Source organism: Maylandia zebra, linkage group LG3, assembly GCF_041146795.1.
Source record: "Maylandia zebra isolate NMK-2024a linkage group LG3, Mzebra_GT3a, whole genome shotgun sequence".
NCBI classification, from domain to species: Eukaryota; Metazoa; Chordata; class Actinopteri; order Cichliformes; family Cichlidae; genus Maylandia; species Maylandia zebra.
The window spans coordinates 4,243,179-4,527,969 of NC_135169.1; the positions used below are offsets into that span (position 1 = coordinate 4,243,179).

General features: G+C 42.1%; 17 protein-coding genes, 7 long non-coding RNA genes, 1 other non-coding gene and 2 pseudogenes across 32 annotated transcripts; 13 read left to right on the forward strand and 14 right to left on the reverse strand.

The window, feature by feature from the left end:
* The first annotated feature begins 6,588 nt into the window (after window positions 1-6,588).
* LOC112431685 (uncharacterized) lies at window positions 6,589-13,041 on the forward strand. Its single transcript, XM_076878106.1, has 4 exons — window positions 6,589-7,433; window positions 11,604-11,712; window positions 11,817-12,076; window positions 12,269-13,041. The coding sequence occupies exons 1-4, from the start codon at window positions 6,589-6,591 to the stop codon at window positions 12,912-12,914; spliced, it is 1,860 nt and encodes a 619-aa protein (XP_076734221.1). The 3' UTR covers window positions 12,915-13,041.
* Window positions 13,042-13,988: 947 nt separating this feature from the next.
* On the forward strand, window positions 13,989-20,139 carry LOC101472219 (uncharacterized). Its single transcript, XM_076878807.1, has 2 exons — window positions 13,989-14,215; window positions 18,868-20,139. The coding sequence occupies exons 1-2, from the start codon at window positions 14,147-14,149 to the stop codon at window positions 19,612-19,614; spliced, it is 816 nt and encodes a 271-aa protein (XP_076734922.1). The 5' UTR covers window positions 13,989-14,146; the 3' UTR covers window positions 19,615-20,139.
* Window positions 18,181-18,251, reverse strand: LOC111501514 (U6 spliceosomal RNA; annotated as a pseudogene).
* On the forward strand, window positions 18,263-18,368 carry LOC111501513 (U6 spliceosomal RNA). The gene has a single exon (XR_002721529.3). It is a non-coding gene; the product is annotated as a U6 spliceosomal RNA (small nuclear RNA).
* Window positions 20,140-24,015: 3,876 nt separating the features above from the next.
* On the forward strand, window positions 24,016-27,439 carry LOC101466324 (P2Y purinoceptor 14). The gene is made up of 4 exons (XM_004571571.4): window positions 24,016-24,435; window positions 25,231-25,345; window positions 25,446-25,705; window positions 25,886-27,439. Exons 2-4 carry the CDS (start codon window positions 25,241-25,243, stop codon window positions 26,526-26,528), a joined length of 1,008 nt encoding a protein of 335 aa, XP_004571628.3. The 5' UTR covers window positions 24,016-24,435; window positions 25,231-25,240; the 3' UTR covers window positions 26,529-27,439.
* A 10,222-nt stretch (window positions 27,440-37,661) lies between these two features.
* LOC143414444 (uncharacterized) lies at window positions 37,662-74,128 on the forward strand. The gene is made up of 3 exons (XR_013095060.1): window positions 37,662-37,924; window positions 69,582-69,687; window positions 70,060-74,128. It is a non-coding gene; the product is annotated as an uncharacterized LOC143414444 (long non-coding RNA).
* A 10,320-nt stretch (window positions 74,129-84,448) lies between these two features.
* Window positions 84,449-85,973, forward strand: LOC143414216 (P2Y purinoceptor 14-like). Its single transcript, XM_076878112.1, has 3 exons — window positions 84,449-84,535; window positions 84,636-84,895; window positions 85,077-85,973. The coding sequence occupies exons 1-3, from the start codon at window positions 84,449-84,451 to the stop codon at window positions 85,717-85,719; spliced, it is 990 nt and encodes a 329-aa protein (XP_076734227.1). The 3' UTR covers window positions 85,720-85,973.
* A 24,081-nt stretch (window positions 85,974-110,054) lies between these two features.
* LOC106676302 (P2Y purinoceptor 14-like) lies at window positions 110,055-117,394 on the forward strand. Its single transcript, XM_024800391.2, has 4 exons — window positions 110,055-110,501; window positions 115,649-115,763; window positions 115,869-116,128; window positions 116,321-117,394. The coding sequence occupies exons 2-4, from the start codon at window positions 115,659-115,661 to the stop codon at window positions 116,964-116,966; spliced, it is 1,011 nt and encodes a 336-aa protein (XP_024656159.2). The 5' UTR covers window positions 110,055-110,501; window positions 115,649-115,658; the 3' UTR covers window positions 116,967-117,394.
* A 1,481-nt stretch (window positions 117,395-118,875) lies between these two features.
* LOC143414445 (uncharacterized) lies at window positions 118,876-126,135 on the forward strand. The gene is made up of 3 exons (XR_013095061.1): window positions 118,876-118,966; window positions 120,586-120,752; window positions 124,462-126,135. It is a non-coding gene; the product is annotated as an uncharacterized LOC143414445 (long non-coding RNA).
* A 1,429-nt stretch (window positions 126,136-127,564) lies between these two features.
* ift46 (intraflagellar transport 46 homolog (Chlamydomonas)) lies at window positions 127,565-130,669 on the forward strand. 2 transcript variants are annotated; one of them, XM_004571573.4, is made up of 6 exons: window positions 127,565-127,683; window positions 127,891-128,037; window positions 128,347-128,639; window positions 128,854-128,947; window positions 129,026-129,157; window positions 129,298-130,669. In XM_004571573.4, the coding sequence occupies exons 2-6, from the start codon at window positions 127,909-127,911 to the stop codon at window positions 129,649-129,651; spliced, it is 1,002 nt and encodes a 333-aa protein (XP_004571630.3). In that variant the 5' UTR covers window positions 127,565-127,683; window positions 127,891-127,908; the 3' UTR covers window positions 129,652-130,669. The 2 variants fall into 2 exon arrangements, with proteins under 2 accessions (XP_004571630.3, XP_012780245.3); XM_012924791.3 differs by having other exon boundaries at window positions 127,615-127,772.
* Window positions 130,670-130,945: 276 nt separating this feature from the next.
* Window positions 130,946-149,063, forward strand: si:ch73-71d17.2 (RPA-related protein RADX). 4 transcript variants are annotated; one of them, XM_076878877.1, is made up of 19 exons: window positions 130,946-131,029; window positions 132,065-132,176; window positions 132,268-132,457; window positions 132,529-132,638; window positions 133,325-133,465; window positions 133,884-134,050; window positions 134,435-134,591; window positions 134,961-135,069; window positions 135,985-136,076; window positions 136,207-136,332; window positions 136,419-136,523; window positions 136,646-136,819; window positions 136,938-137,062; window positions 138,090-138,349; window positions 138,423-138,476; window positions 138,629-138,672; window positions 139,119-139,400; window positions 139,504-139,653; window positions 147,890-149,063. In XM_076878877.1, the coding sequence occupies exons 1-19, from the start codon at window positions 130,967-130,969 to the stop codon at window positions 148,012-148,014; spliced, it is 2,586 nt and encodes an 861-aa protein (XP_076734992.1). In that variant the 5' UTR covers window positions 130,946-130,966; the 3' UTR covers window positions 148,015-149,063. The 4 variants fall into 4 exon arrangements, with proteins under 4 accessions (XP_076734992.1, XP_014268602.3, XP_076734997.1 ...); XM_014413116.3 differs by having other exon boundaries at window positions 138,426-138,476; XM_076878882.1 differs by having other exon boundaries at window positions 133,328-133,465.
* Window positions 149,064-151,389: 2,326 nt separating this feature from the next.
* LOC143414449 (uncharacterized) lies at window positions 151,390-152,620 on the forward strand. Its single transcript, XR_013095064.1, has 3 exons — window positions 151,390-151,535; window positions 152,213-152,301; window positions 152,484-152,620. It is a non-coding gene; the product is annotated as an uncharacterized LOC143414449 (long non-coding RNA).
* Window positions 152,483-158,829, reverse strand: LOC112432695 (uncharacterized). 2 transcript variants are annotated; one of them, XR_013095065.1, is made up of 3 exons: window positions 158,521-158,829; window positions 153,812-153,906; window positions 152,483-153,668 (listed from the first exon to the last, which is right to left on the reverse strand). It is a non-coding gene; the product is annotated as an uncharacterized LOC112432695 (long non-coding RNA). The 2 variants fall into 2 exon arrangements; XR_003023186.2 differs by having other exon boundaries at window positions 158,272-158,829.
* A 556-nt stretch (window positions 158,830-159,385) lies between these two features.
* On the reverse strand, window positions 159,386-164,773 carry LOC101467175 (C-type lectin domain family 10 member A). Its single transcript, XM_024801180.2, has 8 exons — window positions 164,630-164,773; window positions 164,435-164,542; window positions 162,982-163,071; window positions 162,831-162,896; window positions 162,647-162,739; window positions 161,808-161,962; window positions 161,485-161,594; window positions 159,386-159,735 (listed from the first exon to the last, which is right to left on the reverse strand). Exons 1-8 carry the CDS (start codon window positions 164,685-164,687, stop codon window positions 159,579-159,581), a joined length of 837 nt encoding a protein of 278 aa, XP_024656948.2. The 5' UTR covers window positions 164,688-164,773; the 3' UTR covers window positions 159,386-159,578.
* Window positions 164,774-165,066: 293 nt separating this feature from the next.
* On the reverse strand, window positions 165,067-172,188 carry LOC101473105 (asialoglycoprotein receptor 1). The gene is made up of 8 exons (XM_024801162.2): window positions 172,061-172,188; window positions 171,819-171,926; window positions 170,439-170,528; window positions 170,289-170,354; window positions 170,098-170,190; window positions 169,206-169,360; window positions 168,848-168,957; window positions 165,067-166,046 (listed from the first exon to the last, which is right to left on the reverse strand). Exons 1-8 carry the CDS (start codon window positions 172,116-172,118, stop codon window positions 165,890-165,892), a joined length of 837 nt encoding a protein of 278 aa, XP_024656930.2. The 5' UTR covers window positions 172,119-172,188; the 3' UTR covers window positions 165,067-165,889.
* A 1,064-nt stretch (window positions 172,189-173,252) lies between these two features.
* Window positions 173,253-186,944, reverse strand: LOC101467359 (C-type lectin domain family 10 member A). Its single transcript, XM_004571574.2, has 11 exons — window positions 186,887-186,944; window positions 183,445-183,524; window positions 183,264-183,371; window positions 182,328-182,426; window positions 177,859-177,957; window positions 175,804-175,902; window positions 175,150-175,215; window positions 174,985-175,077; window positions 174,747-174,901; window positions 174,288-174,397; window positions 173,253-174,098 (listed from the first exon to the last, which is right to left on the reverse strand). The coding sequence occupies exons 2-11, from the start codon at window positions 183,506-183,508 to the stop codon at window positions 173,942-173,944; spliced, it is 1,050 nt and encodes a 349-aa protein (XP_004571631.2). The 5' UTR covers window positions 183,509-183,524; window positions 186,887-186,944; the 3' UTR covers window positions 173,253-173,941.
* Window positions 179,099-181,328, reverse strand: LOC143416934 (uncharacterized). The gene is made up of 3 exons (XR_013097170.1): window positions 180,816-181,328; window positions 179,715-179,804; window positions 179,099-179,630 (listed from the first exon to the last, which is right to left on the reverse strand). It is a non-coding gene; the product is annotated as an uncharacterized LOC143416934 (long non-coding RNA).
* A 3,445-nt stretch (window positions 186,945-190,389) lies between the features above and the next one.
* On the reverse strand, window positions 190,390-195,158 carry LOC101467677 (C-type lectin domain family 10 member A). 2 transcript variants are annotated; one of them, XM_014413125.3, is made up of 9 exons: window positions 195,061-195,158; window positions 194,208-194,276; window positions 194,007-194,114; window positions 193,713-193,811; window positions 192,116-192,181; window positions 191,941-192,033; window positions 191,708-191,862; window positions 191,282-191,391; window positions 190,390-191,037 (listed from the first exon to the last, which is right to left on the reverse strand). In XM_014413125.3, exons 2-9 carry the CDS (start codon window positions 194,260-194,262, stop codon window positions 190,884-190,886), a joined length of 840 nt encoding a protein of 279 aa, XP_014268611.3. In that variant the 5' UTR covers window positions 194,263-194,276; window positions 195,061-195,158; the 3' UTR covers window positions 190,390-190,883. The 2 variants fall into 2 exon arrangements, with proteins under 2 accessions (XP_014268611.3, XP_014268610.3); XM_014413124.4 differs by having other exon boundaries at window positions 194,208-194,271; window positions 195,061-195,144.
* Window positions 195,159-195,501: 343 nt separating this feature from the next.
* On the reverse strand, window positions 195,502-204,748 carry LOC101467982 (C-type lectin domain family 10 member A). Its single transcript, XM_004571576.4, has 9 exons — window positions 203,475-204,748; window positions 203,095-203,164; window positions 202,919-203,020; window positions 200,239-200,337; window positions 198,629-198,694; window positions 198,454-198,546; window positions 198,218-198,372; window positions 197,492-197,601; window positions 195,502-196,761 (listed from the first exon to the last, which is right to left on the reverse strand). The coding sequence occupies exons 2-9, from the start codon at window positions 203,147-203,149 to the stop codon at window positions 196,617-196,619; spliced, it is 825 nt and encodes a 274-aa protein (XP_004571633.4). The 5' UTR covers window positions 203,150-203,164; window positions 203,475-204,748; the 3' UTR covers window positions 195,502-196,616.
* On the forward strand, window positions 199,015-207,966 carry LOC143414454 (uncharacterized). Of its 2 annotated transcripts, none has more exons than XR_013095071.1 (3): window positions 199,015-199,150; window positions 199,232-199,353; window positions 207,831-207,966. It is a non-coding gene; the product is annotated as an uncharacterized LOC143414454 (long non-coding RNA). The 2 variants fall into 2 exon arrangements; XR_013095073.1 differs by lacking the exon at window positions 207,831-207,966 and adding an exon at window positions 202,944-203,050.
* cyb5d1 (cytochrome b5 domain containing 1) lies at window positions 204,896-208,009 on the reverse strand. The gene is made up of 4 exons (XM_004571577.3): window positions 207,881-208,009; window positions 206,400-206,476; window positions 205,301-205,519; window positions 204,896-205,188 (listed from the first exon to the last, which is right to left on the reverse strand). The coding sequence occupies exons 1-4, from the start codon at window positions 208,002-208,004 to the stop codon at window positions 204,958-204,960; spliced, it is 651 nt and encodes a 216-aa protein (XP_004571634.1). The 5' UTR covers window positions 208,005-208,009; the 3' UTR covers window positions 204,896-204,957.
* Window positions 208,010-210,252: 2,243 nt separating this feature from the next.
* LOC112431691 (uncharacterized) lies at window positions 210,253-211,061 on the reverse strand. Its single transcript, XR_013097171.1, has 3 exons — window positions 210,804-211,061; window positions 210,479-210,724; window positions 210,253-210,403 (listed from the first exon to the last, which is right to left on the reverse strand). It is a non-coding gene; the product is annotated as an uncharacterized LOC112431691 (long non-coding RNA).
* A 3,783-nt stretch (window positions 211,062-214,844) lies between these two features.
* plod3 (procollagen-lysine, 2-oxoglutarate 5-dioxygenase 3) lies at window positions 214,845-233,450 on the forward strand. The gene is made up of 19 exons (XM_024801137.2): window positions 214,845-215,096; window positions 220,213-220,304; window positions 221,329-221,465; window positions 223,689-223,852; window positions 223,933-224,045; window positions 224,534-224,597; window positions 225,257-225,354; window positions 226,297-226,392; window positions 226,481-226,612; window positions 226,909-227,030; window positions 227,962-228,066; window positions 228,920-229,045; window positions 229,845-229,989; window positions 230,117-230,230; window positions 230,313-230,384; window positions 230,516-230,620; window positions 230,701-230,847; window positions 231,773-231,898; window positions 232,000-233,450. The coding sequence occupies exons 1-19, from the start codon at window positions 215,012-215,014 to the stop codon at window positions 232,153-232,155; spliced, it is 2,199 nt and encodes a 732-aa protein (XP_024656905.2). The 5' UTR covers window positions 214,845-215,011; the 3' UTR covers window positions 232,156-233,450.
* Window positions 233,451-235,943: 2,493 nt separating this feature from the next.
* Window positions 235,944-240,897, reverse strand: LOC101468560 (uncharacterized). Its single transcript, XM_004571578.4, has 6 exons — window positions 240,820-240,897; window positions 240,638-240,713; window positions 237,353-237,539; window positions 237,016-237,174; window positions 236,662-236,792; window positions 235,944-236,063 (listed from the first exon to the last, which is right to left on the reverse strand). Exons 3-6 carry the CDS (start codon window positions 237,528-237,530, stop codon window positions 236,010-236,012), a joined length of 522 nt encoding a protein of 173 aa, XP_004571635.1. The 5' UTR covers window positions 237,531-237,539; window positions 240,638-240,713; window positions 240,820-240,897; the 3' UTR covers window positions 235,944-236,009.
* Window positions 240,898-252,701: 11,804 nt separating this feature from the next.
* Window positions 252,702-254,878, reverse strand: LOC106676453 (zinc-binding protein A33-like; annotated as a pseudogene).
* Window positions 254,879-263,348: 8,470 nt separating this feature from the next.
* Window positions 263,349-265,624, reverse strand: LOC112432638 (nuclear factor 7, ovary-like). The gene is made up of 2 exons (XM_076882604.1): window positions 265,505-265,624; window positions 263,349-265,403 (listed from the first exon to the last, which is right to left on the reverse strand). Exon 2 carries the CDS (start codon window positions 265,384-265,386, stop codon window positions 263,998-264,000), a length of 1,389 nt encoding a protein of 462 aa, XP_076738719.1. The 5' UTR covers window positions 265,387-265,403; window positions 265,505-265,624; the 3' UTR covers window positions 263,349-263,997.
* Window positions 265,625-273,480: 7,856 nt separating this feature from the next.
* On the reverse strand, window positions 273,481-275,196 carry LOC112432604 (nuclear factor 7, ovary-like). Its single transcript, XM_024801115.2, has one exon. It carries the CDS (start codon window positions 275,183-275,185, stop codon window positions 273,794-273,796), a length of 1,392 nt encoding a protein of 463 aa, XP_024656883.2. The 5' UTR covers window positions 275,186-275,196; the 3' UTR covers window positions 273,481-273,793.
* Between the last annotated feature and the right edge of the window lie 9,595 nt (window positions 275,197-284,791).

The window sequence follows — 284,791 nt, forward strand, 5'->3', positions numbered from 1 at the left end:
AGATTATATCTCTCGGCTGGCCTGGGAACGCCTTGGTATTCCCCCGGACAAGCTGGAGGAGGTGGCTGGGGAGAGGGAGGTCTGGACCTCTTTGCTTAGGCTGCTACCCCCGCGACCCGACATCGGATAAGCGGATGAAGATGGATGGATGGATGGATGGATGTCAGAGCTACTGAGACGTGCCCACCTGGAGGGCAAAACAATATTGTGGTCCTTTTCAGTCCGTCTGTTGCCTGTTAAACAAAACAAGAAAACCTAAAATGACAAGATACTAACATATGTCAGTTAATAGCATTATCCATAATGCTAAAACATCTGCATTTTTTTTCTCAAGTATATGATGACATCAAATTTAAAGTTAACAAGAATGAATGTTCACAAGATTTATCTTTCGTTCTCTTGGAACGTTGGGGGAGCTGTAGCTCGAGTTGGTCTTTACAGTTTTTTCTGATTGCTTAAGCACATTTTTTGTAACTATTGGCTAAGTTTGCATAACTCTACACACAAATAAAAAAAAACCTGTCACCCAATTATCAAAACAGCTAGATTAACCCTTCACACCTTTGTAAAAATGGTGTTTTCGTATCAAACAGTACACACAAGCCATCATCTACTAAGCACACAATGCGCCAACTGCACACTGATGGTATGAATACAAAACACATCTGGCTTTTGCTTTCTCTGTGCACAGATGTCAATTTGAGGTCACACCTTTGTCATAGTGTCATGTAAACATACAAGGATCCAAACGTCAAGTGTTGGTGTTTATTCACACTCATCAAAACCAAGACAAAGTCAGAACACAAAATAGGAATTCCACAAATAAAAGGGAAAAAAAAGACAATCAGCCTACATCATGTCGTCTTTCTGGGTCCGGCCACAAAATTTCGTCCACATCACATGCGATATCCTCCAGTCCAAGGCACCGGGGAAAATATCTCCTTGAATGCCGTATCCAGGCCTGACATGATGCCTGGTCAATATCTCCACATGCCTCCTCCATTGCCTGTAAAAGGGCTACCTGTTGATGAGGATGACGGTCGTACACTTTCCAGCGCCAGGCAGAGAAGAACTCCTCGATGGGATTCAAGAATGGAGAGTATGGAGGGAGGTTGAGTGCCATGAAGGATGGATGGTCTGTAAACCAGTTGCGGACCAAAGCAGCCCTATGGAAACTAACATTGTCCCATATGATGACATATCGGGTCTGCTCTGGTCTCTGAACAGTGAGCATGTCATGCAAGGTGTCCAGGAATGCAATAATGTGTGCAGTGTTGTATGGGCCTATGGTTGCATGATGGTGAACAACATCATTTTGACTTATAGCTGCACACATGGTTATGTTACCACCACGTTGTCCTGGGACATTGATGATGGCACGGTGTCCAATAATGTTCCTGCCACGTCTCCTGGTTTTACTGAGGTTAAAACCGGCCTCATCTACAAAAAGTAGCTCATGTCCCATTGCATCTGCTTCTAGTTCCATCACTCTCTGGACAAGACAAAACAAATGCAACACATCAGGCCCATGCACAGCACTACAGTATGCACTTCCAAATTCAGAACCGATGACACTAGCTTACCTGCACATAGTCATATCGCAGTTGCTTTACACGTTCTGTGTTTCTCTCGAAAGGAACTCTGTAAATTTGCTTGATTCTTATTCTGTGGCGCGCAAGTACACGACTTAGTGTAGAAATGCTTGCACTGTGTATATTTTGAAAGATGGTGTCATCATCCATTATGCTGTATTTCACGCAGTCTTATTGCATTATTGGCAATCACCATGTTCACTATATGGGTCTCTTGCTCTGGAGTGAACATTCTGCCTCTGCCCCCAACATCTGGACGTCTAGCAATTCTGTAAAGTAACAATTTCAGTATTTTTGCATGTATGGTACTGTTGTGTTTCCCATTAGAGTATGGCAGTGCTACAAAGTACTTACCGATTCTCATTTCGAAATGTCCTAATGATGCTTGCCACAGTGTAGCGGCTCAGTTTAGGCTGAACACGTTGGCCAGCTTCCCTCAGGGTCATCCCACAGTTGATGACATGGTCCACTATTGTAGCTCTGGTGTCATCAGTTATTCTGTTTCTTACTCTTCTTACCCTTCCTCTTTCCCCTCCTCGTCCTCTTCTTGCTCCTCCACGTCCTCTTCCTCCAACTTCTTCACCTCCACGTCCTCTTCATCCTACTTCTTCACCTCCACGTCCTCTCCCTCAGCCTCCTCTGATTCTCACTCTTCTCACTCTTACTGCTCCTTCCATTGTACTCCACATAGACAGCTTACCTGTGGCCTGTTTATGGTGCTTAGGCTGATTGCAAAGTGGACTAATTATCTAAAACAGTTTTCACATGTGACAGTGTGCCAGACAGTTGGCAAATTAGTGTTAATGATAGCCATACATGTGTATACGTTTGCTAGGAGTGTGTTGGAAATTTGGTAATTGAGTGTTGTGCAGTGAATTGTGCCTACAGTTTTGCAAAGTGTGTGTTACAAAATTGCAAACTGAGTGCAAAGCAGTTTTTGTGCTTTTAGTTTTGCAAACTCAGTGAGTGGTTTTGCTATAAGTCTGAATAGTTTTAGAAATTGTGCTACAGGAATCACAGTTAGGGTTTAAGCATTCAGAAAAAACTGTAATATTGAACCCTGATTTACATCATCCTCGTTGCATCCCTCGCCCAGCATCATCAATTGACCGATCTGTAAGCTGAGGAAATATTTGAGTTGTTCACAAAGTCTTGGGATTCATGACACTGGTTTCACATGCAATTTGAATTGGCTGCAGGTGCTGTCTCATGTTAGCTGCAGTGATGAAGTGGTGAAGGACATTAGTAAAAAATCAATCAGTGGTAATAAAATGAGTCAGCGCTAAAATAAGAAGTGTAGCAATAGCTGATCAGAAAATGACTCATCTGTAGTGGACACTGGCGTGCACAGATAGAGACGAGGTGGTGCTGAAGCACTTGCCCTTTTGCCCTCAGTCCAAAAAAGTGCCCTTTTGAAAGACGTGATGTTTTTTTTTTTTTTAAAGCTGCGCGATTTAAAAAGGTGTGAAAATAATGGCTTGATTTGTGCCCCTTCTTCAAAGACACCCGAACCCTGTCGCTTTTTCACTGTCACCGTGTCACGTGAACACGCTTGCAGTTCATTTGTTGTGAGGCGTGTAGCAGCGGCATGACATAGGACTACTTGGAGTAGGCATAGTAGGCTAACTATAGCGACTGGGAGCCACGGCGGACAACACGGCAGCTCTTTCCCTTCCCAACCAGTCAGGTAACCCATGAATCGAGTGAAATTATTCTGTTTGCCCTCTAAGACCAACCTGCAATTGTTTTGTTGTGAAGTAGCCTGTCAGAAACTGCACATGACAAACTTTGCCAGCTTGCCCCCTCCATCCATCCATATGGATAAACAAAAAAACGACACATTTAAAATGTAACCTAAACCATTTAGGCAACCCCACTCTCCATCAATTCCGACCTTTTTGCATACACTATTGAAAATATCACGTTGTGCTATAGGCTACATGCCGTTAGGCAGAGGGCTCTTTTGAGCCCATTTTTCGTTACAAATTTTAGGATGATCTCACGGAAATCTGTGAATAAATACAAAGTTTTCAAACTGAAGTCAGTGACGGGAAGACATCACACTTTTTAGAGATGGAACTGCAGAAAAACCTAAAACCTTGACATGATTATGAATAATAGAATTATGGACGTTTCTCCGTTTTTGTGGATTAGCCTTTCCATAACTAACGTCAACTACTGTCCTACTTTGGTACAGTGTTGGGGAGTAACGGAATACATGTACCGCCGTTACGTATTTAAAATACAAAATATGAGTAACTGTATTCCGTTACAGTTACCGTTTAAAAAGGTGGTATTCAGAATACAGTTACTTTGTTGAAATAAATGGATTACACTGCGGTACTTTCCTGTTTCATTTTGTCGTGGGTCAGGACTGTTTGGGTTTTGTTTGACAGCTACGTTCTGTTGTTCCAGGCGGCAGCGTTACGGTTGCCATGGTTACAGGGCGACGCTCGCTCTCTCTTTCTGCGAATGTGTGTTTCCTGGGTGAGAGAGCGGCTTTTCGTTGTTGTTGTTGTTGTGCTAAGCTAACAGGCAGAATGCTACAAGCATAGCTCTAAAGAATGTAGCATCATGGGCAGTGTACTCCGTGTTGCAGGGAGAATGCACTGCCATACACGTTATGGGTCTGTGAGCGCGAGGAGGGAGAAAAAGGGGAGTGGAAAGGTACGAGTTGTCGTCGAGGAAAAATGGGAGCTGGAAGCATGTAAATATAATAATAACCCCTTCAGCCAAGAAGAGAGCCTGACGAGCCCAGTTGTAAGTAAGCTAGTAAGACTCGACTGTACACCGTGTTCGTGTTTTCCTCCGAAAACAATAAGTTCCGTTGGAGCAGCCTTTCAACGCCTCTCTCTGTCTCTCGCAAGAAAAGTTGACCCAGACAACAAAGTAAAGCTATTTTTCGGCTACGAGCCGACAGGGACCCTGCCGTATTAGTCAGAGGTCCCTTTACTACAGTTCGGAGTCGCGGACCTTCAGTAATAGTAATAAATCACACAGCAATAGTACATTCATGTTGTTGTAAAAAGCATGATAATATATTAAGTAATCCAAAGTATTCAGAATACGTTACTGTCATTGAGTAACGTAACGGAATACGTTACAGAATACATTTTGGGGCATGTATTCTGTATTCTGTAATGGAATACATTTTAAAAGTAACCTTCCCAACACTGCTTTGAAATTAATGTCTTTGACTGTCTTTAGTAGGTGTCTCCTGTGAGAAAGTTAGAACACCGTCCAACTGTCTAAAGATGCAGTCTTTAGCCTAACTGGTTGTTACTGACTCAGCGATGCTCGCAGACATTTATGCACTGTGTTGTGACCTGATTGTGATAGAACAGTGACGTTGTTATTGGTAGTTTGAAGGGTACGGTGTTGGGGGTGGTGCATGTTAAAAGTTTTGAGAAGCACTGGTTAGACATATTAATTTTTTTTGGTTTAACATATTGGCAACATTAACACATTAATTTGCTAAAGGAAAAATAGGCAGTTCCCAATTGCCTGTGAAAACGACCATTCTGCCCTGTTCTTGTAATGACCACAGTCAGTCTTATTCGTTCTCATACATTTTGGTCTATTTATTTACTAATTTCAGCAAGCATAAGGCCTAGGAAAGAGAGGCTGAGAAAGGAGAAAGAAAGGGATCTACAACAGGCAGCCCAGGGAAGCAGTTCTCTGCTCTCCTGGATGAAAGCAAAGGAAAATGAAGATGAAAGGTCAGAGTCAAGGGCAGAGTCAGGTTCTATTTTAATGTTTTAATGTAACCTGCTCCTTGCAGTTAATTCTATTGAAAAATCTTAAAAGCTGTTCACACTTAGTTTTTAATGAACTTAATCAGCAGGCATTGAGCTAACTATTATTTTGTACCTACGAAAGTTATTTCTATGTTACAAGACTTGCAGTATGGGTTATTATTAAAACTATCTGTTTAAGCTTATTATTATGATAAATAATAATACTATTATTATTATTATTGTTCCATTGTAGTCAGTCGCAGCAGGGAAGCAGCTCTATGCCATCTACCAGCATAGCAGAAGAGGGAGATATAGAAACAGATGAAGCCGCGACCAATGCAGCAACAGGTTCAGTTAGGCCTACAGACACTGATGTAGTGCTCTCTGAAGACCACAATGAGGAAGAACAGATCGATCACATAATGTCAAAGTTAGCAGCTTTACAATACCCAACAGATCCAACACACATCCATACATTTAAAATAAAGCGCAATGACAGATACGTTTCAATGTGCTGCAATGTGGGCCCATGTCAGCCTGATATACCTTACCCAAAAACTGAGGGGAGATCATTCCAGAAACAGTGGTTTTCTGCTAATGTGTGGCTGGAATACTCACCCACTGCTAATTCAATGCATTGTTTTAGTTGTCGGCTTTTCCTCTCGGATGAAAAATATAAAAGCAGAACAGCCTGGACAACTGATGGCATCAGAAAGTGGAGTACTGCTCTTGAAAAAATCAAACAACACTCCAGCCCAGAGATGCACATGACAAGCATGGTTAGATGGATCAATTTCCAGAAAAAGGCCCTTCAGTCTGCATTTGATGTTTCAGACGTAAAAGGGGTGGAAGTTAGAGAGCGAGAGAGGCAGACAAACAAAGAAATCCTGACAAGATTAATTGACCTAACAGTGTATCTTGCACGTCAGGGACAAGCATTCCGAGGTCATGATGAGAGTGAGTCCAGTGATAACCGTGGCAATTTTCGTGAATTAGTCAATGTATTTTCCCGCTACGATAGTGTGCTGAAAATGCATTTGGAAAAAATTGCCACAGTTAAAGCCACCAAGACAAGGCCCCAGGTGTCACTGCTTTCCAACAGAAGTCAAAATGACATCATTGCAGCACTAGGAACTTACATCAGGAAGGAGATACAACGTGAAATAAAAGAGGCTGAAATGTATTCCATTCTACTTGATGAAACCTCTGATGTTTCACACAAAGAGCAAGTGTCATTTGTTGTGCGATATTTTCATCATATGCAAATAAAGGAGAGATTCATCGAAGTGTGCAATGTTGATACAACTACAGGCCAGGAGCTGGAGAATACAGTGTTCTTGCTTCTGCAAAAGAATGGCCTAGAGATGAAGAACATGTATGGTCAAGGCTATAATGGAGCAGCCAACATGAGTGGCATGTATAAAGGTCTCCAAGCTAGAATCCGTGCACACAATGAGAAGGCCCTCTATGTGCACTGCAAAGCCCATTGCCTCAATTTGGTACTAGTGGAGGCATCAAAGTCCAGCAAGCATTTTGTGACATTTTTCAACTTGGTGGAGAAATTGTATGCCTTTTGCTCAGGCTCCCCAAAGCGTCATGCTGCCTTGGTCAAATTTCAGGAGTCTCTCTTTCCTGGACAACGTGTTATGGAGCTCCAGCAGCTGTCAGATACTCGATGGGCTTGCAGGGAAAAAGCACTGAAGGCACTTCAGAGAAATTTGAAAGCCATTTTGATGCTCCTTGATGACATCAGTGACAGTGACCCACCTAACCTGGCCCAAGGTGATGCTCAGATGTACAGAAATGCCATTAATTTTATGTTCATTCTCTGCATGGAAATCACCACACCAGTATTCGAAGTCACTGCTTTGGCATCAGATTCTCTGCAGGAAGAAGGGTTGGACCATTCCACTGCCTACAAGGTAATTGATGGTGTGCTTCACACATTGCAAACCATGAGGTCTGAGGAGAAATTTGGAGAGATATTTAGATGTGCATCAAAGAAGGCAGAGAGTTTCAACATTCCAGTACCTACCTGGTGCCTGGTCAGGAGAGAAAGCGGAAAGTTCCAGTGCGTTTCCAACACAGCACCACAGTGTCTCAAGTAGGTGCTCAGTTTGAGTCAGTGGAGGCATATTTCAGGAGTGGTGTATATTTCACCTTTCTGGACATCATGACTGGGGAACTGAACAGGAGGTTCAAAGGGGACAATACTGGAAGCCCAACGGCCAGAATCATTCAGTCCTTCCAGCCCTTAACTGTGCATGCTAACTGGGTAGGCCCACCAAACCCAGAAGCCATTGAAGCTGTCCACATCCTCTGTGAATTCTATGGAGAAGATGAGGACCAGCTCAAAACAGAATTAAAGGTCTTCCACTCCAGCTTTAGTTCAAAAGACCTCAGAGAAATATTTCTGATACTGAGGGAAAACAATGGCCAGCTGATCTTTCCTGCCTTTGTCAAAATGATTCAGATCTACGCAACACTACCAGTGACAACTGCGACAGTTGAAAGATCCTTTTCAAAGCTAAAAATATTTCAAAAATAAACTAAGAAGTTTGTGTGGAGAAGAAAGGTTGTCTGATCTCCTCTTGTTGGCCATTGAGAAAGATGTGGAGATCAATTACAACGAGGTCATCAACATCTACAAAGACATGGCACCAAGAAGGATGCTTCTTTAGAGCAGTACACTCCATTTAATGGACACTTGAGAATATGTATGTATATAGTTTAGAGTTGGATATAGATTTTATCTTTTTGTGGTGTGATTTTTGATTTTTAGAGAATGTTTTGAAATAAAAGTCAAATTGCATTTAACCTGTGCGATTTTTTTATTATAAAAAGAAAAGGTTTTCCACATATGCAAAAAGTGCCCTTTTTTCCCCCTGGAGCACTTGCCCCCCAAAATGTCTGTGCACGCCACTGGTAGTGGAAATATGTTCTGACAGTTTAACAGGGAAGACAAAGAGGAACCATGTCAGTGTGCAGTGTGATGTCACTGTATATTTCCTGATCTACAGTCATACCATCACTCTGAGAACAGCCAAAGCAACTTTACTTCCTTACAGAAAGCTGCAGAACCAGAGGTGAGTCCTGATAGTTTCTCATTCTCACATCTTTAATACTTTTTTAGGGGGGGGGAAGAGATATTTTTAACCCATCCTCACTTAAGGAACAAAAATAATCAGCTGTCTTCTGCCAGTGTTCATGAAACTAATATGATTACAAGTCTTTTTGTGACTAAGGCTAAGGATGTCCTGGTGCCGAGTGCACTGATGAACTACCTTATACTTAAATATGTTGATAATGTTTGAAGACAGTCATTATGATCCATGGCACTAATTTTATTGGTTTCATCCGTCAAGAGAACAAAAAACCTATGGTCCATATGTACTGGCTCAAGCTACAAGTGATAAGGAAACCAGAAAAAAATCAGTCAGGAGGGAATTACAGAGAGAACAGGTCTGTGACCACCTGCTAAACTTCCTATTCGTGATGTTGCCTCTGATTAATTCTTCCTACTTGGAGGGAATGATATCCCTGAGGTTTAACTGGCTTTGTGTTGCACTGTGATACACAGTAGTGATGATCCACGTACATACAGCACTGTGTTTTTAAATCATCATTTAAAAACTGTGTTTTGTATTTACTCAGGATGTCTTTGTCTAATATTACATGGGGTTGAGGATCTGAAATATTTAAGTGTGACAAATATGGAAAAACAGAAAGACATTGGGAAGAAGTAAACAAAAGTTTTTAGTAGTTGAGCTGCAGTATTATGAACTAGTTTAAAGCTGTGGAAATAAAACTTCTGAAAACTGAGTATATGACATTTCCTAAGAAAATCACTCATACTGCTCTGGTTTCTTCCCAAGAGCCTGTAATATCAAACACAACTTTATTTATATAGCACATTTCATTACATGTAAACTTAAGTCACTTGTCAAAAGAGACAAAAACATAAGAAACAACTTTACATTTCTTTAAAGAAATGAAAACAGCAAAAAAAAAACAAAGAAAACATATAAATATATATAAAGGTTACACATAACGTGGAAAATTTTGTATTTGGTTGACTATTTCTTTGCTTCTTGGCAATAAATCTTCTGGAAAGCCTCTTCATTCAATTCAACTCAGTTTTATTTATATAGCACCAAATCACAACAACAGTCACCTCAAGGCACTTTATATTGTAAGGTAGACCCTACAATAATACATACAGAGAAAAACCCAACAATCATATGACCCCAATGAGCAAGCACTTTGGCGACAGTGGGAAGGAAAAACTCCCTTTTAACAGGAAGAAACCTCCGGCAGAACCAGGCTCAGGGAGGGGCGGGGCCATCTGCTGCGACCGGTTGGGGTGAGAGAAGGAAGACAGGATAAAAGACATGCTGTGGAAGAGAGACAGAGGTTAATAACAGATATGATTCAATGCAGAGAGGTCTATTAATACATAGTGAGTGAGAAAGGTGACTGGAAAGGAAAAACTCAATGCATCATGGGAATCCCCCCAGCAGTCTACACCTATTGCAGCATAACTAAGATGGTTGTTCACAGTGGACATAAATGGCTTCTTTTACTCACATTTTGGTCAGAGAAGACTAAATTGTGAACACTGGCATCCTCGAAAGAGTGACCTTTGACCTTTAGATGCAGGTGGAGGTGGAACAAAAGGTGGCTCTTCTATGTTGTGCAATGTGTTTATGAAGTGGCTGCTCGGTCTCTCCAATGTAGAGGTCTGAGCGTTCCTCACTCTCTGCAGACTCTCTTGAGCTTTTCACCGGCTACATAGGGGAGTGTTGTTGTGTTTGTCTTTCTTATCCTCCCTAGTCTGATCTGGTGTCTGATCTTCTTTTCTGTGCCTCCTTGCTGACTTGATGAAAGCCCAATTAGGATAACCACATGTTTTAAGAGCTTCCTTTACATGTGTGTGTTCCTTCTTTTTTGTCTTCAGGGTGTGTGTGTGTGTGTGTGTGTGTGTGTGTGTGTGTGTGTGTGTGTGTGTGTGTGTGTGTGTGTGTGTGTGTGTGTGTGTGGTTTCCAAACTTTTTTTGCTTTTTGCTTTTTTTTTACTCTGGTTTTATGTGGCCTCCTATATACCAATTTAAAATGTCATCTTAAATTGTTCATGTGATTGGTTTACCACAACTACTTTATTCTTCATCTGCCAATCAGCAGCACTCGTGCAATTGTTGCCATATTTCTGGAAATGAGAGCTGCTCCATCCAAAGTGGGATGGATGCCGTCTCTCCTAACAAGTCCAGGTTTCCTCCAGAAGGTTTGCCAATTATCTATGAAGCCCACATCGTTTCTGGGACACCACTCAGACAGCCAGCAATTTAAGGAGAACATGCGGCTAAACATGTCACTCCTGGTCTGATTGGGGAGGGGACCAGAGAAAACTACAGAGTCCCACATTGTTTTGGCAAAGTTGCACACCGATTCAATATTGATTTTAGTGACCTTGGCGTGACCAGGTGTCATTACTGCCGACGTGAATTATGATTTTACTGAATTTACGTTTACCCTTAGCCAGCAGTTTTAAAATTCCCCCAATGTCGCCTGCTCTGGCCCCTGGAAGACAATTGACTATGGTTGCCGGTGTCTCTAGCTTCACATATCTCAGAAGAGAATCACCAATTACCAGAGTTTGACCTACGGCGGGTGTGTTACCGTGTGGGGGAAAAGAGTTAGACACATGAACAGGTTGGTTCATGTGTCTAAATTTCCAGCTCATAGGGTCCCAGGGAGCCTGCCATGACTGCCCTTCACCGCCAGGCCTGGTGTCAGTACCATGTGCACTGGAACGTGAACATATAGAGGAACGTTATGTTCAGCGATGAGTCCAGGTTCTGCCTACAGCTCACTGCTTCAGCTTGTGCTTAATGGATTCTTATAAGATTCATGAGAGGGTTGACTCATCTTTACTAATCAATGCTTCCTTCCACAACTACAGACTGTACACAAAAGATGGTGTCAGTGATTTCTGTATTTGCATTTAAGTGTCTCAATTTTACTTTCAACACTACAAGAACATATGGGTGCATCACATAGAAACTAAATTTAATTAACTGTCTAAACCTTCACCAGAAGAGGTCATATTTCAAAACCACTGTCTCAAAGAGAGATGTAGCATAATATTTAAAGTTTGTCTGACACTGATTTAACAGATAACTAAAATGCTATGAATAAATATTGTTTCAAAGAGAAACCTAGCATTTATATACAGTTTAAAGAGTGTTTTATTAAGTGTTTTTTATTTCATGTCCAGAAACATGATTTACTCAAAAAACGAGACATCGGCTTCGGACGAGAACTGTGGTAATGTCGACACATCAGCCAACCCTTTCTTTATGCTGGTCTACAGTCTGGTGTTTCTGGTAAGTTTCAAATAATCAGATTGTGGGTTTTTTAAGGAACTGGTTTAAGGTTCTCTGTGCATCTACAAACGTCCTGTTCTCTCGTCCTCTCTGTGTCTCTACAGGTGGGTTTACCCCTCAATGGCTTCATCATGAAGTTTTACTGTTGTCGGGCTCGGCAGCAGGCATCCAGCAGCTTGATGGTCTACCTGAAGAACCTGACAGCTGCTGACTTCCTGCTCTGCCTCTCTCTGTCACTGCGCATCGCCCACTACATCAGCAGCTCTGCCATGGTTCAGCTGCTCCACTGCACAGTTGGAGCTTCTGCTTTTTTCCTCAACATGTACGCCAGCATCATATTTATGGCGTACATCGCTGCCAATAGGTAAGAATCTTTACTGATTTCAGACTGTAGTTCATGACAACGTAAAAACTAGATTAAGTGGTTAAGTACACACCCTGTGCTCCTCACAAAAGCATGAATGTACCTTTTTCTGGCTCAGTATTTACTTTTGCAGTTTTGGCACTGTTGTGATTAGTGAAGTTGTATTCTGCCTCCTTCCTCTTCTGTCTGCAGGTATCGGAAAATCGTACATCCTTCAGGAACTGTACGAACAGTACGAACTGCGAGAATCATCTCTGTCATCACCTGGGTTATTCTCCTGGCTCCAACAATCACTTTTATCAGCTTTTTTATCAGCTCCAAGGAACCTTTGACCTCTAATTACTGTGTTGATTCCTTTAGTTCATCAGTCAGCCTGCTGTACAAAATCCTCCACACCTTCTCTGCCTTCATTGTCCTCTTGGTCTTCATATCCATGGTCTTCTTCTACTACAGCATCTCCCGCAAGGTGTTGCAGTCACAGCAGAGGCAGCTGGCCTCCTCTGGTTCTGAGAAGCTGGTGAAGTCTCGCAGGAACATGTTGGTGCTGGTCAGCATCTTCTGCGTTTGCTTTGTCCCGTATCACCTGGTTCGTCTTCCCTTTGTGTTTCTTTCGAACAGCTGCTCTGTGGGTCGAGTTTTGTACTACCTGCAGGAGGCGGCCGCCATGGTGTCAGTTTTCAACGTCTGTCTGGACCCTGTTGTTTACTTTTTCCTCTGTAAGACTTTTCGAGCTCAGGTGAGAAAGGCGTCCAGGAGGACCAACATCCAACAAGCAAATGAGGAGAGCGAGAGCAGCAGGGAGCAGCTGGACATCACTACTTCAACACCAGTGATGTAAGGCAACATACAGCATTTGAGAGTCCGATTAGTGAAACCAGTATCATGGATCCCCGTCCTCATGAACCACAGGACTTCTTCTGTGCTCAGATATCAACATGAGGCTGAACTCAGCACAAACACATAGTGTCAGTGTTTATGTTGCTAGCATTCAGCTTTAGCATGAACAAAGTGAACGAGTGTGTGGTCAGATTCATACAAACAAAGCACATCATTAAATATCTGTCTCTGGAAACAGTTTTAACATTTACACATATCCAGATGTGCTTTTTATCTTTCAGCAGTAATCTGTATATTTCATTATGAAAATCCAAGCTTGTAAAATGTAAAACTGCTTATGCTTATAAAGAAAATATCTAAGATTTCCAGTTTGTTCTGCTTCTTTACTGTTTTTCCACAGATGCTTTCACAGGTTTGTTCTGCACTGAAGCTAAAATCCAATTTAATGTTTTAATGTTTTTTTTTGGTTCTTTCAAACAATAATATGTCCACGTTGGTCAAGCTGCACCCTTTTGTGACTCCCACACTGATGCTTTTTTCTGGAGCATTTACTTCTCCAGTCCACATAAGAAGTGTATTATTCTTTAGATGTATTTAAATATATTTTAATCATACATCTTGCACTAGTGAGCTAAGGGGGGGGTAGAATTATACCTTTATGATTAGCTACACTAATAATCTGCATGAGAACAAAGAGCTGCACATGAGTCTGAAGAATCTAATCTTGTCTGATAATTTTCTGCACTGTTTTCCTTCTGATTAAATTAGAATAAAGTTTGTATTTTTGCCTTTTAACTGTTACCTGATTTTATGATCTCATTATCTCTGAGAGCAGATGTGCTCTTACTGTAGTGATTCTTTGTCTTTTCTGGACATGTACACAGATTTTGAGCTTTGCTCGGATTTTTTTTATTATTTAAATAAAGAAACTTCTCACTTTAAAAGTTTTATTTGAAGTTGTTTCTTTAAACTCTAATTCTGAACCTCGAGTCTGTGAAACCTTAAAAACCTTGAGTACAGCGCTCCTGTCATGAAAATGCCTTTGTGTCGGTAAGCAAACACCGCGGGATCTGCGTCTTTATCACATTAACGGGAATTGGAGGGCGGCTCTTAATTCTCCGGCACGCGCTTTTTGGTGAGTTCGCGAGAACGCGCTGGAGATATCAGCTGTCCGGTGTGCTTTCCTGCCATAGACCGAGTGCGCCGCTGCTGGATTCACACTGTAGGACCGGAATGATGCAGGAGAGCCAGGAGCCAGAGCAGCAGACTGCTGGAGCCTCCGCCACCTCCTCAGGAGCCCAGGTCAGTAAGCAGGACGCGGGGGTTTATATCTGACCCTTCTCGGTGTGGGTGGAAGAATACACGGCAGAAACACCGTGTACAGTTGACTCTGAACAGCTAACTTGCAACAGGCATCGCAGACACGCACCCTGGCTGCCGTGGGAGTTATTAGATTTGTTCTGTGCTTTCTTTACGGTAGCTTGTGTCGAGGTGATGCAGCCTTAAACACGAGGGAAAGTAATGACCGTGATAATGATGTTAATGATCCAGATAAGCCCCGCGGGGTCATCGTGCAGGGCTCAGCAGGTGTGCAGATAACAGAGAGTATGGGCTCAAATTGGAGTCATAAATATTATTATTATTTGCTTTTAAGTTAAACACAGCATGCTTATACAGATTCAGTTGAGGACAATTACTACATTTGACATTTGTGAACTTATTAGCATGAAAAAAAAGAAAAAGGAGCGATAAGAAGAGAAAATTATAACAATGTTAACTAAATAAAAAGTAAAATAAAATAAAATAAGAAAATTCACGTGGAGTGTGAGGCATGAATTATGATTAGTTAGTTTTTAGGAATTCTAGAAATGGCTGCCAAATCGTACTTGCCAGTTTCCCTTTTCTATCAAATCTTATCTGTTCCCTGGCCACAGACACCATCTTATTAAGCCACCTTTTAAACACGGGGCCAAAGAAGACCGCCACTGTAAAAGAATAAGTTTCTTTGCAGCCAGCATACCCATTGTATTTATCTGTTGTGAAAAGGAAAAAGATTTGATTGATGCAAAGGATCCAAGTATAGCCAGTGTACCATCAAGTGGTACTTTTTTCCTAAATTGGTTTGAAAACCACGTAAAAAGCTGACTCCAAAAAGCTTTCAAGACAGGGCAATGCCAAAATAGATGTGCAAGGGAACCTTCACCGATATTACATCTGTCACATGAGAGGGATACAGAATTATAGATCTGGTTAAGTTTAGAAAAATGTAATCTGTGAATGACTTTAAACTAGATTAGTTTATATCTGGCATTTATTGAGCCTTTCTGAATATTGGACAAACAGTTTTGATATTGGTCCTCAGACAGAGGAACACCGAGGTCTTCAGTCCAGTCGTCATAAATATGTTGCGTAGTTCTGAAATGAGTTTTGTAACTTTTCAAACCAAAAGATTTTTGTAAATAATTTTGTGCAAAATATCTCTGACCACAAGACTCTGGGAACACATTGTTGTTTTTGTGTGTAGTCATTTCCATCATTGAAGGAGGCGCTCTCATGAATCATCAGGTGACACCAATGACTGGACGACATCGATTGGTTAATCTGTTGATGTGATATTTTCAGATTGCCACCTAATGGAAAACACTGAAAACCATGGCAAGCCGTGCCAACCCAAACCGAGTGGGTACTAATGGAAAAGAGCTAATACTCACCGGGGGAGTGTCTAGTAATGATTAAATGCAGAGATGTGTAAACACTGAGTGAAGAAGAAAGCAGATGCCTCCACCTTTGGCCTTTGTGTGGTGCTCTGAAGCACTGGAATCCACTCGGCTGCAGCCCAGCTTTCTGTAAAAATTACTTTTGTAAACATCAGCTACGGCTTTATTCTGTACACATTAAGCTCTTTATGAACCGTGAGAGGGAATCCACGGAGGCCCCGGCTCACGGGGAGCTTAGATTGTTTTCCATTTCTGGTACTCGCTCTCTGCCAGTAGCTGTGAGGACAAGGTAACAGTGTTTGTGTACAGAACCAAAGCAGGCTTGACTTCAACAGATTTCCTACTTTGTGATAGAACATGTGACAAATGGATATATGAGAGAAAACAAAGTTAATGTATTGACGTTCATTAGTAAAATAATAATTGACAACAGGACCAGGACACTCATCTCATTTCAGCTCAGTGTTCACTGTTGTTTACAGCCAGGAAATAGAAAAAAAAAAGCTTTATATCATGTACAAATTTTTATGAATGATAGTCAAATGTCACAGCAATATACTAGACCTTAAAGGACACAAGTACCAAGGTTAGCTAAGCATTTGACCTTGGCCTTCACTGTTAGTGAGCAAGGTCAAAGTTAACCTTGAAATATAATTTCAAACAACCATATCGAGTAATACATGATATGAAAGGGCATGGAGAGAGCTGTGCTACACACCTTTTAGTTTTTCATTACAACACATTACGATGTCACAGTGTTAAGAAATATATTCTAAAACACTTCTTCAGTAAAGACTCAGAGAAGAGAAACACAGAACTTCTTGCAGCCTCCAGACTGAGAAAGTGTGTGTGTGTGTGTGTGTGTGTGTGTGTGTGTGTGTGTGTGTGTGTGTGTGTGTGTGTGTGTGTGTGTGTGTGTGTGTGTGTGTGTTGGTCTCGAAGTCCAGCAGTTCATCAAAACAAAAAGCACTTAGACTAAAACAGATATAGCTACGTTAATCCTACTGTAAAACAATAAGACAAGGTACGACCTCTTCCCATACTCCCAGGATGTAGGTGCGCATTCCACACCAAGCCTTTGTAGCCTGCTAAAGATCACACATCCTATCACTACACAATTGATTATATGCCTCTAAGTATACATGGTTGAATATTTCCTAATACAAATAACTACATGCAGTATTCTACCATATGCAAACTTGTATCACTAAAAGATTATACTGACTACTAAATACAATTTATCATTGACACACAGTGACCCATAAAGTTAGACACTGCAGCTTTTTGAAGCCAAAGATTTCAAAGAATTCTGCCCCAGTCATATGTGTAAAGATAAAAAAAATTATATATATATATATATATACCATTTTAGCATGTAAAGTCAGCGTCACACTGATTAGGATAAAGGATCACCTGCCAACTTTGTATATTTAATATTATAATATTCATAATAGGTACTGTTGCCCTTAATACAGTTTTCTGAATAAATAAGTTAAGTTTAATAATATAATTATTATGAAATTATAACTACGGTAATAATTATGAAAGGATTTTTCATAAAAAAATTAATGTGTTGTTAAAATGAATAATTCATTCTTTACATACGTTTTAGATAAAAGGAAAATATCGCTAAAATGTATTTCCTTTTCTGACGGCACACTTCCGATTTTGGTCAAGCACTCAGTTTTTGCTGAGAAACAGGCTCCATGCTAGTGATGGTAAATTTGATTCTTTTTACTGAATCGAGTTTTAATGAGTCACTCACCAAAGTGAATCGCGTTTTTTGAGTCACTGAGTCAGTTGACCAGAGAGTGCAAAAAAATGTACATTTTCACTCAAACTTAATTTGTTTCTCTTTGCATGTAAATCCTACTGCTAAGATGAATGATTCTAAAAGAAAACAACTATTTTATCGAGCAAAAAAGAGCAAAAACATTTCTAAAATTAAGCAATTTCCTATCAAAATTGCTTAATAAACATTTATTTTGTTTATTTTTATTTTATTAGTATTTTCCTTAAATATGTCAAATATATATTTTCTCATTTAAATGTCCACTGAGCTGTGAGCCAGGGGGTGGTAATGCGCCTTAACATTGGTTGCCAACCAAGAAGAAGAATGAGGGAGGGGGTGAGTGAGTGATTCGTTTGCTCTACGATTCAACACAGGGGGGAGGGGGTGAGTAGCTCAAATGTGCTGTTCTATGTTAACAGAGCGATGCTACTGTGAACCGAGGAGCTATTGTCTTGATGTGAGCTTCAGGGTTTTTTCTTCCAGTTCAGAGCAGAAATTTTTTTGTTAAGATACTGGATGTTGTGTTTTTCTCCACAATTTTAATTATAAGCTAGATACATTGCTGCTAACAGCAACAGGGATGAGTCAGTGAGTCAGTTGGGCTTGTGAATCATGATTCAGGAGTCAGTAAAGTGATTCTCGAGTATTGAACGATTCGTTCATGATTCGCGCATCACTACTTCACATGCTAAAGGCAATATGGAGATGTAATCAGATGCCATCTACTCTGAATTATCAGGCTGGAACGCTGTAAGTTACCTTACGCAGGGGCCATGCTAATCTTCTCTGTATCGTATCCAATTTAGTGTACGCGCTTGCCGAAACAAGCGAAACAACAGTGCTTGCTTCAGCAAGTGCGTACGCTATATTGGATACGATACAGAGAAGATTAGCATGGCCCCTGCGCAAGGATGACACGCAAATTTGTGAAGTGTAAGTTACCTTATATGACAGTTTATACAGATAGCTTTGGATATTATTGCATATTTTGCTAACATGAATGTTTTAGTGAGATTAATGCTCTTTATTGATGTAAACACGATTCTACCTGTTGAGATGGAGTTTATTTTCTGTCATTTCAGTTTTCACCAAATGTTCATGGAGACAATTAAATAAGCTGCAACTAAACTCCAGGGTCTTCATTTGTGGTTTAACTTGGGGTCACCGACATCCTTGTTGAAAACACTACAGGCACTTTTTTTGTTTGGGGTATTTAAAACATTATTTTTCGAAACAGAAGTAGGACTTCACACTGACACACAAAGATTAAGATATTACACAAAGAATTTCCATGTTAACACTGCTGACCTCAGCATGTTTAATAAAAACACCATAAAACATCACAGTTTTAGTATAGATCTCTCTGAGTGCTTTTGTTTTACTTTTTTTGTTCCTTCATTGACTCCAGCATCACTGCTCTCTCTTTCTGTCTGCTGTTTATTCAGAAACAGAAGAAGACTGGATGTGGTGTGCACCAGTGCCAGGACTGCAACAAGACCTTTAAGTCAAAACACAATTTAAAGCTTCACCAGAGAATTCACACCGGAGAGAGACCACACAGCTGTGATGAGTGTGGAGCAGCTTTCAACACTTTAATCACTCTACAAGTCCACCAGCGCATCCACACAGGAGAAAAACCCTACAACTGTGAAGAGTGCGGCGCAGTCTTTGCACTTTCAGATACCCTGAAAAAGCATCTCCGTGTCCACACTGGAGAGAAACCCTATGTTTGTGACGAATGTGGCAAACGGTTTACAGAGTCCGGCTCCCTCAGGGGCCATCAACGTTTGCACACTGGAGAGAAACCATATAGCTGTGACCTGTGTGACAAAACCTTTGCATACCTGGGGGCCCTAAAGACCCATCGCCGTAGGCACACTGGAGAGAAGCCATACTGGTGCGACAAGTGCAACAAAACCTTCACTCAGCGGTCCAGTCTAAACCTCCACAGGCGTGTGCACACTGGAGAGAGACCGTTCTGGTGCGAAACATGCGGGGAAACGTTTGTTTGGCAAAACAGCCTGAAGGAGCATCAACTCTCTCACACCGGGTACCCGTGCAGTCGCTGTGGGGACGTGTTCCCTGATCGAAGCCTTCTGTACAATCACAACCTTGGTCACAGGTGGAGAGATAAACTGGTCAAGAGAGCAATGCAAAAGAAAGCTGAGGCTGGGAATCAACAGCCTGTGTAGAGGTTTCAGCTTTTGCTTCTGTAGCAGGGGCAATAAGAACTGACTTGTGGGCACGACCTTCAGACTCACCGTCTGATGACAAAACTGACCTCAGTCCAGCCCAAGCAGGAAAACGGATGAAGGGTATGGAGTTTTTTATTTGACAAATGATTAAAATTCCTTTTTAATGCTTCTGATTTCAAACTAAGTTTTGTCAGCTTGATAAAGAAATGACTGAAACACTTGTGGGGCCTGTTTGGTAGACTGATGTTGATCTTAACTGATTTCATTTTACTCCTTTTCTTAGTTGAAGCTTATTGTTCTAATCGTTTTTGCTGCTTTAACCGTTTTTGATTTTATTTTGTTGTTTAGGGATTTACTTTTAAGTCTTTTATTGCTGATTATTTTCTTGTGTTCTTTTCTTCATGTTTCCTCTTCTGATTTGTTTAATTTAGGTCTATACAGAGTCTTTAAAGGTGAGCTTTTATGCTTTGTATTTGCACCTGGATTAAGATATCCTCTCTAAATAAAGGTTTTCTTTTTGAATCCTTCCTGTTTCTTTTATGCAGTGTTCCACAGTCATAGGTCGTGTCCAAATTCATGGGCTGCATCCTCCTGAGGCCGCATTTGTAGACCGATTCCGTCACAGCGACGCGCCGAAGGCTGTCCAAATTCGTAGACTCCTCCGAATGCAGCCGACAAATGCATCCTCCTTTTCCCCGAATTTGAAGGATGGGTCGGGTGTGTCCTGTGTGGTCCACCATATCCCAGAATTCATAGCGCGGCCCAGCCAAACTCCAGTTTCCAACAATGGCGGCCGCTACTAAGTTTTATTATTACTCTGATTATTCTTTCTGGGTCACAAAATAAACTTTTAACATTTTCAGGCGAGAAAGTAGCTGTGTAAACATTAAATATCTGCTCGGTTTATCAAGATAACGCATATTTGCAAAAGTGCTTCGACGTTTTCGGAGCATCTGCTACCCACCAGCTCGATAGCTAGTCGGGAGCTCGAGGGTCACTGAAGCCGCCGAGAACGGCCCAACTCCCTGCACATCATTTTCAGATCACCGCGGACTTTCGCTACTCCGGTTAAACGTAATATATAAGTAACTTAGACAACCTAAAAATGTTATTGTTGGGCTTTTTTCAGTGTTTTATTTGTTCGTGAGTAAATCGGTTTGGCTGAGATTAAAGTTATTAGATTAGATAAAATAAAACTTTATTAATCCCCCGGGTGGGTTCCTCCGGGATTTTCGCACAGCTGAATAAACGTCAAACAAAAAACTGATTAAACAGAAGTGAGAGACGGTTGAGAATTTATGCCAGTGTCCTGTTATATTTTAGACAGCAAGGAGCAGACGGCTGAGTTTATTAAACTCCACCGAGACAGCGGTGACGCTAATCAGAAGGCTAGACCGTCCAATTTCACGGCCGTTTACTTCCGGCCTACCCGACCTTCTGAGGACCCGGCCCACGTAGACCGCGAAGGCCGGGTCCTCAGGAGGATGCAGCCCATGAATTTGGACACGATCATACTGGCTCATGCAGGTGGCAGAAACAAAACTATCAGGTACTCCTGAGAGAACAGGGCGGAGTCTGGAGAGATGAAGGTGACGTCTATCAGAGTTGTTACTCAAGCTTTCACTGAAGCTTCATGTATCATAACTGATGGAGAAATAATGACTTTTTTATTTCAGTTTCCTCTTGACTTTTATCTTTAAGGCTGCAAAGAGAACAACACTTTGGTCAGTGTGCTGATGTTTATGTTGCTGAGTCAGTATTCCTGTTGCTGCTGACTAAATGCAGAAATATCAGCATGGAGCAATAACCAATAACGTTATGAGCATCATTCCAATATCTGCTCAGCAGCCACAGTCACAGGTCAGAGGAATGGACACATTTATGTAAGATGATGTTCTGAGCGTTTTAATAAACACTGAAAGAAACCGACTGAGGGTGAGCAGAGCAGGTTTCCACACTCTGACAAGACTTTGACTGGAGACATTACAGCTTCTGTTGGAGAGGAACATTTAAGAGAAGAGTAACCGAGACACGTGACTACAGGTAGATTCCGTGTGTGTGTGTGTGTGTGTGTGTGTGTGTGTGTGTGTGTGTGTGTGTGTGTGTGTGTGTGTGTAGCTTGAGCTACAATGAACCAAATAACAGCTGATGAGGTGGTAACCACTGGGAACGCGTCCTCAGGGTTCGTGTTGTTTTCTGGGTAAATGCTTCTTCAGCATAACTGAAGAAGCTGCACTAAAAGATGAGGATGATGTTCAATGGTGGTGGTGACACATACAGGTTAATATTTCACTGCTTTCTGTTTTAAATCTTCCTTCTGTTAAACTCTTAGCTGTTTTCTTGAGCTGTACAGCTTCAACCAACATGAAATCAAGATCATCAAAATGTAATGACCTCGACAGGAAATCTGCAGTGAGCCAGATGTGTTTTAATAAAGTTTAATGAAAGAATAATTGTTGCTTCAGGATGTTACAATCAGTCACTGACAGTGCTGATTTAAGAGGAAATATCAATCCAGACTTATTTTTTTTAGCTCCAGAAATATGCAGGTGTTCCAAGCATTTCTATCTCTGTAATTGAATTGATAAGGGATTAATGTTAAAATGAATCTTCATGTGAACCCCTCTCCCCAAATCTAATTGAAGTAGAATCACATAAACTGATTGTAACATGAATTATAGATATAGATCGATATAGATATAGATATATCTATATCGATATATCTATCTCTCCATGTGTGATTCAATGTTTATATATGATGATAGAGAGAGAGAGAGGCGGGCGGCTGGCTTTGGATGATTAAATGTCAACAACCTAAATGAATGTGGGGGTGGGGTCAGTATAAAAGTGAGGAGAAGATGGGGTCTTCCCTTTTATCTTCTGCAAGATGACCAATTCTGAATACTGGATCTAAGAGGTTCACAGTTAAAAGTTCCAGCAGAGACGCTAACAGCAGTCAACCTGTGAATTGATAAGCCAAAAATTCCAAAATCATCTCCTGAGTTTTAAGGTGTTTGATGGCTAATTCAGAAGGATTTTGATCTACAGCATACTTCCACTGGATGCCCAGCTGCTTTCTTGTTGGGTGATTATCATCTACACAGAACAATAAGAATAAGAGCACCTTCAGATCTGACACTGCTCATCCCTCCTCCAGCCTCTCCTCACTACAGATAAGAACAAGATCAGCATTAACTCAGAGTAGTAAAATTAGATAAGTATGGTTTAAGTGATTTTCTTATTGTTTTGTGATTTTTATTATTTGATTTTGATTTTGCTTTGGAAAATTAAAATTTCCTGCAATTAAAATCTAAATTGTGGACTTTGGCCTTTTAACCTTTTTTCCAAATTGTAAAGAAAAAAGTCTGAGTGTTATTCTTTAAATTTGATTACAATTTTTTTTCCTTGGAGTCTGCTGTCCAGGCTATTAAAATCATCCCAGAAATAACAGAATCAATAGGAGCGCACTTCCGTCATCAGGTGGGACTGATAGGATTCGACCTGCAGGCTTAGCAGGTTACCTGGACCATACTGAGATAGTAGTGGGCGAGTCCCCTCACCCACATCAGCTCCAGCTGAACCCTACATGATCTACTGGGTAAGACTCACAAGATCAGAGATTAGGACTTTTCAATCAGAGAGCCAAAATCAACTTCCTGCATCAGGGATTCTTTGGGCCTAAAGATCAACAGCTTAAAAGATGACTTTTAGCACTGAAATATTCCCTCCACACATCTGCATCAGAACCACAGCTGTCTTCTGCCTGTATCCAAGATGCAGATCTAATGATACTATCATAAAGTTGTAATTGACAAAGGGTTAGGGTGTCCTGGTGCCAAATGCTCAAATGTGAAGCTGAGACACTCAATGGACAAGTGGAGAAAAGAAGATGCCTTTTATTTGTTAGTCTCACAAACAGAACAAAAACATCAGAAGGAAATCACATAATAGGGGCTGTCAGCTCTGTAAGCTCACAGCAAAGGACTGAGACACAAGTTAGAAAGAGAAAGAGACAAAAAGAGGACAGTAAACTGTTTAAATAAGTCCATGTTTACATTCTACATTAGAAAGCAGCTGAACAATTCAAAGGTTTATTTTAAGTATTAGACTCTAGAATCAGAGCTTTGCTGAAGCCTGTGATTTTCTGTGTGTCAGCTCGTCCTTTAAAAACAGTTTTATGTCTCGCAGGTTTTTGCATGTTTCTATGTTGCACCACACCAGCTACTTCCTTTGGCTTTTTCCACTGAACTGGTGAGTGACGCTGTCATTTCTCAACACAGGTCTGGTTAAAACTTACGCATACTGTGAGAAATCAGAGCTGCTGAAACCTGCTGAGGAAATAGGAAATCCTTTCTTAATGCTGCTCCACAGTGAGAACAGTCAGACCCCACAGGCCCAGAGGTACAGCTGCAGGTGGTGTCAAGGGAGCTTGTAGTGCCACTATTCATTCACACACTGGTGGAGGCAAGCTACAGTTGTAGCCTCAGCTGCCCTGGGGCAGACTGACAGAGGCGAGGCTGCCATATCGCGCCATCGGCCCCTCTGGCCAACACCAGTAGGCGGGAGGTGAAGTGTCTTGCCTAAGGATACAACGACCAGGACAGAGAGCCCAGGGATCGAACCGGCAACCTTCCGGATACTGATGCGCTTCCCAACCCCCTGAGCCACGGTCGCCCGATTAACAGCAAAGACAAAGAGGAAATATGGTAGTGGGCAGGGCAGTGTGATCCCACTGTGTATTTCCTGATCTACATCGTACCGTCACACTCAGAACAGCTGAAGCAACTTTTCCTCCTCTCAGAAAGCTGCAGAACCAGAGTGAGTCCTGATATTTCTCATTCTCACATCTTTCATACTTCTGATAGAACATAAAAGCCATTTTAAACCAGTCCTGACTAAAGGAAAAAAGTAGGTAAGGCTTCTGCTAGTGTTCAGGAAGGTAATCTGAATATATGAATACAAATCTTCTTTTGACTAAGGCTCAGCATTTCCTGGTGCCAAGTGCACTGACAAACTACCTCACACTTAAATATGCTGAAAATGTTTGAGAACACTAATTTTGCTGGTTTCATCTCTCAAGAGAAAAAAAAGCACCTGTATAGTCGACATTTACTGTTTCAAGCAAAAAATGATAAGGAAACCAAATACAAACAAACCAGAGATCAGTCAGGAGGGAAACACAGAGAGAAACGGTCTGTGACCACCTGCTAAATTGTTACACTGCAAATAAGCTCTACTTGAAATAAGCCAGATATTCTTACATCTGACAAAATTGTCTTGTTTTGAGATAAAAATCTGCTAATTGGGGTAAGCAAAAGTTGCTTGGCTAACAACAACACAATTTTGGCGATGAGTCCAGGTTCTGCCTACAGTTCACCACTTCAGCTTGTGCTTAATGGATTGTTATAAGATTCATGAGACGGTTGACTCATTTTCACTCATGAATGCTTCCTTCTACAACTACAGAGTGTACATAACATGTAGCACAATATTTAAAATTGGTCCAACATTGGTTTAACACAACAAACCAAGAGACCGTGGAGGTGAATCATTTCAAAGATGAACCTAGGATTTTTACACAGTTTAACTGAGTAAAGTGGATTTATTTTTCAGCACAAGAACCATGGTTGTCCAAAAAAATTTGACTTCATCTTTGAACCAGACCTATGACGTTGACGATACATCCATGAACCCTTACTTTATGGTGGTCTACAGTCTGGTGTTCCTCGTAAGTTTCAAATTATCCAATTGTGCTCTGTTAGAAATTGGTTTATGTGCCGGTGTATGCACCAATCCTTTTCTTTTCCTTCCACTCTGTCTATTTTCAGGTGGGTTTACTCCTCAATGGCTTTACATTGAAGGTCTATCTTTGTCGAGATTGGCCTGAGGTATCCAACAGCTTGATGGTCTACTTGAAGAACCTGACAGCTGCTGACTTCCTGCTCTGCCTCTGTCTGCCACTCCGCATTACCTACTATGCCAGCAGCTCTCCCATCATTCGTAGGCTTTACTGCAGCTTTGGAGCTTCTGCCTTCTTCATCAACATGTGTGCCAGTATATTATTCATGGGGTACATCGCTGCCAACAGGTAAGGAACCTTTATTATTTAAGGCTGTAGTTACCGATAATGTAAAAACTAGATTAAGTGGTTAACCACTACCCTGTGCTCCTGACAAAAGCATGAATGTATCCTTTTGACTTAACTGACTTCTTCAGATTAGGCACCTTTAGTGAAGTTGTATTCTGCCTATTTCTCGTCTCTCTCCAGGTATCTAAGGATCATCCATCCATCAGGAACTCACATGCTGCAGACACTGCAGACTGCACAAATCATCTCTGTCATCACCTGGGTTTTTCTCCTGGCTCCAACAATTGTATATATCATAATTTTTTTCAGTTCCCAGGAACCTCTGACCTTTAATCCTAGCCGCTGCGTTCACCTGTTTAGTCCATCAGTCAGCCTGTTGTTCAGAATAATCAACACCTTCTCTGCCTTCATCTTCCTCTTAGTCTTCATATCCATGGTCTTCTTCTACTACAGCATCTCCCGCAGGTTGCTGGAGGCACAGCAGAGGCAGCTGGCCTCCTCTGGCTCTGAGAAGCTGGTGAAGTCTCGCAGAAACATGTTGGTGCTGGTCAGCATCTTCTGTGTTTGCTTTGTCCCATTTTACCTGGTTCGTCTTCCCTTTACGTTTCTGTGGAGCGATGACTCAGTAGGTCCAGTATTGTTCTACCTGAAGGAGGTGACCACCATGGTGTCAGTTTTCAACGTCTGCCTCGACCCTCTTGTTTACTTTTTCCTCAGCAATACTTTTGGGGAGAAGGTGAGAAAGGCAACCTGGAGAGCCAAACATCCGACTACAAACGAGGAGAATAAGAGCAGGAGGGACAAGCTGGACATCATTACATGAGAACCAGTGACTTCAACCAGTTAGTTGTGAAAATGTACATTTTAGATTTCAATTTTGTTTTACAAGTTGATAAAACCAGTGTCATGGACCTTTATCCTCGCAAACCAAAGTCAGAAATCAAAACAGAGCTAAAATCAACACAGAAACATTTCCACAGAGACGCATCAGTGTTTATGTTTCTAGTTTTCAGGAATGAGCTCAAAGGCTGATTTAGTATGAACTGAACCATTCTGTGGTCAAATTCAAATGTTGTTCATATGGTTCTGGCTCTTTGGCTCACATGATTTAATGATTTAGTTTTATACAATTTAGTATTGCATTTTACATTGCTTAGTATGTTTGCTAATTTCTAGTTTATGTGCTTTTGTTTATTAGGTTACCTTTGTGCCTTTGTCTTCATCTATGTGTCCTTCGCTCCCTCTCTATCTGTGTGTCTTCTTTGCCCTTCAGCTCTTAGTCGTGTCCTATCTTTCTGTCTCCCTCTTTTGTTACCATGCTTCCCCTCCTTGTGTTTCATTCCTCTTCTCCCCTCTATGTCATGTGAATCCATGTCTGTTTCTTCAACGAACCCAGTGTCAAGCTGTGTGTCTTAGTGTGTTTCCTGTTTTATTTTGCACCCTGTGCTCAGCGGGTTCAGTTTTGCTTCCCTCTGTCTAGTCTACTGCTTGTGTTCCCCATCTGTTTCCATTTCCCTCCCTTCCCCCAATTTCAATGTAAAGAGGAACTTTTATCCTGTTCAGCAGTAATTTGTACAGTTCATAATGAAAATTAAACAAAAGACAATGACTGAATTCCTTTTGCTTATAAATAAAAAAACAACAACAACATTTATAACCCATTTTCCTACTTTAGAGTTTTTCCACAAATATGTCAAAGTTGTGTTATGTAATGTAAAAATAAGTGTGTGCTTCATGTTTTTGGCTTAAATAAAGACAAATGTTTTGAGGTTGGTGTGGTCAAGTCAAGCTGAGTTTTATTGTCAATATATACTCAAGTATGCAGTGGGATAAAATATTGTCCTCCTGGATCAAAAGTGCAAACTGTAAAACTAAAATTGAAAAATTAAAAATTAAATTATACATATATACAACTTTACAGAATAGATAAACTAAATACAAGTATAAAGGCATTGTACTTGAATAGAGATAGAGTAAGAATGGAAAAGAGTGAGAATAAATACATTAGTACCCTACATCCTGCACCTTTTTCACTTCTGTTTAGCTGAAGACTTTTCAGGGAGTTTTTTGGACATCCTGATAATAATGGATTACAGTCGTCCAGCCTGGAAGTAATGAATGCATGAACTAGTTTTTCAGCGTCAGCAAGAGACATTCTAATTTTAGAGATGTTGCACAAATAGAACAAAGCAATCTTACATATTTGTTTAATATGTGCGTTGAAGGACATATCCTGGTCAAAAATGACTCCAAGGTTCCTCACAGCGTTACTGGAGGCCAAGGTAATGCCATCCAGAGTAAGAATCTGCTTAGATACCATATTTCTAAGCAGCATAATGAGAGGCTGCGTTCTCTCACACATTATGTTCACTTATTATCAGCACATGTTGTTGTTCTGTGGAAGCTAACATCTTGTAGTTTCTGACACTTTGCATGTTTAGCATGAGGCTAAAATTCCCCCTCAGTGGGTCACTGGTGACCTGCTGGATGTTCAGAGGTTCATTAAATCCAACATGACTAAAAACTCAAATGTCAAAGGAAATAAACAAAATATTTAAAGTCAATCATTCTGATCATAATTGTACTTTGACCTTTAACCTCTCTGCTCTGTGTGGTTTCCTCTTTCAGAGCAGAAAAACATAACAGCTGAGTCTCGACAGAACGCCACTCTGACATGTCGAGCTCCACACAACAAGACCAGAGTTGTAGAGTGGAGTAGAGCTGAAATGAAGTCAGAATATGTGCTTTATTATCAGGATAGTCACTTTTATCCAGCCAACCAGCATCCATCTTTTAAGAACCGGGTGGATCTGCAAGACAGACAGATGAAGGATGGAGACGTGTCTTTGACTCTGAAGGATGTGACGGCTAATGATGCTGGAACATACGAGTGTGGTGTCTTCATGGATGGAGCACACTCATTGGAGTTAAGCATCATCTACCTGGTTGTTCCTCCAGGTGAGTGAGTAGAGTTGAGTGTGTGTGTGATCAGAGGTGAAGCTGCTTCCTGGTTGTTGATGTTTGTTTCTAAAGATGTTGTTGATGAGACTTTGTAGAAAGCAGCTGGTCTGAGTGATGTGATCAGAGTGCAGTAGATAATGTCTGACAGCAGTTTGAAGAGCAAATGGATTCTGTTCTGTTCTTCACTCATCACTGTTGTACCTGACAGCTGACACCTCACACCTGTTTCTCACCTGCAGGTCAGACAGAAGGGCAAGAGAAGGATGAAGACAAGATGGAAGAAAGGAAGATGACGGAGTGGGTGGATCTGTTGGAATTATTGTTGGTCTGTCAGTTTCTGCTCTGCTTCTTGTTGCTCTTGTTATTGTTTTTCTGATCTGCAGAAAATATTAACTACAGAATCTGGATTTTATCTAGCATCCTGTTGAACTGCAGCAGGTTGAAATGTCTCAGAGCTTTTTACAGCTTTGAGTCTGCTGCTGCTGTTCAGAGTTCTGGGTATTGTCAGTGTTTTAAAGTCATGCAGAAACAGATGTAATGAGCACAGATAGCAGGCCTACAGTACTGTATGTCTATTTCATTTTTACTCAAAGGTTTTGTCTTGAGATTTGAGTGTCTTACTGATCAACAGATCAAACGGCCACTTTAGACTTCAGTATCACATCCCTGCTGAATGTCAACAGTGAACTTTGCATAATTTGCATCTTTTAATAAATCTAGTTTGTCAGATCTTCCAGCTACATCATGTGTTATGACCCAGGTCATTGTTGCCGTGTGGTGCTGTTACTCGCCACACCATGCGGGGGCATTGCTTGTACTCTGTGATGTCTGTGTTATATAAGTTTCCAGGTGGAGGCTGACCATTGGTGGAAGAGAGAATGAGGCCAGCTACAAATTGGGATCTGATTGGGCCGGCAGCCCCTCGTCCTACTTCCTGTTTCCAGAGCCATTGCGGGGGGCGTGGTATGAAAAGGGAAAAAAAAAAACCCCAAAACACTTGGACACTGCTAGCACGGTGCACCCACAGAAACGCAAAGCAGGAAATGAAGCATAGCTGAATATGTTTCCAAACCAACTTCCTTCCAAGCCAAAGACTAGAAAATATGGTGAAGCATATCTTCCCTTTGGCTTCACCTGCACAAGTGCCAAGATAGGTTTCCCCTATCACACGCTGGGCTCTCCAAATCACGGACAAACAGTATCCCACATTCTTCATTTTTAGTTCACAAACACTTGTTGTAATGACTGAGCTCTTTATACAGTAAAGTTACAGCGGGATACAAATAATATCAGGCTGATCCTGCCATGATTTGTTCCCCCGGTTCAAATCAAAGACAAACAGTATCCCACAGTTGTTTATGTTTTTGAACCCATTTTACACAGAGAGGCATTTTTTCTTGTAAAACAAAGGAGGGGGGGGCAGAGCAAAGAAAAAGTTTGGGAACCATTAACTGGAGATGTAAGAAGAGGAGTCAAGAGAGGAATCAAGGAAACGAGGATTTAAGCGCTACAGCTACGGCTGTGTTTACAGTGTTCTTCACGTTTGATTTTTAGTGACAGACTTTGAAAGACAGACAGTTTGACACGCTGTTTAAAGAGTCTTCCTCCCTCCTTTCTCCCTCCATGGTTGTATGCTGTACCTGTGTGAAAGGATCACATGTGCAGCCTCCTCTCTCCTCTGTCCTGCACATGTTTTTCCAATACATCCTACAAGATGTACAACAACATGGCCTACTGACCCTGATTTTTGGGTCACAGTGAGAGAAATGAGAGAACACTGATGATCTATTTGTATCCATGTTAGTGTTTAAAGCACAACATTTCCCTCTAGTGGCCATATGTAAACCATGAGGGTGGATGGTGTTAATGTAAAATGTGATATATTTTCTCTTCCTTTTCCTCTTATGAGGTTAGAATGAAGGTGAACATCAAAGTTACAACATTAAATTGTATTTTTGCTTCTTTATCTAAAACTTGAAATCTTTCTCTGTTGTAACTTGGAAATGGAAATTAGCCCTTGGCTATAATCTGGTATGTTTACATTCATGTAAAAATTTTTTTACATTTATGTTCATTAACATGCACTGTCCTAAATAAATAAATAAATAAATAACTTGTGTGTTTAATTGCCTTGGACGCCTGCCACAGAAACAGCGTTCATTTCACTGAAACAAGATTTGTCAAGAGCCACAGACCTGGCAACACCAAATTATGATGAACCATTCTACCTGGATGTTTCTGAAACACACGGAATCGTGAACGGTGTGTTGTTTCAGAAAAAGGGGGCGGCAGAGATGTGCTTGTGTATGTCAGCATAAGACTGAACTCAACAGAAGCAAGGCATCCTAAATGCACACAACACGCAGCTGGGGTAGCTAAAATAATTCAGAAAACAGCACACGTAGTGAGAGAACATCCACTAAAAGTACAGTGTAGTGGCATATGTCAACTCACAAGCATTCACCATGACACCACTAACACAACAGAGATTGAGTAAAGTTCCAAATCTGACATTTACACATGAGGGGATCAATATGGCAGATTTAATGGGGTCAGGGGAACCACATGACAGAAAAAGCAGAAGCTGAAGAAAAAGTGACAGAAGACTTAAAAGCAGAACCTATTCCTGGAGCTGAGGACTGGTTCACAGACGGCTGCTGCCATCATGATGAAGAAGGACTGAAAGCAGGCTATGCTGTGGTTTGCAGAAAGGGAAAGCAATATGAGGTTAAAGAGGCAGGAAGAGTTGAGGGGCAGCAGTCAGCCCAGAGAGCAGAAGCAATAGCCCCGATTAGAGCTTTGAGATTGGCCAAGAATATGAGAGTGAACATTTATACTGACTCAGCTTATGCTTTTGGGGCAGCTCACATGGAGCTTGCTCAATGGAAGAGGGCAGGCTTCAGAACGGCAACAAATACTCCCATTTGCCATAAGAAAGAAATGGAGGAACTGGAAAAGGCTCTGGACGACCCAGACGAGGTAAGTATCATAAAATGCAAAGGACACTCGCAAGAAATCACAATGGTGGCAAAGGGAAATAGGAAAGCGGATGAAGCCGCAAAACAAGCAGCAGGTTACAAAGGACGCAGGCAAATTGGTCAGGTAACTGCTGAAGAGGAACCTTTCTCGTTTGGCTCTTGGCGAAGGCGGTCGCACTTTTCTCCTCTCCTCCTTCCCCTTATCTTCCCTGCTTAGCCTCTTGTGTCCTTGTCTTGTCTCGTGTGTATTACTTTCCCTCGAACAGTCTCTCACTGTCGTTCTCTAAAACCCAAAAGAGAATTATGAATTTGATCAACTGGTCTCTGAATGCTATTGACACCCTTTTCTCAACGAGAAGTCTGGGTTCGGGAGAGCCCGAGTGCCCTGGAGGGACTTTCCCTGCCGGATACACGATGGACGGGTGGCAGAACTGGAAGATCGTGTGCCTGGCGGGACTGTCGATCGAGGACGCTGAACATATCTACCTATTCGGAACCATGATAACAGGGTTCTTGCTGATCAGAGCTGGCTTGGCCCAGGCTTATCGGAGAATTAAGAGCAGAACCGGCTGTTCAAACCCCCCCAAGGCTGCCCGCTGGAATCAAAGCGATGGGACGAGGCACGACCTCTCACAACGAACGCAGCATGGTTAACACCTTGGAGACGCTTACAGCTGCCGTGAAGACTCAAACTAACACCACTGAGCGTATGATGGGATACATCAGAGAGGGGCCTGCTCAAAATGAAACCCTTGAGCGAAAGTTGGATCACATCGCAGAACGGATCACTGCAGTTGTGGGGTCTCAGAATCAAAAGAATGACAACACCACGGAACAGAAGTTTGATACCATCATGGGGAGGCTCGCGGTTCTCCAACGGGAGATTGAGAGACCAGTGTCGGAGTGTTAAAGAACAGCTTTGAAATTCTCCTGAGCTGCTCGCATAAAAGAAGAATCAACAACATCAACATGCGGACACCACGGCGCCAGCTGCACAGGCCCAAGGCTGGAGCCGAACAAAAACTCCCTGATAACGACTGTGTGATGACTATTCTTTCCATCCCATGCAAGACCACCTGGGTTGGCTAGCAGACTGTTTACTTAGCCTGATAGGGCGAAGGACGCTGTCTCAGCTGAACTATGGACACGCACACACATACACTTACACTAATGAGCACTCACTCATCCCCCCTCCCCTTCCAATGCCTTCGATGCTTGTTGCCTTCTGGGAACACAGCGGGTCTGGGCCCGCGCTGGAGAGTCGGCGCAGTGGCAGGATGGCTGCTGTGTTGCCTGGAATTACTCCTTATCCCCTACCCAACCCTGTTGCTGGTCACGTGCTCTATAATGTTGTACTGTGGACATTTATATGCTTTCTGTGCAGAGGAGTTTTTTTGTTTCCTGTTCTCATGCTGTCCTCCTGTAGCCCAGCATGAGTAGGGGTCTCTTTTTTTCCTCTTGTACTTTTCCCATTGTAGTGTAGATTTCAGTGGTTTTCTGTAATGCAACCGTTCTCTGACTTGTATCCCCATGTGATGTCTGTGTTGTATGTGTAAGGTCAGGGGGCGGGTTCATTTCACTGCAGGGCAACCTGCATGTGGCGAATAAAATTTGAACTTGAACTTGAACCAAGCACCAATGTGTTGGAAGAAGCCAGACAGGCTCAAGAAGAAGCAGCCCCAGAGGAAAAAGGGGTGTGGCAGAGCCGAGGAGCCCGGAGAGAAGGAGGTCTGTGGGGAGCAGTCCAACTGAAAGGAAAAGACGACACCTGGTTCCACTAGACGCAGTGCGCCACAGCAGACGACAGCCTGGTGGAGGAAAAACCAACCACATGATGAAGGGAAACTGATAAAAACGCTTCTTACAGGCTTAGGTTTGCTATATCAAATAATATTGGTTATGGCTGTGCGTTACCTTGTTTATATGTTGCAGACCGCTGTTAAGGGTTCAAGATTGAGGAGGAGAGTAAAAACAACCATGGTCCAGAAGAGCTTGGTCAAACAACTGATTTAATGACCACACGCAGTGTGGTGAGATGTACACTGCAAAACATCAGCTGTAGATCTCCACCCAAAAAGACACTTCAGATTGCTTTTGATTCATCAGGGTTAACGCCCCCTCATGTGTCATCAGATACAATACATGCATACGTCAAATCAAAACCAGGGCTGGACTGGGACAAAAAATCGGCCCGGGCATTTTGACTAGAGACTGGCCCACCAAAATGTGACGTCATTCAGGGGTAAAACCGCAAAGGATTCTGTGAACTTGTGGCAAGAGGTACTAGCGCACACAGGCTTTCAACTGAACTGAGTTACACAGCGATAAAAAGAAACACAAAAAAAGAGAGGGATATTCCTATGGGTAACTCCAAATAAGAATGTTGATTGTATAAATTATGTCCACTATAATTTGCTGAGACTCTCTAACCTAACCAGAGACGACATGGAGGTGTTTGCGGAACAATTGGGTACGACCTCGCTGATGGGAGTGCAAAATCGAATGGCCCTTGACTAGGGATGGGTATTGATAAAATTTTCACGATTCCGATTCCATTTTCGATTCTGTTTAACGATTTGATTCTTTATCAATTCTCTTATCGATTCTTTTTAAAAAAGGAGAACACTAAGGTCGATTAGCTTAGAACTTTGTTTTATGTCTTCTTTTTGAACAAGATAGAAATTTAGGAGTAACATGGCCTTACAAACCCAACAGTGTGATCTTAAGAGAACCACAGCCTACGGCTCTTCAATGGGGTGTCACAGGGTCCCCTGGGAAAAAAAAAAGTAAATGTAAAACAATAAAATAAATATTAATCTGTAGCCATAACAAAGTATATGTCAGGGTCCTGGGTCTCCTGACCCAGCGTTTTAGTTCTTTGTGATTTTTGTATTATTGTACTTGGTGTGAGTTTCTATGGTTTCTAGTTTCGATCCCTTGCCCTTCATGTTTCTCTGTGTCCCCTCTGTTCTGTGTAAGTCTGTGTCTGCATGTTTGGGTTCCCCGCTGTGTCTCTCGGTTCTTAGAGTCCTCTGCCTTATGGTTTATGTCTCTGTGTTTCTTAGTTGCTGTCTCCACTGTGTCAAGTTCGCGTCTCTGTGTGATCCTTCCTGTTTTACTTTGAAGGTCCGTGTCTTATGTGAATGTGTCCTGCTTTGCTTGTCTCGTCAGTTCTAATTTCCCCCAGCTGTGCTCTCCTTCTGTGTCTCATTCTCCTCGTTACTTCCCAGTGTATTTAGTCCCTGTGTTTCTCTGAGTCGGTGTTGCGTCGTACCCTCAACAAGCTGTGTGTGTTTTGCCTCCGTGTTACCAGTGTTTTTGTTTCCAGCTCTAGTTTCAGTTCAGTATTTCTGCTTCAGTGTTTTAGTCCACCAGCGTTTTTGTTTGTCTTTTGGTGAGTTTAGTTAGCAAGAGGTTTTACAGCAATAAAGCTGCGCTTTAAGTTGAACTTCTGTGTCTGAGTCCTGCATTTTGGATCCACCACTCCTGCTTGCCCACCTGCCACACAGCCAACCATGACAGTATAACATAAATTATTCTGTAGCAATTACACAAGAATATCCAGTAATGTCCCTGCCCACAATTAAACACATTCACTTACCAAAAATCGGGGCATCTGCTGTGGCAAATGGGTGCAAGCCTTTTACCACAAACTTAGTCACTGCTCGGTGACATTCGTCTGTCCTGGCCTGAAAGGAGACGCTACCGGTAGACTGCAGCGAGAACTGCCAGCATCTGAGCCAGCCAGACTCTGTCTGTCTCTCTCATCATGGTCACCTAAATGCACAGTAATGGCAGGTTTTGTAATAAGGCAGATCGCGCTAACATAATATGCACTGTTAGTTGATTATTTACCTGCCGCATTAACGGGAGAGGACGTGCAAACGTTACCGCTGCTGCTGGGTTGAGATTCACGAGTCCGGAGCAGAATTAAAAACACGACATTCATTTAAGGTCATCACGTGTTTTGTGAGCAAATGCTTTTGCATATTCGTAGTGTTTCCTCCCTTAAATGAAATATCTACTTTGCAAGTATTGCAAGATGCCCTGTTGTCATCTGTTCTCGTAAAGTATAACCAAACTTTTGAGTGTTTGAGCCGCTTACGCGCCATGTTTCCTGCCAGGTAAATGATGCTCCGCAACGTGGTGACGTCATTCGGGGCGACTGGAATCGATAAGGGAATCGTTTGCAAAAATGCCAAACAATTCCAAGGAATTGAAACTGTGAGAACCGGTTCTCAACAAGAACCGGGTTTTGATACCCATCCCTACCCTTGACATGTTGTTGGCGGAAAAAGGGGGCATTTGCGCCATGTTTGGTGACTTATGCTGTACCTTCATCCCCAACAACACTGCTCCAGATGGCTCAGTAACTCGAGCTCTGGAAGGGCTGAAAACTCTGTCATAAACCATGCATGAACACTCACGAATTGACAACCCGCTGGAGAGCTGGATGACCTCTGTGTTCGGAGAGTGGAAAGGGTTGGTGATGTGTGTAATGCTGTCTGCTGCATCATTTCTAAGGATATTGGTGACTTGTGGTTGTTGTCTCATTCCTTGTGCTGGAGGATTGTTGGAAAAGGCGATCACGAGGGCAGTGGCCCCAATGGCCATGATGCCATTGATGGAGCTGGAAGTAACTGAGTGGGCCGAGGAGTGACACAACAAACGGTGTGGTGACGTCTCTGAGGGAGACGTCAAGAGAGGGAATGTGGAATTAAAGAAATAATTTTATGGCTACAATATATTCAGCATCATTAATGATATAATCTATAGTATTGATACTGCATTAAGATGTTTATTAAAACCTGCTGACTTTACATTAACCTTTTTATTACAGGTACAGCTAAGACCATTTTATAAGCTCAGTCAATTAGAGATCCGGCTCTTTCGGTTCGGCTCACTAAAAAGAGCCGGCTCTTTTGGCTCCGACCGGCTCTTCGGGTTGTTTTATTGCTTTAATTAATTTATTATTAACAATAATATGAAATTATGCACAAAAGGAATTACTAACGTAAAAACAAGTGGTTTTATTTATATGTTTATATATAAATATATACGGTGGCCCCTAGAGACAAACCACGTACAAACTACAAAACACATTTCTAGCATGAACTGAACTTCCAAAGCAGAGCTACTAGATCACTTAAATTACACAATTGAAAGCATGTGTGTATTGTTTGTGTATTTATACACAGGCACTCGTATATAGTCAAATAATTTAAAAAAAAGTTCATTTACCTGTTACTACCACACACCAAATCCGGTCGTTGGTACTTGCTGGCTTGTGTAGCCACTAGGTAACAAAAGCTCAACACTGCGCCCAGCATCCTGGAGCACTTCTGTTGTGTTTGTACGTGTTTTGAGTTTTTATGTGCTTCTGAGTTTTTACGTGTTTTGGAGTTTTTACGTGCTTTGTCTCTAGGGGCCACCGGAAATATACTTTTATTTATTCACTCCACATAAAATGTAATAAATAAATCATATAATACAAAAATCAACTATTCACATTTCACCTTTTAACTATTTAAATTTTCAGCTTTTTCTTTTTAAACAAATTTAAAATGAAACAACACAAAACACTGCAAACCACAACACAATTAAATATAAATTAAAATATGAAAACAAAAAGAAGATGCATATTCTCTGTCATATGGGCCTGCATGAATAAACTTTCTGAGTCCTTTATCATCTGCAACTGAAATTAGTTGTGGATGATTACTATACCTTTCTAATGTGACGTTGTTGTCCCTGGCTCTCTCTCTCTCTCTCCCTCCCGCTCTGTTCCTGTGCTACTCAGTGTAACTACCGCCCCTCCCCCCTCTGCTCAGCATAAAGCACAAGGCTCGCGTGCTGAGTGAAGCAGGAAAAAAAGTGCGAGAGAGAGGGTGAGAGAAAGAAAAAAAAACACGTGACGGCTCGCGATAAGGAGCCGGCTCGCGTCGTTCACTTCAAGGAGTCGGCTCTAAGAGCCATTTCGTTCGCGACCGACCATCACTATAGCAGAGCCCGGGAAGGGGGCGGAGCAAGGTGTGTGCTCGTGGTAGATGAGGCGAGCATAGAGAGAGCTGCTTTTAATGAAACGGGAGTAAAGCAGTAAACTTACAGGAACATATACCACTACCAACGTTTGGATCGATATCTGCATACCCTTGTCTCCTGGATCCTAGCTGAGATCAGCGTGAACCACGTGGGTCTCTGCTCCCTGATCTGTTTCCTGTGTTTAGAAGACTTCCAGCTTTGTCACGGAGTTTCTGTCGGTTTGTGGGCTCATCTAAAGGTAAGCACCGAGCTAACTTTAATGCGGGTTCAGTTTATGTTGAGTTTATCTCTGTTGCGAACAATAGACTGTTTGGTATACACTGGAGTTAGGCAGACTGTAGAGTTTGTGATTGCTTGCAACATTATAATCTGGCGGTTGCTAACTGCGGTCAAGTGAGCCTTCACTTACGAAGTCACAGTCAAGCCAGCCTCACCGCAAATGCTGTTGTGCAATTCTTAGGCATATTTACACATAGGTTTGCAAGCAAGAAAGTCTTCTTTATGGTTGTGTCCCAATTCAGGGTCTGCACGCTTGAAGTACGCATTTTAAGTGCGGTTACGTCACCGCCACTCGACGACGGCTGTCCCAATTCAAAGAGTACTTCAAATGCATACTCCAAATGCGCCGTCGATTACCCCAAATATCAAGCGTGGTCCGGTGCACGCTTCGTGATCCCATATATCCCACAATCCATAGCGCAGCGGTGGGTGTGGAGAATTTTGCCGCAAAATACGGCAGAAGGGAGTAGAAGAGTTTTTTTTTTTATTCCAAACTTTATTGAAATTATAAAGCGAACGGTCAGTCATTCCAGTTCAGTTTGTACAGTAGACATACAAGGCAAATAAGAGTAACAATATACAGTACAATGAAATAAGAAGGATAAATAAAGGAAAAGAAAAAAAGGGGGGGGGGGGGGATGTGACAGACTTCATAACAACTTTGTACTTGAAAGTTGTGACAGCTCATTCGTTAAACATTTCTGAATGAATTTCAATCAATAATAAATCTTTTTTATTGGAAGTTAATTTAAGAGAGTTTAAGTAATATTCAATTTCAATCAAAAACAAATTAAATGATGGGGTTGAGTTTTGAAATTTACATTTATGTATATGGAATTTCCCTAATAAGATGGAGCGGCCGAAGAGTGAACTGTCAAAAGTACTGAATATGACGTCACTTATTTATGTGCGAATGTTTAATAATTAAAGTCAGTCATATATCCACAAACACAACAAGCTGAAAGTCAGTGATGTATGTGTGTGTGTGTGTGTGTGTGTGTGTATTTTTATTTATATATATATATATATATATATATATATATATATATATGTATATATATGTGTATGTATGTATGTATGTATGTATGTATGTATATATATATATGTATGTATGTATGTATATATATATATATATATATATATATATATATATATATATATATATATATATATATATATATATATATATATATATATATATATATATATATATGGCTGTGTCCCAATTCAGGGTCTGCACACTTGAAGTACGCGTACTACGTACGGTGCGTACTATTAGTACGAGAAGTGCGGAAGTAAGAGGCTTATGAAATGGGACGGTCTAGCCTCTGTCACGCTGGTCAGGTTGCCTAGCAACCATGATACTAACCGTGAGACATCAGTTACACAGCGATAAAAAGAAACACAAAAACTGGCAAGAAGCGGTTGTATTATTATCTGCAATAGCCGGTGCAATAGACAGCCACGGGAAGCCGACAGGTAAAGGGATCGTTTTTCCCTTTATTCTAAGCTCAAAGATGAGACTATTCAAAGTATAGTACTGTAAATTGGGTATAGTTTGGTATTTTCTCTGGAGCTGTTTTCTTGGTTATTTATCCCTAATATTGTCTCAGTATGTCTGATACAAAAAAGATAGTGGAAAGTTTCAGGACAGAGTTTTGGAATGATTGTAAAACTGTGTAATCATCAGTGTTGGGTAAGTTACTTTAAATTAGTAACTTAGTTACATTACTAGTTACTTCTATCAAAAGTAACTCAGTTACTTCAAGTTACTCGTTACTTTCAGAGTAATTAGTTACTAGGGAAAGTAACTTTGGTTTTACTCAGAATTCTCTTGTTAATGTGTTGCTTCTGTAACTGGATACCCAGCAAGATTGCCAGACTTCTAGCTTGCTTACTTGCCACAAGTGCACTGTGCCACCTACCAATAGAAAGGAAAAAATAATGTGCACATTTCCACGAGAGAAATCCCACGCCTGATTCTATCCTAGCCTGCTTTTTACATCCAACACAAAAACTGCAGTCGTGGTGCTTTCGATTGTACTCAGAACTCGGAAATTCTGCCTTATGAATAGGAAGATGTAGGTAACACCAGACTGCAGATGAGCTGCATACAGGGCTGGACTGGGACAAAAAAATTGTCCCGGGCATTTTGACTAGAGACCGGCCCACCATTATAGGAAAAATCATAAAGCCTTTGAATGAAAACAAACACTGTTGTGACAGTGATGTACACTGTTCTGATGGTATATATGCATCAATCTATCAATTGTTTGTTGTAAGACTCAGATAATTATTTTTTTTTTAAAAGTGAGACATTTTAAATGAGAACAAGAAAGTATTTCTTTGTGCCCCCCTCTCCCTGTTAATGCCCTACATGGACCCCTGGCAACACTTTGCTAGACCCGCCCCTGCACAGTTACCAGCTGTCAGCTACTTAGAAAAGGATCCTGGTGTTATTTATCTCTCAGAAACAGTTCATAACTTCCCTTCAACTCATTCATGTTAATGTTACGCCCCACTTAATGAACGGAGTGTCGACTGGAGTGAGGGGTAACACAAAGTGAAAGGGAACACATGAACTACTGGAGAAATAGATGTCAGTATACAAGATTTATTGCCTAAAACTACTACAGTACAAAAACACAGGGAAGCTCTTTTCTTCAGGGTCTCCAAGGCCAAAACAATAAACAAAACACCCCCTTTTAGCTAGAAATCAAAACCAAGTACTCACTAACCAAAAACAAAATACAATGGCTGAGCTCCCTGTCTAACCAAACCAGGAGAAAACAGGTGAAACAAAAATGGCAGAGAACCCCTACCTGCTTCCACAATGACAAACTAATTATCACAATAAGGGCACACCTTCGCTCACAATAAAAGAAAGAAAAACCAAAGTTCACAGAGGGTAAGTTCTCACACACATACACACAAAGGCCCGCTGCCCAAAACTCTACAGCTCACAGCTCTGGCAACATGGGGAAAATGGCAGGGGGTGTGGCAGTTTAGGATGGCAGCCTATATGCCGTGGCTGACGAGCCGGAACACACCTCAGCTGCGGCTCATGAGGCAGACCTGCAACACAAGAAAAGGAGAAAAACAACTCTTCTACAGAGGGAGAGCCACTAGAGGTCAGCGACCGTAACACCCCCCCACATAAAATATCACATACAGTAAACAGACACCTTTAACAACTGCCACCAGGTCCGTTACTGGGGTTAAGGGGTTAATACTGGGTCCTGGACAGTGCGTCAGCCACCACGTTGTCCACACCTCTCTGATGTCGGATGTCTATGTTATACTCCTGAGCAAGCAACGCCCATCTCATCAATCTTTGGTTATGATTGTACATGTGCTTTAGGAATACCAGAGGGTTATGGTCAGTATAAACCATGACAGGGGTGGTGGTTGACCCCACGTACACGTCGAAATGCTGCAGAGCAAGCAACATGGCCAGGGTTTCCTTCTCAATGGTGGAATAGTTGAGTTGATGAGGCTTGAACTTAGCTGAGAAGTAGGAAACCGGGTGACTGATGCCATCAACTCCATCCTGCAACAGTACTGCTCCAGCGCCCGTAGCGCTTGCATCCACTTCTAGCTTGAAGGCCTTGCTGAAGTCGGGAGCAGCCAGTACAGGGGCACTGCAAAGGAGAGACTTGGCACAGTCAAATGCATGTTGGCACTCAGCAGTCCATACGAAGGGTTCCTTTGGACTGCACAGACGAGTCAGGGGAGCCACCACTGTTGAAAAGTTCCGGCAGAAACATCTGTAGTAGCCCACCAGACCCAAGAAGCGTCTGAGCTCCCGTCTGGTGGTGGGCACCGGGTAGCTCAGTACGGCCTCCACCTTTGCATTCACGGGGCGCACCTGGCCATGTCCCACTTGTTTTCCGAGGTATGTCACTACCGCCTTGGCAAATTCACACTTTGCCAGGTTCAGAGTTAGGGAAGCCTGGGTTAAACGAGCAAAAACATCCCTCAGAGTACCCACGTGATCAGTCCAGCAAGAAGAATATACCACAATGTCATCCAAATACACATTACAACTGTGAATGTCTGCTAACACAAGGTTCATAAGTCGTTGGAAAGTGGCTGGTGCATTCCGCATGCCAAACGCCATCACTGTGTACTGCAAGAAATAGTCTGGAGTAACAAATGCTGAAATATCAGAGGCTCTGCTAGTTAGAGGAACCTGCCAGTACCCTTTTAACAGATCTAGCTTTGTTATGTAGGTGGCGGCTCCAATACTGTCTATGCAGTCTTCCATGCGAGGCAATGGGTATGAGTCAGGGACTGTGACTGCATTTACTCTCCTAAAATCAGTACAAAAACGAGGAGAACCATCTGACTTTGGTGTCAGCAGACATGGAGAGCTCCAAGAGCTATGGCTAGGTATCGCCAAACCATTTCCAAGCAGGTACTGTACCTCGTTTTTCATTAATTCCCTCTTGAGTGGGGGGCACCGGTATGCGTGTTGCTTAATAGGGCACGCATCACCCACGTCAATGTCGTGCTTTAACACTGGGGTTTTAGACGGTACATCCCCAAACAGACTAGGGTGCGCTAGGATCAGATCTTTCACATCGTCTCTCTCGTCATGAGGAAGATAGGAGAGGTACGTGTCTAAGGCACCAAGAACCTCTGAGTTTGCAAGCCTGCCGCTCTGCTGACCTTCACTACCCTTCACCAAACCATCATCATGGTTTATGGGCACAGAAATGAGTGAGATGGAGCCCTCGCGATCGTCTTCCCTAGAGTGAAACAGTTTCAGCATGTTTATATGGCAGAGCCGTGTTTTACGCCTCCTATCCGGAGTGCGAACGATGTAGTCTGTGTCATTGACTTTGCTCTCTACCACATATGGTCCCGCAAATTGGGCTGACAGAGACGGACCAGATGTGGGCACCAACACGAGTACCTGATCACCAGGTTTAAAAGAACGCTGCACTGCCTTCCGGTCATACTGCCGCTTCATTTTCCCTTGGGCTGCTGACAGAGACTTCTTAGCTATTGCACAAGCATGGTACAAACGTTCCCGACACTGCGTGACAAACTCAAGCACATTTGATTGCGGCTGCACATCAGACAAAAACTGTTCTTTCAGGGCTTTTAGAGGCCCTCTCACACTGTGCCCAAAAACTAATTCAGCAGGGCTGAAACCAAGGGACTCCTGTTTTGCTTCACGAGCTGCAAACAGCAGGAATGGCAGTCCCTCATCCCAGTTCTTGTCAGTCACCAGACAATATTTTCGCATCATCAACTTGATGGTCTGGTGCCATCTTTCTAGTGCACCTTGTGACTGGGGATGGTAAGGGCTGGAAGGGATGTGTCTGATACCAAGTGATTGTAATGTCTGCTTGAACAGTTTTGACTGGAAATTGCTGCCTTGGTCGGTCTGAACAATTCTAGGCAGACCGAATGTTGAAAAGAATTTAAGTAGAGCCTTAATCACAGTGGGAGCGGTGATTTTTCGAAGTGGTATGGCTTCAGGAAAACGGGTTGTGGCACACATGATTGTCAAGAGGAACTGATTACCCGTTTTTGTTCTGGGTAGAGGACCCACACAGTCCACTAAAACACGCTCAAAAGGCTCCCCAACTACCGGGATGGGTTTAAGAGGAGCAGGTGGCACTGTCTGATTAGGTTTACCCACAATTTGGCAAACCTGGCATGTCTTGCAGAACTTGGCAACGTCTTTCTTCAGACCTGGCCAGAAAAAGTGCTGAAGAACGCGGTCATAGGTTTTAGTAATACCTAAATGACCTGACCATGGGTGTTCATGCGCAAGCTGCAATATGCCACCCCGGTAATCCCTAGGAATGACTATTTGGCGTACCACCCCCCAACCCTCATCACCTCCTTCCTGCTGTAATGCAGGTCTTGAGACCCATTTTCTTAGCAGTAACCCATCCTCAAGATAAAACCTGTGTGCCTTTTTATTGTTTGCTAACTCGCTTACCTCTTTAAAACAGTTAGCGAGTGACTCATCCTTTTCCTGAGCCTGGCTCAAACACTCACGTGAGACCGGCAAAGGAAGAACCTCAGACAGAGTAGCCAGCCCCTGTTCATCGAGCGCTGGTTTAGAAGGGCTAGCAGCTGGCTCTCTGTCCCCAGTTAGAACAGATCCAAGAACAGTCTCACTTAGGTTCACTTCCTCCAGCTTCCGAGCTTGCGACCTGGTAAGAACACTGACAGAAAACACATCAGGGTGGGATTTCAACAGCTCGTCCTCTTCCGGGATACAGCTGGGTTTATCCACCACCTCAGGAACAGGGAGTACTTTGTCCCCAGCAATATCATTTCCCATTATAAACTCAACACCCTGAATAGGAAATGAGTTTCTTACTGCAACCTTGAACAAACCAGAGGCTAACCTCGACTGCACATGAACACAATGTAATGGTGCAGGTATGTAGGCCATCCCAATACCTTGCACTATTGTACTAGCGTTACAAGATGACTCATCACTGACTGGCAAAACGTCGGCCAATAGAAATGACTGCGAGCCCCCCGTGTCCCTCAGTATTCTCACGGGCTTTTGATCCCCAGGAAACCCTGTTAAGGAGACAAAACCATCGAAAATAAAGGGTTTAAAACACTTATCAGGTTCACTCATGGTCACATGGGGGGGGGGAGCTCAGCGACTTGACTAGGCCAACCCCTTTGGCTTGTTTTAATTGCTGGGGCGCTTGTTTACGTTTAAGAGCCAAACACTCAGAAACTATATGCCCCACTTTGTGACAGTAGAAACATTGTCTATCAGACTTGGAACCCAAGGAACCCCTATGTTGTTGAGGCTTTGTGTCCTTTTCCAGTCGTTCACGATAGTGTGATTCGGATTTACCCACAAACACGCTTTTGTGCGTTAAAGCAAATTCTTCTGCCAGGACAGCTGCCTCCTGCAAAGTGGCCACTTTTTGTTCATTCAGGTACAGCACTGTACGATCAGGAACACAGTTTTTGAATTCCTCCAACAACACCAGTTCACGCAATGCGTTGAACTCTGACACTTTGCTTGCTTGACACCACCTATCAAATAGTGTCCCTTTTTCCCTTGCGAACTCAAGGAATGTTTGAGCAGCGGATTTCCTCAGGGTCCTGAAACGCTGCCTGTAGGCTTCAGGCACCAACTCATAGGCTCTGAGTATAGCGCTTTTGACATTGTCATACACAAGACTGTCCTCGATAGTGAGAGCTGCGCATACTTCCTGTGCCTTACCAATTAATTTGCACTGAAGCAAAAGGGACCAAACCTCCTTGGGCCAATGTAACGCCATAGCAATGCGCTCAAACGCATTAAAATAGGCCTCCACCTCAGTCTCCCTGAATGGTGGAACTAGGGCAATGTTTTTGCCCACATCAAATGCCGGAGGTGCAGGAGCAGGGAGAGAATTATCTGAAGGATTGCTATTGTTGTCTTCATCCTTCACTGTAGGTGGAGCAGAAGGCTCAGGAGACAATTTGTTAGCTTGCAACTCCAGTTGACGCAACCTAATAGATGTCTCAGCTTCTAGCTCCCGACACTTTAACTTGAACTCAAGCTCATCCTTACGTTCCCTTTCTTTGGCCTCAAGTTCAAGACGAACTAAACGTACCTTTACGCGTGCACTAACACTGGGATTACTAGATTCGACAGAGAAGGGCTCAAACCGTGGAAGAGAGGTTGGTGGCTTTCCCTCACCTGGTTTGACCACCGTAGGTGTCCCCGCCCCCTCCTCAGCACAAACCTGAGGATGACCAGAGGTTTCGAGGAGCGACGCGGCATCCCCCGAGTCCACCTCTAAGGGGAACACGCCTTGCCCAACCAACCCACTGACAACAAGAGTCTTTAACTCGCTCTTCTTCATGGACTTGGCCACAAGGATGTCATAATGCGCGGCAACAGCACACAAATCCTCCTTCCGACATGCATCAAGCTGGTCCAATGCAGGCCTAGCTATAAAATCACCCAGGCTAAACTGTGCCATAACCCAAATAATCCTGGACGAGCCCCCACTTATGTTACGCCCCACTTAATGAACGGAGTGTCGACTGGAGTGAGGGGTAACACAAAGTGAAAGGGAACACATGAACTACTGGAGAAATAGATGTCAGTATACAAGATTTATTGCCTAAAACTACTACAGTACAAAAACACAGGGAAGCTCTTTTCTTCAGGGTCTCCAAGGCCAAAACAATAAACAAAACACCCCCTTTTGGCTAGAAATCAAAACCAAGTACTCACTAACCAAAAACAAAATACAATGGCTGAGCTCCCTGTCTAACCAAACCAGGAGAAAACAGGTGAAACAAAAATGGCAGAGAACCCCTACCTGCTTCCACAATGACAAACTAATTATCACAATAAGGGCACACCTTCGCTCACAATAAAAGAAAGAAAAACCAAAGTTCACAGAGGGTAAGTTCTCACACACATACACACAAAGGCCCGCTGCCCAAAACTCTACAGCTCACAGCTCTGGCAACATGGGGAAAATGGCAGGGGGTGTGGCAGTTTAGGATGGCAGCCTATATGCCGTGGCTGACGAGCCGGAACACACCTCAGCTGCGGCTCATGAGGCAGATCTGCAACACAAGAAAAGGAGAAAAACAACTCTTCTACAGAGGGAGAGCCACTAGAGGTCAGCGACCGTAACAGTTAACTAAAAGGTAAACCTGTTTCTCCATCACAGCTCTGATGATTCAGTAAGGACATCTCCTGGTTTCATCTTCATGTTTCCCTCTCACCACATAACCAAACCGATATCATGACCAGCAGGTTTACAGCTGTGGCTCCAGCAAACATCAGCTGATACTAGAAATTAATATTAAATAAATTCTAACAACAGCTGATCAAGCTTAAACGTGCTGCTGTTGTTTAGCACGACATCCGCTGGTTTCCTCTTTCTGGCGCAAAGTGGGCGATAAATAAACAAGAGAGAAAAGCCGATCAGCTGATCATTGATCAGTTTCATGATTGAAGTAGAAACAGGAGAGGGAGGGTGAGAGGATGAGAGGAGAAGAGGCAGCTGTGCAGCGTAACGACAGAATAACTCCAGCTTTGTGTCTTTTTCATTGTAGCTGAAGTCCGGGACAAACTGTTCCTTTTCACCTCAATACGAAACGCGTAATATTTTCTCTGAATACGAGACGATTCTGTTTTTTACTGGACGGTTGGCAACTCTAATAATTAACCTTATGAACAAAATAAAGTTCAACATCAGTAACATAGCACCACCCAGCTGTATAGAAACTCCGTCATGCTAGCTAGCACCAGTACGAAAAAGTCAGCATAACGAAAATAAACTCCACCTAAACTTGGTTTATATCTGACCCAGATGGACTGCAGGTCATAACTTCTTACCTGAAGTTCAGTTCACCTGACACTCTCGGACCAGCGGCCGCTTCGGGTCTCTCCTCTTGCCTCCCTTTTCCTTCATCCACCTGCTGGCTTCCACCACTTGCTAATGTTACTGAATCTGTGGAAGCTCCGCGATGCCACCACTAGAAGTAACGAGTAACGACCCTATCTAAATCCCAGTAACGAGTAACGCGTTCCTGGTTTTGGCATAATAACTAGTTACCGTGCTCGTTACCACAATAATAACGTAGTTACTGTAACACGTTACTTAATAACGCGTTAGTCCCAACACTGGTAATCATGCTTATGTACATCTGGATAATGACACAAACTAGTGTGTGGAGCTTCAAGTTGAATAAATAAATTACTTTTTTTCATGACATCAATAACTAAACTCTAAATATTAGTTATATTTAATATTATATTAATGTTTGTGTATAACACAGCTGGAAATGGAAACAAATAGGGAGTTGTGATGTGAATGTTCTTGTGACTTTATAACAGTGCCTATCAGAGATGGGCAGTAACGCGTTACTGTAATCTGATTACTTTTTTCAAGTAATGAGTAAAGTAAGGGATTACTATTGCAAAAACGGTAATTAGATTACCGTTACTTTCCCGTAGGAACACTGCGTTACTAAAACCGTGATTTTTTTTTTTTTTTTTTGCGAGAATGTCTCACGACAGTGACGTAAGCGAGTGCGCCGTTAGTGACAACAGCTGTGTGCAGATCAACAATGGATAATATATCGATTGTGGGAGAGAGTATGAGCGTGCAGCGTTTAAAGCGTGGAAGTACTGACCTTTGAGTTTGATTCCATAAAAAGTGACAGAAACATTAGTGTCCATTGTGCGTGGGAAGAAAACTTCTTTTTACAGCGAAAAAACCCCTAAACTTCCAAACAAGCACCGAGTGCGCTACCATGTAATGGGAAACTCACAGAGAAACTCACGGATTCTTCAACTGCACACCTGCACCAGGGTAACCCTCCGCCTACCCTACTCCTGCTTTACAGGTGAAAATAGAGCAAAAGGACCGCTGAGTCTTTGACTTTATTTATTTTCTGCTGTGTTTTACTTGCATCTATTTGAAAGACTGAGTGTAAACACAAAAAATATTTTATTTTATGTGCTGGAATGTGTAGAAAATAGGTTTAAATGTTAAACAAATTTCTTCCAGTCAGAGAATGTTGCATATAATTACATTTTTGCTTGATGCATAAAGTTAAAAGATTAAAACTAATAAAACAAGTTTTAAAAAGAGACTTTTCCATTTGATTACATTTTGTATGATGGATTATGCAGAAAAAGTAGAATTGGGCTGAAAGATCTATCGCTTTATCACCTATTCAGGTTGTAAATCGTGTTTTTAAAAAGTAACTAAGTAATTAATTACTTTTGAAAATAAGTAATCAGTAAAGTAATGGGATTACTTTTTGGGGGAAGTAATCAGTAATTAGTTACTGATTACTTTTTTCAAGTAACTTGACCAACACTGGTGCCTATGACACTAGGGAGAAGTTTTTTTTAATTGAAAAATAGCAGCTTTTCCACAGTGCTGGGATTAAGACGGTTCCTCTTTTTTGAGAGGATTTCCCCTGCTTTTGAAAATACCTTTTCACGGGGCACAGGCAAAGCAGCGGTTGCAAGAAAAAATAAATGAAAGTAACTAAATACAATAAAATGGTAAAAAAATGGCCTGGGGCGCACTGACAGAGGCGAGGCTGCCAGACACTGGCGCCACCAGGCCCTCCCTCTGACCACCACCAGTAGGCAACGGGTGAAGTGTCTTGCCCAAAGACACAATGACCAAGACTGTCCAAGCCAGGGCTCGAACCAGCAACCTTAAGATTACAAGACGAAATGCCAACTCTTGAGCCACGATCGCCTCATAATAAATCAAAATGTGCTCATATACCTGGAGTCACAGGCTGAAAAGCTTCTGATGAAGAAGCTGCTAAAGATGAGGCTCCTAACACTACAGAATGCAATGCAGTGTTAGAATCGATGAAATGGCAGGTGACAGCTAGGTAAGCCTCTGTGTTAATGGAGGTCCACATATCAGATGTCAAACTAACTGCAGAAGTCTTTGCCACAGTCAGTTTTTCTGTTTGTTTGGAATCTTTGTATGTTTGGACCACCATAGCGTTCAAATCCTAAACAAAAGAAAGTGCTGCTCTTAATATGGAAATATGGGCAAAATGGAAACATGCTTCATATTTTAAGATACACACCTGCCTTGTGGGGAAAACATAGTTAGTGTTCAAAGCTTTAACACGCTTTCTAAACACACTGTCCTCCACAATAGTGAAGGGCTGGGAATCTTCTATCGCCATGTTGACCAAGTCCTCATCCACATCATTCTTCTCCCCTGATAAAACAAACAGAACATTAAGAAATGACATATACAGTATCAGTAAATACAGCCCAAATAGGAATGAATGACATGGGCAATATGAATATATCACATGACCAGTGTTGGAATTAACGTGTTATTAAGTAACATGTTACAGTAACTACGTTATTATTGTGGTAACGAGCACGGTAACTAGTTATTATGACAAAATCAGGAACACGTTAGTCGTTACTGGGATTTAGATAGGGTCGTTACTCGTTACTTCGTGTGGTGGCTATCGCGGAGCTTCCACAGATTCAGTAACATTAGCAAGTGGTGGAGGCCAGCAGGTGGATGAGAGAAAGGGGACGCAGAAGGAAAAGAGACCCGAGGCGGCCGCTGGTCCAAGTGTGAACTGAACTTCAGGTAAGAAGTTATGACCTGCAGTCTCTCTGGGTCAGATATGAACCAAGTTTAGTTGGAGTTTATTTTCGTTATTCTGACTTTTTCGTACTGGGTACTAGCTAGCATGACGGAGTTTCTATATACGTGGGTGGGTGCTATGATTTTACTGATAAAGTTCATTATTAGAGTTGCCAACCATCCCCTAAAAAGGGAATCGTCTCGTATTCAGAGAAAATATTACGCGTTTCATATTGAGCTTAAAAGGGACGTGATTTGTCCCGGACTTCAGCTACAATGAAAAAGACAAAGCTGGAGTTTTTCTGTGTCTTTGCTGCACAGCTGCCTCTTTTCCTCTCATCCTCTCACCCTCCCTCTCCTGTTTCTACTTCAATCATGAAACTGATCAATGATCAGCTGATTGGCTTTTCTCTCTTGTGTGTTTATCGCCCACTTTGCGCCGAAAGAGGAAACCAGCGGAGGTCGCGCTAAACAACAGCAGCATGTTTAAGCTTGATCAGCTATTGTTAGAATTTATTTAATATTAATTTCTAGTATCAGCTGATGTTTGCTGGAGCCACAGCTGCAAAAAAGCTGCTGGTCATGATATGGTTTGGTTATCTGGTGAGAGGGAAACATGAAGATGAAACCAGGAGATGTCCTTACTGGATCATCAGAGCTGAACAGGTGATGGAGAAACAGGTTTACCTTTTAGGTGACATGAATGAGTTGAAGGGAAGTTATGAACTGTTTCTGAGAGACAAATAACACCAGGATCCTTTTTTTTTATGTAGCTGACAGCTGGTAACTGTGCAGGGGCGGGTCTAGCAAAGTGTTGCCAGGGGGCCAGGTAGGGCATTAACAGGGAGAGGGGGGCACAAAGAAATACTTTTCTTTCTTTTTCTCATTTAAAATATCTATTTATGCATATATACCATCAGAACAGTGTACATCAGCGTTTCTTTTCATTCAAAGGCTTTATGACGGTCTCTAGTCAAAATGCCCGGGTCTGTCCCAGTGTCCCAGCCCAGCCCAGCCCTGTATGCAGCTCCTCTGGAGTCTGGTGTTACCTACATCTTCGTATTCGGAAGGCAGAATTTCTGGTTTTATACAATCGAAAGCACCACGACTGCAGTTTTTGTGTTGGATGTAAAAACATGACGCTGTGACGTAGGCTAGAATCATGGCGGCGGTCAACAACGGTCCAGGCGTGGGATTTCTATCGTAGAAAAATGCACAGAATTTTTTCCTTTCTATTGGTAGGTGGCACAGTGCACTTGTGGCAAGTAAGCAAGCTAGAAGACTGGTAATCTTGCTGGGTATCCAGTTACAGAAGCAACACATTAACAAGAGAATTCTGAGTAAAACCAAAGTTACTTTCCCTAGTAACTAGTTACTTTGAAAGTAATGAGTAACTTGAAGTAACTGAGTTACTTTTGATAGAAGTAACTGGTAATCTAACTAAGTTACTAATTTAAAGTAACTTACCCAACACTGCACATGAGTGTATACTTACAACCTAAAAAAATCTTACCAGGGGCCCGTTCTTCGTACCTCGCTTACTACATCCAAGATCAAATGACACACCCAAGATCAAATCATCGCGCTAACTTTGAGCTTACTATTCCGGTTCTCCGAACACACCTGTTGTTGACGATTAGTATAGCTGGATGAAGTAATGTGAGATCGCCGGGTGGCTTAAAAGGGGCTACACATCGAGAGTAGAAACATTGATCGGCAACCCTTTGATTGGTCGGCGAAAATGTCGAAGGAGCGCGCTCAGTATTTTTCGTCAGCAGTGCAAGAACTCTTGATTGAGGCATTTCAGGAGTTTCAGTGTTTAATTAAAACGCAAGGGAACGCTGCAAAGGCTGCAAAAGCAAGGAGAGAGGGCTGGCAGGAAGTTGCTGACAAATTAAACTTGTAAGTAATTTAATAATAATAATAATGGATTGGATTTATATAGCGCTTTTCAAGGCACCCAAAGCGCTTTACAATGCCACTATTCATTCACTCTCACATTCACACACTGGTGGAGGCAGCTGCAGTAGCCACAGCTGCCCTGGGGCAGACTGACAGAAGCGAGGCTGCCATATTGCGCCATCGGCCCCTCTGGCCAACACCAGTAGGCGGTAGGGTAAATTTATTATATTATATTACGTTATACCCTCTGCAGCACGGTGGTTAGCACTGTTGCCGCACAGCAAGAAGGTCCTGAGTTCAATTCCAACATCAGGCCGGGGTCTTTCTGTGTGGAGTTTGCATGTTCTCCCCGTGTTTGCGTGGGTTCTCTCCGGGTACTCCGGCTTCCTCCCACCGTCCAAAGACATGCAGCTTGTGGGGATAGGTTAATTGGATAATCCAAATTGTCACTAGGTGTGAATGTGCGAATGAATGTGAGTGCGAATGGTTGTCTGTCCCTGTGTGTTGGCCCTGCGACAGACTGGCGACCTGTCCAGGGTGTACCCCGCCTCTCGCCCTATGACAGCTGGGATAGGCTCCAGCGCCCCCCGCGACCCTGAAAAGGACAAGCGGAAGCAAATGGATGGATGGATGGATATTATGTTATACCCTCTTTCACATTAGAGCCACAACAGGACCAACTAGAACATGGGAACAAGTAAAAGTGAAATATAAGAATATTCTACAGAATGGTAATATTTATCACTTATATTGCTTTTAGCCTCTTGAAAAGAGACCCTGAAATAATTTGTTTGTTTATAACAGCAACCAAGAAAAGGGCAGAGCAAAAACAGACAGGTGGTGGTCCTGCACCCCCTCGTCAACAAGTTGGTTAAGTAAATAATACCCTCACGGGAAAATCGATATCTCTCTATGAGCACACTGTCGCGCTGAGCTGAAGGATCCTGTCTATCCCGCAATATACGCTGAATTCTGGAAACTCTCCTTATCAATCTTGCACCTTCCACAATGGGTGGCTCGCGTATACGGACAGGACATGGCTGCGACAGACTTCTCAAATCCACCTTCGCTTTTATAGCCGTGGTCTCTCATCTTGATTACACGAAGTGATTTACTATTACTACTCTAAAATATGAATTACATCTGAAATAATCAAATACATGACATAGAATGATTAATAGTACATTTCCCTTTTTTAGGAAATGACCTGTATGTATCTGTATGAAATCAATAAAAGAATCAAATACTGCATTATCTTTAGTTACATTGATAATATTTATTTATGGTAAAACAGTGGAGAAATATCGCTGTTGCTTTTGTATAAATGAAGCGGACATACCTGAGTGGCCGCAATCTAATCTTGTTTACATAAAGTAAGCCTGCTCCCGAGCAGGTTTACGCTTACGGATCTGTTGCTATGACAGCAAGTCCTGGATGAGCTTCGGAGAACCGAACGATCCAAGATCACGCGAAATCGTCAACATTCAAATCCAGCTAACTTACTTAGCGAGGTACGAAGAACGGACCCCTGAGCTTGGTCCACCATGGTTAGTGTCCTTGTTTTCATGCAGGGCTCTGAACACACCCCACCACTTACCCCCTTCGCCCGACTGAGCCCGGGGAACCATCCGGCTGAATCTACTCCCACTCTGGCAGCAAGATTTAACAAAAAAAAAAAAATCAGTTTTATTGATTATAGAATACACTATATCGGATTCATATCGGTATCGGCAGATATCCAAATTTATGAAATCGGTATTGGTATCGGATAGAGCTGCCACAAACTATTATTTTGATAGTCGACTAGTTACCGATTATTTTTGTATATAGTTGACTAATCAGATCATCATCCATTGGACGTAAAACATACAGCTTATTGCACCAGCATGCATCTGCTCTTATATAACTATCATTAGCTTACAGCTTTAAGTGTTTAGGGTATGTGCTAACTAAAAATAAAGACAAAATGATAGTTTATTAAATTTTAATGACATTGCAGATTGTTTCGGGGAAGTTTAATAAACTCCTTGCTATCTAAAATATAACAGGACACCGGAGTATATTCTCAAGCATCTCACAATTCTGATAATCAGTTGTCTGCTTGAAGTTTATTCAGCTGTGTAAAAACTATAACTTTAGTCTCAGCCAAACCGATTTACTCAGGAACAAATAAAATATTGAAAAAAGCCAAACAATAACATTTATCTGTTATTAACATTAATAACAGTTATCTAAGTGACTTATGTATCATGTTTAACCTGAGTAGCGAAAGACTGCGGTGGGTTTAAAAACGATTTGCCAGGAGTCCGCTGTTCTCACCGGCTCTAGTGAGCCTTGAACCCCGGTTAGCTATCGAGCTGGTGGGTAACAGACGTCTCCGAAAACGTCGGAGCACTTTTGAAAATATGTGGTGTCTTGATAAACTGAGCAGATATTTGATGTTTACACAGCTACATTCTCGCCTGAAAATATGTTAATAGTTTATTTTGTGACCCAGAAAGAATAATAAGAGTAATATTAAAATCAAATCACTTTTATTCAAGGTTCAAGGTTCTTTATTTGTCACATGCATAGTTATACAAGTATAACACACAGTGAAATGTAGCCTGACACGCTCCTCGACATGTGCAAAAATTGGGGGGGGGGGGGGTGTAGAGGAAGAACATTATATATATATATATATATATATATATATATATATATATATATATATATATATATATATATTACGCATATGTATCGAACAATACAACATTTGTAATTTATTTTATCAACTTTCCTTCTGACGATGCTGTCTGTGTGGAGCGCTCAGTGAATCTGCGTTCGACTACTCCGCCTAGGCTGCACTGTCGAGCGCAGATCCACTGAGCGCTCCACACAGACAGCATAGACAGAAGGAAGAGCGCAGGGCACCTCCCCCACCCTCATTCAGATCTGGCGTTTGGAATTATTTTGGTTTTCATGTGACGTATGACCCTGAAGGTAAGCGAGTCATGGACTAAAGTAAAACAGTATGTTGGATGTGCCATGCAATGCTCAATTACATGGGTGGGAACTAGTGTGTTAGCGCAGTTAGCTCGTTAACGTGTTGGCCGTCTAGCCCCATGCACGGGGCGATCGGCGGTAGCTCGTTAACGGAGATTTGCCGTGTTGTGGCGTTAAGGTCATTTCAACGAGATTAACCTGAAAGCACTAGTGGGAACACAACGAATATGACTGCACATTTACGCCGACATCATCCTAGTGCAAAGACAAAAAAAGCAAGCATGCTACTAACTTTAGCCGAGTCATTTAGACAGCTGTTAGCACATGATTCTCCTTATGCTGCTGAGAATATAGCCCAGAAGAAGCGGATAGTATAGCTTTTGTTTTGGAAAGAGGCATTTCTCTGTAATAAACTCTCTTTTCCAAAGATGAGTGATTCCTCAATCAGATACAGGGCTTGCAATATCGCTAGCCCGACGTCCTGGAGCTAGCGATTTTTTCAGTCGGGCTACCAAAATCTATCTCTGCCCTGCCCGTCGGGCTATTGTAGGAAGGAAAAATATATGTCAAAGCTTTTGCATTCTTTCAGAAATGTAGCTGGGTAATTATGTCATTGGCATCGGTGAGCCACTGTCAATATGTGACATATTGAAATCGCTTTTGAATTTGCGCTTGTTTTTTTGCTTTCACTTTGCAATCGTGCGAACTGTGTATAGAGAGCGACAGCACTGATCTGTGAGTGTTGATAATTTGTGCACCAATTCCTCTGACATCGTCTTATTAATTGTTAGCTTACTATGCAAACATGACAAGTGAAATCTCCCGCAGCAAGCTTAAACATGTGAGAGGTTGATCGCGCAGAGAATCGCTGAGCTTATGTGAGTGCGTGTGTAAAAGCAGCAGGATTTATATTTGACTACGATGACCTGGTTGACTGAGAACCTTCACAGACAGATATATATTTTAGTTCTGCTGAGCCAAATAAGACAGGTCAGGGTGAAGAAGTGACAGCCAAAGAAAAGCTTACCACAAAACGGAGAAGTTATGACAAATCAGACTATAAGGCAAAAAGAAAGTGCAGCTTTATGGTTTCATGGACAAAATAATTTCTGTGGCTGCAATATGACGAGCTAAATAACCAGGGCTGCACATAAGTGGTCCGCAGGTGCGCATTCGCTGTCAAAATAAAAAACACGCACAAGGGTTAGGGTTAAATTTAAAAACTGTACTTTTGAGTTAAAATATATATTTATAATTTTAATAAATGACAAATTAAAAAGGCATGAACATTTTTTTGTATCGACAAAATATCGAACCGTGACACCAAAGAACCGAACCGTGAATTTTGTGTATCGTTGCACCCCATATATATATATATATATATATATATATATATACACACACACACACACACACACACACACACACATTGGGTGAATGTGCAGTAGTAGCAGCAGCACATTATTGTCACATCACATGTGCAGGTACATTGGTACAGTACATGCGAGTGAAATTCTTGTGTGCGAGCTTCACAAGCAGCAGAGTTGTGCAAAGATACAATAACATATAAAACAAGCAAAATACAAGAATAGCTACATCTGAGACTAATAAATATATGTACAATATATAATAGTATATGCATTACTGGATGTGTATACTAAATATGTTTTTCTACGTGTGTGTGTGTGTGTGTGTATACATATTTTACAAATTAAATAGAGTAAGCAATAAAGTTAAATATATAAAATATACAGAGGTTTGTAGTTGGATATTGTGCAAAACAGTGGCATTACTGTACAGTACGGAGTGCATAATGTTGAAGTTCCAGTAGTGAAGCTGAGGTGTCTATGACGTGTTCAGCAGTCTGATGGCCTGGTGGAAGAAGCTGTCTCTCAGTCTGCTGGTACGGGACCGGATGCTGCAGAACCTCCTTCCTGAGGGAAGTAGTCTGAACAGTTTACGGCTGCGGTGCCTGGAGTCCTTGATGATCCTCCCCTCCTTCCTCAGGCACCGCTTCCTGTAGATGTCCTGGAGGGAGGGAAGCTCACCTCCAATTATCCGTTCAGAGCACCGCACTACTCGCTGGAGAGCTTTGCGGTTGTAAGCGGTGCTGTTGCCATACCAGGTGGTGATGCATCCAGTGAGGATGCTCTCAATGGCACAGCGATAGAAGGTCCTGAGGATGCGGGGGCTCATGCCAAATCTTTTCAGTCTCCTGAGAAAGAAGAGGCGCTGCTGCGCCTTCTTCACTGTCTTGTTTGTGTGTACTGACCACGTAAGATCCTCAGCCAGATGTACACCAAGGAACCGGAAGCTGCTCACTCTCTCCACAGCAGCGCCGTTGATGGTGATGGGGGTGTGTACTTCTCTGCACCTCCGGAAGTCCACTATCAACTCCTTTGTCTTTGCGACGTTGAGGGTGAGATGGTTGTCTTGACACCAGTGGGTCAGGGCGCTGACCTCCTCCCTGTAGGCCGTCTCATCACCATTGGTGATAAGACCCACCACTGTAGTGTCATTCGCAAACTTCACAATAATGTTGGAGTTGTTAGTGGCTGTGCAGTCGTAGGTGTAGAGTGAGTACAGGAGAGGGCTCAGTACACACCCCTGTGGAGCACCAGTGTTCAGTGTGATGGGGGATGAGGTGATGCTGCCCAGCCTGACCACTTGGCGTCTGTCAGACAGGAAGCTAAGGATCCAGCTGCAGAGGGAGCTGCTCAGTCCTAGATCCTGCAGTTTCCTGTCCAGCTTCGAGGGAACGATGGTATTGAATGCTGAGCTGTAGTCTACAAACAGCATTCTCACATACGTGTCGTCAAAGGAGCTTGCAAAGAAAAGCGTCTGGACTTCTTTAAGTTGCTTGAAGATGTTTCACCTCTCATCCGAGAAGCTTCTTCAGTTCTAAGGTCAAATGGTGGAGAGTCCCAGATATAAACCTAGTGGGAGTGACCCCCCACAGAGGGACAAAAGGACCCCTGATGATCCTCTAATCGCCTGAGCCAAGGTGGGAAACTGGGTTTGGGTCCCAATCAGCCAGAGTTTCGGGTGTGTTCATTGTGAAACCTGGCCCCACCTTATCATGCGAATTCCTGAGGTCAGATGGCCCAGGATGTGAGTTGGCGTTAAGGCGTCTGGGAAGGGATCTCAAAACTGGATTATAGATGGCAGAGAGTTGGTGTCGTAAACCCCCGCCTCTGTTCAAAGATGGTCGCTCACAGTGGACATAGATGGCTTCTTTCACTCCTCTTTCAAACCATCTGTCCTCTGTCCAAAATGTGAACATTGGCATCCTCGAAAGAGTGTCCTTTATCCTTAAGATGCAGATGGACTGCTGAGTCTTGTCCTGTGGAGGTGGCTCTTCTGTGTTGTGCCATGCGCTTGTGAAGTGGCTGTTTGGGCTCTCCAATGTAGAGGTCTGAGCATTCCTCGCTGCACTGTACAGCATACACCACATTGTTAAGTTTGTGTTTTGGCGTTTTGTCTTTCGGGTGAACCAGTTTCTGTCTGAGTGTGTTGCTGGGTCTGAAATACACTGGGATGTCATGCTTGGAGAAAACTCTCCTGAGTTTCTCTGATACACCGGCTACATAGGGGATGACAATGTTGTTGCGTCTGTCCTTCTTATCCTTCCTCGCTGGTGTCTGGTCTTCTTTTCTGTGCCTCTTTGCTGACTTTAAGAACGCCCATTTAGGATAGCCGCACGTTTTGAGTGCTTCCTTTACATGTGTGTGTTCCTTCTTTTTCCCTTCAGGCTTAGAGGGAACACGTTCTGCCCGGTGGTGTAGGGTCCTGATTAGGGCTGGGCGATATGACCCAAAATTCATATCTCGATATTTTTTAGCTGGATGGCGATATAAGATATATATCTCGATTTTTTTTTTAAAGCCATAAGTTAAGAACAAAAAGAGAGTTCTTAGTCACACTGTGTCCCAGATGTCACACGGGCACTTTTATTTACATACAGCGTAGATGTACATGAAGAAATTACTCAAAAATAAATTATCAGCATTTATTAAATAATCATGGTCCATAAATAAAAGAAAACAATGTTGTTTTTGTGCATAACAAAAAGCTCACAATTGTGCAGTCAAAATGTAAACTAATAGACGCTGAGCATAATAACAAAGAGACAGATTTCACAGCTGCACCACGTCTCTGAACAGGTGCCATTTGTGGTCCTTATACACACACAGTACGTATCACTCCGCGAGGCTCCTCCTCGGTAGCCGTAATCCTCCGACAATCCATCAAGCGGTGCAGCTCCGTAGCTTAGCAAAGTCATATTAAAACATTTTTTGACAGATTGCTGAGCGCTGTGTACCACATAAATTCGGTTCGCGGTCAGTAAGCACATCCAGAATTCATACATAAGGCGCACTGTCGATTTTTGAGAAAATGAAAGGATTTTAGGCCGTGCAGCCCCTCCTGGCTGCATGTCGTTAGCGCGGTTAGCACGCTAACCCGTTGACGCCATCCAGCCCCACGCACGGTAACTCGCTAACGGAGATTTTCCGCTTTCATCTTGTCATTGCCTGCAGGTGAAACTATGGGGGAGGCGGAGTTGTGTTCAGTGAAGGAGAGGCGAGGCCGAGTAACGTTGCGTAGAGACAAAAGTGGACGAAAGAGAGGCAAACCTGCGGCTCCACAAGTATAATCATAACATAACATAGACTATATCGATATAAACGATATTGTCACATCTTATATCTCGTATGAAAATATATCGATATTTTTAAAAAACTCGATATATCGCCCAGCCCTAGTCCTGATTACTCCAAGTTTGTGTTCCAAAGGGTGATGGGAGTCAAAGAGGAGGTACTGGTCCGTGTGTGTGGGCTTCCGGTAAACTTCGATGTTGAGTTTGCCGTTCTCTTCAATGTGCACAGCGCAGCCCAGGAAAGGCAGACAGTTGTCCTTTGTGTCTTCCCTGGTGAACTTGATGTTTTTATCCACAGCGTTGATGTGCGCAGTGAAGGATTCCACTTCTTGTGTCTTGATTTTGACCCAGGTGTCGTCCACATATCTGTACCAGTGGCTGGGTACTCTTCCTTTGAAAGAGCCAAGAGCCTTTCTTTCCACTTCCTCCATGTAAAGGTTGGCTACAATAGGTGACACGGGGGAGCCCATGGCACAGCCATGTTTTTGTCTGTAAAAGCCTTCGTTGTACTTGAAATATGTAGTGGTGTGGCAGAGGTCTAACAGTGTGCAGATCTGATCGGGTGTGAAGTTGGTCCTGTCCTCCACGGCCTCCGTGGTGGATATGCAAGTGAAGAGAGAGACTACATCAAAGGACACCATGGTTTCATCTGGATCCAGGGTAAGTTTCTGGACCTTGTCGGTGAAGTCGGTGGAGTTCTTGATGTGGTGTGGGGTGTTCCCCACGAGAGGAGCAAGGATGGTAGCAAGGTGTTTAGCAATGTTATAAGTGGCTGAGTTTATGCTACTGACTAGTAGGCACCATGTTAACTGTGACATGGCATGGATGACACATACCAAGATGGCGCCTGTGTGTTTGGCATGCCGTCTATCGCTCTCTTCTATTTGTTTTATTTTATTGTTTTTAGTCAATTTTGTGCAACATGTCAGCCCTGCATTGTTTTATGATCGCCAGACATTATTGGAAATAGGCTTATCTACCCAAGCTTTAGCTCGGTTTGGAAATGACAACCAAGGCTTTCTGCCTCCCGATTTGGAAGTAACACCACCTCACTGGCGCTCCTTACCATTGCCACTGGATGTGCGGAAGCGACGCAGGAGACGAGGTAACCGTGGAGGTCTCCTTGTCAAACTGAGACTCAGGATCTCTTGTTTTCCTCATGAGCTTCGCTCAATTTGTCGATCCTGCCCGCGACTCTTGGTGCCGTTGCGTGCTTTGGACCCGGTGGACTCCTGCTTGGTTCCTGTTGTGGGATCTCTCGAGAAGGGTTCTGCAAAACCCTCTCCTCTCCGACATCTGCGTTGGCGTGGAGTGGACCAAACAAACCTCCGACCTGTGAATCTGGTTGTTGCTGCCTCGGAAGCTCCCGAGCCAATTCCTCTCAGGTTGGGATTAATTAACGCCAGATCGGTGGCAAATAAGACATTCATTTTGAAGGAATTTTTCGCTTCCCATGCACTGGATTTTCTTTGCTTGACTGAAACTTGGATTCCACCCGGTGAGTTAAGTGCCTTTTCTGAATTACTGCCGGCTGGCTGTGCCTTTTTTAGTGTTCCGAGAGTTTCTGGTCACGGAGGAGGGCTAGCTGTTGTTTTTAAGGCACATCTTGACTTTAAGCAGCTATCCCCATCAACACGCCACACCAGTTTTGAACTCTGTTTGTGTGAACTGGGCCACTCGTCTTCGCTGTTGTGTGCGATTGTTTATCGGCCCCCAAAATATAACAAGGAGTTTTTATCCGAGTTCTCAGAGTTTCTTGCTGACTGTGCATCACGGTATGACCAGATCCTTTTACTTGGTGATTTTAATATACACGTCTGCTGCCCGGGGAAGCCCCTGGCTAAGAACTTTCTGGACTTAGTGAACTCTTTTAACTTTATTCAGTCTGTTAAAGGTGCCACTCAAGAACGTGGTCACACACTGGACTTGGTTTTATCACATGGTTTATCTGTCCAAAACGTACTTGTCGAGGATGCGGTGTTCTCTGACCATATGCCTATTTTATGTGATATTGTTCTTTTTAATCCTGTTCTTAAGCGTGCTGTACCTGCTCGATGTTATCGTGCTTTTGGCTCAGATACTGCCAAGCGGTTTTCCATATTGTTTGACCAATTTATTTCTTATCCTCCTGAGTTGTCCATCTCAGATGGATTAGTTTCAGGTTTGGATTCTGCTTGTAAATCTGTCCTCGACGCTGTCGCTCCTTTTATATTCAGACAATGCAAGCCAAAGGCTAGTCCTTGGCTAACTGATTTTACCAGAGCCGCTAGAAAAGAATGTAGAAGATGTGAAAGACTGTGGAAAAAAGATAGGCTGTGCATCTCTATGGAAGCTCTTAAGACTAGCTGGAAAGTCTATCAGAGAGCAGTAAAGGCTGCCAAGCACTCCTATTTTTCTCAACTTATTGCTGCCAGCTCGCATAACCCTCGTGTTCTATATAACACTATAAATTCTGTACTTAATCCGGAAGGCTATATTCTTTTGCACTCTTCTGCGGTTATGTGCAATAAGTTTCTTAATTATTTTGTGGAAAAGGTTGCTAGTTTGAGACCTCCGACTCTACCTATTGCTGACCCAGCCATGCATGGTTCTTGCTCAAGTCTGTTCTCTGCTTTTCTACCAATTGTTTTATCTGATTTAGAGAAACTTGTGTTGAATGCTAAACCGTGTGGCTCTCCAAATGACGTTGTTCCTCCCCGTTTTCTTAAAAAGGTATTTCCTATCATCGGACCACATATTCTGAACATTATTAATACTAGTCTTTTGTCTGGTCAAGTACCTAGGGAATTTAAGCATGCAGTCATACATCCTTTACTTAAGAAACCAGGCTTAGACAGTTCAGTCATATCAAATTTTAGACCCATCTCTAAGCTTCCCTTTCTTAGTAAGATTCTGGAAAGGATTGTTTATACTCAGTTGATGGACTACTTGAATGACTCTAAATTGTCAGAAATCTTTCAGTCCGGCTTTAAGCCATTCCACAGCACGGAGACAGCCCTCGTAAAAGTTATGAATGACATCCTGATAGCGACAGACCGTGGTAAATATGCAGTGCTGGTCTTGTTGGACATGACAGCTGCATTTGACACTGTGGATCACGATTTGCTGATCTCCCGCTTACAGCACTGTGTGGGAATTACTGGTTCGGCACTTTTGTGGTTAAAGTCCTATCTTTTAAATGGGACATTTTGTGTTAAGTTGGGGTCGGCTTCATCCTCTGTGGCCCCTCTGCTTTGGGGTGTTCCACAGGGATCTATTCTTGGGCCGTTATTGTTTTCATTGTACCTCTTGCCTCTTGGCGCGATTTTCCGAAAGCATAAAGTGCCATTCCATCTATACGCAGATGACTGCCAGCTCTACTTACCTTTTAGTCATTCTGATAGTCTCCCAACTGGACCTCTGCTTGACTGCCTTACTGATGTCAAAGCATGGATGGCAAAAAACTTTTTAAATTTTAATGATCGGAAGACAGAAGCAATTTTATTTGGCCCAAATCGCTCTTCTCATACTCTGGATGTTGATCTTGCAGCTTTGACTTCCCAACTAAAGAGTTCGATCACAAATCTTGGAGTTAAAATTGATTCTGCACTCACCTTTGATGACCATGTAAACGGGGTGGTAAAATCAGCATTTTATCACGTCAGACGTTTATCCAAAGGTTAAGCCCTTTCTTTCCAAGCGTGACTTGGAAAGCGTTATTCATGCCTTTATTACCTCACGTTTAGATTATTGTAATTCTCTTTTAACAGGGGTTGGGCAGGGCACTTTGTCACGCCTGCAATTAGTGCAAAATGCTGCGGCACGATTTTTAACTGGTAGAAGAAAATTTGATCACATCACTCCGATTTTGGCCTCTTTACACTGGCTTCCAATTGAATTCAGGATCCGTTTTAAAGTCCTTTTATTGGCTTTTAAATCTCTAAATGGTCTGGCACCTGTTTATTTGTCTGATTTGTTGAAGCCCCACGTCCCCACTCGTTCCCTTCGGTCAGCTGAGCAGTTGCTACTTTCGGTCCCAAAGTCACGGCTGAAACTTAGAGGAGACCGAGCGTTCTCTGTTGCCGCGCCGATGCTTTGGAATAACCTTCCTCTCCATATTAGACAGGCTACATCAGTGCCCGTTTTTAAGTCTTTATTAAAAACCTATTTTTATTCCCTGGCTTTTAACTCTGTGGGTAACTGACATTTTTATTTTATTTTATTTTATTTTTTTTATTGTTTTTTAACTTTATTGCTATGTCTGGTTTTATTACTATGTGCATATTAGTATTGTACAGCACTTTGGTCTACCAGGTGTGTTTTTAAAGTGCTATATAAATAAATAAATGATGATGATGACTATGGGTCTGAGTGGGACAGCTTCCTTGTGGATCTTAGGAAGTCCATAGATGCAGGGTATGGCATCCCCTGGGTAAAGGCGGTGATATGTAAGGCGGTCAATAATTTTGTCCTTTTCAAAGTCTTGAAGGCAAGCTATAACTTTCTTTTTGTAGCTGCTTGTGGGGTCTCGCTTTAGGGCTTCGTAGGTATTGTTGTCACTGAGGAGAGTAGTGATCTTTGTATGGTAATCTGTAGTGTTTAGGACCACGGTGCATCTTCCCTTATCAGCTGGTAAAACAGTGATGTTGTGGTCTTTGCTCAGGGAAGCGACGGCCTTCTTTTCCTGTATTGTGAGGTTGGATGGAGGGACTTTGGCACTGGAGAGCGTGGCTGAGACTTTCATCCTGATTTGCTCTGCTTCTGTCTGTGATAATTTATTAATCCGTATGGCAGATTCTGTGGCTGTGATGAGGTTCACTATGGGCAACTGTTGTGGAGAAATGGCAAAATTGAGTCCTTTGGCTAATACTCTCTTTTGAGTTTCAGTGAGAATCCTGTCTGAAAAGTTCTTAACCCATTTCTCCTGACTGGCATCAGGTGTGTTTTCTTCTCTGGGTTGTGTAGGTTCAGGATGAGGAGTGTGTGTTTTTGAAAGCAAGGTGTGAAATTTCCTGCGTTGTCTTTCTTTTCCTTTAGAGTGTTGGGCCCGCTGAGGTGGGGCCAGGTTTCACAATGAACACACCCAAAACTCTGGCTGATTGGGACCCACGCCCAGTTTCCCACCTTGGCTCAGGCGATTAGAGGATCATCAGGGGGTCCTTTTGTCCCTCTGTGGGGGGTCACTCCCACTAGGTTTATATCTGGGACTCTCCACCATTTGACCTTAGAACTGAAGAAGCTTCTCGGATGAGAGGTGAAACATCTTCAAGCAACTTAAAGAAGTCCAGACGCTTTTCTTTGCAAGCTCCTTTGACTACGATGACCTGGATGACTGAGAACCTTCACAGACTCACATACGTGTCTCTCTTCTCCAGGTGTGACAGGGCAGTATGTAGTGTCAGGGCTATGGCATCACCGGTGGACCTGTTGTGGCGGTATACGAATTGTAGAGGGTCCAGTTACAAGTAACGCATTACTGCCCATCTCTGCTCGCGAGTAAAGACAACTGCAGTGTTTGTGTTTTCTAACTCAGGTGTCTCAGCTGAAGAACTGTGGTGCTGGTGAGTCCATTTCACCTGCAACAGCATTACAGACCAGCCACACTAATAAAGCAATTTCTTTTTAATTATACACTTTGTCCTTATTATGTCCTGGGTTGTCACTAGTGGTGCAACGGATCAAAAATCTCACTGTTCAGATCCGATCACGGTTTTAAGTCATGGATCGGATCAATTTTCGGATCAGCAAAAAAAGAAAAAAACGACAAATCTGACTCACCATTTACTTATTTAGGTATTTATTTGCCTATTAAAAAGCATTCAACTCAAGACTCATTCCACGCACTTATATAAAAACAAATTAAGGTGCAATATAGGGAAGTACAGGGCTTTATGTCTACTACTCTGCTGTGATATAATGAGCGGTCATGTAGCTTTCCGTTGCCCTGGTGGTCCACCCATTTGTAGTTTGGGCAACAGAAGAAGCCTGGGACAGTTCAGCCATAATGTTAAACTTGTGCTCTTACATGCTTGGAACAATTTTATCACTGAAGTGGATGCGCAATGGGATATCATAGCATGGCTCAAGCACGTTCATCTTAGTCTAAACCCCTTGTTTTGCAGAATGGATTACGGCCTCATGTCTGCAGCTAAACACCCCAATATCTTTTGTAATAGCTTTAGCCCGGTCGAATTGGGCCGCAAAGGGCTGAAAAAATACCGCAAACTCCTCTGCTCCTCACTTGGACCACTAGCGCTGGCCATAACTACCACTTGACAGACTGACTACCATACACATACTTTTTTTTCGAATCTTCAGATCACGTGCATGCTGAACCGTGGAGTGAGCTCGGTTCGGGTTATGGATCAACTGTGATCCGTTGCACCACTAGTTTTCACTATTTAATAATAAAAAAAGGAAACATCACAAAAAACACTTAAGGTCATGAAAATTAATTGCGATTTAGCAATTAAATGGCGCATCCACCTTATTTATTGAAAAGTATTGGTATCAATATTTGCGATACTGGCCTGTATTTACTTGGTATCGGGTCTATACCAAAATATGCAGTATCACACACCACTAGATTCGAGTCAACTAGCACCCCCTCTGGCCAAGTGCCATAGCCTATAGCCAGATTAACTTGTGACACACATCTGCACCACGTCTGAATTAATTTTCATGCACAATCAGTGTTGGGGAGTAACGGAATACATGTACCGCCGTTACATATTTAAAATACAAAATATGAGTAACTGGATTCTGTTACAGTTACCGTTTAAAAAGGTGGTATTCAGAATACAGTTACTTTGTTGAAATAAATGGATTACACTGCGGTACTTTCCTGTTTCATATTGTGGCGGGTCAGGACTGTTTGGTTTTGCTTGACAGCTGTTCTGTTGTTCCAGGCTGCAGCGTTACGGTTGCCATGGTTACAGGGCGACGTTCTTTCTCTCTGCGACTGTGTGTTTCCTGGGTGAGAGAGCGCCTTTTCGTTGTTGTTGTTGTGCTAAGCTAATAGGCAGAATGCTACAGGTATAGCTCTAAAGAATGTAGCATCATGGGCAGTGTAGTCCGTGCTGCAGGGAGAATGGACTGCCATACACGTTATGGGTCTGTGAGCGCGAGGAGGGAGAAAAAGGGGAGTGGAAAGGTACGAGTTGTCATCGAGCAAAAATGGGAGCTGGAAGCATGTAAATATAATAATAACCACTGCAGCCAAGAAGAGTGCCTGACGAGCCCAGTTGTAAGTAAGCTATTAAGACTCGACTGTACTAGGGCTGGGCGATATATCGAGTTTTTAAAAAATATCGATATATTTTCATACGAGATATAAGATGTGACAATATCGTTTATATCGATGTAGTCTATGTTACGTTATAATTATACTTGTGGAGCCGCAGGTTTGCCTTTCTTTCGTCCACTTTTGTCTCTACGCAACGTTACTCGGCCTCGCCTCTCCTTCACTGAACACAACTCCGCCTCCCCCATAGCTTCACCTGCAGGCAATGACAAGATGAAAGCGGAAAATCTCCGTTAGCGAGTTACCGTGCGTGGGGCTGGATGGCGTCAACGTGTTAGCGAGCTAACCGCGCTAACGACATGCAGCCATGAAAGGCTGCATGTCGTTAGGCCTAAAATCCTTTCATTTTCTCAAAAATCGACAGTGCACCTTATGTATGAATTCTGGTTGTGCTTACTGACCGCGAACCGATTTTATGTGGTACACAGCGCTCAGCAATCTGTCAAAAAATGTTTTAATATGACTTTGCTAAGCTACGGAGCTGCACCGCTTGATGGATTGTCGGAGGATTACAGCTACCGGGGAGGAGCCTCGCGGAGTGATATGTACTGTGTGTGTATAAGGACCACAAATGGCACCTGTTCAGAGACGTGGTGCAGCTTTGAAATCTGTCTCTTTGTTATTATGCTCAGCGTCTATTAGTTTACATTTTGACTGCACAATTGTGAGCTTTTTGTTATGCACAAAAACAACATTGTTTTCTTTTATTTATGGACCATGATTATTTAATAAATGCTGATAATTTATTTTTGAGTAATTTCTTCATGTACATCTACGCTGTATGTAAATAAAAGTGCCCGTGTGACATCTGGGACACAGTGTGACTCAGAACTCTCTTTTTGTTCTTAACTTATGGCTTTAAAAAAAAAAATCGAGATATATATCTTATATCGCCATCCAGCTAAAAAATATCGAGATATGAATTTTGGGTCATATCGCCCAGCCCTAGACTGTACACCGTTCGTGTTTTCCTCCGAAAACAATAAGTTCCATTGGAGCAGCCTTTCAACGCCTCTCTCTCTGTCTCTCTCAAGAAAAGTTGACCCACACAACAAAGTAAAGCTATTTTTCGGCTAAAAGCCCAACACGGACCCCGCCGTATTAGTCAGAGGTCCCTTTACTACGGTTCGGAGCCGCAGACCTTCAGTAATAGTAATAAATCACACAGCAATAGTACATTCACGTTGTTGTAAAAAGCATGATAATATATTAAGTAATCCAAAGTATTCAGAATACGTTACTATCATTGAGTAGCGTAACGGAATACGTTACAGAATACATTTTGGGGCATGTATTCTGTAATGGAATACATTTTAAAAGTAACCTTCCCAACACTGTGCACAATACATTTGTAACTTTCTATTGTGTCTGTTTGTGCGTCTTGCAAATAAACCTTTGAACTGAATGAAATTATATCATGTATTCATTTTTTGCCTACATCAGTAAAAAATGCCAAATTATATACACAAAGTTATAGAATCACCACTCCAAATGTTCATCATGATTTTAATATTTTTGTTTTCTTTAACCCTTTAAAGCCGATCGGAGCGGGCACGCTCCATTTTGTGTAACTATATTTAAATCCCTGTAGAACTGCAATCACGTAAGCTAGCGCAATAATCTTTTTTTCCATATGAAACTGGAGGAGTTGTACTTACATCTTAAGCCATCAGCTTGTCCTAGGTCACGGTTTACTTCCACATATAGCTTTGCAAAAATTGCATAAATACCACTTGCAGCAACAAAAACACAATATTCCAGAAACACACTTTGCCAATCATTAAGAACGCTGATCATTTTATTACGGATGAAAGACTTTATATAGTTTTTCAACTCTCAGTGATGCCACAGTGATCGTCTGATTCATGGACCTGCAGCGGAGTTTGAACCCGGCTAGTGACGTCAGACTTAAAGACCGGATAAAGAGTGATATGAACATATCTATAACTTACCGGAATGAAAATGTCTGGAGCACACCAACAGATATTTGGAGATGGAAGAGAACTGGATATTAGCTCGTCTCACACCTGCTATCCAGACTAGACGCCTTTTGGTAACATCCGATACATGAGCTGCCTTATGTTGCGTCCAAGTGGGGAAAGAATGAAAAGATAAACCTTTTTTAACCTTATTCCCTTTCCGGCTGTGCGATCTAACATTACAACCGACCGCACAGCAACTACGAACCATAGCGGGTGTTATTCGCATGTTTTCAGTCCTCTTTCGCTTGCGCTTTGTTTGGCCCAGAAACATGGCACCTCAACCGAAAATCCTGGCCACGCCCCCTCTCGTGATGCATTTTGAGTGCGATTACGTCACCGCCACGCGACGACGGCTGTCCCAATCCAAAGTGTACTCCAAATGCGTACTCCAAATGCGCCGTCGATTTCCCCAAATATCAAGCATGGTCCGGTGCACGCTTCGTGATCCCATATATCCCACAATTATGGGCTCAAATTGTGGTCATACATATTTTGTACTTGTTAATCAGTTTTGTACTTCTAAATCAGGATTTATATGTGTAAAGAATTTGTGTGTGCGTAAAAAAGATTTGTGTGTGGAAAAAAATATACGTGTGAAACTCTGCAAGTTACAAGTACAAATTTTGACCCTACTTTTCTTCCTTTCATCTGATTGGCCAATGTCATGTCAATCACAAATTTTATATATATACTCACTCTTTGTGTCCTAGCTGAGTAACAGGAGGAGAAGAGTCTGGTGGAGCAGCAGAGGAGCAATTTCAGCCATTTGGACTCAGCTCAGCCACTACAGAGGAAACAATGTCTTCAACACAAAAGGTAAGAAAAATATCAGTTACTCTATTATTGAAATTGTTTGCACAGCTAGTTGGTTTTTAAAAACCTGTTAACAGCATCATTATCTTTTCCATCCTGGGCTCCTCCATACATTCACAATCTACATTCACAAACAAAAAACTCAGAGGTTATAAGATAATACAAAGATCATTTATGAGTAAAAGATTTTCTCAGCTGATCAATATTTCTTCAATATGTATTTTTCATTACAACTCTCATTGTAGCACAGAAGGTGGTGGTAACACACCAACAATGTATTTGTTTACATGTTTGATTCCACCAATGGAGGGAGTTTCAGTTTGTTCCACGACTGCATTTCACTCACTGCCTCTGTTTGTATCTCTGTCACTGCAGGACCAACATGGAGCAAGAAGTCAGCGCTCTCAGGAGGCTGACAAACCTCACAGAAGAAAGGGAGAGAAAACCTACAGCTGTGATGAGTGTGGAAAGTCTTTTACCCAGGCTGGGGGCTTAAAAGCACACCAACTAGTCCACAGTGGATTTAAAGCTTACAGCTGTGACTTGTGTGGAAAGTCTTTTACCCAGGCTGGGGGCTTAAAAGCACACCAACTCATCCACAGTGGAGTTAAACCTTACAGCTGTGACTTGTGTGGAAAGTCTTTTACCCGGGCTGAAAACTTAAAAAGACACCAACTCGTCCACAGTGGATTTAAAGCACACAGCTGTGAGTTGTGTGGTAAAGCTTTTGCTCAAAATGAACATTTACAGAGGCATCTAGTTACCCATTCTGGAATTAAGGCGTACAGCTGCGACGTTTGTGGAAAAAGTTTCAGCGACAAGGAGTACCGAAATATTCACCTACGGATTCACACTGGAAATGATGTTTTCTACTGTGACTTGTGTGGGAAACTGTTTGCAACAGATTCACAGTTACAACGACACATGTTTAGCCACTCTGAGGAGAGACCTTATAAATGTGACCTGTGTGAGAAGACTTTTAAATCTCCACATTACCTGAAAAAACACCAACAGATCCACACCAGAAAGTAACTCTACAAGTGCAGTTACTGTGAGGATGTATTTAGTTTTTTATCTTGTAATTTTAACCTGATTGTTTGGAACAAGTCTGATCAGTAAACTTATGGAGTTATACTGAATGAACTGTTTGGAAAAATGAAGACTCATTTTCACTCAGTAAGCTGAGTGTTGTAATGTAAACAGTAAAATGTAATTGGACGTTGGCAGAGATGCTCTTTATTTCAGGCGACGTTCAGGATAAAAATGTTGAAGGAATTCCCCGACTTACAATGTCTTTGTTTAGAAGCGGAGCAAAGCACATGGATCCATTTCTCAACCCTGTCGTCACTGTGGTGGTGAGAAAGAGTTTCTCTGTGATCTTTGTGGAAAAACTTCCAATCATCAACGGGACCTAAAACCACATCAACGTAGTCACACTGGAGACAAAATGAACTACTGCAAAGAATGTGGGAGAGGCTTCCACACACCAAGTACATTAAAAATACATGAACTCTTCCACAGTGGGGTCAAAAAGCACATCTGTGACCAGTGTGGGTCATCCTTCACCACTGGACGTGAGCTCAATGAAAAAGCATAAGGGAATCCACACAGGAGAGACACCATACAAGTGCAGACACTGTGACACAGGAGAGACACCATACAAGTGCAGACACTGTGACAAAAGCTTCTCACAATCAGGTCATCGTAACAAACATGAACGTACGCACATGGAAGTGAACTTCAGCTGTGACCAGTGTGACAAGAGCTTCAGGAATCTCAGTTCATACTCCGAACACAAACGATCCCATGCTGTAAATAAACTGTTTCACTGTTACCAATGTGCAAAAACCTTCACGTCATTATCAAACATCAGCCTGATCATGCAGGACTGAAATCACTGGATCACAATGAATCTGAAGAGAGAGAAAGATCCTCTTCTGGTTTCAGGCTCAGACTTAAAAACCTTGAGATCAGGCTCCACAGAGTTCAGATGGAATCTCCTGTAAAGAGTGTCAGCTGATGTTACACTTGGATCTGATGAGGTAGCTCTGATTTCTGGACCTGCAGTGAATAATCCTGAATGTTACATTTAGGAAGCTGCATGTATAGATATGCATATCAAGTTTATTATTTTTCCTTTTAGGGATTTTAATTCTCTAAAATGTTATCCCTGTTACATTTTATTCTTTGTTCCCTTAGGACACAGTAGTGTTTAGTAGTTGTATTTGTTACTGTATTATTAAAGTTATAGAAATATCTTTTTTTTACCAAACTTTTACCATATCAATGTTGGGTCTGTGTTTCCACATGCCCCGCTAGTTTAGAGACTTATTCCTCATGAAGAACGCAAGACATAACAGATCATCTTCATCCGGTTTTTTAACTCGCTAATGAGGGAAGCTTTGGTCAAGAACCAGCTCTTGAAGCCTAAATCCTTCAAAGAGCAGCTGTCCTTGTAGCCTTTTTATTGTCATGACAGTTACAGTTTACACAATACAACACAACACAAGCACCTCCCACCGTAAAACCACCCCCAATGGTTCTAAGACAAGGCACTATTGACTATGTGCACAAGACAATGCTAACTTCCTGGTTTGAGACCGGATGTGGGGTTGTGCATTTCCGGTAGCTTTACTTTGTGGTCAATCGCTACTGCGAAGATATACTCCAAAATCATGTCCAAAACTCAAAAACGGAAAGATTGCGTTAAGGTGGGAACACTCACCGCTGTTGTGTCATAAAAAATCTAATGATCAACTTTGACCTTTAAAGAGTTTAGATCGATCAGTTGTTTACATCACTCAACACAAGCAGAACTGCATCACTGCAGCAGAAGACACATCGTCCACATTCAGAAGCACATCTCTGTATAGTGACTGGTCTTATGATTTAAACAGGCAAATGTTCAGCATTCAAACTAAAGGTGAAGAGTAGTCAAGCCAGATGTTTTCCCCATTATGTCGATATCAGCTAGTCAAGTACACACCTTCACAGCATGTTAACAAACCATGAAAAAAGCCACACAAAAAATGAATGATTGCTGGTAAGAGTTTTTATACATTAGTATTTACGAAGGGTATGTTGTGACTTACCTTCAAAATTACAGCGGTCCCTCGCTATAACGCGGTTCACCTTTCACCTCGCTGTTTCGCGGATTTTTTAGTGCAAGTTTGCATGCTTATTTTTACGTCACATTGTGTCCTGCGTCCTGATCGCTGCAAACGATCTCCTCCGTGACGTTTCTCCTGTACAGTACAGAATCGCTGCATCGATGCTAGCAGTGTGACTCTGAAGTGCAGTGCTGTATGTCCACGATGTCCATGAAATGTTTTGCACCGTCAAAAAATAAATTTGGCTACTTGATTTCACCTATCGCTGGTTATTTTTAGAACATAACACCCGCGATAAACGAGGGACAGCTGAGAAATATAACATTTGAATCCATTTTCTCTTTTGCTCTGAGGCGTGGGGGAAAAATATCGACAAGTCGATGAACATCATTTACAGATATATTGGGTAAATGCCCAAGACATCTATAGAAATGTAAATCGCCATTTGCTTAACTTGTTTTGGACCGTAAACCAGGCGCGAAGAGGACACCGGAAACAAAGCCCCCCACAGGAGTTTCCGCACCGGAAGTAGCATATGCTAACGTGCACATAGTCAATTAGTGTGTATGTGTAAGCACCCATATGCATGTGCAAGAACGTGTGTGTGTGTGCATGTGAGAATGTGTGTCTCTCTTTGTGCGTCATATCCAACTGTTTCTAACAACAGTCTTAGTCATAAAATGGTAATCTCCCTCACACCCAATATATGGTTCAATTCCTGTATTGGTTCACCATGCATAACACAGTGAAGCCATACAAAGGGCAGGAGGCTTACCAAACAACAAACAGAATCTTCACATGGGATATGTCTACAATAAAACCTCCCCCAGCACACAGTGGCTGGAGAGGTGGTCAGAGACAAAGGAATGTCTTGAACCTATAGATTGAACTAAGACTCTCAAATTGAAGAACTACAATAACAACATTCAACAATTAGACTTAACAGTCAATTTCTTCCATTTGAACTTTCTTAGTTTTTCCAAAATTAACTTCTTTTTTTAATGTATTCATTTTAAAGAAGTGTTAAAAGTTAAAAACAGCAGCACACATCAAGACCATTTTCAAGATCACAGGTGACTACTTTTAGTTGTTTCAAATTCTATTAAACCTCTATTTTTGGCTCCTCCTTTCACTTTAGTGTATTTACTGTATCCTTGAAGTCCACATGTTGTTTTTTAATGAATTCATTTTGATCCACATGTTCTGCAGCTGTTTTCCTGTTGATTTGAAGTTTGTATTATGAAATCCTGATAATGTTAAAGCGTTAGTTATATTTGATGAACTCTGTGTAAAGTTTGTCCTATTAAACAGTTTGGTGTGAAAAATAAAAAAATGGTCTCACAACAAGTAGTTTGAGCCATGATTTCAGATTCAAACTAGTTTAATAGTTTTCAGTGGTACATGTGGAGGTTTATCAGAGGAGGCGACTTGGCTGTTCTCCACTCACACAGAACAGGGTTCCTGCAGCTCGTTAAAAACTCAGAAATGATCTTCAAGGACCAAAAGGTCATAAAATGTTTGTTTTTTTTCTCAAAAAGGTGCTGTGGGCATAAAATTTTCAGAGGGTTTGTTTAAGATGCTTTGTAATTAACATCTCACACATTTCAATACAGTGGATGATCCTGCATTGCAGCAGTGGTTTGAAGATGTGTTCTCCCCCCTGCTCGTATGCACGACTCTCACGGAGCACCACTTTGAAACGCAGCCTGTCCGGCTGTTGAGAGGGGCCGGTTGTCTTTAAAGTGCTTCCAGGTAATTACGAAGTGAGCGCAGGGTTTTGTGATGATTGTCACAAAGTGAACAAGGTCTCATGGTTTGATGCTTATCTCATGTCCCCGGTTGACCTGGACTGTATAAGCACTGCTTGGTTTTTTATTATGCTACATTTAACCAACGCCCACTGGCCGATTCCCTTGTGTGCAGAGTCCACAGACAAAAACGTCCTTCTCTACTCTGTATGGTTCGTATCAATTCGTCACACTTCTGTTTGCCTTGGTTGAAGCCCGGCCATTTTCCAGCACCTCATGGAGCGATAGCTGCGTCCTCACACTACATATGCTGTTCCTTACCTGGATGGTGTTGTCATTCATAGTGATACCTCGGTGGATCATGTGCAGTGGTTGGTCACAGTCCCGGAGTCCATGAGGCAGGCAGGGCTGATGGCAAACCTAAAGAAGTGTGTGGTTGGAGGGAGGTACAGTATTTGGGTACTAGTGATGTGTCGGTCGTGAACGAAATGGCTCTTAGAGCCGGATCTTTGACGTGAACGATGCGAGCCGGCTCCTTATTGCGAGCTGTGATTGTTTTTGTTTCTCTCACCCTCTCTCGCACTTCTTTTCCGCTTCACTCCAGATGCGAGCCTTGTGCTTTGCACTGGGAAGAGGGGGGAGGGGCGGTAGTTACACTCGCAGTAGCACAGGAACAGAGTGGGAGGGAAAGAGCCAGGGACAACAACATCACATTAGAAAGGTATAGTAATCATCCACAACTATTTTCAGTTGCGGATGATAAAGGATTCAGAAAGTTTATTCATGCAGGTCCATATGACAGAGAACATGCATGTTCTTTTAGTTTTCATATTTTAATTTATATTTTATTGTGTTGTGGTTTGCAGTGTTTTGTGTTGTTTCACTTTAAATTTGTTTAAAAGGAAAAAGCTGAAAATTTAAATAGTTAAAAGGTGAAATGTGAATAGTTGGTTCTTGTATTATATGATATATTTATTACATTTTATGTGGAGTGAATAAATAAAAGTATATTTACTTTTAAATATAGGCCTTAAGCAGCCTAAGCAGCCTTTGCTTAGGCTGCTGCCCCCGCGACCCGGCCCCGGACAAAGCGGATGAGGATGGATGGATGGATGGATGGTATATTTACGGTGGCCCCTAGAGACAAAGCACGTACAAACTTCAAAACATGTACAAAACACAACAGAAGTGCTCCACGATGCTGGGCGCAGTGTTGAGCTTTTGTTACCTAGTGGCCACACAAGCCAGCAAGTATCAACGACCGGATTTGGTGTGTGGTAGTAACAGGTAAATGAACATTTTTTTTTAATTATTTGAATATATATGAGTGCTTGTGTATAAATACATAAACAATACACATATGCTTTCATGCTTTCAATTGTGCTTTAAGTGATCTAGGTAGCTCTGTTTTGGAAGTTCAGTTAATGCTAGAAATGTGTTTTGGAATTTGTACGTGTTTTGTCTCTAGAGTCCACCACATATATTTATATATAAACATATATTTAAGAAAAAACACTTTTTTTTTTTTTACATTAGTAATTCCTTTTGTGTTGTTAATAATAAATTAATTAAAGCAACAAAACAACCTGAAGAGCCGGTTCAGAGCCAAAAGAGCCGGTTCTCTAAAAAGAGCCGGAAATCCCATCACTATTGGGAGGTGGGCAGGTGCATCCACATATGGATAAAAAAAAAAAAAACAGCCATTGCATCCTTCCCAGACAGGATATTTTTAATTTTAAATATATTGCAGAAATGGAAGAAAGCAGGCTTAAATATTTGCTTAATATTTCCATTGAAAAACAAGTCCTGGTCAAAATGACTCTAAGATTCCTCATAGTGTTACTGGAGGCCAAGGTATCACATCCAGAAGATGATGAAATCCTTATTTGTTGATAAAATTGTCACAGAGCTTCCCCCATCCATTACTAAAGATTCACATCAAACTTATCCCATTCTTGGTTGCTTTAATGAACATTTTTTGTTGTCACAGTTTGATACTGATGATTTCTTGTGAACACTCCTTGAGTATGAACCCAGTGACAGTACCTGGGCCGGTTGTAGACAGGCATATATGAGGGGGCAGACAGAAATGTAAAGGGGGCACCTGTTGGCAATGGAAGCAAGAACGGTGTGGGGGTTGGGTGGGGTGCTCTGGATTAGGGGCAGTGTTGTGGAGTAATGGAATACATGTACCGGCGTTACGTATTTAAAACACAAAATATGAGTAACTGTATTCTGTTCAGTCTGCTATTACACTCTTAAATCCTAGTACTTATTCCTGCATCTCGTAACTGATTTAATTTCTTTGCTTTTTCTTAGTTTAAGCTTATCGTTTTAATCATTTTTGCTGCTTCAGCAGTTTTAAGTTTTGTTTTGAGTTTTAGGGATTTATTTTTAGGTCTTTTTAATTTTGATTATCTCCTTGTGTTCTTTTCTTCATATTTGCTGTTTTGATTTGTTTAATTCATGTCTTTACCATGGGGCTTTAAATGTGCATTTTTTTTTTTATTGTATTTGCACCTGGATTAAGATGTGCTCACTAAATAAAGGTTTTCTTTCTTGACTTCTTCCTGTTTCTTTCATGCTGTGTTCCACAGTCAGATGCAGGTGGCAGAAACAGAATCAGAATCAGAAAGGGGTTTATTGCCAAATGTTGAGCAGGTTTACAACATTAGGAAATTGCTGCGGTGCTTCAGTGCAAACATGGTGTCATAAATAACACTTAAATAGACATGGAAAAAATAAAAGTAGGGATAAGAATTAAAAGTGCTACGTGGAAAGATATGTGCATGAGATATACATGAGATATATACATGAGAGTAAGAATTAAGAGTGCTACGTTGAAAGATAAACAGAACTATCAGGTACTCCTGAGAGAACAGGGCGGAGTCTGGAGAGGTGAAGGTGACCACTATCAGAGTGGTCACTCAAGCTTTCACTGAAGCTTCAACGTGCCGGCTTACATCACCTTTTATATTGAGTCTGACTCAGTAAACATCTTAAAATTTTACACACAGACTCAGGTTTCATTTTCAAATCTATTGCATCATAACTGATGGAGGAATAAATACTCTTTTTTTTTTTTCACTTCAGTTTCCATCATGACTTTTAATTTCAAGGCTGCAAAGAAAATAACACTTAGGTCTGTGTTTTGATGTTTATATTGCTCAGTCAGTATTCATGGAGATGCTGACTAAATGCAGAAATATCAGCATGGAGCAATAATCAATGTTATGAGCATCATTCCAATATCCTATCAGCACCACGGACAGCAGCCACGATCACAGGTCCTCTCCTCACTAAAGATAAGAACAAGATCAACATTAACTCAGAGTAATGAAATTGGATAAGTATAGTTTAAGTGATTTTATTATTGTTTTGTGATTTTTATTATTTGATTTTACTTTTGCTTTGGAAAATCAATTTAACAAAATTTCCTGCAATTAACTTTGGCCTTGTAACCTTGTTTTTGAAACAGTAAAGAAAAAAGCCTGAGTTTTATTCTTTAAATTCAATTACATTTTTTTCCCTTGGAGCCTGCTGTCCATGCTACTAAAATCATCCCAGAAGTAACAGGATCAATGTGGAGCACTTTCATCAACAGGTGGGACTGATAGGAGTCGGCCTGCAGGCTTATTCAGTTTTCTACATGTCAGGGATGGCAGGGAAGACACCTGAACCATACTGAGATAGTGCTCGGCGAGTCCCCTCACCCACATCGGCTGAACCCTGCATGATCTACTGTGTAAGACTCACAGGATCAAAGGACTTTTTAATCAGACAGCAAAAAAATCAACTTCCTGCATCTGGCTTCTGTGGGCCTAAAGATCAACAACTTAATCCAAATTATATCTGATCATAGAGTTGTACTACACTGATTTATGTTCCTGAGCACTAAGCAGTCACATCATGACTCAAACATACTTTCTGGTACATATAGCACTGTTGTACTGACTTGTTTTTAGATCATGAATTAGCAGTGCTACAGAGTTGGACTGTTGTGGTGAAAAGGAATCTGAATCTACTGGGTCATATAGTTGTAATTCACAAGTTATCTGAGTGCTCTTAACAAAGTAAGGTCAATTGTCATGGGTAGCTGTGTGCAGTTGTTGAGGATCCAAAATGCAGGGCTCAGAATGCAGGAGTAAAACTTAAAGTGCAGTTTTATTGCTGGAAACAAAGTGAAAAGCGCAAAAGCTCTGGAGAAGGATCTCAAAACTGCATTGTAAGCGGCAGGCATTCATCATGACAATGTAGCAAAAACTGTTTGATCAGAAAATGACATGTCTGTGTTTCTGTGTTTGAATTATGTTGACCAAGCTTTGCGTTGAAGGAAACAGAGTGCAGGCTCACTGTGTTGTCTCTGTGTGTTTCCTAATCTACAGCTATGTCATGAAGCTGAGAGCGTATATCTTAGGTTCTATATATATATATATATATATATATATGTATATATTAAGATAAGATAAGATAAGATAACCTTTATTAGTCCCACACGTGGGAAATTTGTTTTGTCACAGCAGGAAGTGGACAGTGCAAAAGTTATGAGGCAAAAATTAGAATACAATAAGAATAAATACAGTACACAACTGTACAGAATAGAATAAAATACTATATACAGTAGAATACAATAAAATAAATATACAATAAGATAAAAATAGAATACAAATACAAATACTATATACAACTGAGTAAAAATACAACGATGACAGAAAGGATTATTGCACTTAGTATTATTGCACATGTGTGGATGTGTGTGTTTGTTCAGTTAAAGTCTTTATTATGGAGTCTGACAGCAGTGGGGAGGAAAGACCTGCGAAATCTCTCCGTCCCACACCGTGGGTGCCGCAGTCTCCCACTGAAGGAGCTGCTCAGTGCTGTCACAGTCTGCTGCATGGGGTGGGAGATGTTGTCCAACAGGGATGACAGCTTAGCCGCCGTTCTCCTGTCACTCACCACCTCCACTGGGTCCAGAGGGCATCCTAGAACAGAACTGGCCCTTCGGATCACCCTGTTCAGTCTCTTCCTGTCCCCAGCAGAGATGCTGCCGCCCCAGCAAACCACACCATAAAAGATAGCAGAAGCCACAACAGAGTCATAGAAGGTCTTCAGGAGTGGGCCCTCCACTCCAAACGACCTGAGTCTCCGCAGCAGGTACAGCCTGCTCTGCCCTTTCCTGTAGAGGGCGTCTGAGTTATGAGTCCAGTCCAGTCTATTGTTCAGATGAACACCAAGGTACCTGTAGCTGTCCACAGCCTCAATGTCCATACCTTGGATGTTCAGTGGTTGCAGTGGAGAATGCTTGTGCCTGCGGAAGTCAGGGGTGCAACGATATTCGTATCGATATTGAACCGTTCGATACAGTGCTTTCGGTTCGGTACGCATATGTATCAAACAATACAAAATTTGTAATTTATTTTATCAACTTTGCTTCTGACGATGCTGTCTGTGTTGAGCGCTCAGTGAATCTGCGTTCGACTACTCCGCCTAGGGTCGACAGTGCAGCCTAGGCGGAGTAGTCGAACGCAGATTCACTGAGCGCTCAACACAGACAGCATCGTCAGAAGGAAGAGCGCAGGGCAAGCTAGCGAGACAGAAGTTAAGCTCTCCTTACAACATGGACCTCCCCCACCCTCATTCAGATCTGGCGTTTGGAATTATTTTGGTTTTCATGTGACGTATGACCCTGAAGGTAAGCGAGTCATGGACTAAAGTAAAACAGTATGTTGGATGTGCCATGCAATGCTCAATTACATGGGTGGGAACTAGTGTGTTAGCGCAGTTAGCTCGTTAACGTGTTGGCCGTCTAGCCCCATGCACGGGGCGATCGGCGGTAGCTCGTTAACGGAGATTTGCCGTGTTGTGGCGTTAAGGTCATTTCAACGAGATTAACCTGAAAGCACTAGTGAGAACACAACGAATATGACTGCACATTTACGCCGACATCATCCTAGTGCAAAGACAAGTGGAAGCAGAAAAAAAACAAGCAAGCATGCTACTAACTTTAGCCGAGTCATTTAGACAGCTGTTAGCACATGATTCTCCTTATATATGTTTAATATGCTGCTGAGAATATAGCCCAGAAGAAGCGGATAGTATAGCTTTTATTTTGGAAAGAGACATTTCTCTGTAATAAACTCTCTTTTCCAAAGATGAGTGATTCCTCAATCAGATACAGGGCTCGCAATATCGCTAGCCCAACGTCCCGGGGCTAGCGATTTTTTCAGTCGGGCTACCAAAATCTATCTTTTCCCTGCCCGTCGGGCTATTGTAGGAAGGAAAAATATATGTCAATGCTTTTGCATTCTTTCAGAAATGTAGCTGGGTAATTATGTCATTGGCATCGGTGAGCCACTGTCAATATGTGACATATTGAAGTCGCGTTTGAATTTGCGCTTGTTTTTTTGCTTTCACTTTGCAATCGCGCGTACTGTGTATAGAGAGCGACAGCACTGATCTGTGAGTGATGATAATTTGTGCACCAATTCCTCTGACATCGTCTTATTAATCGTTAGCTTACTATGCAAACATGACAAGTGAAATCTCCCGCAGCTTAAACATGTGAGAGGTTGATCGCGCAGAGAATCGCTGAGCTTATGTGAGTGCGTGTGTAAAAGCAGCAGGATTTATATTTGACTACGATGACCTGGATGACTGAGAACCTTCACAGACAGATATATATTTTAGTTCTGCTGAGCCAAATAAGACAGGTCAGGGTGAAGAAGTGACAGCCAAAGAAAAGCTTACCACAAAACGGAGAAGTTATGACAAATCAGACTATAAGGCAAAAAGAAAGTGCAGCTTTATGGTTTCATGGACAAAATAATTTCTGTGGCTGCAATATGACGAGCTAAATAACCAGGGCTGCACATAAGTGGTCCGCAGGTGCGCATTCGCTGTCAAAATAAAAAACACGCACAAGGGTTAGGGTTAAATTTAAAAACTGTACTTTTGAGTTAAAATATATATTTATCATTTTAATAAATGACAAATTAAAAAGGCATGAACATTTTTTTTGTATCGAAAAAATATCGAACCATGACACCAAAGTATCGAACCGAACCGAACCGTGAATTTTGTGTATCGTTGCACCCCTAGTATATATATATGTATATATATATATGTACTGTATGTATACAACACCCAGCACGCCCCTGCGGGCGGTTTATCCTTCAAGCTCGGGTCCTCTACCAGAGGCCTGGGAGCTTGAGGGTCCTGCGCAGTATCTTAGCTGTTCCCAGGACTGCGCTCTTCTGGACAGAGATCTCCGATGTTGTTCCCGGGATCTGCTGGAGCCACTCGCCTAGCTTGGGAGTCACCGCACCTAGTGCTCTTATTGGTGACTAATCCAAGCTTTAGATCACTTCCACTTTGCCACTCTGTTGTTGCAATGAGCTTATCACCAGTCTAGTGCAACTATCATTCTGCCTGTAGCAGCAATATCGCCCAGCATGTGCACAGTGTGACACACCCTGGTTGAGACGAGTGTATGATAGTCTTGGTCTTTCAAATCATACATCAGTGCAGTGACTCAAAGCATCACAGGTTATACAAAAGATGATGTTGTAACAGCTTGTAAAGATGAATTTCCCCAAAAAGAGTGTCTGTGACTTCTTTGCCTCCTGTTTTTACTTCTACTCCTGTACAAGGGCTCATGCTGAGGTGGCAACACTTATCGTGCTGAAGACAACTTTAGACTTTGAGGATTGGAGCTGAAGAGGTGTTTGGTAGGTGTAGTGTTAGGAAGAGGAATGTGGAAGGACATTTTTGGATTTTGCCAGAAGAAGAGGGAGGGACACAGGGTGACTACCTGAAAGAGACAGGAGACTGTAAAGTGGTGTCAGTGGCCCTTTTGAGTTCATCTGTTACCTGTTAAACAAAACGAATATACTAACATATGTATATAACATATATATACTGCATACATTTTTTTGCAGATCCATGGCACTAGTGCAATTTAAATTGGCTGAAGTTGCTGTCTCATGTTAGCTGTAGTGATGAAGGACATTAAAAAATCCATCAGTGGTAATAAAGTGAGTCAGCGCTAAAATAAGAAGTGTAGCAATAGCTGATCAGAAAATGACTCATCTCTAGTGGAAATATATTCTGACAGTTTAACAGTGAAGACAAAGAGGAAATAAGTCAGTGTGCAGTGTGATGTCACTGTATATTTCCTGATCTACAGTCATACCATCACTCTGAGAACGGACGAAGCAGCTTTAGAACTTTTTCACAGAAAGCTGCAGAACCAGAGGTGAGTCCTGATAGTTTCTCATTCTCACATCTTTAATACTTCTACTGCTAGGAAAAAAAATAGATGTTTTTTAACCCATCCTCACTTAAAGGACAAAAATAATCAGCCTGCTTCTGCCAGTGTTCAGGAAACTAATGTGAATATATGATTACCAATGTTCTTTTCACTAAGGCTGAGGTGTCCTGGTGCCAAGTGCACTGATGAACAACCTTACCTTAAATATGTTGATAACGTTTGAGAACATTCATTATGATCCATGGCACTAATTTTACTGGTTTCATCTCTCAGTGGAACTTAACTTGAATGGTCTGCACCTACTGTCTCAAGCAAACCAGCATATAGAGAGAATATAGAAAGAAACAGTCTGTTACCACCTGTTATATTCCTACAGTGCAAAAACAGCTCTCTTGGCGATCGTGGCTCAAGAGTTGGGAGTTCGCCTTGTAATCAGAAGGTTGCCGGTTCGAGCCCCGGCTTGGACAGTCTCGGTCGTTGTGTCCTTGGGCAAGACACTTCACCCGTTGCCTACTGGTGGTGGTCAGAGGGCCCGGTGGCGCCAGTGTCCGGCAGCCTCGCCTCTGTCAGTGCGCCCCAGGGTGGCTGTGGCTACAATGTAGCTGCCATCACCAGTGTGTGAATGGGTGGATGCCTGAATGTATAAAGCACTTTGGGGTCTTTAGGGACTAGTAAAGCGCTATACAAATACAGGTGATTTACCATTTAAAATAAAGCAAATAGTCTTAAATCTTACAAAATCATCTTGTTTTGAGAAAATACAATCTGCCAATGGGGGTAAGCAAAAGTTGCTTGGCTAACAACAAGACAATTTTGTCTGATTTAAGAATATTTGGTTTATTTCAAGCAGAGCTGTTTTTGAAGTGTAGTGTGTAACCTGTAAATAAAGTTCAATGTGAGCTGCAATATCTTATTAAGAAAAATTTTTATATATATTCCTAGAATGAGCTTAATTTTCTTGTGCAAAAACCTTCTTGTTAAGAACCTGTTTTCTTTTTAGACAAAAAATTAAAGAAATGTCCATAAACAAGGTTTTTTTTAACTGTCTTGAAAATATAAATACATATATATATATATATATATTGCAGTTTATTCCTGTTGTTGTCTCTGATTCATTATTCGTACTTGGAGGGAATGACATCCCTGAAGTTTTGTTAGGAAATAACTAATACAACTATGCTTTCTTATCAAGACTGGGACATGCTGGTATGAAACGGAGCCAATACGCAGGGGTCAGTTAACATAAGGAATCAATAATGCAAAATAAACAGACCTGCCCCGATATGAAGAGCTTTTAAAGCCAAAGTCATTTTATTTATATAGCGCATTTTGTTACATGTAAACTTAATGTGCTTGTCAAAAGAAACAAAAACATACAAAACAATATGACTTCACATTTCTTTAAGGCAATGAAAACAGCAAAGTAAAACATATAAATATATATATCTATATATAAACTTTATACAATAAGTGGATAAATTTGTGTTTGGTTGACTATTTCTTTGTTGTAACAGTGCTTCTTGGCAATGAATCCAACATTTATTTAACGCAACAAACCAAGAGACTGTGGAGGTGAATCATTTCAAAAATGAACTGGATTTATTTTCAGTGCCAGATCCATGGTTGCCCCCAAAAACATGACATCATCTTTGAACCAGACCTATGACGATGACGATACATCCATGAACCCTTACTTTATGGTGGTCTACAGTCTGGTGTTCCTCGTAAGTTTCAAATTATCCAATTGTGCTCTGTTAGAAATTGGTTTATGTGCCGGTGTATGCACCAATCCTTTTCTTTTCCTTCCACTCTGTCTATTTTCAGGTGGGTTTACTCCTCAATGGCTTTACATTGAAGGTCTATCTTTGTCGAGATTGGCCTGAGGTATCCAACAGCTTGATGGTCTACTTGAAGAACCTGACAGCTGCTGACTTCCTGCTCTGCCTCTGTCTGCCACTCCGCATTACCTACTATGCCAGCAGCTCTCCCATCATTCGTAGGCTTTACTGCAGCTTTGGAGCTTCTGCCTTCTTCATCAACATGTGTGCCAGTATATTATTCATGGGGTACATCGCTGCCAACAGGTAAGGAACCTTTACTTATTTAAGGCTGTAGTTACCGATAATGTAAAAACTAGATTAAGTGGTTAACCACTACCCTGTGCTCCTGACAAAAGCATGAATGTATCCTTTTGACTTAACTGACTTCTTCAGATTAGGCACCTTTAGTGAAGTTGTATTCTGCCTATTTCTCGTCTCTCTCCAGGTATCTAAGGATCATCCATCCATCAGGAACTCACATGCTGCAGACACTGCAGACTGCACGAATCATCTCTGTCATCACCTGGGTTTTTCTCCTGGCTCCAACAATTGTATATATCATAATTTTTTTCAGTTCCCAGGAACCTCTGACCTTTAATCCTAGCCGCTGCGTTCACCTGTTTAGTCCATCAGTCAGCCTGTTGTTCAGAATAATCAACACCTTCTCTGCCTTCATCTTCCTCTTAGTCTTCATATCCATGGTCTTCTTCTACTACAGCATCTCCCGCAGAGTGCTGGAGGCACAGCAGAAGCAGCTGGCCTCCTCTGGCTCTGAGAAGCTGGTGAAGTCTCGCAGAAACATGTTGGTGCTGGTCAGCATCTTCTGTGTTTGCTTTGTCCCATTTTACCTGGTTCGTCTTCCCTTTACGTTTCTGTGGAGCGATGACTCAGTAGGTCCAGTATTGTTCTACCTGAAGGAGGTGACCACCATGGTGTCAGTTTTCAACGTCTGCCTCGACCCTCTTGTTTACTTTTTCCTCAGTAAGACTTTTTGGGACAAGGTGAGAAAGGCAACCTGGAGAGCCAAACATCCGACTAGAAACGAGGAGAATGAGAGCAGGAGGGACAAGCTGGACATCATTACATGAGAACCAGTGACTTCAACCAGTTAGTTGTGAAAATGTACATTTTAGATTTCAATTTTGTTTTACAAGTTGATAAAACCAGTGTCATGGACCTTTATCCTCGCAAACCACAAGTCAGAAATCAAAACAGAGCTAAAATCAACACAGAAACATTTCCACAGAGACGCATCAGTGTTTATGTTTCTAGTTTTCAGGAATGAGCTCAAAGGCTGATTTAGTATGAACTGAACCATTCTGTGGTCAAATTCAAATGTTGTTCATATGGTTCTGGCTCTTTGGCTCACATGATTTGGCTCACATGACCAATGGATGCCCTTTTTAACTGTATTTTAGATATACGATCTTGGATGGCAGAAAACTTTTTACAGCTTAACCAGGACAAGACTGAAGTTTTAATCATCGGTCGCGAGGCTCAGAGAGAGAAACTCTTGTCTAAATTAGAGGCATTTTCACTATGTCCTTCGCTACAAGTGAAAAACCTGGGTGTTATTTTTGACTCTGAGCTTGGTTTTATCCCACATGTTAAAAACATGTAACCAAAATTGGATTTTATCATCTAAAAAATATAGCCAGAGTCCGCCCAATTCTCTCTCGGGCCAACACGGAGATGCTGATGCATGCTTTTATAACCAGTCGCATTGATTACTGTAATGCCCTGCTCTCTGGTCTTCCTAAGAAGAATATTTCAACTTTACAACTTTTGCAAAACTCGGCAGCTCGTGTGCTGACGAAGACCAGAGGGCGGGCCCACATTACACCGGTTTTAGAATCGCTGCACTGGCTCCCCGTGTGTTTCAGGATCGATTTTAAAGTTCTTTTATTGGTTTTTAAATGTCTTAATGGTCTTGGGCCTTCTTATCTCTCAGATCTGCTTTTATCATACGAACCCTCGCGGACCCTGAGGTCCTCTGGTACTGGCCTTTTGATTGTCCCTAAAGTCAGGACACATACTCACGGAGAGGCAGCTTTTCAGTGGTATGGTCCTCGTCTGTGGAACAGCCTGCCGAAGGAGCTCAGGGCCGCAGAGAACGTACATGTTTTTAAGAACAGGCTCAAGACCCACCTTTTTAATTTAGCTTTCAGCTAACGTTTATTTATTTTATGCTTATTTATTCTATCCTGTTATTCTATTATTAATTTAGGCTTTACCTAATATTTATTGATTTTATTCTTATTCATTTTTTAATCTTCTTACTCTATTTATATTTATATGTATATTGTATCCCGTTCTTATTTATTTTATCATTTTACCCTGTATATATCCTATTGTGTCATATCTCCAGTGTTTCCTCGGAGGGCGCTCTCTGCACCGGGGCTGTGATCGAACATGGCTGCTGGGTCTCTGGGGGTCCTCTCAGCCTGGCTGGGGGGCTCCTTGGCCTCCCTCCTGCTGTGTGCCCAGCCTGGAGGCTGCGGTCTGTTACCGGCTCCCGGTGCAGACGGCTCCCTGTTATAGTGTTTCCTCACTTGGCTCATGTGAACCCAGCCCAATTTTTACTCTTTAAGTGTGCGCGTGTGTGTGTGTGTGTGTGTGTGTGGGGGGGGGTGGGGGATATGTGTGTATTCACATCATTTATGTTAATGAGAGTGTGGGGAGTGAGTTGGAGGGTGGGGTGGGCTGCTTTTAACTATGTAAAGCACTTTGTGCTACATTTTTTGTATGAAAAGTGCTTTATAAATAAACACTGATTGATTGATTGATGATTTAATGATTTAATATTTTTAGATTTAGATACAATTTAGTATTGCATTTTACGTTGCTGAGTATGTTTGCGAATTTCTAGTTTATGTGCTTTTGTTTATTAGGTTACCTTTGTGCCTTTGTCTTCATCTATGTGTCCTTCGCTCCCTCTCTATCTGTGTGTCTTCTTTGCCCTTCAGCTCTTAGTCGTGTCCTATCTTTCTGTCTCCCTCTTTTGTTACCATGCTTCCCCTCCTTGTGTTTCATTCCTCTTCTCCCCTCTATGTCATGTGAATCCATGTCTGTTTCTTCAACGAACCCAGTGTCAAGCTGTGTGTCTTAGTCTGCGGCTCAGTGTGTTTCCTGTTTTATTTTGCACCCTGTGCTCAGCGGGTTCAGTTTTGCTTCCCTCTGTCTAGTCTACTGCTTGTGTTCCCCATCTGTTTCCATTTCCCTCCCTTCCCCCAATTTCAATGTAAAGAGGAACTTTTATCCTGTTCAGCAGTAATTTGTACAGTTCATAATGAAAATTAAACAAAAGACAATGACTGAATTCCTTTTGCTTATAAATAAATAAAACAAAAAAAACATTTATAACCCATTTTCCTACTTTAGAGTTTTTCCACAAATATGTAAAAGGTGTGTTATGTAATGTAAAAATAAGTGTGTGCTTCATTTTTTTTTTTTGGCTTAACCCTCTGGGGTCCAGGGTATAATTGGCCGTTTTTGACTACTTTTTATTTTACGTCAATATTTCACTTTTAAAATATCTTTTTCTTGCCTTGTTTGGTATCATTATTTTCAGCACAACCTCAAATATCTGAAATGAGAGTTATTTTTTCATTTTGGTTTACTATATTTGCACAGGTGATCTAAATTCAGACAAAAAATTTAATATCCGAGTAGAAAAAGTTATATTTTTTACTGTAAAACCCACAAACATGTTTAACGAATCATTTTCATAACTTGAAATGCAAATAGAAATTGTACATTTCTAAAAATTATGCACAAGTTTTGCAAACAACAAAGTTATATGGTACTATTTACCTAAAAATGCAGCCAAGGCCTCGGGCGTTTTTTATGTAACCATTTAAATCTATTTACAGAACAATCAGGTGTGCTGCATCAAATAAGAAGGCACACAAATTATCTGTGCCAGTCCAAAAAATGTAGTTTGTGTTCAGTATAAGACAGAGGAGAACACCACAGGCCTAAACCCTGCAGGTCTGACAACAGGAGGTGCATCAGTCCAGTTTTCCATGTGGGAACAGCGTTTACACTGGAATCTGCCTTTGACGGCTTTTTTAGAGCAAATGTGAAATTCAGCCGTCTAACTGACACACAATACAAAACAATAACTACACAACACACTAACTACAGCCTCCAAACACGCTAAACGTCACTAATGTCTCACATATGAAAACTCGCTCTCTCTCTCTGTCTTTCTCTCGCCCGCTTTCCGTTGCGGGTGTCACTCCTAAAAACTTCCCTGTAATGATATCCACCATTACAGATATCTCCACCATTTGACCTTAGAACTGAAGAAGCTTCTCGGATGAGAGGTGAAACGTCTTCAAGTAACTTAAAGAAGTCCAGACGCTTTTCTTTGCAAGCTCCTTTGACAACGATGACCTGGATGACTGAGAACCTTCACAGACATATTCCCTGGAATACACTCTCACAGTCTGTTTTTAAAACCTAAAGAGAATTATGGATTTGATCAACTGGTCTCTGAATGCTATTGACACCCTTTTCTCAACGAGAAGTCTGGGCTTGGGAGAGCCCGAGTGCCCTGGAGGGACTTTCCCTGCCGGATACACGATGGACGGGTGGCAGAAACGGAGGGTCGTGTGCCTGGCGGGACTGTCGATCGAGGACAGTGAAGATATCTACCTATTCGGAACCATGATAACAGGGTTCTTGCTGATCTGAGCTGGCTTGGCCCTGGCTTATCGGAGAATTAAGACAGCGGAACCGGCTGTTCAAACCCCCCCACCCCCCAAGGCTGCCTGCAAATCTCTTTTTTCTTTTACTACATCTTATTAATATTTTGCTCTTACTATTTTTTCTATTTATTTTTTATTATTTTTATTTTATTTTCAAATGAAAACCTGAAACCTAGTAAAGTAACTGAGTCAAAGTTCAAAGAATAAGTGTAGCAAACACATATCTATCTCGGAAATAACTTGTGACAGTTTAACATTGACGAGAAACAGGAAATACGTCAATGGGGAGAGCAACAGTGTGGTCATTGTTTATTTCCTGATCTACAGTGATACCATCACACCACGAGAACGACTAAAGCAACTTTTCCTTCTCACAAAAAGCTACAAAATCAGAGGTGAGTCTTGTTCATTTTTCATCCTCAAATCTTTTGTAATTCTCGTGATACAACAGACACTGAATAAAACCACTTTTAACCAGTCTTGACTGAAAGGACAAAATATTAAGGTGGATTCTGTGAGTGAGCATTAAGTTAATCTGAATACATGCTGACAGATGTCTTACTGGCTGAGGCCCATGGTGTCCTGGCATCAGGTGAACTGATGAAAAACCTTGTGCTCAAACATGATGATATATTAGAAAATATACTGTGATTAGCACATCATTATATTCAGAAAATATTATCAGGAAGGCGTCAAATACCTTTTTCTAAGCATTATATTCAGCAGCAAGACTGTACGGTGCATTACATAGAAAACATCATTAGACAACTTTTGTTGTGAAATTAATTTAATTGAACTCAACAAAACACTCAGTAGGTTATTCAAAATTGCATCTACATAGCTTTTCAAAGCATACAACCTGTTTATCGGAACTAATCAGCAAGCTATGTGTGACTTTTCTGTGCGCCAATGTCAGTGATAGCAAACAGGAAATGCATCAGAGTTCATAGTAGCGCTGCAGTCACAGTGTGTTTTCTGATTTAAATTGATACCATAAAACCACAAAGACATAACGACTGAAGACACTTTTCATGCTCTCAGAAAAGTACAGAGAGATACTTCAAATACAGGTGAGTCCAGCTGGTTTCTCAGATTTACAGAAAAACACGCAAACTGACTGTGTGTGTTGTAACACATCCCGCATGATGTCACTCAGCAATCAAATCATTTTATTCAGAGCAACTGTGAGAGGAGACAAGATGTAGAAGTCCAAATTATTAATTCAGAAAAATATGGAGAAATAAAAAGTTAAAGATTGTTTGCAATGTAGAATATAGTGAAGGAGGACCGCATGCAGGGGTTAACACTGCACAAAAAGAAGGTTCTGGGTTCAAATCCAGTCTCATGTATTCATCAGGGGTAGGCAACCTTTCTGATGACGAGTGCCATTTAAAATTTCCTCAGAAGTCAATGTGCCATATGACTCCATTAGCAATAAATTTTCTTTGTCCTGGTCGTTGTGTTCTTAGGCAAGACACTTTACCCTACCGCCTGCTGGTGCTGGCCAGAGGGGCCGATGGCGCGATATGGCAGCCTCGCTTCTGTCAGTCTGTGGCTACAACTGCAGCTTGCCTCCACCAGTGTGTGAATGTGAGAGTGAATGAATAGTGTATTTGTAAAGCGCTTTGAGTGCCTTGAAAAGTGCTATATAAATGCAATCCATTATTATTTTTATTATTAAATTTAATAACGCTCTATGTTAACAGTTACACACTATATAGAACCACTTCATAGAATTATATTTGTTCGCAGATGTTGGCAGCTATCAGCGAATAGTTATCAGCTATTTTGAAACAAAAAAAAAAGACACTTTTTATCCATAACAAGAACTCCATAAGTGCAAATGGATTGTACAACAGAAAATACAAATGCTATTTATGGTCTCCTCACAACAATGATAAGAAAAATAAACTGGGCCAATATGGCATGTCTGTTAATACAGAGACACACATGCTAATATGATCTCTGGTCTCCCACTCAGAGACACAGGTCTCCGAGCGTCCAGCATTCAGACGGCTACCTGAGGACACTCATGTGAGAGAAAATCTGCTCACACAGATATTTAGAGCCAAATCCTGTCAATAAGGCCTCTGCAATGTTCTGAAGACAGTTAAACTTGTCAGGTAGTGATGTCCAGCAGGTGAAAATGCAGCTCCATGAACACACACAGCTGTGGATTCCAGCTGCTTCGACGTTACATTAACTGGTATTAACTCAGCCAGTTAATGTGAGACAAATCCAGCTGCTTATTAAAGATCTCTGGTTTGATCAGAAAATAAAACATTGGTCCATACACCTGAAAGTCCCAAAAATACATTGTGTCTCGAGTCTACGGATGTATCCGTGTATCTCCATGGTGCTGATGCTGTGCTGAGCGGACAGCTCCTGAAGCTTTTGAAGTGTCGGAATGTGGAAAGCTAATAACGTCCCTCTTACCAGTAGGCTAAGTTATTTTTAGCCAATTATAAGTTGAATCTGGTAGTTGGGGTTGTTAACTAAGATACTGTCATTAAGAAGCGGCACAACTAATGTGTCTATGCGAGCTAATTTGCAATGTGCACCGCTGGCGCGGCCATTTACTTTTTAATGCACCCTCTCAGATTAATTCACTGCGTGTTGTGCCCAGGGCTGGACTGGGACACAAAATCGGCCCGGGCAATCGGACCGGCCCACCAGGTATTACAGCCATAGAGCCTTTGAATGAAAACAGATGCTGTTGTGACAGTGATGTACAGTCTTGTTGTTATATGTATGTTTTCTATACATTTTTTGTCAGATAAAACCTTTGGTTGTAATATTCAGATAATTATTTAATAAAAGCGAGATATTTTAAATGAGAATAAGAAAGTATTTCTTTGTGCCCCCCTCTCCCTGTTAATGCCCCACCTTCCCCCCTTGGCTAAACTTTGCTAGACCCGCCCCTGCACAGTTACCAGCTGTCAGCTACATAGAAAAGGATCCTGGTGTTATTTGTCTCTCAGAAACAGTTCATAACTTCCCTTCAACTCATTCATGTCACCTAAAAGGTAAACCTGTTTCTCCATCACCTGTTCAGCTCTGATGATTCAGTAAGGACGTCTCCTGGTTTCATCTTCATGTTTCCTTCTCACCAGATAACCAAACCGATATCATGACCAGCAGCTTTTACAGCTGTGGCTCCAGCAAACATCAACTGATACTAGAAAGTAATATTAAATAAATTCTTACAATGATCCTGATGATCCTCTAATCGCCTGAGCCAAGGTGTGGGTCCCGATCAGCCAGAGTTTCGGGTGAGTTCATTGTGAAACCTGGCCCCACCTTATCATGTAAATTCCTGAGGTCAGATGGCCCAGGATGTGAGTGGGCTCTCTGTCCAAAATGTGAACATTGGCATCCTGGAAAGAGTGTCCTTTATCCTTAAGATGCAGATGGACTGCTGAGTCTTGTCCTGTGGAGGTGGCTCTTCTGTGTTGTGCCATGCGCTTGTGAAGTGGCTGTTTGGTCTCTCCAATGTAGAGGTCTGGGCATTCCTCGCTGCACTGTACAGCATAAACCACATTGTTAAGTCTGTGTTTTGGCGTTTTGTCTTTCGGGTGAACCAGTTTCTGTCTGAGCGTTTTGCTGGGTCTGAAATGCACCGGGATGTCATGCTTGGAGAAAACTCTCCTGAGTTTTTCTGATACACCGGCTACATAGGGGATGACAATGTTGTTGCGTCTGTCCTTCTTATCCTCCCTCGCTGTTGTCTGGTCTTCTTTTCTGTGCCTCTTTGCTGACTTTAAGAACGCCCATTTAGAATAGCCGCACGTTTTGAGTGCTTCCTTTACATGTGTGTGTTCCTTCTGTTTTCCTTCAGGCTTAGAGGGAACATCCCTCTAAGCCTGAAGGAAAAAAGAAGGAACATGTAGGTGGAAAAATGCACCACTTAGACCAATCAAAAAATGATATGGCAACATGACATTTGGTTGTTTAGGAAAAGGGGGACATTTTAGGAGTGATGGAGAAAGAGAGTGAGCGAGAGAAAGAGCGAGTTTTGAGATATGAGAGATTTGTGACATTTAGCGTGTTTGGGGTGTGTAGTTAATGTGTTGTCTTGTTTAGTTAGTGTGTAGTGTTGTGGGTAGTTTTGTGTTGTGTGTCAGAACAATGAGGCAACTGCTGTCTCCAGGTAGAAACAGGAGTGATACACCTGCTGCTGTCAGACCTGCAGGTATCAGGCTGTGATGTTCTCCTTTACGTTCTCCTAAAATAGTTTGAAATGGTTATTTAAAAAGGGGTAAAAGGTAAATGGATGCAAATAACTTTGTTGTTTGCAAAACTTGTGCATAGGATTTTAAAATCGACAATTTATTTTTGCATTTAAAGTTTTGAAATATGATTTATTAAACATGTTTGTGGTTGTTACAGTAAAATTGTAACTTTTTTTGTTTTTTGTCTGATTTTAGATCAATTGTGTTAATACAGTATGTCAAAATGAAAACATAACTGTAAATTCAGACACGTGAGGTTGTGCTGAAATGAATGATACCAAACAAGGCAAAGTAAATAGTTTTTAAAGGTGAAATATGGAGGGAAAATCAAAAGTAGTTAAAAAATGGCCAATTATACCCTGGGCCCGAGAGGGTTAAACATTTTTTTTAAAGTAATGCAATAGTTACTTTCCATCCATCCATCCATCCATCCATCGTCATCCGCTTTGTCCGGGGCCGGGTCGCGGGGGCAGCAGCCTAAGCAAAGAGGCCCAGACCTCCCTCTCCCCAGCCACCTCCTCCAGCTTATCCGGGGGAACACCAAGGCGTTCCCAGGCCAGCCGAGATATATAATCTCTCCAGCGTGTCCTGGGTCTGCCCCGGGGCCTCCTAGTGAGGTGTTCCAGGCAGGACATGCCTGGAACACCTCACCCAGGAGGCGCCCAGGGGGCATCCTTGTCAGATGCCTGAACCACCTCAGCTGGCTCCTTTCGATGTGGAGCAGCAGCTGCTCTACTCTGAGCCCCTCCCGGATGGCCGAACTTCTCACCCTATCTCTAAGGGAGAGGCCAGCCACCCTTCGGAGGAAGCTCATTTCTGCCGCTTGTATCCGCGATCTCGTTCTTTCGGTCAGTCTTGGCAGCCGGGGGTCAGTCCGCCAGGGCCTCCGCTCCTGGCCGCCACCCGGCACACAATGCACCCGACCCCTATGGCGCCTCCTGCGGGTGGTGGGCCTATGGGAGGATGGGCCCATGTCTCCTCTTCGGGCTGTGCCCGGCCGGATCCCATGGACTAAGGCCCGGCCACCAGACGCTCGCCCTCGGGCACCCTCCCCGGGCCTGGCTCCAGGGCGAGGCCCCGGTAACCCTATCCCGGGCAGGGTAAACTGTTCCCTCGGTGTCCTTTTCATAAGGGTCTTATGAATCGCTCTTTGTCTGGTCCCTCACCCAGGGTCAGTTACTTTCCAAGTAATTACTTTTAGAATCTTGTAACTCAGTTATAATGAATTACTTTTTAAAAGTAACTTGCCCAACACTGATCATGAGTGACTCCAAGGTTTCTTACTGGGGGTCAAAATTACTGTCTCAAAGACACATGTAGTTGATCTCAACACAATGTTTAAAATTGGTTTGACTTTGATTTATCTCGAACTAAGGGACCATGAAGGTTGATCCTTTCAAAGATTAAACTAGCATTTATAAACAGTTTGTTGCAAAGAGGTAGATCTCTGAAGTAGGTTTATTTTTCAGATCTGGAAGCATGGTTGACCCAAAATATGAGACTTCACCTTCCAACCAGACCTGTGATGCTGTCGACACATCTGCCAGCACTTTCTTTATGGTGGTCTACAGTCTGCTGTTTGTGGTAAGTGTCAAATCTTCAGACTGTGCTCTGTTATACACTGGTTGAAGTTTTCATAAACTGTTCATGTTGAGTCTGAAGGTGCATGTACCAAAGTCTTCTTTCCATCATCTCTGTGTCATGTTCAGGTGGGTCTACCTCTCAATGGCTTCGTCATAAAGTTCTACTGTTGTCAAGCTCAGCAGCAGGCATCGAGCAGCTTGAAGGTCTTCCTGAAAAACCTGACAGCTGCCGACTTTCTGCTCTGTCTCTCTCTGCCACTGCGCATCGGCCACTATAATAGCGGATCTATAATAATTTGGCAGCTCTACTGCAGCTTTGGAGCCTCTGCCTTCTACCTCAACATGTGTGCCAGCATCATATTCATGGGGTACATCGCTGCCAACAGGTAAGAAACTTTTACTGATTTCAGACTGCAGTTCATGATGGTGTTGTTGACTGCAAACCATGCACTCCTGATGAAAGCATGAATGATTTCTGAAGGTGTGACAGCACTGTGACTGATCAGTGAAGTTGTCTACTCCCCTCCTTCCTCTTCTTTCTCAGGTATCTGAAGATTGTTCATCCTTCACGAACTCGTGTCCTGCAGACAGTACGGACTGCCCGCATCATCTCGATGATCACCTGGACTTTTCTTGTGACTACAGGAATTATTTTCATTATCCTGTTTTTCATCACTCATAAATCTCTGCCTTCTAGTATCAGCCGCTGTGTTCTCATCTTTAGTCCACTGGTCACTGTGTCCTTCAAAATCATTCAGGCTTTGTGTGTCGTTACTTTCCTCGTGGTCTTCATATCCTTGGTCTTCTTCTACTACAGCACCTCCCGCAGGGTGTTGCAGGCACAGCAGAGGCAGCTGGCCTCCTCTGGCTCCGAGAAGCTCTTGAAGTCTCGCAGGAACATGTTGGTGCTGGTCAGCATCTTCTGTGTTTGTTTTGTCCCGTTTTACCTGGTTCGACTACCCTCAGTTTTTCTGTGGAGCAGCTGCTCTGTAGGTCCAGTGTTGTACTACCTGCAGGAGGTGACCACCATGGTTGCAACTTTCAATGTCTGTCTGGATCCTCTTGTTTACTTTTTCCTCTGTAAGACTTTTCATGCTCAGGTGAGAATGGCATTCAGGGGGACCAACATCCAACAAGCAAATGAGGAGAGTGAGTAGCAGCTGGACATTAAGGAGGATAGATAAGATGGCGGTGAACATCATATGATTAAAGATCAACTAGACTGGATAGCCCTAGTATGAAGATTTGACATCCAGTGAGGGTCCTGATTTGTCTTCTGTGAGATGAGCAGTTTAGAAGATTATCTCTAAGAGGTTCTAAGTCCAACCTGTGAATTGATTTGGGATTTTTTGTCTTTTTCATCTGCTCATTGTTGCTGTGTTAGATGGTTAATTTTAAGAATAATTCCTTTATGAAGTGAGAAACACAGAGTAAAAAGTTCCAGGCATCTCCAAAAACATTAGAGCACTTTTGCAAATGTAAGATAAGATAAGATAAGAGATAAGGTAAGAGATAAGATAAGATAAAACTTTATTAATCCCTCGGGTGGGTTCCTCTGGGAAATTCGGTTTCCAAAAGCACAGCACCGACAGAAGTTACAGAGTTACAGAATATTATACACACACACACACACACACACACACACACACACACACACACACACACACACACACACACACACACACATATAAATACAGAGACAAATATAAATAAAATATACGAAGGGGATCAATAGGATAAATAGGAATAAAAATAGTGAATTGCACATTTCAGGTATTGAGGTCTATTGCACCATTGACCATTAACAAAAGTATTGCACAGTGAAGTGAAGAGGCACTACAGCTTAGTTGTTCCCCCCTCCTTTGTCCTCCTGTTTCCCCTCCCTCTCCCCTCCAGAGAGGAGTTAAACAGTTTGATGGCGTGTGGGACAAAGGAGTTTTTAAGTCTGTTAGTTCTTGTCTTAGGGAGAAGCAACCTTTCACTGAACAGACTCTTCTGGTTGTTTATGGCCGTGTGCAGAGGATGCCCAGCATTGTTCATAATATGTGATGTCTTGATAAATCGAGCAGATAATTGAAGTTTACACAGCACCATTTTCGCATGAAAACATCTTAAAAGTTTATTTTGTGACCCAGAAAGAGTAATATTTCAAACTCCGCCACTGCCTTGTTTGGGTTTTGGACGAAATGCATTCTGGGATATTCCATTTCGTCATTTCGAGCTGATTGGAGACCAAAACAGCCAATCAGATTTTTTCGCATTCAATTCTGTGATTGGCTGGTTTTGTGGCACAAATATAACGGTGTACAGAAAGAGTTGAGCTCTTTGGGGGGAAACTCCCACAGGGTGTTAATCTGGGACTCGCCACCATTTGACACTTAGAACTGAAGAAGCTTCTCGGATGAGAGGTGAAACGTCTTAAAGCAACTTAAAGAAGTCCAGACACTTTTCTTTCCAAGCTCCTTGATCTACGATGACCTGGATGACTGAGAACCTTCACAGACTCATGCTGTGTCGATTTCTTCTGTTGTGCTCCCTAAAATCGCCATCCGTAGTTTCCCAGTGTTTTGTTATTAGTTTCCAGTTTCTAGATTTTGGTTCAGTTTTGTAACTGCTTTTTGTGTAATCTGTGCAATAAAACAGCCTCCTTCAGTTCATCCACGTGTTTTGAGTTGTGCATTTAGGTCTTTCCTCCTGCCTGCCTGTTTCATGAAATAAAATAAACACCTCCGTCAAAAAGAGGCTCAAAGAGAAAATAAGTGAGCGTCTCTATTTGTGTCTCAAAGTGATAACAGTATCTTATCTTCAGTGAGTGTTTTGCAGTTTCTACTTTGTGGTTTCTAGCCACAGCTCATCTTTCTACATAAATACTGAGGGGGAAGTACTGAAATAGCAATCAGGTGATGACGAAGACTTAAAGGGGACTGCTGTATCTTCTTTCCAACCTTCTATTTTAGACTCAGATGTGTAGGTTAAATATTTGTTTTGACAATAGAAATGACAGCCATTTGCTGTTTAGTTAGCTCAATAAAATCAGTGGACAGCACCGAGAGATACAACTGAAAAGAAACAACAAGTTATGCAACATGCCTTAATTCGTATGTTAAAGCACACAGTGAAAGTGTGTAGTGATTAGAGACTGTGTAGTGACTTTGAGGAAACAGATCATACAAAACAAACTTCATTGGTGATAAGATCTTTACCACTAATAGTAACTGTTAATGGAAGCTGTATTTATTTTAACAGTGTGTAAAGTGCAGAAGAAAATCCATCCATCCATCTTCATCCGCTTTATCCGAGGCCGGGTCGCGGGGGCAGCAGCCTAAGCAAAGAGGCCCAGACCTCCCTCTCCCCAGCCACCTCCTCCAGCTTATCTGGGGGAACACCAAGGCGTTCCCAGGCCAGCCGAGAGACATAATCTCTCCAGCGTGTCCTGGGTTAGAAATCCTGTCCATAAAAATTATGAACAGAACCGGAGACAAAGGGCAGCCCTGGCGGAGCCCATCACCCACCGGGAACGAGTCCGACTTTGCGAACCAAGCTCTTACAACGGTTGTATAGGGATTTAATGGCCTGTAGCAATGGGCCAGACACCCCATACTCCCGCAACACCTCCCACAGGATACCCCGAGGGACACGGTCGAATGCCTTCTCCAAGTCCACAAAACACATGTAGACTGGTTGGGCAAACTCCCATGCACCCTCAAGTATTCTCGAGAGGATTAAGAGCTGGTCCAGTGTTCCGCGACCAGGACGAAAACCGCATTGTTCCTCCTGTATCCGAGGTTCGACTAGCGGACGAACTCTCCTTTCCAGCACCCTGGCATAGACTTTCCCAGGGAGGCTGAGGAGTGTGATCCCCCTGTAGTTGGAACACACCCTCCGGTCCCCTTTCTTAAAGATGGGGACCACCACCCCGGTCTGCCAGTCCACAGGTACTGCCCCTGATCTCCACGCAACATTGCAGAGGCGTGTCAACCAGGACAGCCCTACAACGTCCAGAGCCTTCAGGAACTCGGGGCGGACCTCATCAACACCAGGGGCTCTGCCACCAAGGAGTTGTTTAACTGCCTCAGTGACCTCGCCCCCGGAAATTGGCGGGTCATTCCCCTCATCCCCAGACTCTGCTTCCTCCTCGGAAGACATGTCAGTGGGATTAAGGAGGTCCTCGAAGTATTCCTTCCACCACTTGACAATTTTCTCAGTCGACGTCAGCAGCGCTCCGCCAGCACTATACACAGTGCAGGTAGAGCACCGCTTTCCCTTCCTGAGACGCCTGACGGTTTGCCAGAATCTCTTCGAGGCAGTCCGAAAGTCTTTTTCCATGGCCTCTCAGAACTCCTCCCACACCCGAGTTTTTGCTTCAGCCACTGCCCGAGCCGCATTCCGCTTGGCCTGTTAATACCTGTCGGCTGCCTCCGGAGTCCCACAGGCTAACCAAGCCCAATAGGACTCCTTCTTCAGCCTGGTGGCTCCCTTCACCTCTGGTGTCCACCATTTGGTTTGGGGATTATCACCTTGGCAGGCACCAACCACCTTGCGGCCGCAGCTCAATGCAGCAGCTTCGGCAATGGAGCCGCTGAACATTGTCCATTCGGACTCAATGTCCCCAGTCTCCCTCGGAATGCTGTTGAAGCTCTGCCGGAGGTGTGCGTTGAAGATCTCGCGAACTGGGGCCTCTGCTAGACATTTCCAGCACACCCTCACTACGTGTTTAGGTGCACCGGGTCCGTCCAGCGTCCTCCCCCGCCACCTGATCCAACTCACCACCAGGTGGTGATCAGTTGACAGCTCAGCCCCTCTCTTTACCTGAGTGTCCAGAACATACGGTCGCAGGTCTGGTGATACGATTACAAAATCGATCATTGACCTACGGCCTAGAGCGTCCTGGTGCCACGTGCACTTATGGACACTCTTATGTTCGAACAGGGTGTTCGTTATGGCCAAACTGTGATTAGCACAGAAGTCCAATAACAAAGCACCGCTCGGGTTCAGATCAGGGAGGCCGTTCCTCCGAATCACGCCCCTCCAGGTCTCACTGTCGTTACCCACGTGAGCATTGAGTCCCCCCCCCCGGAACTCTAAGAAGGCTAGGTACTCCAAACTGCCACTCGGCGCATAAGCGCAGATGACAGTCAGGACCCGTTCCCCGACCCTAAGGCGCAGGGAACAAACCCTCTCATCCACCGGGAAAAACCCCAACGTGCCGGCAGCAAGCCGAGGGGATATTAGAATACCCACCCCAGCTTCCCCTGCCGCTCTTGCCCCTTCTCCCAGGCGAAAGCGACGTCCACGCGGCCGTCAGTTACCGGCAGATTCTGTGAGTCAGGAATGCAGTGTTTTTTCTGCTCCATCTGAGCGTGCATTCATGAACACTCTGTCAGTTATTCCTGAGTCTAGTAATTCAATGCCAGTTAACTCTGGGTTATTCAAATGTGAAAAGAGTAATTCAGAAACGGTTAATTCTTTGTCAGATACTCCAAGGTCCGTTAACACCTGCTCTGAGGATTTAAAGGACTGCTTTCATTCTGCCTCTCCCGAGTCCTGTGTTATACTACCCAGGGCTTTTAATCTGAAAGCTGAAAATAAGGAACACTATCTACTGGAAGCTCAGTTAGCCGCCCGGCCAGAAGGTCAGTTAGCCACCCGGCCAGAAGCTCAGTTAGCTGCCCGGCCAGAAGCCCAGTTAGCCGCCTGGCCAGAAGCTCAGTTAGTCGCCCAGCCAGAAGCTCAGTTAGCCGCCCGGCCAGAAGCTCAGTTAGCCGCCCGGCCAGAAGCTCAGTTAGCCGCCCGGCCAGAAGCTCAGTCTCCCACTCCACCACCATTGTCATCACAACCATTATGTCAGTCACCCTCAGTTCAGCCTCCTGTTCAGCAGCTGGAGGGCCCGAGGAGCCCGTCCAGTCGCCAGCCGCATCCTCATCATCTTCGCCTGGTCCAGCCCCCGCAGCTTCATCATCTTCGCCTGGTCCAACTTCAGCTCCACCCACGCCGTCGCCTGGTCCAGCTTCAGCTCCACCCATGCCGTCGCCTCGTCCAGCTTCAGGTCCCCCCACGCCGTCACCTGGTCCGGCTTCAGCTCCACCCACGCCGTCGCCGGGTCCGGCTTCAGCATCCTCTTCGGCATCCTCATCAACGTGGCCTGGTCCAGCCTCCGCAGCTTCATCCTCGCCTGGTCCAGCCTCTGCAGCTTCATCCTCGCCTGGCCCAGCCTCTGCTTCAGCTTCATCCTCATCTGCCTCGCCTGGTCCGGCCTCCGCAGCTTCATCCTCGCCTGGCCCAGCCTCTGCTTCAGCTTCATCCTCGTCTGCCTCGCCTGGTCCGGCCTCCGTGTCTTCATCCTCGTCTGGTCCAGCCCCCGCATCAGCTCCAGCATCGCCTGCAGTGGCCTCCTCTTCAGCCCAGCCTGGCCCAGCCTCTGCTTCAGCTTCATCCTCATCTGGCTCGCCTGGTCCGGCCTCCGTGTCTTCATCCTCGTCTGGTCCAGCCCCCGCATCAGCTCCAGCATCGCCTGCAGTGGCCTTCTCTTCAGCGTCACCAGTTTCGTTTGGCCCAGCCTCCGCCTTGGCTTCTGCCTCGTCTGGTCCAGCCTCCGCCTCGGCTTCTGCCTCGTCTGGTCCAGCCTCCGCCTCGCCTGGTGCCGCAGGGATCACGCCACCTTCAGCTCCCAAACTACCGCCTCAACATCATCAAACATTTGTCAGGCCGCTTGTTGGGCATCATCACCACCGTGGCCGCCCTCCGGACTTCTGTTGCCACCCCCGCCTTCTGCGTGGACTACACGCCGCCACTGCCTTTCGCGTGGCTGGCCTCCAGACCTGCATTCGCGCCGCCGTTGCCGTCCGCACAGTCGGCCCCCGGACCTGCATTCGCGCCGCCATTGCCGTCCGCATGGTCGGCCCCCGGAACAGTTTCCGCGCCGCCGTTGCCATCCGCACGGTCGCCCTCCGGAACTGTTTCCATGCCACTGCCTACTGCGTGGCCGGCCTCCGGACCTGCCCCACTGCCGCTGCCATTCGCATGGTCGGCCTCCGGAACTGAACTGTTTTGGCTTCCTGCGCTGTCGGCCCCCTGAACTTGGCCATCTGGGCCTTTTTTGGACTCTGTCCCTCCGTCCTGGGCCCCCTCCGCCCGCCCTGGTCGGGTAGTTTTCTGTTTTGGTTTTGGTCCATTTTTGTGGTTCTGCTGGGCTGTCTGGAGCCAGCCCTTGAGGGGGGGTACTGTGGAGACACGGGACCTGAGCTACTAATGGTGGTGAAGTAGATAACTGCACGGAAGACTGAACTGAGGGCGTCTGCACTGGCACAGGGGACTGAACTGATGTCTGTTGTAACGGTGGTGGTGAGAGTGGAGTAGGCGGTGGAGTTGATGACTTCACAGGAGACTGAACCAGAGGTGAGTGCACAGGAGACTGAGCTAGAGGTGAGTGCACAGGAGACTGAGCTAGAGGTAGTAGTGATAGTTGGGGGGAAAGTGGAGCTGGTGATTGAGTGGATGACTGTGCTAAGGGAGGCTGCACTGGGGACAATGGAGACTGCACTGGGGACACTGGAGACTGCACTGGGGAAAGCTGAGATGCAGGAGACTGCAGTGACGGTTGTGGTGGAGGTGTAATGGGTGGAGGAGCAGCTGAATTGGCTGCGGGTCGGATGGCTAATGGCTCAGTGTCTTAATGGCAGGGCTATAGGTTGAATGACTCGCTGAGTAGCAGCCTGAATGGCTGAGTGTAGTGATGGTTGTGGCGGAAGAGAAACAGGTGGTAGTGTGGAAGATGGAGCTAAGGGTGACTGAGTGGCAGACCGAACTGATAACTGAAGCGATGGTAGAGGTGAAAATGGAGCTTGTGGTGGAGTTAATGGCTGTGCTAGCGTATCAGATCGCTCTCCCCGGGTAAGTCTGCTGGGTCCATATTGTGGTCGCGTCGTACTATCATGAATCGCTGTGCGGCAGGCAGGAGTTGGACCCAAAATGCAGGACTCACAGACTCGGGGGGGTGAACTCAAAACACAGTTTTATTTGCTGGCAAGGAAAAGACATACAAACTAAACTAATCTAAACTGGGAACAACAAACTAAAACTCACAAGGAGACACAGGGAGATCCACACAGCACGAGAGACGACGCGACACTGACTCAGAGAAACACAGGGTTTAAATACACTGGAAAGTAACAAGGGGAATGAGACAAAGAAGGAGGGCACAGCTGGGAGAAATCAGGACTGACGAGACAAGCAAAGCAGGACGCATTCACATAAGACACGGACCATCAAAGTAAAACAGGAAGTTTCACACAGAGACGCGAACTCGACACAGTGGAGACAGCAACTAAGAAACACAGAGACATAAACCATAAGGCAGAGGACTCTAAGAACCGAGAGACACAGAAGCGAACTCAAACATGCAGACACAGACTACACAGAACAGAGGGGACACAGAGAAACATGAAGGGCAAGGGATCGAAACTAGAAACCATAGAATAACTCACACAAGTACAATAATACAAACATCACAAAGAACTAAAAACGCTGGATCAGGAGACCCAGGACTGTGACATCAGGTCCCCATAAGGAGAATCATGTGCTAACGGCTGTCTAAATGACTCGGGTAAAGTTTGTAGCCTGCGTGCTTGTTGTTTTTGTCTGCTTCCACTTGTCTTTGCACTAGGATGATGTCGGCGTAAATGTGCAGTCATATTCGTTGTGTTCCCACTAGTGCTGTCAGTGTTAATCTAGTTAAAATGACATTAACGCCATAACACAGCCAATCTTAGTTAACGAGTTACCGCGGATCGGCCCGTGCGTGGGGCTGGACGGCGTCAACACGTTAACAAGCTAACTGCGCTAACGCACTAGTTCCCACCAATTGAGCACTGCGTGGCACATCCGACATACTGTTTTACTTTTGTCCATGACGCACTTACCTTCAGGGTCATGCTTCACATGAAAACCAAAATAGTTCCAAACGCCAGATCTGAATGAGGGTGGGGGAGGTTCAATTTGCCATGTTACAACGAGCTGTCTTGCTAGCTTGCGTTGCGCTCAGTGGCTCTGCACTCAACAGTGCAGCCTAGGCGGAGTAGTCGAATGCAGATCCACTGAGCGCTCAACACAGACAGCATCGTCAGAAGAAAAGTTGATAAAATAAATTAAAAAATTTGTATTGTTCGGTTCATATGCATACCGAACCGAAAGCATTGTATCGAACGGTTCAATATCGATACATGTAATGTGGCACTTTAACCCATAATTTCATTTGGGATTAATAAAGTATTTTTGATTCTGATTCTTCATTCATCTGAGCTCCTGTCACCTTTTAGCTCAGTGGTTTTCAGTTGTTTGACTTGTGAGGGTGAAGGTGAGGGCCAGTGAAGTGATTAAAGGGGTAGGTGACAGAGTTAACTCAGACAAAATCTGGGATCTGCTCCCTATGATATTCTCTAGTGAAGGTACCGGATTGATGGCACCTTCAACAAGTTAAAGGATTGCGAAAAAAAGTTGATTCTGTTCATCTCGACGTGCTGTTTTCAGCTGAAGAAACATCATCATTTATTCAAGTGACTTCTTCAGTCTCAGGTGGTTTCCCCAACCTTATAACGACACTGTGACCAAAATTGTTGTAGATCGGGTTCCCTGGCACAAACATAGTAATATAGTGTACACTGTTTAGTGTCAGAAGCCCACATAGCAGACAGGTCTGGCCCGGTATCAGAGCTGGTGTCAAACTGCTGGCTGATTTCTGGCATCGTAAGTGGTATGTCATCCTGATGTGGGCCAGGTCTGGCAAACCAGATCTGGGCCACCAAAGGGCCGTCATTCTTTGCGGTATGTGGGCCACGTGTAAGCACATTGTGTAGGCCAGGTCCGGGCCATACCAATTTTGCTATGTGGGGGAGGCTATAGTTCCTGACAACTGGATAAAATGAGCACCGCAAAAGCCCGAAAAAAGTAAAGAGGACAAAGATAACTTCATTAATTAAATTCTCATTAATAAAGTTAAAAACTATTTCACACAAGGGTTTCTTGGTTGAATAACAAATTATATACATTTAAGAGTATGTCCTGCAGCTTTTAGATGCATTCTTGTTCCAACACACCTGAATCAAATGAAAGGCTTGGTTCCACATTTGATGGCACACTGAAGAGGTAATTCAACCATCTGATTGAATGTATCGATATTGAACCGAGCTGGCCCCAGTGTTTTCTGGCATTTTCAACTCCTCACTGCAGGCATGTCATGTGCCTGCCTGCTTCAAGTCCTCCACCATAATCCCTGTCCCCAAGAAACCTAGGATCACTGGACTAAATGACTACAGACCCGTGGCTCTGACATCTGTGGTCATGAAGTCTTTTGAGCGCCTAGTTCTCTCCCATCTCAGGACCCTCACGGCCCCCCTCCTGGACCCCCTGCAGTTTGCATATAGAGCCAACAGGTCTGTAGATGACGCCATCAACATGGCCCTACACTTCATCCTGCAGCATCTGGACTCCCCAGGAACCTACGCCAGGATCCTGTTTGTGGACTTCAGCTCTGCCTTCAACACCATCCTTCCAGACCATCTCCGAGACAAGCTTTCCCAGATGAATGTGCCTGATCCCATCTGCCGGTGGATCACTGACTTCCTGACGGACAGGAAACAGCATGTGAGGCTGGGAAAGAATGTCTCGGACTCCCGGACCATCAGCACCGGCTCCCCTCAGGGCTGTGTTCTTTCTCCTCTGCTCTTCTCCCTGTACACCAACTGCTGCACCTCCACCCACCAGTCTGTCAAGCTAATCAAGTTTGCAGATGACACCACCGTTATTGGACTCATCTCGGACGGGGATGAGTCTGCCTACAGGAGGGAGGTTGAACGTCTGGTGTCCTGGTGCAGCCACAACAACCTGGTGCTGAATGCCCAGAAGACAGTGGAGATTATTGTGGACTTCAGGAAGCACACAGCCCCACTCCCCCCCATCATCCTGGCTGACACCCCCATCACCTCTGTGGACTCATTCCGCTTCCTGGGTACCACCATCACCCAGGACCTGAAGTGGGAGCCCACCATCACCTCCGTCATCAAGAAAGCCCAGCAGAGGATGTACTTCCTGAGGCAGCTGAAGAAATTCAACCTGCCAACACGGATGATGATGCAGTTCTACACTGCAATCATCGAGTCCATCCTCACCTCCTCCATCACCGTGTGGTACGCTGGAGCCACTATCAGGGACAAACAGAGACTGCAGCGTGTTGTGCGCTCTGCTGAGAAGGTGATTGGCTGCAGACTCCCATCTTTGCAGGACCTGTACACCTCCAGGACATTGCGGCGTGCAGCTCGGATCTCAGCTGACCCTTCTCACCCTGGACACAGTCTGTTTGACCTGCTCCCCTCAGGCAGGAGGCTCCGGTCCATTCGCACCAGAACCTCTCGCCATAAGAACAGTTTCTTCCCCTCTGCTGTTGGACACATGAACAATAACCATATGACTGTACCCGCCACTAACACATGACCCTACGCTGTGTCACTGCATCATTCCATGTTTGGCACTGATCACCACCTGCACTCATGTATATATCTTTCTACGTAGCACTCTTAATTCTTATTCTCATGTATATATCTCATGTATATCTCATGCACATATCTTTCCACGTAGCACTTTTAATTCTTATCCCTACTTTTATTTTATTTTATTTTTTTTCCATGTCTATTTAAGTGCTATTTATGACACTATGTTTGCACTGAAGCACCGCAGCAATTTCCTAATGTTGTAAACCTGCTCAACATTTGGCAATAAACCCCATTCTGATTCTGATTCTGATTCTGATTCAGCTGTGTTGGAGTAGGGATGCATCTAAAAGCTGCAGGACAGTATGGGCTCAAAATGTGGACATAAATATTTTGTACTTGTAAATCGGTTTTGTACTTGTAAATCAGGATTTGTATGTGTTAAAAAAATTTGTGTGTGTGTAAAAAAAAGTTCAAGTTCAAAAAAAGCGCCCCTCCGACAGCCAAACCCATCTGTTCTCTGATTGGATTGTTACATTTGTGATTGACATGACATTGACCAATCAGATGAAAGGAAGAAAAATAGGGTCAAAATTTGTACTTCTAACTTGCAGGGGTTTGTTTTGGCTAAGTACACACACAAATCTTTTTACGCACGCACAAATTTTTTTACACATACAAATCTTTTTTATGCACACACAAATTTTTTTTACACATACAAATCCTGATTTACAAGTACAAAATATTTATGACCACATTTTGAGCCCATACAGGACTAGGGATGGGTACCGGTGTCCGGTTCTGACATAAACGGTAGTAACCAGACCGAAAAGCAGCGCACATTTCGGTGCTTTATTTCGGTGCTTTTTTTTCCTGAGCTGTGATACACTTCTAGCCAATCATTTTACGTTTCCGAGGATAGTAGGCGGGTCCGGGTACGTACGTTCTTTTATGCAGAGCTACAGATTAAAAATGCCCAAGGCGAAGCGGTCAAAAGTCTGGCTGTACTTCACAGCAAAATATGCAAACTCAGCAGCCTGCAACAAGTGCTTTAAGCTGATACTGTGATACTGTCAAAGGAGGTAACACCTCGAATCCGATGAAACACCGAGAAATGCGCCATATTTGATGGCAGCAGCAGCCGTTCTTCTCTGCGTGAGTAGCTTAATGTTGTTCGTGTGTAATTTACGTTGAGTAGGCTAACCACGTTATTACATTAATGCATGTAAGGTGAACTAGCAAACATCATCATAGCTACACAGTGTTGGGGAGTAACGGAATACATGTACCGCCGTTACGTATTTAAAATACAAAATATGAGTAACTGTATTCCGTTACAGTTACCGTTTAAAAAGGTGGTATTTAGAATACAGTTACTTTGTTGAAATAAATGGATTACACGGCGGTACTTTCCTGTTTCATATTGTCGCAGGTCAGGACTGTTTCGATTTTGTTTGACAGCTACATTCTGTAGTTCCAGGCGGCAGCGTTGCGGTTGCCATGGTTACAGGGGGACGCTCTGCGTGTTTCCTGGGTGAGAGGCCTTTTTGTTGTTGTGCTAAGCTAATAGGCAGAATGCTACAGGCATAGCCCTAAAGAATGTAGCCTCATGGGCAGTGTAGTCCGTGCTGCAGGGAGAATGGACTGCCATACTCGTTATGTGTCTGTGAGCGCAAGGTGGAAGAAAAAGGAGAGTCGAAAAGTACGAGTTGTCATCGAGCAAAAACGGGAGCTGGAAGCATGTAAATATAATAATAACCACTGCAGCCAAGAAGAGAGCCTGATGAGCCCAGTTGTAAGTAAGCTATTAAGACTCGACTTTACGCTGTGTTTGTGTTTTCCTCCGAAACAATAAGTTCTGTTGGAGCAGCCTTTCAACGCTTCTCTCTGTCTCTCGCAAGCAGAGTTGACCCAGACAACAAAGTAAAGCCATTTTTCGGCTACAAGCCCAACAAGGAACCCGTATTAGTCAGAGGTCCCTTTAATACGGTTCGGAGCCGCGGACCTTCAGTAATAGTAATAAATCACACAGCAATAGTACATTCACGTAGTTGTAAAATGCATGATAATATATTAAGTAATCCAAAGTATTCAGAATACATTACTCTCATTGAGTAACGTAACGGAATACGTTACAGAATACATTTTAGGGCATGTATTCTGTATTCTGTAATGGAATACATTTCAAAAGTAACCTTCCCAACACTGTAGCTACATGCGGCTGTCTTCTTGTTTGATGGCAGATACTCCCTTCACCCTGGCCAAAAAGGCTAAAATGACCAAAGAAAAAGAGGGAAACAGCTAAACATGAGAGGTTTTTGGACAAAGTTTGTTTTTTTTCCATTGTTTAAGCACTGCTTCCAGCTAAGAGTGATGCCATATATGCCCCATAGCTGCAGAAAAGGCTAACATTGTTATCTTTTTACAAAAAATCAGCTGAATATGAGAGGTTTTTGAACCAATTTTGTGTTCTCCATTCTTTAAGCACCGGTTTGAGCACCGTTTGAGCACCGGCACCATTTCAAAAGTACCGATTTGGCACCGGTATCGGATAAAACCTAAACGATACCCATCCCTATACAGGACAGTAGCTCTCAAGGACTGGAGCTGGAGACTGTTGGGATTAATTTTTATCTGTAAGGCTAATATCTCATAATTTGCATCACATACAGTATTTGTATTTTATTCTTTACTGCACACAGTATATTGTAGAGCAGTTGTGCCCACTCTGATACAAGCAGACACAACACTTTCTCACAACTCCCTCACAGGAATGTGGCCTCAATCATGAATCTGCTGTTATGATATGCACTTTGTCCACTTCTTTAACTCTACAGGCCTGACTGGAGGGCAAGAGGTGGTTGCCATGGTAATGGGAGCGTTGCTAGCAGAAGGTTAAATCTCTATATAAGAAGATGCCCAGAAAGCTGCAGAAGAAGAAACGTGAGCATGTATCAGACCTAAGACACCTTCAACTGATTCCACCAATCATGCTAACATTCTGTTTCTGTGACCCGCAATACAGTTACAATACAGAAGGTCCCTGGTGCTGTGTAACAGTAATTTTAAATTGTAACAATTTGATAATGATTCGTGAAAACATTTAATTGGAGGAAATTAGTCTTCTCTCATGAAAAAAAACCTAACAAGATTTCTGTTTTATACATTTTAAATATAAAAATCAGTTGATGCATATTTTAGACACTGATATCTATAAATGTTTTTTTTCTGAATTAATGGATTTGGATGAGGAGGGGAAATGGTCGTTGGTTAATGATGGGAAATGGTTTTCTCCAGTGCGTTCATAGTTTTTGGATCAGCATTCAAGGCAGCTGTGGCTCATGAAGCAGAGTGTGTCATCTACCAATCAAAAGGTCAGTGGTTTGATCCTTATTGATCCACATTGTACACTGGAGTTTCTTTAAAAACTGAACCCAGATTTACATCAGCCTCATTGCATCCATTGGCCAGCACCATCAATCGATTGACCTTTGAGCTGAGGAAATATTTGAGTTGTTCAGAAAGTCTTGGGATCCATGACACTTGTTTCAGATGCAATCTGAATTGGCTTCAGGTGCTGTCTCATGTTAGCTGTAGTGATGAAGAGGTGAAGGACATTAGTAAAAAATCAATCAGTGTCAATAAAGTGAGTCAGTGCTAAAATAAGAAGTGTAGCAGCAGCTGATCAGAGAATGACTCGACTCTTTTGGACACGTGTCGTGTCAGTTTAACAGTGAAGACAAAGAGGAAATAGACCAGTGTGCAGGGCAGCAGTGATGTCACTGTGCATTTCCTTAGTTACAGTGGTACCATCACACTGAGAACGGCTGAAGCAACTTTTCCTCCTCGCAGCAGAACCAGAGGTGAGTCCTGATGGTGTCTGATTCTCACATTTAATACTGACAGAAAAACTAAATAAGATCATTTTAAACCAGTCCTGATTTAAGGAACAAAAGTAATTGGGTTAGTGTTTTGGAAGCTAATCTGGACATACGATTACAAGTCTCTTATTGACTAAGGTTCGTGGTGTCCTGGTGCCAGATGCATGGACAAACAACCTTACGCTCAAACATGATAATGTTGTTTAGAACATACTGTGACTAACACATCATTATATTTAGAAAAAAATCAGGAAGGGGTCAAATACTTTTTCAGCACAATATAAAACCTGTTTAACACAAGTTATCAGCAAGTCAGGTTACAAGAGACGATCGATCATTGTGTGTTTTCTGATTTACAGTGATGCCATTAAACCACCAAGGCTTTATGACTTACAAAAATTTAAATTCTAACTAACTTTTAACAACTAATCAGGAAGTTACGTGTCTGAGTTTTCTGTGCAGCAGTTTCAGTGGTCATAAACAGGAAAGACAACAGGGTTGAGGTTAGAGCTGCGCTGTGTCTTTTATCAGAATCAGAATCAGAAAGCGTTTTATTGCCAAATGTTGAGTGGGTTTACAACATTAGGAAATTGCTGCGGTGCTTCAGTGCAAACATACTGTTATAAATTACACTTAAATAGACATGAAAATAAAAATAAGAATAAGAATTAAAAGTGCTAATAAGAATTAAAAGTGCTAAGTAGATAGATAGATAGATAGATATGTTGTACATGATATATACATGAGTGCAGGTGGTGATCAGTGCCAAACATGGAATGATGCAGTGACACAGCGTAGGGTCATGTGTTAGTGGTGGGAACAGTCATATGGTTATTGTTCATGTGTCCAACAGCAGAGGGGAAGAAACTGTTCTTATGGCGAGAGGTTCTGGTGCGAATGGACCGGAGCCTCCTGCCTGAGGGGAGCAGGTCAAACAGACTGTGTCCAAGGTGAGAAGGGTCAGCTGAGATCCGAGCTGCACGCCCCAGTGTCCTGGAGGTGTACAGGTCCTGCAGAGATGGGAGTCTGCAGCCAATCACCTTCTCAGCAGAGCGCACAACACGCTGCAGTCTCTGTTTGTCCCTGATAGTGGCTCCAGCGTACCACACGGTGATGGAGGAGGTGAGGATGGACTCGATGATTGCAGTGTAGAATTGCGTCATCGTCCGTGTTGGCAGGTTGAATTTCTTCAGCTGCCTCAGGAAGTACATCCTCTGCTGGGCTTTCTTAATGACGGAGGTGATGGTGGGCTCCCACTTCAGGTCCTGGGTGATGGTGGTACCCAGGAAGCGGAATGAGTCCACAGAGGTGATGGGGGTGTCAGTCAGGATGATGGGGGGGAGTGGAGCTGTGTGCTTCCTGAAGTCCACAATAATCTCCACTGTCTTCTGGGCATTCAGCACCAGGTTGTTGTGGATACACCAGGACACCAGACGTTCAACCTCCCTCCTGTAGGCAGACTCATCCCCGTCCGAGATGAGTCCAATAACGGTGGTGTCATCTGCAAACTTGATTAGCTTGACAGACTGGTGGGTGGAGGTGCAGCAGTTGGTGTACAGGGAGAAGAGCAGAGGAGAAAGAACACAGCCCTGAGGGGAGCCGGTGCTGATGGTCCGGGAGTCCGAGACATTCTTTCCCAGCCTCACATGCTGCTTCCTGTCTGTCAGGAAGTCAGTGATCCACCGGCAGATGGGATCAGGCACATTCATCTGGGAAAGCTTGCCTCGGAGATGGTCTGGAAGGATGGTGTTGAAGGCAGAGCTGAAGTCCACAAACAGGATCCTGGCGTAGGTCCCTGGGGAGTCCAGATGCTGCAGGATGAAGTGTAGGGCCATGTTGATGGCGTCATCTACAGACCTGTTGGCTCTGTATGCAAACTGCAGGGGGTCCAGGAGGGGGGCCGTGAGGGTCTTGAGATGGGAGAGAACTAGGCGCTCAAATGACTTCATGACCACAGATGTCAGAGCCACGGGTCTGTAGTCATTTAGTCCAGTGATCCTAGGTTTCTTGGGGACAGGGATTATGGTAGAGGACTTGAAGCAGGTAGGCACATGGCATGCCTGCAGTGAGGAGTTGAAAATGCCAGAAAATACTGGGGCCAGCTCGTTTGCACAGTGTCTGAGGGTGGCAGGAGACACACCGTCTGGGCCAGGAGCTTTTCGAGCATTCAGACTCTTAAACTGCTTCCTCACATCTGCTTCATGAATATGAAGAGTTGTGGTGGGAGGAGGTGGTGTGAAATCCTCTTTTGTGTGGGGTGAGGAGGGGGGTGTTGTAGGTGAACAGTTTGAAGGTGGTGATGGCTCTATGGAGGGGGGAGAGGTGGGGGAATGAGTGTCCAAAGTGTCTCTATTGTTGGGGCCGTTGGAGGTGTGAAGGCTGCCTGATGGCTCGTCAAAACGGCAGTAAAAGTCGTTTAGGGTGTTGGCTAAGAGCAAGTCATCAGTGGAGTGGGGGGTTTCAGGCTTGTAGTTGGTGATATTCCTAAAACCTTTCCACACAGAGGCCGAGTCATTCTCTGAGATCTGCTGCTGCATCTTCTCAGAGTGCTGATGTTTAGCAATGTCCACTTCCTTAGTGAACCTGTACTTGGCCTCTCTGTAGCAGTCCCTGTCTCCGCTTCTGAACGCCTTACTCTTTTCCAGCCACAGCTTTTTGAGTTTAGGAGTAAACCAGGGTTTGTCATTGTTATAACTCACCCTGGTGCGTAATGGCACAATGCTGTCCTCACAGAAGTGGATATAGGAGGTGACAGTGTCCGTAAACTCGTCCAAGCTGTTAGAAGCAGCCTTCATTGTGTCCCAGTCTGTAGACTCCAAACACGTGCGAAGCTCCTCCACAGCCTCGTTGCTCCACAGTTTTTTGGTCCTCACGACAGGTTTGGAGAGCTTCAGCCTCTGTCTGTACGCGGGGATTAGGTGGATCATGACGTGGTCAGAAAGTCCGAGTGAAGCGCGGGGCACCGCACGATAGGCCCCGCTGATCGTGCTGTAACAGTGGTCTAATGTCCTCTCCTCTCTGGTCGGGCATTTAATATACTGCTTGTATTTGGGAAGCTCATGGCTCAGATTGGCTTTGTTAAAGTCCCCAAGAGCAATAATGAGGGAGTCCAGGAATGTCCGCTCCATGTGCAGTATCTGCTCCGCGAGTGCGCACTGAGCTGCCTGCGCATCCGCATCTGGCGGGATGTAAACAGCGGCCAGGATGAATGAAGCAAACTCCCGCGGAGAATAAAACGGTTTGCAGTGAATAAAAAGGTATTCCAGAGAGGAAGAGCAGTGCTGAGCAATCACTGTTACATCTGTGCACCAGCCACTATTAATGTAGAAGCAGACACCTCCACCTTTGGTCTTACCAGAGAGAGAGGCCTGCCGGTCCGCGCGCAGCAGATGAAAGCCCTCCAGCTTGAGCGCGCTGTCCGGGATGTCCTCACTGAGCCACGACTCCGTAAAACATAAGACACAGGAGGAGGCAAAGTCTCTGTTCATGCTTCTCATCAGGTCCAGCTCGTCTATCTTATTCCTGAGTGAGCGTACATTGGAAAGGAAGATCCCAGGAAGAGCAGTTCACAGTCCGCGTTTCCTCAGACGCACGAGTGCACCGGCTCGCTTACCTCTCTTTCGGCGTCTCACTTTCCTGATCAGAGTCTGCAGTAAATCTGCCGCAGATGCGACAAATATTGGAAGTAAATCCCCAGGTGTTGTAGTCCTGTAGTTAAGAAGCTCTTCTCTGGTGTAAGAATATCCAGAGGAGTGCCCAGACACAGAAGTTATGCACAAAAACAAGACAGAAGTAATGCACTGAAGCACCAGGGCATCCATACGCGGCGCCATCTTGGATATGGTTTACAATTTAACCTGGAAGACATAACAACAGAAGTAACTTTTCATCATCACAAAAAACTGCAGAGGGATACGTTAAATACAGGTCCAGCTGGATTCTCAGACTCACATCTTTTGTGCTTCTGCTGATTTTAAAAAATGTCAATTATCATTTTTAATAGTTCCTGACATGTGGAGCAAAAACAATCAATGATTAATAACACAGCTGAGTTCAGCGTTCAAGAGATGTCAATCCAGCATCATGATAAAAAATACTTTTAGTTAACTGAGCATGCAACCTCAAAGTTCATCTGTTCCAAGTAATTAGTTTCTCTCTGGTCCCAGTGTGTACCCTCTCGTTTCCCACCCTCTCGTTATCCTGCCTGTATTTAAGTTAAGTGTTTCTAGTTTCTATTTTTTTTAGCTTTGTATGTTTGTGCTTTAGCGTTCAGTATTAGAGTAATTAAAGCTGCCTCTTTTAGTTCACTCCCTTTGTTTCCAAGTCCTGCTATTGGGGCCTAGCTCTGCCTACCACACAGTCATCGTGATAATTTCAATGTCAAAGTCAATTTTACTTATATTGCACATTTCATTCTTTAAAGGAATTAAAACAGCAAAACAAAACATTGAAATATATAAACTTGCAGGCAATTCGAGTAAATTCCTTTAACTTGATATCCAAGCTCATTGGAGTCCAGGAGGCCTGCCATGACTGCCCTTCACCGTCAGGCCTGGTGTCAGTACCATGTGCACTGGAACGTGAACATATAGAGAAACGTTATGTTCAGCGATGAGTCCAGGTTCTGCCTACAGCTCACTGCTTCAGCTTGTGCTTAATGGATTGTCATAAGGATTCATGAGAGGGTTGACGTATCTTTACTAATGAATGCTTCCTTCCACAACTAAGGTACTAATGTACAGAATGTGTGTAGGTGCATGTGTGTCTGTGCGTTTCCAGCCATACCATACATAGACAGATGACCTTTCAATGAACCTAACGTGTGTGTATGAGCTATGCTCAAAAAGCAGAAGCATCTTGCTAAACTATAAAAACAGAAACTTGCAATTGATCATATCTGAAATGAACATTTAAAGGTGTGAAATCTCGCATTTTAATAGAACAGAACAGTCTGGTTTAAAGCTATTGTATGCTTCCTTCCACAACTGCAGACTGTAACCTGTAGCACAATATCTAAAATTGTTCCAACATTAATTTAACAAAACAAATTAAGAGTGAATCATTTTAAAAAATGAACCTATAAATTCAGTTTAAAAGACTGTTTTTTTTAAAGTGTTTTTTTTTTCCAGCACCAGAAACATGGTTCACCCCAAAAATGAAACACTGTCTTCGGACCAGAACTGTGGTAATGTCGACACATCAGCCAACCCTTTCTTTATCCTGGTCTACAGTCTGGTGTTTCTGGTAAGTTTCAAATAATCAGATTGTGGGTTTTTTAAGGAACTGGTTTAAGGTTCTCTGTGCATCTACAAACGTCCTGTTCTCTCCATCCTCTCTGTGTCTCTACAGGTGGGTTTACCCCTCAATGGCTTCATCATGAAGTTTTACTGTTGTCGGGCTCGGCAGCAGGCATCCAGCAGCTTCATGGTCTACCTGAAGAACCTGACAGCTGCTGACTTCCTGCTCTGCCTCTCTCTGCCACTGCGCATCGCCCACTATGCCATCAGGTCTCCCATCATTTGGCTGCTCCACTGCACAGTTGGAGCTTCTGCTTTTTTCCTCAACATGTACGCCAGCATCATATTTATGGCGTACATCGCTGCCAATAGGTAAGAATCTTTACTGATTTCAGACTGTAGTTAACAACAACGTAAAAACTAGATTAAGTGGTTAAGTACACACCCTGTGCTCCTCACAAAAGCATGAATGTACCTTTTTCTGGCTCAGTATTTACTTTTGCAGTTTTGGCACTGTTGTGATTAGTGAAGTTGTATTCTGCCTCCTTCCTCTTCTGTCTGCAGGTATCGGAAAATCGTACATCCTTCAGGAACTGTACGAACAGTACGAACTGCGAGAATCATCTCTGTCATCACCTGGGTTATTCTCCTGGCTCCAACAATCACTTTTATCAGCTTTTTTATCAGCTCCAAGGAACCTTTGACCTCTAACTACTGTGTTGATTCCTTTAGTTCATCAGTCAGCCTGCTGTACAAAATCCTCCACACCTTCTCTGCAATCATTGTCCTCTTGGTCTTCATATCCATGGTCTTCTTCTACTACAGCATCTCCCGCAGGGTGTTGCAGTCACAGCAGAGGCAGCTGGCCTCCTCTGGTTCTGAGAAGCTGGTGAAGTCTCGCAGGAACATGTTGGTGCTGGTCAGCATCTTCTGTGTTTGCTTTGTCCCCTATCACCTGGTTCGTCTTCCCTACCCCTTTCTGCGGACCAGCTGCTCTGTGGTTCCAGTTTTGTACTACCTGCAGGAGGCGGCCGCCATGGTGTCAGTTTTCAACGTCTGTCTGGACCCTGTTGTTTACTTTTACCTCTGTAAGACTTTTCGAGCTCAGGTGAGAAAGGCGTCCAGGAGGACCAACATCCAACAAGCAAATGAGGAGAGCGAGAGCAGCAGGGAGCAGCTGGACATCACTACTTCAACACCAGTGATGTAAGGCAACATACAGCATTTGAGAGTCCGATTAGTGAAACCAGTATCATGGATCCCCGTCCTCATGAACCACAGGACTTCTTCTGTGCTCAGATATCAACATGAGGCTGAACTCAGCACAAACACACAGGTGTCAGTGTTGCTAGCATTTAACTTTAGCATGAATGAAGTGAACCAGTGTGTGGGCAGATTCAAAGAAAAAATGCATATCATTAAATATCTGTCTCTGGAAACAGTTTTAACATTCACACATATCCAGATGAGCTTTTTATCTCTCGGCAGTAATCTCTACATTTTATTATGAAAATCTTAAACTCTAAAAGGCTTGGAAATGAATTTACTGCTTTTGCTTATAAAGAAAATATCTAAGATTTCCAGGCTGGTTTGCTTCTTTACTGATTTTCAACACAGATGTTGTCACATGTTTGTTCTGCACTGGAGCTAAAAAATAAATAAATAATGTTTTAATGTTTTGTTTGGTTGTTTCAAAGAATTAGTGATGGGATTTCCGGCTGTTTTTAGAGAGCCGGCACTTTCGGCTCCGAACCGCTCTTCAGGTTGTTTTGTTGCTTTAGATAATTTATTATTAACAACAATATAAAATTAAGCACAAACGGAATTACTAATGAAAAAAAAAGTGGTTTTATTTATATATGTTTATATATAAATATATGCGGTGACCACGTACAACACGTACAAACTCCAAAACACATTTCTAGCGTTAACTGAACTTCCAAAACAGCTACTTAGATCACTTAAATGACACAATTGAAAGCATGTGTGTATTGTTTGTGTTTTTATACACAAGCACTCATATATATTAAAATAATTTAAAAAAATGTTTATTTACCTGTTACTACCACACACCAAATCCAGTCGTTGGAAGTGCGCCCAGCATCCTGGAGCATTTCTGTTGTGTTTTGTACATGTTTTGGAGTTTTTACGTGCTTTGTCTCTAGGAGCCACCGTAAATATACTTTTATTTATTTACTCCACATAAAATGTAATAAATAAATCATATAATACTAAAACCAACTATTCACATTTCAGCTTTTAACTATTTAAATTTTCAGCTTTTTCCTTTTAAGGAAATTTTAAGTGAAACAACACAAAACACTGCAAACCACAACACAATAAAATATAAATTAAAATATGAAAACAAAAAGAATCACATTCTCTGTCATATGGGCCTGCATGAATAAACTTTCTGAATCCTTTATCATCTGCAACTGAAAATAGTTGTGGATGATTACTATACCTTTCTAATGTGACATTGTTGTCCCTGGCTCTCTTTCTCTCTCTCTCCCTTCCGCTCTGTTCCTGTGCTGCTGCGAGTGTAACTACCGCCCCTCCCCCCTCTGCCCAGCGTAAAGCACAAGGCTCACATGCAGAGTGAAGCGGAAAAAAGTGCGAGAGAGGGTGAGAGAAGGAAAAAAGAAAAATAAGGAGCTGGCTCGTGTCGTTCACGTCAAAGATCCGGCTCTAAAAGCCATTTCGTTTGCGACAGACACATCACTACAAACAATTATATGTTGTTCCTCACTGGTCAAGCTGCCCCTTTTTTGACTCCCACACTGATGCTTTTCTCTGCAGTTTGCACCATTTGTGAGACTAACAGTCTCACTTCCAGGTGCCTATCAATTTTCCATCAAACCATAAAGGGAAGCTGGATTTTAATAGAACCTATACTACGCAATTACTTTTTATTTAGTTCATGCACTGTCTCTGAAGCACCCCCAAAAATGGGCTAAAATCGTCCCTGGAGTACAGTGCTGCAAACACCGCGAGATCTGCGACTTTATCACTTGAACGGGCGGCTCTTAATTCTCCTGCACGCGCTTTTTGGTGAGTTCGCGAGAACGCGCAGGAGATATCAGCTGTCCGGTGTGCTTTCCAGTCATAGACCGAGTGCGCTGCTGGTGGATTCACACTGTAGTGATGCAGGAGAACCAGGAGCTGGAGCAGCGGACTGCTGGAGCCCCCACCTCCTCCTCAGGAGCCCAGGTCAGTAAGCAGGACGCGTGGGTTTATATCTGATCCTTCTCGGTGTGGGTAGAAGAATACACAAGTATCTGCCGGTTTTTGCCTCCGCGGCTCTGAACCTTAGTCAGGAAACCGCTGGCTGTTCCGGGATCCGTGACTGGCTCGTAGACGGTGTTGTGGCAAAAAGTGATTGCCTGCAAAAAAAATGGTTTCCACTGTTTCCATGTGTTTTTTATGTGTAATATCTTTAAGTATGTTGCTAAATAAACTTTTGTGAACAGGTATTACAGAGGGGTTATATATAAAATTTAAAAAATTACCTGTTTCTCAAGTATCTTTATTACTGTGTCATTGTACTTACATTATAATCAATCAGCTCCCTTTTGTCCACTTAAAATATGTTTACAGAACTATTGTTGCAATTTCAGCTGTCCTCTTGGCCAGATTACTCTTAAAAAAAGACATTTTTCAAGTCAAAAAGGTTTTTTCTCACTGAGGCTTCATCCGTGGTCTATGCCTGTAACACGTGTTTCTCCAGTGGAAATGTTTAGAAGCCTTTTCTCCGCTGTTCAGCCCTCTGATTCAGTCCAGCGCAGAAGTCCCGACAGAGCATCCTGCTGTTAAACAGCAAAGACCCAGTGCAGCTGCCAACTGGTGTGGATAACCCGAGGTGTCCCGCTAGACTCCGACAAATCTAACAATAAACATATAAAACAGCCAAACATTCTAATAAATACGAAGCAAACTGAATAATATCTCCTACAGCGGGTCTCTCTCATTAAAATAAATTTCACTGCTTTTAAATCATTTCTTAATAAATCCAAAACATTTCCAGTGAAATTAATGTTTTAAATAAACACGATAAACTGTTTAAATTATTTTTAATAATCAATGTAAAATACAGATTTTAAAAAATGTTATAAACGAATAAATATCCTTTAAAGCTGTTAATGAAACAGTAATATGTATGTTCTTGTGTTGGGGTGGTGCAGCCTTAAACATGAGGGAAAGTAATCACAGTGACAATAATGTTAATGATCCAGGGAAGCCCCACTGGGTCATCGTGCAGGGCTCAGCAGATGTGCAGCTCTTCCTTAGATGTGGATAAACTCACAGGCACACGTGCCACATGGTGGTGCTGTACAAGAAGAGGGTCGTGGGTATGAATCCAGTCTGTGCTGTTCATATGTTCTTCCACTGTCCAGAGGATCACTGTGATTCTAAATGAAGTCAAAGAATTGTATGATCCATCGTACCAATCGTTTTTCTCGTGACAGGAATAATGAAACAACTTTTTCGGGGCGGGGGGGGGGGGGGGGGGGGGGGGGGGGTACAGTACATGTCCTCAGGGAGGTGCTAAAGCTAACAGTGTAGGTCTCTGATGGAGTCACAGTCTGGTCCAGCTGCTGATGTGTGTGTGTGTTGGCTGGCATGGCACACACACCAACCATGAATAATCAAAGGGCCTTTTCATTAGAACCTGCTCAGATTAGCTCGACTGGTTTTCCATAGAGATTGACAGACCACATGACTTTCGCGCATTGCATTGTGGGTACGAGTGGCAACATAATCAAAACACTGCATCAAGCGCTAGCATTTCCAGCACTGGTAATCATTAATTCTGCGTCTGGTTTTGAAAGTGACAACGAAGGAGAGAAGCGGAGAGTGGATGACGAAGCCATCCTGAGCCTGTTCGTTTCCGACACTGGAGAAGAGGACTTTGGTGGTTTTAGTGCGCAGGAAGAAGAGAAAGATGGTGAATGACTGACTTTTCTTCTTGTTAAAGCCGTGTCACTGCACCTAAAAGGTAGGCCCAATCTATTTTTCTGGTGTGCTGTAGGTTATTGTTATGTACTACATTTGTTACTCATTTATGAAGCACAGTACATGTTTCGTACTTGTAATTACCGCTACTTGTACATATACCTAAAAAGTTATGCAAATATGTACCCATAACTTGTTTTTCAAAATATTAATAAAAGTGATGTGTCTCCAAACAGCCATCTCTTTCCTGACAATTCCCTTTGTGCATATTCTCTTACATATGATAAGTCAACATTGAAACACCTGCGGCTTTTAGTCAGGTGCGGCTAATGTATGTACAAAACAGGATTTTCCCCTGATTTTAGCTTGTGCGGCTAATATTCAGGTGCGCTTTGTAGTCCGGGAAATACGGTATATGGTCCTAAGTGTGAGTGCATACACTCACAGAATGTTTAGTAACTTCAGATCCCTGCAACAAGTCCAGTTCCAGTTTACTTTGTGATTTGGACTATTCCACTTCACAGCTGTTGTTACATTTTTTTCCTTTATCTCCTGTACAGGCAAACGCATCTATTTGTCGTTTCAGGTTGTAGTATTACACAACATTTTCAGATCTAATAGAAATAGAATGAGTGTTTTGTAATTCATTCAATGCATTGTCTTTATTTATAACTGGCATTATTGTTTCATTCTATCATAGAATCTTACAAGAAAGAGGCAAAATTGTATTCCATCATGCTGTATTATTGCTTTATCAGCTGCTTCGGTGAAAAACAAATCAACAATGCAACCAAAAAACATTGCAAAACAACATACTGGAAAACAGTTATTCATCACTTGATTGCTTCAGTACAACACTTGGGCACATATATGTGGGACTTTTCGTGGCTGCTTTGATATCGCTCTCTCTCTTAACCGATCAAATCTCGCTGTTGTAGCAGCTTTAAACTCAGTATGACCCAGGTTGATAGAGGGGGCCCAGTCTGGATCGCATTCCAGCATTTTGTAGGCTGGTTTTCCTACAAAACACAACAAACATTAGCCCGCAAAGTCACAGTGAACAAAGCAGCACAGCGCAACGAATTCAATTCAAATTAAGACTTATTTGTAACCTACATCAACAATTATGTTATGATAAAATATGTATTAACTACAACAGAAGACTTACCTTTGTGGAAATGCTTGGAGCAGACTAACATGTGAGCTGGAGTGTTCTGAGACGTTATATTTGGTCTTTGAATGGCTGCAATCCAGGCCATCCGTCGGCTCTTTGTTATTTCGGAAACATGGCTTGAACAATTCCACGACGGAATCCAATAAAAAATCTCTTTACCCGTCGGCTTCCCGGTGCTGTCATGTGACTATTGCAGTTAATAATACAACAGCTTCTTGACATTTTTTGTGTTTCTTTTTATCGCTGTGTGACTGTTTTCATGTGAAAGCCTACATGCGCTAGTACCGCTTGCCACTCGTACCCACAATCCTTTGTGGTTTTACCCTGGAATGACGTCACATTTTCAATCTTTGGTCGTGTCTAAATTCATGAGCTGCATCCTCCTGAGGACGCATTTGTAGACCGATTACGTCATAGCGACACGCCGAAGGCTGTCCAAATTCGTAGACTCCTCCGAATGCAGCCGACAAATGCGTCCTCCTTTTCCCCGAATTTGAAGGGTGTGTCCTTCATGGCCTACCATATCCCAGAATTCATGGCGCGGCGTCAAACAGAAAACTGATTAAACAGAAGTGTGAGATGGTCGAGAATTTACGCCAGTGTCCTGTTATATTTTAGATAGCAAGGAGCAGACGGCCGAGTTTATTATACTCCACCGAGACAGCGGTGACGCTAATCAGAAGGCTAGACCGTCCAATTTCCCTAGCCGTTTACTTCCGGCCTACCCGACCTTCTGAGGACCCGGCCCACGTAGACCGCAATGGCTGGGTCCTCAGGAGGATGCAGCCCATGAATTTGGACACGATCTCTATTACACTCGAGTAACACCTAATTGTCGTTATAGCAATGCAGCAGAACATCCCGTGATATCATTTGTATTATTAGATTATTCTGTTATTATATGTTACCTTGTATATGTAATCAAAGTAGTTGAATTAGAATACTGCTGTAGATCACATTATACCCTTTAATATAGAGTGTGTGAGCTGTATGTAGTTTAGTTCTCATTATACTTTTGAGTTAACAGAACATATTCACATATTAGTTCATTAGATAAATGTGCATCACTCTGTATCCTTGATCTGCTGTGAATGTGTTACACTGTTTTCTTGACATGCTTAATTGTTGAATCATGAAGAGAAGGTTGTAAGCAGGAGACTCTGTGTCTAAAGACAGGGGAGATAGATAGACCACATTCCACACCCCCACCTTACAGAAAGCAGAGAAACAACTGCCGAGGTCATAACTTAGGCGCTGTAACAGAGAAAAAATGTGATGTTTTGGCTTTTACGACTAGCTGGGGGCCACTAGAGACTATAAAAAGCTGAGCAACCCGTCACCATTTTGAGACATGTGCCTGACCCTCTGGTAGCGTCTCTCCCGTCCGGACGTTGTAATGCTCTGACTGTTGAATTGTATGGAAATAAATGATTGTTGATTGAGCATTTATACACCGAGTATTGTCCCTCCTTCAGCCCAAAGATTCAAAGAATTGGGAGAATTCAACAGTATGCAACACAAACACAAGCAGGGTCTAATTGTGGTCATAAATATTTTGCGCAGTTGTGAGTTTTGTACCCTTGTAAACATAAAATATCAGAAAATGTTTGTGCATCTACAGATGAGAATTTGTGTTTGTAAAAGATATTTACACAAGTTACTTTAAAAAAAAATTGCTAAGGTCTGGTTACAGGTACAAAGCAAAAAACCACTTGTTTTTGCAAAGTGATTGGTCAAAGTCATGTCAATCAGTTGGAGGGGTGCTTTACTGAGCTCCTTTCAAAAGCACCCCTCCGGCACGCAGACTGGATATTTAAACTTGTGATTGACATGACATTGACCAAATAGCTGAAAGGAATAAAAATTGGGTCAAAATTTGTGCTTGCAAGTTGAAACTCCAACACAGCCAGGGAACTTGAGCACAGTTTTACATGTAGTTTCTTGCTTTGTATCGGTAAGTAGAACTGAACAAAAATAATTTATTACACAAGTCTTTTTTGCACACTCATAATTTTCATCTATAAATGCACAAACCTAAAAATTTCAGATATTTTGGTTTACAAGGCTACAAAACTCAGTTCACAACTACGCAAAATATTTATGACCACAATTAGGAGATCAGCAAAGCGAGCGTGTACCTGCTGCTCGCTTTATGGCTTCTTGTCAGACTCGGGGAGCATGTTGTTGTTATTGTGGGCATCATTTCCCTCATTGCCAAGCTTAACAAATGGCAAATTTTTTCATGTTCCAGTCATAAGTGTAAAGATAAAAAACTATATGATCTTCTGGGTCAAAGGTCAGCGTCACACTGATTAAGATGAAGGATCAGCTCCAAACTTGATTTAATAATATAATATTCATAATGATCTCTTTCTTGGTTTGAGGTATTTAAGAAATGTCAATACAGCATACAACTTCACACTGACACACAAAGATTGATATATTATATTAATGTTTAATAAAAACACAATAAAACATCAGTTTTAGTATAGATCTCTCTGAGTGCTTGTGTTTTATTTTTTGTTCCTTCGTGGAGTCTAACGTCACCGCTCTCTCTTTCTGCCTGCTGTTTATTCAGAAACAGAAGAAGACTGGACGCACTGTGCACCAGTGCCAGGACTGCAACAAGACCTATAAATCCAAACACAATTTAAAGCTTCACCATAGAATTCACACCGGAGAGAGACCGCACAGCTGTGACGAGTGCGGAGCAGCTTTCAACGCTTTAGGCGCTACAAATCCACCAGCGCATCCACACAGGAGAGAAACCCTACAGCTGTGAAGAGTGTGTCGCAGCCTTCGCAGTTTCGAGTACACTGAAAAAGCATCTCCGTGTTCACACTGGAGAGAAACCCTATGTTTGTAAACCCTAATGCTCAGCTCTGCGACCTGAGTGCTCACACTGTGCATCCAAATTTTAGCTTGGTAACATGAAGTGTTACCAAAGCTTATATTATATAGCTAAGATATAACACAAAATCTGTCTCTTGCTCTTCCTCTCTCTCCATCTCTGCCTTTCACTCACACAGACACACAGCACCAACAACATCAACTAAAATGCTAATGAAAAACACTGACTTACAACACAGCTGCAGTTGAGCAGAAATGTCCATCCAACTTCTTTCGCGGATGTTGCGATGATAATTTTGTACGGCCACATCAAAAAGGCTCGGATGGGCTTGCCAAAGTTCTACTAGTTCATCTTTTTCACTTCTGTTTCTGTATTTGCACACGCGGAGTGTGAGATGTTGCGTTAAATTGGCTCGTGGCATCGCATCTATAGTGTGATACCCTCACAAGTGGCAACCATGTGACCGTACAATTGCTGATCGGGAGCTGGTCCATCCATCCATCCATTTTCATCCGCTTTGTCCGGGGTCGGGTCGCGGGGGCAGCAGCCTAAGCAAAGTAGGCTTAGGCCATTACATGGGGTAATGAGGCGTTAATCGCGTCTCATTACCCCATGTATACTACATGATGCATGACACACGATTAAGGCGAAACTCCCCAAATCTCGGTTAGCGAGTTGATGCTGACAGCACTAAGTAAAACAAAAGGAAAAGTCACATTTATAAAGCGTCGATCTCGTCTCAAAATGGGCCATAAATTGCACCGTGTATGCCCAGCTTAACTTTGACACAAAGGCATCTGCTGTGATGTTTACACCTGTGGTGAAGTCTCACTAGTGTCAGATTTTATTATATACACAGATATAAAAATATGGATATGTACAGATAAACGATCCAAATTATAATATTTCTGTCTGAGTCAAAATTGATTGGATCAAATCAATTATGGAAATCAGATACCCAGCACTGTTTTCTTTTTTCTGCCAAATATTAGCTCATTTTTTTCAACCTAAATTTTATCAGCTTGATAAAGAAATGACTGAAACACTCTTGTGAGGCCTGTTTAGTGGACTGATGTTGATCTTAACTGATTTAACTCCTACTCCTTTTCTTAGTTTAAGTTTATCGTTCTAATCGTTTTTGCTGCTTTATATTTTCAATTTTATTTTGTTGTTTAGGGATTTTTGGCAACACGGTGGTTAGAAGGTCCTGAGTTCAATTCCACCATCAGGCCGGGGTCTTTCTGTGTGGAGTTTGCATGTTCTCCCCATGTTTGTGTGGGTTCTCCCCGGATGCTCGGCTTCCTCCCACCATCCAAAGACATGCACTTTGTGGGGATAGGTTAATTGAAAAATCTAAATTGCCCATAGGTGTGAATGCTGGAGTGAATGTGAGCGCGAATGGTTGTCTGTCCCTATGTGTTGGCCCTGCGACAGACTGGCGACCTGTCCAGGGTGTACCCCGCCTCTCGCCCTATGACAGCTGGGATAGGCTCCAGCGCCCCCTGCAACCCTGAAAAGGATAAGCGGAAGTGAATGGATGGATGTTTAGGGTTTTAGTTTTAGGTCTTTTTATTACTGATTTTTTATTGTGTTCTTTTCTTCATGTTTGCTGTTCTGACTTGTTTAATTCATGGCTTTACTGTGAGGCTTTACATGTGGGGTTTCACAACTTGCATTTGCACCTGGATTAAGATGTGCTTTCTAAATAAAGGTTTTCTTTCTTGACTTCTGAACCAAATAACAGCTTATGAGGTGGTAACTACTGGGAACATGTCCTCAGGGCGCGAGTCCCTCTTGTTTTCTGGAGTAAAAACTTGTTCAGCATAACTGAAGAATAAAGGTGCACTAAACGATGAGGATGATGTTCAGTGGTGGTGGTGACACATACAGGTTGCACAGCTGTGACTTCCAACCAACATAAAATCAAGATCATCAAAATGTAACGACCTCGACAGGAAATCTGCAATGACCCAAACGCTTTAATAGAGTTTAATGAAAGAATCGTTTTTGCCTCAGGATTTTACAATCAGTCAATGCCAGTGCTGATTTATGAGAAACATCAATCCAGTTTCATTTAATATAGGATTTAAACAGCACCAGATGACACAAGGTTAACAGACAAAAGATAGCATGAAAAAAGAATAATGCACAACTAAAAGCAAAGGCCTGAAATATTATTTTATGATTATTTGCTGTTTTTGTTCATCTTTAAAGACTCTCCTGAGAGACTGTGAAAAGCTGCCAGGGAACCTGAATTGTTTCAGGTAGGTGGAAAACATACAAACACCGCAATAAGAAAATAACACAAGTACCTATATTAAGAGGAGTCGGCGCCCCACAAACAGCTGTGGACGGCCTTGTTTGTGTAAACTCTTTGTTATCGAGAACAGATGAATAAATATCGTCACTTCACACTTCAGGAAACCTTTCCCTGCGTGTTCATCAGAAATATATTGATGACAATGAGCCTCAATAGTTTTTCTTTTTATATAGATTTGATTTTTGTGGTTTTAAAATAGTTTTGTTAACATGTTTATTTATTTATTTTTATTTCAGTCTTTCACTCTCCAGATTTAGAAGAGCCTCAGCCATCCATCTGTTTGATTTCCATTCAGCAGTCAAGAGGAGCTGAGAGATTATGAGATTCCAACAAATATAGAACTGACTCTTCTGTATTCACTTCACTCCAATAATAAATGCACCACTGTTTTATTTTCTTCCAGTTACTTTAAAGCACTTATTTTTTATATAATATAATATAATATAATATAATATAATATAATATAATATAATATAATATAATATGCCTTGGAGCTGGAGCTTCTGCTCTCATTAGATTCTAACTACACTACCCAAGATGCCCTGCCCGTCCCGTTGCCAGGATACGTAACATTCCACAAAGGCCATTTTGACGCCGAAAAGCGAGTTTGGCTTGAACTCAGACGACAAGTAAGACATTTAAAACATATTTATCAGATTTGAGTTTAGCTCTGCCGGCAGGTCGTTTGTCTCTGCATGCCGAGTGTGTGCTGTCTCAGGTGGGTTAATCGGCTTAAAACCGCCGGTGTCGGCTTCTTGTTAGCTGTCTGCTGCTAGGTGGCTAATGCTACTGTAAACCGTTGTTTCTGATGGAGGTTTTACTGTGTCCGCCCGCAGCTGACCCGCCGGGCTCCGATGGAGCGGGCTGACCGGGACAGAGGAGGCCGCCTGCTGAAGAACCAGCCGTACGACGAGAGCCTGGATGTGGCGGACGCCGAGGAGGTACCGAGCGTGTACAGCCCGACTTCCCGCAGCCAGCCCCAGGTAATCTCCTCCTGTCCTTGCAGAGAGCTCCGGTTTAACCGGTGATCGTGACGCCTGCTCGTGTTTCTTCATTATTTAAAGCTCAAAGTGTTTCCAGTCACAAACTCGTCTGTGTAGAAACTGTATAGAAATGACAGAAGAGTGAATCTGGTAATGTTAAGTGAGCATCATGTTTTAGAGCCCCAGTTTTTATTAAAACACTAAATAAAGTTTCCTTCCATCAGAGTTGAACTGTAAGCTGAGTCAGTCCTGCCATGCTCCAGGTTGGTCTCAGGTCACATGACCTGGTTTTGTTTCTTCGTCTTTCAGGTGGAGTTCAGGAGGAGCAGCAGGAGGGTTCACAGCCTGATGTCGGCCCACAGCAGCAGCGACGAGTTTGACGAGGACCATGGGAGGGGGAAGGAGCCGGGAGGGGGGCGGCCAGAAGAGGAAGAAGAGGATGATGACGAAGAAGATGATGATGACGATGAGGACTCCGAAGATGACGAATCGGAGGAGGACAGCAAGCTCCACAAGGCGCCGGAGGGCCTGTATGATCCCGCCGACTACGCCAACCTGCCCGTCAGCACCGACATCAAAGAGCTGTTCCAGTACATCACACGGTGAGCAGAGACACACATGTGCCAACTCACGTTTTTTAACACCATCTGGTGCTTGTTTATGCTAAAAATAAAAAAACCTTATCAAAGTTTATTGATAAAGCACCGAATCACAACAACAGTCACCTCAAAGCACTTTATTTGTTAAAGACCCTGCAGTAAATCACGTAGTTGTCACGCACACATCTGGAGTTTCCGTGTTTTGTGTTTGTCTCAGATACACCCCCGAGTCCGTTGAGCTGGAGCACAACCTGAAGCCGTTTATCCCGGACTTCATCCCTGCAGTGGGAGACATCGACGCCTTCCTCAAGGTTCGAACACAATCGCACCTGATAGCATAGAAAGCACGACCTCTGACCTCAGAGTGACCTCATGTTGTGATCCCACAGGTGCCGAGGGCCGATGGCAAACCGGACAACCTGGGGCTGCTGGTTCTGGATGAGCCCAGCGTGAAGCAGTCGGACCCGACGGTGCTGTCGCTGTTTCTGTCGGAGGAGACCAAGCAACACGGCGCCACCGAGGTACACACACACCTGTACGCACGCACACACACACCTGTATGCACGCACACACACACATCTGTACACACACGCACACATCTGTACGCACACACACTCAGCATTAAAGTCAGAGTCACTCCTCATTGTTTCCTTTCCTGCAGGTGAAGAAGGTGACGAGCATCGCCAACCCTCAGAGCAACCCGCGGGCGGTGGACAGCTGGGTGGAGAGCATCAGCGCGCTGCACCGCTCCAAGCCGCCAGCGAGCGTCCAGTACAGCAGACCGATGCCTGACATCGACAGCCTGATGCAGGAGTGGCCAACCGAGCTCGAGGAGCTGCTGGACCGCCTGCAGCTGCCGTCCGCCCGCCTGAACTGTGACCTGCTGCAGTATGCGGACATTGTGTGCAGCCTGCTCGACATCCCCGTCTACGGCAGCCGCGTCCAGTCCCTGCACCTGCTCTTCAGCCTCTACCTGGAGTTCAGAGACTCGCAGCACTTCACGCGCAGAGCTTAGTGGCTGGAAGTACCACATCCAAACGGTCACAAAAGTCTGTTCAGGAACTGAAAACTAACCCCAGATGTTCGACTATTTTGTGGCTGCTGTAAAAGTTTTTATTAGCTGAGAACCTGTTGCTCTGCTTTTGTTTATTTCCTCCTTTTGTTTTCTGTTTGTCCTCTGAAATAAAAGCCATGTTCAGGCTCTTTGTAAAAACACAGCTTTCGAGCTTCATCTAACCTAAGCTTGCTTTCACTGCTCACCTGTGCCACCTGCAGCAGCCTGAATACTTCAGGGACCAGATGAAGGTCCTTGATAAACGCTGTAATAAACCAGCCGCTCAGAACAAGGTCACTGTCTGAACATCTGTAAAGTCCTGTGCCTGCAAAAAACGCCTGTTACTCAAAGATGCCCGTATATATTATATGTAATTAATAAAGTAAACTCTGTGAGTGTAACCCAGTCATAGATTACATATTGTTATAATTACACAAAATGTGTTCTTTATACCTGACTGTTAGGACCTTCAAGCCTGTATTTGTATTCATTATGGTTAGAGCCCCTCCTCATTGTTCTTCTTCTTCTTTGATGCAACCCTGTAAATACAGTGTACCCCTTTGGCCTCTCCCATTTTCTACAATTCCCCTGTGGGGGAGGTGGGTGTCGTTTCCCTGTACCCTGTGCAACACACATGTAATTCATATTTAGCCACCCTGATGTTTCTGATTGCGATTTTAGTTCAATTATTGTCATATTAATGCTAGCACGAATATATAATTATGGCTAGCTTGGAAGTTGTGATGGGTTGAGCGAACCCCCCACTGTTTGTATTTGGTTGTAGGAGCTGGAGCGAGCAAGTTATTTACTCGGAGGTCTTTCTTTTACCTTTCTTTGTCAGGTATGTCAGATTTTTTGCTGGTGTTTTTTTTTCTTATGTCAAAAATGTTCCATGTAACTTTGTACTTTATGTTTAATGGAAAAATAAACGCAGAGCCTTTTCTACAATTCCCCTGTGGGAGAGGAGCTGGAGCGAGCACGTGTTTACTTGGAGGTTTTTCTTTTACCTTTCTTTGTCAGACACAACGCAGAAACACACGGTTACATGAGGTCAAAGGTCAAGTTTGAAAGCTCCAAATATAATTTTAAAAGACGTTTTTAGAAGTTTTCTTTAGGTGTGTTTTACTTCTAAACATTTAGATTTTTAACACTAATTTAACAAGTAATCCTATTTTGTTCTATTAGTATTTTAAGTCATAAATACTAAACAAGAAAATCTGCGTCTCCTCCCTCCTCCCACAATGCACCGCACTGTTATTGTTTGCGCTTCTTCAACATGGCAGCCGCGGGCTGCCTCTTCCAGAGAACCCTGGCCCGGTCCAGACCCGGTACTAACAAGGTGTGCTTCCTCTACTTACAGCCGCCAGGACGATCTTGATCGGTCTGATTGATTAACCGGTTCCCACAGCTGCTAAATCCCCCGCCTTTTTGCCGCCACCCCATCCTCCACCAGACTCCATTCAAAAACCTTCACCTTTATCTTGACCAGCGCAGTCAGTATGACGTGTTAGCGCTGCTGAATGATTCTCACATTAAAAAAACATATGTGATATAGAAAAGGATCCGCTATGTTTACCGACCGAATACTAAATTAATATTACATAATAGAGACGTAGAAACATGTCCAAACTGTCTTGTATCCGTTAGCTTTTAGCCTGTAAGAAACATGCTTAAATGTCAGATTGTGGATGAGCTGCTTGAAACGCACTTTCTAAAAAGAAACAGCAACCCGTCTGGTGACTGAATGTTGTGCCGAAATCAGATTAGGATCATAAGTATTTAGAAAAATAGCCGGATGTGTTTTGGGTTTGTTCATTTGAAGGTGCGGAATAAGAAAATCATTGATTAGTACGTTTTTAAAATTGGATTTGGTTTGTGTGACGCACCTCTGCCTGAAGGCGTCAGTAAATTTTTGACAGCGAAATGACGGATTTAGAGTATAACCTGTTTTCATCCTTTAAACATTAATCTGTTTTTATGTTGTACGTGTTGTATTTTGTTTTTAAGGCCACTTATCACTCAGACTTAAAGTAGAAACGATTCTGCTCAATTCCAGCTCCAAAATGTTTTATCCACTTTGTATTCACTAAAACTTTCATCAGTTTTACCTGAATGACAGTTTAAAATAATTATTTTATTTTATTTTGGCCCTTTAAGCTTCCCCCTGCTCCTCCTCCTTTAAGACAACTTTCTTCTCATTGGCTGCCCCTTCTGTCCTCTATGTGATGTCATACAGATCCAAGACTAGAAAAACAGTGATAAACTGAGCTTTTGGAGCAGCAAGTACATACACTGAGCCCATAGTTGGTTGTGATTAATATGAACGTCTACAGGTGTAGCAGGAGCTATGCTAACACTTTTTTTTGCCTTGCAGGCATCTCCATCCTCTTCGGTTGTCTGCAGGGAGTTCCTCTATGTGGTGGACTTACAGCGTTATACCAGGGACCAGGGCTTCCCCGTCTACTTCCCCCAGGCCGTCCTCAAAGGTCGGACCCGGTTTTAACTGGTTGTTTGATATATTTCAATCTGATGACGATACTGGTTTTCTTTGGGGTTTTACCAGTTTGATGTCTTCAGGTGACGACTTGTACGACGCCACATTGAGTGATGGGGACTGCCGGGTTCAGGTGACGATGGATCCTGGTCTGAACCGGCTGGTGGAGAGGAACATCCTGCGGCCTGGGCTTGCAGTGAGACACGCCACCTTCAGCACTGCCATTACCGCACAGCTCCCAGAGTGCTCCGGGGCCTTTGGGGAAGGAGCCAGGTGAGTGAGGACAATAGAGAAGATGGAGCTGTGATGCAGTCAGACCAGCTGACTTGTGTGTGCTCCTGCAGCTACAGGCTGGTGAGCCTGGAGGTGAAGGATGAGGATGAAGAAGTCGGGGTCAGATGGTCGGATGTGGACTGGGACTCTTTGCCCTGGTTTGGATCCTCAAAAACTGAAGGTAAGAGGCTAGAAACGAGGAGATTCTGACTCTCAGATTTTTCAGATTTCAGGTTGGAAATGACTTAAACAATTATGAAAATATGAAACGTTTTTTTTATATTCCTTTTCACTGCTGATCTGTTTTTGTTTTGTTACAAATCAACTTCACCGCTTTCATTTTGATCAAGGTTTGATTTCTGCAGCGCTTCTTAGTTAAGAGAAGGTTGACACGATGGCTCTTCTAGTAGCACATATGAAGCATGTGAACCACACAAAAAATGATCTGTTTCATTTCTTCACAAATGTTATTCTGCTCACAACCATCGGCCTCCTCAAAGTGCACGAGTGTGATAAACCCGTTCTTTCTAACTAGTTTACTAGCTTACCATCACCAGTGTGTGAATGGGTGGATGACTGGATGTGTAAAGCGCTATACAAATACAGGCCATTTAGTTTTAGAGTTTTCTGGTGTTTTTGACCCTGAAGAACGTCTTACAATGGCAGCCGCCAGTCACTGGCTATCAGACTGAGATGGATAGAATCATCCTTTACATGAGTAGTGAAGAAAAGAACTGGATAATGATGGACATGATGTCCAAGCTGAACTAAACAGCGAGTGACTTTGAACATTCAGGGAGGGCTGTAAATTAAAAGGTTTGCTTCTAAAATTTTAAAGCTTCTGATTTGCTGATGTTGTTTATCCAGCAGGTCCTTTGGTTCCTCTGAGAGCCAGCAGGACCGTCTTTCTCCCTCTGTGGAACAATGTGGACTACAGCGGGGAGGTGTGGATGGAAGCCACTGATAAAGAGACAGCAGGTCAGGAAGCAGAAGAAGAGCCAGAGGAAGGTATCTATGTCTTATTATTATTAATCCTTTATTTATCCAGGTAAAAAATCTCATTGAGATTAAAAATCTCATTTCCAAGAGAGACCTGGCATCATTAAAAAAACATTCCTTCAAACAAACCCGCTGACTTCTTATTTTTACCATTTATCTGGAAGCCTTTCTTCTCATTGCCTGTCCCCAGAGAGCAGGTGGGTGTGGTGTCTGTCTCTCAATGACATCACACAAATATAAGAGTAGAAAAAAACAGTGTGATTGCCACTTTTAACGTTATCATCGACTGCTAGTACAGGAGATATATGACAGAAGATTGTAATAGTAAATTATAGAATTATAAAATATAAAGTGAGTTAAGACAAATCCGTTCAAACAGGGGATTCATGTCGTTCTTGTTGGCTGGATTGGCTGTGTGTGTTAACAGGACGATGTCCTGCTGTGACCATATCCGAGTTGCGTGAGTCCTACCTGTACGGTCGCCGGGGCATCACCAGAGGCGCCGTCCAACACGAACTGATTGTACGCATCATCAAAAAATCACATCTCATGTATTACGGGAGAACAGACCGGAACTGTGAGTGTCCTTATAAGGTTAGTGTGCGCCATTATTGACACTGGCAAAAACATTAATACAGATTTCTATTATTTATTTACCTATTCACTGTTTAAACTAACTCAAACTTAAACAACATCAGACCGTGTAAACAAGCATTAATTGCTATACCAGCAGGGGAAAATTGCTCATTCAGTCTCATATTTTGTCCAATTTTCTGGAATAATTGGGTATTATTTGTCAAATTTAGCTTAATTGTTTTAAAGAGCCACTCAAGTGAAACAGATAAAGACAGTGTAACAGCCATACATAACACGCCTTTGTTCATAGTAGTACAAAGGATGTAATTACCAGAGGACCTAATGCTGATCCCTGAGGAACTCCAGACTTTATAAACTGTTCTCTCGCTCCCTCTGCTTCAGGCGGTGCTGGAGGTGAACGATCGGACAGGAAATGTGTGGGTGGTGTTGTGGAACAGTGTATGTGTCAGCTGGTACCGCTGCCTCAAGCCCGGTGACATCATCAGCCTGAGACGCTATCGAGTCAAACAGCATTACCAGGCTGAGCTCAACGACATAGGTACACAGGACCAAAGCAATGAGACTTTTTTAGTCATTTTTTCCTTTTTCAAACTCCGGTACTTTTGGGTAAAAGGTGTTTTATGATGTGCAGATTTTAAAGCTTAACATATTATTATATTAACTTCACCCTAAAACTCAGTTTGAACTGGTGATTCTTTGCTTTTGTGTCCAGTGGCCCTCTCATTGAGTCTCCCCACTTGTGTTATTCACACACGTCTATATTTAATCTTTCACTTTAGCCTTTTCAACTTCTCAGTTACCTTTAAATCTCACCACAGGTTAGAAGGCAGACTTATTCTAACTGAACATTGTATACGTGGGAACCTGTGACTCACAGTTATCGCTCTGATTCTGTTTTTCTGTGCAGAGATCAGTGTGAACAGCAGAAATCCTGCTGCACAGATTTCTGTCCTCCAAGAATCCACTGTTTCACCTGACTATCTTCCCCCTGCACCCACCTACAGCTTCTACAACAGGTACATGATCCTGTTTGCACATGAGGACTCTACTCAAACCCTTAGAGCAGTGTTTCCCAAACTCTTTGAGCCACGGCACATATTTCACATCAGAAAAATCACAAAGCACACCACCAAACAAAAATGTCACAAAAACCATTTTTATTGAAATATAATGATAATCTGCTCTCAATTTACTTACTTAGTGTGAAACCAGGCCTGCTTAGTTGAACACAAAGCTGATATTCTTGCAGGAACTGAAGAAAGACACACAGGAAGTTCTTCCTCAACAGCTCTGAGTCTTTTTTTTCCTCTTTATTGCAGTCGTACTATAATACTACTCTGTACATTAGTATTTCTTCTTGTCTTCTTCTGTTTTACTGGCGGTTGGCAGTCCACTTAACCCACTTAGTTGAAGAGAATCTAATTGTTCTTCCTGTTCCTGTTCGTCCTGTCACTACACGCAACTCGCTTGGAGTACCAATCTGGTGAAAGTGGATAAACTTCAACGGCACACCTGATAATTTCTTATGTTACACTTATGTGCTGTGGCACAGTGGTGGGAAACACTCCCTTAGAGGCTGCTGTTTGTTTATCTGTTTGTGAGCAAGATTATGAAGACACTATAAAACACTATATATTAGTGAAGCAATTTAGGTTTTAATGTGGGTTTGATCAAAAAACGGGGACTTGGCCTTGGTAGATGTTTTGTGTCCTCTTCTAGTCTAAATAAAGCATTCCTGGCTCCTGTCGGTAACCTTGGTCCTTGCAGCTGAATGTTTCACTGACCCTGAAACTAAACTAGCCCTTCAAACAGGCAAACATCATACATGAGAAATGTCCCCATAATTCAAAGATGTCCTCATTTTGATCGTTTAAAGCTGATGTCCTCTCATGGTTTGAAAGACAAGTGCACACACTGACTCTTTTTGTCAGTAAGGAGCTGCTGGACTGCCCTAACGGTGCTCAATGTGATGTTATTGGCCTGCTGACGTTCTCAGGACGGCCGGAGCGAATCAGGAGCAAGGGTGAGGGAGTTACCATGGCGATAAAAACACACCATGACAACAAAATTTGCTGGTTTTCTTTGAGTTTTCTTTCAGCCACAAAGAAATTGGCTTTTTATTCCTAATTATTATATTTTATTTTAATTTGAAGATGGCAGAGGGGTGGAGCTTCTGGAGTATCGCTGGCTACGATTGGAGGACGGGACGAGTGAGCAGCCAGTCATGGTGAAACTTTTCTCCACGTCTCAGCCAGAAACCCACCTGAGGCTGTACCCACGTGAGACACCGTAGATTTGACTCGTGAACATGTGAATGTGTGTCTACAGCACATTTTATCTTTGTTTACCCGTCCTCCGTCTGCAGTGTCCGTGGTTGTTTGTACACGACTGAAGGTGGTCAGGTCCTCGGATCAAGGTCACAACTGCTTCTACCTGACCAACACCACCTACACACAGGTGTACTGCACAGGTAACACGCTGTGTACGAAGCTAGATTCACATTTTCAGTTGCAGCGTTTCTCCCACTGACTCCCCCTGGCGGTCAATGTTGTGTGTCAACTCTGTCCTCGCTCCTGATTGGTCGACTGCCAGGCCTGGGGCACCACTCAGAGATGAGTTACCGCAGGCTCCGCCCAGTTCGGCAGTTCCTCCAGTGGCTGAGGAGCCAGGACGATGAAGAGGTGCTGAACAGGGCTCTGATTGGAGGCTTCTTCATCTACCCGCCCCCTCCGGTCTCCTTGGAAACATACATGAAGGACAAGAGAGGTCAGCGTGCTGTGTTTATAGCTCCTGACCACAGAGCAGTTTCATTTTTCTGACGGTCGGAGCTTCAATCATCTCAGTGATGATCTTTCGTCTCACCTGTGCTGAATCTAAAACACAGGTGAGCTGGGATTCCTGCAAGGGGCGGAGCTTAAGAGGGAGGTGGAGCAGCTCTGTTACAGGGAGAGACACACCTTCTGTATCCAGGCTACCATCACCATGGTTACTTATAGCCGCAGAGGAGAGGTAACAGCTAGTGCACAATTATCTGTTATGTAAATGTAAACTGCTTTACTTTGTGATCTGATCTGTAAACAGTTCAGTTATTTTACATTCCTCATCTGTTCTAACAAAAATACATGCAGAGGTCATGTGACTCATTCAGCATAACAGAGACTGGGTTTGGCAGGTAACCTGTATTCTTTACAATGGCCACTAGAGGGAGATATCTGCGTGTAGAAGGGTGGAGATGACTTCGACGGAGATGAAAGTGTGACAACTTTTTGGTGTTTATTTTCACTGCAAATCTCTCGTTTTCTCTTGTGTTATAAATCAAGTGCACCTCGTTTATTTCAGTCAAGAGTTACGTTAAAGGTTTGATTTGTGCAGCACTTAGTTTAAAGAAGGTTCAGATGACTGACTGACAGATAGACAGATTTGACATAATCTATTATTTTATTCATCCTTTGCTTAAATTATGAAGAAAAGAGTTGAGTAGTGACGGATACAAATGGGACCCAATGTGAGTCTTAATTCTTCTAACACAGACTTTGGTGGCCAAACGTCTCTTTTAGTCTTCTTGGCTCAAGCTGAACTAAACAGCGAGTGACTTTAAGCTTTGAGGAAAGGACAAAAGCTGTAAAGTAACAAGCTTGCTTTCAAAACTTAAAACTTCCAGTTTGGACATGGGTCACACGTCTACAGGAAAACAGACAAAGTCCAACAAACACTTTCTTATTAGTTCATATTAGCTGTTTTTCCAATAATCAGTGTAAACATTCAGGAAAGATGCTCGGAAACAAAGCCGGTGTAGCCTCGTGAATAGGAATGTGCCAGCGTTGACCACAGGCTACAGGATAACTCATGTATCACTTTCCTGCTCTCGAGATTCCCCGCAGCGAACATCGGGAAAACACTCGAGCTCCGGCAGCTTTAATTAGTAGAAGATCAGCTCTTTGTGTGAACTGTGTGAAGCGTCTCCATCAGTGTAAACTCCCCGGACCGCCTGGCCTCCTTCTGTTCCTCCTCTAACACCTCCTCGTCTCTCCTTCAGGAGGATCGCTGCTTGTTCTGGACAGACCGAGCTTCATCTCGCTGCCCCTCCTCCGCATCCTCTTCCTCGCCCTCTTCTCGCCACCGCTACGCATCTCCCCCCTCCTCCCCCTCTTACTTCTCCCAACTCCCGTTACCTTCCACCCCTCGTTCCTTCAGACCTCCCCTCTCCTCCTCCCCCTCGTCCCCCTCTCTCTCTCTGACCTCTCCGTCCTCACTGGTCAGTAAGTCGACGCCTTGTCCTCCGGACCGCAGAGCAGGGTGAGACTTTAAACCGGCTTTGACTGCACCGCTCAGCTCTGACCGCGAGTCACACTCACCATGTTTGTTTCAGCAGGAAGTCGTGGAAGAGGAAGCAGCTTCTGCAGACGGACACGCCAAACAAGAGGTCAGTTCTGAGGGGGATGTCACTGACTCCGGGTCATCGGGTTATATTAATGTATAAACTGCATACCGCACTATTCCAGTGTCTGACTAGTCAGAGCTCCTCGTGACAGGTGAACTCTAATCTAAGGAGGTTGAATTGTTTTGTCCCTTCAGAAGTCCCCGGATCACACTGCAGCCAGAGCAGAACAACAAGACGGGTAAGACTGAATGTTGTTTTAAAGAAACTGCACTTTGCTGAGAGGAAGTTTCTGTATGACCCAATCTAAAAATCATAGAGAGCCTTTGTTTACATGAAGTCCTCAGAAAATCTGTGCTCCTCACAAGTGACCTTTCTGTGACCAGAGAGGCTGTAATCATTTAAAAGGAAAAAAACAGAAATACTAGTCCTCACAAGATTCGATGCTCGTAGGTGAGAAAAACAATAATCAAATGTGGTGCTAACAAGAAGACAAAAGGACAGAGACCAGAAAAACAACTTTTCATAAAAGAGACCCAACTGTGCTCCTTGTGTCTGCCAGAATAGGCCTCACAGATGACAGAACATAAAAAGATGATGGTAATCATGGAGCTACGGTGCTCCTGAGTGACCACGGGGACGGCGTTCCTCATAGTACGATGTTCTCGATCTTCTGTCTGTCTGCAGTGATTCTCTTTGAAGCCTCTATGGAGTTCCTTGAAAACACAAACTCTGATGACAACAATGATGAAGACGATGACGACGATGATAATGACGCTGATGACGCCTCGTCTTTTGTTACTGCCCACACTTTGCCGGCCTTCCCACCTGTTGCTGTGGAGACGCTCCCGATGCGTTACGACCACGCCCACAGAGAGGAGCAGGTGGCTGCGGTGGCAATGGGAGGGCGGGCGACGCCTGAGAGGTTTGACTCCACCCTCGATGGCTACTACACATTGAGACTGAGAGGTACACTTTAATAAGCGCACTGGTAACCATGGTGACTGTCATGATATCTTATTGAGACACGGTCAGATTTTCCAAATGTAAATGAACCACTCTGTCCCCTCAGCTCTCTCAGACGGAGTGCTGATCGACGCCGTCTTCCTCCCCCATGCCTCATCTTCCTCTCCCGCTTCTCTCCTCTCGTCTCGCTCCAACACCTGGACCTCCATCTTATCACACGGAGCCTTCTCCTCGCACACTCCTCCACCATCACCAGGTCAGTGAACACACACAGAGCAGTGGTTCCCAATCTTTTTTTGCTGGGCCCCCCTTTGTTTTACAAGAAAAATGTCCCCCCCCTTCTCGCGCACGCACACACGCACGAACACATCCTCCAACCACACACACCCATAATTTGCTCCATTGCAGTTTATTTCACACCTCAAACATTTAGTAAACAATTAAGTAAATACAATTAATCTGCAATAAGTTACAGGTAGTAAGAAAATAAACTACACACAACGTCAAAGGTTTTCACGTCACGCTGTGCGCCACGTCATTGTTTACATGAGATGAATTGCAGAATGGCAGATAGAGACAAAATACTGTTAATCTGACTATCTGCAGGTTTTACATGCAGTTACTGTCCCTCTATTTACAAAGGCAGAGGCGTCACGGTGTGATTATTTTACATGCAGTTGTTTGTTTGTTTTTCCTGCGTAATAATTCAACATTATGCATTTTTCAAAAAATGCCTCTCTGTGCAAAATGGGTTTAAAAACATAAACAGCTGTGGGATACTGTTTGTCTGTGATTTGAACCGAGGGAACAAATCGTGGCAGGATCAGCCTGATATTATTTGTATCCTGCTGTAACTTTACTGTATAAAGAGCTAACATCTCCAACATGTCAGGAGTAGTTCGTCATTACAACAAGTGTTTGTGAACTAAAAATCAAGAATGTGGGATCCTGTTTGTCCGTGATTTAAACAGCCCAGCGCTGCTCCCGATGAAGGGAAAACCAATTCTGCAGGGAGACCTACCTCGGCACTTGTGCAGGTGAAGCCAAAGGGACGATTTGCTTCACCATATTTTCTAGTCTTTGGCTTAGAATGAAGTTGGTTTGGAAACATATTCAGCGATGCTTCATCTCCTGCTTTGCGTTTTTGGAGGCGCCCGTGCTAGCAGTGTCCAACTAACAGAAACAGTTGCCTCTGCCATGTTTTCCTGTTTCTTCTTTCCGTGTAGCCGCTAGTTCGAAAGTTTATTTCCTCTCAGGTTTCTTACTTTCAGTAAAGTTTCACTGTTAGAGCCCTGACCAGCATCCTGCAGCATCTGGAGCAGCTGTGTGGTGCTGTCATGGCAATAAGGATCCAAATCTGTGGGGATGTTTCCAGCAGGGGTTATAACCTGCAGCCAGCAAGGTGTGCCTAATAAAGTGGCCGTGTTTATGTCACAGTGCAGCAGCATCAGAAAACGGTGGTTTACATCTCTGTTACAGGAAACCTGAAGAGTTAAAACACCAGAGAAGAAAATCTAAACGTTACACAAAGAACATAAAAGAAGTAAACTTCATAAAAACTTCACAAATGATGCTTTAAATGAAAAATAAATCCCTGTAAATGATTCAACAGGTCACATGTTAGAACCACCTTAACTAAACTCTGTAGCCGGTCACTGTGGTTTGTCCCAGCAGCTCTTAGGAAACAAACTGCTAACTTCAGTGTCAGCACACACTGTTAGTAAACTATGCAACACTGGATTCAGGTTTCAGTTGTGTTAAGTTGTGAAGTTGTGATGAAAGTCTTCTTACTGACACAGGTAGGATGGTCAGGCGTCCTCTGTTCCTTCACCGTTCATGAACTGTCACTTATAAAATGCTGCCAAACATCAACTACACTCAATAACTAAACGTGTGCAGGTTAAAGTGATGGACGCCCAGATCTGCACTCCAAATACAAACAGACTAAAGGTGTTTCCTCCAGAAACAAAGACAATATTTACAAAGGTCTCACAGGTAAATTGTGAGCGATCACAGCAGCATCTCATCCTGACTAACAGCTTTTAGATGCAGGGAGAGCGTCGTGGTTCAGAGGTGGTTCAGCAGATGATGAAGGCCTTTCTGTTGCATTGTGTAGTGCTGTGGAGGCCATGATGGTCGACTGGGTCTGCTTCTACTGAACTCACAAACACTTCTGAGGTATTTACACCTGAAGCCTCATTGAATGTGAGTCAGAAACAAACGGCTCAGCTGTGATTAATGGATGTTTCCCTGCATTTCTATTTTCACACACTTTATTTCTTACAGCAGGAAAACTGAACAGAATGTATGTAAGAGGTCAGAGTGAGGATAACGTCACTTAATACAGGAAATACATGTTTGTCTGTTTTGATGATGAAGGACTTCTTCAGCTCTGTAAACAGCTACACTTGAGAGGACAGAGGTGATTTCATGGATCAATAACAATGTGTTTATCAGCTTTCATCATCGCAGTGCAGACATGACGTCAGATCTATCAGAGTGAAGGCCGTCTCTCTGATGACGTCACAGAGCAGAGTCCTTCTGTCCAATAAAGGATCTCAGATCAGCTGCTGCCATCTTGTGGCCACAGTTGGTTACTGTCTCTGAAAGTTGTCTCATGTTTCCTGTTGTCCTGCTAAGAAAGGCTGGAGCTCATCATGCTGAGAGGGCAGCAGCATTTTGTGGCTCTTCACACATGTTCATTATATTCTGATGATCCTGGATGGAGACAAACTACAGATAAGTGTGTTCAGCCCAACTAGTTTATCTCATTACAGCAGTTTGATGTTTCCCTTTGAATCCCCCTGAAGATCCTGACAGTGAAGCACGTACATAATACTCCAGCCTTTCAACTCTGAGCTTATTTAGTTCTATTAATACACTGAAATCTCATTTGTGTCATGAAGAAAGTCTTTAATCAAACAGAATTCAAAGATCAGAAACATTTCATATATGGAGTTAAACATGAATCATTGTTTCAACAACATATTTATTGTTGTCATAAACAGACAAGAAGACAACAACAAACTGCTCCTCCCATTCAACACATGTCAGTCCATATCCCAGCAAACTAAATCATCTCCATTTACACATCAAATAGAAACATGAATCACTTGTAATGATTAGAAACTTGATAGAATTTCAAATCTAGTTTGGGGAGTCATTCAGTGAGAAACAGTGAAATGATTTTCCATGTGAAAAGGTGGACAGCAGAAACAGAAAGAAAGAGTGAAACTAAAAGAGAAACAAAGAGCTTTGGAACAACGAGGCAGCAGGAGGACAGCTGCAGTTTAACAGCTTCAACTCACTGACAGGAAACAACATTAGAAACATCATCATCCTCAACTCATCTGCTGCACTGACACTGACACCTTCAACGGACACACCTTCACTTTACCATCAACAGTGTCAATGTATGGAAACATCCTGTGAGTGAAAGTGTGTGTGAAGGTGTGTATGTGTGTGTTAGTATCAGGATCAGAGAACGACAGCTTTCCTCTGTTCCAGTCCAGATTCACTCTGATCCTCTGGAGCTTCTTCTCTACTGAGAGATCAGTGAGAGGAGCTGATGATGACCATGCTGAATATTTACCTTTATTGAACCCTATTATCCATAATCCAGACAGTATGTTTCCCTTCCTCTGCACAGACTCTGCTAACACACCCAGTCCCCACCCTGTACTGTCTCCAACATCAACATCCCAGCTGTGAGTCCCTGAGTTAAAGCCCTCAGAGCCCAGGACAGAGCCATAACTCTCAATCCTCTCTGGATTATCAGGAAGCTGCTGCTTCTCTCCTTCTCTCACACTGGTCAGATCTTCAGACAGGATGAGTTCTGGATGAGCAGTGTTTGGGTCCAGGATGAGAGGAGTGTAGGAGACCATGTCCTTCATGTTGTTCCAGATGTTGAAGGTCAGGTTGCCCAGGTGTTTGGCCTGGTCTATCAGAGCTCCTGAGGGCAGCTGTGGATCATCCAGCAGGGGGCAGCGCTGGACTCTTTCCACTGCAGCCTTGTAGTTGTGCAGGAATGAGACGTCTTCAGCTCTCAGCTCCTCCTCTGTGGCTCTGACTGTGTCTGAAAGAGCTGCTATCTCTCTGCTCAGAGCCTCCATCTTCTCCTTCATCATCCCACTCTTCTGCTCCTCTTCCTCCCTCAGTGCAGCCAGCCTGGCCTCCTCTTCCTCTGCTAGAAACTGGTGAAGCTTCTTAAACTGCTCCTTAATCTGCCTCTCTGTGTGTCGGGCCTGGACCTTAATGTGTTCTGCTGTTTGATCAAACTTCACTTGAACTCGTTTGCAAACCTTTAACTTCTTCTTTAAGGGCTCCAGAGTTTCCTGAAGTTCCTTCTTGTGTTGTTGTGCAGCTTCATCGATGGGTCTGACTCTGTGATTGGTGTGTTTTTCTGAGTCTCTGCAGATGTGACACACTGGCTGCTGATGGTCCAGACAGAAGAGTTTGAGTTTCTCAGAGTGCAGACTGCAGAGAGCCTCTGAAGCTCTCTGATCTCTCTCCTGTAAGAACGACTCACACAGGTTCTTTAAAGCTCGGTTTAAAGGTGGATCATAAACTGATATTTCCTTACAAACTGGACACTCGTGTGTTGGTCTCTCTCTCCACCATCTATTCAGACAGTCTTTACAGAAGCTGTGGCTACATGACAGAAGAACAGGATCTCTGAAGACCTGCTGACAGACCGGACAGCAGAGATCCTCCTCTGATCTGGAAGCCATTGAGTCTGTGAGTGAAGCTGAAAACAGCAGACAGGAAGTACAGTCAGTCCTGGCTCCCCTCCCTCCTCTACCACCTTCACTGAAACTTCCTTTGAGTCGTGTTTTTGCTCAAACTCACATTCAGTGTGTGGAGCGTCAGCAGCTTGAAGCAGCAGTGTTGGAGTTTTCCACTTTTCTCTCCTGTAGCTGGACTCACTCAGAGGAAGCTGCTAGTTTGGTCTGAGCTCAGTCTGATCGTCTGTGCGTCTCTCTTTACTGAGGATGAAGAACTTCCTGTTTCCTGGTTTGTCACATTTGAGTGACGTGAGGGGAGGAGACAAATGTTGCTGTTTGACTTTTAACTAAGGTGTGTTTCAATCCTGCCTGCAGCTCAAAAGCTGTAAAACAGGTTTTGTGTCTTTTCACCTCCACAGGTCACAACATGAAACCTGTTGTGAAGTTTATAAAATAAAGTGTCACTCGGTGGTGCAGCTGTTTGTCAGCTTCTATTTTAGACTTTGTTCTGGTTCTTGTTCAGGTTCCCAGCAGTGGGAGTGTAATGCAGTCACACACACACAGGTGGTGTTAAGGTGGATTCACTTTGTTACAGACAGTGGTGTTATTTCCTGTAACTAAGGGTGTGTTTCACTCCAAAGTTCAGACATTAACCTGCCAGAAGTTGTAAAAGTTACTGATAAAGAGCTTTTATCTCATTTCACATGGAGGTCAGAGCATGAAAGCTGTGATGCAGCAGTTTGAGGAAACTTGCTGCTGATATAAAATATTTTTTGTGGTTTTACAAAATATATAAAAGAGCAGAAAGAAAAGAAATGAGTGTAAAGACTGCAGCAAAATGCATGTTTTAGTGTGAGCTGGTTCATCTGATCTGGTTGTGTAAAAGTCACTGCATGACACTGAGTTTTACTTCTGTCACGATTAGTGGAGCGGACTCAGGCGCAGACCACAAGTTTCTTCAAATCAAAAGTGAATTTATTTACAGTGTTCTCCACGGTGACACACACACACACACACACACACAACGGTGTCTGGGAAAAAGGGGTTCCAGGGTCCGGGAGTGAAAGGGGCAGGAGTCCAGGGAGGGGAGATTTCCATACAGCCCTCGCAACCACACACAGCTCCTCTTCTTTCCTCCATCACTCTTGCTCACGCTCAGTCACCGTGCACAGGGAAAACAGGTCCAGGGGAAATCTATACACAGACAGAGAAACAGTTAGTCTCCTGGTTCAGACGTGCTCACGAACAAACTTTGCAGAGTGCAGGACGACTGACGCTGACGGCTCAACGATCCAGCGACGAGTAGAGCAGACTCGCCATCTTAAGTAGGACTCCAATTCTCATAATCAGCGGCAGGTGTGCTGATCATCTCCAGGTGCGTGGGCCAGGAGCAGGAGCCCATACTGAGCTCCGCCCCGGCAGGAGAAAGAGAGAGTGGGAGAGGACGAGAGAGAAAGGGAGAGCAGAGGCGAGAGAGGAGAATAAACAAAACAAAGCGCCTGACTGCTGTCAGCTGGAGAGGTGCGGGGACCATGACAACTTCTGTGTTACTGACACTCATCTCTGACTCAGAGAAACGATTTCTCCCCTGTGATGTTCACACAGTGGTGAGTTACATGTGTGTGGAATTTTTCACGTTTTATAGAATTAAATTTCCTCTTACTTTCTTTTTTGTTAACCTGAGTCACTGATCATTTGCAGTATTACAGAGTCTGGCAGTCTTTGCATGATGTCCACGTCACTGTAAGTTTCTAGCTGACTCTCAGGTGTGACAGGTGTGCCAGCAGGAAAGAATAATAATAACCTGCATCCTGAGGTTTGTCATGCAGGATTAAAGGAGCCAGGCTTTGTTCACACAGCTAGGATTGTATTTTACACTGACCCTGGGTCAGTATAAGTATCATACAGTTCAAACGAAGCACTGAAACTTGCACATATTTATTACAGATGCACTAAAGAAAAACGGGATATTTACAGTCAGTCTGTGGCTGCGATTAAACACTTTACTGGAAACTTTATTAACCAGTAACTTCATCAGTCATGACAGAAGCTAATATTTCTGTGCTAACATCGTCTAAACCAGTGGTTCCCAAACTTGTTTTTGCTGGGCCCCCCTTTGTTTTACAAGAACCCCCCCCCCCCCCCCCCCCCTTTGTGCGCACTAACACATCCTCCAACCACACACACCCATATTTTGGTCCATTGCGGTTTATTTCACACCTCAAACATTTAGTAAACAATTAAGCAAATACAAGTAATCTGCAATAAATTACAGGTAGTAAGAAAATAAACTGCTAACTCTTTTACGCTACGTCCACACCTACACGGGTATATTTGAAAACGCAGCTGTTTCGTCCACGTAAACGGCGTTTCGAATCACCAAAAATGATGATTATTTTTAAACTCCTTTTTTGCCTTTACGTGTGGACGAGGAATACAGAGTTCGTCACGCAACATCAAAGGCATGTGGCTATTTTCACGCCACGCTGTGCGCCACGTTATTGTTGAGATGAATAGCAGAATGGCAGATAGAGACAAAATACTGTTAATCTTACCATCTTCAGGTTTTACACGCTTACATACACACACAGTTACTGTCCCTCCATTTAGAAAGGCAGAGGCGTCACGATGTGATTATTTTACTGTAGTTATTTTTTTTGATGTGTAATAATATTCAATATTACTATCAATGCATTTTCCAAAAAATGCCTCTCTGTGCAAAATGGGTTTAAAAACATAAACAACTGTAGGATACTGTTTGTGATTTAAACAGCCCAGCGCTGCTCCTGACAAAGGGAAAACCAATCCTGCAGGAGACCTACCTCGGCACTTGTGCAGGTGAAGCCAAAGGGAAGATTTGCTTCACCATATTTTCTGGTCTTTGGCTTAGAATGAAGTTGGTTTGGAAACATATTCAGCGATGCTTCATCTCCTGCTTTGTGTTTCTGTGGGCGCCCCGTGCTAGCAGTGTCCAAGCGTTTTGCCCCCCCCTTTTCATACCGTGCCCCCCCTGCAATGGTAAATGGCCTGTATTTATATAGCGCTTTACTAGTCCCTAAGGACCCCAAAGCTCTTTACATATCCAGTCATCCACCCATTCACACACACATTCACACACTGGTGATGGCAAGCTACGTTGTAGCCACAGCCACCCTGGGGCGCACTGACAGAGGCGAGGCTGCAGGACACTGGCGCCACCACCACCAGTAGGCAACGGGTGAAGTGTCTTGCCCAAGGACACAACGACCGAGACTGTCCAAGCCAGGGCTCGAACCAGCAACCTCCCGATTACAAGGCGAACTCCCAACTCTTGAGCCACGATCGCCCTGCAGTGTCTCTGGGCACAGTTTGGGAAAGTCTGCTATAGAGAGAAATGTCCTCATAACGCAGAAATGTGATCGTCAAACAGTAATATCCTCACAGTGTGTAACTTGTAATGTCACAGTGTAAAAATGTCCTCATAAATACAAATGTCCTCTTTGTACACAATGTCCACACTGAGCAGAAACACTTACATTATCAAAATGTCCTCTTAAAGCAGAAAGCTTCCTGCAGAACAGAAATGTCCTTCTATTGCAGACTTGTCCCCAAAATGCAGGAACGTCCTAATAAGCAGAAATGTCCTTGTAATGCATAGACCACAAAGCAGAAATATCCTCTTAATTAAAAATGTCCTCACAAACTAGATATGTTCCCACAGAGCATATCTGGTCACACCTTCCCACACACAAAGATGTGATAGTAAAGGGTCTTCTCTTTGCCTCTCAGGTGACCTTATCGCTATGGCGTCCCAGCTGACCAATCAGAGGCTGGTGTGCATTGTAGAGGCGTGTCATCTGGGTGGAGCTACAACTGAACTCGTCCTAAGCAGAGCCTTTCAGCTGACCAACTGATGCCTGATGGGAGCTGTAGTATATGCACTTAAAAATTCTAGTATTTGTAAATATTGAGAGTTGTAGTTTTTTACACTAATTTTAACTACATTGTAACATCTTCAGTGACAAATTTGTACACTTTATTGCTGTTCTCTTTTTTCATTGTTCTTATTTACAAAATGCTGATGGGACGCTGGGAGTTGTAGTACCACTTCATCAAAGTACTCAAAAAGTGCAGTAATATATTGAGGTATTAATAAAATGTGTATAGCAGGGTTCATAAGCTAAATAGAAGAAGGTAAATAGTTAAAAGTGTTGTTGTTTAGGGTAAAATTAGGCTTAAAAGTCCCTTTTTAAGCCTAATTTTGCTTTTGTTTTGAATAATACACTAAGATTGTGTTGTTTCATGTTTGTACGGTTCGGTTTGGACCATTTTGTATTTACAGTGTAAAATTATTTCTCACTTCCCTTAAAATTCAGATTTATGACCTTATTTTATCCCGCATTTTCCTCTTGTGGACTGTGACATAATATTTAACATTTTTTAAACTTTAGAAATTAACTTATGTAAGTATAAGGAGAAAAGAGCTGATGTGGCGATTAATGCAATGTGGTTACTTTCTTTGCTTCTCACTGCTGCTGCTGTTTCATTGTTTGTGGTATTTTCTGCCTTTTTACTGTGAAATTTCTGTAAAGTATTCACTGTTACATTCAGTGTGTTTTCTGTGAAGGAGGCTTTGAAATAGAATTAACATTTGTGCTACAGTGTCAGGTCCACAGTGTTTCTGAAATCCTGTCTTTGTTAACCTGTTTTCTGTTCTTGCCACCAAAAAGCATTTAATAACTTTAAATTATATTTTATATTTTATTATATGCCAAACCGCTTTGTTAACATTGATAAACTTTTGTTTTCCTGGATTCACAGCGTGGTATATTGTATCTGTAGTATGAAAACATTGTTCTTCACTGAATGTTCTTTGGATTTCTACACATGTGAAGTTTTTATACTTCAAGCAAATATATTTCATTTAACATCCCAATAAAATGTCTCCCATGTGAATGTTTCAGTGGCCGTATTGTCCGACTGATGTTTCTAACTCCCTAAAAAGCTGTTTTCTCTCACTGACAGCAGTAATTTATCTCCCAGTGCTTTTTGTGTTTCTTCCACTACCAGTTTCTTGGATCTTCAAACCCATCATGGATCATCTGAATATCTACTTCTTTAAAGCATCTCACAGATGTGTAGTTTTATTTTATGGTTATTTTATTTATCTTTTTTGAGGATTGGGAGATCTGCATCACTTTGAGTTCATAAAGTGCAGTTTCTATTCTGGTATTCCTCAACATGGCCTTGACCAACATCTTCTGTAAAATAATAATAATGAGATTGGTAATTAAACAAAAACCATTAACACTAATAGTGACACAAATAAAAAACTCGTCTGGAAACAGAAATTAAACTGATTGGAAAAGACAAAACCACAATGACTGGTGACTTAAAGAGTTAGTTCAGATGTGGCTGGTGCTGATGGAGGAGAGCTTGAACCTTGTTCAGAAGAAGAAATATAAGAAAAAGGAGGTAAAAAAGTTTTACCTTCATAAAGTTGACAGTGTTTCGAAGTACTTCAGCAGTATGTACCAACATGTAGTACACGCTTTAAGGAGCCTGATTACTTTCCTAAATAGCTTTGGCATTTGTAGGAACTCGTCTTTGTTTAACAAATTCCTGGGCTTTTTTAAGGAACTCTCCAATTTTCCCTATAAGAACTTAGACTTTTTTAATTAACTGTTGAACTTTTTAAGGACTTTGAGAACTTTTTAAACCACTAGAGAATTTCTGTAAGAACCTTTTGAATTTTTCTCAGTAACTTAATCTTGAAAACCTAAATTAACTCTGATTAACTTGAGAACTTCTTTAAATGTTGTCACATGTTCACCCCTAGATGTCAGTAGATTGCAGACAGCTGAGTTCCCAATTCAAGTTCATAATCCTAGCTATGATGATGGCTGTAGAACCAACATGTTTTAAGTCAGCCAAGACAGATCTAAGCCATTTAGACTGTAGCCCATAACCCCATACAGTGTACAAAAATGTGAACACTTAGCAAAATATTAGGAAATGAAAAATAAACAAATTCTAATTTTATGCTTCCTTTCTTCCAATGTTTTTATCTCTTTTGATGATTTTAAATGCAAAGCACTTTGGTCAACAGTTGTTGTTTTAAATACACTATAATGAGGACATTTTAAAAAAAATGGACACAATCCATGTTCAAATAAATATTTTACAGTATTTTACATTTTGAGTCATCTTAAAAACTGTTATTCCCTATAATGTTAACTGTGTACCTCAGCTGTCAATGTCTACTTTAGACTAAGGTTTTATGGCCTTCTTTGGACTTTGCTACATGTTTATGTTTTCGTATGTTACAGCCCTGACTTCATGTCTGGAGAGAAGTCTTGAAGTGAGGATGGCATTTTTTGTTTTATTTCTTTAGTGTAGGAGACTCCTCCAACATTAAAACATAGGTATGGTAAATGGCCTGCATTTGTATAGCGCTTTACTCAGTCCCTAAGGACCCCAAAGCACTTTACACTACATTCAGTCATTCACACACACATTAACAAACTGGCAAGCTACATTATAGCCACAGCTGCCCTGGGGCACACTGACAAAGGCGAGGCTGCCAGACACTGGCGCCACCGGGCCCTCTGACCACCACCAGTAGGCAAACAAGGTTAGTATCTTGCCCATGGCATGCAGCTGGGAGGCAGCATGCAGCTAGGAGGCAGCCTGGGATTGAACCACCGACCTTCTGATTAGTGGCTGACCTGCTCTGCCACCTGAGCTACAGCCACCCCACCCCAGGTATGATGCTTCATATCTCAAGTCTGAATGTGCAGGCATAAATTGAAATGTCGCTCTGTGAAAAGCAAATTACTGCAAGTTCTCTTCTCCACATTTGCAACATAGATAATGATCCATTAACTCGAGGACTTTTTCAAGAAATCTATGGAATCAGAACGATGCCACCTTGAAACGAAACCGAAAAAAATATTGAAACCGAAAAAAAATATTGTAACTGAAATAAATGTACTGAAAAATCTTGTATTGAAACCAAAAAAAAAATTGATAGTGAAAAACAATTAATTGAAACTGTAATTTTTTTGTTTTCGCTTACAATTCTTTTTTTTTCCGGTTTCAATCCATTTTTCGGTTTCAATCCATTTTTTTCGGTTTCAAACCATTTTTCAGTTTCAATCTGCTGGCACTGTTTTGGCGTCCGGGGGCGCGCTGGTGGGCGGGGATTCCGACCCGCATGTATTTGCATATATTATAATGCTGACCAATGACTGGAGAAAACACTGACGACGCGGCTGCGGTCACGGACAAACTCGCACGTGTCTGTTCGGGAATGGCAGATGCCGAGAGGTCCAGCGTTTACATTACTGACTATTTCAAAGTGACAGCCTGAGGTGTTCTTCAGTAACTTGGACTACCGGACAGGAGGACCTGAGGCCCCACCGCATTATTTTTGGTAAGTTAAATGTGTTTGTAAGCTAATCCGTAATTTAGGTCCTTAGCTAGCTACCTAAGGACCTAGCTAGCTAAAATGAGCACTCGGCTGTCGGGGAAACATGTTTTGTAAAGTTCGTTTAGCTACCCCGTGCAGGTGAATGAATTTACCCTGACTAAAGAAATCAAGAGAAACGCACCGGGCTGCTCAGTGACTAACCACGGTTACTGTACTTTTATTATGAGTATTATACTGTAAGAGCAACGGGCTGGACTCTGCTTCTGCGCAGAGCTGATTATTAAATATGTGCAAACAGCAGCATGTTTTCTGTCGCTTTCCACATGTGGAAGGACATTAACGCCAACTTTTAAATTCCCCTCATTAGTCAATAGCTACGGATTAAATAGCAAAGCCCGATACTTATGTACTGAAACCAACTACTTCCGCTTGTCAGCTTAAGTTAAAATGTTACATTTTTCCTCTGATTATTTTTTAGCTTTTTTTTTTTTTTTTTTTTACTGAGTTTGTTACAAATATTCAGGTTAAAAAAACTGTCCAAATTATTTTTAATGAATTATGTTCACAAAGTCACATGTGCAGTATTCTGTACAGCTTGCATCCTATAGGACAAATAATTTGAAGCATTAATATTTCTTGTTCAATACTGAGCTGATAACACCTCTGTATGTTGTGACCAGGATGCAGCAGCAGACTGAACCTCGACTGAAACCTGCTCCATCATCTCATCTTTGCAGATGTCCATTTATAAAGCATCAACAACTCAAAGGTAAACATGATATTAGAAAATGTGTTAGTAAGGCCTTTAAAACAAATAAAAAGCTGTCGGTAGGACTGAACAACTTCAGATCCCGAGTGTGTGAGGACGGAGAAGGATCAGCTCTATTTCAGATTTGAGAGATAAACTTTATATTTCAGTTTGTGATGATTCTGTTCTGTTTGTGATTACAGGAGCTGTCCTCAGATTCAGACCTCAGCACCACCCAGTGACAGCAGACAGATCATCCTATATCTTCAATCTTTGTAGTAACTCCAAAATTAACTGAAGAAAACAGTACAAAGGTTAAAGTACCACATGTGCTGTCAGTGAAAGCTGCAGCTGTTTTATTGATAAATTTAAAGACAAAAAGTCACAAGGATTAATCACCCCTGTAACTGTGTCACTGTACATCAGCATTAACAGTACCTCAGTTTGGTGTTTCAGAAAACTGCTGATCTCAGACCTGCACAACTTCTGTTTTAAACACTGAATGTACTCAGCTACATGAAGAGCACATGATGTTTTCTCTGACACAATTAAATAAAACCTGATTAAAGTCAAAGGTTGTTACTTGTATTTGAACTAAAAACTTGTGATCTGGAATTCTTTCACTGTTTTTTGACAATAGTGTGTTATTTATCATAAAGTAATTCAGAGTCATTCATACCAGAGTAACCAGAGAGCACAACATATATTTAACTTTCTACAGGACTTAAAGCTATTACTATAGCTTATAGCTATTACTTACCTGCACTACTGTATAGTTCTGTGTAAATAATCATTCTGTACATATGATAATTTTCAATCCTACAACTGTTTATAACTTGCATTGTTCACATTTCTGTATAACTGTATATCTCAGATTTCTGTAGTTTTTCATATTTATATCCTGTTCTTAGCCTGTACATAGTTTGTACTCACTACAGCCTGTACATACTTATAGTTATAGAATATTCTTAACATACTTCATACCATGTACATTGTAACATACCATAATAGACCCATTTCTGTAATATACTTACATATCTATATTATTGCTAATATATCTATATCATGGCTAAAGCACTTCTGGATGGATGCAAACTGCATTTCGTTGCCCTGTACCTGTGCATGTGCAATGACAACAAAGTTGAATTCTATTCTATTCTATTATGTAAAAGTCCAGACCCTCTGAGGATTATCTGAGTACTTCTAACATTACACAAAGCAAAGGTCTCCATCAGTGATCATGAAATGCTGGGTTTATCCTTCTTGTGAGGGAGCTGCTGGTGAAGATCACGAGCCCTGCTTGATCCTGGCGACGAGTTTCAGTCTTCCTGGTGTTTCTGAAATGATGCCTCTCACTGTGGGTCAACAGAACTTCTGGCACAGGACAGCTGTAATGAAAGAAATTGAAGAAGTTTTGAGAAAAAAAAAAAAAATCTTGGAAATGCCCTAAATGTGAGAAGCAGATTTTGTATTTACTTTTCTTTTGCCAATCAAGATAACAAAGTATAATTTTCACCATACAATTACTAACCTTGTCATCTCCTGCACTGTCTGTTTTGGGCTCTGGGCTCCTCCTTCCCAGCGCTCATGAGACTGCTTTGATGCACTGTGGTATGAGGTGCTAACCTGTTGACAGTGTTGGGAAGGTTAATTTTAAAATGTATTCCACCAAAGATTATAGAAGTAATGTATTCTGAATACTTTACAACTACATGAATGCACTATTGCTGTGTGATTTATTACTATTACTGAAGGCTACTCGCCATACCAATACCAACTAGATGTTAAAATCTTAATATAAATGAGTAACAGTAGGTGGACATTAGGTAAGGCTGCACTTTTTGCAGCGATCTCGTGTAGAAAACTATTCAGCGCGTATATAAAACAGGTCAGCGGCTCCGAACCGTAGTAAAGGGACCTCTGGCTGATACGTCCGGTTCGTGTTGGGCTCGTAGCTGAAAACTAGCTTTACTTTGTTGTCTGGGTCAAGTTTGCTAGCGAGAGACAGAGAGAGCCGTTGAAAGGCTGCTTATTGTTTCGGAGGAAAACACGAACACGGTGTACAGTCGAGTCTTAACAGCTTACTTACAGCTGGGCTCGTCAGGCACTCTTTTTGGCTTTAGTGGTTATTATTATATTTACATGCTTCCAGCTCCCGTTTCTGCTCCGTGACAGCTCGTACTTTTCCTTTTTCTCCCTCCCTCGCTCACAGACACATAACGGGTATGGCAGTCCATTCTCCCTGCAGCACGTACTACACTGCCCATGAGGCTACATTGTTTAGGGCGATGCCTGTAACACTGCTATTGCCTTCATATTAAATAATTTTTGTATAATAATTTTTAGAGGCTCTTATTGCGTGTTTTGTTTGGGTTTCCACCGGCGTGGAATTACCAAAAATAGAGAGACCATAGCCTAACATACAGTGGGGCAAAAAAGTATTTAGTCAGCCACCGATTGTGCAAGTTCCCCCACTTAAAATGATGACAGAGGTCAGTAATTTGCACCAGAGGTACACTTCAACTGTGAGAGACAGAATGTGAAAGAAAAATCCATGAATTCACATGGTAGGATTTGTAAAGAATTTATTCGTAAATCAGGGTGGAAAATAAGTATTTGGTCACCTCAAACAAGGAAAATCTCTGGCTCTCACAGACCTGTAACGTCTTCTGTAAGACGCTTTTCTGTCCCCCACTCGTTACCTGTATGAATGGCACCTGTTTGAACTCATCATCTGTATAAAAGACACCTGTCCACAGCCTCAAACAGTCAGACTCCAAACTCTGCCATGGCCAAGACCAAAGAGCTTTCGAAGGACACCAGGAAAAGTATTGTAGACCTGCACCAGACTGGGAAGAGTGAATCTACAATAGGCAAGCAGCTTGGTGTGAAAAAATCAACTGTGGGAGCAATCATCAGAAAATGGAAGACATACAAGACCACTGATAATCTCCCTCGATCTGGGGCTCCACGCAAGATCTCATCCCGTGGGGTCAAAATGATCATGAGAACGGTGAGCAAAGATCCCAGAACCACACGGGGGGACCTGGTGAATGACCTGCAGAGAGCTGGGACCAAAGTAACAAAGGTCACCATCAGTAACACACTACAACGGCAGGGAATCAAATCCCGCAGTGCCAGACGTGTTCCGCTGCTGAAGCCAGTGCATGTCCAGGCCCGTCTGAAGTTTGCCAGAGAGCACATGGATGATACAGCAGAGGATTGGGAGAATGTCATGTGGTCAGATGAAACCAAAGTAGAACTTTTTGGTATAAACTCAACTCGTCATGTTTGGAGGACGAAGAATACTGAGTTGCATCCCAAGAACACCATACCTACTGTGAAGCATGGGGGTGGAAACATCATGCTATGGGGCTGTTTTTCTGCCAAGGGGACAGGACGACTGATCCGTGTTAAGGACAGAATGAATGGGGCCATGTATCGTGAGATTTTGAGCCAAAACCTCCTTCCATCAGTGAGAACTTTGAAGATGAAACACGGCTGGGTCTTCCAATATGACAATGATCCAAAACACACCGCCCGGGCAACAAAGGAGTGGCTCCGTAAGAAGCATTTGAAAGTCCTGGAGTGGCCTAGCCAGTCTCCAGACCTCAACCCCATAGAAAATCTGTGGCGGGAGTTGAAAGTCCGTGTTGCTTGGCACAGCCCCAAAACATCACTGCTCTCGAGAAGATCTGCATGGAGGAATGGGCCAAAATACCAGCTACTGTGTGTGCAAACCTGGTAAAGACCTATAGTAAACGTTTGACCTCTGTTATTGCCAATAAAGGTTATGTTACAAAGTATTGAGTTGTATTTTTGTTATTGACCAAATACTTATTTTCCACCCTAATTTACGAATAAATTATTTACAAATCCTACCTTGTGGATTCATGGATTTTTTTTTCACATTCTGTCTCTCACAGTTGAAGTGTACCTCTGGTGCAAATTACTGACCTCTGTCATCATTTTAGGTGGGGGAACTTGCACAATTGGTGGCTGACTAAATACTTTTTTGCCCCACTGTATGAAACAGGAAAACACCGCCATGTAATCCATTTATTTCAACAAACTAACTGTATTCTCAATATCACCTATTGAACAGTAACTCTAACGGATACATTTACTCATATTTTGTATTTTAAATACGTAACGCCGGTGCATGTATTATGTTACTGCCAGTGTTGGGACTAACGCGTTATTAAGTAACGCGTTACAGTAACTACGTTATTATTGTGGTAACGAGCACGGTAACTAGTTATTATGCCAAAATCAGGAACGCGTTAGTCGTTACTGGGATTTAGATAGGGTCGTTACTCGTTACTTCGTGTGGTGGCTGTCGCGGAGCTTCCACAGATTCAGTAACATTAGCAAGTGGTGGAAGCCAGCAGGTGGATGAAGGAAAAGGGAGGCAAGAGGAAAAGAGACCCGAGGCGGCCGCCGGTCCAAGTGTGAACTGAACTTCAGGTAAGAAGTTATGACCTGCAGTCTCTCTGGGTCAGATATGAACCAAGTTTAGTTGGAGTTTATTTTCGTTATGCTGACTTTTTCGTACTGCGTGCTAGCTAGCATGACGGAGTTTCTATACAGCTGGGTGGTGCTATGTTACTGATGTTGAACTTTATTTTGTTCATAAGTTATTAGAGTTGCCAACCGTCCCGTCTGGTATTCAGAGAAAATATTACGCGTTTCTTATTGAGGTGAAAAGGAACAGAGTTTGTCCCGTAATTCAGCTACAATGAAAAAGGCACAAAGCTGGAGTTATTCTGTGTTTACGCTGCACAGCTGTCTCTTCTTCTTTCATTCTCCCCCCTCCCTCTCCTGTTTCTACTTCAATCATGAAAACTGATCAGTGATCAGCTGATCGGCTTTTCTCTCTTGTTTGTTTATCGCCCACTTTGTGCCAGAAAGAGGAAACCAGCGGATGTCGCACTAAACAACAGCAGCACTTTTAAGCTTGATCAGCTATTGTTAGAATTTATTTAATATTAATTTCTAGTATCAGCTGATGTTTGCTGGAGCCACAGCTGTAAACCTGCTGGTCATGATATGGTTTGGTTATCTGGTGAGAGGGAAACATGAAGATGAAACCAGGAGATGTCCTTACTGAATCATCAGAGCTGAACAGGTGATGGAGAAACAGGTTTACCTTTTAGGTGACATGAATGAGTTGAAGGGAAGTTATGAACTGTTGCTGAGAGACAAATAACACCAGGATCCTTTTCTAAGTAGCTGACAGCTGGTAACTGTGCAGGGGCGGGTCTAGCAAAGTTTTGCCAGGGGGGCAGGTAGGGCATTAACAGGGAAAGGGGGGCACAAGGAAATACTTTTCTTTCTTATTCTCATTTAAAATGTCTAGCTTGTAAAAAATAATTATCTGAATCTTACAACAAACGATTGATAGATTGATGCATATATACCATCAGAACAGTGCACATCACTGTCACAACAGCGTTTATTTTCATTCAAAGGCTTTATGATTTTTCCTATAATGGTGGGCCGGTCTCTAGTCAAAATGCCCGGGCCAATTTTCTGTCCCAGTCCAGCCATGTATGCAGCTCGTCTGCAGTCTGGTGTTGCCTACATCTTCCTATTCAGAAGGCAGAATTTCCGAGTTCTGAGTACAATCGAAAGCACCACGACTGCAGTTTTTGTGTTGGATGTAAAAGGCGCACATGACACTGTGACGTAGGCTAGAATCATGGCGGTGGTCAACGACGGTCCAGGCGTGGGATTTCTCTCGTGGAAATGTGCACATTATCTTTTCCTTTCTATTGGCAGGTGGCACAGTGCACTTGTGGCAAGTAAGCAAGCTAGAAGACTGGCAAAGTTATGGAAGCAACACATTAACAAGAGAATCCTGAGTAAAACCAAAGTTACTTTCCCTAGTAACTAGTTACTTTGAAAGTAACGAGTAACTTGAAGTAACTGAGTTACTTTTGAGAGAAGTAACTAGTAATGTAACTAAGTTACTATTTTAAAGTAACTTACCCAACACTGGTTACTGCCCAACACTGCCTGTTGAGATCCTGAGATCCGCTCCTAGAACACCGGCCTCCAACTCCTGAAGAGACACGGGTGTCCCTAAATTTAGCAAATATTAGCTTCAGGCTAGCTTGCTACGACGAATAGGCTAATGCTAGCATTTTACCACAACTTCACCAGATGTAGCTAAAAAAACTAAACTAATGTCCAGTCCAGTGGGACAGCAAGGAAAGATGACAAAAAATGATTACTTACTTGCGGTTTGGAGGTTCAAGCTGAAATTGAAGCAGCCATTGAAAGACGGGAAGAGAGAAAGATGGCAGCTTGGTCAGCACTAGTGGCCTCTATAATGTATGCAAATACATGCGGGCCGGAAACCCCGCCCCCCCAGCGCGCCCCCGGACGCCAAAACAGTGCCAGCAGATTGAAACTGAAAAATGGTTTGAAACCGAAAAATGGATTGAAACCGAAAAATGGTTTGAAACCGAAAAAATGGTTTGAAACTGAAAAAAATGGATTGAAACTGAAAAATGGATTGAAACCGAAAAATGGTTTGAAACCGAAAAAAAAATGGATTGAAACCGAAAAATGGTTTGAAACCGAAAAAATGGTTTGAAACTGAAAAAAATGGATTGAAACTGAAAAATGGATTGAAACCGAAAAATGGTTTGAAACCGAAAAAAAAATGGATTGAAACCGAAAAATGGATTGAAACCGAAAAAAAAAGAAAGAATTGTAAGCGAAAACAAAAAAATTACAGTTTTAATTTTTTTTTTTCACTATCAATTTTTTTTTCGGTTTCAATACAAGATTTTTCAGTACATTTATTTCAGTTACAATATTTTTTTCGGTTTCAATATTTTTTTTGGTTTCGTTTCAAGGTGGCATCGTTCTGATTCCATAGAATCCTGGGAGCTTTTTTAATGCACTTCAAGTTCAAAACTTTTTTAAGGAACCTGATCATTTAATTAAGGAATTCTCAAAAGTGACTTGGCTTAAGCAACACTTGATCTGGATCATGGAGAGTTTTCCTTTGGGCTACTCTTTCAGGAATTCAAAGAACTATTTAAAGAACTTTTAATCTCTTGGTTTGTTTGGGATAATGAAGGAAGGTTTCAGGGAAATTGATGATGTGTTTTATTAGATTTTTGGACACCAGTGGAGTTCTGGAAAATTAGATACATCAAGATTTTGATACAACATACAAACTGCAAAGCACTAATGACCTTTCCCTCAGCACAGCAGAAAGAGATCATTCTGGTAGCTTGTAATCACACTATTCAATGGTGTCAGCTCACAGCTCACATCTGAGTTTAGTTCTTCATGGTGTGCCTCTGACAGATGAAGCGCATTTTGCTGGAGCAGTGCAGATCGTTAAGACGTCCATCAGAATGAAGATGAGCGCAGTCTTCATCCCCGGGACCAAGACCATGATGGGTCCAGGCGTCAGGCTGCCCAGGTTTCCACCTCCTACAAAAGAATGATACAAAGTGAGTCTTAAGGTGAGCTGCAACCACCATGACAGACAAGAGAAGCCAGCGTCAAAGCACGTGAAGTTGCAGTTCCTCTAATGTCCAATTGAGGCTCGTTCCAGCAGTCACTCAGTTCCCACAAATTTTCAAGGTAAAAAGTCCAACTTCACAGCCGCTATAAACATTTTTGCAGCTCATACAATGAACTATATGGGAAAATGCGCACAGAATTTCTCAAACACAAACGCAATAATGCCAAAAAACTATTTATAGTTATGTCTTGATGCATGCTCAATCATCCAGGTAAGGAAATCTCCAAAACTTGATTCTGTTCAACGTTTCTCCCACTGAAAACGCTACGTCCAGATGAACAGAATCAAGTTTTGGATATTTGTAGTTACAGTTATCCCCAAACACACATAAGCACGACCAGTATAATATAAATATAATAGTGGTGTACCCCTGAGATTATAATAATGTAGATGTGACATGAAGTGCTTGAGGACTGAGACTTCAGTTCAGCAACAAAATGAAGAGGCTGTTTTTTCCTGCCTGGAGGTCTGGACTATGAAGGTCCTGCAAAAAGACTTTCAGATGTCAGCAGCGAGTACAGCTGAGGAGGAAGTGGTAGTCCCGAAGATGCCGCTTAACGTTGATGTCTGATGATTTTCCATGATTATGGCTCTCTGGACACTTTTCCTTTTGTCCTTTGCGTACTATGTGTGACATACTCTTTGTACGTTTCTTTAAAAAGAACATGTGAGGTCATGTGAACTCCTCATAAACATAAAGCAGGACACCCTCGCCACTTCATAACTTTTGATATTGGAAAAAAGGATGTCTTTGTTTTTCCTGAAGCTCATAATGATAGTGATGATGGGACTGAGTATAATGTCTATTAAATCTATTCATTCTACAATTAGTATTCTTTAAAAATCATTGTCCCACAATGACTCTGGGTTAACTGTAAATAGAAAATGTTGCAGATGGTTTCCTGATAATATTGACTCATGATATTTTACTCATGATTAATTACCTAATAGTGTTTAAAAATGAACAAGAATAAAGATTAGAAATATGCCCAATTAGAAAAAAAAACAAAAGAAACATCTTTTTTAACAAAAGGTTCATCATACTTGGACTGTGGTGCCTTTAGCAAAAAAAAAAAAACCCCAAACAAATGTAACAGTGTTTATGTGGTATTATTCCACTTGCCACAAATGTCAGTGTAATGGGGAAACAGCGCCCCCCCTCTCGGCGTGGCTGGCTGCAGTAATCGCTGCCAGTCTGCCGTAGCCATACAAGAGGTGAGTTGTATTGTTCCGCACACGATATAGCTAAGTAGTACAGGCACATAAAACATGTTTGATTAGCTGATGGGCACCGAGTGTAATAAGTGCTTGGTGGACACATGTCTAACATCAGTTTTATGTACTCTTCATTTGTTTATTATTGTGTAAAACTGTATGCTAAAGCGGAATGCTAATGGGATGTTCTGCCGTAGTGTGCTGTGCGGAGTGGTGTGTGGCGAGCCTTTGCACTGATACAACACTGTTGTTTCCATTCAGGAAGTAAAGTGGCAACGATCGATCAGAGACTCCACCTGATTGGTAGTCTAAGAGACCGGCATGAGTAATGGGCAGAACAATTACATTCTCTTCCTAATTAGCACTACAAAAAACACAACCCCTCATTTTCTTGCATGTATACCATCAGTTGTTTTTTTTTTTTAAGTGTAACAGCTTACCTCCGGTTCATGATGTAGGGTGTCTGGTTGACCCACTCCCACTGCCCAGTCCTCTCATCAGTCAGACCCACCCAGTGGAAGGAGCCCACGCTACGCTGGGTCACAAAATCCTGGTAAAGGCAGACGGAGAGAAAACTCAAATTTTCAGTTTCAATCAAGGATCAATACAGGCTCCTCCCCTTTTCAGTCACATACATGAGCTATAGTTCGGCTTTTATTGATTAGCTCATCACAAAAGAGCTCCTGTTGAGGTGACAGTGTGTTTAAGATGCATCACAAAGTTGAGCGTCAGTGCAAACAGATGAGAGGGCCAGCCAACTCACCCACTCCTCGTCAGTGAGAAGAATGACCAAGTGAGATTCGTGTCCATTACACCAGTCTCTGGCATCGTGCCACGATAATGGCGTGGTACTGAATAAGTAGCAGTTGGTGCCGAAAGAATCCCAATTCAGAGGACAACAGCCGTGTGCTGTTGTGCCTGACAGACGGACAGACAGAGAGTGTCTGGTTTCCATGTTTTATAAGAGTCATTTCAAAAATACACTTTTAGATATTGGAGACCTTCTTTAACAGGGGACAGTCCTAGGAGATGTTAGACAGTCGCTGTGAGAACTAGTTTTAGAAAAACATATTTTTGGTGAAGAAATATGATGAGATTAACATCATCCTTTTCAAAAAAGATCAGTGGATGAAAGCACACAATCACATGGTTAAGAAAATTCTAAAATAAAAAACGGCCAAACAAATAATAACAAATAAATATAATAAACAAATGGAACAATTGGAGAGCTTAATACAAATCTTAAATTAGGAAATAACACGATTTAGTTACTAATTTCCTCATAAGACCTCGCTCCCCCCAGAGAGACAAAACCTTTCTGCCTTAGCTTGTTACAGTTTATACAAAGAAACATGAATTTTGGTTTTTAGCTTCAAGAACCTGTTTAAACCTTCCAGTAATGCCTGCAGGTGTCTGAAGTTAGTCTGAGCTCATCAGATGCCTCAGACTCAGAGATAAATGACTTGGGGGCCAATGAACCAAGGCACATTTATACACAGGCTTCTTCTTTAGTAACGGTAAAGCTGTTCTATAAGCTTAAAACTGTGAGGGCATCTTTAGTAAATGAAGTAGAGGGAACAGGATTAGACAGGAGCTGTGTACCGTTGTTGACCAAGCGTTCTAAAGAACATTTGAGTTCGGCGACCGTCCTGCGGAGAGCGTCCAGGACTGAGAGCTGCCTCAGTGCCTCTGATACTGAGGAATTGCACACACAAAGCACAGGTATGTTAATAAAACTACTTGCTAGTGTCAATGTGGATAAAGTGTTGCTCTGCAGAGTTTCCACCTGATGCCAGCTGGTCCTTGTTGTTCTCCACTGCAAACTTCATTGACAAAACTTCTTTTGCTGTATCTGTGGTAGAAGGACGGGAAACTAAAGTGTGAAAAAGACGAAAAAGCCAGCAGTTGGTATCACAGTATGAGTACATCTGAGCTACCTTTGGTGAGCTGCTGTGTGTCCCTCAGTGATTCAGTCAGATTAGAAACACTTTTCTCCGAGGACCACAACCGGTTCCATGTCGACGTGTCTGCAAACACACAGACATAAAAAAAAAATGATAAAATAATTATTATTTTCTTCAAATCATTACCGAAAAGAAATACTTAATCATTTTTTCATAGGATCTTTGTCTATATTCTCACCATTACATAAAAGTACTTACTGTTGTTGTTCACCTTATTTTGTGATCTCATTATTTACATCTGCTTAACTGTTTATGGCGCAGCACACATTATGCACCATTGCTTTCTTTATCTTTTGCCTCCACGGAGCCAGCCTTTTTGTAATCTTTTAAAAAGCTTGAACTATTGTTCTCCAGGCTTTCTGAAGTTTTTTTTAAAGGTCATTGTTTTGTTGATATGGCACGGTAACTGTATCTTCAATAACAAATGTTTTGTGGTCTTCTACACATCATACGGGTCAGCTGTTCCACACAGATTTCATGTTTATATAATGCAGTAGTTTATAATTACACAGCTGGATCTCTATTCTGACCTCAATGGGCTGACTGTAACCCAGTTTGGGAGCTCTCTCAGCAAAAGGCCCAGTAACTTAGCTGAGACCTTGGGATAACCAGCAGTGCTCCATTCACTGTTCTAAGTAAACACACAGGCACATGCATTAATATGAGTCTCCCTTGAGCAAGGTCATTGAATGCTTTAAAATCAGTTAGCAATATTTCAACTTCAGAATTTGGCAGTACGAGAAAAACGTTTTTATATTTGTTGGTGCCAGTTAAAATCTGTGCAGTGGTGTTCTGATCAACTGGACCTCCAGCTGAGTCATAAAGCACTTTACAATCAAGATGAACAACTGAAGTATGCATGACCTTATATAAATCATTATCAATAAAGAATAAATCAAGGAAATGTGAGTGAAACATTAGATAGCTATCTGTCTTCTGGATTAGCATAGCATCTTAGCCTAACAGACTCCTAATTTTGTATGGATTTAAACAGCAGAGGCGACAACAGTCAGAAGGAAACTGTCAAGTATCTGAGAACAAAGTTCCTGAGAGAAAGTTTCCGGTCATTAGGATGGAAAATGACGACTGTGTAGATAAAAACACACCTCTTTTGGTTGATAGAGGAAGACAGTAGACAGAAAAGAGTTTCAAGAAAGAAACAAGAACATGCTGGGTCAGTCACTGCCCACAAACTAATGTATGTTTTACACCTTCAGAGCAACAGCCTGAGCATCATTTCACTATATTGTGGCTGAAGTGAAGCCAGACACCTCTAAAGTCAATATCTCCTAAAGTGGGCAGCTCACACTTGGAAAAATCCAAAAGGATAAACAGCACTGCAGGCCAGACAGGAAAATCTACACACTTGTGTTTTAGGTGTCTATTTTAATGAATAGTGACCCTATTGTGTCCTGAGTGTACTCACTGCTGGCTCCCAGAGCTATGATCAGAATGACGAGGAGAGTAGCCGTCAGAGCAGGAAAGAGCCATCGTCTGTACCTGGAGAACCTGGAGAAATCGACAGTACGAGGCTCTGCGGACACACAAATAGGACATGAGTTTTTCATTTTATAGACGCACAGACAAGTGGACACACAGACAGGTGGACACAGACAGGCACCTTTGTTCCAGAAATTGCTCATTTCTTCGTCCACATTGTCATGGTATTCAGTCGTCATGGCGATTCTGGTCTCTGGGTCTGTCTCTGTGTGAAATGGCGTGCGTCTGACTTCGTCTTCATCCAGTCCCCAATGAACAAACAGGCGAACTGTCCAAACACAGAGGCTCAGGTCATTGGCCACGAGCTGCACTTTGCACTGGAAAACACCACCTGTGTGTGTGTGTGTTAGCTGATTACTACACTGAGATGACCTACATCAACAACTACAAAGAACTAAACTTTCATGGAAAAAAGGACAAACATCTGAAAATACCTGAGTCTGGAGCTGCAAACAGACTAAAAGGAAAAGTGACGGATGAACAGATAATCATTAAAATGTTTTTGAGTTGCAGTGGCAATAAAGGTAAAGAAGCAGCAGTGACAGACACAGATTTGTTTTCAATTATTTTAATGTGTGTCATAATGTCTGACTTCAACATGTCAGTCAGCGGTTAGAGATCTTACACTTTCCTCCCTGACACTGTTCAATCAACTGCTGCATCTGTTATCCACCATACTGGAAAAATATAAACAAATGAGGTGTGATTTACAAAATAACATGATCGCAAGGTTCAATGAATGTGATTTATGTTTTAGAGAAACAATATAAAAGATCAATAGGAGGATTCATTGGATGCCTACATGGAACAAAGTACATCTGACATCTCTTCATGTTCACAGTGAAAGTGAATGCACAGCTACATGTCTACTAAAGAACATTTGGGATGTTTCATTATGTACATTATGTGGCTTTTGTCAACATGAGCCAGAGTCTGATCTTCATTTATTTGGGTTTTCAATGTATTAGGATTATTTTGAAGCTTAAAGCAAATAAACTGAATTCTGGCTACAACTCCAATGTTTCCCCTCTGACAATAATGTAGAACTTTATCATAGTCTGGAAATTTGAGGAAATGTTCTAAGACTGGACCTCTTAAATTTTAAAATTGATTAAAAAAAAAAAAAAAGAATAGGCTTTACAATGAGAGATGTAGAGATGGTCTGAAGTGTGTTTGTATAGGATACGTGGACTGTTTCTAAATAGGCTATGTTGCATTTATTAATTCTGGAATATTTTGAAAGAACTCTACATGAAAGAGGAAGTCCACAGAGTGGAATTTCCTGATTGTATTAGAAGTTCTCATTGTTTTTCTACCCAGTGCTTTAATTGGAGAGGTTCCTTTTATTCTGCAGTGGGCGGAGTCAGGCCTGCAGGTGTGTTCAGACTCTCAGGTTGTCTTTCTGACAGATGAAGCGTTCTTTGATGGAGCAGTGCCGGTCGTTCAGGCGTCCATCATTGTGAAGGTGAGCACAGTCTTCATTCCCAGGTCCTAGACCATGATGGGCCCAGTTGTCGGGCTGCCCAGGTTTCCACCGCCTTGAAAAACATGCACAAAGATGTTTATGTGTAATTCCTGTGGAGCACTGACTGATAATAATTCCTCTTTATGCTCTACTGGTCTACTGGTTACCGTTTCTGGACAAACGTTTTAGACTTTGATTTAGGATATGAAACCTCTTGGTTATATGTAGGCATTTAAAACTTTATATTAGGTTTAGGCAATAAAAACAAATTTTGAAAAAACCAAAGTCATTTTGTAACTAGTGCACGTTTGCTTTGGGACAAGAGCATACTGAAACAAACCTGGGCTCCGCTCATCCACCCACTCCCAATCCTCAAACACTTGTGCAATCGTGCAGTTAGGTACAGTTATCCCCAAACACACATAAAAGTATGACCAGTATAATGTAAATATAATCGTTAGTGGTGTACCCCTGAGATTATAATAATGTAGATGTGACATGAAGCACCTGAGGTTTTCTGGGACTTCAGTTCAGTAACGAAATGAAGAGGATGTTTTTTCCTGCCTGGAGGTCTGGACTATGAAGGTCCTAATAATAATCGCTATGTACCACAGGCTGGCTGTAGTTAAACCTTTACTTAAAAAGCCATCCCTAGACCCAGCTGTCTTAGCTAATTATAGGCCAATCTCCAACCTTCCTCTACTCTTCCTTGAAAGAGTAGTTGTCAAACAGCTAACAGATCATCTGCTCATTTGAGGAGTTGCAGTCAGTCCTGCAGAAAGACTTTCAGATGTCCGCAGCGAGAACAGCTGACGAGGAAGGGTTAGTCCTGAAGATGCCGCTTAATGCTGATGTCTGATGATTTTCCATGATTATGGCTCTCTGGACACTTTTCCTTTTGTCCTTTGCGTACTATTTGTGACATACTCTTTGTAGGTGCCTTTAAAAAGACCATGTGAGGTCCTCATAAACATAAATCAGGACATCCTCTCCACTTCAATCTCTTTGATAGTTAGTGGAAAAAAGCACGTCTTTGTTTCCTTAAGCTAATATTGATTTTTTGAGCAGCCTCTGCAAACACTTGGTGATGATGGGAATGAATACTGCCAGTCTGTTCTATTTAGGCAGTGGTGAGTCTATGTAAAATGTCTATTAAATCTATTCATACTACAATTAGTATTCTTTAAAAATCATTGTCCCGCAATGAATATTGTCACAATCAGGGGTACCGGGAGACTACGTCCTCATTCCAGGTGACTGCTGTCAATCAGCTGTTGATGATGTCAGCCTGTAACCTCTGCTTCAGATCGCTCTCCTAAATGCTCGCTCCATAGCCAACAAATCATTTGCACTGAATGACTTTTTTAGCAGTATTAGTATGGACTTCCTGTTTCTCACAGAATCTTGGCAGCAGGAGAATGAATGTATCCACCTGAATGAGCTCTGTCTGGTCGGCTGTCGCTTCATTTGGACTCCGCGTTTGGACGTGGTGGTGGTCTGGTCACTGTTCACCGAGACAATTTCACTTGCAGGGCTATGGACTCTGAGTTTTTCCCTTCCTTTGAGTCACAACTCCTAAGGTTGGTACAACAGATATATTTAATTGTGTTTTAATTTACCGCCCTCCCGGCCCCGCTGGTGTTTTTATTCAAGATTTTACCGACTTTTTATCTTCCATTATTAAACTGGAGATGGTCTTAATGTTTGGGGATTAAACCTCCACGTGGATGATCTTAGCTGTAGCATGGCCTCTCACTTTCTATCCATTACAGACTCTTTTAATTTTATTCAGCATGTCTCTGGACCCACCCATGTTAAAGGCCACACCTTGGACCTTGTGTTTTCTCTTGGCTTAGACACAACTGTGTTAAGGACGTACAAGTGAGTGACCATTCCTGTGTTACTTTTAGTCTTAGCTTCCCTCTGTACACACCACCTTCTAATTTCATGTTCCATAAATCAGGATGTTGCTTTGGAGTTTTCTAAATTGTTGGACCCTCATGTGATCAGTGGCTGCACTGATGCTGATGTTGCTACACAGTGTTTTAAGAATCACTGCTTGGAGAGTTTAAATTCGATGGCACCTATGAAATCTGTCTTTGCTGCCTCAAAAAGAGCTCATCCATGGATAAATGATGATGTAATGAAGGTTGAAAGAATCTGTAGGAAAGTAGAACGCCTTTGGAAATCAACTAAACTCGAAGTTCACAGGCTCCACCTTAGGGAACTTTGGGTTTTCATATATGAAACCATAAAAACAGCCAGATCAGGAAAATTTTCTCATCTAATCAAGCAAGAGAAATTCCAAATACTGTTTGACTCCATAAACTCTATTGTTTCCCCCGTGGTCCACCAAGTACCTGTGACCTCTATATCTGAGAGTGATGACTTTTTGACACAGGGAAAGCCGTTAATGTAAATAGAAAATGTTGTTGATGCCGTCCTGATATTATTGATTCATGACATTTCATGTTTTTAGAAATTTATTTTATTTCTAAAACTGTTTATAAATGAACAAGAATAACTATTAGAACTATGCCCAATTTTTAAAAAACAAACAAAACAACAACAACAACATGAGCACTGATCAGAAGAAAGCAAAAAAGGTATACTGGGGACAAACCGAGCCAATTCCGCGATGCTTGGTCCTCAAGGAAAATGTATCAATATCTTTTTTGTGACATTTGTTTGGTGGTGCGCTGTGAGTTTTATAATGTGAAATCTGTGCCATGGCTCCAAAAGGTTAGAGAACACTGCCTTATGGAGCACTAAAAGTTCTCTTAGAACTTAGAACAAAAAACACAACGCCTCATTTTCTCGCATGTATACCATTAGCGTTTTTTTGGGTTTTTTTTTTTAAGTGTAACAGCTTACCTCCGGTTCATGATGTAGGGTGTCTGGTTGACCCACTCCCACTGCCCAGTCCTCTCATCAGTCAGACCCACCCAGTGGAAGGAGCCCGCGCTACGCTGGATCACAAAATCCTGTTAAAGGCAGACGGAGAGAAAACTCAAATTTTCAGTTTCAATAAAAAAGGGGGAAAGGGGAGGAGCCTGTATTGATCCTTTGATCAATACAGGCTCCTCCCCTTTTCAGTCACATACATGAGTTATAGTTCGGCTTTTATTGATTAGCTCATCACAAAAGAGCTCCTGTTGAGGTGACAGTGTGTTTAAGATGCATCACAAAGTTGAGCGTCAGTGCAAACAGATGAGAGGGCCAGCCAACTCACCCACTCCTCGTCAGTGAGAAGAATGACCAAGTGAGATTCGTGTCCATTACACCAGTCTCTGGCATCGTGCCACGATAATGGCGTGGTACTGAATAAGTAGCAGTTGGTGCCGAAAGAATCCCAATTCAGAGGACAACAGCCGTGTGCTGTCGTGCCTGACAGACGGACAGACAGAGAGTGTCTGGTTTCCATGTTTTATAAGAGTCATTTCAAAAATACACTTTTAGATATTGGAGACCTTCTTTAACAGGGGACAGTCCTAGGAGATGTTAGACAGTCGCTGTGAGAACTAGTTTTAGAAAAACATATTTTTAGTCAAGAAATATGATGAGATTAACATCATCCTTTTCAAAAGAGATCAGTGGACGAAAGCACACAATCACATGGTTAAGAAAATTCTAAAATAAAATAAGGCCAAACAAATAATAACAAATAAATATAATAAACAAATGGAACAATTGGAGAGCTTAATACAAATCTTAAATTAGGAAATAACACGATTTAGTTAGTAATTTCCTCATAAGACCTCGCTCCCCCCAGAGAGACAAAACCTTTCTGCCTTAGCTTGTTACAGTTTATACAAAGAAACATGAATTTTGGTTTTTAGCTTCAAGAACCTGTTTAAACCTTCCAGTAATGCCTGCAGGTGTCTGAAGTTAGTCTGAGCTCATCAGATGCCTCAGACTCAGAGATAAGATGCTTATGGGGGGGACTATTGTGAAGGAAGGAACAACTTTGCAAAACCTAGAAAGCAAAATGTACGTCTATGCCGATGACACTGCCATTCATACACAGGTTTCTTCTCTAGTAAAGGTGTTGCACAAGCTTGAAACTATGAGAACAACCTTGTTAAATGACACAGAGGGAACAGGATTAGACAGGAGCTGTGTACCGTTGTTGACCAAGCGTTCTAAGGAACATTTTAGTTCAGCGACCGTCCTGCGGAGAGCGTCCAGAGCTGAGAGCTGCCTCAGTGCCTCTGATACTGAGGAATTGCACACACAAAGCACAGGTATGCACAGTGTTAATAAAAGTACTTTTTGGTGTTTATGGATATGAAATGTTGCTTTGCAGAGTTTCCACCTGATGCCAGCTGGTCCTTGCTGTTCTCCAGAGCAAACTTCATTGACAAAACTTCTTTTGCTGTATCTATTGCAGAAAAACAGGAAATTACAGAGTGTTAAGTAGAAAGGACAGCAATTGAGTAACGCAGTATGAGTACATCTGAGCTACCTTTGGTGAGCTGCTGTGTGTCCCTCAGTGATTCAGTCAGATTAGAAACACTTTTCTCTGCAGACCACAACCGGTTCCATGTCGATGTGTCTGTAAACACACAGACATAAATTTTTTTTTTATAAATAAATGACTATTTTCCTCAAATCATTACCAACAAGAAGTACTTCATATTTTTTCTCCTGGATACTGGCATTTATATATGTATCTCTCTCTCTCTCTCTCTCTCTCTCTCTCTATATATATATATATATATATATATAGAGAGAGAGAGAGAGAGAGAGAGAGAGAGAGGAAACAGTAGGAGCTGTGTGAAACTAAAGGCAGTGGATCCCTCAGCAGCTGGATCACAAAGAGCACAGTCACAATAACTGTGCTCTTTTTTGCATTGAATACCTCTGCAGGTTTTGCATTGCAGAGGTATTCAAGTATAAAAACAATAATAAACACAATGTTCTGGTTCTATAACATTTTTATATCATTACTTTATTATGGATTAGGTGCAAGAGTTTAAATGTTGATAATTAAAAAATAGTTTAACTGAATAGCAGGTTGTGCCTTGTTCTCAGATGGACAGAAAGTGGACAGTGATAGATGAGATGAGGAGATGAAGGAGGAAGAGAGGCAAAGAGTGATTCACAAGCAGAGTCTAATTTATTTCTCACAGTTTTGTTGCCTTATGGTTCTGAGTGCTGTCATCAATCTTTGCACTTTGCATTATCTCATAACACTTGTTTAATCAGCTACCATCTCTCCTATGGACTTTCTAATGTCTACAGTCTCAGATCAGGAGCAGCAGCAAACCCTCAACAGCAACACTGTACCCATCAGGTAAACATAGGCTATGCCTTGTCCCCACCTGATGACAGTGACATAGTATGATGTGATTCAATATTAGTTTGTTGATGAATGTGGGTTGTTGTTATTCATGCTGATTTTTAACTTTGAGTATTCGCCCTTTTAAACATCTCTGCACATCCCTGCAACAGTCAGGAGGAAAGTGTCAACTAGCTGAGAACAAAGTTCCTGAGAGAGAAAGTTTCCGGTCTTTTGGTTGATTAAGGTAGACAATACACAGAAAAGAGTTTCATGAAAGAAACAAGAAAATGCTGGTTTGGGGTCAGTCACTGCCCACAAACTAATGTATGTTTTACACCTTCAGAGCAACAACCTGAGCATCATTTCACTATATTGTGGCTGAAGTGAAGCCAGACACCTCTAAAGTCAATTTCTCCTAAAGTGGGCAGCTCACACTTGGAAAAATCCAAAAGGATAAACAGCACTGCAGGCCAGACAGGAAAATCTACACACTTGTGTTTTAGGTGTCTATTTTGATAAATAGTGACCCTATTGGCCCTATTGTGTCCTGAGTGTACTCACTGCTGGCTCCCAGAGCTATGATCAGAATCAGGAGGAGTGTAGCCGTCAGAGCAGGAAAGAGCCATCGTCTGTACCTGGAGAACCTGGAGAAATCGACAGTACGAGGCTCTGCGGACAAATAGGACATGAGTTTTTCATTTTACAGAATGCACAGACAGGTGGACGCACAGACAGGTGAATGCACAGACAGGTGGACACACAGACAGGTGGACACACAGACAGGTGGACACACAGACAGACACCTTTGTTCCAGAAATTGCTCATTCCTTCGTCCACATTGTCATGGTATTCAGTTGTCATGGCGATTCTGGTCTCTGGGTCTGTCTCTGTGTGAAATGGCGTGCGTCTGACTTCGTCTTCATCCAGTCCCCAATGAACAAACAGGCGAACTGTCCAAACACAGAGCCTCAGGTCATTGGCCACGAGCTGCACTTTGCACTGGAAAACACCACCTGTGTGTGTGTGTTTGTGGGTCCTGCAGGAGCCATACAGGACCCAGTGCAGCAGGTAGAGAGAGCAGTGGAGAAGATCGTGGGTACTTCTCTTCCCTCCGTCCAGAACATCTGTAACGGCACAGTGGCCTGTGGAAATGGGATGGACTCAAGTGCAGATGCAAAACCAGAGGCTTGAAGTGCGGTGCACCAAAAGAATTTTTATTCACAACGCTTGTTAGCAACTGAAGACTATTATTTATAAGAAACATAAACTATACGTCTGAGGAAGAGGAGACTAAGACTGTAGTTAAATTAAGACAAATTCACTGTGACGACTGGGTGCAGAGACTGGTCGGGGGAAACTATGGCTAGCCAGGGCACTGAAACAGAGGAGAGGACAATCAGTGGGACCCAAAAGAGAGTTGCGAGTTAATCCAAGAGTAATTTCCTTGAGCTGCCTTACGTGCTTGCAGGTGGAGATTGCTTGGAGGGGGAAGGCAGAGGTCCAGGTGAGTACGGACTGCAAAACCAGAAAGTCCTCTGCATTACAAGTGAAATGCATTACAAGTCTGAACCCCCCCAGACATACAAAATTCTGAACCACCACCATTGCTATTTCACTGACCGCCCCACGCCTACTTTCGCACAAACTTGCCACAATCGCTATGATTGTGTTGGACACTGCTGTTTATATAATTGTTCAGTATTGTATTGTTTTGTATACTTTTATTTTATTTTATTTTCATCTTTATATTGTTTGAGTGTATACTGAGGGCCATGGGAGCATTGCAATTTTAAATTCCTGTGTATGATCTGTAGATATGGTCTTTGACAATAAAGCTGACTTTGACTTTTTGAAGAAGCGACGGCTCAACAGAAGCAACAAAAAGACAATGAAAAAGATTTCACAGATAATCATTCAAATATTTTCTGAGTGGCGGTGGCAATAAAGATAAAGAATCAGTGACAGACACAGATTTGTTCTCATTTTTATTGTATGTCATGACTTCTCACTGCAACACATCTTAGAGATCTTGCACTTTCCTCCCTGACACATTTCAATCAATTGCACCTGTTACCCATCATACTAGAAAAATATAAACAAATGAGGTGTGATTTACAAAATATCATGATCGCAAGATTCAATGAATGTCATTTGTGTTTTAGAGAAACAATATAAAAGATCAATAGGAGGATTCATTCGATGCCTGTATGGAACAAAGCACATCTGACATCTCTTCATGTTCACAGTGAAAGTGAATGCACAGCTACATGTCTACTAAAGAACATTTGGGATGTTTCATTATGTACATTATGTGGCTTTTGTCAACATGAGCCAGAGTCTGATCTTCATTTATTTGGGTTTTCAAGGTATTAGGATTATTTTGAAGCTTAAAGCAAATAAACTGAATTCTGGCTACAACTCCAATGTTTAGCGTTCCCCTCTGACAATAATGTGGAACTTTATCATAGTCTGGAAATTTGAGGAAATGTTCTAAGACTGGACCTCTTAAATTCTAAAAGTTGAATTTTGACAGTTGACAGGTGGTCTGAAGTATGTTTGTACTGGATAAGTGGAGCGTTTCTAAATAGGCTATGTTGTATTTATTAATTGTTTTTCTATCCAGTGCTTTAATTGGAGAGGTTCCTTATAATCTGAAGTGGGCGGAGTCAGGCCTGCAGGTGTGTTCAGACTCTCAGGTTGTCTTTCTGACAGATGAAGCGTTCTTTGATGGAGCAGTGCTGGTCGTTCAGGCGTCCATCATTGTGAAGGTGAGCACAGTCTTCATTCCCAGGCCCATGACCATGATGGGCCCAGTTGTCGGGCTGCCCAGGTTTCCACCGCCTTGAAACACACACACACACACACACACACACACACACACACACACACACACACACACACACACACACACACACACACACACACAGGTAGGTAATATATATTAGGTAATATAACAAATCTTGATAAAAAGCAAAACATTTTGAAACTAGTGCGTGTTTTGCTTTGAGACAAGAGTGGACTGAGACAGACCTGCGCTCCACAGTGTACAGTGTCTGATCCACCCACTCCCAACTCCCAGTTCTCCAGTCAGACAAACCGACCCAGAAATACTGAGGGATTGTTTGATTGATCACAAAGTCCTAAACAAAAAGAAAGAATGCTGTTGAAGAAAATCACTCAGGATGATTTATAGCTTGGTCAGCAGGTCTCATCCTCAGGGCAGCATGAGTGTGTGTAAAGCAAAGGGTGTATAGTAAATAAAGTTTGTAGTTCTTAACTTTTGCTTTGGGGCAACTGTTGAGTAGATTTTTAGTAAAGCAATAAAGAAACGTGTGATAGTATTTTACAAGAAGGTTAAATATGTGAGTCCCCTTCATCTTTTTCCGCTGAATATGCTTCTCTAATCAGAGGTGAACCATCTTCACCAACCTAAACAGAAGTCCGCATTTCTTTAACTCAGGCACTTAAAACTACCACGAACTGTCTTACCCACTGCTTGTCAGTGTGGAGAATGATCAAATGGGCTTGCTGTGTTTCACACCAGTCTCTGGACTCGTTCCAGGACTGAGACTCACTGCTGAAGAAGTAACAGCTGGACTCAAACCCAGTCCAACCCACAGGACAACAGTCTTCTGCATCTGAACCTGATTGATACAGACAGATACACAGATGTGGGCAGTGTGCAGATGTGCATTTTCCTGATATGGCCAAATATGAGTGAACGTACTGTTGTTGAGGATGAGTTTGATGGTACATTTGATGGCAGCAACACTCTTACTGAGAGAGTCGATGACCGACAACTTCTTCAGGGTCTTGGTCACTGAACACAAACACCAGTTAGTGACGTATGAAGTTATCACCAGCAGAAGAAAGTGCAGTAATACAGACAGACCTGAGGTCAGCTGATCCTTGTTGTTGCCAACAGCAAGCTTTAGCTGATGAAGGTCATTAGCCATTTCTGTAAACAAAAGCATTTAGCATGTTAGCACTTTAGCAGCATGGATACTGGAATGAAAATTGAAATTGCGACGTGTAAAACAATGCAAATTAACTGGAGCCACGAAAAAATTGAAGAAACAACTTCTATAACTTCATGTCCAAACACCAATCTACAGCTGACATACACCACTGCCATATTCTTTGTAATATGGTATGTTTTTATGTACCAAAAGGTGGTCCAGTAGAAGTGATTATAAATGTTTTATAACACAGTAAGTCAATATATTCATAATTTAACTAGGTGCGTTATTAAGAGCACATTAATCATATTGATAAATCCTCATTGATAAAAATAAATAAATAAATAAAATTAACAGCCCCAGAGTGGTGAAAGTTCTTCTTTAAAATAATGACAAAAAGTAGCTTAAACTTATGATGGATGAATTGCACAACTTAGTCTTTTACATAATTTGAGGCGTCTGTCCCCTGAAAACTGCTGTCCAATTACTCACCACTGAATTTTGTTTTTTTCCTTTGTTTTCTTTTCCCTTTTTTCCACAGCAAATGAAGGAATACTAATGTGAAGTTTAACTAATAGGTGTGTTACCTTCAGTATGCCGCAGTGAGTCGCTCAGTAATTGGGTGGCGTCAGTCAGGCTGGAAACTCTCTGCTCCACAGATAATAGACGATTAGATGTGTCTGTGTCTGAACAAGCAGAAAGTAGAAAATACATTTTAAAACCCCCATTAAGTTTAACCTCACAGATCTGGTCTGTGAACCAGTTTGTGTAATTCTGGTTTAACTTATATTCTTTGGTTTATTGTTTTTCATGTTTTTGGCTCTCCTTTGCTTTTAGGTGCTAGTTTCTAGTTGTCTTCCCCGTGTTCCACATTTAGTTACTTTGTCTCCATGTTTCATGTTCCCTCTGTTCCGCTGGTCAGTCATGTCTCCATGGCTGTATCCCAATTCAGGGTCTGCAGCCTTAAAGGCCGCATTTCAAGGCCGATTACGTCACAGCGGCGCGCCGAAGGCTGTCCCAATTCGAAGGCTGCTCGAAATGCGACCCTGAAATGCGTCCTTCATTTCCCTGAATTTTAAGGCTGTGGCAGTGTAGACTTCGTGGCCCAACATATCCCAGAATGCATAGCGTGGCGGTGGGTGTGGATAATTTTGCCGAAAAAAAACGATGAGGTGTCATGATCTGCGGAGGCAGACCGTGCGGAAATGTGTGTGGTGGACCCAGGTGCGAACACAAGCGAAGATACAGGAGTGGATTAAACAAAAGCGAGCCTTTTATTATGACTGATGAAAAGGAACAAACCAGAGTGAGGGCAGCATAAGAGTATAACTCAACAGAAACCTAAACTGGATATAAACTATGGAAAGGCTATGGCTGGAGATACGGAACACAGGGGGTGGGAACACAGACGACGCGACACAGACTGTATGAAACACAGAGACTAAATACACATGAGGGATGATCAGGGGAAGTGGCCACACATGGGAACACAGCTGACACACATGAACCTAACGACAGGACAGGAGGAGTGAAACTGAATACACTGACAGTGAATACAGGCTTTCAAAGTAAAACAGGAAACATGCAGATTAGACATGACACATGACCCGGGGAGACGTAGTACAGGGGAGATGACATAACTGACAGCATGACCTTGACAATACAAGACACACAGACATAAACACACGAAGGGCAAGGGAGACTTAATATATACAACTGGCTGGACTACCTAGTGAACCTAAACAAACCATAAACGATAATCATCAAAATTAGGTTAAACACAAAACACTGGGTCGCACGACCCAGGACCATGACATGAGGGGCGCCTGAAGAGTAAACTTTTAAAAGTACTGAATATTATGTCACTTATTTATGTGCAAATGTTTAATAACAAAGAACATTAAAACATTACTGTTGGCCACATGTCGGCAAAGTTATGTGACATTAGTGACGTTTGTACTAACTTGGTTTTAAAGCCTTTGCTTTAAAATATACACCGTTCAATAGCTGAGCTTAATCTTACAGAGAATGATCAAAGCTCATGTAGAAACAAACAAACAAATGAACAAAAGATTTTCTCCTTCATTTCTGTCAAACAATGCTATATGAAACGTTTCTAGCTGTTAGTATCATGGTTGCTAGGCAACCTGGGCAGCGCAACGGAGGCTAGACCGTCCCATTTCACAAGCCTCGCACTTCCGGCCTTAGCGGTCTTTAAGTACGCGGCCCTTGAGGATCGTTGAGACTGCGTACTTTAAGGCTGCAGAACCTGAATTGGGATACAGCCCATGTCACAGTGTTAAGTTTGAGTCTTTGTGAAGGTCTCATGTTTCCTGTTTTACTTTGAAAATTTCAGTTCATTCAGTTTTGCTTCCTTCCCATCTCATTATCTCAGATTAGTCCCAGCTGTGTTTCCCTCCTGTTTCGTGTTCCCTCGTTGGTCCCTTGTGTATTTAAGCCCTGTGTTTCCCTCTGTCTGTTGTTGTGTGCTGCAACCACCCAAAGTGCTGCAAGTTTCTCTGGTTTATCTGGTTTCTATCATTCTTAGTTCAGTGCTCCTCATTTCCTAGTGTTACTAGTTTTATGTTTTCATGTGTTGTCAAATTTGCTCTGATCATACATACATACATACATGTTGTTACCTTGAATATGCTTCAGTGAGTCATTCAGTAATTGGATGACATCAATCAGGTTGAAAACTCTCTGCTCCACAAACGATAGACGATTTGACGTGTTTACGTCTGAACAAAAACAAACAAACAAATAAAAAAAAACCATCGTGTTCAACCCTGCAAAGTCTGAACCGTGAAATAAAAACTGACAGAAAATGATTTTAAAAGTGGAATAGGTCTGTGAAGGTTCTCAGTCATCCAGGTCAGCGTAGTCAAAGGAGCTTGCAAAGAAAAGCGTCTGGACTTCTTTAAGTTGCTTGAAGACGTTTCACCTCTCATCCGAGAAGCTTCTTCAGTTCTAAGGTCACCCTTTGGAACACAAACTTGGAGTAATTAGGACCCTACACCACCGGGCAGAACATGTTCCCTCTAAGCCTGAAGGAAAAAAGAAGGAACACACACATGTAAAGGAAGCACTCAAAACGTGCGGCTATCCTAAATGGGCGTTCTTAAAGTCAGCTAAGAGGCACAGAAAAGAAGACCAGACACCAGCGAGGGAGGATAAGAAGGACAGACGCAACAACATTGTCATCCCCTATGTAGCCGGTGTATCAGAGAAACTCAGGAGAGTTTTCTCCAAGCATGACATCCCAGTGTATTTCAGACCCAGCAACACACTCAGACAGAAACTGGTTCACCCGAAAGACAAAACGCCAAAACACAGACTTAACAATGTGGTGTATGCTGTACAGTGCAGCGAGGAATGCCCAGACCTCTACATCGGAGAGACCAAACAGCCACTTCACAAGCGCATGGCACAACACAGAAGAGCCACCTACACTCTAAAAAATGTTTTGTTGGCTCAACTTAAAAAAATTGAGGTAACAATTTCCACTCAGCTTTTTAAGTTACAAATTTTGCATATTATTAAGTAAATCCAGCAAGTAATTTTTAGGTTTGGCTAACTCAACTGGTTCAACAAACCAACATGATTTACTTTGACCTGTAAAAGCATAATTAAGTTTAAGCAACCTAATATTAATTTAGAATTTCTGGTAATATTGAGTTGACAAATTACATTAGTTGAGTTAATCTAACTTACTTTTTTACATATATCCTACTCACAATTATCCATGCAAACATAGCCATTTAAATTATTCCAGCTGATGAAACAGTTTATTGCATAACATTTTCGAAGTAATACACTTCTGTGTCATACAACATAAATCAAACATTACAGCAGCCCTTTAATTATAAATGAGTGGGCAAAAACAATAATATATTTCAGTACAATTCCTCCGCAAACAACCTCAGTAACAAAAGAAAATGTAGCATGTTTATTACTTGGACAAGGTGTGTTGAATCAGAAGCTAAAACATACCAATTCACTTCGTTTTTCTTCATCCACAATGGTGTCTACAACTTCTGATTAACTGAACACACCAGCCAATCAACAGTGTTTAGTTATTAATAGAAACAAGCAGAGCAGTGGGGCCTGATGACCGACTTTGAGAACCACTAAGTTTGTACTTAAGAGACATTACCCGTTGGCTGGCTTTAAGCCCATCAAGTTCCAGAAACACCTTCTGGAATACCTCTAGAGTGTTCTTTACTTGTTTGGGGTAGCTCAGATTGAGAGCGTATATAAGTCCCATCATTAAGGCACATGCTCTGGGCACATCAAGGTCTTCCAGGACAGCTGTTCCTTCAATCACAATTTTAGCGACGGCTGGAAGAGACACTGCTGCACGTCTGGTGACTACGATCTTTACCACTTCTTCTGAGAACTGTTCTTCACCATCCTGGCAAGTAGGTTAAAAAGAAACATGTCGGTATTTTATATGCTATTTAAAAATATAACACAAAACAATGTGAGATTTACCTACCAGCTGTTCTCTGAAGAGATCCTCTTCTTTCTCTTTCAAATACACCACCAGGCAACGGATTGCGACCTCTCTTCTTGTTTCCACCGAACTCTGGAGAATAAAGTTTACTAGGCCAAAAGTCAAACACATTACATTCATAGGACTAGCGTTTTGCTAATTATTGATTTAATTTTTGTTTTTAACAAATAAACAATTAAATTTTTATAACTTGAATTTAATCTGTTACATACTGCCCTGCTTTCAATGCACCCTTTGCTAGCAGTAGGTTAAGGTGAGTGAAAGTAAATGTAACCTAGATTTGGAGACTATTTCAAACAGTTTTTGTTGAGCTCTAAGGACTATAAAAGACTACAAAGGCTTACCAAGGCTTTTGAGTTAAGTTATTTTAAGTATAAAACCTTCTCTAAAACACCACAATGAAACACTGAAAAGATGAATCCAAAAACTAAATAAATAAATAAATCTACAGACTGTAATTTAAAATTGGAAAAATTGTGTCATATCCAAATGTGTGAGAGAATTTTCTTTTTAATTATTTGAAGACCACTGTTGACATGCTACAATCCCACACTTCACATTATGCTTACAATTACAGAAGGTAACGAAAGCAAGTCTTATGTGCACACACACAATTTTGTTTTTTTCTTGCTAGGTCAACTAACTTTAACCTCAGGCATATTTCACATTTGAGCTTAAAATATCAATACATTTGATAGAAATACTTTTACTCACACTCTGTCAGTAATTAGTTACCTCACCCAAGACCGTCGAAACACAAATTTACTCTGACACCATGGTAGATAAAAATGCAGGCAGCTGCTGACTGGTTAATTTGAACATATACAGGTTCAAATTGAACATGCTGTGCTGTCTGCAAGGTCTATCAGCTAACCAAATGCACCCTGACAAGTGACAAATTTTAAGTATAAGTGGAAAAATTGACAATTGCGAGGAACGTTTGCAAGCTAAAAGAAAGCTAGCTAACAACTTTAACTTTAGCAACTTTACTATGCTAAACTATGATTAAAACCATCAAATTTAAAGTGTACAAATATAACTTGTAATTAATCTATTTTGAAATTCAATGCTTAGTTAACTCACCGAACACAGTCTAGGGGAAACACACCTCTACTCCCACAAAGTGATAAGAATGCAGACAACTGCTACGCCTGTGATGATACGAACATATGCTACGGGGTTACCCTCTGCTGTATGCATGGTCTCATACACACCTATGGCTAACCAAAGTAACCACCAGAGTGACAGATTTAATTGACAGATTTCATTAATAACAGGAAAAAATACAAACGCTCTTTTATACTTTTATAGAGTAACAACTAGCATAACACAGAGTGTCAATTCACATCATGTAGCTGCCATTGTCAGACTAAACTTAAGCAGTAAATTCCTGTAACTAGTACATATTTATAAAAGACTATAAAACAAGAAACTTACCAGGTAGTGGTGCCAACCTCTGTTTTTTTCCGTTCCGTCTTTTTTTATGGCAGTTGTAATTATTTTTTCGTTATGGTCCAGTTATGGGCAGGTCAAACACGAAGGATGTTCAAGCTCACTTTTACATGTTACACAAACTTAATATTTTGTGTTGTTGATTGATGACAAAAGTATTTTGTTCAATATACTCAAACATTTAAGTTAAGGAGGTGTTTATTAATTTCTGTGTTGCACTGACTTATAACATTGATTAGTCAACTCACTGAAACGTGTACATGTAGACAACTTACTTTTTTAAGTAGAAAAATGCTTTTTTGTTAAGTTCTACCTACAAACACCACGAATATTTTTTAGAGTGTACACGGGACAAGACTCAGCAGTCCATCTGCATCTTAAGGATAAAGGACACTCTTTCGAGGATGCCAATGTTCACATTTTGGACAGAGAGGACAGATGGTTTGAAAGAGGAGTGAAAGAAGTATCTATGTCCACTGTGAGCGACCATCTTTGAACAGAGGCGGGGGTTTACGACACCAACTCTCTGCCATCTATAATCCTGTTTTGAGATCCCTTCCCAGACACCTTAACGCCCACTCACATCCTGGGCCATCTGACCTCAGGAAATCACATGATAAGGTGGGGCCAGGTTTCACAATGAACACACCCGAAACTCTAGCTGATTGGGACCCACGCCCAGTTTCACACCTTGGCTCAGGCGATTAGAGGATCATCAGGGGGTCCTTTTGTCCCTCTGTGGGGGGTCACTCCCACTAGGTTTATATCTGGGACTCTCCACCATTTGACCTTAGAACTGAAGAAACGTCTTCAAGCAACTTAAAGAAGTCCAGACGCTTTTCTTTGCAAGCTCCTTTGACTAAAAGTGGAATACTTATTGAACATTCTGAAAAATCCATACCTCTGTATCAACATGATAGAGGGGCATGAAAGGGTTAAGACATTTACTACCATCAAATGATGTCTTTTGTATTTACTGCTATGAAGTGAACCCTGGGCCTCACAGCTCCGCAGAAAACTATTGCCAACATTTAACATAAAACAAATATTTGTGTGGGCTATGTGCTCAGAATCACTAGGGAGCCATCAGAGCAGGAGGGTAACCTACTTTTAATATTTTATCATAGCTAATAGGTGTGTTACCTTGAACCTGAGGCACTGAGGAATGCAGCGACTGGAAGACGTCCTTCTGGTTGGAAAGTCTCTGCTCCAAAGACCACAGGTGTTTTGACACCTTTATGTCTGAACAAGCAGACAACAAAAACACAAAGAAATTTAACAGAGTGCGCATAACATAATATGTTAACATAACACATAACACACAACATAACATAACACAACATAACATGTACTCACCCAAAATGCTGGAAAATTTTGTTACTGAAAAACAATTTTAACATTAAGGGAAAAAAATCTCAAAGTACTAAAAAGGTAATGTTTTTTTTTTTTTTTTTGCTCTATCAAGAAAAGTTATAAATATAAATGTCAAGTAAAATCTAAATGCACAACAATAATATACAAAAAATAATAAATAAATAAAATAAAATAAAGTAAATGTGTTCAATATAACACAACACAATAAAGTGGAATGAAAATAAATGACAATATAACTGATAATTGCAGCCCTAAACTGCAAACGTGGAAAACAGTTTTAACCATCATCACTTATTGGCTGTCATGTTGGACCAAATTTTTCTTCAAGTCTTCTACAAGATAAAGTCTGAGAGTTAGCTTTAGCTAAGTATTACTGTGACTACATTTCTGTTAGCTTTATGTGCAGTCACAGTGGTCTGTTTTTTCATTTCTAGCAGCTGTAAACCAAACGTATAGTATATTATTGTGTTATTATTAGATTTGGAAAATAAGTCTGAATCTTGCAGGACTTTTCATGTTGTAACTATTTGCACCAGCATGCTGAAGTGTGCTTCAGAGGTCCGTGTTTTCTGTCATTAGGCATCAAAGCCACAAACCACATGATACATGACTGTTTGTGAAGCTCACAAAAGTTGGGCCTTACTAGTGACCCAAAAGCAGTAGTCCCCACATATGGCATTAACAAGAATACACATGCATACTTACTGCTAGCTCCCAGGATTATGATCACAGTCAACAGGATCACGGCTGTCACAGCAGGAAATAACCAGCGTCTGAACCTAGAGACAGCCAACCGGGGGGTGGGTGGAGTCTCTGACAGACAAATATAATTTCATAAATCAGAAGTCAAAACAAAGACATTACCAACTCAGACACAAGCAGTTACCACTGATCCAGAGCGTACTACCATCCTGGTCCTTCACATAATGGTATTGGTCCATTGTTGTCATCTGCTTGCTGTTTTTACTGGATAATAAAACCATGATAACACTGAGTGAGTAAGTAACCAACAACTTCCACATTCAGCTGCTTTTTATCAGCAACATGCTCAGTTTTAATTATGATAATATGAAAATATAATTTAAAAAAGGAAGAAAAAAAAGGAAAAAGGTGGTTAAAAAAACACGAGTCAGGGTTGAATCCACTTTGAGGGTGTGGAAGATAAAAGTCAGGATGACTTCATTAAATATGGTATGAAGTTATCTGTTGCATCAACTACATTACCATCTGTATTATATACATTTGTTATTACGACTATGATACTGCTTCCAAGAAGAGTCAGCTATAGAACAAAACAGATTGAGCCTTTAGAACAGGGGTGGCCAACCAGTCAGAGACCAAGAGCCACTTTTTTTTTACTGTGTTACCGCAAAGAGCCACATCATACGCATGGGCACACATGAACATCACCCATCCTTTCCTGCCTCTCCCTCTCTCTCGCTCTCTCTCTCTCTCACACACACACACACACACACACACACACACACACACACACACACACACACACACACACCAACATGATAATGACAGAAATGGACTCCTACAGTACTAAAACCACAGGCCAGTCATTTTCAACAATGAACATTGTGTGCACTGTCTCACACACACAAACTCTCAGTTCAACCTGTGGCCTTTTCAGTTGTAGATCATGGAACCAGGTCACGAAGCTTTCGTGCAAATTTTCAATCAGCGCTGCATATCTGGCTCTTTGCTTACTCAGGGCAGCGCTGGCGACTTGCCCGCTGGCTTTTAGCAGAGTGGGAAAATGCGTTAAATCTCCCTTTTGAATATGTGTCTTGAACAGCTTCAGTTTGTTGACAAACGCAAACACACTTTGCACCAGGTCAGGCAGCATTTTTAACTTATCCTGCAGGGTCAGGTTCAGTCTGTCCAAGTGACACAGCATGTCGACCAAAAAGGCCAGATCCATAATCCACTTGAGGTCCGAGAGCTCGGGATAGTCCTTGTCCTTCTTTTCCATAAACAGTTTCACGGCATCCAAAAGCTCAAAGAAGCGAGAGAGTACCTGGCCTTTTGACAGCCACCTCACAGTGCAGTGCAGCGGCAGGTCACCTGGAAGCCCTTGGTCCAGCTCAGCGATGAGATTCTTGAATTGCCTGTGGTTAAGCGCATATGTGCAGATATAATTGACGATTTCCATCACAGGCTTCATGACAATACAATGATTGAGACACGAGTTGCTCCATGTGGATGATGCAGTGGAAATTCCAAAAGTCAGGAATAGTTTGGTCAGCTTTGCACAGCCCCACAAGCCCGTTCACAGATCCCATCATGGCTGGTGCTCCATCCGTGGCTATTGCAGTTAATTTTGTTATGGGCAGATCTGCTTTTTCAAATGCAGCCATCATGGTTTCTTTCACATCTATGCCACGGGTTCTGTCTTTTAATGGCACAATATCCAGGAGTTCTTCTTTGATCACACAATCGTTTGACACAGACCGTTCAAATATTGCCAACTGAGGCTTGTCTTGTATATCACAACTCTCATCCAATGCGACACTAAAATACTCACATGCTTGAAGGTCAGAGTGCAACTGTGATTCAATAGCCGTGTTAATGTCCGATATTCTGTGTTCAACAGTGTGGCGGGACAGTTGGACGTCTGATACCATGCGTTTTCAAAAACGTCACTGAGGCATATTTAACGAACTCCCCTTCATTGTGTGGCTTTTTAGCCCGTGCAATGTTCCAAGCCAGCTGATAGGATGCGAGCGTTATGGTCTCTGACCGCTTCGTAAATTTTTGGAAAAACTGTATCTGCTTTTCAAAGTGGCCAACTCGTGCTTGCGAAGTTCAGTCCCTTTTGGAAATTCCTGGTCGATGTTAGCATGGAGTGAGCTGAAGTGGGTTTTAATGTCTTGATGCATGCTCAATCATCCAGTTTAAGTTAATCTCCAAAGGTTGATTCTGTTCATCTGGACGTTTTCAGTGCATAAATGTTTCGTCACTCATCCAAGTGACTTCTGTCTCAGCTGACTGCAGGTTTCCCCAACCTTTCACCCAGTTTCTCTAGAAGATCTATCAGAAATACTGACCCAAATGAAACCCTCAGTGAGTCCAGTTGATGTCCTACCTACTTCATTGGAGATGCTTAGAGATGCTTGTCCATGTCCTCATCTCCTCTCATACTGTAACACAGTCTTTTCTTGTCTGTCTAAGGCAGGGGTGGGCAATCTCAGTCCACGAGGGCCGGTGTCCCTGCAGGTTTTAGATCTCACCTTGGGTCAACACACCTGAATCACATGATTAGTTCGTTACCAGGCCTCTAGAGAACTTCAGGACCTGTTGAGAAGCTGATTTAGCCATTTCAATCAGCTGTGTTGGTTCGAGGACACATCTAAAACCTGCAGGGACACCGGCCCTCGTGGACTGAGATTGCCCACCCCTGGTCTAAGGCTTGCACTGGCTTCCGGTTGAGTATAGATATCAGTTTAAAATCCTTACTCTTACATTCATGTCCCTACTTGGTGAGGCCCCCACTTATGTCACTGAGCTTCTCCAACCGTACTCTCTAAACCAAATCCTTAGATCCACTGATAAGGGTCTTCCAACCATTCCATGGACCCGTTTGAAAACCAAGAGGGATCGCGATTTTAAAACCTTGGCTCCAATATTGTGGAACAGTTTACCTCCCCTTTACCTACGCACCATCAACTCTGTAGCTTCTTTTAAAAAAAAAAAACAGCTAAAAACACATCTGTTTAGACAGGCATTTAGGTAATATTCATGTGTAGTATACTGTTTTATTGGCTATGCTATTATACCCTCTTTATAGTGTTTTATTGTTTCGTTTGATATGCTTTTATTACCATGTGAAGCACTTTGAAATAACTTCCTGTTTTAAAAAGTGCTATGTAAATACATTTTACTTACTTTCTTATAGACGTTTGCATAATGACTAAAACCAGCACCACTGAAGGAACAATGGGCTGGGAGGTCAGTTGCTTAATCATAATTATGCAAATTGTCATGACCATTGATCAACAACCACTGATCAGTCACTTGGATGAGTGACAAAACGTTTCTCCCACTGAAAACGTTACATCCAGATGAACAGAATCAACTTCTGGAGAGAATTTAAATGTGTTTATTGCAGCCTTGCAAATTTTACAAATTTTATCTCATAATTATGTAGTTACGAAGAAACAAAATTGCATGGGAAAAGACAAAAAACTAAAAAGAATCAAATTCTAACACAATGTGTGTTAAAAATATTAATATTTTCTGTCCTTTACTTTAAGGATAGAAAATAGTCATACTGTGAGGGTAAAATTTGGACATTATAAGAAATAGAAGGGGTTTCTCACCTCTTTTTTCTGTAGATTGACCAGAGAAGAAGAATATGCCGTCTGTTTCCCCTGATGGTAAAATATATATGGTCTCCTCTGTCCCACCCATGAAATACAGAACTGAGTTTGAATGCCCAGTTATCGTTTTTTTAAGTGAATCTGGCTCCGTGCCACCAATAACATCAGCTCTCTGCTTCACGTGCTATTTTTTCCTGTGAATCAACTTGTAAGACATTTTTGGGGGTTTTTCAGAAAGGGAATCTATTGTCAGTTTTACTTCCCTAAATCAACCAGAACACTAAAGTTCACACACACTGCTCTACCTTTCACACAAAAAAATTGCTCTCGTCAGTCACATCAAACACAGAGCTAATGCTGGCTTTCAGGAGCATCATTGAGCACAAAGTGTGAAGGGGTCGGCTACTTTTATCAGACATTTTTGACCAAATAAATCTGTATGCAGCCACAAAACCATTTAGTGAGCTTTAAACTGAAGGTAACACGGCCCACAGTGTGAAATATAAGTAAACGAAAAAACAAGAGCTTGTTAACATCACTGTGAGATTTGTATCTCACAAACCAGCATCTGTATAGCTGTACACAATTACAGTTTTTTAGTATATTTATGATCATTTTAAGTGAATCTGGCTCCATGCTGTCATGAATATCAGCTCTCTGTTGCACATGCTGTTCATTCTGAATCAGCTCTGAATCAGCTCTGAATCAGCTATAAAATGAAGCAAAACCTGGGCAGGTTTTGCTTCCCTAAAAAAAACAGAACACTAAAGTTCACAAACACCCCTAAATCTTTCACACACAAAAAAATAACTAAAATAATTAAAATCTTTTACTGTATTTATGATCATTATGATGATTATAAACACTCTAACTTTGCATGTTCAATACAGTGATACCAGGTTTTGTTGCATTCATGAAATCATAAGACTAAAACTGACAATTGTAGAGCAGATTGTCTTTTTTTTTTTTGCACTAATTCACATCGAAGGGTTATGAAAGTTTGTGTTTGGAGGCAGCCGTATCTGCTCATACACAGATTAATTTATAGTGTTGGTAGTCTTGATTAATGACGCTAACATGCTTGAGTAACTTTTTCTTTTGCAATGTAAGTTTAATCTGCAGAGAAAGGTTCGGTTTTTAAACTTAAAAAGTCACAAAAACCTTTAAGCTTTCCTTCAGATTTGGTTGCTTTTTTAAATACGCAGTTCTTATGTCCCTGCGACCATTAACGATGAAGCAGTCCATTGAAGCAGTTTCTTATTCAATGTCTACATATATAAAACAAAAATGTATTTTTTTCAAAAGTCAAACAAAAGTGTTGCTCATAGATAATCCATCTATGCTGGTAGGAAACTGTCAGCTGACTCAGCAGCCTGACAAATGCCTTCATCTCAGAGTGAACTCTGATTGTGCACTTTTTAAAAATCACCCTTTACAGGGAAAATCCTGTTCTATCAGGGCTAATAACTAATGTACAAAACATTGATAGTCACACTGATATGCACATTTCCCTTTCCCCGCTTTTTGGAGTTACAGTTGTGATAAACAAGAGGTAATTAAACATCTGGCATGACAGATGTGGTGAATTTGCAAACCTTTTCCCACCAAATAGCCTTGGAAAAGGTTGGGATCAAAAACGAAAGATTTAATAACAGGTTTTAATATTTTTGCTTCCCTGGGACATGCCCATGTTGAAGTACTGTTTGCTTTAAAATTTCAAAGACACGTTTTTATAAGGTATTGTAGATAAATAAATGCTGAAACTGATCCATTTTAGCTTGTTGCTAGGTGTTTGCCAGGCAGTGTAATGGGGTCATTTTGTATCATATTTAACCCTTTCACACATAGTGGTCACTACAGTGGGCAGTTATTCAAAGGCTGTTTTCTTGTATTTGTGTCAGTGTTGATGGTCTACTTGCACATAAACCACTATATTGGACACTGACGTGTCACTTAATGTATGGTGTGTTTCATTGTAATTTTTGTTATTTAACCCTCACCCATGATTTTTTCTGAAGTATTTTTATTCATCTTTTCATCCCTAAAGATGAATAAAATGCCTAAGAAAAAAAGATCCTGATTGAGGTTTTCATAATTCATGCATGAAAGTGTTAATTCAACATTTTGTGGCTGTAACTTGTGGGTAGAACTATGAGATGATGCTTTTATGAAGTTTTATAAGTGCATGACTGCAAAACAGCAGTACAAAATTTCAGCCATTACTATGCTGTTGCTATGCAAAATGATGACACCATAATATCTGATATAGATAGGAACTTCCATTTGCTGAGCTTGGTGTGCCTATTTTAAATTACTGGAAAAATAAACAACAACCTCAAAGCACTTTATATCATAAGGACACTACAATAATATAGAGAAAAACCCCAAAATCAGACGACCTCATTTGAGCAAGCACTTGGTGACAGTGGGAAGGAAAAACTCCCTTTTAGACACCTGCAGCTGTTAGGATTGGTTGTGTCATTGCATGGACTACATCAGATTTATCATATGCTCACTGTAAGTAGATATGTTTTGCCTTGTGAAACCAATAAATGAATAAAATATTATTGGGACAAGTGAACTAAAAGCTTCACTGTATCGGAGTCACTGAAAGTTTCAGTATAATTCAGGAGAGATGACCCAAACAGAGGAAGTACTCTGGGTGTAAAAGCAACTTTATTTCAATTGAAAATGTAAACTAAAAGTTGTCAGGAGACTCGGGTCATCCAACATAAAAAGCATGCAAGCTGAAAAAAATATTGACAAACAATTTTACAAAAACAAAGAAGGCAAGTTTTTTTTTCTTTAAGTAAACTAAAGTTTACGTGAGGAATCAGATGGTGGAGGGGACAGAGCACATGCAAGAGCAATCAAAGGTTGAGACAATGAGAGCAGGGCATATAATTGCAAAGAGCGAAACAAAAAGCAAAGTGCATCTAGAACAAGACGCATCAGAGAATAACGTTGAAAAAGGAAGTGACCAGAGACAAGAGGTCAAAGGCAATGGACAAAAAAAAGACTGAGTTAACCTAAGAACATCAGAAACCCAACAAAAGAAATCAACAAAATGAAATCAGAAGCCAAAACTCGAGAAATCCTAAAGAAAAAACATAGAATTTCTTGATGCAAGTCTGAATCATCCTCGCAAGGAAGATCTAGTAAATTGATTGTGTTCATCGTGATGTGTTTCTTCCACCGAAAACGCCGGGACATCACAGAGTGTTCTCTCACAGGTTGTGGAGTTCCACAGAGCTCAATTATTGATCACCCCTCCAGGTACTCCTGCTTCCACCCACAGTCCAAAGACATGCAGTTAGTGGGGTTATGTTAATCAGTGATCCTAAATTTCCCTTAAGTGTGAATATGAGTGTGAATTGTTGTCTGTCTCTTTGTATTAGGCCTGCGATGGACTGGTGACCTGTCCAGGGTGTACCCGGCCTCTCGCCCTGTGCTAGGCTCCAGCCACCCCATGACCCTGACAAGAACAAGTGGAAGAAAATGGATGGATGGAAGGATACTTTTTATTTAGGTTTACATTGTAGCATTGTTTGTACAACTGTAGTACAATTTTTATGTTTCAGTTGTCTGAGATGCACACAACTGATAACTTAACACTTCACCCAGTCTGCTTATTGTTTCTGGCACCGAAAACCCAACATAGTGAGTCTATAATCAATGTGTGACATCACAGTGACTCTTGTGTACTATCTAAAACATGCACACAGTAAGCCTGTTCAGTTTGAATGGTGGTAGGTGAAGCTAAAGAGCACAAAGTGTTAGGCTTCGTGATCTGGGATAAACTGGACCTGGTGGTGTGATGTCCCTAATACTCACAGAAAGGTATTTTACTACAACAAAAACACAACCTGTAAATCATGGACTCCTTAGAGTCCCATTCATTCTGGCCAAGCTCAACAGCGCCCCACTATGAAATTTTCTTTGTAATCAACAGTAGTTGGAGAGCAGTTTGTGGGCGGAGCCAGGCAAACGAATGTGTTCAAATGTTCAGGCTGTGTTTCTGACAGATGAAGCGGAACCTGGCGGAGCAGTGGTGGTCATTCAGGCGTCCATCACTGTGAAGGTGAGCACAGTCTTCATCCCCTCCAAGACCGTGCCCAGTCCAGCTGTCAGGCTGCCCAGGTCCCCATCGCCTGAAAATGCACATTCATCAAGGGGAACACAGGTAAACAGGAGAAAATGTAACAGAAAGTTTTCAGATTTTTAATTGGACCTTGAGTTTTAAATTGCAGGTTAGAGAATATTTTATAAATGCAAGAAATAGTCATTTTCATCCTTGTGTCTCGAGTTAATTGATATTAAGTGGCCGTACACAGTTAATGCAGCATGACAGGAGAAAATAACAGAGAAGTTATATTTTTTGTTACTGAAACAGACCTGCGCTCAATCCTGTATGGTGTCTGGTTCACCCACTCCCACCTCCCAGTTCTGGAGTCAGACAAACCAATCCAGTACAATTGAGGGATTGTATTACGGGTCACAAAGTCCTGGATAAAGAAACAATGACGGCATTTGGAAAAAAACAAACAAACAAAAAATTATTGTTTGTGTGTGTGTGTCTCAATTTGTTGTGAGATGTGTTCCTGCTCTTTTGAATATTTGTCTCTGCTAAGACAGAGATAAATATTCAACAGGCCTTTTCCCAGAATATGTTTGCAAATAAGAATTTGTATTTAATGACTAAGCTGTTTAAATAAAAATTACATTGACTCACTACTCCATCTTGTGGTACAATACAATATTGCACAATATTGCAAAAAGTGTTTCATAGTAGATTATGTGACGGGTGTGGGCAGGTCTTACCCACTCCTTGTCGTTACGCAGAATGACCAGGTGGGCTTGTTGTGTTTCACACCAGTCTCTGGACCCAGTCCAGGACTGAGAATCACTGCTGAAGAAGTAACAGTTGGACTCAAACACAGTCCAACCCACAGGACAACAACTACCTGTAGTTGAACCTGACAGAGAGAAACAGTTACCACGGATGTGAAATTCAGTCTGCAGATGTGTAAAATGGTAAAATATGGTAAACGCACTGTTGTTGATGATGTGTTCAAGGGAACATTTGATGGCTGCAATATTCTTGGTGAGTGTGTCGATGAGTGCCAGCTGCTTCATGGCCTCCGACACTGTTTACACAGCACAAACAGAAGTTAAACATGATGTTTAGAGTTATCACCAGCAGTAAAATCTACAGCGGGGCAAACAGACCTGAGGTAAGCCGGTCCTTGTTGTTCTCAACAGTAAACTGTAGCTGCTGAACTTGTTTAGCTGTTTCTAGAAAGAAAAAGATTTAGCATGTTAGCATATTTGACACTGTGGCTAGTTCACTGATTAATTTAGAATACCTCAAAAATCCTTCAGATAAGATGTTGTTAAGGAACAGAAGGGCTATGGGAAAACCAAAGTGTCTTAATATGAAATGGAATAGGTGAAAGGCAGCTATTTAAAAGCACCTAGTACTGAGACAGCACTGGCTAACCGGGGCCTCAAGGAAACTGGTAGCTTTGGGGCGTTAGGCCTCGATGGGGTTTGCCTTAGCGAAGACCAATTGGCCTGCTGACCCTCAGAATTATAGACTTTTTTGTATCTGGAACATCACTACAGTCATAAGGAAGAAACCTGACCTTGTTAAGAAGGTGGAGTGACATTGGTAGTGATGTGTCCTGTGTGCCGTAGCTTCGAAGCATGTGTCGGGTAATCTCGGGGGAGTTTTGATTATTAATCTGATTTCTGTCTTTTAGTTTATTAAAAAGTGAAGCGCCACACACTAGTTTGTGTCATTATCCAGATGTAGATATAAGCATGATTACACAGTTAAAATTCTGTCCTGATAGTTTCCACTTTCTCTTTTGTATCAGACTGAGACAATATTTGGGGTAAATAACTATGAAAACAATTTATTTATTTAGTTTAGAGGTTTACACATCACATCATTATAATCACAGAGCCTGTTTCACTTGAATCGTCCACTTGAATCGTCCACTTGATGGCGCAGTAGAGCAAATGAATCATCACAATACTTGGAACCATATTGGACCGTCGACCTGTTGGATGGAAAGCTTCAGTTCATCACGAGGCTTCATCTCACCATCACTAGACCTTGGCCTCACTTCTTTCTAAAGGAAGGATTGTGGAATCACAATCCCAGAAAGTGAAAGTCACCTCTATGAACATTTAGCTCACAGAGGGTAATCCTTTTGAATGTGCGCACTTGTGCAGCAGTTGAGAACACCAAATCTTCTTGGTTAATTTTTGATCGAATCCTACAGTCCTTGTTGGGGACTACATAAATCGCCGTGGTGCCTTTAAAAGCTCATGTGGGTGACATAGTAGACACCTGTAGATTGCAAGCACTACCCAGTCTGATTTGAACCAGACTGGTATTTTGTTATTTCACTTCTGTACCAGGCATCACAAACATCATGTTCAAGGTGGCTCATAAGTGCATATGGTGTTTGAGCGCCGTAGGCTAAGGGTCAGTAATTAACTTTGTTGTCATATATTCTGATCTTATGTCTTAGACTCTCAGAGAGAAAAGCAGCACTGTAAAGTGATCACTACGTTCTGGTGACTTGGATTAGATGAATGCTGCTGGTCAGACCGAGTTATCCCAAATGACTGGAAAGACCTGGAGTAGGTCTTGTCTTTAGGGAGCCATAAAATTCTGGATGTTGTGGGTTACACTGCAAATCCGCAAATCTGTTAACTTAGAAAGTCTGACTTATAAAGTCTTTACATATGAACTAACCACATTTAGTTTTCTAATACTATGTGTGACAAAGACATTGACTAACAGGCATTTTACCTTGAGCTTGATGCAGTGAGGTGTTAAATGACTGGATGATGTCACTCATGTTGGAAACTCTCTGATCCACAGACCACAGATATTTTGATGTCTTTGTATCTGAACACACAAAACGACAGCAAATAAAAATAATATTTAGCTAAGCTTGTGTTATAGTAACTAAAACAGTGAGCATAGCCTGTAATGTAATAAAAGTGACAGCCTTACAAAGCATATCAGCATAATCACAAAAAGTTCAGCGGAGTAAAATTAGTCATAAAGAAATCTCTGTTTATGTGTCTGTTATATACTCACTGGTAACTCCAAGCACTATGATCAGAATCAACAGGATCACAGCAGTCAGACCAGGAAATAACCAGCGTTTGAACCTGGACATCGGTGAGACGAAGTGCGGTGGAGAATCTGACAGACAGAGACAGACATAGTTACTGCTTCACAAGTAGATCTTAAAATCCTAAAATCAAATAAGTTGCCTACTCAAGCTCAAACAGATACCTTTGGTCCAGAGGGCAGTGTTGTCCCAATTATTCTCATAAGGTACGTCAGACATCGCGGCCACCTAGTCTGGTTAAATAAGAAATTTAAAAAAGCAAAGAAATCTGCTCAAAAAGATTCTCAAAAAATAGCTATTCTAATCCTATTGCATTAACAGTGTGCTTGGGATCGTTGCCATGCTGAAAAATGAAGTGTTTAATTTTTTCATCTTTCTCAGTGATTTGATTTTCAGATACTGTTTATCTGCAGCACAGTTTTTTGTTGTTTTTTAGACCTGCCACTTCTTTGTCCAGACAGTTGTCTCCTGACCTCAACCTCCCCCGGACCTGCTGTTCCTGAAATAGTCTGAGTTACAGGGTACACGTCTCGTATGCTCCCCTATCCTAACCTCAAACTAGGTTCATTAGACTCTTGTTCTAATTATAGAGGTCAGCAACATTTGTTGAGCCTGAAAATGTGCCCAAAGATGAAAGTTCTTTATGTCCCCATCGGTAAATGCGGTCTATGCTGAAAATATTAAGGAACTGGACTGACAATGGGTGAAAAAGCAGCCAATGGGGAAAAAAAAGACCTTAAGAAAGCCTGGAGAACTTCTGCTCAAGACCATCTTAAAGTCTTGCTGCTTGGAAGCAAAGTATAAAGAATCAGTTCTGCATTTTAATTTAACCTGTTATAGATTTGAATCTTTATGTTGAAAAGAATCAAACCAAAGCAGTTTAAATGTAAACTCTAACTGCATTTATGTATATTTTCAATAAATATACAAAGCTGTGTTTAAAATTACTAAACTGATTCAAAAATCAAACCCAATTCACACTGTTACAAACAAATTAATAATGAAAGAGTTTCTCACCTTTGTTCTGCCTCTGAAGTAGCAGGGATTCTCAGACATAAAGATTGATATTTCCTCCTCTTCCTGCCCTTCATGCAACTAGCTGTGTGAAAACACTCACTCATCATTTTTATGGGTATGTCACAACATTTTGGGGGTCTTAGCTTCGTGTTTATCATCATATTCGCTAGATTTTAAAGTGAATCAGCCCAAGTTTTACAGAAGTTGCTTTCAAAACTTCCTTTTTAATGAGAAACAGGCAGCCATTCCCTGCCAAAGCGCCACTTTTCAGTTGATACTTCCCTAAAATCAACCAAAACCTACAAAAACTGTATGCAATCTGTGTGACGATAATACCATCATAACATCTGACACTGACACGGCTTTATTCAGATGCTTTAAAAACGTTTTGTTGCTATAAAGCAGGGGTGTAGATATAGAGACCAAAACTATTTTTTGTAATCAGGCTGTAACATTTTTTATTTCTGCTTTGAACTTGGACATTTGAATGTGAGAGTCTGTGGGTAACTGTCCACTAGGTTCGTCCCCTAGGTTGGAGTGGACAGCATTTCTACTTCAGGACCACAGACTTAGATAAGTTTACAAAATTACCACATCATGGTTAACTGACTCGAAGCATGGTTAAAGGTTACAGTGAAAATACTGTTAAAATATTATTAGATCTTGCTAATTATTTGGCACTGATGAAACACCTTACAGAGATGTTACATGGCCTAGTCCAGCCCTTGATGTGTGTTTTACCCACATGTGCACAATACAGCATGATGACCAAAAGGATTAAAGCAAACTAACAAGAAAAGCAAATGTGCAGCCACAGATGATTAGAAATAGCAAAAAAAAAACAAAAACGTCATGTTCTAGCATATGCTTGGTCACAAGGACCCCATTTAGAGTTAGGGGTAGGGTTTGGCTAACATTAACCTCTTTATACATAATTGTATTCATTCAAATCGTAGGTTTTTTTTGACTAAAAAGTTCCTCATTAGTATGTAGCTAAAACAAAACCCAACTACATGACCAAGTGAAAGTCCAACATTCAAGAAGTCAGAGGTCAGCCCTCAGTGAGGTTGTCATTTAAGAGGGAGGCAGACAGCGGGGCTGAGCAGATCTCACTGGAGCGCTGTTTTCGTTCAGCATCTTCATGTCCCGACAGTGCTGTTGTTGTTGTATTTCCAGATGTAGCGTTGGGCGTCAGAGTTGTAGTGCAGGTAATGTTGGAAGATCTCCTCAGATTCTCCTCTGAGCACACTGAGGGCATCAGGACGCTCATTAAAGAGCTCATGTGTTGCAATTACAGGTCTCTCTCACTATTGTTTTTCCACAGTCTCAGTTTTAGTCCATGTTCTATTCAGTCTTTAAAGTAAACACCTTGGGAAATTTTCTACAATTTTACAATTTTCTTCTACAGCTCCATATAGCCTCATTAACTCTGGACCTGCTGGAGAGCGCCCCCTGTAGAGCAGTAAGTCCAGAAAGTGGGATATCTTCATTATATTATATGTTTTTGCGGTGTAATCTGAGAGCAGATGTGGGCAAAGCCAGGGAAGCAGGTGTGTTCAGGCATTCACGGTAGGTTTCTGACAGATGAACTGCATCTTGATGGAGCAGTGCACGTCGTTCAGGAGTCCATCATCATAAAGGTGAGCGCAGTCTTCATCTCCGTGCCCGGTCAGGTTGTCCGGCTGCCCGGGTTTCCACCGCCTGGAAAAACACACATACATTACTTATGTTTGTGAGCAAATTCTATGCAGAAGTGAGCATAATTGTCCTATTCTCATCTCCAGGGTTACAGCAGCTTTTGTCAAAGCTGGCATGGCTCATTTCTGCACTAAAAGCTGTGCTAACACTGAGTAAAGCCACAGGGAAAATGCTGCTTCTGCTAACATGCTAATTTTGTTTCTACAGTGTCTGACAGGAGGGATTTGCAGCTGGAAACCGGATATAAAATTCCCGCCAACTCTGGATCACTTTCTTTTTCAGTCGAGTCAGTCTCTTTAAGGGCAATCTGTGGACATGTGTGCATGTTTTTGTAATTTCCGAAAAACCTATTTGAAAAAAAAAAAATACTAATAAAAGGCATGATGTGTCTTTGAGTATGGCCCAAACATTTGGGGAATTAAAGTCAATAAAAAGCAGGACGAAACATGAAAAAAGGAAAGTAAGTAAATAAGTAAGGAAGACTTGCAGACTCACAGACTTGCAGTCACAAAGCACAGTACAGAAAAATAGTAAATGGAAAAAAATAAGTTAAAGAAAAATGGAAAATAATTTTTAAAAAGTTTGGAATGGCTGGTTTGGCTAGTATGATGCCAGTATGGCTTTATGATTTTCATCCTCTTTCATCTGGAATTGTTTGATTTTGATTCTTTCCATATCATTAATGCAAGACAGAAGAGAGGTCACATCTGTTTGTTTTGTTTTTTTTTAAGACCTGGGCTCCACTGTGTACGGCGTCTGGTTCACCCACTCCCAGCGCCCAGTCCTCCAGTCAGACAAACCAATCCAGTAAAAGTGAGGCATGCTCCTGTGGGTCACAAAGTCCTGGACAGAGAGAAGTATAAAGTAATTTTTTCTTATTTTCTTGTCTGCAAACTACTAAAAAAATAAAATAAAATGCAGGATATTCATAACTTGAAGGTCATTTGTGTAAATTCCACTTTTACCTCTAGAGGGCAGCATTTAAGCAGTGGATTTGTTAACATTAGCCTTGGTACAACGTCCTCATGTGACTCAGCCTTCCATTTTAAATAAAAACTTACTTGCTTAGTTAAAGATGCTTTTGACTGTGTGCACATAAAGTTTTCAAATCTTTTCTTAAATCCAGAAAATGTCAGACAGTACATCTTAAACCTCGACTCTTTATCTATGAGTCATTTTGAAGCTCTTTTCTAAGTGTTTCTGTCCTACTTCAGGCCTGCTCACAAAAAAGATAAATAAAATGTTGTCTTTATGGGTGAAAGAGTTAAATTATGTTTTAAAAAGTGTGCCATGCCCATGACATTGTCCACTGACACCTCTGAGGCTCTGAAGTCTCTGCTGTCTGAATTGTTGAGATGCTGTTAACCAGACACATTTTTACAAACTAGGAAACATTACCATTCAAATAAAGACTGGTACATTTCATGCTGAATCATGTGACAAGTGTGGCAGGTCTTACCCACTCCTTGTCGTTGCGCAGAATGACCAGGTGGGCTTGTTGTGTTTCACACCAGTCTCTGGACTCGTTCCAGGACCGAGAATCACCGCTGAAGAAGTAACAGTTGGACTCAAACACAGTCCAACCCATAGGACAACAACCACCTGCAGTTGAACCTGACAGAGAGAAACAGGTACACAGGTGTGAGCGTCAGTCTGCAGATGTGTATTTTCCTAATATAAATATGGTATACGCACTGTTGTTGATGACGTGTTCGTGGGAACATTTGATGGCAGCGATGCTCTTGCTCAGAGAGTCGATGACCGACAGCTGTTTCGGCGCCTCTGACACTGAACACACAGCACAAACACAGGTTAAACATGATGTTTGGAGTCATCACCAGCAGTATAATCTACAGGGGGGCAGACAAACCCGAGTTAAGCTGGTCCTTGTTGTTCTCAACAGCATACTGGAGCTGCTGAACTTGTTTAGCCGTTTCTAGAAACAAGGAGACTTAGCATGTTAGCATGTTTGGCAACTGGAACACTTAAAACGATGAGGTTTGGTTTAGACTTTCACATTGTTAGTGTAAGTCTGCATAAACCCCTTATGAGATAAATATTTTAGTGTCAGGGACCTGGGTCTGATGACCCAGGTGTCCTCTGCAGTTTTGGACTTATATTACTTGTTATAAGTATATTTGATGTATGGTATGGCTGTCACTGGTTTCCCTGATTGCAGGTATGTGTGTGTGGGTGTGTATATGGGTGTGGGTGCATCTGGTAGGCTGGTTTACGGGCACCATTAGGCCTGGTGGGTGTGCCCTGCCAGGTGGCTGGCCACACCTGAGGAAGATGTTCACACAAACCTGCAGATGATCAAGCCTCTTCGAGGGAGCTACTTAGCAGTGTGGTGGAGCTCTCTCTGATGCTGGATCGTTTTGTGAGACTTCCTGTTAGTTTCCCAGCTGGAAGTCAGTGAGTGTGAATTTGTCACAGTGTAGTGTATTTACGGCTCCTTCTGTTATTTTCTCAGGAGAATTGCGGGACGAGAGGGCAGCAAGCACAGGTTACACGAACGCTAAGGAGCACATGCACAGAGCACTGACACTGGATGAAGACACGGCACGGGAGTCTGGGACACACGGGGATTTATTGGTGAATTGTGTTTTAATATAAATGTGTCATTTTTAATTTAAATATGTTTCAATATCTAGTGTTATCTAGTGTTACATTGTCCACCTGTACCAGATAGCTGTAACTGTCATGATAGGCTGTGTGGCAGGCAGGCCGGAGAAGTGGACCCAAGAGCAGGACTCAGAACCGGCAGGTTAAACCTAAAGCACAGCTTTGTTGCTCAGAAAAAACTCCACATGGATAAAACGTCCAAAAAACCAAAACAAAACTCTGAACATAGGAACTGAAACACTGGAACTGAGCAACTAAACAGAAGTAGAAGACAAACACACAGCATACTGAGGGTAGCAAACATTAACGACACGACAGAGGGCAAAGGCAAACACAGGGCTTAAATACACAGTGGAGTAATCAGGGAATAGGAAACAGGAGGGAGACACAGCTGGGAGAAATTAGGGCTAACGCGACAGGGTGAAGTAAAATGGACACTGACATAAGACATGGACCTTCAAAGTATAACAGAAAACAAATCACATCGAGACACAGACTTGACACAAAACCTAAAAATTTAACTCATAACCAGGACCAAACTGAAACCTAGAATAATAATAATAATCAAAACAGCACAACTAAAGAATCAGAACATAAATCATAACACAGAAGAAGAAGAATACCAAAACACAAGAAACTGAAAATGCTGGGTCAAAATGACCCAGAACTGGGACAATAACTAGTTATGCTGTGGATCTAAACACCTTTAAGTTTGATGTATTAAATCTATATAAGCTAACCACATTCAGATTTTAAGTGTAGCAGAGTAATGTGCTGAAACTGTGTCCTGTTTTTGTTTTGTTTTTTTGTTTTTTGAGTGTTCTCCAAAAAGACGTTAACTAAGAGGTGTGCTACCTTGAGTGTGATGCAGTGAGGCGTTCAGTGATTGGACGATCTTACTGAGGTTGGAAACTCTCTGCTCCAAAGTCCCCAGACGATTTGACATCTTCCTGTCTGAAAAAAAGAGATGGCCAAGGTCAACTGTACACATCCCCCAAAAAGAGGAAATTCTTCTAGTATAGCAAACTAAACACTCTATAATACAATAAAATAGTGTAATAAAGAAATTTGCTCAACAAAATAAGACAAAATAAAAAAATGTTCAGTAAAGAAAAATCATTAAAAGAACAAAATGAAACAATACTAGAGATGATAAAATAAAAAGCTGATTTTAAAAACTGGCTCTATTACATAATGAAGATTCAATATAACAAAAACTGTAAATCAAATGACTTATCTTTCTATGGGTGAAAATTGTATTCATTTAATAATTTAATTTCAAGATGATGTCATGTAAATATCTACTGTGTGATTAGAGTTTAGTTATCATTTGTTTTTCTCTTTGTCATGTTGAAGGATCAAAAATTATTTTCAATTACAAGAAAATTCTGTAAACCATCTTTGCAGTCACAGTGATTTTGCTACTAACGTACTCTGCTCGTGCTGATTCTAATAATCATTTTGCACATACAAGAAAAAGTTTGTAAGTGTTTATTTCACTAGAGACTATAAAGAATGCATATGAAGTGGAAAGCTGAGATGGTTGAGAGTGTGCAGTGGAGGGATCATTGATATATTGGACATATAGGAAAAGAGAAAGACCTCGAAGGATGTTTATGGATGTAGAGGTGGGATTTAGCATGTGGATTTGGACCCCAAATGCAGACCTAGACATGAACGGCTCAAGATGGTGGCATGTACACACATATGCAGTGGCACAGTGCTTCCAACTACTGTGCACCTTTTTGTGTTTTTCTACTATTTATATTTTATTCCTTTTTTTTTTTTTTTTTTTTTTGCCTGTCCCGTTTGGCTCTTTTGCCATCAGAATTATTGTCTAAAGGCAAAGAAAGATGCCCAATGGATTTACTTTACCAAATTGACCATCCCAGCCTTGCCGTATTATATTTTATTCCAACACAGTTGATGTGGGACACCCAGAATTTAGTTGTACAATAAAAAGGACAAAAGACTACTCTATTCTATTTCTATTTTAAAAGGCAGACTGAAAACGCAGAGCTTACTTATAATATTGGTAGTGTGCAGTGATGGGAATAACGGCGTTACAAGTAACAGCGTTACTAATGGTGTTTTTTTTTTCAGTAACGAGCAATCTAACTAATTACTATTTCTATCGTTACAACGGAATTAGAGTTACTAACAAGGAAACGCCGTTCGTTACTATTTTTCAACAAACAGACGGTTGAAGCTGTGCTCAGCTTACCGCATCTTATATCAGTCACACGGAAGTAGCTGTAAGTAATCTGGACGCTACAGCTTTAAGCAGCTGCGCGCTCCCGCGGACGGTAATCACGTTCACTGTCTAGCACAACACCTGGAGCTAAGGGGGCAAAACAATCGCATGAGTGCTGCTGTTTGACTGAGGAGGAATAAAGTAGTCGTGGTAAGTCAATCACATGACCACTTAAAGACAAAGCAACAAGGTGATTTATACCAGTTTGTAAATTGTGTTGATAGGCCTCGTAAAACCAGAGTCATTGTAGCACTCTCGTGTGATGCAACAAGTCAATAATCACACGTTTACTGTCTAAGGAAAGTGCTAGCAAGCACTCTCTGCTTATGAGCAAAAAATAAAATAAAAACAACAAAAAAACAGGAAGTTTTAGGAGTGACGGCGAGAGAGAGAGAGACAGCAGAAAGAGAGAGAGTGAGTTTTGAGATGTGAGAGATTTGTGATGTTTAGCGTGTTTGGAGTGTGTAGTTAATGTGTTGTCTTGTGTAGTTAGTGTGTAGTGTTGTGGATAGTTTTGTGTTTGTGTCAGAACAATAAGGCGACTGCTGTCTCCAGGTAGAAACAGGAGTGATACACCTGCTGCTGTCAGACCTGCAGGTATCAGGCTGTGATGTTCTCCTTTATAGTGGACAGAAATTATGTTTTTGGAGTGGCACAAATAATTTGTGTGGCATCTTATTGAAGAACAGCTGATCTGTAAATAGTTTGAAATGGTTATTTTAAAAAATCAAGGTAAAAGGTAAATGGATGTAAATAACTTTGTTTGCAAACTTGTGCATAGGATTTTAAAATTGACAATTTATATTTACATTTAAAGTTGTGAAATATGATCATTAAACATGTTTGTGGTTGTTACAGTAAAAAATATAACCTTTTCTACTTTGATCTTATGTTTTTTGTCTGATTTTAGACCAATTGTGTTAATACAGTATGTCAAAATGAAAACATAACTGTAAATTCAGACACGTGAGTTTGTGCTGAAAAGAATGACACCAAACAAGGCAAAGTAAAGAGTTTTTAAAGGTAAAATGTGGAGGGAACATCAAAAGTAGTTAAAAATGGCCAATTATACCCTGGACCCCAGAGGGTTAAACGTTTTTTTAAAGTAACGCAATAGTTACTTTTCAAGTAATTAATTACTTTTAGAATCTTGTAACTCAGTTACTAACTTGAAGAAGTAACAGTGGTCACCACATTTAACCTAAACTAGAATGTGTGTGTGTGTGTGTGTGTGTGTGTGTGTGTGTGTGTGTGTGTGTGTGTGTGTGTACACGCACTTACTGGTACTTCCCATCACTATGATCAGAATCAGCAGGACCACGACGATCAGACCAGGAAACAGCCACCGTCTGAACCTGGATGCAGATGAGGGTGCTGGACTGTCTGCTTGACAGACGCTCAGTTATTACAGGTGCACGCTACAACCAAGACATTCCCAACTTAAATGAAACGGATACCTGTGAGAGAGAGCGTCGTCTGGTCCCAGTAATTCTCATAATATGATTCCTCCATTCTGCTCACCTCTTACTGTGGTTAAAATAGAGTCAGTCAAGTTACAGTACCTTTGGAGAGACGAACAAAAGTCTCAAAAACTACCCGGTGATGCCTCCCTTTATTACTTTCAAGTTAAACCGTAAAGTTATTTTAAACGTATTAAATATAAATTGGATCAAAGTAGTTTAAAGGAATACACCTGTAGCTGGATTTATGTAGATATTCAGTATATAAATACACCTATGCTAATCTCAACAAAATCAAGTTGTTCTTTCTACCAAACTCACTTAAATATCAACACTAATTCAAACTAATAATGGAGAAAGAATAAAGTGCTCCTCACCTCTGCTCTGCCTGTGAAGAATCAGCTGGAAAGCATCAGATAAAAGTTTACATCACCTCCTCCCTCCCACCCACCAAGTAAGAAACTATGTGCAAGTACCCGTTTTATTAAGCGCATCATAATTATTTTTGAGGATTTAGCTCCTGGTCTCACATCCTATTTTAGTATTTTCTGTAAAATGAGCCTCAGAATTTCCCTTTTGTTCAGAAACATTTTCTCCCAGGGAGGGAAGCATTCCTCAGTCTGAACTTCCCTAAAATCAACCACAGTGTTCACAAATTCAAACTATGTGTAAATGCAAGATCACAAACAAACACAGACATGTGGTCTTAAACTTTAACACAAGATAACCATAAACACAAAGCTCGATATAAAACAAGAGCTGCTCGGGACACAGTGTTCATCTAAACCTTAAATGGTTTAATTGAAACACCTTAAACTGTGGAAAACCATCTGGATCCGTTTTTCTATGACATTAATTCATAATCACATTAACATTCACCAGGTTTTAGGGGATGGTCTCAAGTACAATTTTAGTCACATGTTTGCATTAAACATAATGTTCCAACAGCAGCAAAAAGGCCACACTACCATTAATGGAAACTTTAAGTGTTAATACAATTTAAACAGGTGAATTTAGATTATAATTTAAATCTGAACAAAAGTAAAGGACCTATAACAGAGCCCTGTGGAACTCCATGACCTGTAAGAAAACACTCTGTGACACCCCATTCTGGGTTTTGTTACTCACAGTGTTCTCAGATGGTTATGCCATCCAGAGATACGCCAACTAGAGGCTAAAAAGCTTCAGGTCTGACTTTTACAGGCTTGTTGTACATCTATACATGTGTTTTACTGACGTTAACTTCCACTTTTTTAAGCCTTTAGTTGTAGTACGTTATATGTTATTAATATATATCTCATTCTACCTGAAATCTATTATTTGTAAAGGTTGTAAACATGTTAATTTCACCTGAAGACTTGAATATTTTAACACGGGAGTCTATGGGGCCTGACTCACTGGAGTGGACACTGAAGGAATTGCAAATGAATTAGGTTTAAACCAGGGGTGGCCAACATTTTCTCTTCATATTCATCTCGTCATATTTAAAGATGTTTAAAGATGTGAGGGGCTGAACTGATAGATGTAAAAGAAGATGTAAAATTAAGTTAAATGCAAGGAAACAACATATAGACAGATAGACCAAACAGAGTTTGGCTCTGGATCAGCCTCTTGATGCACAAAATTTGCCAACTGCTTAGCTCAGTTAGCCATCAGGGGCCTCAGCTAACCCTAACTGAGTCTCCAGTGACTTTGTGGGAGTCCATCTGTGCTAATGTGCAGCTCAGATTGGCCTTTAAAGAGAATTTAAGGTCTCTCTTTGGTGAAAACTTTCATCAAACGACAGTTAGAAAAGGCACCTGTTAGCACAGCTTTAATAAAATAACTGTTATGTTCTAGTCCACAGTTCAGGGTCAGAGGTCAGCCCTCGGTGAGGTCATCGTTGTAGTGGAGGAGGATGGCGGGGGTGAATGCGTCTCGGTCCAGACGCAGCTGTTCGAGCTCGAGGTCATTGTCTGGGACATTGTTCTCACTCAGCGTCTTGTTCATGTCCAGGACGGCGCCGTTGTATTTCCAGGTGTAGCTGCGGGCATGCGAGTTGTATCGCAGGTAGCGCTGCAGGATCTCGTTCAGAGTCTCCTCTGAGCACACCTGAGGGCATCAGGACACACACTGTGTTTGTAGCTAAACATCTTTGTGACCGTTAACCACATCATGAAGGCGCAGTTACCCAAAGTGCATCTGGCTGAGGTGATGTGCTCACCTCCATCCGCTGCTCCTGTGACGTCAGCGTGTTGATGATTCGCATCCACCTGGTTTTAGCGGACAGCAGCCCCACCTCGTATCGGCTATCTCTCCACCACGGCTGTCCGATGTCGCTGTCCCAGTCGGAGCGCGGACCGTTGGGGGGGATGTGCAGGAAACGCCCCCTGGGGGTGTAGTACGCCACACAGCAGGTCAGAGGGTCCACGTACTTCAGGATCTGAGGACAGGTGGGAAATTAATTTACTATCTTTTTACATTGACAGCACAGGAGCATAAAACCACCAGATGCTGTTTCAGGTTTCAGGTCTGAGGCGGGCCACTGCCCACAGACTCCAGATCAGAGAACTGAAATATCCTCATGAAGTAAAAGCAAAACCTGCTGGAGAAAACAGTGAAGTGTGTTTACTTTAACTGTCCAAGTACAAAGCAACAGAAAATGTTGTCTGATTATCTTTAGCTGAACTGTGATAAGAATTTTTATTTCTCTATATTTTCTATATGAGAAAATTATGTGACCTGGAAACTGATTCTGACCACTCACACAAGCCTAGAGAGCAGTCTGCACTCCCATGGAAACCACAGGTCTCTAGGAAAAAGTGTTTTTTTTCCTGAAAGTTGCTCGAGGTTGGAAGGATTTGGGCTGACTGAGGCTCGAGGCCTGTGTGACTTGGGCTTAAACCTCAAGTGAAGCTTCCTGTAGAGAAGATTAAACAACAGTATCTCAATTTTCTCCAAATCAGAACTCAGTAACAGGCGAGTACATTCAGGTGAAAACACTCTTCAGCAGGATTAGGAATGCACGACTATTACTCAAGCTGCCCTTAATGACAGGTGTAGGAGATGACTGAGTGTGACTGTGGCTCAGGAGGATGTTTGATTCCAGCATGCTGTAATGCCCTTCAGCAAGACACTGATCCCCTGAACGGTCCCAGAAGCATCCATACAAGCAGTGCGAAAGTGCCTAAAGTTGAAAGATGAAGTAAAATCTAAGACATAAATGTAGCTTAAGTAGTAAAAATGAACTCTTGGGTCTGTGCTACAGTAGAAAAGCTCTGCACAGTCTAACACCAGTCCACGTAAGTTTGATCGGCACTCACGTCTTCAGTTTTGGGGTCAAACCAGCTGCTGATGTCCTTCCCTGCAAACTCCATGATGGGCAACAGCAGAACATCACCTGCAGACAGAAACACATGTTACCCTCATAAACACCATCTTTCTTAATACTCTCCACCTGAGAACTCCCACAGTGGTGTCTGATTTTAACCCACTTACATTTTAAGAAAGCTGTAGGAGGAAATACTACACAGATGTTTACTTATACTCTTTCAAATTAACATTACAAAGGCTTTCAAACAGCAACAAAACAAGCTGATCATAGAGTCTAAAGCATGAAGCCAGTGTTGATGGAACAAAAACTGCAGTTCCTCTAATGTCCACTTGAGGCTCCAGCAGCGAGTCAACTTTAAGGAAAGATTATTTTAAAGTGTCTTTGTTTTCAAAATAAAAGTGTCCAATTAGTAATTGGAAGGTAATGTTAGGTGAGGTAAGGTAATGAATGTTATGAAATCTCACATTTTCAAAATAAAACCTAGAGTTAGTTAAAAGAATTCATCATTTTCAAAATAAAAGTGTATTAGATAGGGGATGGTAACAGGATGCTATGAAATCTCTGATTTTCAAACTAAAATTCCACCTTTAGTTATAGGAATGCATCAAAATGCTTAAAAGTGTAATTTTTTCAGAGTAAAACTGTCCGATCAGTTATTAGAGGAAACAGGATGCCTTGAAATATTAAGATTAACTTCCACACAAAGTTAATTCATCCAAGCGGTTTAAATATTCTCTTTCAAACTATTTGGGTCATTTACCCACCTTCGGCTTTTTCATCTAATCTAATTTATGTATTTATACACATAATTTAAACAGTAGCTGATCTAGTTCATCTTTAGATGTTACAGTCAATCATTAGTTGTGTCTTTAAAATATTACAAGCAAAAACACTTTTTTTTTAAATCGGTCTTTGACGCTTCAGTGCAGAAATGCCTGAAATGACCACCAGAGGGCAGCCTCTTGCAGTAAATGACTTGAGGTCCTCGTGTCATTTCATCCACGAGCTCCATAATAATAATAATAATAATAATAATAATAATAATAATAATAATAAGAAGAAGAAGAAGAAGAAGAAGAAAAAAACCCCCAATATGCAGCAAGCACCATCTTTTGCATACAGTCTATGGATTAAATCAATGAACTGAGTGGGAAAACTGTGATCCACGTTTTCAGGGATTATTTTTTATTTATTTTTTCCCTTTGTTGTCATTTTGTGTCTTTGTACTCTGCGAGTCTTCATGTCGGACACACAAGTCTCACACACACAGTGCAACTCCTTCTGGTTACTCGCTGTGTGGATTAGCAGCAGGAACAGACACTTCCGGAAACTCGTTTTCCTGTTGTGTAACTAAAGAGTCAAAAACAGGAATCACTCTCACTGACTCTGACTTCTCACAGAGGCACTTTGTGCTTTTCAGCCTGCCCTGTCTTCAACTGGTGCCGCAGTAATCTACCTGCTGCGGCTCACCTTTGTATTGGCTCATCAGCGGGCTCAGGTCGTACACTTTGCCCAGAAACGACACCCACAGGTCCTCCGCCGTGTTGTGAGCCGCCACCTCCGAGGGAGTGAAGTACCTGGGCCGTCCCATCATCTGCAGGCGGGTAGCTGTGTCCAAGTCACGGAGAAACGCGGAAAAACAGCCCCGGTTCAGGTTTCGCCGTCTCCATGGAGCGCTGTTGACACGCTGCCATGGCAAGAGACGCCGAGGGCGGGGCTTCTGTTCATTGAAATACACGTGTTTATCTCGAGATCTAAAAATGACCTGAATCGATTTAATCAATAAAGATAGGGATGGTTTTATTTCCTAAACATTAATAAACTAATTAAAATTAATAAATTAACTGTATGTATTTGTTAGAATCATTACTCTCCGGACAGTAATATATATATGAAAAATTTCAACTCTACCCACCTGTAAATATCACCATGTTGTCTCATCCCGCAGCAAATTAAAATAATGACCCAGGAAACATCAACTTGAAAATAATCAAATGTATCTGACTGATCAAATGATTATCAGAATGATTTGATCAATAATACTGTTTTTTTCCTTAAAGTGTCCTTAATACTCAGTAGTTGTTCATCCAGCATCTGCACCAGCCTCTATGCTTCTTTAACGTTTTTATTTTGAAGGATTCAGAATGGCTCTGTTTCCTCTTATTGTTTAGTGCAGTGTAGAGACCAAGCAGATCCATAAGAGTATTTACTCCTTTAATTAGACATTATAATCATTTGGTCCTTTACTTCAAGAAATTTTCTCTAACTGGACCTTTTTAAATGCTAGCTGAATACCACTCATGCCATTTTATTACAAATGAAGGACTAGTTCTGTGCTTTGTTGTTCTGTTTTTGCACATTTCTGTCCAGTTTGAATGTGTTTGATCAGGCGCTTCTTTCTTGGTCAGCACCCTTGGTGGTGTAAAACTCACTTGACTGTGGCCTAGCTTTTTTCCTCTCAACTAAGGCTCAAAGTTTGGGGTTTTTTCCAGGCCTTGGCAAACATGATTACACATCCAAATAACGTGTCAGAGCAGGTGAGCTTGGAATGTGGCTCCATTTCTCTCTCTCCAAGAGATTTTCCTAACTTCTTTAAATTTAAAATTTTCCTTCTGAGATCTTTACTGTCATCACTGAGTCCTTGGACTGTACGTAGTATTGGTCAGTCCAATGAGTGCTGACAATTTTTCACCATTCATTTTCAAGTCATTAAACGTGTATTTTGTTCAATCATTCCACTCTGTAAAATGAATAAGTCAAAGAAATTATTAAAAGCTCAAAATTACCCATGAAGAGTGCATATGAACTTCTGTTTACAACTCTAGGTATGTTAAGATTAAGGCTACGTCCACGGGTATTTTTGAAAACGGACGTTTTAAAAAATAATCCCATCCACACGTGAATGCAGAAATGAAGGAAAATGCTGCTATGAACATGCCAAAGCAACAGGTGGCGATATATTCCTCACCGTGTAGAAATGTTGGCCAATCAGAAGTCTAGAAGCCTCGGTGGGAAATAGTAAACAAAGCTGGGGAATAGAAGCAGAACCCAGTCGTATGTGTGGAGGGACAGTAACTGTGTGTATGTAAGCATTTAAACACTGCAGAGAGTAGAATTAACAGTATTGTAGAAATTCATTTCACCGAAACAATAACGTGATGTCAAAAAAGGCGCACACCTTTAACGCTGCATTTTCTCCGTTTTTCTCGTCCACACTTTATAGCAAAAACAGAGTTTTCGAAAATATCCACCCTGGCCGGAGTTTTTAGAAATCTCCGTTTTCAGTTTACGTGTGGACGAAAGGTGCAAACGCATAGAAAAAGCTGCGTTTTCAAAAATACCCAGGTACGTGTGGACGTAGCCTAAGACTCAGTCTATGCTGCTCATTTTGTCGGGTCTTTACATAAGTACTTCAAGATGAATAGTGTTTTGAAGTGATAAATCCTTGAACCTTTCCAGTTACTATTTTATGTTTTTAACTTAAATTACATTATTTTCTGGGTTAGAATCTTTTTTTTTCCTATTTCATAATTTATTTGAACACCTGGCTTAAACACAGATTTGTATACAGGCTTTGTTTTTGAATGAGCCTCAAAATCTTAGATAAAATTTACAATCAGTGCTCTTTGATGACATCCTCTTCATCCAATCCGTCGACCTCAAGAGCTCGGATGATCACTGGTGGGTGGATTGTTCCCTGCAGTCAGCAAATCAGAAAAGAAACACAGATGCAGTCTATAAAATGTTAACAGTTGTAGTTATAGACAGATATCTGTCATCAGTTCATTGATTATTGATTGTTTAATAATTGATCAGTGAATGAGTCAGTGTTACCTGTGGCTCTCTATCGATGTAAAGATGCAACAAGAAGAGTGGAGATTAAATATGGACAGAACACCAGCAGGTAGCGAAGCAGTGTGAAGTCAAAATGCAGGGGGCGTGAGGTAGAAGGTGAAGGTGCTGATGTGGGCGGGGCTGTAGTCGCAGGTCTACCTGCAGATAGAATCCCATCTATTCAGGTAAACTTGTGGCTGAAATAAGACATGAAATGAGTGTGAAGCTCCTCACCTGTGACAGTGATCCAGTTGGATGGAGACTCTCCATGACCGCTGATGTCACACTTGTAGAGGCCTTCATCAGACCTGGAAACATGCTGGATGGTCATGTGACCTGTAGGCTGCTTCCTGATGAGGGAGCCATCTTTATAGAAAGCAGCTGGGAGGTTGGAGGGAGTGGTCTTTGTTTTACAGAGCAGAGTGACGTCATCTCCCTCCATCACAGGGAGGACAGGACTCTGCAGGATCACTGATCCACCTCAACACAGAGACAAACTACAGCATTTCATCCATTTACACACAGCTTCATCAACACTAACTCCACACACTCAGCTTACCAGTGACTGTCAGGTTAACCATGTTACTGATGGGACCCTCTCTGGACTCACACCAGTAAACTCCACTGTCCCATGTGTACATGTAGCTTATCGTACAGGTAGATCCAGACCATCTTCCAAAGTTCTTTCCACATTGAATCATCACTTTATTGCTTATGTTTCTCCTCAGAGTCCATCCAGCAGAGCTGTCATCGTCCTGACAACTCAGAGATACAAAGTCTAATTCAAACAGCTGAGAGCTGCTGGGACTCACAGTCAGACGAGCTGTGAAAATAGGAGAGGCTAGACTCATTTTCATGGCTGCTTGTGCAGTCGGTCCACACATTGGCTCACATGATTACAGAGATTATCATGATCTTGAAATATAAAAATAAAATTATTTTTTAAATTATTTTTCATCATAATATTACAATTTAATCAAAATAACTCGCGGAAGTCACACTCGCGGAAGCCGGTATATATATATGTATATACCCGCCAAAATGCAATGCATTTATTGAGACTTTCAACCCCAAGTAGGTAAATTATGGAGAAATGTAAGATAAGAAAAATATCTGAAGAAGATTTAATGTTGTCTGGGCAGATTTGTTTGCATTTACTTCTGACGAGAGCGGCCTACCAGTATGCCTAATTTGTGGATTGTCGATCTTCGGATCCGCATACATAATTGAGCAGCTATTCCCAACCATGAACTATGATAAAAACAAAAACCACTCACGCCTCACAGACGACAGCTCACAGTCCTGCGTAAAGATGAAAGTGACTTCGTACAGCCCCAGTCTGCAGACGCTGGGCGCAGAGGTTCAGGAACAGAAGTCCCATTGTAAACAAACCACGGCAGACCCGACGATGTTTGCTGTACACATGCAGCTGGCTTCAGCTTTCCGGCACACAGCCCGACACATAACACAACATCAGAGAGAGCACAGACTATAAGGCGGTGTGGCTCAGGCGCAACCACCTCTCCTGCAGCAGCACTGCAGGCCACGCCCGCCATACAGGTACCAGGTAACCAGGTAAAATAAATATTCATGCAGAGATTTTGCGAATATTTATTATTCATTTTTTTAGGAGCGTAGTGTTTTTTCCAATTATTTTTAAAATTCAGGTTAAGGTTCTACATGCTCCGAAAGCCCAAATGTGATATAAGGATCAGTTTTTGTTTGCTACATGGATAATTTAAGTTCAGCTTTTTAATTGATTTAAATTGATTTTTTTGTTATAAATTTTTTAAGAGTTTAAAATGTGTTCATTACATAAATAAAATTTCATTTACTTTGTAGCATTTCGTGGACTTCATAAACAACACACTATAGTGGTTTATACAAAGCATAAAGGTAAAAAACAATGTATGCAGTGTTCTCTTCATTTTAGATGTCAAAAAGTATTTGCGGCTCCCAGTGTTTTCTTTTCAGTGAAAACAGGGTCCAAATGGCTCTTTGGGTCTTAAAGGTTGCTGACCCCTATTTTAGCCCAACACAGAGGCATATCAGTGGCCTGCAGCTATTACCGCTGCTGTTGGGAGAGGCGCAGTCCGAGGTTCTGAGCCTGCCGGCAGCCCCACAGCAGAGCTTCGATGTCATCGGCAGGGCCATTTTGGATAGATTGGGCCTCTCTGTCCAAAATCATCGGCAGAAGTTCTGGATCATCACATGCAGCCAAATGACGGCAGCAGAACAGCTGTTTGGGACGCTGACTCTGGGGAGGAGACACTTCTCTACCCTGACGGTTTGTACCAATTTGGCTCATTTCAGTTACCTTCCAGAGCCTCATGGACCGGGTGCTGTGGCTGCATGCTGCATATGCTGAGACCTACCTCGATGATGTGATCCTGCACAGTAACACCTCGGCAGACCATGTGCAGCGGGTGGCCGTGGTTCTGGAGTCCCTAAAGCAGGCAGGCAGACCTCAAGGCCAAACTAAAGAAGTGTGCAGTTGGATAGAGGGAGGTACGGTATCTGGGATTCCACTTGGAGGGAGGGCAGGTGTGTCTACAGATGGAGAAGTAAGCCGCCATTGCATCCCGCACACACCCCAAGACAAAAAAGGAAGTGAGGCAGTCCATGGAGCTGCCTGGGTACTATGATCAGTTCATGCCTGGGTTCGTGGGCCTGACCTAGATCTGGTCTCATGGATGGATCAGTGCCAGGCGGCATTTGTGCAGGTGAAAAATGCTCTCTATGGGGAGCCGCTGCTCCACACACTACGAGGTTGAGGTGAGTCTTACCTCCTCGACCACCTCTTGAAACTGAAGTGAAACACATCAAAACTTTGTTAAGTCATGGTCATGTGACCTGGGTGTGTTGAACCATGCTTCCGTGCAGTGTTTTGAAACATATGAGCTTAAGAAGCTCAACACAGTCTTGAAACAACTGTTTCAAGATTCCCATCCCTAAAGATTATGAGACACAAAGTGATGAGCAAAATCTGGTGTGGATTCTGGGGGAAAATTGACATTTTCTGGATTTAAGCCTGGAAGAAATTGGACCTTTAAACTTTCACTGTAAATAAAGTGTGGTCACTTGGATCCCTGCCTGTATGTCCTCCCTCTTTCTCAAATGTGTACCTTAAAGCAGATAACATAGGCTGGAGGAAAGCATGTATAATGTAAGCAGAATTGGTCTTAGCACAGAACCCTGTGGAACTCTATAATTAGCATGATGTGGAAGCATGGTGTGTGTGACTAGTGCATTTATACACTATTCTGAATTTAATCATCTCTGGATCTCTTCCATAGCATGCCTTTGTCATGTTTTGTTAAAACATCCTGCTATGTGTTCCAGCATAATCGGTCACTTCCCACTAGTTAATCCAGGGATTACTGTGATATGACTGAAATCTGTTTAATAAAAGAAAAAATACAATAACTAAATGTCTGATTGTTGTAATTGCTAACAAAGTGTGGCTACTGTCTCTTTCTCCAGATCTTTACTTTCATATCTTGAGTAAAGAGTTAAAGAGTTTAAGAGTACAAAGAGTTAAATACTGTCTTTAAAACAAATGAAAATTAAAACCAGGTCAGTTTGAAAGAAAATGGTTTTTAAAAGGTATTATAAAACCTCTGCCTCCTTTTTATACATCTATACTTGTGTTTTACTGACATGACCCCCCTATTGAATAGAATCGATTTAATTGTCAATGTTACAAGAACAACGAAACACAGCACAAATTTTGCCTCCGTGGGGTCAATAAAGTCTTATCTTATCTTATCTTATCTCATCTCATCTTATTATTAACACTGCAGTGTTAATCAACTGGGACCAGGAATAAGATGTTGGGCCCCTTGTTGTGACACTGTGGTGTAGATTGTAGTTTTATTAAATCCTGAGACACACAGAAAGAAACCAGTGATCTAGAGTTTAGAGCATCCCATACATCCACCCTCTAATAACGTATGCTTTTAGCTTACTAGATGGTAAATGTAGAATAAATGCTGGATTGCTGTATTTACAGAACAGCTATGTTTGCAGTCTCTTCACCCAGTTCTTTACTTTTATATTTTGAGTCAATTATTTGGGAGAAAGTGATTTTTTACAAAAGAGCTAAAGAAAAACGATTTTGAGAGTTTATTCATGCATGCTATGTATGTCAGGAAAAGAACTCGCAGTGTTAATATTTCATTAGGAAAATGTTAATTGTTTCTTAAATAAATTATGCAAATAAATACTAAATTATGAATACATTTTGGGTGTAATTATAATGATTAAACATCATTATAGATTTTATTGCAGACATGCGACTTTAAAGCTATATAAAACCTCTGCCGACGCACGCTCTCTCTCCGTTTTTCCATGTCCTCGCTATGTCTCTCCCTCTCCCTCCCTCTCCTGAAAGCCTCAGACGTGGCAAAGATTCACGTACTCCATTTTTCACGAACTTTCTGTGGTTTAGCCCACCGAAAAACGAAGAGAAAAAAAGTTCCCATATGTCTGCCTCTTATTGGCTGGTGGATTTCCGACTATCTGTGCTGATTGGATACCAGCTCTGTCCGTCAAAGCTGTATCGCGTCATTTCTGTTCTCATTGGCTGGATAGCTTTTTGCGGTTTCTGTTGACTTTCTTTTAAAAGTCGGAAAAGGTGACGAGTATCGCGAGAGTCGAGTGCCGACTGAGCGGTGAACGTGAAGAGAGAGGGCCGGGAAGAGAGGAGAAAGAGTGGACTAAAGCTACGGCCTACAGTCTAAACGGAGCCGTGTCCAAACATCCAATATGTCCTCCAGTTTTCTTCTCCGCCTGCTGTCTCTCGCCTTTTTCCAGGGCGCCGTGTGGGCCGAACAGCGGAAGCTTTCTCCAGGTAAGACCGCTGTGCGGGGTCCCCTGATCGGCCGGGCGGACCACCGTGACCCGCTGGAGCTGTGGAGCTCGGGGTGGGTTACGGAAAGGCTGCTCATCACGTCACAAACCTTTTCACTATTTTCAGAGTTTATTCCGTTATTCAGCCGCTGGGTGAGTTTAGGAAGGATGTTTATTAATTATTAAAACCGTTAGCGCCACAGGACCGTTAGCAAACTTTAACAGGGGGTTGTGTTCATGTCAGAGCAAAATGTAAATATCACAAAAAGTCTCAATAATGACCCCAAATACTCACCCGAGGGGCTCACGGTGGACCTGCTCCCTTTATAACCTCATATACTCTTATTGTAATCCCTACAGGTTATTAATGATTCCCTAAACTCTGGAAAATCTTAATGCGCAACTTTGTTTCCTGGATCTTTATTTCCATTTTTCCACGTATAATCTACCACACAGCGTGGTTAACATGTATCAGTTTTAATCGCAGAAACACAAAGGTACAAAGTGCTTCGCATATCGGATAAAATTCAAATATTAAAGAAAGTTAGACATCCCCACAAACAGACACATTCACGCAGGGATGCTTACATCCAGCAGTAAAGATTACAAATCACTGATCAACCCACTCAAACGAGGTTTTACAGCCTCAAATGAGAGCTGGGACTTTTAAAATAGTGTGATCATTTTGATTGCATATTTTATAATCGTATTAGAATAAAGAATTTTAGTTAACTGCATTTAAATGAGTAAAACATTTATTGTAAGTGGATTAAATTAGGTTTAAAAAGCCACTGTGGGAGCCCACAGCACGTTTTATGTAGCAGGATTAATGATTTCCATCATGAACCTCTCACTGGCAGGTCTGTGAAGCAGAATAAACGTTTTTCAAAAGAATAGCCGGTTTAAATCTGATCTGTGTTTTCCATCCTGTCTTTGGTGCGTCCCTGTGAGGTTTGTTTGCTCAGCTGTGGTTTGTATTCATGTTTATATTACTTATGTGAGGCGTTTTTAAAGGGAGCAGAGTGAGACTGACGACGAGATGTCCTTCTTGTTGTAAACCTGTTTTTTTTTTTTTTTTTTTTTTAAAGTTCAGACACTCAGATAATAACAGAAAAAATAACTGAAAAAAATAGATTTTTAAATATTTGACTGAAATCTGAGGCCATTTTCACTCATTCATGGGATCCAGTTTAAAGACTTCTTTTGCTTTATCTCGAGATTAATTCATTGATCAAATCAATAATCAGTTTACAGGTTCTTCCTCCTTCAGGATCCTTGAGTATGGCTGCTTGTTTATAGTTGAGACACAGAGTCAAACAGAAGTCCTGAGCACTGTCCTCATAGTTTTGGTCTTTTGATACATAAAAGTGAATTCTTTGCTTGCACTTTTATCCCAGTCCTGATGCTTATTCTTCAGAGGAACGCCAGGATTGTTATATTTTAGTAAAACACCTTTTTTGTGTATATAAAGAAGCTGTTAAATTGTTAATAATAGATAATCAGCTGGTTGGTGTTTTAGCTCATCTGAAGGCTTCAGATATCTGAGCTCACAAGAAGTGTCTCAGTTTTTCTCAGGTTCTGTGGCACATTTTAAACACAGCTCAGCTGAAGACGTATTTCCCTAAAACATCTCAGACAATCACAGACACAGTGAAGTTAACCCCGAGAGGCTGTACCTCTGTCACAAAGTGAGTTTGTGAACCAGTGAGAACATCTTACTTAAACTCGCCTTCTTCCTCTGGGAGGTTGTTGTATATCTGAGCACTTCCTCCATGTTGTGCTCAGCAGCTCTGAATCTGACTTGTGACACTGAGCATGGCGAGTTTCTATTGGCTGAACGTAACAGAGTTTGTGTTTCATCAGTTTTTATTTATTTTTTACATTTCTGTGACAGACTTTTATAGGAGTCATTTACAGTGTTGACTCTTCAAATTTTATTTGTCACGTACACAGTCACACACAGTACGATATGCAGTGAAATGCTTAGACAACTGCTCGTGACCTAAAGAAAAAAGAGAAGGCTATGAATAAGATAGGAAATAAATATGAAAAATTAAAAAGGGTCAATTTAACTGGGAAAGAATAAGATCAAATATATAAATTAAAGTTAAAAAATAACTGTACAACAAAATACACAGTATAGAACTATATAAGAATGTATGAAGAAATATAAATAAATATATACACAATAACAGCAGCTGTACAAGTATTAGCTGGAAATGAGGAGTATAATGTCCAGTGTTGTGCAATCCACATTATGTCTTGTGCAGTGCAAATATGCTTAAAGTGATTTAAGTGATGAAGTGAAAACGATGTCCAGAATGTCCAGTGTGTGTGTAAGAACTATATGTGTGGGTCAGTACTGTGTGGTGGTGTGATTGAGAGACCGTATTGCCTGCGGGAAGAAGCTCCTCCTCAGTCTCTCTCTGTTGGTCTTCAGGGAGCGGAATCGCTTTCCTGACCTCAGCAGAGAGAACAGTCCGTTCTTCTTCATAACTCCTGCAGATCTCTGTGGCTCTTAGTTAACCACAGTTTGTGGGCTCCTGTTTGTCCACCTGCTTTTTAAGCACTGATCATAGATTGTGGATCAGATTAAGATGTGTCCATGGGCCCAAGATGTTAATTTGGGGATCTTTCCGAGGCTCTGTGTTGTCTTCTGACATGGTGCTCCCATCAGGCTGGAAAATGCTCCTGGCAGGTTGGAAGAAGGTGGTTTTTAGTGTGGTCGGTCCTTAAAAAGCAGAACAGGGATCAGCTCAGACATGGTCGGTAGTAGGGCTGCCACAAATGATTATTTTGATCGTCGACTAGTCACCGATTATTTTTTCTATTAGTCGACTAATCAGATCATCATCCACTGGACGTAAAACGTACAGCTCATTGCACCAGCAGCATCTGCTCTTATATAACTATCATTAGCTTACAGCTTTAAGTGTTTAAGGTGCTAACTAAAAATAAAGACAAGATGATAGTTTATTAAATTTTAATGAAATTTGCAGATTGTTTGGGTGAAGTTTAATAAACTCCTTGCTATCTAAAATATAACAGGACACCGGAGTATATTCTCAGCATCTCACACTTCTGATAATCAGCTGTCTGCTTGATGTTTATTCAGCTGTGTAAAAACTATAACTTTGATCTCAGCCAAACCGATTTACTCAGGAACAAATAAAATACTGAAAAAAGCCAAACAATAACATTTTTAAGTTATCTAAGTGACTTATATATATGTTTAACCTGAGTAGAGAATAAAAATGTCCAGATAGGTTTAACTTCAAACACCTGAACCCGGCAGGTAGTTCTGAACGGTCTGTAGGCCTGCATGCTTGCATGTGTGAGGCTCTGAACGGTTCTGCTTGTTAACACTAGCACAGTGACATTATGCTAACATTATTTGGACAAACATTAAACGTTTATGCTGATATAAACTTCATGTATTTCCTTCATATGGGCTGTTCCTGTGAAACGTTCCCTCCTGACCCCTCACAATCAGCTGTAGTACCTTCATAGTATGAACTGCTTGTGTTTAAACTGTGCTGACAACGTGGAACTTATATAGCTAAGAGGGCTATGAAACGAGTAAAAAGTGCCACATTTGGGCCAATATTTCTTTGTACTTTGAGAGCCTGTAACCCTAAAAACACTCAGGTGGAAAAATTTTTGGGCTTCATTAGAAGAAGAAAATCCCCAGTACTCGATGTTTAAGTGTTCTACTTGTCTTAAAAAATATTTGACCAAAGCTGAGAAAGAATTCAAAATGTGTTTATGATGTGCGCGCTGTGCAAACTGATGTGAAAACGAAAGAAATGAGCCCACTCAGATCTGCTGCTTGGATCTGTAACATTCTCCAAGGCTCCACACCTTGGCCTGGTCCCACAGATTCAAATCAAGGAAGTCTTTACATTTTTTACATTTTCATCATGCATGTCAGGAACATATTTCCATGAGAGTCGGCAAACACACAAACATCTTTGTAAGAAGGAGCGAAATATGAATTCTGCTCATATTTGGTTATGGAAATGATTCAGTATAAACATGGAGGGAAGACCTGGGCAGAGGTCACTTTATGGATCGTTTGTCAGGATGTGTTTATAGTTTCAGAGCTGATGTATTCCGTAATCCTTCCTTTTAGTTTGAGACCCAGAGTCTGCCCTGCAGGCAGCTGCAGAGACTTTCATGGGTTGTTGACAATGCCTTTTGACACACCCCTAGGAATCTATTCAATTCAATTCAGATTTATTTATATAGCACAAAGGCATAACCACTTTACATTTTAGGGCAAAGACCCTGCAATAATACAGTGAAAACCTCAACAGTCAGACTGAGTGAGCACTTGGCAACAGTGGGAAGGAAAAACTCCCTTTTCAAAAATCTAGAAGTTCTGAAGAATAAAAACGATGGGGGTTAAAAACAGGAGAATTTCCTTCCATATGCACTCGCTCAGCTCAGCTGAACTCAAACACAACTACTCATGAGTGCTGCTGGTGGGAAGGGGACGTCGTTATTTAATGACGTGTTGAAAAACCGTGACACCTGGCTGGAAACTTCACAGTAAACTTTCGAGACACTTTCAATCAAACGCTGCCAAAAAAGGGGAGGGGGGGGGGGAGGAGGAGGAGGAGGAGGAGGTGGTGGTTTTCCCATGTTTGGTTTGATGGTATCTGAACCAGCTGTTTGCACAGAGAGTGGATGGGAGCGATTTCTCGGGATATTTAAGGAGCTTTGTTGCACAGCCGAGAGCTGTTTTCTCGGCGCTGCAGTGAAAGTGTTATTGCTCTCGCACGTTAAAACACGTCACACCCTCAGGAGCACAGCAGGGGCTTTGGTCACAGACCCTCTTCTCCTCCCCCATGCTACGCCTCCCCTCTTTGACTTTCCCTGGAATTTCAGAGGAATTCTGCTCCCAATTCCTAATAAAAAGCCTGCAGGGAAACTCTGGCAGCTGCTCGTGTCTGCAAACAGGACTGAGTGTTACCAGCATACAGCAGCACATCCTCCAAATATTTCAATATTTGCCAAAATGGATCGTTATATATTTACGAGTTGTAAAAAAAACAAAAAACAAGAGTTCTCTGTTGATTTGACAACGTCATGCTGATCACCTGATGTGTTTGCAGAAAATTTGCTGGTCATCACCGTGGCAACAGAGGAGACGGACGGCTTCCTGCGCTTCATGAGGACAGCCCAAGAGTTCAACTACACTGTGAAGGTAACACACACACACACAAGTTACATGCTGGGTAACTTTGTGTTAAAGAGTAACCTGTTACCTGGTGAGGTTAGTGTCATTAAAGAGTAATCCATTACATCCCTGGCTGAGGTGCTGCTGATGTCTGATGCACGGCTGCACAGCCGTCGCTTGCTGAAGTTTGACTCAGGTCTGAGATTAAATGTCGGATCGAAGCGGTGGGTCTGTACAAGGCTCCACACAGCTTCCCTCCATGATACTTGGAGTCAGCTGCTCCAAAGTTTGCACATTTCCAGCCTTATTTAGAGGTTTAGTGAGTTAGTTTGTCAGTGGAGGTGTTTTCATACCTGTGGTGTTTAAATCAAACCCTAGACTCGTTTCCTCTTTTGTCTGGTTCATTTCTGAACACCGTAATTACACCACATCATCCACACTGAAACCTTTTGAAGGAGGTGGTCTCAGGCCGGTTCCTAGCAAACTCCAGTGCATGCTTTACATTCTGGGTGCCATAGATTTGAGAATATCATTGAAATTAAAGTAAATTCTTGGTGTTCGGTTCCTTGTGTTCAGTCTAGATCTCATCACCTCCTTCTGGTGTTTACCTTTGTTGCTCCACTCTGATGAGTTTGCTTGGATTTGTTTCTGTGTGTTCAAACTGCATGTGTGGAAACGGCCTTAAAGCTAAAGTGCTTCAGTCACATCTTGACTGTTGGTAATATGCAGAGACTAAAGACTAATGTGTTGTTGTCCAAGTGGTCGGTACCTGAAACAGAATGAATGAGTGAATGAGCCGATTGTTCCTGTACAAAGTTCCTGAATGCAGGGAGGACCTGTCGGGCCACACAGTGCAGCTCTGACTGCAGTAAAACGTCTTTGTTTAAGGTGCAGGAACAACTCCAGCAGAGAAAAATAAAACTGTTTCTGTTTTTTTGTGCTGCAGATCCTTTAGAAACACTCTCAGTGATCACATGAGCAGATCAGCTGTCAGAGGATTTATTGGATACAAATGAGCAAATGAGTTTAATGATGTGATGGTGGTGTACAGGTCCTGGGTCTGGGCGAGGAGTGGAAGGGAGGCGACGTCGCTCGGACGGTGGGTGGAGGTCAGAAGGTGAGATGGTTGAAGAAGGAGGTGCAGAAACACTCGGAGAAGACGGAGCTCGTCATCATGTTTGTGGACAGGTAAAGTGTGTGTGTGTGTGTGTGTGTGTGTGTGTGTGTGTGTGTGTGTGTGTGTGTGTGTGTGTGTGTGTGTGTTATACTTATCGTTCCCATCAGCTCAGTCCTGATTTCTGTCTTTTCACAGCTCTACTCTTCCTGTTCTTTATCTTGTCAGTCTCAGTTTTCGCTGCTTTTGTTGTGTCTTTACTTTTTCTTTCTGACCTACTTTGACACACACGAGGACAAAGCTTTTCTCGCAAAAATGAAGGATATGAATTTTCGTATTGTTCGATTAGCAGATAAACAGTGAAATCGGAGCTCAGGCACCACCTGTGACCTGTGCAGGGATTTCACTGGTTCTGAGCTCCAGTGTTGTTACTGTTAACTAAAGCTAAAGTTCAGACAAGTCCAGAAATACAAACCCAGTCACGGAGGCCTATGGAAGGATGGGTGGCCACTGGTTGTTTGGGGAAAAATGTTTCGTGACAAGTTAGCAAATGATAAACCATGAAGATGGAAGAAGCACACGGTGCTGCACTGAAAGCTTCCTTTTTTGGATCGCTTTCGTCTTTAATAGACTGCCACGGTCTTGAAGGTAAGGTTCGGTCGACCTTTTTCAAGTTTGACAGTCACATGGTGGTAAATTAGCGAGCGTTTGCAGACAGGTCATCATCTTTCATGGCAATCCTCTTGCAACCAAAGCAGTCACAGGTTTGTAGTCCAGCAACCTCCAGTGGCCACTCACTAACAGTTCAGGTCGTACAAATACATTTTTTCCTAGCAGCTGGTGGTTCCCAAACAGTCTGTGTAGGTAGGGTCCAAATTGTGGACCCAAAAATAACAAATAAATTAAAATACTATTTTGGTATTGGTCAGTCTGACGGGTGCTGTCAGCCAATCGAAAGAAAAGCGTCTGGACTTCTTTAAGTTGCTTGAAGACGTTTCACCTCTCATCCGAGAAGCTTCTTCAGTTCAAAGGTCAAATGGTGGAGAGTCCCAGATATAAACCTAGTGGGAGTTCCCCCCCAAAGAGGGACAAAGGACCCCCTGATGATCCTCCACCTAATCACATGAGCCGACACGTGAAAACGTGTGTAGGCCCCAATCAGCCAGGGTTTTGGGTGTGCTCATTGTGAAACCTGGCCCACCCTATCATGTGATGTCCTGAGGTCAGATGACCCAGGATGTGAGTGGGCGTTAAGGCGTCTGGGAAGGGATCTCAAAACTGGATTATAGATGGCAGAGAGTTGGTGTCGTAAACCCCCGCCTCTGTTCAAAGATGGTCGCTCACAGTGGACATAAATGGCCTCTTTGGCTCCCACTGGGTTTAAATCTGGGACTCTACACCATTGAAACGTCTTCAAGCAACTTAAAGAAGTCCAGACGCTTTTCTTTCCAAGCTCCTTAGACTACGATGACCTGGATGACTGAGAACCTTCACAGACATACTGTCTTCCTCTTATTCTGCCAAGAGAAGCCAAGTGTAATCAATCATGATCTCTAACAGGAAGTATGTATGCTTTGGCCTTGCCCAGCTAAAATACACTATAGAACCTTCAGCACCACAAAAAATTTAACTGAGTGAATGCATATATTTGACCCTTACAGAGAAAAGGTTAGAGAAAATCCAAAACACAGTAAATTCAAACTCAATTGAGTTTGTTTTGGTGATGTCTGATGTTTGCTGCGCAATTCTTCCACCCTGAAAAAGCCTGGGACAGTTAAATAAATCATGGAAAGTCCAGAATCGCCATGAATTCATGCCCTTGAAGACTGTATTTAAACCTCTGACCACAACTGTAAAACCCCCATTTCCTCCAGTATAACCCAGTTGTGGAACATCACAGAGACGAGGTGATCATCTGGTAGAGGGGAGACCACAGCAGGAGCAGGAGACCCCTCTGTGTCCTGTTTTAGGTTTTAATGAACACCTTAAACTCTGTACTGGAGCTGCTGTAGGCGGTCATTACTTTAGACTTTCTGGAAAGAGACGGATAAAGTTGGGAATGAGCCACACTCGACTGTGGAGGTCTGCAGCTCACACTGAACTCTTACTGTAATTTCTTCCATTTATCGTCCTTTAAATGTTTTTCTTTCCTGTTTACATGTAAGCTGACGTGGCTCTCACTCTTTCTAGCCACTGCTCAGTGTTCAGTCCTCTGATTGTTTCTGTCATAAACATGCTCTTGCAAACAGTTGCAAACAGTAACAGGCCCCCCTCTTTCTCTTTCTCTCTCCATGCAGTTACGATGTGATCTTTGCATCGGGTCCTGAGGAGCTGCTGTCCAAGTTTTCCCGTATGGGTCACAAAGTTATTTTCTCAGCTGAGGGTTTCTGCTGGCCTGACCAGCGCCTGGCCTCCAAATACCCCGAGGTGCGTACTGGGAAACGCTACCTGAACTCAGGAGGTAAGGAGCTCACTGCTATTCCTTTAAAATACTATAAAAAGTTTAAAGCAGTAAGTAACACACGACTTCTTGCCCTTCAGGGTTCATCGGCTATGCTCCAGAGATCAGTGCAATTGTCCAGCAGTGGAAGTACAAAGACAGCGATGACGACCAACTTTTCTACACCAGGATCTACCTGGACAAGACGCACAGGGTAGAAACAACTTCACAAACATTAAAAAAACAAAAGTAACCCACAGTTTTAAAGCCACTTTTGGAGCCACTAGAACAAGTCGCAGTCGCAACAGGAACATTTTCATGTAAATACTTTTTCTGTACCAATTGTAATGTAAGTTTAAGAACAAGACCATCTCACACTCTGTTCCCTCCAATGACAGGATAATGGCTGCAGTTCACTTTGCATTTCTTGTTACCATTAGTAACAAGTAACAGTCTGAGGTTGGCTCCTTTAATGTTACCTCAGGTCGAAAGTCTTTGACGTTGCAGACAAAACGAGTTAATCTGTACTGCTGGGTAAAAACCTGAATTGTTTTGAACATATTCTTAGAAAACTAGGCCAGCAGTGATTTCAGAGAAGAAGAGTTTTTGAATCTCAGATATTCGCCCAGCTTGTCATGTTTGAATTTATCTGTAAAAGTCTAAATCTTGACAAAGCTGCTCTGTTTATTATTGTCACATCAGACCAAGTTTAACATGACCCTGGATCATCGATCCCGGATCTTCCAAAACCTGAACGGAGCTGTTGGTAAGAAACACAGATATGTGAGAGCTCAGTTTACACGTGAACCAGCTGTTTCACATGTAGCAGTCTGTCTCCATCCAGCTGTTATTCAAAGAGGCTACACTCCTGTTAATGCAACTCTAAGCCTGTTGTAATGAGGGGGGAGATTAGCTACAGAGACCAAAACAGCTTTTTGTATCAGGCTGTAAACATGTTTATTTCAGTCTGTGGGGAATGACTCACTTTACAAGCATACAGTTTAAACCTGAGTAAAAAGTAGAGGATCGATAATAGAGCCCTGTGAAGCTCCACGATTTGTAAGGAAACATTCATTCTGGTTTTTGTTACTCACTCTACTGGTTACTTCATCCTGAAAACCTCTGATTTGAATGTGAAATACTTCAATTCAGATATTAAAAGGTTTATTATACATGTGTATTCATGCCTTTCTGACATAAATCTGTCCCTCCAACTTTTTCAACGTGCTATTACTGTACTCAGGCTCTTATGAGGATATATCTTTGGTCTGACTGAATCAAGGTGTGTCGTGTTTGTTTCTACGGTAAAGTTGGACATTTTAACACGAGCTTATGGACTGACTTCCCACTGGAGCCTCAAGTGGACATTTGAGGAACTGCTGTTTCTTATTGAGCAGAAACACTTACACTAAATCTCCTCTCTAGATGAGGTCGTCTTGAAATTCGAGAGGGCAAAGGTCAGAGCAAGGAATGTCGCCTACGACACGCTTCCTGTTGTTATCCATGGCAACGGACCCACCAAGGTAACACGACAATGTGATGGTAAAACCAGAGCACAGACAGATTTTGTGATCAGGAGTCAGGTGTGACGTGTTAAGCTGGGCTCACACTGCGATTTCTTTCAGTCGCATTCAGCTCCTGCTCAAACTGCACGATTGACTCACAGGGGTTAGAAGTTCGTAGGTCACGGTGCAGGGTCTCACACTATACGACCCGATGCTCTGATGCGACCTGAGTACTCACACTGTGCGTCCATAAAATGAAGCTTATAACAGAAATTCTGTCGCTCGCCCTCTGTCTTTCACTCACACAGACACACCACCACCATCAACTTTGCTGAATTGCTAATGAAAAACATTGATCAGGCAGCTGTGATTGAGCAGCAGTGTAAATCCAACTATTTTCACGGTTGTTGAGGTCGTGATCATTTTGTGATGCCACATCGAAAAGGCTCGGATGAGCTTTCCAAAGTTCTACAAGTTGTGCCTCCATCGCTTGTGTCCAGATCACACGCTGCACAGCTGTGCTACTCCGTCATTTTCACCGACATCTATGTGTTCGCGAGTGCGCAGTGTGAGCGGCTGCGGTGACAGCCTGTTTGAAATCCTCACGACTGTTGTGAGGATTTCAAACAGGTTTGAAATCCTCCCGACCAAGCGATTGATGATCGGGAGGTGTTAATCGCTTCCTGTTACCCCACATATACACGATGCACGACACACGATGAAGGCCAAACTCGGGCCGATCACCAAAACGGTCGCACGACTGAAATATTGGCTCAAAATGGGCCAAACATGGCACAGTGTAAGCCCAGCATTAGAGTAAACCACTGTGCTGCTGTTTAAAACTAATGAAGACTCTTTGATCTTCTCACACTTGAAACTGTTCCTGCCTATCATTAAAAATCTGATTATCAAACACAACAAATATATTTAATAATTCTGCACATCTGCTTGTCTCTGCAGCTGCAGCTGAACTACCTCGGTAACTACGTCCCCACGGTGTGGACCTATGAAACCGGCTGCGGGATTTGCGACGACGACCTGCTCTTCTTCAATGAGGTGCCTGCACCACTCTCGGTGGAGGACATAATGAGGAGAAAAAGTTTTCCTGTCAGTGTTTGAACTCTACGTGTGTTTGTGTGTTCAGGACGAACAGATGCCTCTGGTCTACGTCGCTGTTTTCATCGAACATGCAACTCCCTTCATGGAGGAGTTCCTGGAGCGCCTGTCCACTCTGAACTACCCAAAAACGAGGATTCGCCTCTTCATCCACAACAATGTACGATGCACACTCGCACAGAGTTCCAGTTTCACTGCCTTCACTGGAACATCAGAGGGAGGAAAAAGATTCACAATTAAAGAGTCAGAATTGTCTCACCGAGAGATTTTAGGCAACTTTGACACAAGGAAAAGGTTCCTGACTGTGGCTCAAGCAGAGAGTAGTTTGAGTAGCCTTCAACTGTGAAAAATGTTTTGCCTGTTCACTAAATTTAGAGCCAAAGTTAATTTTTGCAGCATACAGAACTTCCTTCCTGTGTCATGTGCTTTCTGACCTGTTGTGTCCCTGTACTGCAGGTCGTGTACCACGAGCGTCACATCCAGAAGTTCTGGGAGCGTCACAGGTCTCTGTTCCCAGACGCCCGGGTAGTTGGACCAGAGGAGAACCTGAAGGAGGACGAAGCCAGAACCATGGCTGTGTGAGTGCACAACCTCTAAGGACATTATAAAAACTTTAAAACAGTAAAATATAAGAAGTCCTGGAAACAGGAGATATGACACCAAAACGAAATGTAGGTTTCAAAGATGTTATCAACACTGTCAGCAAAATTGGTCTCAAATATGTACAAATATTTAACTATTTGCATTTTTAGTACCAACCTTTAAAACCTTTATTTTATTTTTTTTACAATAAGGCAGAAATCAACAGTAGTTTTCCTTCTGTGGTTTTATTTGGATTTATGTACAGCTCATAGTGTTCATCAACTGCATGTTGCAGAACTTTGCCAACATATAAATGAAATAAAAGTGAGCAATTAATTCATCTGAAACAAAAGTTCAAATTTAGGAAAATCCAAAAGATACGATAAAACCTAAATCCCCAAATAAGCACCTGCAAGAGGCAGAGAATAAATTCTGAGGACAAATATACGCTACAGGTGGAAACAATCAGAGAATCGGGAGCAAGACAAAGACAGGAAATAAAAGGACAAAAGACACGCAAAGATCAGGAAAATAAAGGTAGACATATTGACGAGACGGAGAAACATAAAAAACATGGAAAAACAACCAGGAATTGAGCACTGCTGTATACAACCTTGAACCTTGAATCTCTTTCTTTCCTTAAAACCCAGCATTAGCAACCAGGACTTATCCTGCTTTAAAGTTCCTGACATTTAAAGACGGAAATGAGGCAGAACAAAACACTTAAATTGCTCTGTGAAGCATATTTATAAACCAGGAAGTTAAATCTGTTTAATGAGAGGAGCGTATTTAGAACAATTACATTAAAAAAAGGTCAGATTCCGTCTGTAGTAAGATAAAAAATACGTCTGACCATCACCTTTATGGAAACTCTCTAAATACGAAGGTAATGAACCTTCCTGGCTGTTTGTGTTTGTTTGACTGCAGCGAGGTGTGTAAGAAGGATCCAGAGTGCGACTACTACTTCAGCATCGACTCCGATGTGGCTTTGACGAACCCCGACATCTTGAGGATCCTGATGGAGGAGAACAAGTACGTAGAAGCTGTGTTTACACCGTCAGTAAAACCCTGAGCATATCCTGCACTGGATGAGACTCAAAAACTAAAAAGACTACAAAAAAATGTCACATTTGTTGATAAGTTTTTAAAAACTGACAGCCAAATATTTAAATGCTTCAGGCCAACGAGGGTTTCGCTGTGGAGATTCAGCTTATGATCAGGACTTCTTCATGGTGACTGATCCAGGATTGATCATTTCAGATTTCCTTTTTGTGACGTTTGGTTCATTTTTGCTATTTTCCTCCTGGCCTATGATGGTTTTTGTGTCCAGACTATCACTCCAAGGTCAAATTCAGCTTTCCTAAACAGCTCTGACACTAACCGAGAGCTCAGGCCACATTTTGCCTCAACGTTCATTGCAGGCTCTACCCCAAATCAAGATACTATCCCAAGCTCTAATACAGATCTCTTCCAGCTTAGACATTAACCCCCAAAGCTCAGTCCAGTCTCTGTGCCAAGGTACCATCTAGACCCTAATAGCATAGAGGGTGTACGAGACGATGACCATTAGTGTAAACCCAAGGTTCAGTTCAAGCTGTCTGGAGTTTAATGGATGCCTGAATGTTAACAGCAACACTGATTATTCTACTGGAGCCACATAACTTTGACTATTTTGAGCTCACTGTTTGATTTTAAAAACGGCTAATGGCTTCAGACTAAAGGAACCTGCGTCACTCTTCTATTTTAATTCTCTCAGACTACTTTCTGCTACTTCTTTCCAGATATTAGGCCCTATGTGTAAACACCTCAGTATTCAGGCTTTATGTTAGATTCTGTTGGTTTTTATTTTAATGCAGTTCTCTGAAATCCTTTGCTGTTCTTGCAGGTCTGTCATAGCACCCATGCTGTCCAAACACGGAAAGCTGTGGAGTAACTTCTGGGGCGCTCTAAGCCCTGAAGGATACTACTCCAGATCTGAGGATTACATTGAGATCGTCCAGGGCAAGAGGGTGTAAGTAACACACACAAAAACTGGTTAATGCTGCCTATTGTGGCCCAGTACACTGTCACAAAAGAGATAATTTCAAGTTTAAATAAAGGTTAAATGAATGAAACAGAAGCACAAAACCCACCTATAGCTGTTTATCCATTTCTAAATTTTAAGGTAATAAAAAAATGGGTCAAACTGATTCAGTGATTTTATTTTAGATTGTGCTATCGCTTTGTCTTAAATTTTCCATTATTTAGTGAATAGATATGTCATAATGAAAATAATAATAATGATGTATGTGTTGCAGTTGGTGTGTTCAGATTTTAATTCTAAAAAATATGAGAGACTCTACATATGCTTTTAGTTTTTTCATTGAACGGATGAGCCCTCATTTGAAAGCGAGTGATTTCTAGTAGTGAAGAGGTGACTGTTTAACATCTGGTTAAACCCAAACCAACCCCAACCTTAGATGGGTTTCCCATTAAAGAAAAAAAGTGATTCTTCTCCTACTTTCAGCTGATCTCTTGCTCTTAAGTGCCACGGTTGTGTTTCCAGTTGTTGAGATTTTGCTTTGGCTATTGTTTTGGGGTAACTGGTGTTTCAGTTTCTTTGATCCCTGTGCCAGATTCTATAGCATAGATAACCAAATGTGGGATTCAAACAGGCAAAAATGGCAAAAAAAAGCATTTGGCTGATTAGAAAAAGTCCAGAAAGTCAGCAAGTCCAACTACAGATGAGTCCATAAGACTTAAGAACCAGCACCAAACTCTGAGACGCGACATCCTGTCTGTAAAACAACCTTCTGCCTGTGTTTGTGCAGAGGTCTGTGGAATGTGCCGTACATCACTCAGGTCTACCTGATCAAAGGCAGCGTGCTGCGGACTAAACTGTCCCAGGTGAGCCTGTATATGGATGAAGGGGGCATGGACGCTGACATGGTGTTCTGCAGGAGCATCCGAGACCAGGTAACACAAACGTTCTCTGCTTTTAACTGTAAGCACAGTCAGAGTGGATTACAAAAAAGCTCTTTTGTAAGCAGCAATGCTGTTGTTTCATTGAACTTTATACAAACAAAACTTAATATGTCCACAGGGAGTCTTCATGTATGTGTCCAACCGTGACGAATTCGGCCGTTTGGTGGCCTCGTCCAATTACAACACGTCCAGGCTCCACCCAGACATGTGGCAGATCTTCGACAACCCTGTGGTCAGGAAAATGTACATGAACACTCAAATTAGATGATGTGGGTAAAGCTAAAACAACTCGGACTGTCTGTCTGTATTTGCAGGACTGGAAGGAGAAGTATGTCCACGAAAACTACTCCAAGATCTTTGAAGATGAGAAGACTTATGTAGAGCAGGTAATAAAGTCAGGAAGGGGAATCAGGAACCAGAGGCAAAAAAACCCCACCTCCCATGTAGAGTGTTTTCAGATTATTATTAATGATTGTTACAGAATCATCGTGGGTTTAACAATCTCTCTGTATTTCAGCCCTGCCCAGATGTTTACTGGTTTCCAGCTTTCTCAGACAAAATGTGTGACCATATGGTAGAAACCATGGAAGACTGTGGCGAGTGGTCTGGTGGAACGCACAAGGTAAACACTTATTCTAACTGTCACACAAGGGCAGAAGTAAGTACTAAGACTTAACAGTTTTGTGTTTTCTGTGTTTCTAGGATGAGCGTCTGGCTGGCGGTTATGAAAATGTCCCAACTGTGGATATCCACATGAACCAGATCAGCTTTGAGAAGGAGTGGCTCAAGTTCCTCAAAGATTATATTTCCCCCGTCACTGAGAAACTCTATCCTGGCTACTACCCCAGGGTACGGTAAAAGCCTAACCCCAGTCTCACGTTCAGACTCCCTACCCCACCAAGGAGTTCAATCCACAACCTCCCTCACGGGAGAGCCCAGAGCTTACTCCAAAGTATAGTTTACACTCTAACCTAAGGGTTCAATTCAAGACTTTGTGCCAAGGTATTGCTCAGGAGATCCTAATCCCACAGTACAGTTTAGACCCTCTGAGTCCACACTTTAGCCTAAAGTGTAGTTTAGATCCAAATCTTGGTTTTCAGTGTAGAGTCTTTGCCAAAGTACCATCAATACCCTAACTCCCACCTAAATATACAGACCAAACCCTAGGTTTAGATTTGATACCAAGGTACTGTCAAGACCCTTACGCTAAGATACAGACCAGACGTTAACCAGAGGGTCGGGTCCAGACTCAACATTAAGGTTAGAGTCACCCCATGGGTTGAGGTACAGTCCACACAATAACCATAGTGTTCAAGTTCCAGATACGTTTATCATTCAGAGCCTTCCTCTAAGGTAGGGTGCACACCCTGAACACAAGGTGCAGTCCATCAGAATAACTCCATACCGTCCTCAGAGGTTCTCTCAAGACCTTACCCAAAGTTCAGCCCAGAAATATCTCATGATCTCAGACCGATGCTTACCTCGAAATTAATCCCAGATATTGAGCCACTACAAAGGTTTTGACAGTGCAGGCATTACAGAAAAAAAACTCAGTATCTGCCCCAGGGTACAGTCAGGGTACACTGTGCTCTACTGCACTCTCTAGTGCACTCTAAGATAATACAAATTCACAATGCTAAGGAGCTATACATTAATCATGTTTTTCTTTAGAAAGTTTCCGAGTCAGATTTTTATCTGATGTTGGGAACATTGTTGTGTTTGTGCCGTCTTTTGTTAATCCTCTTAAAAATGATCTGGTACTGTCTACATGCAGGCTCAAGCCATTATGAACTTTGTGGTGCGTTACCGTCCAGATGAGCAACCATTATTGCGGCCACATCATGACTCCTCCACCTTCACTATCAACATCGCCCTGAACAGGAAGGACATTGACTACGAGGTAACGCAGCCTGCTGATCTAAAGAAGCCAAAGAACATGCTATCCTGAATAATTTCCCTAAAGCCCTGCCTTTCGTAATGCAACATGTTTACTTGTGTCAGGGTGGAGGTTGCAGGTTCCTGCGGTACGACTGTAAGGTGGAGTCTCCTAGGAAGGGCTGGTCCTTCATGCACCCAGGTCGACTGACACACTACCACGAAGGCCTGCGCGTCACCAAAGGGACCAGATACATCATGGTGTCCTTTGTCGACCCCTAAACGTACAGAGCGTGTGCATAAAAGGCTGCTGGTGTGTCTGTGTGAGCATGAGAAGATTAGCCAACCTCATCATCATATTCGTAATGGAGGAAAAGACGTGATGACCTTGAATGCATCATGTTATTATTTCACTGTGTCCTTATTTCAGGTGTACATAAGATTTGACTTATCATCGTTGACATTTCAGAGTTTTCTGTTTTTTACCTTGTTTTTATTCCTGACACTAGTGAAGCAAATAAAATCGGGAGATTTGTGGTCTTGAAGGCATCGCTGTCGGACATTTCAAAATAAGAGTCTCATGCTTAAAATCAGTTGTCACCGTGCTGCCTTACGTTTAAACGTTAACTAAATCTATGCAAGCAAAACACTCCAAGTTGTGTTTCAACAATCAGCTGTTACACTCCAAACTCTGAAAGATTAATGCCACCTGTTGTGCCAAGTAGAGGGTGTTACCCGTATTAGTGATGTGCTCGAGGGTAAATCCACCTCAAAGACAAGTCGGCTGGATTTGAGCATCAATATTTTAGACGTGCAAATCCTCAATATCAATTAATATGATACAGAGAAGAAAGATGGGTATAAAGATGCTTTAAAGAAAACCGTGTGAATGATGTGCCAAGAAGTCTATATGTTTGGTAAAAGTCTGTAAAAACAAGATTTAAGCAAGTGGAGCTCCACTTTGAGGAGTTTTTAGACTCTTTGTAAACTCTAAAGGCCTTTTATGTATTTGTTTTATTCTTTGTTGTTTATTCTTGTTTTTAAAATTTACATGTCCTCCTTAGGTTTCCATGGGGCAGTCATCATTAGGGTGTGAAGCGCTGCCTCCTCTTGCAGGATTATGTCTTTATTTAAAAAATGCTGTGATGGTTTTTAGTCTGAGGTGCAGTGTTTCCACCCAGCCTCTGGTTTTCTTCTATACGTGCCTGTTTATCAAAAGTCTCTGGCTTTGTAAAAACTGCATTAAATTATTTGTTGATGACTGACTGAATAAAGTTTTGAGATTTTAATAAAAAAAAAGACCTGTCACATCAGTTTAAGTAGTCCTTTTTTGGGGCTATCAAACTGTCAAGAAAACGACTATGATTTTTACTCAAGAATATTAAAGTAAAAAGATAAATACTAATTTACTTTTGCGAGTTTGTGCTGGTGGTACTAACTGGCAGTACTTGTCTTATTGTAGTACCAGTATTTCCCCCACTCAGTGCACTGTTACTGCACCATCCTATGTTACAAATTGGTATTACAGAAAAGTATGACCTGGCCTGTCTGGAGTCAAAATAAAGAATTTAAATACAGGTGTAGCCAAGGTGACGTTACCTACAGCTTTGAAGCCTTGATTTTAGTGCTTTTGCCACCACTATATTAATTATTTTCTAATTGCATCACACAGAGACATTCTGTTGAGTAGCATCCAAAAAAAAGAAAAACTATTTCACTCACAAACTTGGAGAATAAATTTCTTGGACACTGTCAATTGATTGCATAGGAGCCGTATTATTGGTTAGAAAATTGCACTAAAAGTGGATGCAGTGAAGTCTAACAGACAGCTAACCTTAAAATCCTAACCCCTGAAAGCGTACCTTCACTCAGTGCTGATTGGTGGATCTCTGGTCCACGGAAGCGGCAAAAGAAATCGTTGAAATGGACATTTTAATTGAAGACAGCATTTTGATTCAAAGGATTGCACACAGTACATTTACCCCAGTATTTTAAACCCTGACGTCTAATATGAATAATACAACTTTTAAAGATCACATACAGGGAGTGCAGAATTATTAGGCAAAAGAGTATTTTGTCCACATCATCCTCTTCATGCATGTTGTCTTACTCCAAGCTGTATAGGCTTGAAAGCCTACTACCAATTAAGCATATTAGGTGATGTGCATCTCTGTAATGAGAAGGGGTGTGGTCTAATGACATCAACACCCTATATCAGGTGTGCATAATTATTAGGCAACTTCCTTTCCTTTGGCAAAATGGGTCAAAAGAAGGACTTGACAGGCTCAGAAAAGTCAAAAATAGTGAGATATCTTGCAGAGGGATGCAGCAGTCTCAAAATTGCAAAGCTTCTGAAGCGTGATCATCGAACAATCAAGCGTTTCATTCAAAATAGTCAACAGGGTCGCAAGAAGCGTGTGGAAAAACCAAGGCGCAAAATAACTGCCCATGAACTGAGAAAAGTCAAGCGTGCAGCTGCCAAGATGCCACTTGCCACCAGTTTGGCCATATTTCAGAGCTGCAACATCACTGGAGTGCCCAAAAGCACAAGGTGTGCAATACTCAGAGACATGGCCAAGGTAAGAAAGGCTGAAAGACGACCACCACTGAACAAGACACACAAGCTGAAACGTCAAGACTGGGCCAAGAAATATCTGAAGACTGGTTTTTCTAAGGTTTTATGGACTGATGAAATGAGTGAGTCTTGATGGGCCAGATGGATGGGCCCGTGGCTGGATTGGTAAAGGGCAGAGAGCTCCAGTCCGACTCAGACGCCAGCAAGGTGGAGGTGGAGTACTGGTTTGGGCTGGTATCATCAAAGATGAGCTTGTGGGGCCTTTTCGGGTTGAGGATGGAGTCAAGCTCAACTCCCAGTCCTACTGCCAGTTTCTGGAAGACACCTTCTTCAAGCAGTGGTACAGGAAGAAGTCTGCGTCCTTCAAGAAAAACATGATTTTCATGCAGGACAATGCTCCATCACACGCGTCCAAGTACTCCACAGCGTGGCTGGCAAGAAAGGGTATAAAAGAAGAAAAACTAATGACATGGCCTCCTTGTTCACCTGATCTGAACCCCATTGAGAACCTGTGGTCCATCATCAAATGTGAGATTTACAAGGAAGGAAAACAGTACACCTCTCTGAACAGTGTCTGGGAGGCTGTGGTTGCTGCTCCACGCAATGTTGATGGTGAACAGATCAAAACACTGACAGAATCCATGGATGGCAGGCTTTTGAGTGTCCTTGCAAAGAAAGGTGGCTATATTGGTCGCTGATTTGTTTTTGTTTTGTTTTTGAATGTCAGAAATGTATATTTGTGAATGTGGAGATGTTATATTGGTTTCACTGGTAAAAATAAATAATTGAATGGGTATATATTTGTTTTTTGTTAAGTTGCCTAATAATTATGCACAGTAATAGTCACCTGCACACACAGATATCCCCCTAAAATAGCTAAAACTAAAAACAAACTAAAAACTACTTCCAAAAACATTCAGCTTTGATGTTAATGAGTTTTTTGGGTTCATTTAGAACATGGTTGTTGTTCAATAATAAAATTATTCCTCAAAAATACAACTTGCCTAATAATTCTGCACTCCCTGAATATGTGACAGCAAGTGGAATCCTAATCTACCAATCAGTATTGGGAAAAAACTGGTCAAGAGAGAAAAAGTTCAAGAACTGCTCTTTAGACGCTCCCGGCTGAGCTATATCCACAGCAATAGCTACGCAAGTACCCTAATTATTCAATTCAACACTTACCTCTTGGATATCAGCTTTCACTCCTTATACCTTTGAGCTTTAGTATTCAGAACTCTGAAGTGGTGAGACAAGATACCCTAGCAACAACAAAGTCATGGCTTGAAGTCCACACTCCAGCCTGCATGACCAGACATTTGGTTAAATTAATTATTTTTTTCTTTCTCTAAAAATGAACTGAACATTTTTAATTGATGAACAAATATAAATCTGCAGAGCCTTGTTCTGTACTTTATTTCAGGGTCTTCTACATGGTTCAGGAGCTGGTGATGAGTTTTTACACTTTCAGCATTCATAACATTTAGCTTGTGACACTGTATTTACATAATTAATACGGAGAATTAGAGTTCATAGTCTGGTTGACACGTTGCTCATAAAGTCAGCGAGAAACCCTCGGATTGGCCGGTTTGGTGGGTGTAGTGGAGTCAGACGCCTGAAAAGAAAAATTAAAGAATTTAATTCAGATCATTTAATTCCTTTAAATGTATCCTTTCCTAACTTTGTCTCAGAAAACCGACACATCCCTGGTTGCTTTAGGAAGTCACTCTTTGGATGGCCCCAGTGCTGAACCATATCTGCAGGTTTACAAGTAGCACATGCCGCCATCCAGACGACACCTTTCTTACTCCAGCAAGACGATGCTAAATCAAATTCTAGTAATGAGTAAAGCTGTTAAACTGGCCTGTCTGTAGTCCAGAACCGTCAGCCACTAGAAGCATCTCAAACTCTATGAAATCAAAGTAGGACTATATGGAGCAACTGAAATACATCAGTGGAAAGATTTGCCTTTCAAAGGATTACAGGTGATCAGACATTTTTTAAACATAAACAAAATTTCTCAGTGTCATCGTTTCACACATTGTTTATGAATGTTATAAAATAAATGGATAAAATAAATGAAGGCTTTAAAATGTTTCTGAATCTTTACATCATGGCTGCTGTGTTGTAAGGTTTTAATAAAGTTAGTTTGTAGTCTTAATGAAAAGAAGGAAAGCTGGAGAGCCAGACGGAGAAACGTTGTTTCTGCTCACCTGTCTTGATGCTCTTCCTCGCCCTGAGAAAACGGTGGTCATTCCCTTTTGCGCGGGGACGTGTCGGAGGGAGCGGTTTTTGGATTCCTTCAGTTCAGAAAGGAGCTCGGGGCTGGACAGTGACAGACGAGCTGAACAAAGACAATAATTTTAGTTTTCATATGGGTCCAACCAAATCTCTAAAACACAAAATGCCACACCCAAGAGTGGAGCCTGTTTGTTTTACATCAGCACAATAAACCAGTAACAGCTCGTCAAAGTCTCTCAGAGATATGTTTTCTATTAATGGGTCCTCTCCACCAGGGCGAGCTAGTCACTTCACATAGGTTAGGACAGTACTTCCAGCCGGCTCACCTTGTCTGTCCTTGAAGCCAGGGGACGGCGAGGTGGATGAAGAACTGGAGGGGGAGGAGGAAGGAGTGAGGCTGAAGGGGGAGGCCACAGGGGAGGTGGTGGAGGAAACCCCGCTGGATTCACTGTCGTCGCTGTGAGGCTTAAATTTGTTCCGACACTCTGGAAAGACAAAGATAAGAAGACATTTGTGGCTGTTTGTGCTTGAGATTTGGGGTTTTGCAATTCTTCTGTGGTAGTTTGATACAGAAACCCAGGACCACCCGGGCCCCTCAGGGCCCTGTTTCAGGTTCTGTTCAGTTATCCATCAACACAAAATTGAGCCTTAGAAAAAGGTTACCTCTTAGAAACTCTGCTTGCAGCTCAGGACTTCTGAGAGACAGAGTAAAAGGAGGAGGAGGGGGAGAGGATGAAGAGGAGTTCAGCTGGGTTTGTTTCCCAGCTCTGATCGAGGTAGATGTTGATGCCGGTGATGATGATGATGATGATGATGGAGGAGGTGGTGCTGAAGAATTCATGATGAACACCTGCAGTGAGACAAGCTTTAGTGAAGTTTTAATATATACATTTACTTATAAACAACATTTCACAGTTTTTCAATTTAACTAAATTTTGTTTATATAACATCACCTCAAGGTGCTTTATATTGTAGGGTAAAGACCCCAACAATAGCACAGTGGCACACTGAGAAAAAAACTCCCTTTTAACAGGAAGAAACCTCTGATAGAACCTGGCTTTTCTCAAATCTTTGACAAGAAACGACGGCCTGGATACCAATCCACAATGTTCAGGTGAGGATGAGTCCAGGTGAGATTGTTTCTTGGGTTTTGAATTAAAAACATTTAGCACAGTGATGTGGGAAGCACACCTGCAGGGCTCGATGAAAGTTTCATTTTGCCTGTCAGATCAGTGATACTCAACAGGGTTTTGAAAACAATCCAGATTTAAAGAACAAGAAAAATCAGTAACAGAGTGAGCAGATGAAGGCACAGCATTTTTGCCAACATTTTATTTTACTTTATTTACCAAATAAATACAATTTATTTTTTAATAATAAAAGTAAGAAATGTTAGAGAATACCTGTTAAAGAACACGTGTAAGTATGAAAAAGCAGGAGATACCTGTCTGCTTATTTTTATTAAAAGGACATTAAGATTTCTTTTACTGAACAATATAATACTGATAAAATATGCGGACTCCCTTTTCTCATTCCTTCACATGATGCACTTTTCATTCGGTGGTTTGGACCTTCTAACTGCAGACGAGCTTCATTTATCCAAAAGAAATGACTCTTTGAATGCCTGTCTTTTCATTAAAATCTCTAACAAACATTTCTGCATCCAATACTGACTCTAACTTAACATTAAACAAATCCGATAAAGTTCAGTGGCATGCTGGATGATAATATGCTGACTGAATAACTGTTTAGGAAGGGTAAGCTCTATATTAAAAGACAGACACAGACAAAAGTTGTGAAAACTCCATGACTTGGTTAATTACAATATAGCACAGATAATGTTTAGAGCTAGAAATAATCTATTACCAATCAATATTCAAGAGAGATGGAGGCTACAATCTGAATGGGAATAAGGTTTTTAAAAGATTTTTAAATAAGATTTGTGTGTCTGTGTGTAGGGCTCAATTGTGGAATGGGTTAGGGGCTAATAGGGGGATAATGTTGACGCGCCCGCTGTTCAAAACATAAGTCAAAGTTCCAGATTAAAAACTTCTTTATTTGTTATCAAATCCTTAAAATCTGTAGAAAAACAGTGATCAAAATAAACATTCTAAGCTTGAGCGGTGAGCAAAAGTCAACTTCCCCCATCACCCACTCATTCACAAAAATTCCCTCGGGCTGTGAACAGGTGATATAGCAATCACTATTACTATTACCGACACCACATGACCCAAAGCTACGCCTATCCACAACAAGTTGTTTTCGATATAGATATGTCCAAAAAACACAGACTAACAAATAACGCAGTTCTTAAAGATGACGGCGAGTCCACCACCAACAAAGGAGCACTATTTTGGACAGAGCTCAGTCAGATGATTTAATTCCAAATTGTGCTGCCAAGTCTTTGTTACGAAGTCCAAATTCTCTTGACTGAAGACATCACTGAGAAGAATGAAATTAATAGAGCGAGCACTGGGGAGGGCCATCCTGATGGCAAACGTGTGTCAGCAATCTCACAAACCGAATCGACAGGTGCCCGTGCAGATGTCATACCATCATAATCCACAGATTACACAGGTTAAGGGTTGATGACCTGACAGAGCCTCCCACAGACCACCAGGACACAGAAAAACCACACAGATTTCTGAGTCTGACTACACCTTGCCTCCAAAGTTGTCTCAACTACTGTATGTTTCTTTGGACTGGGATTATCTCAGTCCCCAACCAGCAACAGATACAGGGGTTCAGCTTGGAGCATTCACCATGCACTTAGATCAGGTCAGTGGGCTGCAGCACTCCACAAAAACTCTTGAAGAATGGCTTGATGTGCAAAGACTTCTATGTGAGAGTCAAAGCTGCCTGATTTTAGTGCCACAGACTTTTTAGAAACCAATGAGAGACACTCTTCTTCTTCTTCTTCTGGTTGCTCCCTTTAGGGATCACCATGGCGGATCTGCCTATCTCACTAACAGCCTTCCTTCACTACATCCATAAACCTCCTCTGAGGTCTTCCTCTTTTCCTTCGGCCGCTTTTGTCCAATATATCCACTCTCTATTCTGTCTTGTTTCTAATGACTTTTATTTCTCTCATCTCCAGGGCATACCTCCACCTACTACCTACCACTCCTGACTTCCTCATCTGTAGTGCTCCTTCTCAGCATGAAGCTATACTGCTGCTCAATAGTCACCTCTCTTCTTAAAATAACGGCTCTTTCCTACACTGCATGCTCCTATCCATGCTCTAAATCCTTCCCTACTCAGCTCAATCCTCCAATGGGTCCATAAGTTACAAACTGAACACCATGTTGTATTTGATAAGACCTGGAAGTGGAGACTGAGACCATAAACTCATTAGGAAAGTATTAACTGAGGTGAGAGATAAGTTGTGTAATAGGCTCATTTTCTCATAGACTTCCATACAATCGGACCCCAGATGTCGCCCCCATAGGGCATCAAGAAGATTGCAGGTTGAATGCACTTCAACAGTGGCTACATCAAAGACCTGCTGTTGGAGAATGTCGTTTTTAATTGATTACCTGAACAACAATATTTCTGCTGTGCAGTTAATTGTACTAGCAGACCATTCAAGAAGTCTGTGAATGAAATTCTTGGATTCTACTTGGACTCAGAACTAATGACCAGGTGTCTGTCTGTGTCTGTGTAATGCTCCTCACGCTATGGATGCAGTCCAGAAATCAGTCTTCTATATACAATCAATTATTTTCGTTCTAAAACAAAGTAAATCAAATACTTTAAAATACTGCAGTGGGAAATGTAAGATCAAACGAGCGGCTCTGGATACTTCCTGGAGCGACTGCCATTAAGTCATCAGGAGGTTCAAACAGCTGAGTAACCACAGGTAGAAGCGATCACACTGACCATGAAAACTTTCCCCCCAACTTTGATAAACCATAATATTCTCATACAGAAGTGTGTTAGTGTTTTCACCTCATATATAAACACTGGCCCTGCTATGATGTCACAGGTGAGGCCTTCAGTCACATGACTGACCTCTGAGCTGGACCTGCAAGCTCAGATTGAACATAGGATCAGTGACACAGGCATTAAATGTGGTCCCCCTCACCCCCAGCTGTGAATCTGTTCTTCCAGTTCTCCCAGTTTGTACTCACTGGCTGGTGTGAAGTTCCTCGGCTGGTCGCAGCGTTGTTGGTGGTGTGGCGACTGAGCGACAGTTTCCTGCATGCAGGGCAAAGTCTGCTCTGCTCCCTCCCTCCCTACACACACGTGCGCACACACACTGACACCTACACACACACGCAAGCCCGTTCAGCTATCTTAGTGAGGACATTGACATAATGCTTTTCCTAGCCCCTTACCCTAACCCTAACCATTAAAAATGAAATCCTAACCCTAACCCTAACCCTTACCATCAAGTGATCTTTTGCTTTTAGCTGTACCAAGGTCGAGGCTGGTTCATAGAGGTGATCGAGCATTTGCAGTCGTAGCACCTAAGCTGTGGAATAATTTACCCCTACACATCAGACAGGCTCATACTGTCAATCTTTTTAAATCTCATCTTAAAACGCATTTTTATTTACTGGCTTTTAATAGGGCATGAGAGTTGTTTGTTAATTCATATTTGGTGTTTGCTTTTAATACTCTAAGTTGTTTTATTATGTATGTTGTATTCTTGTACAGCACTTTGGTCAACGCTCCTGTTGTAATTATTGTGCTATATAAATAATTAAACTATTAAACTACCATAAAGCTAACCATAACCTAATTGTAATCCTGACACTAAAACCACATTTTGAGCCTCAAACAGGCCTTCAAATTTGTGAGGACCAGTGTGTGTGACTGTTGGCTCTCACAAGACAGCTAGACAGGAACAGACACACACACACACACACACACACACACACACACACACACACACACACACACACACAGACTGTAATAACAGAGAGAGAGAGAGTGTGTGTGTGAGGAAAACTTTGAAAGCACGCACACGCAAAAGTCCATATTAATTATTGACGTGCTTTTATGACAACGTTACCATGGAGTCCAGGTAGGAAAATAAGCCAGCTGGACTTTTACCCTCCTAACACACACCGAAGACAGAGTGACTAATGTTCAGACTTTACATTTAAATACTCTCTCTCTTTTTGTGTTACAGCAAATGTGTGTGTGTGTGTGTGTGTGTGTGTGTGTGTGTGTGTGTGTGTGACAGAGAGAGAAGGTGATTAGGTCTTAATGTGGTCCTGATTCCACCTGTTACGGTGGCCCTGAGAGGCCAAACGGACTGCAACTTCAGAAAACACTTGCAAAAAGAAAAATGCTGCAAAAACAAAAACACCTGCAAAAGAAAAACACCTGCAAAAAGAAAAACACCTGCAAAAGAAAAACACCTGCAAAAAGAAAAACACCTGCAAAAGAAAAACACCTGCAAAAAGAAAAACCCCTGCAAAAGAAAAATGCTGCAAAAACAAAAACACCTGCAAAAGAAAAACACCTGCAAAAACAAAAATGCTGCAAAAACAAAAACACCTGCAAAAGAAAAACACCTGCAAAAAGAAAAATGCTGCAAAAACAAAAACACCTGCAAAAGAAAAACACCTGCAAAAACAAAAACCCCTGCAAAAGAAAAACACCTGTAAAAAGAAAAACACTTGCAAAAAGAAAAATGCTGCAAAAACAAAAACACCTGCAAAAGAAAAACACCTGCAAAAACAAAAACCCCTGCAAAAGAAAAACACCTGCAAAAACAAAAACACCTGCAAAAGAAAAACACCTGCAAAAAGAAAAACACCTGCAAAAAGAAAAATGCTGCAAAAACAAAAACACTTGCAAAAGAAAAACACCTGCAAAAACAAAAACACCTGCAAAAGAAAAACACCTGTAAAAAGAAAAACACTTGCAAAAAGAAAAATGCTGCAAAAACAAAAACACCTGCAAAAGAAAAACACCTGCAAAAAGAAAAATGCTGCAAAAACAAAAACATCTGCAAAAGAAAAACACCTGCAAAAACAAAAACCCCTGCAAAAGAAAAACCCCTGCAAAAACAAAAACACCTGCAAAAGAAAAACACCTGCAAAAAGAAAAACACTTGCAAAAACAAAAACACCTGCAAAAAGAAAAATGCTGCAAAAACAAAAACACCTGCAAAAGAAAAACACCTGCAAAAAGAAAATTGCTGCAAAAACAAAAACACCTGCCAAAGAAAAACACCTGCAAAAACAAAAACACTTGCAAAAACAAAAAAGTGTCCAGAGTGAGGACAGACTGAGGGACACACTGCCACTGGCATGCACAGATAGAGACGAGGTGGTGCTGAAGCACTTGCCCTTTTGCCCTCAGTCCAAAAAAGTGCCCTTTTGAAAGACGTGATTATTATTATTTTTTTAAAGCTGCGCGATTTAAAAAGGTGTGAAAATAATGGCTTGATTTGTGCCCCTTCTTCAAAGACACCCGAACCCTGTCGCTTTTTCACTGTCACCGTGTCACGTGAACACGCTTGCAGTTCATTTGTTGTGAGGCGTGTAGCAGCGGCATGACATAGGACTACTTGGAGTAGGCATAGTAGGCTAACTATAGCGACTGGGAACCACGGCGGACAACACGGCAGCTCTTTCCCTTCCCAACCAGTCAGGTAACCCATGAATCGAGTGAAATTATTCTGTTTGCCCTCTAAGACCAACCTGCAATTGTTTTGTTGTGAAGTAGCCTGTCAGAAACTGCACATGACAAACTTTGCCAGCTTGCCCCCTCCATCCATCCATATGGATAAACAAAAAAACGACACATTTAAAATGTAACCTAAACCATTTAGGCAACCCCACTCTCCATCAATTCCGACCTTTTTGCATACACTACTGAAAATATCACGTTATGCTATAGGCTACATGCCGTTAGGCAGAGGGCTCTTTTGAGCCCATTTTTCGTTACAAATTTTAGGATGATCTCACGGAAATCTGTGAATAAATACAAAGTTTTCAAACTGAAATCAGTGACGGGAAGACATCACACTTTTTAGAGATGGAACTGCAGAAAAACCTAAAACCTTGACATGATTATGAATAATGGAATTATGGACGTTTCTCCGTTTTTGTGGATTAGCCTTTCCATAACTAACGTCAACTACTGTCCTACTTTGGTAAGATTGAAATTAATGTCTTTGACTGTCTTTAGTAGGTGTCTCCTGTGAGAAAGTTAGAACACCGTCCAACTGTCTAAAGATGCAGTCTTTAGCCTAACTGGTTGTTACTGACTCAGCGATGCTCGCAGACATTTACGCACTGTGTTGTGACCTGATTGTGATAGAACAGTGACGTTGTTATTGGTAGTTTGAAGGGTACGGTGTTGGGGGTGGTGCATGTTAAAAGTTTTGAGAAGCACTGGTTAGACATGTTAATTTTTTTTTGGTGTAACATATTGGCAACATTAACACATTAATTTGCTAAAGGAAAAATAGGCAGTTCCCGATTGCCTGTGAAAACGACCATTCTGCCCTGTTCTTGTAATGACCACAGTCAGTCTTATTCGTTCTCATACATTTTGGTCTATTTATTTACTAATTTCAGCAAGCATAATGCCTAGGAAAGAGATGCTGAGAAAGGAGAAAGAAAGGGATCTACAACAGGCAGCCCAGGGAAGCAGTTCTCTGCTCTCCTGGATGAAAGCAAAGGAAAATGAAGATGAAAGGTAAGAGTCAAGGGCAGAGTCAGGTTCTATTTTAATGTTTTAATGTAACCTGCTCCTTGCAGTTAATTCTATTGAAAAATCTTAAAAGCTGTTCACACTTAGTTTTTAATGAACTTAATCAGCAGGCATTGAGCTAACTATTATTTTGTACCTACAAAAGTTATTTCTATGTTACAAGACTTGCAGTATGGGTTATTATTAAAACTATCTGTTTAAGCTTATTATTATGATAAATAATAATACTATTATTATTATTATTGTTCCATTGTAGTCAGTCACAGCAGGGAAGCAGCTCTATGCCATCTACCAGCATAGCAGAAGAGGGAGATATAGAAACAGATGAAGCCGCGACCAATGCAGCAACAGGTTCAGTTAGGCCTACAGACACTGATGTAGTGCTCTCTGAAGACCACAATGAGGAAGAACAGATCGATCACATAATGTCAAAGTTAGCAGCTTTACAATACCCAACAGATCCAACACACATCCATACATTTAAAATAAAGCGCAATGACAGATACGTTTCAATGTGCTGCCATTTTGATGCTCCTTGATGACATCAGTGACAGTGACCCACCTAACCTGGCCCAAGGTGATGCTCAGATGTACAGAAATGCCATTAATTTTATGTTCATTCTCTGCATGGAAATCACCACACCAGTATTCGAAGTCACTGCTTTGGCATCAGATTCTCTGCAGGAAGAAGGGTTGGACCATTCCACTGCCTACAAGGTAATTGATGGTGTGCTTCACACATTGCAAACCATGAGGTCTGAGGAGAAATTTGGAGAGATATTTAGATGTGCATCAAAGAAGGCAGAGAGTTTCAACATTCCAGTACCTACCGTGGTGCCTGGTCAGGAGAGAAAGCGGAAAGTTCCAGTGTGTTTCCAACACAGCACCACAGTGTCTCAAGTAGGTGCTCAGGTTGAGTCAGTGGAGGCATATTTCAGGAGTGGTGTATATTTCACCTTTCTGGACATCATGACTGGGGAACTGAACAGGAGGTTCAAAGGGGACAATACTGGAAGCCCAACGGCCAGAATCATTCAGTCCTTCCAGCCCTTAACTGTGCATGCTAACTGGGTAGGCCCACCAAACCCAGAAGCCATTGAAGCTGTCCACATCCTCTGTGAATTCTATGGAGAAGATGAGGACCAGCTCAAAACAGAATTAAAGGTCTTCCACTCCAGCTTTAGTTCAAAAGACCTCAGAGAAATATTTCTGATACTGAGGGAAAACAATGGCCAGCTGATCTTTCCTGCCTTTGTCAAAATGATTCAGATCTACGCAACACTACCAGTGACAACTGCGACAGTTGAAAGATCCTTTTCAAAGCTAAAAATAATCAAAAATAAACTAAGAAGTTTGTGTGGAGAAGAAAGGTTGTCTGATCTCCTCTTGTTGGCCATTGAGAAAGATGTGGAGATCAATTACAACGAGGTCATCAACATCTACAAAGACATGGCACCAAGAAGGATGCTTCTTTAGAGCAGTACACTCCATTTAATGGACACTTGAGAATATGTATGTATATAGTTTAGAGTTGGATACAGATTTTATCTTTTTGTGGTGTGATTTTTGATTTTTAGAGAATGTTTTGAAATAAAAGTCAAATTGCATTTAACCTGTGCGATTTTTTTATTATAAAAAGAAAAGGTTTTCCACATATGCAAAAAGTGCCCTTTTTTCCCTCTGGAGCACTTGTCCCCCAAAATGTCTGTGCACGCCACTGCACACTGCTGCACATCATCTGTGAGGCTTTGCACCCCTGATGATCCACCAGGATAAACTCAACAGTGTGTGAGGAAGAGGAGGAGGAAGAGCCATCAGCAGCTGACAGATGGAGAGAATAGACAGACTGTTCCCTGTTTGTGAAGGACTGCTAGGAAAGTTTATTAACATAACTGTCTGTCCTGAATCAGTCTTATTAGGTAATGTTCAAATAATGTGATCATCCCAGTGTTTTCAGTGTGGGAGAAAGTACTCAGGGCCTTCAAGTTACACACTATGAAAGGCAGCAACAAGTTTAATCTTCAGAAACCTAAAGTATGTATCAGCAGCAGAATGGAGCTAAAAATAAATGTTTGTTTCAGTTCTATGAAGCTTTGAGTATTTTGGATCAGTAGCACTGCTGTGTTTGTTGCATCATATTGCTGTAATTGTTTATATGCTTTATATATTCTGAGGTAAGTTGCTCTATAGTGTTACATCATATTCTATAAGGATGTTATGTGTTTGTAGACTTTCTGCCCAGTTTGACCCATTTAGCAGAAGTCAGCCTGTTTAAGGCTCTGATATCTATTCTGTATGACTTAAAGCAGTTATGACATGGTGTGATTTTCTCACCCAATAAAGGAATATTTTATATATCAGTCTACTCCTCATTCTATCAGACACAGTTATCACAGCTCGTACATTTGCTTTTTACACATATATGTAAGCATTGAGCCAAATTTAGTAATACCAACATACTGAAGGAACAACATTTGTCTCTTATATATAATACATCTATATATGCACTGTCAAAGATACTTGTCTTTGAGTGAAGATTAAGGTGATAGGAAATATAAATAACTGCAACTTGAATCTTTGACCCAGAGTTCAAGCTCACTGCTGTAATATATCCTGTAATATCTATCTATCTATCTATCTATCTATCTATCTATCTATCTATCTATCTATCTATCTATCTATCTATCTATCTATCTATCTATCTATCTATCTATCTATCTATCTATCTATCTATCTATCTATCTATCTATCTATCCATCCATCCATCCATCCATCGGTCCCTCATCCTATTCGTGTAGTCCCTTCCGCCAGGGTTACTTGCGTAGTAAGTAACCCTGGCCAATATCAGGAAGAAGGAACACGAGAAGCTGGAGAAATACCAAGGGCTCAGAGAAGAGCTCGAGAGGATGTGGAGGGTGAAGGTAACGGTGGTCCCCGTGGTAATCGGAGCACTAGGTGCGGTGACTCCCAAGCTATGCGAGTGGCTCCAGCAGATCCCGGGAACAACATCGGAGATCTCTGTCCAAAAGAGCGCAGTCCTGGGAACAGCTAAGATACTGCGCAGGGCCCTCAAGCTCCCAGGCCTCTGGTAGAGGACCCGAGCTTGAAGGATAAACCGCCCGCAGGGGCATGCTGGGTGTTTTTTTTTTTTTTTTTTATACATATATGTATATCATAATAATCTGATAATACTATAATATTGGCCATATCATATTTACATTACCACAGTGAGATGATTTTAGTCTCATGAACAACATTAACTAATTGTTATTTACTAACTAATCTTAAATGACTGTTCAGCACAGAAATGAAGCCCAACAATCATGTTTTACAGTCCCGTGGTCTCAGCCTCAGATACTCAACTAATCAAAGTGATGTCATGACAAAAATGAATGACCAACAAAACATTTTTTCTCCTTCATTTCTGTCAAACAATGCTGTATGTAATGTTTCTCGTGGTTAGTATTATGGTTGCTAGGCAACCTGAACAGTGCGACGAAGGCTAGACCGTCCCATTTCACAAGCCTCTCACTTCCGCACTTCTCGTACTTATAGTACGCACTGTACGTAGTACGCGTACTTCAAGCATGCAGACCCTGAATTGGGATACAGCCATATATACATGTTTTGGTTCGTGCATCTGATCTGTCGGGTTATTGTCTCCCCAGAAACATTTCTGTTGTGTCTTGTGTGCTTTTGCAGCGTTTTTGTTTTTGCAGCGTTTTTGTTTTTGCAAGTGTTTTTCTTTTTGCAGGTGTTTTTCTTTTTGCAGCTGTTTTTCTTTTTGCAATTGTTTTTCTTTTTGCAGGAGATGTTGTCCCCGTCCCCGTGTTTCCCCGTGTGGAGTGTGGAAGGAGTGACAGGGGGCTAGCGGAGTGGAGAGAGGCTGGAGAGAACATACACTCAACAAAAATATAAACGCAACACCTTTGTTACTGCTCCCATTCCCCATGGGATGGACGTAGAGACCTAAAATTCATTCCAGATACACAATATAACCATCCCACCCAAACAGTGGTCACAAATCAGTCCAAATGTGTGGTAGTGGGCACATCTGCTATATTGAGATAATCCATCCCACCTCACGGGTGTGCCACATCAGGATGCTGATCTGACATCATGAGTAGTGCACAGGTGTACCTCAGACTGCCCACAACAAAAGGCCACCCTGGAATGTGCAGTTTTTTGCGCTATTGGGGGTCTGGGGACCCAGAACCGGTCAGTATCTGGTGTGACCACCATTTGCCTCATGCAGTGCAACACATCGTCGCATGGAGTCTATCAGATTCTCAATTGTGGCCTGTGGAATGTTGGTCCACTCCACTTCAATGGCTGTGCAAGCCTGTTGGATATTCGTGGGAACTGGTACACGCTGTCGTATACGCCGGTCAAGCACACCCCGAACATGCTCAATGGGTGACATGTCCGGTGAGTATGCTGGCCATGCAAGAACTGGGACATTCTCAGCTGCCATCTGCCCTGAACAATGTGAACCATGATTCATCCGTGAAGCGCACACCTCTCCAACGTGCCAGACGCCATCGAATGTGAGCATTTGCCCACACAAGTCTGTTACGGCGACGAGCTGGAGTCAGGTCAAGACCCCGATGAGGACGACGGGCATGCAGTTGAGCGTCCCTGAGACGGTTTCTGACAGTTTGTGCAGAAATTGTTTGGTTGTGCAAACCAATTGTTCCAGCAGCTGTCTGGGTGGCTGGTCTCAGACGATCTTGGAGGTGAACCTGCTGGATGTGGAGGTCCTGGGCTGGTGTGGTTACACGAGGTCTGCGGTTGTGAGGCCGGTTGGATGTGCTGCCATATTCTCTGAAACGCCTGTGGAGACGGCTTATGGTTGAGAAATGAACATTCAATGCACGGGCGACAGATCTGGTTGACATTCCTGCTGTCAGCATGCCAATTGCACGCTCCCTCATTGCTTGTGGCATCTGTGGCATTTTGCTGTGAGACAAAACTGCACATTCCAGGGTGGCCTTTTGTTGTGGGCAGTCTGAGGTACACCTGTGCACTACTCATGATGTCAGATCAGCATCCTGTGAGGTGGGATGGATTATCTCAATATAGCAGATGTGCCCACTACCACACATTTGGACTGATTTGTGACCACTGTTTGGGAGGGATGGTTATATTGTGTATCTGGAATGAATTTTAGGTCTCTACGTCCATCCCATGGGGAATGGGAGCAGTAACAAAGGTGTTGCGTTTATATTTTTGTTGAGTGTATGAAAGTGATGGAGCTAAGATGGCCTTTTTTGTTCAGTTACTCCGCGGTCAAGCCTTAAACTGGGCTCAAGCAGTGTTACGAACCAACCCGGAGATTACCTATGCTGATTTTCTCTCAAAGTCAAAGGAGCTTGCAAAGAAAGGCGTCTGGACTTCTTTAAGTTACTTGAAGACGTTTCACCTCTCATCTGAGAAGCTTCTTCAGTTCTAAGGTCAAATGGTGGAGAGTCCCAGATATAAACCTAGTGGGAGTAACCCCCCACAGAGGGACAAAAGGACCCCCTGATGATCCTCTAATCGCCTGGCTGATACTCTGGCTGACTGGGGCCCACACCCAGTTTCACACCTTGTCTCTCGCCCTGGAGGAGTGGCGCCACTGGCTAGAGGGCGCAACAGAACCCTTTGTGGTATGGACTGACCACAAGAACCTCGAATACATCCGGTCGGCTAAACGACTAAATGCCCGACAAGCCAGGTGGGCTCTGTTCTTTACCAGATTCTGCTTCACCATCACCTACAGGCCCGGCTCTCGGAACGTGAAACCAGATGCCCTTTCCCGCCTATTCACTACTGCAGAGGACCCCAACCGTGAGGCTCCCATTCTCCCTCCCACATGCATTATCGGAGCCCTGTTGTGGGAGATCGAGTCCGCCATACAGGAGGCCCAGCGGGCAGAACCGGATCCGGGGACTGGTCCCCCAGGATTGCTCTTTGTTCCCACGTCCGTTCGCTCACGAGTGCTATAATGGGCCCACGGCGGAAAACTCACCTGTCATCCGGGCATTCATTGCACTGTCACCTTCATCAAGCGGTTCGCCTGGTGGCCTACACTAGCCAAAGACGTCCAAGAATTCATCGCCGCCTGTCCAACCTGTGCCCAGAATAAACCTGTCAACCAGCCCGCTGCTGGCCTACTTCATCCCTTACCTACGCCAAGCCGCCCCTGGTCCCACATTGCGGTTGACTTTGTCACTGGTCTTCCGCCGTCATCAGGTAACACAGTCATTCTCACCATTGTCGACCGTTTTTCTAAAGCTGCCCACTTTGTTGCTCTCCCCAAGCTCCCCACCGCCCTGGAGACCCCCCTCTTCTGTCAACTCATGTGTTTCGCCTCCACGGGATCCCCGCTGAAGTGGTCTCGGACCGAGGCCCACAGTTCACGTCACGTGTTTGGAGGGAGTTCTGCACCTCCTTAGGGGCCCAGGTCAGTCTCTCGTCAGGTTTTCATCCACAGACCAACGGTCAAGCGGAACGGGCCAACCAAGAATTCAAAGCAGCTCTCCGTTGCTTGACGTCCACTAATCAGACCACCTGGAGCGAGCAACTGACGTGGGTGGAGTACGCTCACAATAGCCTTACCTCGTCGGCCACAGGCGTCGCATGATAAGGTGGGGCCAGGTTTCACAATGGGCTCACCCCAAACCCTGGCTGATTGGGACACACACCCGCTTTCACACCTTGGCTCAGGCGATTAGAGGATCATCAGGGGAAACTCCCACTAGGATCTGGGACTAAATCTGGGACTCTCCACCATTTGACCTTAGAACTGAAGAAACTTCTCAAGCAACTTAAAGAAGTCCAGACGCCTTTCTTTGCAAGCTCCTTTGACTACGATGACCTGGATGACTGAGAACATTCGCAGACATAATTTTGAAGCTATCTACATATTTAATTAATTTGAACAATAAACATTAATGCCTGAGTGTAGGGTAGACACTCTGCAACGTTAACATCAGCTAACTTTCAAATCAACAAAACACACTTTCCATAAAGAGGCCATTGTGATTTCTGTGTACTTACAAGCAGACAGTGTTGAATTTTTAACCTTTTGATAGAGAAGGAAAAGGCGTTAATCAAATAGCCAGCAATAAGAAAAATCTGGGGGATAAAAATTTGAATCAGGTGAACAAATGGACCTTACAAGGACAAGAACAATGAGTGTTTACTTTTTGAAGTTGGAAAAAGGACCATTCATAATCAACAGCAGGCACAGCAGTGGTGCACATTGCCACACACCTTTAGAAACGTTACCATTAATATTAAACAAAAGTTTAATGTGACCAGTCATATTGCATCTGGTTAACAGAGGAGTCACCTAAATATTACACTATTAACCCAGTGCTTTTCTCTCATGATGTTGAGAGTGGGCAGTAGTGAGTGAACACAGTAGTGTTCAGTACACATGCTTCTTTGGATTTAAAGAAATGTATCTATTCAAGTGTCCATGGAGCACTGTGAAAGTGACATTCCAACAAAAGCATTTTAAGGATGTTCATTGTCATAGATGTGGTGTCTCAGTGAAAACGCTAAAAAGTTACTGACACATAAAGAAGGCCTACACAACAATGAAGCACAATCGGAGTGCCCATGTCGTGAAGTAGGTTGCAAGTCTCACTTGAGAAATTACAGTGCTTTTAAGTGTCTTGTTTATCATCATCATGAGCCACAACAATCACAAATGTTTGAAGTTACTCTTTATAGTCACATAAAAAGGACAAGAACACTGTTGTCCCTATTATTAACTTTAAGGTGATCCCTCAGTGTTCTCTCTCTATTATCCTTTGGTGTAATTTGTTCTGTAAACTTGTTAGTCAATTGTCTGCTCTGTTATGCATTTAGCCTTTATTATTTTGTTTCATTGTCTTGAATAGTTTCAGCTGTGCCCTTTTCTGCAGTTGTGTCCACTTCCACTAACTATCTAGCATTTATAATCTATTTCCTTTGTTCTTTCTCAGATACTTTGGTTAAGTTCCCTCATGTGCTCCTTGTTCTCTGAAGAATTTTGGATTTGCTTTTTACTTTTCCGTCAATGGATTTCCAGATACTATCTAACTGAAAGTTAGATTACAGTTTAACCTGCTGGTAACCTGGATAATATACAATTTTATTAAATTAAATACAAGTAAATATATCACAGTTTAAAAACCGAGTAATAACAGAACTTTTTGACAATTTTAGACCCCATTGAATTGTATCACAATGGTGTTTGACCATATTATCAAGGAATTCCATTGTTCTTACATGTGAATAGATTTTATTTAATATAAAAACTTAAATTTTAACTACAACATTTTTTGTAAAAACACAACAGATGGCAAATTTACATTATTTTTCCAGTCCTTTTTAAACAGTGATGGAAAAAATGGTATTTGTCTAGCAATAAGTTTTAAGAAGTTCAGACACAGGAAATAAGCACTACTTATCATGTAGACATTAATGTGTGACAGACAGTTATACCAGGCTGGTTGTGTTGATTAAGAAAGACTAAAAACACTTTTTAAAATATCTGTTATGTGAATATGCCAACATTTCCTGTTTAAACTTGTTTTATCTAAAGTTTTATAACTACAGCAACAAATCATCTCCATTTACACATCAAATAGAAACATGAATCACTTGTAATGATTAGAAACTTGATAGAATTTCAAATCTAGTTTGGGGAGTCATTCAGTGAGAAACAGTGAAATGATTTTCCATGTGAAAAGGTGGACAGCAGAAACAGAAAGAAACAGTGAAACTAAAAGAGAAACAAAGAGCTTTGGAACAACGAGGCAGCAGGAGGACAGCTGCAGTTTAACAGCTTCAACTCACTGACAGGAAACAACATTAGAAACATCATCATCCTCAACTCATCTGCTGCACTGACACTGACACCTTCAACGGACACACCTTCAGTTTATCATAAGTGTTAATGAATGGAAACATCCTGTGAGTGAAAGTGTGTGTGAAGGTGTGTATGTGTGTGTTAGTATCAGGATCAGAGAACGACAGCTTTCCTCTGTTCCAGTCCAGATTCACTCTGATCCTGTGGAGCTTCTTCTGAACTGGGAGAACACTAGATCCAGCTGATGGTGAACATAATGAGTATTGACTTTCATGAAACCCTATTCCCCATAATCCAGACTGTATGTGTCCCTTTCTCTGGACAGACTCTGGTGACACACCCACTACCCATAATGTACTGTATCCAACCTCGACATCCCAGCTGTGAGTCCCTGAGTTAAAGCCCTCAGAGCTCAGGACAGAGTTGTATAAATCAAACCTGAACCTGAACCTGGATTATCAGGAAGCTGCTGCCTCTCTCCTCCTAGTCTCATACTGGTCAGATCTTCAGACAGGATGAGGTTTGGATGAGCAGTGTTTGGGTCCAGAATGAGAGAAGTGTAGGAGACCATGTCCTTCATGTTGTTCCAGATGTTGAAGGTCAGGTTGCCCAGGTGTTTGGCCTGGTCTATCAGAGCTCCTGAGGGCAGCTGTGGATCATCCAGCAGGGGGCAGCGCTGGACTCTTTCCACTGCAGCCTTGTAGTTGTGCAGGAATGAGACGTCTTCAGCTCTCAGCTCCTCCTCTGTGGCTCTGACTGTGTCTGAAAGAGCTGCTATCTCTCTGCTCAGAGCCTCCATCTTCTCCTTCATCATCCCACTCTTCTGCTCCTCTTCCTCCCTCAGTGCAGCCAGCCTGGCCTCCTCTTCCTCTGCTAGAAACTGCTGAAGCTTCTTAAACTGCTCCTTAATCTGCCTCTCTGTGTGTCGGGCCTGGACCTTAATGTGTTCTGCTGTTTGATCAAACTTCACTTGAACTTCTTCACAAACCTTTAACTTCTCCTTTAAGGGCTCCAGAGTTTCCTGAAGTTCCTTCTTGTGTTGTTGTGCAGCTTCATCGATGGGTCTGAATCTGTGATTGGTGTGATTTTGTGAGATGCAACAGACGACACACGCTGGCTGCTGATGGTCCAGACAGAAGAGTTTGAGTTTCTCAGAGTGCAGACTGCAGAGAGCCTCTGAAGCTCTCTGATCTCTCTCCTGTAAGAACGACTCACACAGATTCTTTAAAGCCAGGTTTGAAGGTGGATCATACTCTGATATTTCCTTACAAACTGGACACTCGTGTATTATTCTCTCTCTCCACCATCTCTTCAGACAGTCTTTACAGAAGCTGTGGCTACATGACAGAATAACAGGATCTCTGAAGACCTCCTGACAGACCGGACAGCAGAGATCCTTCTGTGATCTGGAAGCCATTGAGTCTGTGAGTGAAGCTGAAAACAGCAGACAGGAAGTACAGTCAGTCCTGGCTCCCCTCCCTCCTCTACCACCTTCACTGAAACTTCCTTTGAGTCGTGTTTTTGCTCAAACTCACATTCAGTGTGTGGAGCGTCAGCAGCTTGAAGCAGCAGTGTTGGAGTTTTCCACGTTTCTCTCCTGTAGCTGGACTCACTCAGAGGAAGCTGCTAGTTTGGTCTGAGCTCAGTCTGATCGTCTGTGCGTCTCTCTTTACCGATGAAAAAGAACAGCTTGTTTCCTGGTTAGTTTCAAATGAGTCAGGATGAGGAGGGGAGGTTAATTCACTTTCCTTTCTCAAATACTCTCGCTTTACAGAGAAACGAAGGTGTGTTTCATTCCAAAGTTCAGCCGTTTACCTGCCGGCAGCTGTAAAACAGGTCACAACATGAAGCTCAGAAAAGAAAGTGTGATTCAGTCGTGGAGGTGTTTGTGAGGTTTCATTTTGAAAGTGCTTGAGGGTCTTCAAGTTTAAAAAACAATCGAGTTTGTTCTTTCTTTTCCACATACCTCAGGAGTGTAATGCAGGAACATATACACAGGGAATTTTGTGTGTTTATTGGTAAAAACAACAGTTTTCAGCTCATTAGTAATAAATCTTGTGAACTTGTTTCTCAGTAAGGTTGCACTGTTTATAGTGTCTATACTAGGGTGCTGGAAAACAAAGTATGTCCATATTGAAATAATTCCACCCTTTGTCAATACTTTCAAGGAAAGAAGACTAATTATACCAAAAAAATTTTCAGTTTATTACTGTATTTTAAAGTCAAGATGAGTGATATTTCTCTTTACATATTAATCACACATTACTGATTCAGGTTGTGCTACATTATAGCACATTAACAGAGTCTGTTTGTTTCAGAGAGAGGATGAATTCAGTGAGTAAACTCTGACCTGGATAGAAAAAGATTTACAAATGATTCATGTAAAGGTACTGTTTTGAATTTTCAGAACAAAGCTCAAGAGAAGAAAGACATTAAAGACAAAAGAAGATGCTTTAGATGTTCAGATGTCATTCTGAATCCTGAAGTATGAGAATGTTCAAGCATCTACAAAGGGGAAGAGATTCAATGCGTTCAGTCAACTTAATAAAAATTGAAACTTTTTATTTAATGAACAGAAAGAATACCTTTTCAGTAAGTATATAAGATCAAAATAATCAGAGCATTGGAAAGTGAAGTGTCTTTTTTTGCATGTAATGAACACTTTAATTAAATCATTGCGAAACTGATAAATTATTAAATAAATGTAAAGATTCTCACAAAGCGAACAGTTCCTGCTGGCTCCTTCTGTCTGTTTTCTGTTTATGATGATAATTCCTCTTGAAAAGGAAGAGGAACTAGTATAGTCTGAATTTTCATTAAGCCTTAAAAAGTGCTTTAACATATGTGAAAAACTGAGAGAATTGTTAGGAATAGCTTTTTGACTTTACTATAATCCCTCCACCACTGATCCCACTGATAGTTTGGTCATGTTGTCTGACATGATCAAAGGAGCAAAATTTAAATTTCATGTTAAAAACTTTTAACACCCTGGACTCGCTTGTTGCGGAGTCGTGGTTGATATTAGCCTGAAGTACCTAATAAGAAACAGTACCACCCCACACAAGGTTACAGCATTGTTACATTTCCCGTTGACCTTGAGGTTGACATCACTGGCATTAAACCTTGTCCAAGGTTTTTAGTAGAACGATCTATGGTATCGCATTGCCTTATCTGAAGTTATCGCATTCACTAACTTATGTGTCCAAATTGCACACCCATCCCCCTCTGCTTTGAAGCAAGACCTGGCATGACAGTGTATTTATGTCCCAATTGTTTAGCTGAGCATAAAATACAAGTATGCACACTACAGCCTGTGCATACTTATAGTTGTAGCATATTCATAACATACCTTCATATTGTGTACATTATAACATATCCATAATAGACCCATATTTTGTACCCTTATACCTTTAATAGACCAATTTTTGTAATATATCTATATTATTGCCCAAGCACTTTCTAATTTCCTCTCAAACTCGTGAGTGAGGGAGGGGGCTGAGTAGGCTAGGCCGGATGGCTCCTGGCCTAAGTCGGGCAATGGGAGTATGTGGTGGGAGTGTGTTTGTGGCTATCTTCACTTTTTTATTATTACTATTGTAAATATATAAATTCCTGCACTCTCTGTAAGGCATTACCCATGACCTTTAGTGCTTTTTTGTTTTAACTGTGTCGTTTATTTGTTATGTATTGTAGACTGCTATTCTTAGTCTTGATCGTTCTGCTGTAACACAAAAATTTCCCTTGTGGGATCGAATTACCATGGAAAAAATAACTATGTACTTCATTTTTCAAACTGCATTTTACCTTATTTTTTGTTGAATAAATAATGACACAGTATAATATGTTGTGTTCTTTTGTTTTGTTTTTTATTATGTCCTGATATATAAAACTTTAAAACTGAAAGAGTATCTTTTTAGACATCATGTTTAGGCACTGGGTAAATCTAACTTTTGGGGGGTTTTTTTGTTTTTGTTTTCTAGCTGCAGAGAGGTTCATCATCATCGTCATCATCATCATCATCATCATCATCATTCTAATCCACAGTAAAAAATCTGATGGCTAACACGGGGGGTTCTCAAGCAGAACTGATGACAATGCAGGGTTTAAGATCTAGTTTCTTGAACATAATGTCCATGTGAGACTGGTCCCTTTCAGAGACTCATTACTGTTGATCAGCCACTCAAGTGGTCACTTTATTTTTCATGTTTGTTCATGTCACCATGGATTATTCTTCAGATTTATATGGTGTTTGACACAAAAAACAGAAGATTTCAACACAGTTTTATATGCAATTTGGAGATGTAATTGGACAAGTTAAATGTGTTTTTCACAATGTTTAAATGAGCACTAAAATCTTCTAGTCAGATGTTCTTAGTTCATCCAAGGTCTCGGCTGAAGTTCAGAGGTGATCATGCCTTTGCAACTGCAGCACCTAGACTCTGGAATAACCTTCCTGTTGATATTCGTACTTCCGAGTCTATTCAGTTTTTTAAATCATGTCTTAAAACTCCCCTTTCTACTTTGGCTTTTGAATCAAATAAATTTATATTCGTCACCTGTGCTGTTTGTTGGTCTGTTTGTTTACTAATGTTTTGAATTTAACTTTTTATTCTCTGTTTAGCTGATTGTGAAGCACTTTGATCAACACTGTTGTTTTCAAAATGTGCTATAGAAATAAATTTTGATTTGAAATGCGAAAAGTTTTTTCCCCTCAGCCATAAAAGGCTAATGGGGTATTGGGAAATGGGGAAACCTAAGTTTGTGAATGTGCTGACCTGATAATTTTCTATTAATTATGAAGATTAAAGTATTTTTAAAGGGCTACCAGACTATAAGGCACACTGTGGATGAATGGGTCTGTATTTATACATAAGGCGCACTGGATTATAAGGCGCATTAAGCGAAACAAAAGAGTCAGATACAATAAGTCAAACTTTACTCATTCTTCTTGCTTCTTCTACCATTGCTTCATTAATGACTAACTTCCTATTGTTCTCCTGACTGAAGTTTGGTCCGTTTACAGCATCCTGCCATGCGATTGCATTTGTCCCTAACCATCGGAAAACCTCCCATTAACTTTTATCAAGTGGAAAAAAGTTAGCATTCATCCTCCAGCTTCACTGTGTTATGGCTGTGTAGCTAGCAATCACGTAGCACATCATTATATATCAGCTAGCCCAACTTCAGTAACCCTACAAACATCAATGCTATTTAGTTTTCTGTATTTATTTATGTTGGAAGTGATAGCAAAGCCGTACGTTTTAATTTTTTTCAGAAATCTCTCAGTCAAAACATGGTATATCATGTGTAGGTGTAAGCTATGGCCGGGAAATGATTTTTCAGGCAACTCATTCAAAGCCCATGGGCAGACACATGGTGATGCGAAAAAACTCTGGAGCGGATAATGGCCCGATTCTATTGGCCTGGCATCTGGACGTGCGCCGCCGATGCTCGTTGCGTCTGGAGTGTCAGCTGGTTAGCCAGCCGGCCATCCTGAAGGCGCCTTTGCACCTGTTACCCCTCATTGAGGTCCTGTTTGACCGTATCGGTATGGACCTCATTGGGCCATTTCACTGGAGTGCACGCGGGTATCGCTTCGTATTAGTCCTGGTGGATTATGCAACACGATACCCGGAAGCAATGCCACTGAGCATCATTTCCGCGAGAAGTGTGGCACAGGCACTGTTTCAGGTTGTCTCCCGGGTTGGTATTCCGAAAGAAATACTGATCGACCAGGGCACATCGTTCATGTCTCGCACACTGAGGGAACTGTACGGGTATTAAAGCTGTTCGGACCAGCATCTACCACTCTCAGACCGACGGGTTGGTGGAGCGGCTGAATAAAACCCTGAAGTCCATGATCTGTAAATTCATTCACGAGGATGAACGCAATTGGGATCGCTGGTTAGACCCTCTGTTGTTCGCAGTGCGGGAGGTGCCCCAGGCCTCCACGGGATTTTCTCCCTTTGAACTGTTGTACGGCAGAAAGCTGCGGGGGGTGCTCGACCTGATTAAGGAAAACTGGGAGGAGGGTCCAAGCCCTGCGAAAAGTGAAGTTCAGTACGTGCTGGACCTGAGAGCAAAGCTACACACACTCTCACAGGAGAATTTGCTCCAGGCCCAGTAGCGGCAGCAACACCTGTACAACAGAACTCAGGCAATTTTCACCGGGAGATAAAGTGCTTGCGTTACTTCCTTATTCCAGCTCTAAATTACTCCCCAAGTGGCAAGAGCCCTTTGTGGTCACACAACGAGTGGGGGACGTTGATTATGAGGTAGTACGATGGGACAGGGACGGAGCCACGCAGATTTACCACCTCAACCTCTTCAAAGCCTGGAGGGAGGCGGAGACTGCTTCTCTGGAGAGCCTGGTAAGGGAGAGAGCTGAGTTGAGGCCGGAAGTGCCAAAATCTAACATCCCCACTTCCCTCCATTGTAGTGACCATCTTTCACAGGCCCAGAGGGCGGATGTTGCTGCATTGCAACAGCGCTTTGACGACGTGTTCTCCCCCTTACTCAGCCGTACTTCTCTCATAGAGCACCATTTTGAGATGCAGCCTGACGTGACGGTGCGTTCACGGCCCTACAGGCTGCCGGAACATAAAAGACAAATTGTGCTCCGGGAACTGAAGGAAATGCTGAGGTTGGGAGTAACAGAAGAGTCACACAGTGCTTGGTGTAGCCCCATTGTTCTTGTGGTGAAGAAAGATGGGTCTATACGGTTCTGTGTTGATTATCACAGGGTGAATTAGGTGTCACATTTCGATGCTTATCCCATGCCCCAGGTCAACAAGCTCCTGGACCGGTTGGGTACCGCTCGCTTTTTCACAACACTGGATTAACCAAGGGCTACTGGCAGATTCCCTTGTCAGCAGAGTCCAAGGAAAAGACAGCCTTCTCCACCCCGTACGGTTTATACCAATTCGTTACGCTTCCATTCGGCTTGTTCGGGGCCCCTGCCACCTTTCAGCGCCTCATGGACCGGGTGGTGCGGCCCCACGCTGCCTATGCTGCTGCCTATCTAGATGATGTCATCATCTACAGTGACACGTGGGCGGAGCATGTGTGGCGTGGGGCTGCGGTATTTGAGTCTCTGAGGCAGGCTCACGGCCAACCTGAAGAAGTGTGCGGTTGGGCGGAGGGAGGTACAGTATTTGGGGTACCACTTCGGGGGCAGGCAGGTGCAGCCTCAAGTGGAGAAGACGGCGGTGATTGCATCATGCCCGCGCCCCAAGACAAAAAAGGAGGTGAGTCAGTTTCTGGGGCAGGCCGGCGGTTCGTACCAGGGTTCGCGGACCTGACCAGCCATTTAACTAATCTCACCCACAAGGGTGCCCTGGATCTGGTCCAGTTGTGCCAGGCGGCGTTTGTGCAGGTGAAATGGGCTCTCTGTGGAGAGCTGCTGCTGTTCACGCCTAACTTCTCCCTCCCTTTTTGTCTGCAGACTGACGCATCAAACAGAGGGCTGGGGGCCGTTTTGTCCCAGCAGGTAGGGGGAGCTGACCGGCCGGTCGTCTACATCAGCCGGAAGCTAGCGCAAGTCAAGGTATATTACCATGGAGAAGGAGTGCCTGGCGATCCGGTGGGCGGTCGACTCCCTTTGCTACTACCTCCTGGGATGCCCACTCACCCCCTGCTCAGACCATGTCCCGCTGCAGTGGCTCCACCATATAAAGGATGTCAATGCCCGGATCACTTGGTGGTATCTGACTCTGCAGCCCTTTAAGTACAACGTGATCCATAGGCCGGGCACGCAGATGGTCGTGGTCAATTTCCTCTCCCGCTCGAGCGGGGGGGGGGGGGGGGGGGGGGGGGCAATAAGGTTTGGCCAGATGGCCCCGGCCCCAGTCGGGCGGTGGGGATGTGTGGCGTTGGTGTGGTCTCTGGCCGGCTGCAGATGAGGGGTGATGCAATGAGCTCCCAAGGCGGCGCAGGGGTGGGGTTGAACAGGTGTGCTGGGATGTGAGTGTGATGATGTCTCTTTATATGTTCACAGTGACAGTCGGAGGGAGAGAGCAGACGTGACAGCAGAGCGGGAGTGTCTGTGTCCCAGTATAACGAAAACCACATTATAATCACAGTTGAAAATAAAGTAGTGCTGTCAGTACGTTCGTGTCCTGCCTATGATTAACGGGTCCAATGTTACAGACACATTTATTTCATTTTTCAAATCTCCGTTTTCAAAAATACCCATGTACGTGTGGACGTAGCCTTGGTGTTGTTGAATGTTTCCCCGGTCATGTCTCTGTTTGTCTCTCTCACCCCTTGCCCTCCCTCCTCCCTTGCTCTCTCACCCTCTCTCATCATGCTCTTTCGTCCTGCTCTCTTGCCCTCTCTGACATCCCTCGCTCTCTATGTTCCCCGGGTTATGTCAGATCCTTTCTCAGTTTGTGTGTTCCTGTATTTCCTTTATCCCTTTAATAGTCTCTTGCCTGGTGTGCATCATATTCAGTTTTTATGTCCCCTGTCTTGTTTGTGAGATTGTGTCCAGCTGTGCTTCCCAGGTGTCTCCTCTTAGCCATGATTCCCTCGTTTGCCCTTGTGTGTATTTATGTCTGCATCTACCTCTGTCTTCAATCACAGTCTCCCTCATTCCCTGGCTGTGTGTTCCACCTGTTTATATAGTTTTCCTACGCATTCTAGTTTAGGCAAAACACCAAAAAAGCTGTTTTCGAGTTAAGTCCTGTGTATGAGTCTGCATTTTGGGCCCTCAATCCTGCCTGCTTCACACCACCAAATGACACTCTGTTTAAAAAAGTCTTATCTCTGATTCTATGTGTATTACTCAGCAAGCAGTGCAGAGTTTAAATGGCGCTGATGTGGGTGAGGGGACTTGCCCAGTTCTGGCTCCATCAAAGTCTGGGTTTTTTCCTTGCCTTCTCTGATAAGAGCTGGGGGCCTGAGTAGTGATTTTAAAATAGTTTAAACTTAAAAATCATGCCATTGCATTTTCTTCTTTTCAGTCTCATTCTTAATATAGAAAATTCCATTACATATGAACATTCAGTCACATATGGGTAGGCTTCACTTCATGTGTCATCCATTTTATGCTATTTTACTTCAATTTCATTAGTACATTCTTGTGTACTCATTCAGTTCAACAGTATCCCTTTTAAACCAAATACTTTCATATCTTTAAAACTCTGTGTTTGTCAATCACAATTTACTCAAAACAATTTCTTTTTACTAAATTGTACACCTTAAAAGTCAGAGACTCAGAAATCAGTGTGTGTGTCTGCTCTCTCTCATGCACTTCCTTACATGCACACACACACACCTTTATCTTATCTCTACCTTACCTTATCTCTTTTGTTCAAGAACAAAGAATAAAGTTACTGTTATTAAAAGCACACAAAGAAACTCTATTATAGCACACTATAATCACATATAACAGTGGTCCCCAACCCCCGGGCCTCGGACCGGTACCGCTCCGTGAGTCGTTTGGTACCGGGCCACGAGAGTTGAGGCTCAGGTGTGAAATGTATAGTTTTCAGGGTTTTTATCAGTTTTCAGCGTTATTTTGTTATCGTTTTGATTGTTAACTCGGTTTTCCCGGGACTTTTCACGTGTGTTATGAATAAATCTTCTTTTTTAGGTACCGGTACTAGTTTTATTTTGTTGTATTTATCCGCGACACATTAAAAGCCGGTCCGTGAAAATATTGTCGGGCATAAACCGGTCCGTGGCGCAAAAAAGGTTGGAGACCACTAACATATAAGACTGGAGGTTGTGCCTTTTTACCCTATTTTGGACGTAATGAAATTTCAATCTCTCTATGTCCCAGTGATTAAAATACAATCAATATAATTTATTATACTTTTTATATACTAATATACTAATATATATATATATATATTTGCATTCAAATAATGAAATACTTTAGTAATGTCTAAATGACTAAAACAATTAAAAATAAATTCAATTTACTAATGCGTCCATTATTGCCCAATTCATTATTAAAGTGCAAAATGTTTTATTTGATAGATTTGACCATAATTACTCCATAATGAATAATGATTACAGTATTTAAGCTTATGATTTTTAGGTAGATCAACATTTACAAATACCAGAAAAGATATGTGTAACAATGACCATGGATAGCTGACTATAATGTGAGCCGCAGATACAGGATGGAATCATTGCCTTTATTAGTAAATACATGCGTTGCCTTTAACATTCACACCTTTAATTTTGATACATGCCCTGCAACAACTGCCTTACAGCAAGATTAGTTAAAATTTTTATTTTTAAATATTTTAAACAACAAAGATAGCATATTGACATGGAGCAATCCTGCATTACAGTAGTATTATGATGTTAGTGAACAAAATAAAACTAATGTTTTACTCAGTGCAACTTTTTCAGTGTTCATGTTGATTAAAATTTACAGGATTGTATGTGGAATCAATCCATCCATTTGCTTCTGCTTATCCTTTTCAGGGTCGCGGGGGCGCTGGAGCCTATCCCAGCTGTCATAGGGTGAGAGGCAGGGTACACCCTGGACAGGTCGCCAGTCTGTCACAGGGCTAACACACAGGGACAGACAACCATTCTCGCTCATATTCACTCCTGCATTCACACCTATGGGCAATTTGGATTAACCAATTAACCTATCTCCACAGACTGCATGTCTTTGGATGGTGGGAGGAACAAATCGTTGTTGTCCTTATATTAATAAGTTAAAACTGTCAACATTTCATGATGAACAACGAGGCAGCAGGAGGACAGCTGCAGTTTAACAGCTTCAACTCACTGACAGGAAACAACATTAGAAACATCATCATCCTCATCTCATCTGCTGCACTGACACTGACACCTTCAACGGACACACCTTCACTTTATCCCATGTATAAATGTATGGAAACATCCTGTGAGTGAAAGTGTGTGTGAATGTGTGTATGTGTGTGTTAGTATCAGGATCAGAGAACGACAGCTTTCCTCTGTTCCAGTCCAGATTCACTCTGATCCTCTGGAGCTTCTTCAGAACAGAGAGAGCAGTAACAGGAGCTGATGGTGAGCGTGCTGAGTATTTGCCTAAACTGAAACCGATTTTCCATATTCCAGATCTTATCAGTCCCTTCCTCTGCACAGACTCTGCTAACACACCCAGTTCCCACCCTGTACTGTCTCCAACTTCAACATCCCAGCTGTGAGTCCCTGAGTTAAAGCCCTCAGAGCCCAGGATAGAGCTGTATGAATCAATCCTCTCTGGATTATCAGGAAGCTGCTGCCTCTCTCCTCCTCGTCTCACACTGGTCAGATCTTCAGACAGGATGAGTTGTGGATGAGCAGTGTTTGGGTCCAGAATGAGAGGAGTGTAGGAGACCATGTCCTTCTTATTATTCCAGATGTTGAAGGTCAGGTTGCCCAGGTGTTTGGCCTGGTCTATCAGAGCTCCTGAGGGCAGCTGTGGATCATCCAGCAGGGGGCAGCGCTGGACTCTTTCCACTGCAGCCTTGTAGTTGTGCAGGAATGAGACGTCTTCAGCTCTCAGCTCCTCCTCTGTGGCTCTGACTGTGTCTGAAAGAGCTGCTATCTCTCTGCTCAGAGCCTCCATCTTCTCCTTCATCATCCCACTCTTCTGCTCCTCTTCCTCCCTCAGTGCAGCCAGCCTGGCCTCCTCTTCCTCTGCTAGAAACTGGTGAAGCTTCTTAAACTGCTCCTTAATCTGCCTCTCTGTGTGTCGGGCCTGGACCTTAATGTGTTCTGCTGTTTGATCAAACTTCACTTGAACTTCTTCACAAACCTTTAACTTCTTCTTTAAGGGCTCCAGAGTTTCCTGAAGTTCCTTCTTGTGTTGTTGTGCAGCTTCATCGATGGGTCTGAATCTGTGATTGGTGTGTTTTTCTGAGGCACAGCAGACGACACACACTGGCTGCTGATGGTCCAGACAGAAGAGTTTGAGTTTCTCAGAGTGCAGACTGCAGAGAGCCTCTGAAGCTCTCTGATCTCTCTCCTGTAAGAACGACTCACACAGGTTCTTTAAAGCTCGGTTTAAAGGTGGATCATTCACTGATATTTCCTTACAAACTGGACACTCGTGTGTTGGTCTCTCTCTCCACCATCTCTTCAGACAGTCTTTACAGAAGCTGTGGCTACATGACAGAAGAACAGGATCTCTGAAGACCTCCTGACAGACCGGACAGCAGAGATCCTCCTCTGATCTGGAAGCCATTGAGTCTGTGAGTGAAGCTGAAAACAGCAGACAGGAAGTACAGTCAGTCCTGGCTCCCCTCCCTCCTCTACCACCTTCACTGAAACTTCCTTTGAGTCGTGTTTTTGCTCAAACTCACATTCAGTGTGTGGAGCGTCAGCAGCTTGAAGCAGCAGTGTTGGAGTTTTCCACGTTTCTCTCCTGTAGCTGGACTCACTCAGAGGAAGCTGCTAGTTTGGTCTGAGCTCAGTCTGATCGTCTGTGCGTCTCTCTTTACCGATGAAAAAGAAGAGCTTGTTTCCTGGTTTGTCGCAGTTTACTGATGTCAGGGGCGGAGCTCTTTTCACCTCCCTTGGCTGTCAAGAGTTTTGCTTCAGCCATAAATAAAGGTGTGTTTCATCACAGAGTTCACTTGTTTACCTAACAGCAGCTGTAAAACAGTTCAAAGCATTAAGCTCAGAAAATAATGTGTCACTTCATGTAGTTGTTTCGGAGGCTTTATTTTGAAAGTGCTTTATCCTGCCTCAATATTTGGCAGATTCTCTAGCTGCTGGTGTGTAATACAAACACAGGGGATTTCATGTGTTTACTGGGATGCAAATTCTTCTTCTACCTTGTGGGATTATAATATTATTTTATGCCATGTTAGACCCCTAATTAAAGATTGTGAATTATTATGTAGTTTTAGTTTGCATTATTCTCCTGAATTAGAAGAAGCTGATAACTATTGCATTTGTTAAACTGATTTGCATTACATTAGACTGCTGATTTATTGTGAATGAATGATATTGTTTTATGCTGCAATATACTGCTGAGTTATAAGAAATACTGTTTGCAGAAAGTCATCGCCTTATTTGTCTGATTAGAAGAGAACAGAATATACTGGAGTTTTCTGCCCCATCTCAGCAGGAGCAGATAAACAGGGAGCCAAGGTCGTAGCTTAGGCGCCGTGTGAGAGAAAGAATGTGAATGTTTAGGCTTTTATGATAAGGTGGGGGCCACTAGAGGCTATAAGAGTTTGATCAATGCTCCACCATTTTGAGATCTGATGCTGTCTGCGTACGGTGTCCATCTCCCACGCGTGTGATCATTAAAATCATTGTTTGACTCAACCCGGCCGGACCAGTGTTGTTATTGTGGTGTTTCCTCCTGTATCCATCCCCAATATTTGAATCCGTAACAACCTTTAACTCTCACAGACCCAGTTTCCCTTTACTGGGTCTGCAAATGTATAGACATAGTATATTGTTACACATTTGTACAGTCTCACACAGCTCTTGATAGGCGCACTGCATTATGGTTAGGGGCCGAGCTTGTTTACTCCTGCTAGAGCTGCTCTTTTATTGAGAGACTCCTTCTTGTGGTGTAAAGGAGGGATAACTACCTTTCCAGCACTTTGTCTTATTGGAGACTGGGGCACACATTATTTTACAACAACCAAAGAAAATAACATATTTGAACAATATGAACATTTCAACCAAATATTATATTGTAACTAAAAGATTGTGGGGGTGGGGGTGTCTTGTTTTTGTCCTTAATGCCTCTCTTGTCCTTACATATGTATACTTATCAGTATCTTGGAGTAAAATTGTTAATTGCTCATATTATTTATATCCAGCAACTACAACTTCAAAGTTTAAGTAAAACATGATAGTAGTAATTTACTATTAGTGTGCGTGAAGAGCGTACAGCCTCACAGGAAATCTTTCATTTCTGCGGTTAATGGACACAAACTCACAGCGGAGCCACCTGGAACATTTGCTGGTAAGTGGACTGAGAGCAAACTGTTAATGTAATGTTAACCATGTGTCACCCACTCTGTAACTTTCTCAAGAACTAAAGTTCCATAGTACCTGAACTTTCATTCTTTTTTTTTTTTCTTTTTTTTTGCCTGTCCCATTTGGTTCTTTAGCCGTCAGAATTGTTGTCTGAAGACCAACAAGGATACCCAATGGATTTACTTTGCCAAATGGATCATTGTGGCATTGCCGTATTGGTCCATTTGATCGACCTTTGTTTTTATTATTTATTATATTTTATTTTCAGATGTTACAGACGGGACAGACATGAGTGAGGGATAGGAAAGGGAGAGAGAAAGAGGAAGGAAAAGAAAAACAGAAGGGGAGAGGGACAGTGAGAAAGGGGGGGAGAAAAAACATCTCCTGGATCACCTGTTGAGAGAAGAAGAATAGAAAACAAGCAAAAAAAAAACAAAAAAAACTAAACCAACATACTAGACACAACACCATCGCATTAATCTAGCTAAGTGTAAACAGCAGTAAATACTAAATATTCAATGTTGTTGTGCAGCACGCAGGACAGACAGCGCACAATGTACTTTCATTCTTAAGCTGTTTGCCCATTGTCAGTACCAGTCAGAGTGCCTTATTTTATTTTTTTATTTGAGACTATTAAAAGAAACATAACTCGAAGTTAATACTTTGTCCTACAATTTGATTTGTAATAAGCATATTTTTTCTCAGTAGTGAGTATGTTGCAGAATGTCTCTGTGTGTTCAGCCTTTTTTTCTGTTTATATCTTTTGTCATCATGGAACAACCTGTTCATTGGAGACAACGGTGCTTTTGCCTATCAGTACAAATAATAAAAAGGTTGTTCCATGTTCTTTTGTATGCATGAAATCCATTAACTAGTCACCAGAGATGGGCAGTAACGTGTTACAAGTAACGCGTTACTGTAATGCAATTACTTTTTTCAAGCAACGAGTAAAGTAAGGGATTACTATTGCAAAAAAGGTCATTAGATTAAATTGGTACACCCCAAATCTCCACCATGAAAAGAAAAAACAAAACTGATAGTTACTGCTTTACTGCGTTACTAAAACTGTTAATTTAATGTTATTAATGTAATTTAATGTAAAATAATGTTGTACTACGTGATTGCTAGTGACACAGCTATGTTAGCATAACATTAGCACAGTGAAGCTGGAGGATGAACGCCAACTTTTTTATCCACTCGATAAAAGTTAATGTGAGGGATTCTTGTGGTCAGGGACAAATGCAATCGCATAGCAGGATGCTATACATGGGGCAAACTTCAGTTAGGAAAGCAACTGAGATTATTCATCCAGTCATTTGCTATGATTGTTGCCCGGCATAATTTGCAGATGATAATGGTTGTAGCCGCTGCGATGCTTTCGACAAAAACAGGCGCAGCTTGATGACATCATCAACATGCGCTATCGCGGTAGAGCGGTATAGTCAAAATATCTATCGTTGGTCAAATTTATATCGTTTATATCTTATATCGTTTATATCGCCCACCCCTAGAATCGTGTATGTTTTTCGTTCCACTTCTCACGTGTGCACCACTTTGTGTTGGTCTTTCACGTGGAATTCCAATAAAATTGATTCATGTTTGTGGCTGTATTGTGACAAAATGTGGAAAAGTTCAAGGGGGCCGAAAACTTTTGCAAGCCACTGTGAATATATTAAACCACTCTAAAATACAATCGATACATGCATTGGTGCCTACTGATACAGTGAAACAACAAAAACAAATAAACAAAAACAACAACCTAGCTGTTGAATTAAGCAAGAGTGAAATAAATTAAAAAAACCACTGGTGTATCTGGACCTCGGCCACGAAGCCAGAGATCCACCCTGGAAAAGAAGCAGCTTGACAATCTGTAAATCAAAACAGGACATCACTTTGACTGAACAATTGACCGCAGCAGGAATAGCCCTCCCACCTTGCTTCATATGTATTGTTCAGCTACCTGTTTAAAAGATGGGGACTAACAAATATCGACAAACGCTGGTTGAGTCCCTTACATGTTTTGTCACAGGAACAAAACAATGGTTTCTTCCTACAGGGGGTAAAGATACAGCACACTTTAAACCTCCGCCAAATCACCAAAACACAAGCGGACCATTTTCGGTGACCTAAAGCTTCAATAAAAGGCTAAGGGACCCACATCAAAGTTCAAAGTGCCAAATACCGCGGCTTGGACCAGGCACTCACAGAGCTCCAGGTTCACTCAAGAGAATGAGGAACTGCCTGTAGTGATGCGCGAATCATGAACGAATCGTTCAATACTCGAGAATCACTTTACTGACTCATGAATCATGATTCACAAGCCCAACTGACTCACTGACTCATCCCTGTTGCTGTTAGCAGCAATATATCTAGCTTATAATTAAAATTGTGGAGAAAAACACATCATCCAGTATCTTAACAAAAACATTTCTGCTCTGAACTGGAAGAAAAAACCCTGAGTAGAAGCTCACATCAAGAAAATAGCTCCTTGGTTCACAGTAGCATCGCTATGCTAACAACACATTTGAGCTACTCACCCCCTTCCTCCTGTGCTGAATCATAGGCTGTGTCCCAATTCAGGGTCTGCACGCTTGAAGTACGCATTTCAAGTGCGGCCGGTTAGGTCACCGCCACGCGACGATGGCTTTCCCAATTCGAAGTGTGCTTCAAATGCATACTCCAAATGCGCCGTTGATTTCCCCAAATATCAAGCGTGGTCCGGTGCACGCTTCGTGGTCCCATATATCCCACAATTCATAGCACGGTGGTGGGTGTGGATAATTTTGCCGCAAAATACGGCAGAAGGGAGCAGCCGAAGAGGTTTTTGTTTTTTTTCCCCCAAACTTTATTGAACTTATAAAGCGAACAGTCAGTCATTCCAGTTCAGTTTGTACAGTAGACATACAAGGCAAATAAGAGTAACAATATACAGTACAATGAAATAAGAAGGATAAATAAACAAAGGATAAAAAAAGAAAAGGGGTGTTTGTAGCTCAGGTGGCAGAGCAGGTCAGCCACTAATCAGAAGGTCGGTGGTTCGATCCCAGGCTGCCTCCTGGCTGCATGCCATATATACTTGGGCAAGATACTAACCCCGTGTTTGCCTACTGGTGGTGGTCAGAGGGCCCGGTGGCGCCAGTGTCCGGCAGCCTCTCCTCTGTCAGTGCGCCCCAGGACATGTGACAAACTTCATAACAACTTTGTACTTGAAAGTTGTGACAGCTCATTCGTTAAACATTTCTGAATGTATTTCAATCAATGATAAACCTTTTTTATTGGAAGTTAATTTAAGAGAGTTTAAGTAATATTCAATTTCAATCAAAAACAAATTAAATGATGGGGTTGAGTTTTTAAATTTACATTTATGTATCTGGAATTTCCCTAATAAGATGGAGCGGCCGAAGAGTGAACTGTCAAAAGTACTGAATACGACGTCACTTATTTATGTGCGAATGTTTAATAATTAAAGTCAGTCATATATCCACAAACACAACAAGCTGAAAGTCAGTGATATATGTATATGTGTGTGTATATATATATATATATATATATATATATATATATGTATATATATATATATATATATATATCATAATAATCTGACAATACTATAATATTGGCTATATTATATTTACATTACCACAGTGAGATGATTTTAGTCTCATGACCAACATTAGCTAATTGTTATTTACTAGCTAATCTTAAATGACTGTTCAGCACAGAAATGAAGCCCAACAATCATGTTTTACAGTCCCGTGGTCTCAGCCTCAGATACTCAACTAATCAAAGTGATGTCATGACAAAAATGAATGACCAACAAAACATTTTTTCTCCTTCATTTCTGTCAAACAAAGCTGTATGTAACGTGTCTCGCGGTTAGTAACATGGTTGCTAGACAACCTGAACAGCGCGACCAAGCGTATACCGTCCCATTTCACAAGCCTCTCACTTCCACACTTCTCGTACTTATAGTACGCACCGTACGTAGTACTCGTAGTGCACGTAGTGCGCGTACTTCAAGGGTGCAGACCCTGAATTGGGACACAGCCATAGAGCGAACGAATCACTCACTCACTCACTCACCCCCTCCCTCCTGGCTCACAGCTTCTTCTTCTTCTTGGTTGGCAACCAATGTTAAGGCGCATTACTGGCTCACAGCTCAGTGGAAATTTAGATGAGAAAATATATATTTGACACATTTAAGGAAAATACTAATAAAATAAAAATAAACAAAATAAATGTTTATTAAGTAATTTTGATAGGAAATTGCTTACTTTTAGAAATGTTTTTGCTCTTTTTTGCTCTATAAAATAGTTGTTTTCTTTTAGAATCATTCATCTTAGCAGTAGGATTTACATGAAAAGAGAAACAAATTAAGTTTGAGTGAAAATGTACATTTTTTGCACTCTCTGGGCAACTGACTCAGTGAATCAAATGACTCAAAAAACACGATTTACTTTGGTGAGTGACTCATTAAAACTCGATTCAGAAAAAGAATCAAATTTACCATCACTAATTGCCTGCACCTGTGCTTATAAAAGGGAAAAACCCAGCCCCACCTACTAGGGGCGGTTCCCAGTCTCAGGTCTCACCTGTCACAATAAGGTCTGGATGTAACGTCCTTTTACCTTCTCAGGCTACGTCCACACGTACCCGGGTATTTTTGAAAACGTAGCTTTTTCTATGCGTTTGCACCTTTTGTCCACACGTTAACGGCGTTTTCGGTCACTAAAAACTGAGATTTTTAAAAACTCCGGCCAGGGTGGATATTTTTGAAAACTCCGTTCTTGCATTTACGTGTGGACGAGAAAAACTGAGAAAATGCAGAGTCAAAGGTGTGCGCATTTTTTGACGTCACTCTGTGCGCCACGTTATTGTTTCGGTGAAATGAATTTCTACAATACTATTACTGTTAATTGTACTCTCTGCAGTGTTTAAATGCTTACATATACACACACAGTTACTGTCCCTCCACACATACGACTCGGTTCTGCTTCTATGCCCCAGCTTTGTTTACTTTTTCCCAACGAGGCTTCTAGACTTCTGATTGGCCAACATTTCTGCACGGTTAGGAATATATCGCCACCTGTTGCTTTGGCATGTTCCTAGCAGCGTTTTCCTTCATTTCTGCCTTTACGTGTGGACGGGATTATTTTTTAAAACGTCCGTTTTCAAAATCTCCGTTTTCAAAAATACCCGTGTACGTGTGGATGTAGCCTCAGATTTAATGAGGAAAGCCGGGAGGACTTTAATCTTTTTCTCAAGAATATACAGTAGTCTGCGAATTAATATATATGGTTTTAATAATACTAGATGTTATTCTGCTGGGAAAAGATAGTGCTCAGCTGCAGATGAGAGAACATCATGATCACACGTCCCTGTGAGTATAAGTCATCTGTTTTATAGCGACATGTGGCATAACTCCATCTGACACTTTGATGTTCATCTATATTCACCCAGAAATCAGGACAAATGAGCCAGTCTCTGTGAAGACATCTCAGAGCAGAAGTTTTTCATCCCATAAAGCAGGGGTGTCCAATCCCAGTTCTCGAGAGCTACTATCCTGCAATTTTTAGATGCATCCCTACTCCAACACAGCTGAAATTAAATGGTTTAATTACCTCTTCAGCATGCAATCATATTTGGCAAAGGCCAGATAACAAGCCATTCATTTGATTCAGGTGTGTCAGAACAAGGATGCATCTAAAAGCTGCAGGACGTTAGCTGTCGAGGACTGGGATTAGGCACCCCTACCAGAAAGGATCTCACATCAGCTGCTACCATCTTGTGGCCAAATTTGGTTACTGTCTTTGGAATCTGTCTGAATGAGACATTTGTTTTAGAAATGTTTAACATGTGTTTATTATTCATCACACAGTTATCTACAACCTCTAACTCCATATTAAGCTTCGAAGTCATTGATTCAGTATTTAGCTGTGTGTTTTTTTTATGTCATCAAAAACTCAGCAGTCTGTGCCTTTTTAATACAAATTGAAGAATATAAATAAAAAACAATAAAAATCAATCTTATAGATTCATCCCATCTCTGCTCCATCTGCTCTACATTATCTGATCGTTATGAGAAAATTCTGTCAGGATTAGAAACTTAAATTTTTATATATTTATTTTAATTTCTGTTAAATAACCTTTAAATTAAGTTCCAGAGTGGGTTTAATGGTTTTACTTTAGTATTTACTGTTCAGACATTTTGAGCTTTTTCATTGTGGCATGTGTGGTATTTTTCAGGCTGTGAGATTTAAGAAACTCTAGTGTGGTATAAATCTTTTGACAATATATATATTTTTTGTCATAAACAGACAAGAAAAAAACAACAAACTGCTCCTCCCATTCAATACATGTCAGTCCATATCCCAGCAAACTAAATCATCTCCATTTACACATCAAATAGAAACATGAATCACTTGGAATGATTAGAAACTTGATAGAATTTCAAATCTAGTTTGGGGAGTCATTCAGTGAGAAACAGTGAAATGATTTTCCATGTGAAAAGGTGGACAGCAGAAACAGAAAGAAACAGTGAAACTAAAAGAGAAACAAAGAGCTTTGGAACAACGAGGCAGCAGGAGGACAGCTGCAGTTTAACAGCTTCAACTCACTGACAGGAAACAACATTAGAAACATCATCATCCTCAACTCATCTGCTGCACTGACACTGACACCTTCAATGGCAACACCTTCAGTTTACCATCAGTGCTGATATATGGAAACATCCTGTGAGTGAAAGTGTGTGTGAAGGTGTGTATGTGTGTGTTAGTATCAGGATCAGAGAACGACAGCTTTCCTCTGTTCCAGTCCAGATTCACTCTGATCCTCTGGAGCTTCTTCTGGACTGAGAGAGCAGTGAGAGGAGCTGATGGTGAGCATGCTGAGTATTTACTTTCATAGAACCGTATTCTCCATAATGCAGACCGTATGCTTCCCATTCTCTGCACAGACTCTGCCAACACACCCAGTGCCCACCATGTACCATCTCCAACTTCGACATCCCAGCTGTGAGTCCCTGAGTTAAAGCCCTCAGAGCCCAGGACAGAGCAGATAAATCCATCAAACCTCTCTGGATTATCAGGAAGCTGCTGCTTTTCTCCTCCTCTCACACTGGTCAGATCTTCAGACAGGATGAGTTCTGGATGAGCAGTGTTTGGGTCCAGAATGAGAGGAGTGTAGGAGACCATGTCCTTCATGTTGTTCCAGATGTTGAAGGTCAGGTTGCCCAGGTGTTTGGCCTGGTCTATCAGAGCTCCTGAGGGCAGCTGTGGATCATCCAGCAGGGGGCAGCGCTGGACTCTTTCCACTGCAGCCTTGTAGTTGTGCAGGAATGAGACGTCTTCAGCTCTCAGCTCCTCCTCTGTGGCTCTGACTGTGTCTGAAAGAGCTGCTATCTCTCTGCTCAGAGCCTCCATCTTCTCCTTCATCATCCCACTCTTCTGCTCCTCTTCCTCCCTCAGTGCAGCCAGCCTGGCCTCCTCTTCCTCTGCTAGAAACTGGTGAAGCTTCTTAAACTGCTCCTTAATCTGCCTCTCTGTGTGTCGGGCCTGGACCTTAATGTGTTCTGCTGTTTGATCAAACTTTACTTGAACTTCTTCACAAACCTTTAACTTCTTCTTTAAGGGCTCCAGAGTTTCCTGAAATTCCTTTTTGTGTTGTTGTGCAGCTTCAGCAATGGGTCTGAATCTGTGCTTGGTGTGTTTTTCTGAGTCTCTGCAGACGAGACACACTGGCTGCTGATGGTCCAGACAGAAGAGTCTGAGTTTCTCAGAGTGCAGACTGCAGAGATCCTCTGAAGCTCTCTGATCTCTCTCCTGTAAGAACGACTCACACAAGTTCTTTAAAGCTCGGTTTAAAGGTGGTTCTTCCCTTGAAGATCTTCTCTTACAAATTGGACAGTGTTGTGTTGGTCTCTCTCTCCACCATCTATTCAGACAGTCTTTACAGAAGCTGTGGCTACATGACAGAATAACAGGATCTCTGAAGACCTGCTGACAGACCGGACAGCAGAGATCCTCCTCTGATCTGGAAGCCATTGAGTCTGTGAGTGAAGCTGAAAACAGCAGACAGGAAGTACAGTCAGTCCTGGATCCCCTCGCTCCTCTACTACCTTCACTGAAACTTCCTTTAAATTGTGTTTTTGCTCAAACTCACATTCAGTGTGTGGAGCGTCAGCAGCTTGAAGCAGCAGTGTTGGAGTTTTCCACTTTTCTCTCCTGTAGCTGGTCTCACTCAGTGGAAGCTGCTAGTTTGCTCTGAACTCAGTCTGATTGTGTGTGTGTTTCTCTTTACCCAGGAAGTTGAACAACCTGTTTTCTCATTTCTCTTAGGTGAGTGACATAAGGGGCGGAGCTTCATTCACCTTCATTTTACCTTCCTTCCTTCCTTACCCAGGAAGTTGAACAACCTGTTTTCTCGTTTCTCTTAGGTGAGTGACATAAGGGGCGGAGTTTCATTCACCTTCCTTTTACAAAGCTGTTGCATCACCTGAGTTCTGCCAGTGAGGAAGTCCAACACCCATGCACACAGGTGACTGTTGAGTCCTAGATACTTCAGCTTTGTGAACAGTCTGCCGGGCGCTATTGTGTTGAACGCTGAAGTGTAATCAACAAACACCAATCTCACATAGTTACCCTATTTCTTGTCCATGTGACTTAAGGTGGTGTGCAGGACATGGGCAATGGCATCCTCTGTGGTTCTGTTGGGATGGTAAGCAAACTGGAGCCAATCTGTTGTGTTTGCAATGGTGGAGAAGATGATATTCTTCAACAGCCTCTTGAACACCTTCATAACCACTGAGGTCAGTGCAACTCGCCGGTAGTCATTCAGGCATGAGGGCGTGTTGTACTACTGGTTCTACTGGTGGTGGTCAGAGGGCCCGGTGGCGCCAGAGGACACTCCGTAGGATGCCTTCTCCAAGTCCACAAAACAAATAAATCTGTACATAAATGTGTTGCTAGCTGTTGGTGGTTAAACTCCAAGCTAGGGGCTAATTTTAAATGGCTGGGCCCTGGGCTAGAATCTAATATTGGGTGTGGCTGGCTAAGCTCTAGACTGGGAACTGCTATGGCTGGGTTTGACTGAGTTCTAGTCTGGAGACTATGGGGGAGTCTGTTTGACACTTTGATTGGGGTGCTGATACCCTGAGGACTGTGGGGATTCACCTGCCTCTGATCTTCAATCGACTGATTTGACTTACTTCTCAAAAAGTATGTGTCAATGCGAGGCCCCTTTCTCGCTGAGGCACTTCTTCCTTCCTTCGTGGATTTTAAGACCCATGTCAGTTGTTAGTTTTGACCAGCCACAAATGCAGTTCTGCAGCTTCTTTCCTACCGTCATTGATGGTCCATTATTTGCAGTGGTGGTTGATCTATTCATCGTTGGTGCTGTTCCGTGGTTCGTTGCCATTAAATCCGTCCGGAAAGGTTCTTCTTCCACCCCTGCTCTCACAGACCCTAGGGGTATCTTCTCTTTTGAGATTTCTGTAGCAATATTGGGTGTACCCAAGTACTCTAAAAAGCGCTATGTCCTGCTGGTATCAGGCGCTAAACCACACCAGCCCCATTAGGGTCTATTCCCTCCTGCTAGCAGTCTTTCCAGGCTTTCCTTGACAATGCATTGCTTTTAATGGTGAGAATCTTGGCTGTTATGAGCAAAGGCAGCCCAGAAACCTTACCATCAGCACAGATTGTAGTGGGCCACAACTTTCGGTCTTTCACCCAAGCTAATCTGCCTTTTTTGGGGGGATTAAAGATCTGATCTAGATTATCATATTAAGATTTGGGACGCATCATCAGTAGTGGATCTTGGCTCTATAGGGTGTTTCGGCCATTATCACTAGACACCCTCATCCAAGGAGGCCTTGCCAGATGTGATCAGGCCCTGGAGTGTGTCACTGGTTTATGTTAAATTGTTATTTATCTTCTTCTTTCTTCTGTTTACTTTCCTACAGTTTATTTTCTCCTATCTATTCACTGCAACTGAGAAATAACACTTACCCCTTTAGCATTTATGAAGCCTCACCTCTTCAAAGGGATAGAATATATATTAGAGATGCATTAGAGTGCAAAGCAGCTGGTATTTGTATCTGTATTTGTATTTGTTGAGGGGGAAAATTATTTGTATTTGTATTCGAGTAAAATTCAAAATTAAGTTTTTTGCATTACACTTCTAATTAATGTTATAGTGTAAGTATTCTTCAATTATACCCATTATAATAATTATGAATATGCAATATTAGTTGATGTTTTTGCATAAATCCAGCAATGAACATGTAACAAGGAACATCATTGAATATATGATAACGATAAAAACAATAAATATTAACAATAAAAAGAAATAAAACCCCTGAAAACCGCAAATTTCACATCCGAACCTCAACACTCGTGGCCCAGTACCAAACGACTCACAGACCGGTACCGGTCCATGGCCGGGTGTTGTCTATTCAACAAAAATAGTAATGCAGTTCAGTTTTTTATAGCTCAGCCGAGCCTTCTCTGTTACTGTGTGGAGCAGCCTGTGTCACTCACTTTTTACACATCACTTACTCACTCTCCCGGCATGCACTATGGTCTCATAAGGAAACCCAGCATTTTGATTTAAAAGTTTTTCTTGTCCCCGAATACAAATATTTTTGTATTTGGGAACAAGTATTTGTTCGAAATAAGTATTGGTAAAAAACGCGATATTCATGCCTTTCCAAATACCGTATTCGGGCTCAGCTCCACCCCTAATACACATGTGTATGTATATATACATCACAATGAACACCTGTGTACCACAAAACTGTGTGATGAGCCCAGACCTGCCGATGGTTCCAACACCATCATTAAGTTTGCAGATGACACCATGGTAATTGGCCTCATCAATGACAACAATGAGGCCGCCTACAGGGAGGAGGTGGATCGTCTGGCTGAGTGGTGCGACACAAACAACCTGCTACTCAACACAGAGAAGACCCAGGAGCTCATCGTGGACTACAGGAAGAATGCTGACCCACATCCACCCATCTACATCAAAGGGACGGCTTTGGATCGTGTGAGCAGCTTCAAGTTCCTGAGAGTCCACATCACCGAGGATCTCATCTGGACGACCAACTGCTCCAAGCTGGTCAAGAAAGTGCACCTCTTCCTGAGGACTCTGAGGAAGAACCACCTGATATTTCTGTAGTTTTCATATTTATATCTTGCACACTACATTTCGTTGCCTTGTACTAAGTAATGGGAATAATGGCTTTACAAGTAACGGTGTTACTTTTTTCAGTGACGAGTAATCTAACTAATTACTATTCCTATTATTACAACTCCATTACCGTTAATCACAAAAAAATGTGGTGTGGTTGCGTTACTATTTTTCAACAAACAGCAGGTTGAAGCTGTGCTCAGCTTACCGCATCATGCTCATAAACCAGCGTTTATGAACCTGATAAATGCCAATTCTAAATACCACACAGGGTGTGTTTCAGTGCATACACACCAAAATATCCTGGTGAATGTTCAATATTTTTCAGTGGCTTTAAGATCAAACACTACCTACCAGGCTTGGCTCCTCCCTTTTGCGAGTGTGGATGCTTCATCTCTTTGCTCCTTAAATGCTTTTCTTCTTTTATTGATTTTTATGCTGATTTTTTCCCTTTTTTCCGTATGAGCTTACCTGCGATAGCTTCTGGACACTTATAGATCATTAGGACTAAAGTGTTCTTAACAGAAACAGCAACATTTTTATAGTTACCTTATCCTCAGCGCTCCGTGTGTCTGTGGCCTAGACACAGCTGAAGCCTGATTACAGCATCTGGGCACCGAACAGCCTCAATAGCCTGGAAAGGTGCTAACCGCTAGGCTAACTAGCAACAAGATGCCTTCCCTCTCCACAGATGACTACCACAGCCTCCTGCAGAAGATTGCAGTACTGGAGACAAAAATTCATCGCTTAGAAGTAAACGTGGAGGTAAATGGACTGTGTGGAAATGAAACAACCTTGCCTTTGATTCAAAACAATGGCGATGAGCAAGCTAGTACACAGCTAAGGAGCACAGATAACATGACCAAGAAAGTAGACTCTGTGCATTATTATAAATCCTCAAGCGATAATCCCCCCTTGGACTGTCTTGGTGCAAAACCAAGACATAAATCATGTCTCCTGGAAGGGGGAGGACGTATCACCGGCAGAGCACAGCGAGCTGAAATCTCTGAAACCAACTGGCCTTCACTTCCTACGAGACAGAGAAGCTCTTCTACCCCTGTATACGAGAGGAAACAGGACTGGACAACCGTGAATAGGAAGGTTAACAACAAACCTTCAAAACAACTGAATGTGAAACTGCACAACAGATTTGCTCCACTATCAAAGGACCCTGGATCTATATCTGACAACCATCCATCTAAAAGCAGCGAAGTAAGGTCTGAAAATCTGTTGAAAAGTAAAAGACCACAGGGAAAGCTAAAGGCTAGGCCTGAAACTCTGATTGTGGGTGACCCTGCTGTAAAGGATGTACAAAGGATGTGCGGTAAGAACACTAAAGTCCTCTGCTTTCCTAACGATATGGTCAACAACCTGAAGGAGAGAATTCTTCAAATTGCAGATGAATATCCAACTGTGACAAACATTGTTCTGCATACAGGGTCAAACAATGTGTCCAAACAACAGTCGGAGGTTCTGAAACGGGACTTTACTGGATTACTAAATACTGTAAATTCTCTGAAGGCAGCTGTATTCATCAGTGGACCTGTACCGCCGGTCAGAGGAGGAGACGAGAGATTCAGCAGGTTGTTTACACTGAATAAATGGCTTATACATTATATATGTATATGTATATATGCTTATATATGTACTGACCACTCGGTGCATTTTATCAACAGCTTTAATATTTTTTGGGAACGCAGGCATCTGTTTAAAGCAAATGGATTTAATTTTAACAAGTCAGGGGTGAAACTGTTCACCTCCAACTTGTTTTATTCCATACGTCATCCATCTGTGCTTGGTGCCAAGGCTGAGATAAACGAGGAGTTATCTCATAAAGAGGAACAAACAGTACTCCAAGAACAGACAAAGCCCAGCAGAAACCTTGAGGAGGAGCTCCATTTGCCCCCACCTGGGAAGAGCCTCAGAAAGGAGAGACATCTGAGGCAAGAAGAGGGGTCCCTATTTGCCTCCAACTCTCTCAACAACACCAACGACCAGGACCAGGGACCACGATCTTCCCCAGTCCCCCAAACCCCTGACAGGCCATTACCCTCCTCCCCCTCCCTTTCTCCCTCCTCCCCACACCTGAAATTCACTGAGGAGATGATGGTCAATGCTGGGCTCAGATCTACCCCCCGGCCCAATCCCTTTTTGTCCCCCATAAATCCCCCACCAGAGCGGCCAAAGGTTCGCCATCGAGCCCCACCCTCAACAGAGCAATCGAAGTCACATTGCCCAGCCTTGCCCCCCGTAGTTCCTCCTTACCACCTTCATGCTCTGTCTCCGCAGTCTGATGTGTGATGTGTGAAGGGTCCGGGCTGCGAGGATTATGGCAGTGGTGACTTTTCCCAGGAGAAGCTGGGACCCTGTTTACAAGAAGGTTTTAAAATCTCTGTACTTTTAGGTGACAGAAGGAGACGTGGCCTGGTCAAAACACAGAGAGCTGCACTCTAAAAGATCTTTAAACATAGTAAACATACCTTGTGTGTCACAGACTGCTCCCAAACACGAGGGGACAAGTAATGCCTCTAAAACACTTAAGTTGGCTTTATTAAACGTTAGATATTTAGCTGGGAAAACATTTTTAATTAATGATTTAATCACTGAGCACAGCCTTGATTTTATGTTTTTAACTGAAACTTGGTTGGACCAAAGTAACAGTGGAGCTGTTCTCATCGCGACGACCCCTCCTAACTACAGTTTTATCAGTGAGGCCAGGGTGAGCAGGAGAGGAGGAGGGGTTGCTGTCTTATTTAATGAATCATTTCAATGTAAGCAGCTATCTCCTGGAAATTTTCAGTCTTTTGAATATGTGGCTTTACAGGTGAAGGCCCCATCCAAAGTTGTGTTTCTTAATGTTTACAGGCCTCCCAAATACTGCACAGACTTTTTTAATGACCTCAGTGAACTGCTGTCTGTGATCTGTGTTGATTTTGACTGTGTAATTATTGTTGGGGATTTTAACATCCATGTGGACAACCCTCAGGACAAAGGGACTAAAGACCTGAGTAACACTCTGGGCAACGTTGAGCTGACTCAGCATGTAACAGAGGCCATCATCACTAAAAACTGCCATAATGCTTGGGTCTTATTTTCTACAGTTGACAGGCTAACAAACCCTCCTGTGTCAGTGGCAGCTGAACTTCATTCGACCATGGCCTGCAATAACTTTGCCAAATTCTTCACAGAAAAAATCCAAAAAATTAGACAAGCAATTGGTACATCAACAGCAGATCCAGGATATGTACTGTGTCCACCAAAAAACTGTTTAAACACCATGAAACAGTTTCACCCGATTAACAGCAAAGACCTGGAGGACATCTTAGGTCAACTGAACTCCTCCTCCTGCTGTTTAGATGTCCTGCTAACAAGTTTTTTCAAAAAGGTCTCAAAGACTTTAGAGTCAGACCTGTTACAGATCGTCAACTTTTCTTTATTATCAGGTGTGTTTCCAGAATCACTAAAAACTGCTGTAATCAAACCTATACTGAAAAAGGACAATCTTGACAAGACACAAATGAACAACTACAGGCCGATCTCAAATCTCCCATTTTTAAGTAAGATCATTGAAAAAGCAGTTTCTCAACAGCTCAGTTACTTCTTAAAACAGAATAACTGCTACGATGCCTTCCAGTCAGGTTTTAGACAGAACCACAGCACTGAAACCGCTCTGACCAAAGTGTTTAATGACATATGTCTGAATACAGACAGTGGAAAAATGTCAGTCTTAGTTTTACTGGATCTCAGTGCAGCATTTGATACAGTTGAGCACAACATATTACTCAAACGACTGGAGAACTGGACAGGTCTTTCAGGAACTGTACTAAACTGGTTCAAGACATACTTAGAAAACAGGAAATACTTTGTATCAATAGGTAACTTCACATCTGAGCAGACAAGTATCACATGTGGAGTTCCCCAAGGTTCCATCTTGGGACCCCTTCTGTTTAACATTTACATGCTCCCACTGGCACAGATTATAAAGAACAACTGTTAGAGGAAAAATGTTTCTATGTTTCTTTACCTTCTTTTAAATGTGCAAAGATACCCTTTGTCTGTGTTTAGATTAGTTTAGAATTATCCTTTTGACTTTCCCAGCAAAGACATCTTGTTTCTGGGACATATTGTTTTAGATTGTTTTATCTTCCCTAGCTCTCTGCTGACGAGACTAGCACCGTATATGGAGTTGTTTTATTTTATCTGTTTATTATTTGTTATCCTGTTCTCACTGTCTCTGTGCTCTGTGCCTATAAAAATTACCAAGCCACTGTGCATGGGGTGAGTTGTTCTTCACAGCTCACCCGTGTACACGTTTGATACAGAAAGTAACCTTGTCTCATTGTGTCTTTATTTCTCCTGGGTCTTTTACAGAGTTTCCCCCCAACAACAACAAAATAAACTATCATAGCTATGCAGATGACACACAAATATATATCACAATGTCACCAGGAGACCAAGGCCCTGTACAGGCTCTTGGTAAATGCATTGAGGAAATTAATGACTGGTTGTGCCACAATTTTCTCCAGCTAAACAAAAACAAAACTGAGGTAATAGTCTTTGGCGCCAAAGAAAAACGATTACAGGTCACCAGAGAACTTCAATCTATACATCTAAAAACCACAAACCAGGCGAGAAATTTGGGTGTAGTGCTGGATGCAGACCTAAACTTAGAAAAACACATTAAGACAATAACAAAGTCAGCTTACTATCACCTCAAGAATATTTCAAGGATAAAAGATCTGATGTCTCAACATGACCTGGAAAAACTAGTCCATGCATTCATCTTTAGTAGGCTTGATTACTGTAACAGCATCTTTACAGGTCTACCTAAAAAAATCAGTCAGACAACTACAGCTCATTCAGAACTCTGCTGCTCGAGTCCTCACTAAGACCAAAAAAGTGGACCACATCAGTCCAGCTCTGAGGTCTTTACACTGGCTGCCCTTCCGTCAGAGGATAGACTTTAAAGTTCTGATGCTGGTCTATAAAGCTCCGAATGGTTTAGGACCAAAATACATCTGTGACCTCCTGACCCAGTATGAACCTTCCAGATCCCTCAGGTCATCTGGATCCGGTCTTTTATCAGTTCCCAGAGTCAGAACCAGACACGGAGAAGCTGCATTCAGCTTTTATGCTCCTTATATCTGGAACAAACTCCCAGAAAGCCTCAGATCAGCTGAAACACTCAGTTTATTTAAATCCAGGTTGAAGACTCACCTGTTCTCAGCTGCATTTGAATAAAGCACCAAATCCACACTGTTAGATTTTGTATTGTTGATTGTCATTTATGCTTAGAAATATTTAACCACACATGCTTAGAGGTATATAATCAATTGTGTAGTGGTAGGCTGTGTGAACTTTAACAGGCTACAAAGGCTTGGTGTGTATTCCATACTAGAATGCACACCCACAGCCTGGGAACATGGGAGAGATCCTTTCTTCTCCTTATTGATATATATGGTATAGCAAACACACGTATATCTCTTTAAGTATAAGAGCCTTTTGTTTAGATGGACCCGCTAGACTCCTGGCACCAGCTTTGGGGAGTCTTCACAGGGTCACATCTTGACCTCACACAAATCACACCACACACACACACACACACACACACACACACACATACACACACACACACACACACACACACACACACACACACATACAAATACACACACACACACACACACACACACACAAACACATACACATACACACACACACATACACACACACAGGCAAGGTATTCTTTGTTTGTATGTGGACGTCATATGTTAATGAACCTATGCATATTCATGTAACCTCAATAAAAGAACAGTGGTACGGGAGAACGGAGAGAGCAACTGCGGTCAAGTGAAGGAACGGCGTTTGTCCTGTTCTCTCCCGTGCACGAGAAACATGAAGAACTTTGCCTACTCGTGTCTTGCTTTGCTGTGTAATTATATTGTCTTCAACGTTCCAGCGGATGGGTTCAAGCTACAAACCTATCACACACTTTTAAGCTTAAATTTCAAAACTTACATTAACTACTGATTTTATCTACTGTTCTGATTTTATCTGTTTTGATTTTATATACTGTTTTGTTTGTTTGTTGGTTTGTTAATTAGTTAGTTTGTTTTTTTGCTTGTTTTAATCAATTTTAAATCATGCTTTTTATTTGTTTTTGTTTCTAATGTCTCTGTAAAGCACTTTGAATCACCTTGTTGTTGAATTGTGCTATACAAATAAATTTGCCTTGCCTTACCTTTGCCTTTAATTCAAGGGCATTGGCAAAAGTGTGGTATTCATTGTTTGTGAATTACAAAATTTTTATACCCAGTTCCTCACTAGGTGGCTCACTGGATCTCTAGTTTGAATGAAAACTTGAATCAGTGAAAATACCCACAAGTGCCACAGAGTTCTTCACAAATTTTCAGTGGGGTTGATGTCAGGTGACCATGGAGGGCAGTCAGCACTCCTTATAT

Coding starts and splice junctions, on each gene's coding strand:
- LOC112431685 (XM_076878106.1), top strand. CDS start 6,589: ATGCAAATAAAGGAGAGATTCATCGAAGTGTGCAATGTTGATACAACT. Junction 7,434..11,603: donor ACAGCACCACAGTGTCTCAA/GTAGGTGCTCAG, acceptor TTTCATGTCCAG/AAACATGATTTACTCAAAAA. Junction 11,713..11,816: donor TCTACAGTCTGGTGTTTCTG/GTAAGTTTCAAA, acceptor GTGTCTCTACAG/GTGGGTTTACCCCTCAATGG.
- LOC101472219 (XM_076878807.1), top strand. CDS start 14,147: ATGATGCAGGAGAGCCAGGAGCCAGAGCAGCAGACTGCTGGAGCCTCC. Junction 14,216..18,867: donor CCACCTCCTCAGGAGCCCAG/GTCAGTAAGCAG, acceptor CTGTTTATTCAG/AAACAGAAGAAGACTGGATG.
- LOC101466324 (XM_004571571.4), top strand. CDS start 25,241: ATGGTTGTCCAAAAAAATTTGACTTCATCTTTGAACCAGACCTATGAC. Junction 25,346..25,445: donor TCTACAGTCTGGTGTTCCTC/GTAAGTTTCAAA, acceptor GTCTATTTTCAG/GTGGGTTTACTCCTCAATGG. Junction 25,706..25,885: donor GGGTACATCGCTGCCAACAG/GTAAGGAACCTT, acceptor GTCTCTCTCCAG/GTATCTAAGGATCATCCATC.
- LOC143414216 (XM_076878112.1), top strand. CDS start 84,449: ATGACATCATCTTTGAACCAGACCTATGACGATGACGATACATCCATG. Junction 84,536..84,635: donor TCTACAGTCTGGTGTTCCTC/GTAAGTTTCAAA, acceptor GTCTATTTTCAG/GTGGGTTTACTCCTCAATGG. Junction 84,896..85,076: donor GGGTACATCGCTGCCAACAG/GTAAGGAACCTT, acceptor GTCTCTCTCCAG/GTATCTAAGGATCATCCATC.
- LOC106676302 (XM_024800391.2), top strand. CDS start 115,659: ATGGTTCACCCCAAAAATGAAACACTGTCTTCGGACCAGAACTGTGGT. Junction 115,764..115,868: donor TCTACAGTCTGGTGTTTCTG/GTAAGTTTCAAA, acceptor GTGTCTCTACAG/GTGGGTTTACCCCTCAATGG. Junction 116,129..116,320: donor GCGTACATCGCTGCCAATAG/GTAAGAATCTTT, acceptor TTCTGTCTGCAG/GTATCGGAAAATCGTACATC.
- ift46 (XM_004571573.4), top strand. CDS start 127,909: ATGGAGCGGGCTGACCGGGACAGAGGAGGCCGCCTGCTGAAGAACCAG. Junction 128,948..129,025: donor ACATCGACGCCTTCCTCAAG/GTTCGAACACAA, acceptor GTGATCCCACAG/GTGCCGAGGGCCGATGGCAA. Junction 129,158..129,297: donor AGCAACACGGCGCCACCGAG/GTACACACACAC, acceptor CCTTTCCTGCAG/GTGAAGAAGGTGACGAGCAT.
- si:ch73-71d17.2 (XM_076878877.1), top strand. CDS start 130,967: ATGGCAGCCGCGGGCTGCCTCTTCCAGAGAACCCTGGCCCGGTCCAGA. Junction 136,820..136,937: donor ATACATGAAGGACAAGAGAG/GTCAGCGTGCTG, acceptor TCTAAAACACAG/GTGAGCTGGGATTCCTGCAA. Junction 138,477..138,628: donor ACGGACACGCCAAACAAGAG/GTCAGTTCTGAG, acceptor TTGTCCCTTCAG/AAGTCCCCGGATCACACTGC.
- LOC101467175 (XM_024801180.2), bottom strand. CDS start 164,687: ATGACGACTGAATACCATGACAATGTGGACGAAGAAATGAGCAATTTC. Junction 163,072..164,434: donor CATAGCTCTGGGAGCCAGCA/GTGAGTACACTC, acceptor GTGTGTTTGCAG/ACACGTCGACATGGAACCGG. Junction 159,736..161,484: donor CCCTACATCATGAACCGGAG/GTAAGCTGTTAC, acceptor ATTCTTTTGTAG/GAGGTGGAAACCTGGGCAGC.
- LOC101473105 (XM_024801162.2), bottom strand. CDS start 172,118: ATGACAACTGAATACCATGACAATGTGGACGAAGGAATGAGCAATTTC. Junction 170,355..170,438: donor CACACAGCAGCTCACCAAAG/GTAGCTCAGATG, acceptor TTTCTGCAATAG/ATACAGCAAAAGAAGTTTTG. Junction 169,361..170,097: donor AGAACGCTTGGTCAACAACG/GTACACAGCTCC, acceptor TCCGTCTGTCAG/GCACGACAGCACACGGCTGT.
- LOC101467359 (XM_004571574.2), bottom strand. CDS start 183,508: ATGACAACAATGGACCAATACCATTATGTGAAGGACCAGGATGGTAGT. Junction 177,958..182,327: donor CTCAGTGCCTCAGGTTCAAG/GTAACACACCTA, acceptor GTTTTTGTTCAG/ACGTAAACACGTCAAATCGT. Junction 174,099..174,287: donor CTGTACACTGTGGAGCGCAG/GTCTGTCTCAGT, acceptor GTGTGTTTCAAG/GCGGTGGAAACCTGGGCAGC.
- LOC101467677 (XM_014413124.4), bottom strand. CDS start 195,099: ATGTCTGAGAATCCCTGCTACTTCAGAGGCAGAACAAAG. Junction 193,812..194,006: donor CATAGTGCTTGGAGTTACCA/GTGAGTATATAA, acceptor TTGTGTGTTCAG/ATACAAAGACATCAAAATAT. Junction 192,182..193,712: donor CTCACTGCATCAAGCTCAAG/GTAAAATGCCTG, acceptor TTTTCTTTCTAG/AAACAGCTAAACAAGTTCAG.
- LOC101467982 (XM_004571576.4), bottom strand. CDS start 203,149: ATGGAGGAATCATATTATGAGAATTACTGGGACCAGACGACGCTCTCT. Junction 198,373..198,453: donor CGAACACGTCATCAACAACA/GTGCGTATACCA, acceptor TCTCTCTGTCAG/GTTCAACTGCAGGTGGTTGT. Junction 196,762..197,491: donor CCGTACACAGTGGAGCCCAG/GTCTTAAAAAAA, acceptor GTGTTTTTCCAG/GCGGTGGAAACCCGGGCAGC.
- cyb5d1 (XM_004571577.3), bottom strand. CDS start 208,004: ATGATGGGACGGCCCAGGTACTTCACTCCCTCGGAGGTGGCGGCTCAC. Junction 206,477..207,880: donor GCTGATGAGCCAATACAAAG/GTGAGCCGCAGC, acceptor TTCTGTCTGCAG/GTGATGTTCTGCTGTTGCCC. Junction 205,189..205,300: donor CACAGGAGCAGCGGATGGAG/GTGAGCACATCA, acceptor TGATGCCCTCAG/GTGTGCTCAGAGGAGACTCT.
- plod3 (XM_024801137.2), top strand. CDS start 215,012: ATGTCCTCCAGTTTTCTTCTCCGCCTGCTGTCTCTCGCCTTTTTCCAG. Junction 224,598..225,256: donor AAACCTGAACGGAGCTGTTG/GTAAGAAACACA, acceptor TCTCCTCTCTAG/ATGAGGTCGTCTTGAAATTC. Junction 227,031..227,961: donor GAAGCCAGAACCATGGCTGT/GTGAGTGCACAA, acceptor GTTTGACTGCAG/CGAGGTGTGTAAGAAGGATC.
- LOC101468560 (XM_004571578.4), bottom strand. CDS start 237,530: ATGAATTCTTCAGCACCACCTCCTCCATCATCATCATCATCATCATCA. Junction 237,175..237,352: donor GCAAGCAGAGTTTCTAAGAG/GTAACCTTTTTC, acceptor TTGTCTTTCCAG/AGTGTCGGAACAAATTTAAG. Junction 236,064..236,661: donor GAGGAAGAGCATCAAGACAG/GTGAGCAGAAAC, acceptor TTTTCTTTTCAG/GCGTCTGACTCCACTACACC.
- LOC112432638 (XM_076882604.1), bottom strand. CDS start 265,386: ATGGCTTCCAGATCAGAGGAGGATCTCTGCTGTCCGGTCTGTCAGGAG.
- LOC112432604 (XM_024801115.2), bottom strand. CDS start 275,185: ATGGCTTCCAGATCAGAGGAGGATCTCTGCTGTCCGGTCTGTCAGCAG.